This window comes from Crotalus tigris, unplaced genomic scaffold, assembly GCF_016545835.1.
Source record: "Crotalus tigris isolate CLP2741 ecotype Arizona unplaced genomic scaffold, ASM1654583v1 scf7180000018829.1913635, whole genome shotgun sequence".
NCBI lineage: Eukaryota > Metazoa > Chordata > Lepidosauria > Squamata > Viperidae > Crotalus > Crotalus tigris.
Window position 1 is genome coordinate 1,469,971 of NW_024097219.1, and position 241,063 is coordinate 1,711,033.

Genomic DNA, 241,063 nt, shown 5'->3' on the forward strand with positions numbered 1-241,063 from the left:
GCCTTCCATAATATTCTTCTACTAACTAGAAATCATAGGTTTTTGATGTCCAGGAGTAAGTAACATCCACTACCCTTCCTTCCTTCCTTCCTTCCTTCCTTCCTTCTTTCCTTCCTTCCTTCCTCCCTCCCTCCCTTGCCTTGCCTGCCTGCCTGCCAGTTTATAACCCATCTTATAAAACACAACTCTGGGCACTTCACAATAGTAAGACTGAAACCAAAAAAGCCCAAGAGTCTGATCTATCATCCCCAGTCCATCAATTCATACAATCCTCAGGCTCCTTACTCTATCCAGTTCCTGGGGGAAAAGCAGTTTTTTCAGCTTTCTAAAAGGCTAAAAGGGTGAGGTTCTGCTGGATCCTAGGGAAGAGTGTTGCAAAGGGCAGGGGCTGCTACAGGAAAGACATACTTCCTAAGTTATATTAGATTGTAACCCTTAAGGGATGGGACCTGGTGTATACCACCTTATCTAGCCTACTACAGCAGGCAGACAATCTCAGAGAGAGGTGGTTCCTCAAATAAACCTGGCCCCATGCTATGTAGGGCTTTAAAAGTAATAACCAGCACTTGGGGAGAAAACGAGAATAGGTGCAGCTCACACAGCAATGGTGTAACATAGGCAAACCAAGGGACATCCAGCACTGCATGCTGCCAAGACCTGGACTAATTGTAACTTCCAGGCAGTCTTCAAGGGCAGCCCCTTGTAGAGTGCAAGGCAATGGTCCAACCAGGAATGACCAAGAAGTGAGTGGCTGTGAACAAGCCTTCCAGTTAAAAAATGGACACAAATGGTACACAACATATTTGTGCAAAGATCCCTTTAGCCAGAGCTGCCATCTGCTCTTCAAGCAGAAGCAGCAAGTCCGGAGGGACTTCCAAATTGTGTATCAGCTCTGTTTGAGGAAATGCTAGCCTACTAAGTGTGAAAGGTAACACCTCATCAGATCCTGGATAGGAGCAAAAATCAAAGCTACTTTACCTTGCTAGAGTAGAGTTAAAGTTGCTTCCTCCCCATCCAGTCCCTCACAGTCTCTAGGAACCAGGTCAGCATTAAAACAATGTCAACTGCCAGGTCAAGGGTGCATAAATACAACTGTGTATCTTCACATCCTGATGCTATTGTAAAGTGTGCCATGGAATTACCCCACCCAGCGGTTTCATGTAGATGCTAGAAGGGGCAGGGAGAGACCCAAGACCTGAGGCACCCCACACTGCAGGGGCCCAAGGCTTGATCAGTCCCCACCCCCAATGCTGACTGAAATTGGCCAAAGAGAAAAGGGAACCATAGCAAAACAATGCTTCCTTCTCTCAGTCCCTGAAGCTGGGGGAGAAGAACACCATGGCTGATGAGGTCAATAGCTGTAGAGAGATCCAGGAAGACGAAATGGTCCACATTATGACTCTGCAACGGATGAATAACGAGAAATTATTGTCTACCCACATTCCTACATTTCAAGCATCAAACACTGAGCTAGTCACGTGAACACAATTTCCCCAAGCGAGAGTTGGGGAACTGAAATTGCAATACAATTTATATACCATGGCTTCGTGGTAGTTTAAGCAGAAAAATTAAAATGAAGAAAGGGCCCAAAGCTGGTTAGTATGGAGACGTTCTAAATTATTTTGTTCTATTTACATTCCATGTTCCTAATCAGGAGAATACTCAAGGTTGCTAACCAATTAACAAAAAAGAGATTCCAAAACTAAAAACATGTTAAAGCCTAGTGGGAAAAAAAGCCTCTTTACATATTTTTAAAATGCTGATAGCAGTTAGCGTAAGTTCTGAGGAAGTGCATTTCATAGCTTGAGGCTAATGCACAAGGGCTTCTCCCTGATACTTAGAAGGCCTCTGATAGCAGGAACCCCTTCAGAAAAGTTTATCCTGCAGATCTTAGCAGCTGGACAGGATACTAATAAACTCTCCTGAGCCTTAAACCATCACCAGTGCAGATCATCTAGTACAGAGATCATGTGATCCAACATGTTACAAATATCCCAGGGTTTAGTCTACATTTAGAAGCATTAAGAAAAAGGCAATAAAGTTACCATCATAACTGCCCCAGAATATACTGTTTCAGATAATTTACTTGTGATTATTAATTAAAAATAATAATTTTCCCTCTTATATTTCAAGTAGGGTATTTTATATTACACATGAACTATATATATTAAGCCAGGTTGCAGATTCTCAGCTACCAACTGACGAAAATTTATGTTCTTTTGGAAAAGATGGGTCCAAAAATGGTTGATCATTATTTCTGTAAAGCAAGAGAAAGGTCAATTTGAGCTGGAAGGGAATGCATCTCCGAGGCCTGGAGGCAAAAGGAACTGTAACCAAGATTTTAGTAGTGGGAATTTGAAGTGATAAAAGTGCTGCAGCTCCCAGGAAGCTGGAAGTATCCATGGTTGAGGCCTAAACAGAAAAGTACAAGAGTCAGGTTAGCTGAAGGAAATATTTGCTGAAACAATATTTTTACTGTCTTTGCACAGTATGGAAAACGGAGTTCAAGTCAACAACTTTTGAGGTTCAATGAATGCGGGCAATCGATTAACCATGGTTAAAAAAAAAAAGATAGCTAGCATACCACTCCTATAGGGGAATAGGTAGAAAAAAAAATCGAACTGGGGAAAGAAGATGTGAAGGAAAGGAGACAATGAAAATCCCAGGCAGAGAAAGGAGAAACATCAGCTGTGTTGATATGCTTGTGTTTTATTAACTTAGCCCTTGCGATTATTCTGTTAAGAGAATTGTGTTGAATTGTAGATAAGCATGGTGTGCTAACTCAGTCCTAATATTCCGAACTAATGCTGGTCATAATGCTGAGCCTGCTGGGTTTTGTGGTTGACAACATCTAAAAAGGAACCTCCATTCCTCCCTTTTTTCTTTCCCTCAGTTTCACTGGGCAGCTTGATTGGGAATAATCAGGGTCATCTTTGGCCGCCTGCCCCAGATGTGCAAATTGAATCTGAACTACAACTGGCAAAGTGATTCTATTCAGCTATTCTAATAAGCAGCAGAGGTATCCATGGATGAACCAGGTTTCCCTAAAGACAGTGATCACTGGAGAACTGCAACTGTTCCTACCTTCTATCTCTAGTTAAAAGGACTATTTTCAACTTGAGAATGGTTTTGCTTGCATGACACATCAGGTATGACTGTGACAGCCAGGTTTTAATCAAGCACCTTCTATGAACCTACAAAAATCATAAACCATTATTAAACTATGATCAGAGCCATTTTGGTCTAATGGTTAAAACACCAGGTTATAAAGCGAGAGACTGTGATTTCAGATCCCACCTTAGCCATGAAAGCCAGCTAGGTGTCTTTGGGCTAGTCACTCTCAGCTCAACCCACCTCACAGGGTTGTTATTATGGGGAAATAGGAGGAAGGTGTGTTGTATATGTTCACCACCTTGAGTTATTTGGAAAAATATTAAAGATTCAATGCAAATAAAATAAACCATGGATAAGCATGTTAACAAATAAGGCCTATGTAAAGCAGTCTGAGTATGCGAAAACTTTATTATTAAACAGGTAAAAAAGCAAATTGTGCATGCCACCTTTACTACACAGAGACTGGGGGGGGGAGAGAAAGGTGATAGCTCTTTTTATTCTTTGTGGGCCATCCTTTCCCAACTTCTTGCTCTCCAGATACCAATTTCCATTACACTCTTCAGAAACTGGTTGGGGACTGCTTATAATAAGTAACCATTTCAGAAAACAGTTCTGTCAACTTCTATTTCATACAGGAATATTTGTGGAAGAAAGGGTTTAAATTTTTATTTAATTCAGTTTGCATTCTGGCCAAAAATACGTATCTGGAAAAATACAAAACTGCCTTGGTTAGGTTATTAGTTTTAGATTAACTTCCTGCAACTGGATACATCTTCTCCTGCTGGTCCAAAATGTATTAGGGCTGCAACTTTCCAAATTCTAGTTGGTGAGGCATTCTTTGCACGCCAGCTCCAATGTTTCTGGGGGAAAGTCAGGTTGAAGAAGACTGACCTGGACTACTAGGGCACATGCTAGCTTGGAACTATCATTTGTCTATTCTGATGCCTCAGCAGCTGCAGTTTAAACAAAATGATGCTCAGTAATGACAAAAGTAGGAAAATATCCTCTTTTACAATATTATTTGTGCCAAGGTTCCATGCACAAGTTCCATCTGAGATGGTAGTTTCAGAATAAAAGTTTTTGTGATTTGCCCAGGCTTGTTCAAATTGTCAGTGGCAAAATTAAATCTGCTCCTGCAATCTGCACTGTGTTTTGCTTTTAGTGTGGCTATGCTATTTTAAAAAGCCGGATCCAAAACATCAGAATGCAGCATGTTAGTCCACTGCCTGTATACCTCATCTTCCCATGCTAGCCTTTCCTTGAATGGCAAATCCCCCACCACCACGAGTTTTTCCTCTGGAAAACAAGCACAGGAGCAACGCTATTTCAATCAAGAAAAGAACAGAGCTGGGAGATGGCCTTGGACACAACCACCTCCCCTCTTTGCTTGACTAGGGCTTGCTTCTGCCTGCTCACCCTCAGCGAGGGAGGAGAATTTTGCTGAAGCTGATTCCATTTAAATATATAAACAAACACATAAATACAAATAAGGATTAGTAAGAAACCGGAGGTCCCGGTTCCCGCAGCAGGCTGCTTGCACCCTGAGGACGAAATTCGCTGGCGAAGATTTCAGGTAGAGCGAATGAGCCAATCACCCACTCCCGCTTCAGCCCGTCTGGAGGGGCTTGGGAGCCGCACGGGGGCTGCCAAGAGTGTGTGTATGCGTGAGTGCGAGTGCCCTGGGAAGGTTTGGCTCGCAACTCCAATGGCTGCTGTACAAAGCAGGTGGGGGTGGGGGGCGGGCGGGGGCGACTGCATTCTGCTCCCAGGCGAAGCCGGAGCTGCGCGCGGAAACGAGAAGGGGGAACCACACGGTCAAGGCCCGCCGCTCTTGACCGATGTCAAGGAGCTGAAGCAGCTGCGAAGGAGCGGAGAAGCTGGAGCCTGGGTAACTCTGGGCCGTCGTTCGGGGTCTGCACCGCACCACCTCCCGCCGGAGCTGGGGATTCGGCTGTGGTGGCTACGCTGTGGTCGCTCCCCTGCGAGGCTCCCGGCTGCCCTGCTCCACCTAAGACGAAGCAGCGCTGCTGAAGGCAACAGGCACGCGGCGTTCCCGCTGGCCCTGGAGACCAGCTGCGGCAGCGGGGGTGGCCCTTTCAGCGCCCGCAGCGGCAGAGCGGGCTTCTCTCCCCAAGTCAGGCGGGAGAAGCCTCCTCCAATCTGTGGGGAGGAAGAAGGACAGCAACGAACCTCACTGCTGGGCAAGCCATTGGCTGGGGAGTGGATCTCCCTCCCCCCCTTGAGGGCTTGGGGAGCGGCCTGGTTTCATTATGTAGAGGAGATCCTATCCTCGTCTTCCTCTGCTACCCCACGGTTCTTGGGGGCAGAGTGGCCCTGCTCTCGTCTCTGGCGCGGGAGAACAGAATCTGGCCCCCTTTAGGCGTCGGTGGGGGCCAAAATGCAGCCAGATCTCTCGCCACAGCCCAGCCATTTATTTAAGGAGAGACGGCTCCCCTCCCTTAATCGGCGAAGGAGGTGGGGCGGGGGTGGAAGAAAAGAATAGCGACGGAGCTTTTCTCAACTCGCCACCCCATTGTTGGCCGCAAAAAGGGAACAAGTTGACCTGCTCAACTTCCCTCATTGTTTGGGCGAGAATATGGGGGGCGGCCTGGTTACGTCCTGCTCCTAATCTCAGGGGCAGAAAGCCCACCCGGTTTTCCTCTCCCCTCCCCCCTCTTGAAGCGGAACAGGTTTACGAGGTCGCCCAGGCGCCCTGGTCAACACCATGTACTGAAGGGCAGCCCAGATTCAGCGGCACCACGTGCACCGGAGAGAACCCCGGGACAGCACTAAGCCCGGTTGGCTGGTGGTCACGGGGCGTCTGGAGGACTCCCCCTCCCCTTATTTCTAGCTGGCAAGGAAAGCGGCGGCTGCCCAGCGGGTGGGTGGACGAGCTGAACAGCCACCATCTTTGCTCGCTCGTGCTCTCTCCCGCACCGCTTGGCGGGGGAGCTAGCAGAGGCCTGGCCTCGCAGGCGGCGCCCTGCCGGGGTGGCTTGGTCCGAAACGACTTGTTTAGGCTGCGTGGAAGGACGGTGTTGGTGCTGGCGTTGGCCGCGAGAAAGGCAGGGCTTGTCCAGCGCGGGTAGAGAGGAGAGCTGCGGCGCCATGTGCTGTGGGAAGGAAGGGAGGGAGGCCGAGGTTAGGCCGGGCAGAATTGCTCGCCGTCACCAATCCTCGGGAGCAGGCTAAGGAGGTAGTCAATGGAAGGAGCAATAGGTGGGGCAGGAAGGGCTGCAGCAGTGAGCACTAGGGGGCAGCGACAAGCACAGGGCCGTGTGGTGCCCAAAGGGGACAGGAGCGGGCGCGCCCGCTCTGATTGGACAGCGCCGCATTTGCAGCTGCTGAACCCCAAGAGTCAGTCAGGGGGCGCGCGCGAGCGCGCACGGGGGACAGCAGCGGGGGCGGCGGCGCGCGTGCAGCGGGGGCGCGCGTAAGCGGAAAAGAGCGAGCAAGCTAAGCGCAAGAGGCCGGCAGGCTGCTGTGCTGGAATCGGAGCGGGTAGGGGCCGGAGGAGCCAAATCGGCTCTTCGTTTTGGCCCCGCACTGAGGGAGGGGGCAGGTAAATTTCAGGAACGACTTCCCCGTTCTCCAAAAGGCTTAAAGCGTTTTCTTCAGCCAAATTCCATCCGGACATGGCAAGGGCGCTGCAGCCCACTCCAGATGGGCCTTTGAAAAGGGGAGGGGGGAATCCTTGCTAGTTTCTGTCGGGCCTAGTAGGGAAGCCGGGCGGTAGGAAAAGGAGGAGGGATGAAAAGTCCAGAAGCCTTTGCTGAACCGTTCACTGTGTAGCAGCTGGAGCTTTCGGGGAGGAGGGGGGAGTGCGGCAAGGCCAGGCCAGGCCTGCTCTGCTCTGCGGTGCTCCCGGCAAGCAACAGCAGGATGGATGCTGCCCTTGTTTTGAAGGCAACGTCAGGTTGTGGCGATTAGGAGGCAACGTTGCTGGAAGTGGAGAGTTGGGGGAAGGAGCCCGCACCCGGCTTGTTAGACGTTCTGCGGCCTCCGGGCCAGAACAGAAGGCGGCTGTCGGGCCTCTGCCGCGGCAGCGGCCGCCGAGAAAAGGAGGAGGAGCAGCAGGAGGAATGGCTGCCATTTTGGAGAACAAGGCCATGGAGGGCTTGGCTGACCCCATTGTTGCTGTGTTTGCTTCACAGGTTGATGCCCGCCTCACAGAATGGATCAGGCCTGCGAAGTGAGCAGGAGGGGCTGCCTGCTTTCTTTCGCCACTCCTTTGGGGCTAGATGCGCTGGAGGAGGACGGGCACAGCAGCCCCTACGTGGGGGAGGGTCGGACCGGTAGCCCCGAGCTCCCTAATGGGTGCTCCGTGGGGCTCCCTCTAGCAGCGTCCAAGGCTACATTCGGCCAAGACCCATCCTCCTGCTATACCCCACTGCGCAGGCTGCAGGATTTGGCCTCCATGGGCAATGCTGAATATTTGAATGGCTCAAAAGATGGCTCTGATTCCTTGCAGGAGCTGGAAATGAACGACTCCAGCCCGGACTCCCTGGAGCCTTGCAGTTCGTCGTTGTTAGGTGGCCCCAAAGACTACTCTCTGCAGGATTCTCCCAGGCTTCTGGATTTTGAGTCTTTTTCCCCATCGGAGGAAGACCAGGAGGTGGATTCAGAAGCCTCATTCATCACAGCTGAGGCAAATCCAGAGGAAGAAATTCACTTGAGGATGGAAAGTAGAGCTACAGCCACCTGCAGCAAGGAAACCGACTCTGAAAACAGGGCAGACCTCCAGCTAGGAGACTGTATAGAAATTAGACCCAGTGCGACCTTTTCTGCCCTCTTATCAACTCCAGCTTCTTCTCCAGAGCATGTGCAAAATAATTCTTACCAAGAGTCTGCTATAGGGAGCAGAACTGTGAAAATGGATCTACCCTCCATGCCTTATTTACCTGGAGATGCTGACGTGCGAAAAGAAAACCAATACAGAGTCATGAAAGTATCGGAAAAGCAAGATCCAAATCCGACTCCTGTCGCCTTAGGAAACTTGATAGAAAGGCTTGAATCTTCAATTACTGCAAATCCACCAACTCCAGGATTATCATCTGTAAGCAGCCTTGGGGTACCCTAATAAGTTTTCTGGAAATTTATTTTACTGTGGCCCTCTGCTGCTGTAGAGAAGCACAAATAGAGGGAGGAAGGAAGGGCCAGTAAGTTATGGGGCAGCCTTCTGCAACCTGGTGCCCTCCAGATAGGCTTGTTCTTAGAACCATTAACTGTCTGACTAGGATGCTAAAATTTAATTCATCTGGAAGGCATTAGGCTGAACAGAGTTGTTGTGGGGCACATTTATCCATATGTCTGTGTTTCGGATGTAAAATGGGAATGATTTAGTAAAGTGAATAGTACGAATGTAGCCATTCTGCCTGACATAATCATCAAAATTGGTATACTGAAAATTAACTTATTACAGAAGCAGGATTGAATCTGTTATCTTTTTCTTCTATAGGAATTCCCACCTTTTCTTGGTCTTTATTGACAAGCCATTTGCCAGAATTAGGATGTGATATTTTACCAATTATTTTTTAAAATTATTACTTTATTTTAAAACTTTTTTTCATTTACAGTATTCACTTTCCTCCTTACAGTTTCAATTATTAGTATAAATCTGGAATTTTAAAACTGCTTTAAAGCCAAAATATTTTTTGGATAGAACATTTGTCTATAGAACTATAATTTCTAGAGTTCTATATAATTTCTGAATGTAGATTATCTTTAAATAAATGAAAAATAAAACCAGTTCTATGAACTAAAAAGTTATTCTTGCATTTCTGACTTGATTTGCAAGGTTGGTAGAACTGTTTCATGTAAAGTTCTCACTGCAAGATTAATAGCAAAAATATGAAAATAAGTGTGATTTTGTGCATTTCTTTTGCATAGGAATACCTTTCAGACACTTGGTGTCTGTTTTGTCTTTTTAGTACATGTACATATAACAACGAACTGGCATTGTGTAGTATAGATGTGATGTCAACAAGTGTCATATGCTAGGCATCCATATGTGTGTATGTATATCAGGATAAAACAACAGGCATGAAGCTGGGAAAATATGTTGTTTTAGTAAACCTAGAAAGATTTAACTGAAAAAGTAGGTTTGAAGGTAACATTTTTATAGGTATAAGAAGTTGATCTGTTCATGACTGAAGTTTATTGGGAATGACAGTGTCATGGTACTGATAATACCTGGAATCAAAAGTTTACTTTTCAGGAGTAATTTTGCAAATAATTACATTTTGCTGTGGCCCTGTATTCATTGCTCTGAGTGGAAGAATAATTAGGGATTGGATTAAGAATTGCGCTGAATTTTTTTTATAATAGGTTTGTAATGGTTGTGAGTGTGATACAAGAGTAACAGAACAATTCTGCATTTGCCCATTCAGAAATATGTTCCACATAATTAAATGGAACCTATTTTTAGGTAAATGAGAAAAGTGGTCTGTTGCACACATGCACAGACACACACATACCCCACCACTAAGTTTGGAGATGATGTTGGATTTTTTGGGTTTGCTTGTTATGCAAGCCAGGCTATTATGAGTTTGTGTGTGGATACAAACAATGTATTTGTACCAAGTGTTGCTATAAGAATTGTTTTATGGTCAACTGTAACATTGACATACAGTGTTCATATCAATTGTTACTCTACTGAAGGCTAGTAATTCAGGGGAAAAGTTGTTGCATTTAAAAGAGCAGCTAACTCAATAATGTTTTTTGAAGCAGAATTTATACTTCGTTGTATGAAGTGCTTATTTCAACTATTAGGTGCACATACGTGAACATATATGTATTCTAATGTGTGTACATATATACACCCACATAAACATTTTGCATAACATAAACAAGAAAAGATGCTAAAGCAGTCATCCAGTTGAAGCAACCTGAATTGTATGAACTGAGTAATTTATTATATTTGTGGAAATTGATCTGACTAAAGAACCTTATTTATTGTTTTAAATAAAGGAAGCACAATTCTATAAGAGACATTATTTGCGAGGCCAAACGAGAATATCTCTGAGGTAGTTAATTTATGATGTTGCTACTATTGTAACTGTTTGCATTAAAATATTTGGCTTTTTGTTAAAGTGAGATGCAAAGGACAAGCAATGCAAGAGTTTGTTGTAGGAATATCACTGTCCTGAATAGAACTACAAGTTTCACTTCCAAATCACTTTGTATCTACTGTTATGAGTTAGAATCTAAGTCTGAGTGTACATGATTAGGTCCTGTGACGGTTGTTGCATAATAGGAAGCATATTGGATGAGCACTGCTTGCCTGTGTGGGATGCTGCTGAGAGAGAAAAATAAGAAATCTTTTTTTTAAAAGGCTTTTGTCTTTTTTAGAATTCAATATTATAATTTCTTTTTTTAAAATGTTTGCCTAAGATGAAATCAGACTAAAGGTATGTTAGCTTACTGGATCACTTTTGTCAGTTTATATATTAATCATAATAAACCAAGTAAATTCTAGGCAGTTATTAGTAATCTATAACAAACTGTAGTTTCCTCTTTCATTCAATTGAAAGCAGAATTTGTCCAAGAAGAGTTAATAAATAAAGCTCAAATTACGGTTAAAGTGGTGTGAGTTCTCATACTTGAAGAAAGTGGAAACCTTTACAGGTCTTGACTTACAACTATTTGTTTAGTGACCATCTGAAGTTATGAGCAGCCCTCACACTTATGTCCCTGCAGTTACATGATTGTGGTCTGGATACTTGGCAACTGGCTTGCATTTTCAACAGTTATAGTGTCCTGTGATTGCCATTAGTGACCTTCCCCAACAGCTTCCAACAAATAAAGCCAATGAGAGAAGCTGGCAGGACAGGTCACAGATCACAGTCAACCATAGCAAACAGTGGGTGCAGTCATGTGATGCTTTGTTTAATGACCACGCTGCTTAGCATTTTCCAGTTCCAGTGATGGTCATAAGTTGAGGACTAGTAGCCTGTGACAAATTGGAAACTGGATTTTTACCCTTGTATGTAGGTTTGGTGAGTGCAGAAGCATGTGGCCCGTAGTGTTTCGGTGGGATACTAAAGATCGCTATTACTTCAAAACTGAATCCCTTCTAGTAAAACTCATAGGCAGAACTCTTGCTTTTCTTTGCAGAATAATAGTGGATATTATTTTTTGCTGCAAAAAGAAAAAAATCTAATGATTTATGGACTTGATTATTAGGGTAGATTATGGAAAGAAACAAACTTTGATATAATCTTAGTAAGAAAGGATAAAATACAAATGTGCTTATAACTGCTGTTAAGTAGGTTAGAAACCACTTCTTTATTGTTTCTTTTTCCTTCATTTTTATCTTCTTTATTTCTATTTTCTTTTTTATTATTTTTCCTATTTCTCCTTAACTTAAAATTTGTAATGTTTTTATTCTGAGGAAAATCTATCTATCTATCTATCTATCTATCTATCTATCTATCTATCTATCTATCTATCTATCTATCTATGTATCTATCTATCAATCACCAGAAATTGGGTCCTGGCACGTAGTTGGTGGGATCTGTAGTCTGTGCCCCCCAGGAGATCCCATCTCTGGTTTCTCCAGGCAAAAATTTCACTTAGGTCATCTTTTCTGCATCTGTTTCTGTATTTATTACCATTCAAATTATGAAGGGCTTTCTAAAAATAAATTGTTTCCATTCTACCCCACATACTCTGCCCATAACTAATGAGACCTTCTGACAAACATAATGGACAGGTAAAAATAAATTTGGGGGGGTCATGCTAAATATATAAAGTTAATAGCTCACTTATTATAATGCAATTAAATTTTAGTAGTTCAAAATCAACCAGCGTTATTTACAAAGTATTTGTTGTAGTCATAGAAAAGAAAATGAACTAGCCTTTTAATTAATTTAAACCAATATTATTTATAATAATATAGACTTGTTTTTTAAAATGTGATTCTAGGACCCCTGAGTGTCCCCTAAGACCTCTTAAGAGTCTGCAAAAGCAAATTTGCCAGCCTGTGTTGAAAAATAATATCCAAGGAAGCATCTTGTCCCAATTTCACCAGCCCATCCCATCAGGTCAGGCAGGAAAGGTATGTTATGGACCCGGACTGGTTAAAGAATTTTGACTGGCAGGACCTTCTCTGCCTTTGCCAACCCCCTATAAAATATTTTGCCTCCAGAGGTGAGATAGCCCCCAGCTCTTTTGGCCTTCCAGAAGAGCATGAAGACCTGGATTTGTCAACCGGCATGGGGATTGAAGAGTCACATGTGACCCTGAGATTGGTTGGTGGCTTGAGGTATTCCCTCTACATTTTAAGTTGCTTTTTAAATTTTGTTCTTATTTTATTTTGCACTTTGTTTTCATTCTGTTTTTCAATTAAGTCTCTTTTACATAGATTATGGTTTGTATCTGTAGACCACCCAGAGTCACTCCGGCAGTGAGATGGGCAGTATCTAAATTTGATAAATAATGCATTATTAAAATCCCATCAATCAATCAATCATAAGAAGTGGCTGTGACAGCAAATGTGTCAGTTTTAATTTTTAATATGATAAATAAAGTTAAAAGCAACCCATACAAATAAAAGCTCTTTGGGGGATCATCCGTAAATTTTAGAAGGGAACAGGGTCCCGAGAGCACAAACGTTAAGAAACACTGCTTCATCAATTGTATATAATAAAATACTTTTGCCCATAATATCAGTGCATAGAAAGAATGCTTCAGGTAGTCTGGCCTACCTGTGAAAGTTTTCACAGAGAGAAATACATCTACTTGCTAAAAATTCCCTCTGGAGTTCTTTCCTGATATGTTGGATTAAAAGGATCCCTCTGCTCCTTTGCTGTCCAAAGGTGTCAGTCCTAGATTCAGGTGTATTATTATAGTGGCCTGAGAGTCTTTTAAGGATGAAATGATTTTTTAAAGAGATAGCTGGGAGAAGAAATTGGCTGTGTTCCCCAAGACCAAATTAAACAGAGTAAACCCTAGTGAAGCTCCCCCACCCATTACTGGAGGACTCTCCTTGGACAGTCAGCTTCTTTTTGTTATCACAATCTGTGTAGTAGTAGTAGTAGTAGTAGTAGTAGTAGTAGTAATAATAGTAATGTTGGAAGGGACCTTGGAGGTCATCTAATCATCTAGTCCAGGAAACCCTATACCATTTTGGACAAATGATTGTCCAGTCTCTTCTTAAAAGCTTTCAGGAGGCAGGTTGTTCCACTGGTTAATTGTTCTAATTGTCAGGAAGTTTCTCCTTAGTTCTAGGTTGCTTCTCTCCTTCCACCCGTTGCTTCTTGTCCTGCCTTCAGGCGCTTTGGAAAATAGCTTGACTCCCTCTTCTTTGTGGCAGGCCCTGAGATATTGGAACATTGCTATCATGTCCCCCCTCGTCCTTCTCTTCATTAAACTAGACATACCCAATTCCAGAAACTGTTCCTTATATGTTTTAGCCTCCAGTCCCCTGATCATCTTTATTGGTCTTCTCTGTACTCTTTCTAGAGTCTCAACATCTTTTTTACATCGCGGTGACCAAAACTGGATGCAGTATTCCAAGTGTGGCCTTACCAAGGCATTGTAAAGTGCTATTAACACTTCACGTGATCTTGATTCTATCCTTCTGTTAATGCAGCCTAGCACTATGTTGGCCTTTTTGGCAGCTGCAGCATACTGCTAGCTCTTACTTAGGCGATTGTCCACTAGGACTCTGAGATCCCTCTCACAGTTGCTATTATTGAGCAAGGTATCTCCTATAGTATACCTGTACATTTGGTTTTTCTTGCCTAAATAACTAAATTATAAATAATAATAAATTCTTGCCAATAACACCCCCCTTCTCCCCATCTTTATGACTTAAGAAATGTTGGAATCACAGAAGAGAAGTGATTCCTAAACTTGACTTTCTGGCAGACTGATGGCTTTTCCCAATAAATGTGTTGGATCTCAGTTCCCATAATTCTCGGTAAGCATGGTATTGGCCTGAGAATTAAAGAAGTCTAATGCATCTGGAGAGGTTTTTGGGAGGATTTGCTGTTCATGTGGGAGTTTGCGAAAACTAACGTGTCTAGGGAGCTTGATACTGTATAATACTGTGGTAACTTCATAGAGATTTATCTTCATTGTTTTCACAGAAAAACAATGTATCTTTATAGCAGTATTCCTTATGACAGATTGAACTAAGCTAGGCCTGGAAAACATAATGAATTTAGGGATTGATCCAGAATGTTCCTTTCATGGAGACCTCTGCTGAAAACAGTGGGGGAGACAGTTTGCCCCCCAGGCTCCAGTGGCAGCAAAAACTTCAATTCTGAAACATTTCTAGTCCTCCATAGCTGTGTTTTAAGAGGCATGGGGTTTGCTGGGGAAGCAAAAATGGGCAAAAAGTTCTCTTCTATCTCTCCCCACGTGCTTTAGATCATTATTCCATACATGAGATGCATGAAGTCCTGTGTTTTATGGTTGTATACAAATGGCTTAACAACTTAGTTCTTTGTGTTTCTGTTCAGAAGTAAGTAAAATGGCTTCTTAAGTTCAGTAGTATTTGCTTCATAAGACAGGTGTTTAATTCCCCTATTTTTAGTGGCTATTTTTAGTTTGCTTATCACAATTAATATGTGGAAAATGATAAAAGTAGGTGAAGTGAGGCATCCATTATTAAACATGTTGTTTCTTACACCTTGCTACGTAAATGATCAGTTAATAGTAATTTTTGTTAAAGTAAGTAATACTATGATTCCTCGTGTTAAATGAGGATCAGAAGAAATGTAGCTGGGTCAGTTAAGAACGTTGAAGATCTGCATCAAAATATCACTTTAGCTGCACGGAGTGAGGATCATTTCAACCAGTTGGCTATTGATTAGGAGGCTAAGGTATAGGTTAGTACAAACCTTCATTTGAGAGTAACTAGGCAAAAATATTGGTAGCAAGCAGGACCTGCTGTACTTCACACAAGTTTGAAAGTACTGTATCATAAAACATCTATGACAGTGGTGGCGAACCTATGGCACACGTGCCAGAGGCGGCACTTGGAGCCCTCTCAGTGGGCACGCATGCCATCACCCTAGCCCCGCCTCCCCCCGCAGCCCCCTCACCAGCAGCCCCTCTGGAGGAAAGTCGCCCCCGGGCGTGGCCCACATGGAGCAGCGCAGCCAAGGACACAGCCGGGCAGGAGGGACAAGACTCCACCTTCGCGCCCCAGAGCATGCAGATGATACTGCGGGGTGTGGGTGGAGGACGTGGCTGCCATGGCGCTGCAGGGCTGCCTGGGCGATATGCTGCGGTGGGCCATGGAGTGGTGCGTGGCCCTGCGGGAAGGTGGGGCAGGAGATGAGTGGGGGTGGACAGGCAAGGCGGGAGGCAGAGTGGGGTGGGGGGCGGTTTTTGGGCACTCGGTCTCTAAAAGGTTCGCCATCACTGATCTATGAAATGCATAATATATGTTGATGCACAAATTTTGGACAAGCCCATGAATGCACAACACACACAGTGTTTGCTTAGAGGCACGCAAATGTTTCTATTCAGAAAAATACAGGATAATTTCTTGGGGATTTTTTTTTGGGGGGAAGCACAGTACGTTTGGTCATAGGGCATTTAATAATTGGAAAATACACACATATATACACATACATACATACACACACACACATACACACACCTTCAGGGATTAGCGTGACTATTCAGATGAAATTTTATTTCTTATAGAGCTCAAATTATACTTGGACAAAATTAGCAGTACTGAAATATTCTCATATTCACATAAGCAGCATGTTACAAAAAATTAGCTCCTACACAAAATACAGTAAAGTATAATTTTCTTCAGAGAGTTGAAGCACCAGCCTAGAAACTGGGAGACCATAATTTCTAGTCTCGCTTCAACCAGCTGGGTGATCTTGGACCAGTCACTTTCTTTCAGTCCTACTGGTAGGAAGCAAGCAATGGTAAACCACTTCCGAAAACCATGACAAGAAAATTGCAGGAACCCTCTGTAGGCAGCCACCGGCTAGTTACTAGGAGTTAAGACTGACTCAAAGGTACCAAATAATAATTTTCTTCATGCCTAAAATGGGGTCTGTAATCGGTGTAAGACAGATTTAATTCAGTAGTTAGAGAAAGAATCGTCCATTGTTTTATAGGCCAACCTCCAAAGAACCTAGTTCAGCCAAGTGGGTAAGTACAGCCAAGTTAACACATGGATTAGATTGTGAGTTGAACTTGGATTGAATATTGGTAGTCCTTGACTTATTACTGTAATTGAGGCTGGAATTACAGTCATAAGTCTTTGCAGTCATAAGTTGAGATATTGCCAAGACTGCTAACATCTGATGTTCTTGCTCGTCATATATGAAGAAGCAAACCTGTTTTATTTAGCCTGTATAGCACTTCTAGAGTTAAAGCAGATAATACTAGCCTAGTGGATGGGAAAATATGCTAGTTAACCATAACAATGTCTGAGCACAGTGTTGCCAAGGTCAGTTGTAACAGGAGGGACACTTCACATTAATTGGAGAATGTGATTGATGACTGTAAAATGAAGGAATGAGTTATGCTTTGTTATGGGTGTTTGGGGGAGGGAGGATTCAGTTTTTGGCTTAGTTTTGAATGTGCCAAAGCTATGCAGAAAATAAAGGATTCTTTAAGGTAAATAAGCCTCAAAGTTCTTTGAAAAGCTGCTTTTTTTTGGACCCATGACAGATATCATGTGATTGGATTCGAAATTATGAAACCCCCCCCCCCATGATCAGTAAGTGAACGTGGCAATGGTTAAACCAATCCATTTTCCCCAATGGATATTTTTTTTGCTGGAACCTGGAATTAAGTTCAGGAAACTGGCAAAAACCATTACGAAATGCAATCATGTGACTTGGAGACACTGCAAATGGCTGTAAAAGTAACCTGGGTGCCAAGCACCCAAAATGTGATCACATGACTGCAGGATGTGTACAGCGGTCATAATTCAAAAAATGGTTGGAAATTACTGGAAGTCCATTGTAACTCTTGTCATTAAGAGACTGCTTGTAAGTCAAGGATTAGCTGAAGATTTAAAGTCTAGTATACTAGGGTGACTTCCTGCCTTGCTTCTGGCTTGGGTAGAGTTAGAAAAAAATTAGAATTTAAAATAACAAATAGCACTGAACTAAAGAATAGCTGATTGTAGTAAGCTAATACTTGTTCCTAATATAGAAAATGTGTTTAATGTATATTTCTATTTTTTTGCAAAAGAAGAACAAATATTGAATGTTCTACTCCTCAGCATTCTTTTTTGTTGTCGGAAGTTTTACTTTGTTGCAAGTTTTCCAAAGCTATGGGGAACAAAAATTAGTAATATCTCTTAGTGACTTGGAATAATTTTTTCTATTAGTGGAATGTCTACTGAGAAGAATTCTGGCCCAGAAGATTACCTAACTGCATATATACACTAAATGACTAAATTAATTGGATTTTTCTTCTGTTATTAATGCCAGAATGAATGGATCACTTTGAAAACAAAAGGTTGCTTGTCACTGCTTTTGGAAACCAGGTAACATCAGCCCTGGTTAGTATTTGAATGGGAGACCACAAGAAAGCTTCAGGGCTTTAGGCTAGATCAGTGGTTCTCAACCTGTGGGTCGGGACTCCATTTGGGGTTGAATGACCATTTCACGGGGGTCTCCAAACAACGCAGCCTGCCATTTTTTCCCCTTTTCCTTAGCTGTGCTACTCCCTTTTATTCTGTTGGCTTTCAAAAGCCAATAGGAATTGTCCAGGCTATCTCTGCCCTTCTGAGCCCACCAAAAGTCCCATTCTGCAAACGGTGCTGCACCAGTTGAGTAGTCCTCGAGTTACGACTGGTTGGGGGTCGCAGCATTAAAAAGATTGAGAACCACTGGGCTAGATTAAGACATTGGGGAAAATACCCTGTGCAAGAAGGCAGCAGCCATTCACTCCTGTATGGTTGCTAACAAAACTGTATGTACCGTAAATGCCGGCGTACAAGGCGATCCGGCGTATAAGACGACCCCCGTCTTTATAGCCGGGCCACATTCCTAGAACGTTGACTTATACGCCGGAAACTACCAGTATTTCCGGCGTATAAGACGACTCGGCGTATAAGACGACCCCCGTCTTTGGCGCCAATTTCAGCGCTCGCGGAAGTCGCCTTATACGCCAGCATTTACGGTATATTGGCTAGGAGTCAAACTCAATTTGTAAGAAGAATTTATATGTAAATGAGGTAGTATTTAAAGAAACAGTAATTTAAATGTTACATATTTTCCTTTCTAAAACGTCCTTTGAATATCATAGTGCTTTTTCTTCATAACTAATTAAATGTGAGGGATGTATTCTAATTGTTGTCAGGACCCTTTTTTCAATCTCATTGCCATGATCTACTTCAGCTTTCCTTATGATCTTTACTTCCTATTTTACCTTTTCTAAGAAGCCAGAGCTGCTTTCTTGTAGACGTTGATGATGATCATGATGATGTCTTCTATTCTGCCCCATTTTCCAAATGTTTTTCAGATACGGTCATAGAGAATGGAAGGTCGCCATTCCTTGCTTTGGCAAAACAGATACATAGACAACATTTCTTGCATTACGACACATAAGTTTCTACATAAGTAAAATAGGAAAAAAGGGTGGGGGGACGCCTCATCACAAAGAGTGGAGTCTTTTTCAGCAGTGATACCTCATTTATCAGTAGGAAAATGTGTTATGACATTTCTTTCGCAAATGGAAAGGAATTTGCTCACATAAATTGGAGACTATACTGCATTCAGTTGAAATTCATTTTTATTCTCTATTTTAGTAAGAGAACAGTCCAGTCTATGCTGTTAAAAAAAATAACATCCACATCCAATTTCATTTACAATAACAAATACAATGAGTGAGGGGAAAAAAACATTTTAGTGCATTATAGTCAAAGAAAAAGCTGGAGAATGTGGTGTTAGGAAGAAATTACTCAGATATGTGGTATGGAGTAATTGTCTGGTTTCCATTTTGTAATAAGGATTTTTTAAAAATCAAATTATAGTACCATATATGCCGGTGTATAAGACAACTTCCGGAAGCGCTAAACTCGGCGCCAAAGACGGGGGTCGTCTTATACACCGAGTCGTCTTATACGCCGGAAATACTGGTAGTTTCTGGCGTATAAAACGACGTTCTAGGAAGGCGACTCGGTGATAAAGACGGGGGTCGTCTTATACGCCGGGTCGCCTAATACGCCGGCATATACGGTAGTTGTTTCTACTGACTTTGAGAAATTTTGGAAATCTTATTCTCTTATAAACATTAGTTGTGTCTTATGCTGCAGCAAGAAATTTCAAAGTACAAATAATGGTTATACAATGCATAGTCATTATACATTGTACAATGTATTTTTAGTACTTCTGAGGAGCTAAGATTAAAGTTCCTGGTATCAATAATAAATGCTGCTACTTATTAAATAGATTTATATGGTCACCCAACTCACACTCAATGACTCCAGCTGGCACACAATGTTAAAAATCAATATAACCCCCCCCCCAGAAATAACACCCCCCAGCACCCAGAAACCTGATCATAGAAGCCATTTGACTGACTCTGAATCATCCTAGGGTCCCCAGGCACACTGACGGTCTTCAGGGCCTTCCAGAAAAGTAGCAAGAAGGTTGCCAACCTTATTTCTGAGGGAATGATGTTCCAAGGGAGGGAACCACTGCACAGAAGACCCTTCTTCAAGGTCCCATCAGGTATATTTCCTTAATAGATGGGGCCAGCAACATAACCTGCCTTCCCACTCTGGTGGGTTGGGTAAATGTATTCAGGAAAAGGGAAATATTCACAGGAATATTTCATTTAAATATAAATAAAATTAAATACAAAATACAAATACATTTTGTACTCAGGAAAATGAAATTTAATATGAACATGGCTTCTTTTTTATTTCTGTTATTAATCATGATGTATGTCTAATTTAGCAGCATTATTTATATATTGACCCAGTGGTGTCTATTACAGCACTAATTTTTTTTAAAATCAAGGCATAATTCATGTGCATTTTTTTTTAAAATCAAGGCGTAATTCATGTTGTTGGCTGGAGCTTGACCCCTTGAAACTTTTCATGTTTTCTTTTATATGCTGTTGGAAGAGAAAATACTGAGAGAAAGTACAGTTGTTTAATATATACATCAATCCTTCTCAAACTTATGTTGTCAGATGTTGGGCTACAAATCCTACAGGGGTTTGTAAGGACACTACACAAGATAGGAATATGCATTAAGTCAACACAGCACTATATAGGAAATTTATAACAGAAAGAATATTCATATACACAGATAATTTTGTACATATTAGTTTGTAGGTGGCACTATTTTGGGATATAAGAGTATTAGAGTTTTGAAGTGTCTTGCAGGCTTAGTTAGAGGATAATTCAGAAAATAAATTTGTTAGCCTTTTTTGTCCGGTGTCTCTTTTTTTTAAAATCTCTTTCCCCATTCCAAGATGTCCTAAAGATGCTTTTTCATGAGACAACTGGACTCTCTTGGTTCGCTTCTCATCGAAGAAGCTTCTTCAGCTTTGACTTTCCATTCCCCACCATCCAGTCAGAGCTGAAGAAGCTTCTTGGATGAGAAGCGAAATGTCTTCAAAGAAAAAACAAGAAAGTCCAGTTGCCTCATTGAAAAGCACCTTTGGGATAACTATGACCTGGATGACTGAGAATCTCCATAGCCATTGCAAGGTGCTGATGTTTTTAAGACATTTTTCTTTTATTTTTTTAAATGTTACTTTTAAGAAAATTCTAGTATTTCTGTAGAAAAATTTGGAGTCTTTTCCAAGGCAGTGATGTTGCATGGAAATAATATTTATAGTGAGACTTCAACTTCTGTCTGAATTTCTCTCTCTTGTTTTGCTGATAAAGACTCCGGAGTTTGATTCCCATAAATAAATCTATCTTTATGTGTGTAGATAATCTCTGGTGCTTCTGCTGAACAACCATGAAAAATTGGGTTTTTTTAAAAAGCATTAATTGGGCAGACGTGTAGATTCTAAACCAGGTGCTGCCCAGTTAATTTTTGAAGCCCTGTGTGTGGCTATGGCATCTTGCACTGCACTGTTGCAACCAGGAGAGTAACAACAATGCTAAGATTCTTCGTATGGAGCATCAGTAAGTTGGGTACAGTTGCATATTTTATATTCCATTTTGTTAGCACTGAATACTAACTTTTTCTCTCTCTGCAGTGAGAAGAACTTTTATTGTGCCTGTAGTTTTTTAAACATCATTATGGGGGTGGGAATGCCTGCTTAATTTATTGTTAGATTAAGCTTGGAATTAGAATCACCTAATAGGCATGTTAATTAATGGAGTTGAGAAAATAAAGGGCCTAAATTTATAAAAGGAGAACCACAAATCATTACTATGTTACTATATTATTACGGATTGAAACAACTTTTCAATTTCCTGTTTTCTCATTTGTGTTGTTTAATTATGAGTTAGCCCAAAATTTTAAATTCTGGAGAGGGTCCCTTTGCTCTTTGGTAACAAGGTGTTGCACAAATATGGCAATATGTAGTTTTTCTTTTATAAAGGAGTACAGTGTTTTAATTTTATTGTAATTTAATTTAACCTTAAATCAGTTGTAGTTTTCTTCTTCTCTCTTCTTCCCTTTCTGATTTTGGCCTCCCAACTCCACTCAAAATTTAAGTGTGGTACTCCATCTAACAAAATACAGCATTATCACTCAGTGCTATGTCTGAACCACGTTGTTATGGGAAAATAAAATTAAATACATTTTCTATGTGAATAAAATTCCATAAATCTTAAACAATGAAGCAAAGCCATTGGGCGTGTGAGTCAAAATACCCTTTGCCAAGATACTGTCTAATCATTCTTTACTTTTATAATGCTGATAAAAGTTGATCCCCAAAGTCTAGCAAATGAGACAGTGAAGAAAATAGTCCAGATTAGATTAAAATTGTTTTGACTTCTTTGAACCTTTGAAATAACTGACTGCTCACAATATAAATCAAATTAACTTGAATTTAATGCAAGCCAGAGTTCCTGTAAAAGGGATAAAGAACTACAGCTGTCAACTCTTGTGAAAGGTCACAGAAAAGAAAATTCCACCATGTTTTCCATTCTTACCTTTTGGGAAGGATGCTAGGGGATATCTTAAAACAAATAGGACATTTAAAATTTTGTTCTGTATGTAAGGGCATTTTGCACCTTGTAAGATATATAATAAAGCTAACTCAGGATTTAAAAAAACTAGTTACCTGACTGAAATAAACCATAGCTATCTGATTTACACATAATATATTACAGCTAGGCCAGGGGTAGGCAACCTTGGCTTCAACTCCCAGAATTCCTGAGCCAGCCATGCTGAGGGAAAGGGAGAGGTTTCCAAGCTGAGCCATGCTGGCTCAGGAATTCTGGGAGTTGAAGTCCACGAGTCATAAAAGAGCCAATGTTGCCTACCCCTGAGCTAGGCCGTAAGATTGACTTTATATAATCACAATAAATCAAGAACAAAAAAAAATCACTTTCAAGCTTAGCATCACATTTGAACATACTATCCTTTTTATACATCCCTATTATTATCCGCGGGGCTTTGGAGAATCAAATCTAAATCTACATACTTGATCACCCCATTAATAATAATAATAATAATAATAGTAAAGTTGGAAGGGACCTTGGAGGTCATCTAGTCCAACCCCCTGCTCGGGCAGAAAACCCTACACCATTTCGGACAAATGGCTGTCCAGTCTCTTCTTAAAAACTTCCAGTGTTGGAGCATTTACTGCTTCTGGAGGCAAGCTGTTCCACTGATTAATTGTTCTCACTGTCAGGAAGTTTCTCCTTAGTTCTAGGTTGCTTCTCTCCTTGATTAGTTTCCACCCGTTGCTTCTTGTCCTGCCTTCAGGTGCTTTGGAAAATAGCTTAATTCCCTCTTCTTTATGGCAGCCCCTGAGATATTGGAATACTGCTATCATGTCCCCCCTTGTCCTTCTCTTCGTTAAACTAGACATACCCAATTCTCGCAACCGTTCCTTATATGTTTTAGCCTCCAGTCCCCTAATCATCTTTGTTGCTCTTCTCTGTACTCTTTCTAGAGTCTCAACATCTTTTTTACATCGTGGTGACCAAAACTGGATGCAGTATTCCAAGTGTGGCCTTACCAAGGCATTGAAGAGTGGTATTAATACTTCGCGTGATCTTGATTCTATCCCTCTGTTAATGCAGCCTAGTACTGTGTTGGCCTTTTTGGCAGCTGCCGCACACTGCTGGCTCATATTTAACTGATTGTCTACTAGGACTCCGAGGTCCCTCTCACAGTTACTACTATTGAGCGTGGTGCCACCTATGCTGTACTTGTGCATTTGGTTTTTCTTGCCTAAATGTAGAACCTTGCTTTTTTCACCATTGAATTTCATTTTGTTAGTTAGTGCCCAGTGTTCAAGTCTGTCCAGATCCTTCTGTACCTGAAGCCTGTCTTCTGGAGTGTTGGCTATTCCTGCCAGCTTGGTGTCATCTGCAAATTTGATGAGTTCCCCATCTATCCCTTCATCCAAATCGTTGATGAAGATGTTGAAGAGTACTGGGCCCAGAACAGAGCCCTGGGGCACCCCACTACACACTTCCCTCCATATAGATGCAGTTCCATTGAGGACCACTCGCTGAGTACGGCCGGTCAGCCAGCTACGGATCCATCTGGTGGTGGTTCTGTCTACCCCACATTTTTCTATCTTGTCAAGTAGTAGGTTGTGATCTACTTTATCAAATGCCTTACTGAAGTCCAAGTAAATTATGTCCACAGCATTCCTCTGATCCACTAATTTTGTCACTTGGTCAAAGAATGCAATAAGATTTGTCTGGCATGATCTATTTTTGACAAACCCATGTTGGCTTTTAGTAATGACTTTGTTTGCCTCTAGGTGTTCGTTGATTCGTTGTTTGATTATCTTTTCCAGGATCTTCCCAGGTATTGAGGTCAGGCTGATAGGTCTGTAATTTCCTGGATCCATTTTTTTTCCTTTTTTGAGGATGGGAACTACATCAGCTCTTTTCCAGTCCTCTGGTAGTTCCCCTGTGTTCCAGGATCTTTGAAAAATATAGTTCAGTGGCTCCGATATCACATCTGCCAGTTCCTTGAGAACTCTGGGGTGTAATCCATCTGGTCCTGGCGATTTGAACTCATCTAGGCTGGACAGGTGCTCCCTAACCATTTTCTTGCCTATCTTAACTTGTGTTTCTGTTTTGTTTTTTATGGCACTATTTTTGATAGGTTGGTCTGTTTTTTCCCTTTGTGTAAAGACAGATGCAAAAAATGAGTTAAATAGTTCTGCTTTCTCCCTGTTGCTTGTCACCTTCTTGCCACTTCCACCCACTAATGGACCAATCATTTCCTTCACTTTTTTCTTGTTTTTTACATGTTGAAAGAAGCTTTTTTTGTTATTTTTGACTTTGGTCGCAAGCCTTAGTTCATTTTGAGCCTTGGCTTTCTTCACTTCATCTTTGCAGGCTCGGGCTATTTGCTGATATTCTACCATTCTACTAGTATATACTAGAGTTATATTTATTTGTCACTTTCTATCCCTCCATCGACTTTTATTGTGTCCCTCATTTCCTAACGTTGTTAAATATGTTTCAGTGTTTATAGATAAAAGGGATTGATATCAGAACATGCAAATTAAGGGGGTGGCCTTTTGAACATGTCTGTTTTCTAGAACTTGTTTGTGATGATAAGAACACCATTGCTGAAAAGCGCTTCTCCTTAGTAACCAGTATGTTCTGTTTGGAGATGTTCTGTCTGTACCCAACAGACATTCTGTCTGCTTTCTCCTTTCCTGACTCTTTTCTTTCTTTTCACTTTCTGCAAAACTCTGATATGCTTCAGAGGTGTGTTGGACTAAAGCTATAGTATAGTATTAATATTTATGATTGCTTTATGTGTCTGCCAAATTATAACTTGATAGTTAGTGCTCTTACTTAATTAAATGCACTGCCTGGATCCTAAATAATGCTTACTCGGTGGCAGCTTTTTCTCAGAGGGCTATCAGATTGGCTGCAGATGCCTAGATGACGATCAGATGGCAAGAATGGGTTAGAACTTTCTTTACTACAATCTAGTGGTCATCTGGATTTTTTGATTTCCATGTCTAGTTCTCAACTTCTCTGTACATGCACAAAAATGTCTCCATATGCACTTTGCTCATGTCATGTTTTCTCCAGGATTATTAACTGCTTTCTCAAAGAATGTTTGTTTGTTAGCAGTATGAGTTGAATTTTTACCACCGGTGACATCTAGATCAGTGTTTCTCAACCTTGACAATTTTAAGGCATGTGGACTTCAACTCCCAGAATTCCACAGCCAGCATTGCTGGCTGTGGAATTCTGGGAGTTGAAGTCCACATGCCTTAAAATTGTCAAGGTTGAGAAACACTGATGTAGATTATAAGAAAATTGCACATTTCTTTAGGATGAACATAGCTTTGCTGTTGGGACCCCTTTTATTTTCATAGCCATGGAAATATCAAATAGCAGAATTTTAAGTTTGGAAGATACCTTTATGAATTATTCAGGTGGCTACAAGTTACCATAGCCTTTTAGAGCAAAATGATAAGGAGAGTAGCATACAAGTTCAGAACAGAGATCAAGCTACTGTCAGCACCTTTGCCTGTCGAATGGGTAGGTCTGAGTTAATTTTTATAGGATGAGAGACAAGAAGCCAGAGGCTTGATTGGATGAAGCTGTGTTCCTCTTGGAGTATTCCTCCTAACAGAAAAAGGAGGGACCCATCTCTGCCAGCCTTCCCTTCCGGGACTGATCCCAGTATCATCTCTTTCATTGTCCTGAGTTCTCTAATCTGTAGAACACTTTTTCAGATTCACAGAGGCTCTACTACGTTAGTCCAAGGTACTACCAAGCCCCTGGTTTTTTCCCCAGTTTTTCCAGTTGCACACCGAATTAAAAGCCAGTTACAAAACAGTCCTGGTCCAATCTATAGCATTAATGTTTGAATAATTTAAAACACTATAGAAGTCCTACTCTTGCAGAAGGAACTGTTTGTAACTGATTTGTGGCCATACTTCCATTTTTTAAAAACACAATGAAAATTCTTTAATCCACACTAATAAATAAAACTAGGAAAAGGGGGCACCATTGTGACCATTGAATGCCATATCAGTTCAGTAGGGGGCTACAGAGTGTGATATTTTCTCTCCTTTCTAATGAGCAAGGAAAATCAGTTAATGAGAAAAAAGAGAAAGCTGTAGGAATAATATTCCCTGTAGATAACACACAGTATTAATTTATGCAAACATCAATTATTGGTGCTTTCAATAAGCTCAGCGGAGCTGAAAACCAGTTTAAAGTGCATAATGAAGTACTTTTTGGACATGTGCAATAATTATAGCTATGGATAGGTGGGTTATTTCAAAAGAAAGTTTTTGGCTAGGCTTGATTTTTTAATTTCTGCCATGAGTTCGTATTTTAATCTTGTATTAATGTCATAATTTATCTAATACAGGAGAATTCCAAACACATTAGAATGGTACCTGTGTGTGATTTTTAAGTGAATATATTTTCAAATGTGTTGGTGAGAATAATTGTAAGTTGGATAATAATTGTATAATGGAACTTGGAAGGGTTGTGTGTGTGTATGTGTGTGCATTAGATATATAGCTAATTCTCAACTATGATGTAATTGCTATAGGGAATTACACTTTGGATCATTGCTTCTGCAATAAAGTCTAAATATTTGGGGGGATTTGAAATGCTTTCACCGCCATTAAGCACCTTTTAAATTCAATTCAAATAATAAATATTGCATATATATTGTCAGAAAAATCCATATTCAGTATATGGGCCTTTGATTGGAAGTGAGATATAGTTTAAATAATTAAATCATGTTCAGAAAAGTCTCTTCCTATACTTCTGTGGACATTCTCTTCATAAACAGCAAAAACCTTTCAAATCCTTTTGAAACTTCTGCAGAATCTTAATGTTCAAGACAAGATGACAGTATTCTAACTCAGCAGTCCCCAACCTTTTTCATTCCATGGACCGGTGGTGGCGGCAGCGGCGGTGGCAGCATGGGGGGGGGATGGTTTTGCATGCACAATCTAGCTCCTGTGCATGCACAAATGAAGCTTTGCATGCTTGCCCACTGCTGGGCATAGCATGGTTCCCAATGGGCTGTGGATTGTTATTGGTCCACAGCCCAAGGGTAGAGGACCCCTGTTCCAACTGAAATATGTGTTTCTGTTAACATCCATAAAGAATGGGTTAGGATGCATGATCTTGAGGGAAATTCATTTTAGACAAACCAGTAACTCATAGTGAAGAATTGATTTCAGAAGAGTTATGGCAGATTGTCCTCCAAGATGTTGATGCTGTTGATGTGAAAATTATACACCCATGGATTTGCAAGCATAGAAGGCATTTTCATCAGGACTATTAGCAGCTGCTTTGTTTCACCATTATCCCTGCTAGAAGAGTCTATGTATGCGGAAATATATCCACTTGGTAGTGGAAGGCCTTTGCAGCAGCTGTACCGAATTGTTGAGAAACTGTGATCACTTTGACACTTGAAGAGGTGCTTTATTCAACATGCTATGGAAAAAAAATTATACAATGCTCATGGATAGTGGTTACTGGAATCCAAATTAGCTCAGAACTTCATGTCCTGAAACCTCAGTAGCAAATGTATCACCAGATTTTTGGTTCACATTGTCTATCTTCAGCTGGTGACTTTGTAGGTGACATGGCTATGTGGCATCTTTCCATAGAGGAAGGAAGCCAGTTATGAGACATCCTTATTACGTATCTGCTATACAATGTGTAGAACCAACAGTATAGTATCTTCAGATTATTTCACTGGCACAGCCACAATAACGCACATATGGCTGACCTAGAGATGTACTTCAAAGTTTCTTAGGGAACTATTCTGGAGCCCTAAGTTGGAGGTTCTTCAACCAAGGTTACAGTTTTTGGGTGGAATTTACACACTAGGATCCTGATGTGATTGGCGCTGAGTTATAGTGTACCTTAATGCTCTGTTTTGACAGAGTTTGCACGCAGTTATTAACTGATAGGCATTTTAAAAGAATCCCCCAACTTCTCATTACCCTAAAACTGCTTCAATTGCTCATGATTTATGTACAGAGAATTTGGTCTATGAATTTTTGACACCTCTTGGCTTGCTTTTAAAAACATACATCTTCTCCAGTACAGGAGATGGAGAATCCACCAATGGGTTTTCTCTGTCTGCCTGCTCTTGAGACCAAGTAGCCAAACTTGACACTCCCCCTCTTGCTAGGAGATCCCGTCTTAACTTGGTCTCAGCTCTTGAAGACGTATCAGGTTTGGCTCTCAGCAGATAGCAGGTTAGCAATCCATTGGTGAATTCTCCTTTTTCCTCTAAATTGACAAAATACTAATTGGAATCCTCCCTTGATTTACAAATTCTAATTTGGTATCCTCCCTTAAATTTCTCATAGCTCTGGGATCAGTGCTATTTTGGACCACAAATTTGGGGAGTGGGAGGTGTAGGGAGGTTCCTGCAGCTTCCTCATTTTCCCAGGGCTCTGGGGAAAAATACGGATAGGCTTTGCCCAGAATATTCCTTATTCTTTCCCCATTTCTAAACAACTGACCACTGCAGGCGTGAGCTCCTTAGTTGAATTCGGGGCCTCCGGATCATCTCCGGCAGCTGGGAACACCCATGGATGCCATTTTGGTTGCCGTCTGAGGCAACAAATTCAAAACTGACTGGAGGTGTTTTGGTTTTTTTTGCTTGCCGTTCAGAGATTAACCTGCAGAACTCGTTTTCGGCATAGCGCTTAGCGCAGCCACTGCGTCTGGCCCCAGCACCTGTGATTTTGGTTTAGAAGTCTCCGGTGCCATTTTCCAATGGGAAGCACGTTGCAGCCACCATTTTGGGGCCGCCGCCCAGGGCTAAAAGTAATAATACACTCAAATTCAATTGTTTAAAGTATTTGCCTATTCGTTCGGAATAGGCTGCTTGTGCTTTGGGGGTTAGGGTACTTCAGCCCACTGAAGCCCAATTAATTTAGAAGCATTTTCACGGCCCCACCACAGCCACCATTTTGAAAAATGCCACGCAGTTTTCCAACTAGGCCACAATGTAGCCTTGTCTCAGTGACGGTCTGCAGGCCTCCTTACTTTATCATAGTGTGAATTTCTTGACAGATTGGGCCAAAAATTCCAACCACACCGTTATTAATCGCAAATTATTATTGCAATTGACACACATTGTCCGACCGCCATTTTCAACCTACTCATTTCTTGCCAGGCCTTGTCTCAGGCCCTCTGCACCCTTCATTGGGAGTTTTTGCCTTTTCTGGTGCACCTTGACTGGCCACCTAAGGCCTCCGGGCGGAGCCCAGAGAGTGGCCCCAAACGTGCCTTCGGCATCTGACTCAATTACCATGACCAAAGCCCAGAGAGAATTTTTTTCTGGTCAGGTGGTCAGGGGAGCAGTCTTGTTACTTGTTCCAATTCGCTTCTGCCAACTACTTGCCTGCCAGAGCTTCGTCTCAGTTTCTTTGAGACTGCTCAACCAGGATGGAGGACTCAACGATGGCTCAACCCAGGAGCACTGCCTCACCATCCTCCAGTTATGGCTGCAACAAATCCTCTACCCAGGAGGCGGCAGGCAAGTCCAAATCTAAGACTAAGACCACGCTCAAGAAGTCTTCCAAGTTGGCAGAAAAGCAAGCCAGCGTAGGCACCAGGCTCCGGAGAAGGAGTTCTCCAGAGCGCAGAGGCAGGCCGGATTAGAGGTGCATCAATTGGCGGCCCAGGAATTCGACCTTCCCTTAGGACCTTCAACTTCAGCTCAAGGGGTGTGGTCCCCCATGGGGATGCCTGTCATACTTAGCTCCCCTCCCGCATTGACTCAACACACAATAACAACTCCAAGTTTAGTCCCAGAGGCCACCTTCACTCCTACGGCGGCAGAACTCAGGGGACCAGACTTCGGAGACATTTTCTCCGACGGTCGCCTTGAGGCCTTGCTATCCAAGGTTGTGGACCGAGCCCTAGCAGAACGGTCCTTCCATCCACCTGGTCAGGGAGCTTCCACATCAGCCATGCCACCTTATGTTCCTCCTATGGGGCTCCCTGTACTTCAGGAACCCGCGTCTCCCGCACACTCCTCCATGAGCGGCTACTCTTCCTCGCAAGGTGAGGAACAGCCAGACTTTAATCTGTCAGAGAAGGAGGAACTTCCCCCTGAGCCCTCCCCTTCGGGAGGCCTGTTCAATCCAGCCCTATTCCTTAACACTGCTTCGCAAGGCCACATCAACGGCAAACATAGGGTCCGATCAGTTCCCTCAGCCGCAAGCAACATCGGATTCAAGCCCAAATCCAATATTTTTTGAAACAGTGGCAACCCAACATCATGTTCCATGCCCTCTGTTTTCCTCAAAGGGATTAAGAAACAATGGGCCTCCCCTTCCTCCTTCCCTCCGGTAAGCGGAACTGACAAAAAGTTATTTAGCACTTCCACAGACTTCAATGATGCACTGGAGGTTCCCAAGGTAGACAAAGCCTGGACTCCTCTGGTATCCCAGACTGCGATTGCTGGGGACATGTCAGAGGCACTCAAAGAGGATGACACAAATGGGACCAAACTTTCTGAAAGACCCATCAATCAGCAGCATGGGCAATTAAAATGGCCACCTGTGCATCCTTTTTTGTACGGACTACCCTTTTATGGCTTCGTCAACTTCAGGCCAGAGTCCTTGCTTAGGACATTCAGACCCATCAGGACCTAAGCAAGATGGTGGCGGCCACTGAGTATGCTGCAGATGCAACTCTTCAGTTGGCCAACTTTGCCTCTAGGTCGCTAGCATCCAACATCACAGCCAGAAGGATGTTATCTGAATTGGCGATTCTACTCCATCCTCTTTGTGGTTCCCAAGACCTCAGGGGGTTGGAGAGCGATTCTGGACCTCAAGGACCTAAACTATTACATCATCTACAAAAAGTTCAAAAGTTCCTCACTCCAGTCCATCCTGGGGGGCATCAAACAGGGAGACTTCCTGGCATCAGTAGACCTCATGGAAGCATACCTCCACATCCCTATTCATCCAGCTCACAAATGGTTCCTCAGGTTCAGTTACAGGGGCAGGCATTTCCAGTACAAGGCCCTTTTGGCCTCTCCTCAGCACCCAGGGTATTCACCAAGATCCTGGCCGTACTAGCCACCCAGTTGAGGAAGGTACCAATACGCGTCCAGTGTTACCTGGACGACATCCTGATCCAAGCGTCATCCTTCCAGGCAGCTCAGGCGGACCTGAAACTCACCATTCAGGTTCTCCAACAACATGGTTTCTCGGTCAATTTCAAAAAGAGCCAGACGGTTTCCTCATCCAGGCTTCTGCACCTGGGAGCTGTCATAGTCACCACAAATTGCATGGTCTATCTCTCTCAGGAGCGGTTAGTCAGCATCAGGGACCTGGCTCGCCAGGTGTATAGGGACCGTACTGTTCCACTGGTATTACTCTCTCAACTGTTGGAAAAGATGGTCTCCTGCATAGCCATAGTTCCCTGGGCCAGTCTCCACTTGCGGAACCTCAATGGTTCCTCCTACCATTTCAGCGGGTGAATGCCAGCGCATCCAACCGTCAGGTCAGGGTCCCGGTTCACATCTGCAGGTCTCTGCGCTGGTGGTTCTCACAAGCGGTGACCAAAGGGTCACCCTTCAAGGAACCAAATCGCATCACCATAATGATAGACGCCAGTCTATTCGGTTGGGGAGCCCATCTACAGTCTCAGTTTGCGCAGGGCCGTTGGTTCCGCGCAGACTTGAGACACATCAGTTGGCTGGAACTCAGGGCCATCCACTTAGCTCTTCGCCAATTCAGATACTAGATCAGGGGACGTCACATTCTGATCCTTACAGACAACGTGGCATCCAAGGTACATGTCAAACGTCAGGGGAGCACCAGGTCCAAGTCCCTTATGTTCGAGGCTTGGCTCCTGTGTTCCTGGGCAGAGTCCAACCTGGCTTCTCTTAGGGCCAAACACATCTCAGGGGTCAAGAACCAGCAAGCAGACCTTTTGAGTCGCTCTACGGTGGAGTGGGGGTTGCATCCGGATCTGTTCTCCGAGATCTCCCACAGGTTTGGCCATCCAATCCTCGACCTGTTTGCGTCGTCAACCAGTGCCCAACTCCCCAGGTACTACTCCCGCTATTTCCTTCCAGGGGCAGAGGGGATGGATGCCTTGCGGACCCCGTGGCCACAAGGTCTTTTTATGCCTTTCCTCCCCTCCCACTCATACCGGCGACCATCTGCAAACTGCTCCAGGAGTCGGCGGAAGTGATCCTCGTGGCACTGTACTGGCCACAGAGGCCATGGTTTGCCGACTTGATGAATCTTTCCCGGTCTCCTCCGTGGAAGATTCCTCCTCATCGCATGTCCTTACACCAGGGGACCCTCCAACACCCAGACCCTCAATGGTTACAGTTGACATCTTGTGCTTGAGCGCAGCATCATGACTCAAGAATTATTTTCCCCTCACGCAATTACCATGATTCAGGCCTCTCGTTGCCCAGCGACCAATCGCATTTATGATTCTACTTGGAATTTTTTTTGCCATTGGTGTAGAAGGCGACAACTGGATATTTACAAATTGGCCATCGCTCAGATCGTAGATTATCTTCTGGACAGAGGTCTGGCCCCTGCGACTATTCGCAGACAGGTGGTGGCCCTGTCAACATTACTTACTTGTGTGGATTCGGTTCCCTTAGCTCACCATCCTAGGATTCGCGCCTTTATCAAGGGTGCGTGCAACACCAGGCCTCCCATGGTACACAGGTACCCCTCTTGGGAATTGCCTCGTGTCCTTCACGCTCTAACAAAACCACCACTTGAGCCCATAGCGACTATTCCATTGCGGAACCTGTCTCTTAAGGTTGCATTCTTAATCGCCATCACGTCAGCCAGATGTATCTCTGAGCTGGCTGCTCTTATCGGTCAGGAATGACATTTGTATCTTTCACAGCAATTGGGTGGTTCTTCGTTTGGACCCCACCTTTGTACCCAAGGTAAACTCGCTCTTCCATAGAGCACAGGAAGTCATCTTGCAAAATTTTTGCCCCAATCCTTCCCATGACTTGGAGCGGCAGTGGCACATGCTGGACGTCCGCAGGGCATTGCGACGTTACATGAAGCGCACGGAACCTTTTTGTAGGTCTGAGGCCCTATTCATCTCCTTCCGTCCGGCTTCTCTGGGACAGAAGGTTTCTGCTGGCACTATTGGCAGGTGGATCAGGGCCTGTATTGCGGAGGCGTACCAGGCCTCTTCCCTGCCAGCTCCAAGTCATCTTACTGCCCATTCCACTCACAGTGCTGCGACATCGGTGGCATGGGTCACTCAGGTGTCCATCGAGGAGATTTGCAGGGCTGTGACATGGTCCTCCCCTCCCCATTTGTACGCCATTACAGGATTGACCGCTTCGCTTCAGCGGACGCCTCGTTTGGTCGGAGGGCCCTTTAGCAGGTGGTCTCCAGGGGCACTATTCCGTCCTTATTTGTTGCCCACCCATCGGGACAGTGAGGCTTTGGTATGTCCCATTGGTGGATTCTCCATCTCCTGTACTGGAGAAGGGGCGTTGTCTTACCTGAATGCCTTTTCTCAGTACGGGGATGGAGAATCCACACCCACTCTTTAGGTCAGTTAGGCCAAATTTAAGGGTTTGAGAGCCAACACCTCGTCCACCTTCAGCCACTTCGCCCTCGTCAAGACTGGATCTCCGAGCAAGAGGGGGCGTGTCAAGTTTGGCTACTTGGTCTCAAGAGCAGGCAGACAGAGGAAACCCATTGGTGGATTCTCTATCTCCGTACTGAGAAAAGGCGTTCAGGTAAGACAACGCCCCTTTTCTTTATAAAGACAAGAGAAAAACAAGAGAGATAGAAAAAGGAAAATATTGTGAGAAACACTCACATAGAAGCACTTAGTAACGATACAATGCATTGAAATTTTGGGTTTTTAAAATAATTTTCCGTGCAATCAAAGGAATATTATATTCATACAAATTATTACAATTTATTTTTTAAAATCATAATTGAACCTAAAATATCCTTTTTTTAATGCAAGTATATATGGGGGCTGCATCTTCCATACAATGAGAGGCACAAGTAGTTTGCATAATGCAAAATAATTTTAGATTTGTTTATTTCCACTTCAGAAAAGGTGATAAATTGTATTCTTACATTTCAGAGTCAGTATGGAGTTTTTGAGATGAAAAATCTTGATGGGAGGAAAGTTATTTGAAAAGAGAAGTAGGAAAAAGAAAAAGATTTTGTGATCCTTTCCAGTGTTTCCAAATTTATTATTTCTCATGCCTAGGAAAAAAAACAAGGTTTGCTCCTACATTCTTCAACTTATTTTCAGTTTTTTTAGACCATCATCTAAAGTGTAGCTAAAATTACTTCTTGAAAAGTTAGTGATTGTAGCTATATTCTTTAATATGACTTATTTCAGACTTATTAGAAGGTTACCCTATAAATAGTAGAACTTTAATTGATTATCAGTTAAATGAATCCCATAAACCTTTTTACAGCATGTTTTTAAAACTTCTGAGTCCACAATTTACATAAAGATGCTGCAGAAGAATGTATTTGTTTATAGATAGGTGCAGAGATCAGCAAATTGTTTATAGAGATTTGCATGGTTAGATTCTGTTCAAAAATTGCAGCTAACCAAGGAAGTATTGTGTTACTTATGTGGTTCATTTGCTCTGGAATTTGAGGTGAGGCCATAATTAATACGTTTTCAATCTTGGCTTACCAAATATAGTCATATTTATGTCCTATATAATTGCTGCTGTAAAATTCCAAGTAATATTTAGCTTTGATTTGGAAAGGCTTAGAAGAGAAAATCTTCTCTCATGGTAAGTCAAAATTTACAAGAACTCTAGTCTCATATGAACAAGCAAGCCTATTGGTACATGTTGTTTAATTGCTCCCACTCAGCTTTTCTTGGTATTTGATGCTTCTAGCCTAGAACTAAAAAATGTCAGATAGGAAACAACAGATAAGCAATCAAGAAGACAACTAATTGGAACTTAGTGGTACAGTACTCTGTCAAGAATTGAAATGGGACCTGGAAGTATTTATAGACAGTTAAGGTCATCAAGAAGCAATGAATAACATGTTAGTTTAAGTATGATGAAAATTAAGATAGGGGATAATCGTACACTAATTAAAGCAATAGACTGTCATTCCCTATTGAATAAAAGAGGTGAAAACGAGAGTTAAATCAGATTCAAAAGATACAGAGATAAAGAGAAGGACCTTTAACCAATTGTTCTATGTTACCGGTAGTTCTTGTTTAGCTACTACTGTTGGGACCTGCACCTTGATCATTAAACAAAGAAGTCACTAAGTGAAACAGCAATTGTGTCTATGATTTTCAGCTTTCTTTTGCTTTACAGATCTGTGAAGGTCATAAATGCACAGATTGGTTGTAAAGCTACTTTTTCATTGTAGCCATAACTCCCAAACAGTTGCTGAAGAAAGGATTATCTCTATTCATTAGAACAAACCAGAGGAAATGGTCAGTGAAATGTGATCTTTTGGGTTACTGCAATTTCTCACTTAGTGATTCTTGCAGTCGCTAAAAAATATTAAAATTGATAAAGGGTTTCCCCCCCCAGTGAAAGGCTATATATATGATCATAGGTAGATACTTTGTATAAACTTCCACTTCAGGCTAGGTATTTAAGTAGGACTTTTTCTGAATTGTTTGTATTTCTAATTAAAACTCAAGTACTATATTTCAGTTGGTTGAGGAAGAAGTATTACGTAAAGGAATTCCATTAAATATTCCAAATTGTAGCTATTTGTTAACTTTTTCCAATGTATATTTTCCTGGTATGCTGGGTTACAACTCCCAGCCAGCATAATCATTTAGCAAGCAAAGATGATAAAAGAGTTGTTGGCCAGGACCCAGTACAGTCTAGTTACTAGTAGAATGTTTGGATTAGCCATAATTTCTGAATCTGAAGGAATTTGTATGTTTGGAGGTAGCGTGCTTTGTCCTCTACAGGATTAGAGAAGAAATGAGGAGTGTGCAGCACAAAGTTGACTCAGAATTAGCTCCATTAAAATTCATTGTTTACTGTAAGCCTTGTAACACAGAATTGCAGCTGAATACTCACATGTTCTTCATATCAGAATAGGATGAGCAGATACAAAAGAAATTTGTGCTTCAGTTATCCTTTGCGAATTTAATCTTCTGAAATTTTCTCTACGCAACTGTTAAAGAAGAAGAAACCTAGTTCTCCTTTAATTGTAATTTAGCTACCTGAATTTAAGTAATTTCTCTGAGGGATATGAGATCTAATTTTTCTACTTGACAGAAGTCTCGCTAAGCCATTATATGACCATTATATTTTCAAGCTATGATTAAAACAAGCCACAACTCTGCGTAAAATAGCAAGTCACAGTGACCTGGTACAAAATGCAGAGAGGGAATGGCCATCTTTTTGGCTTGTGGCCCCTAGGAATTTTGAAAGCCTATTGTGGATTATGTCATAAAAGACTTTGTAATAAAAGATTGTTTATTCAAGAATGGTTGCATAGCTGGCTGGGGAATTCTGGGAGTTGAAGTCCACAAATCTTAAAAGTTGTCAAGGTTGGGGACCTCTGCATTAGATTAAACTTATAACGTTAGATTTTAAAAATGGAAGTATAGCTAAATCTTATTTATACTGGCTCCACTACCTATACTTCTCCATAACTTTCTATCATTTCTATTTTTATATCATCACTTACTACTTCACTTTGAGGTCTCTTCAACTGACCCAGAATGCACTGGTGTGGGCAGTGCTAATTATGTCTCAGTACGCCCATATAACACCTCTGCTTCAGGAACTGCATTGGTTGCCAGTTTGTTTCCAAGTACAATTCAAAGTCCTTGTTGCTCCCTTTAAGAACCTACATGACAGAGGTCTGGAGGGACCACTTGCCTCCCATGGCATCTACCCAGCTAATCTGATCTGGCAGGGTTGGCACCCTCCAGGTTCCTTTCATTAAAGAATGCAGTCTATCCGGACCCGAGAAGCATGCCTTCCTGATAGCACCAGACCTGTGGAATGAGGTTTCCCCCAAGATTTAAAGGGCCTCCACCCTACTGCTATTTCAAAGGTCCCAAAGACTTGGCTCTTTATCCAGACCTTTAGTAGGTGTGATTGAAGTCTCCCTTCTTTTTTGTTCCATTTGGGTTTATTATCTCTGCCATTTTTACTCTTTTTTGAGTCCTATTGAGTCCTTCCCAAGGGTCTACGATAGTCAGATGTTGTTTGATGATGTTAAAAGTATCATCTCAAGATGGAAGCTATTTGAAATAAAGCTGCCTTTTGATGACAGTTTTGTTACTTGGAGGATCAGTGGGGCTGCAGTTGTTTTGGGATTGAACCCAAGGCGCCCATTCCTATTTGGTACTGTCTTTGCTTTCTTTTCCCACAGTTGTTTTACCTCTGCTTGCAGGTCTTTGTATTTGTCATTTTCCAATGGTTTCTCTTTTGCTTTGCTGTTTTCAGGTACTGTAACATCCATCATGCAGACTTTCTCGTGCTTCTTAACTGTTATTAATTCTGGGGTGTTATATGGCAGTGTGCTTATCTGTTTTGAGTTCTAAAGTCCCAGAACATTTTAGCGGCTTCATTTTCTTTTCTTTTCTCTATTTTGTGGTCCTATCAGTTCTTGATAAATGGTGATTCTTGCAGATAGTCCAGTGCAGTATTGTTGCTACTTTGTCATTCCGTTATCTGTGTGATCTTGCAGCATCTAACTAGCTGGTTCATTGTTTCTTCAGCTTCTTTGCAGAGATGGCATTTGCTGTCTGTCCATGGCTGACTTCTCAATTCTGGCGTTGCCTGCATTTGTTCTTAAGACTTGGTCTTGTGCAGCCAGAATGAGCCTCTCTGCATTTTCTTCAGTTTTCCTGCTCTTAGCCATTGCTAGCTCTTGTTATTATCTGCTTTGGCTGCAATTTTCTTAATGTACTGGCCATGTAATACTTTGCATTGCTGTTTCTCTTTTCTGTTCTTCATCTGGTCTTTCTTGTATGCCAGTTTGGTCTCTCTAATTCTCAATTAAGGCTTCATGATCTAGTAGGTTCAGTGTTTCTTTATTGTCCTTCAGATATTATTCCAATGCCTTTTTTCCTTCTTCAACTGTCTGGTGTATTTGTAACATTCCACTCCCACTGATGCTTCTTGGTAAGTAACACCTTTCAGTATTGCTGCATGGATGAAGGGCATTATTCATTGTCATTCTTTTTCTGGTCTTAACTCTTCATGGCTTTTAGTTCTGTTTGAGCCCAGACCACTATTCCAGATGTGTACCTAATGACTGGAATTGCCCAGATCTCAATTGCCTTGATAGTATTTCCTCTATTGTGTTTAGACTTTACAATCTTCTTCATTCTCGTGATTTTTTCACTACTAACCACCTTCTTGACTTCCGTGTGCTTGTTGTCATCTTGAAGGATGCACGTATTTATACTGGCTGTCTTCATCCAGACTCTTGATATTATTTCCGAAGGGTATCTTTGGTTCCTTCAGTTTTTATTATTTTTCACCTGCTAATGGTGAGGGCAGCATGTTTGTCCATTGCAATATAAAATAATATTTGATCTTTGCAGAAATATCTATTTCTACTTCATTCTACTATTATTTTTTTCCTAGTATTCTTAACTCACACTTTCATACAATGAAGTAGATAAAGCACACTTTGTCATACAAAGCTTTGCTTCTTAAACATCAGTTCATAACGGACCGTGTACTAGTCATTGTTTTGCTGCCAGTATTTGCAGAGCAACATATCCATTTCCCCGTAATTAGTAAACTACCAAAGCACATTCATTTTTTAAAATTTGCTTTGGGTTTTCATACATAAGTAATAAGGAATAATTTTAATTTTTTGCCCAACATGGCTACCTTTTGTCTTTAATATATTAATTTTAAGAGTCTAAATTCTTATTGCATTATATGGTCTATAATCTTTGCTATAAATTATCTAATTTTTTTAGCCAACTGTCATGCAAATGGATATCATCTGCATACTAAGCTAAACCTACATTCTGTTGCTAAGCTAAACCTACATTCCACTATGAACTATATTCTACACAACTATACTACAGGTAGTCCTTGAATGACTGCTCAAAGTTACAAAGGCACTGATAAAAATAACTTATGCCCATTTTTCACACTTATGACCATTGCAACATCCCCATGGTCATGTGATCAAAATTTGGCTGCTTGGCAGCTGACTCGTATTTATGATTGTGGCTCTGTCCCAGGGTCATGTGATCCCCTTCTGCAACCTTCTAACAAGTAAAGTCAACGAGGAAGCCAGATTCCCTTGACAACTATTTTACTAACTTAACAATTGCAGTGATTTATTTAAAAACTGGCAAGAAAGGTCATAAAATGGACAAAACTCACTTAACAAATGTCTCACTTAGCAACAGAAATTTTGGGTTCAATTGGTCAAGGATTACCTACGTAGCAGTATGTTGTAGATTTATATTATTGCATTTTTCTAATACTCTACTAAACTAAACCTACATACACACCCTAATGTCATCACAAGTGTTCCTTATATTTTTCCAAGGGAATGTCACACATCCTTATCTTAATCCACATTCAGTGTTGAACTATTCACTATGCATTCCTTATATTCCCTTGCATTATTTATTTACTTGGTAGGTTTATATCCCATCTCATTTTTATAGCTCTAACAAACCTATGGGGTTGGGCTGTGAAAGGGCGATTGCTCCAAATTCACCCTGTGAATTTCTACAGCTATTTCTATTACTTGCATCTAGATCTCCCAATTCTCATTCTGCATTTTAGCCATTGCCCACTGTAGTTCTGTTTTCTAAGAATGCTTACAAGCAGCTTTATACATCCTGGGGGTATTCTTGGAAATATCGTAAAAATAAAGCTAGACTTTTCTGTTTCTGCATTGTGCCACGCCAGATTCCTAATTACTTTTTTAATTAAAAGAATCTTTTAAAAATGAATGGAACTTGGACCCTGTTGAATCTCAAGAGATATGTTTGTAGGTACATCATTACTTGTGGAAATTGCGTTGCACATTTGAAGAACCTTATATTGAATTATGCATTATAAATTTTAAAACACAATAGATATGATCACATATTGCACTAAGCCAGAATATGCAAGTACCGTCAATGGTATTTGACGCAGGCTAACTTATCTAAAATATATAAATGAATATCAGACTAGTGTTGGAAATGTGAAAAGGAAGAGGGCTTTTTTTATCATGCATGGTGACTTGTGAAAAAGCAAAAAAGTGCAAATCCATACAATGATGCAGAAACTATTGCAGACTAATATGATGAAATCAGAATTAACTGTATTTCTGCAAGATTTTATGTACAAGGAATTAAAAAAGAAATAAAGGAAATTAATATTTTACATGGTAACTATGGTAATTGTTGTATTATAAAACTTGGAAAAGCAAAAAAAAATGCCTACAGCGAATTATAAAATTATCTGAACTTGCAAAAATGGCACGGCTGACCAATTTAGTCAAAGAAAAAAATTGACAAAAAGATTTTTTTGAAAAGCCAGAAGGCACAATTGTATAATTTATTTTTTTAATTTTTAATTTCTTTTTCATTTTCCCATATTGAAAAATTATTTTACATACACACACACACAAAAGTGTGTGTATGTGTGTGTGCACATGCGCCAAAAGCAAATTTATTCCTACTAGTCTCATTTGGTTTTGTTTGAATACTTACCTAAGAATGCTTGTGGTAGACAGGCTAAGTCAGTGGTGGCGAACCTATGGCACGGGTGCCAGAGGTGGCACTCGGAGCCCTCTCTGTGAGCACACATGCTGTTACCCCAGCCTTGCCTCTCCCCGTGACCCCCTCCTCACCAGCAGCCCTCCTGGAGAAGAGCGCCCCCGAGCGTGGCCCACGTGGAGCAGTGCAGTCAAGGATATGGCAGCCAGGCAGTGTAGACAAGACTCTGCTCTCATGCCCCATTGCTCACAATTGATGCTTCGGGGCGCGGGTAGAGGGCGTGGCTGCCATGGCACTGCTGGGCGATCTGCAGTGGACCCTGGAGGCGGTGAGTGGCCGTGTGGTCAGGTGGGGTGGGGCGGAGCTGGGGCAGGGCAGGGGGTGGAGTGGGGGTGGGGCCAGTTTTGGGGTACTCAGTCTCTAAAAGGTTTGCCATCACTGGGCTAAGTTCTTGCTATTTCTGGAAATACTGTATGCAAAATTATGCAAACATTGCTATCCATAAGTACTTGAAATCAAGGTTTTTAACAATGATCTCTTGAATTGGCCATATTACTAAAACTAAGCTCTAATGGCAGGGTTGAATAATTTATGCAAAGCCATGATAGAGTTGATTTTAAAGTTTTACATAGTATGTTATGAGAATCTTTGAAAACTAGGCCCTCATGGATTGTTCAGTGCTCATGAGGTAAAGTCCATTTTTTAGCTTTATGTATGAATTTTCCTGCATGTTAGTTTCATGTGGAATATACTGCATAGCTTTTAGGAACGAGTATATGAAATCCAGATAGCTGTACAAAGGAAATGGTGCAGAAATAAATGTGGTGGGAGTCATAGGAAAACTTGCAATTCATCTACACAGAAGAAATCCTTCTTCTATAAAGAATTTTATTATTAAAATTTGTGTCTAAGAGAATTCAGATTTACATTTAATTTCTGTGGCACTATTGTATGCAAGTACAATATAAGTATAGAAAGTTTGATGTTGAAATAAGTTTTTATCCATCTGTGTTTGATTTAAAATAATGTTGCAAAGGAATTAAATTAAATTAATGTTGCAAAGGAATTAAATATTAATCTACATCATAGCGCCCTGAAAGTTATTTTTCCAAGACATATTTTATCTTATTCCTGATGTATGCTATATCTTACTCTTGATTTTGCTTCAAGATCTTAGTTCTTAAATGTTTAATTCTTTTGCACCGTACTAGTATATATTAGCTCAAATGTGTTATGCTTGCTATAGTCATTCCTTAGTTGGTATTTCCTGTTAGATGTTACCCAAAATTTTCTTGTGTTCTATTAGGAATATCCAACATTTATAATTTCTCTCTTTTCCATCCTACCAGGCAAGAGGAGACTTGATTTTTCTTGTTGTCCAGCAAATAGTTTATAGAACTGTGCATTGGGGGGGGGGGTTATTGTATATTTACATAATCTTAACAATGGAATCAGATGAACATCCTTAACAGAGGAAATATCTAGAATTGACAGTAACGATCTTCCTTTGATATGCCAGTAGGAACAAGAAGATTGCCAATAATGCTTGTGAACTTGTAAACAATAATTACAATATATGTACATGTTGACAGATGTTGCATAATATGCCAGAGTTGGTGAATTGTTTTTATAATGCTTTTCAACAAATAAATCAACTTCAGACTAGCAATTACTATCCTGCTAGGATCCCCCAGTAAAAAAACAAAATCCTTATGTTGAAATAATTATATATAAGCCTGGTCACAAACATAGAAAATATATTATGTAAGGCGAAAGGGAAGACATCTCTTTCTCCAGATATTGATCGGAGATCGATCTTCTGGTTGCTGGAGTCAACATGACCATTGGTGAGAGATTCTGATACCTCTAATTCTTTGTTCTGGAAGTCACAATAGGTTCCCATGCTTGCTGCAAATAGGATATAAAATGGCCTCATTTTTTAATTCTGATTTTTCTTATTTATTTGAAGCACAATTTTTTTTTCAAACTTAGGATAATTTATTTTTTACATTCCAATCTCTGCTTTATGGCTATAGCTTAGGACACAAAACCAAGCTTTAGAAATATTCTGATCTCTTCCCCAGCACACAAGATTTCAGAGTTGGAGAGGGAAGGAAGAGCAAGGGAAAAAGCTTGAAGTCCATGCAGAACCAGGTTTTAGATGAAGTTGAGTTAGAGGTAGTGGCTTCTGAGGTTTCTGGAATTAAAATAAGTAAATAAATTATTCCTGAAAATAGGAAGTCTGATTGTATAGAAATCACTTTATTCTTATGCAAAAGACAATGTTCCTTAGTGGTAGGTGACAAAAGGAGGGAAATTAGTGGATAGTTTTGTGGTAACAAAGTTGGATCCTGGAAATAATTTTATCTAGTAGGTAAAGGGGGTTGTTGCTATTATTACTACTATTATTTTACATTTATTGGTCACCCAACTCCAACTGACTCTGGGTTATACCTCTTCAGAGAATGCAGTATTATTCCTGCTTCAGATGGGCATATCATTCCTTTTTCCATATATAATTTCTCTGCAATTATGCAGATGATTGCCATTAAAAATATTAATTATAGTTCAGAAATCTACATAAGTAATTAATTTATCATGGTCACATTGTAATGTCCTAAAATGTTCAGAGTTTATTATTTGCAGCCCAAGATCAACCCCCCCAAAAAAGACCCAATCCCACAATAAATATATTAAAATAATTTTTTAAAAACAAAAATCCTGAGATAATGAACAACTAATAATAGCATTTGGGAGGAACAAGATGGTTTCTAAGAGCTATAGCTGTTGGATAAAAATGTTGCAACTTTCTTAGAAGTTTCTGAAAAGTGGTCACCCAAAGGAAGGATAATGGTATTCTGGTCACAGTGACAATTTTAAATGAATAGCAATTGGGAAAAGTAAGTTCAGTTGCCAGTGGGACATTTTAATAGCACATGTGAAATAGATCCTATCTACATGATTGAATAGAAACAAGCATAGCTTTTATATGGGAGAATTATTTCTACCAGTTGTTGCCATAATAGGTAATATACCAATTAGACCAGTGTAAAGGAATATAGTATAGAATATTGAAAAAAAAAATTCATCAGGGACAGTCCAGGGAAAGGAGGGAAATATTTTATAAAAGAGGTCGCACATCTAGATTGAGCATCTAATTTAACAGAAAAATAACACCACTAATTTAGCAGGTTAAGATGGAAGCTGTTGAGATTACTGAACAGTGCAATCATGTGCATATCTTCTCAGAAGCAAAAACGTTGCCCTTCAGATAGGTAAATATATGATATAAGGCTAAAATGATAAATAAAATCAATATCAGCACAATAGGCCTTGCAGCAGGATGACCAACAAACAAATATAATAAATAAATGTATTTATTAAGTGAATAAGTATAAGTGAAAGTCCAAGATGCATTTTTTGCATGCATTGCACTTATGCTGAATTTGCTACATTGAATGACTGTGAGTTCTTCATAGCAACACCCTTAGTTTCCCAAAGGATAAGGGGGGGGGCTTAGTTTTGATCATGGTATGTTTAAGTGGAAGGAATTCTGTTTGGGTAGATTATTTTTGATGTTTGCCATTTTGCTACCTCCTTTTACAATACTGTGGTGGCAAATCTTTAATACTTGAGCTGCATTCTGATTTGTGTGTGCTGTGATCTGCTAAAAAGGTAGATTCTGGATCCAAGTCCTTGTTCCTTTCATGCTAATAAAAACTGTTTTTCTAACACTGTTCTAGTCTCTTTAAGGAAGATGTTACGAATAAAGCTCTATCAAGATACAAAGTGTCTCAGTGATCAAATATTTTGTATCAGTAATAGAAGTTCCTTTCCCCATTTTTATTGGCAATATCATGGTTAAGACCCAAGCTCTTTCCTTTCAGAGGAGAGCAGAAATTACTAGTTAGGGTTTGTTCACAGATTTTAAAATGTTTAGTTGATAGATTTATTTACCAAAATATCAATCTTGGTGCCTTTTTTGATTTTCTGGAATAAAATCTTGCAATATATGATTTATAACATTAATGTTATAAACATTACTTATAAACATAAATGTTATAAACAGTTAAAACATTAACTTTATACAACATTTTGTAATTAAGTCTGCCTTGAAATGAAATACTCTTTTGACTATTTTAATTTCCAATTCACATGGTGCATTTTCACTGCGAGGAGGGATGAGAACTAATTCACCAACTGATTTAGTGTGATTTCTTGTTTTTCTTCAAAGGGCCGAACCAAGAAGAAACCTGCCCCAGTGAAATATGACGCTGGAGATCTTGTATGGGCCAAGTTCAACAGACGTCCGTGGTGGCCCTGTAAAGTTTGTCATGATCCTGTATTAGATACGCATTCAAAAATGAAAGGTAATCTACTCATCCTGCATTATACAATTTTGTATAATGAACATCATTAAGTACGTGGCATTTTGTAAATGATTTATTTGCATGATCAATTGATAGGGAAGAAATAGAAACAACATTCTTAAGCTAATCATACTTGTAATGAATAAGATTTTCTTAATGGGGAGAAGGGAAGTACAGAATATTTGTTACATAATGAAAGGGTTTGTTTTGAGTGTGGAACAAGTTCAGAAGAGTCCAAATTTCCAAAGCACCCAAATGCCAGACAAAGGAACAATGGATAGAAATTGATCAAGGAGAGATTCAAGCTAGAAATAAGGAGAAATTTTCTGACAGTGAGGACAATTAGCCAGTGGAACAGCTTGCTTTCAGAAGTTGTGGGTGCTTCATCACTGGAGTCTTTCAAGAAGAAACTGGACAGCCACTTGTCAGAAATGGTACAGAGTCTCCTGCTTGAGCAGAGGGCTGAACTAGATGACCTCCAAGGTCCCTTCCAACTGCTGTTATTCTGTATTTCAAATAGCTGTTTTGAGGTCAAAATATTCTTGAACAGAATATTTCTATCTCCCTGAGTATTGTGCATACGATTACAGTCAGTCATGCAGCAAAATTTGAAACTGATCTATTTTGACTTTAACTATTTATGCATTGTATTTTTTAAAAAAAAATGCATTTGAAGATATTTATAACTATAATCCTATGCAAAACAATTGTTTCTATTTTTTCAGTTCTTAAGAATTCTTCAAATGCAACTACTAAGGCATTTTTAAAGTGCATATCTTTAAAAATAAAGTTTGCAGTAGAAGGGGGCAGCGGAACAATCATTGTTAAGGGGATATTTTAAAAAATCTAAGTGCAGTACAGAGTACATACAGTCCTCAACTTATTTGTTTAGCAACTGTTTGATGTTACAATGGAGCTTTAAAAAAAAAAGCAACGTATGACAAGTTCTCACACTTGCAACTATCATAGCATCTCTGTGGTCACATGATCAAAATTTGGGTGCTTGGCGGGTGGCATGTATTTATGACAATTGCAGTATCCCAGGATCACATGGTTGCCACTTGTGTTCTTCCCAGCTGGCTTCTGACAAGCAAAATCAGTGAGGGGAACCAGATTTGCTTAATGATCATGCCACCCTTTAAAGACGAATATTTGTAGCTCAGAGTTGAAATGAAGGGTTCCTGATGCTGTCTGAGCTTGGTTCTTTTCTTGCAGAAAACTAGGCAATGTTATCAGTGCAAGTGATGAATGTCATTAATGATATTATCTTCATTTGGGTAAATGTCTGTGGAGATTCTCAATCATCCAGATCATGGTTGTCCCAAAGAACAGGAAAGTCCAGTTGCCTTTTGGAGAAAGCATCTTTGGGATTTCATTTGGGTAATGTCTGCAAGAAAACAGCCAAGCTCAGGACCCCTCATAACAGCAGCAGAAGTTCCAGTCCCAGTTCTGGTCTTTAAGTTGAGGACTACCTGTAAAGGAGAAAAGGAGATAGGGAAAAAGTTATCTCTTTACTCCTAGTTAAGTGTTATTAAAGAATAACGCTAGAGAGGAGGAGGACATACAGATATGGCCATCTAATAATAATGAAAAGGAGAGTAGGAAGGATAGAGATTCCTGGGATGGATGGTTTCATTCTCCCAATTGTAGCTCATTTTTTCCAAACCCTCCTCTCCCCACACAAATTCACCAATTGGAAAAGAAGACTTACTGTTTCCATTGAAAGGCATTTTTTAAAAAATTAATGGCCACAAGGAAAGGGCAGTTTTCAAGGTCTCTTGATGGACAAGGAAAAAAGGGTTAACTTTGTCCTCCCTCCTGTCCCCAAAATGGTTTGCTCTACTGCACATAGGAATTAGAGGTCCTCCAGTGTTGCTGAATACTGCTCCGTAGTTGTCCTTATTGGCCATGTTGGATTGCCAGGAGTTGTGGTTCAGCGGTTTCTGACCTTGCATGGATTCACCACTTCTGGCTATTAGGGGCAGCTGAAGCTTAATATGGGGAAGAAGGAAGTTCAGATGACCTGTGAGTGAACCACCATAGACTGACTGCATCTTGCTCATAAGATAAAGCAGTAGCTATTGAGATGTATTTATTTATTAGATTTCTATTCTGCCTTTATTATTATTATTTTATTATTTAAAAAAACAATTCAAGGTGGCAAACACATACAATATTCCTTCCTCCAAAAATTTTCTACATAATAAGAGCCATGTGATGTGGGTTTGGGCTGAGAGAGAGAATGACTGACCCAAACTCATCCAGCTGGTTCTCATGCCTAAAGTCACAGTCTCCTATTTTTAGGCCAGCTCCTTAATCACTGCCTCAAATTGGCTCCTTTAATTTCAGAGATAAGCAGTTTCTATTAAAATTAAGGAGCCTTTAGCAACATTGGGATTGCTTTGGAGCAATCCTTAGGATATTTAAAGAAGAAAGAAAGACTTATTCATTTGGTTTACTTCTTTTAATAGTGAACTTTGAAGCCACTAGGGGAAAAGTTGAAAGGTATCAAAAAGTGCTGAGAATGGTAAAGTTTAATGAAACACATTTTTAAATATACAGAGAGTGAAATGGGTCCTTATAATCCTACATGGGTGGTCATAGTGGTGGGGTTTATGGGTTTTTACATTGTGAAACTTTAACCATGTAAATTACCTGGAGTCATATTTATTACATTTGTTTGCTGCCCATCTTACTGCAAGGTGACTGTGGGCAGATTACAACAATTAGGAGTTAGGTGGCTATATAAATTGGTTAAATAAATAAAATAAAATAAATCACAGACAGAAAAAAAAAACATTGTTACTGGTCATTAAATGTTCTGGGGATGTATATTTGGAAAGTCTAATGTATTTCCCTTGAGCTCTTCATTCTAAAAGAAAGCTGGCAGAAATCATGCGAATGACCCTCCTATAAGGAAATGAACATGCATCTCAATAACTTGTTTTAGGCTCTATTTGCTAAACCTAAATTGGCAGTTTCAGGCTGTTCTTTTCTGAACTTAGTACAAAATGTAAATACAGCTAATTTTATTTCAATAGTTACTAACCGCAAGCCATATCGAGAGTATTATGTGGAAGTATTGGGTGATCCATCTGAAAGAGCCTGGGTGATAGGAAAAGCTATTGTGATTTTTGAAGGAAGACATCAGTTTGAAGAACTACCTGTCCTTCGGAGAAGAGGGAAACAAAAAGAGAAAGGTTACAGGCACAAGGTAAATCTCTTGTTCTCATGCCTACTGTGTTTAGACTTCTTGCTCAAATATAGCACATAAGTAAGGATTCGGCCAAATTATGAACTATTGTTGAAAGAAGCATAGATTGCCGTTGAAATGAAATCACTTGTATAAATATCTTATTGAAATTGGTAGGATCTCAGTTTTATTTTGATTATGGCCATAACGTTTCAAGCTGTAATGATTGATATAATTTGAGACTTGAAACTTGTTAGTATAGTAATGTTTTATGTATTGGTATATTCACAGAGCTGCCTAAAATGGATTAGAAAATTACCTTTTTTCTTTTCTTTATTTAATAAATAAACTGATAATTTAGATAACAGGTCACAATATTTCTAATGATAAAGCATTTGCATTTGAAGTGCAGGTATAGAATAAGATAACCAGGGTGGGACTTATTTTAGAATAATGGTTTCAGTAAGAACTTGTCTATTTCTGGTTCTTAGCCCTGCGTTCCTTTTTCCAATTCTGAAGTGCTATTATTAACTATCCAGGGGATTGTTTCATTTGAAGTACTCCAGGCCGACCAATGGAATCCTTAACAATTCCATTAGGCTTCACTTAGAATCAGTATTTGTCAGGTTACCTGAATAATGCTGCTCAAATCTGAATTGTAAATTTTGTTATATGTTGCAAAAAAAAAAACTTTGTGAAGGAAAGTATGGTAATCTCTGAATGTGATGCTATCATTTGCATATACATATTTATTTTCTAATTTTCTCTTGTCCTGTCTTCATTTACTTTAAGGTTCCTAAGAAATTTATGGCTAAATGGGAGATCAGTGTCGGCCTTACTACTGAATATCTTAAGCAGAACGGCATGAAAAAGTGTATCCGGACTTCTAGCAAATTGGAGAGCGTCCATTTAATGGGATCATGTAAAAAGGATTCCTTAAACGAGCAGAGCAGGCATCTGAATGGATGTTTGAAACCATTAGCATTTGATTCTAAACATTTCTCCCATGACAAAGGGAAAACATTCACTAAATCACAAATGAGGAAGAACTCTGATGCAAGGAAGGGGAGTAGAATAAAAAAATGTAGCACTAAGAGAGAGTGTGAAGGGAAAGTGCCAATGAGCAAAGTTAAAAGTACAATTTTTGAAAATATGCCAGATAAGCAGGCATCTCATGAACTTTGCAGAGCAGCAGAAAGCCTTATAGGTTCCAAATGTACCGTGGAAAACTACTTGCTCTCTTCTTTTGGGGAAAGACAATTTGAAAATAAATCTAAGAAAGCAAATTATGACATTTCTCAAAGAGACTGCCAACTTGAACCCCCCAAAATAGATTTGAAGAAAAAGAAAAGCCCCTCCGCCTTCATGTCCAGTTCAAAACAACAGCTGCCATATTCTGGAACTGAGGGTAGAAATGAGAGAAAGAAAGAAATGGACTCTGATGGTATCTGTGATCTAGAGCCTCTTGACCAAAGTATTGCAGCAGCGTGTAGAGATCTAAAAATTTGTGACTCTATGAACAAGAGAGGAAAGGAATTGACTTTGGGGCAAAGAAGCATTAAACGTCCTGTATCTCTCCCCAAAAGTAGTAACAGAAATCAGAAACCTCTGGAAGGCTCTTTAGATAGGAATACCAATGCTGGAACAGGAGGTGAGCAATTCCAGCAGCCATCCTTCGAAGCTGAGCGGAAGGCATCTGCTTACAGGAAGGACAATCTTACCACGGTAGATAAGCACACTACACTCCAAAGTAAAGGGTTTACAAGTCACAGGGATATTAAACAGCTTCAGTTCAGAACTATAAAATGCAAACATAAAGGATCTGCTGCTGCCACAGAATCATCTCTTAAGAAAGAGGAATGTCTGCCTGACTGCTGCTTTTCTACTACCAAAGGTGCTCCTGGGTTTCAATTAGATACACCTGCCAAAAGTGGGAAGCGCGATGGCTCTAAACTGCCAAACAGTACTAGAGAGAAATCTTGTGATTCTGCTGAAATAGAAACAGCTGTTGTGAAACACGTACTTTCTGAACTGAAGGAGCTGTCCTATAGGTCCATGAATGATAAAGCTAAAGACGGTGGGTCACCTAAGTCTGCCATGCCCTTACTCTTTTCGTCCGTCTCGGGGCAGAATCACTTGCCAATTGAGCCTAATTACAAATTCAGCACCTTATTGATGATGTTGAAAGATATGCATGACAGTAAGACAAAAGAGAAACAGATCATGACTACTCAGAACATTGTCTCCTACAGAAGTTCTAGCAATGGTGAAAGTAGTGGAAGTGATACTCCGAGTGATTTGACATCTTTGACTACCATGGGAGCAACTCCTAAAATAGAAAAAAATCAAGACAGTGTTCAAGAGCCAGAATGTCATAAACCCAAAGAAGGTCAGTCCTCTTTTTCACATGCTATCACAACCAAGTTGATCAATCTTGATGCTAAAAAAAGGGAACTCACAAATACGGCTGTTCCTGATCCACACTGCACCGCAAGGCGCAGCTATCCAAAATCTAAGCACCTATCTAAACTAATAGTTAACACAACATCAAAGAGCAAATCATTAAAACATTTATTCAGTACAGCAGAGAGAGTGTCCCAGCAGCATAGAGCTACCCAAAGCTCAGTTGCTAGATCTCTAGACAGAACCAAGGAAGATTTTGCAAGGAAAGTACCTTGGGAGTTGGTGCGACACTCCCCTGGTGAAGACTCTTCAAGTTCCTCTGATGGCAGTTTAGTTCATGTAAAAATGAAGTCAGAATCTGGTAAAAAGAAAGAGAGCTACAGGCCCTTTGAAAATGGGGAGTACCTAGAGTTGGAAACAGGACTGAATAGAGAAGGCTCCATGGGGGATGAGTCTAAAGATGTAAGCCACGTAGCACCCAAAAAGCGATGGAAGCGTTTTAACCAAAGCAGTTCTAAAGCTGGTAAGCACATCAGTAGCTCTAGGGAAGCAGGAGGGGAAATATTTGGGCCATCTTTGGCTGGTACTGAACGAAACAATTTTGACCAAGTGGGAGACCTCTCCGTGCTTTTCAGGGTGATTAAATAAGATCCCTAACAGGCAACGTTTGTGAAAACCTTTTAGCTGAGTAATGTTTTCTTGTTTATAATAGGAACTGCAAGTGGGTTGTTTGATTTCCTACATCTGCAGGTGGGGTTTACTGTGAAATCCTGAAGATAAAAATCATTTTTAGAAAGGTAGACTAGAACTTGGTTCTTTGACATCTAATTTTCCAGGCTAATTCTCTGTTAATACAATAAACATGCAGTAAAATGTGTGCCCGTGCAGGTAGTTTGAAGTGGTATACCTGTTAAATTACTTTCGTTGTCTCATTTGTAGGTTGTGAGAACTTGGTATTGCAAGGATAATTAAATTAAGCTAACTTCGACAGGAGAGAAAATCTTAGGAGAATGTTGAGTTCATATAATCACATTGTATTGAATTATTTCAGCACTTCCCTTCTTTTGAGCTTAATTTAGGCTTCTAATTTTTAGAAGTTAAATCAGCAACCATCCCAATAAATACATTTAGGATTTTTTTTTACTTTGCGAAAGGACATTATTTTTAAATGAAACTGTTGTGGAATTAAGCCCAGCTGTTCTACAAGTGATTCAAAATGGTGGGAATTTTAGTGTGTCTGTTGCTGACTCCTACACACAACTAGATGGTATAAATAAATCTATTAGAAATAAAAATTTGGTTTATATGTGGCAAACAGTGTAAGGTGTAGAATGGAGTGTATTAGGCCTAGCATATCTGGGCTACACATACCCAGATGACAACTAGGTAGATGGCAATAATTCTAAATCTCTTTGCTGCTGTCTAGGTTTGCCTCAATTTTTGCACTCCAGGGATAATACGCCTAGTCTGTCTCATTTCAATCTGTGGGCTGTAAATTATATTTTTAAGTGTTCCCTTATTCATGTCCAAGCTTGGGTTACCTGTTGTTATGCTGTTCCCCAAATCTTAAATAGTTGCTCAAGTCCTGCCAGACTATAATAATTAATGTGACAGAATAGAAGTATGATTTAATGTATGACAAATTAATTTATTAACTATAGTTTATCTGAATAACTCATCCTTACTTGAAGAACCTCTGCAAATAGGCAATCAGAATAGAAAACAATGGGCTGAAGTACAATTATTCTCTTCTCATATAGTAGTATGTATTTTATGTCTTGCTTTGTTTTAATTGAGGAAGCATTGAAAACAAAATCTCCACCGGAGGTTAAAACGGTATAACCCATGTTCCCATTTCAGTAATGTGTCAGGTGGAGGTAGGTTGAGATCTGAAGGTGCAGAATGCAGGATAAAGGTCAGTTATAGTTTGGTAGTGCCAAAGATATTAATTTATAACTTCGTTATGTATAAAATGTATACTCATACATATGTGCTTATATGAATAAGGTTAGGAATTAAGGAGGTTGCTATCATAAACTGCATCTCCCTCTCCTGTTTTATAAAAAGTAAATTAACCACACTCATAATTAAGTTGTTCCCAAATATGACCTCAGATTTATTCTAATAGTTCCACTTCATATTGAAAATATGCAATATGCATAAAAAACAGATATTTGATTAAAATTTCATCATATAGGCTGATGTTTTAGTAGAACAGAGGTAATATTGCAAGTAACTGATCCTGCCTAACAATAACTGGGTTTCTGCACTTTTTAACTTAATGTAGTGTTTGGAGGTAGTTACTTGTACATTATATTGGTTTTGTGGGCTCAGCATTAGTTATAGTACCAATAGATTTCTAGGTGGATTAAGTGTTGATTCTGCAGGTATCCAAGCTTGGGACTTGGATACCTGCAGAATCAACTACTTCATATGGAGCCTGTTGATCCAATGTGCACACCGTGGGTAGGAACCCTAAATGGAAAGAGGAGAATTTCAAGACTTCTAAGATGGTTGAAAGGTTTACCATAGTCAGTGGGATTGACCGTTGCTGAGAAGTCTTAAACAGTCAAGAGGGAAGCAATTCCCCTCATCCAGGTTGTTGCAGATCATCCCATGAAGTTTCTGCTACTTGCTCAGACCTGAATTCTGACTGAAAGGAATCAGATAATCCAGTTTGTTTTGGACATAAGGTACTATTACATCCTTCTCCAGAACTGGGAGTTTTAATAATGGATAATAGTTTTCTAACACGGCAAAATTAAGGGAGGGCTCCTTCATGAGCAGGGGTATCACCACTTTTTTCAAGGAGGATAATACTAATTCTTCACCAACCTTGGCTTACCTCCCTGACACAGCTGATAACCCCTCACCTTCTTCCTGAAGGGACCAGGCAGGATTTCTGTTCACACGTGGGAGAACTGATACTCTCCATTTCACCAGAGTGTTCAGAATGAAATGAACTATGGATAACATTGCAAGACACTTACCTCTGTTACTTCCATCGATTCTGTCCTTTTGGCAACTAGTTTTGAGCAAGTGTAATTTTATTGGCAAAATGTTTTGGGCTTGTGGGCAGATTTTTCCAACTCTTGCTAGACAAAAGGAAGTGGGTCATACTGCAGGGAAGTCTGTCAGCAAAATAAAGACAGATAAGAATACTTCACCACACTTATCACTAGGGCATAAACTCAAATATGAGCTTGTATGGGTTTGTTTAAGCCCATTCCTATCTTCCTTCACCAATGCTCCTGGTGTTTCATTTCGCAGAACTTCTTAGTAAATTGCTGGGCACCTTGGGATGAATGAGCAGGAGAGAGAGCACTCAAAAGCCATCTTGTCAAGCACCTTGGTCAGTTGAAATCCATGCAAATCCATAAAGTATTAGGGTTCTACTCTGCAGAATTTTGAGGTGATGATTAATGTTAGGCACACACCAATGGCAAAGACTACTAATCTCATCCTCAAGCATAGATTACCAGCAGTTGCTCCAAGGTGAATACTTGATATGATGGGTGACTGCTTACATCTATCAGACCAGACATTTATGTTGGATGCAAATATTTTCAACTGTTTTCTTTTTGTCTCCACTACGTCATCATCAAAAACTTTTGCTGTATAAGCTAGAGTTCAGTAGCATGGCAATTGTGGATACCATAGCATATGGGATTCTAGCCAGGAGTAAGAGTAACTCCTAACAGGCAAACGTTGAAGAAGATGGTAAAGCTACTGGCTGCATCCTATTTGTTTTCTGGACTTATGGGGCTGGGGGATGCAGATGGAATCCTCTCTGAAGAAGTGAAATTGATGTTTAGGGGGAAAAGATACATAACCCTCCCCCAAAGAAATAAGAGTTTGTGATGATGATGATGATGATGATGATAAAGACGATGGTGATATTGTTGAGCTAGGAAACAATGAAAGATTCTATCCCACATTGTTCCTTTTTGAAGTCTGTGAAGCTGTTTCTCTTTTCTCTCAGTTGTAAATGCAGAGAAGAAGCGCCTTAGAAAACCAAGTAAGAGGCTTCTAGAATATGCAGAGGAATATGATCACATATTTGCATTGAAGAAGAAGAAAAAGAGTCAGGAATCATTTCAAAAGGTGGGTGTTGAATTAAACTAGGAATTTATGAAAATGGGGAAAACTTAATTTTTTCATGCCTAAAAAATTAGGACTAGAATTCAAAACAGGAGCAAGTGTCTTGAGTGGGGAGAAGCAATTTCCTCTTCTGACTGCAGTTTCTGATTAATGTGTAAATACACAGGTAGTCATTTCGTGACAATGATGAAAAAATAACTTTACAACCAGTCCTTGCATTAAACAACTTGTGCAGGTCTGTAAAGCAAAGAAAGGCTGAAGAAAGATTATGAGCACACTCTTGGTTTCACTTAGTGATGGCTTTGCTTAACAACTGAGTTGCTGGTCCCCACTGCAATAAACAAGGGCTATCTGTAATAGGAATGAGAAGGGATGGATAGTAAATATCAATAAATGACCCAAGCACTCCCAAATATTTGACTCCTCCCACAAAGGAAGCTTTTTAATATAATAAACTACTTCTAGATCATGTTTGTTTCCTACAAAGGAATAGGATTTGGGTATATCAGCAGTTAGAAAATTGTTCACAGAAGTATTATAGTACTTGCCAATCTACCTTGAGTACATCATGTTTAATCTCTAAACTACCATCAGATTACTGTAGTTCTTTAAATGTATAAATAGGGGCGAGAGGAATACATTTGGTTATGAATAAAATAAAGAATTAAAAGAGTTGTTTTAATATCTCTGGTTTTTCCTCAATATGTAGCTTTTTTAATCATCATTAAAAACAGTAAAATAAACCAATTGTATTTTTAAAATTATAAGTCTTTTTTTTAAAGTACGTATCTTATGGAACACAGGGAGTTGCTTTTGTAAATAGCATCACCATGATTATTTTTTTCCCCTTCATTCTTAGAACTGTCTACTGGCTCTCCATGATCCAAAGTCATCAACTTATTGCTTCCCTCATTCCCACTTAATGGTTATCGTTGGTCAGAGAAGAAAGTCAGAGAAACCTCTAGCCTAACAATACTTTTATCATGGCATGTAATTTATTGGGGGAGAGAAGGAATATTAGTTATGGAAATACCATGTAGTGGAAACATTGTGCCTTCATTATTTCTCATTTTAATCTTAAATCTTACTTTAAAAAAAAGTTTATGCCTGCACAATTGCTTTCCCTTTATTTTCATTGACTGCTATCTAAAATATGCTGAAATATGGTCATATCCTATATAGCTTTGCTCATGGTTAGCACTGATTCCTGGTATTGCTGTGACCGTTATTTCTTTGTTGATCACTGCTAATAGACAAGTTCTCTGGAGAGGTCTGAAACCAAACAGAAAAGCAGCATTGAGAAACATGCACGTAATAAACATCTGGAGCAGAAGCCCTTGGACTCCATTTCATCTGCTTCTTCATCAAAAGAATCTCCTCCAGTCCTTGAAGCTGAGCGTCCTCTATCAGATGAGCCTGATGCCCATTCCAGGGAACCAAGATTAGAAATGCCAGTTTTGACGTTATCTTCACCAAATGTGTTGGAATCTGTTTCCTCTGCTGCTGATTCCCATTCACAGGGAGAAGAACCAATAATGAAACCAGGTATCAAGATACATTTTCTGTGTAACTCCATTTGAAAATCTAAGTTATTGCACGTAATATTTATTGGGTGGATTTCATTTATACCTTGCCTTTCTACCCAGGCAAATATTGAAGTAATATAATTTAAATAAACCAAACAAACAAACAAATCCCATCCCACCCCAGGTTAAAATTAACATTAAAATAGGTATCAGAAATATTTAACAACTAAAGGTTTTGAGAAAGAGAAAGCCTTTATAAATTGTGTAAATTATTCTTTTGGAAGCATTCCACTTCACAGTTTTACTTGTTTAAAAATATTACTTACGTATATAATTCTGTCTGCCTCAATGTTTATAACTCTGGCAAAATGCATAAATACAATTTTCAGACTTCTAAAATATGTCAGTTTATAACGGGGGTTTTTTGGAATGTTTTGAGAATTACACTAATTACTACGTAAAGATTGAAAAACATTTTAATGTGAATATGGAATGTATTCTACTTTATTGTTTCCAGGCATTTCTGTTCCACTAAGCATAAAAAAATCACTGTGGTACTCTTACATTTTCTAACTTGCTGTTAAGAGGAATGAATCCAGCCAGATCTGGAATTTTTCACGTTTGATGTGGCTTTAGTTTTTCTTACATCTCCCTTTCCCCGAGAGCCATCAATCCACAGGTAAAGATCCTTTAGGTCAGGGGTGTCAAAACTCGCAACATCACGTGACGTGTAGTGACGTATTGCAACTTTTTTCCTATTGCCGGCAATGGGGTGGGCACAGTTTTGGCATGATGCATCTGGCCCACGGGCTGCGAGTTTGACATCCCTGCTTTAGGTCCATAAAACCAGTGCTTTGCAGTATATTAAGAGTATAGAGCAGGAATAGGCAACCTTGGCTCTTTTATGACTCGTGGACTTCAACTCCCAGAATTCCTGAGCCAGCTATGCCAGTCCACGAGTCATAAAAGAGCTAAGGTTGCCTACCCCTGGTATAGAGGTTTACTACTGTATAGGAGGGCTCCCTAAACTTTTTGCCATTGCACATCCCTTTTAGCATAATCTTAATGTACACAACTCCCCTAAAAATCCAAACACCAAAACGAATACAAATTAACAATGAAAACAATACAATGAAACTTTAGCAAAAGTGAATTTATTATTTGGGGGTTTTTTTCCCCCTTCAATCCTGTCCAATTCCCAGAGGCTGCCTGAACCTGCAGTTTTCTTGGCAAGGTTTTTCACAATTGGTTTCCCTTTGGCTTTTCCCTAGGGCTGAGAGGGAGTGACTCTCCAAGGTCATACATGGTGGAAGAGCATTTACATCCAGTTCTCTGCAACCCAAGGGTATTAACTGAATCATTGCTGGAACTGGACCTTGCATAGTAGCACTTTTCTCTCAAGTGGATTGTACAAGTGGGAATACTGACATTTTAACTTGTTTTAGATTTTATAATAGAGAAACAAGAAAGTGTGGTGATTGGGCTTCAAGGAGTTCATTCACCAGTAATTACCGAAGTTGCAGCTGCAGTTGAATAATTTGGGATATTTTAATTTATTCTTGGTTTTTTTCCCTTCTGTTAGGAAAAATGCTTAATAAATTATACCATTATTCCAGTTGTTTGAGGTTGTTTTTTTTTAATCCAGCGAAGTTACTGCTATATATACATTTTTCTTTAGGAAACTTTGAGAGTAAGCGCCAGCGAAAGCCAACAAAAAAGCTCTTAGAAGCCAATGATTTGGATACAACATTTATACCAAAGAGAGAGTGGACCTCTATAAAGAAGGTAGGTTGATCTTTCTTTCAGTTTAAAAACAATACTTAAAATTTACTTTTACTTCAGTTACTTTTAAGACCTGGTTATGTAACCAGGCCTAGGGCTTCCACGGAACCAGAGACTTTTCTAGATGGCTCCATCGTTAAGGAGATGTTTTTTATTCTCCTTCACCTATGGTTTGTCTTTTGGGTTTTTATATTTATTATTATTGTTTTTATGCCTGTACTTGCTGTTCGTATATGTTCTGTTGTAAGCTATTGTGCACCACCCAGAGTTGCCTTGTGCACCTGTATAGATTTGATCAATCAATAACACTCCTTTTTTATGACCCTGTAATCCCTTAATTAAGAATAGAGTTGACTGGATGGAGCTGAGCATTAGTGGCTGGATGCCCTTCCTGATGCCATACAGAGTTTGCAGCAGATATATTTTCTTTTGCCCTAGGACAAAGGATTGAACTCTCAACCTTCTGAGTGAGAGCCAAGAGTCTTCATCACTAGGCCACCACACTACTCAAAACATTAATCAATAACTAAATAAATTACAGAAGTATAAAATTTTAGACAGCATATGTTTGATTAGCACATAGGAGCTGATGGGGAAAATCCATATAATATAATTCAGAAGATGATGTATGGTATTCCCATTGCATAGTCTCTTAAACACATGCGCATACATGGACAGGGGTTTCACTACTACATGGTGATCTTGAATTGTGAACTATTTGGTAAAGAAACCTGGATTGGAACTGAACTGCCTTTGTGAATTGTGCCCATTCTTAGGAGTCCGATATCACTAATTGGGCATGCTCGATGAAATCTGAGTCCAAAGGGGAGGGGTGGGAGTGGAAAAGTCATCCTAGAAAAGACCATTCCTAGTTTTCGAGTGAGTAAAGCTAAGGGAGGGGAGAGATACTTTTTGTATGAAGTTGTTACTGCTCTCTGAACCTGGATGCTTCCTTGCAGAAATTTCAGTGCTGGAAGAAAGTGGAGTTTGCTCTGTTATATGTATACTGCTAGACAGTAGCTTTCCCTGTCGGTGTTGGTGGGGGTGCTCTTTTCTTTTTAGTAATTCCTTGATTAGGCTATTGTTTATTCCTTGTTTGTCTAAGTTGCTACTTCCTTGATTAGGGCATTGTTTATTGCTTGATTATTTGTCTGGTGTTACTCCTGATATCAATCCCTGTTCATCTGGGTATTGACTGCTGGTGGGGAGATATTCTGGTATGACTTTTCGTTTTTAGTTTTTTAATTGTTTCTTTTGAATGATGTTGTTTATTTCTATGTCCCTGTTGATTGAATACCAAGCTTCCAAGAATTCTGTCATGTTTTTGGATTTAGCTTTGTCTAGAATGCTGACAGTTTCCCTGTTGAAACCAGTATTGAGTCTGTCTATATGTTGTGAGATTAAGGTACTTCCTTCTTAATGTGTCTTCTTACTGCTAGTTGATATTCATGGATGCACTCTGCTAGTCTTCTGCCTATCGGTCCTGCATAGTGACTGTTACAGTTCTTACTTTTTAAAAAAATATATTTCATTGATTTTTTGCAATAACATTCTTTAGTGCTTAGTAAACAGCGTGATGTCTGGGTTCATATATTTAAAAAACTATCAATAATAATTAATTTCTATAGTTCCATAATCAGTATGTTAATTAATGATATATTTCTTCGATCTTCTCTTCATTCAATAGTATTCTCCTTTTGTCAACATTAAACTAATATAATTCTTAAAATTTTCGATACATATAAAGTTGGATATAAACCTTTTTTCTTATATTTGTACAAATAACAGTAACATCAGCATATAGCATTTTTTCTTATAAAAGTCATCTTATTAAGTCACTATATGTCCTGTTTTCAAGATTCTTATTTAAGCTTAATTTCCCCTCTGTATTCAAACCATTCTTATCAGTCATAATTTTCTCAAAGTTAATAACCTTTAAATATCTAAACTTTTCATTCACATGCACCATCCCAATATTTTTACATTTCATATATTATAAAAAATACGATACTACTTGTATATCTTATCCCTCTTACTGCAGGGACCCCTTTATATCCATAATTTATCTATTCTTTTAACCATATTCAAACAACTGTTTAATCATATAGTACTCCATCTGGTAAGTCGAATGAAATCTCTTGAATCTAATTCTAGCCTTCTTTTGCCAGGTAGTTTTCCAAGTCAGTGTGTTCAACTTGCCAGGGGATTCTTTCTGTATTTTTGTAAATGTTGTTGGGAATAGGAAAGACAAGTTAGATAGGACTTGTGTTTGTTGTCTCCCCCACTTTAATGATTCTCCTGGCTGCTCTATAGTCCATTTGTTTGATCTTTCCAATCTTCAAGTTTATTTTGAAGCCCTGAAAAATAAGATATCTTTTCCATTTCCATTGTGGCAAAATTGTGCAAGTTTTCTTTTCTTTGTATTAAGATGTAGTTCTCTTCATCTGTAGCTTCCCTCTTTGAGTCACTGTCCTCTGGTTTGTGTTCTGTTATCTGGTTTGTTTGTTCATTCTTTGTCATCATTTTCTGAGAGATTTTTACTTGTAAGTTTAGGTTAGAAATGTGCTCATTTATGTCGTCAATGTTTTTTTTAATCTCATCATGATTTGAAACCATTGTCATTTGAATCTGTCGCAGTATTGCATAAATTTCCTCCTGGAAAGTATTTGCCTTGTCTTGAAGTATTGCTCCTGCAGATCTCTGATGTTTCAGGCTGGGGCCTTGAGAAGGAGATGTTAGGTGTGGTTTTGTGCCACTTTTAGATAGGTATGCAACATCCATTTTATCTTTCCCCTCCAGATATTCTTTCACCCGTACCATAGTCTCTATGTTTAGCCTTTCAAGCCAGCCAATCTTAAAGTCCAAACAATCAAACCTTATATAGTTCTTATTTTTATATATGGTTTTTATACTTCAATACTTTTCCAATTATCAAAGCATCACTGAAAGCAGTATTTTATAACAGTTCTTCTATTCAGGGGTCTTACAGTTTATCAGCCAGCCAAAATTGCAGTCCAGAATGTTTAACCATCTAGTAAAATTCCCCCCTAGAAGATTAGCCAAGAGTCAAGTTTTTTCTTTTTCTGCAAACAATTCTTGAGCTTAACGATCACAGCTCAGTAAGTATTTATAATCCGAGAAGGTCAGCAGTTTTTAAAACAAATATAGTTCTCAATCTGTAATAGGTGGTTGTTGCTCTATGCTCTAATCCTCCACTTGATGTCAGTAGCTATTCATTTTCCAACTTTTAAAACAAAGAGTTATTTTTAGTAATTTCATCAATACTCTTTCAGATGTGAAATCTTAATGACTTTCTTAATTTTCCGATTTATCTAGACTGTAGTTTATTAAATTTATTTCAATATATTTCTGTCTCCCATAAAAATTAAATTGCCGCTTCCGTCTATGGAAGGGTGGGAGTGTGGTCCTTTCCTTCCCACTTTTGGAGGATTTTTTTGCTTCTTGGGGATCTTTTCCAGTAAGTCAGTTACAAAATAGAAAAAAGAAGATCGATATTCTCACCCAGTTCCAAGCACGCTGTTCACCGTTGTTCTGGTTAGTGCTTTTGGACTTTGGCTGCTGGTAGCTTGGATTAGTCACTGATGTGCAGCTAGCCTTTTTCCTGTCGGGTTAGAGGGCTTCCCCTGGATCAAATGGATTGACCACCATCTTTCCGTGATCCATAGGGGGCCCCTCCTTCTTCATCACCTCTCCGGGGCAACTTTAGACTCATTTAGGGTCCCCTGGCAAGGCAAAACCAGTCATGGGGTGTGAAGCGCCGTAATTCCTCGACTGCGTTGCTACAGCGCAAAACCAGAAGTCGACTGTTACAGTTCTTTCACTGTTGTATGTTGTACAGGTAGTCCTTGACTTATGACACCAACTGGGACTGGAATCTCAGTCACCGAGCATAGTGATCATTAAGCTAGATGCCCATTTGACTGAATTACTCTGACAGGCTGCAGGAATAGAGCTAGGATTTTCAGGGTCTGACCTTTCAATATTTAGAAAATTAAGAATACATTATGTAGTATATATCCATGTCATCCCACTGTCCAACCCCACTTCTGCATCTTTCTTATTTAAAATAATTTGTAACATATCAAATGGAACTACATTTTTAGACAAACTTAATAAAAAAATATATCCTTGTAGAACAATATGTTTTCATGTTCTAAATTATCAATGATGCTTATCCACAGTGTTCTGAGGCTGGTCCTTTGGATACTGAAATGCCTGAGTTTTATTCTACATCTCGGCTTTCAAATGCTGTCGAAGGTAAGCAGTACATGCATGAGTAAATAATGCTAAACTGAGCCAGGATTTGGAATTGCATCTCAGAATCCATCAGCTGTGGTGTACGTATGACCCAAGTGTAAACTGAGCTCAATAAAAAGAACTGTATTTTTTTATCTCATTAGACTGAACTGATTTAAAATGAAATCTTGGCTCTACCTGGAATTCCTCAGGAACATTCTGAGGAATAATTCAGGAACATTCAAAAACATGAACATATGAAGAGAAGGAGGTTGTGTGAGAATCAGAAGTCTTCTCTGACTTAACTTTTGAGAGGTTCAGCTCCAACCAGATTTTTTTTGGTTATGTTCTAAAGGATGAGACATCCACAGCCAGTTGAGGTGATCCCTTAATTTTGATATGTAGTTTTCAAAGAGATTCTTAAACCACTGCATTTATCTAGAAGTAAATTGTCTGCATTAAAGATGAAATGCCCTACAAAGGAAGAATAGGTAGGAAAAATATAATTCCACATTTGCTTGATTGTTTGTTTTCATATACAGAAATAGTCAGGTATTCTCATCTTCTGGTCTCTCCTTCCAGCAAAAACAGTAAGGAGGAGGAGAAAGATGATGGAAGGGCAGTTGCATTAAGAATGGAAGCAGAGAAAAGGGACATAAAACACTATAGAGATTATGGGGGGGGGGGAAAGGTTACTAGACAGAGAAGAGAAGCCTGTTAAAAGAGTTAAATTTTCCAAGCAAATAGAGTGCACCAAGCAATGGTTGGTCTTTCAAAGTCACTTACACCTTTTCAACAACATCGTTTGTAACTTCTGACTATAAGCTTATTTAAAACACTGTCCCACTATTGTTCTCTGATTGAATGCAGTTTTTAGGTAATTACTTAGACTCTGCTAATTCACAGATAAAATATTTATTCCACAGTGGTCCTACAGAATTGGTATGGTGTGCCGTTTATAAATTGACAGACACATTTTTCAAACTGTTAGAACCAAAATATGGAATACATATACATTGTCATTACCACTTTCTATATAGCCACCGAAGAGGAATCAAAATTTGCTGAAGTCCTTTTTGCCCAATTAAAAGAAGGTGCCCTAGATTGAATTATGGTATTCAGTGCTGAGGACCAGGATGCTGGAATTGTCTTGTGGGGACTGGGGATGCCAGAATTGTCTACTGGGGACCGGGGATGCCAGAATTGTCTTGTAATTCCATACAGCTCCAAATGTGTGGTCTTCCTTGCTGCAGCTCCTGAAAAAGTTCCTGGGAAACCGAGGAAGAGAAAGCGGCAGCGACGCAGTTTGGCAGCAACTCCCTGTAAAAAAGAAAAGAGTGACAGTACCCAGGAGGAAACTCCAAACATTGAGGTACTGCTAAGCTTTGTATGATGTGACTTTGCAGTTTTGATTGCTTTTCCATTGAATAAACTTTTGCTATATTTATAACAACAGCATATAAGAAGGGACATTTTAATTTTCCTGCTAAATTAGGCACTTGTTTTTAAAAATCCTAATCGTGTTCATTTTAAAGGATATTATTGAAACAAGTCATATGATCAGGGTAAACTGGGGGGGGGGTTGGGTAATTTTGTTCTGAAATTTGAGCGGTGTCCAATAATAGTATCTGTTGTTGTTCAGTCACTGAGTTACATCCAACTCTTTGCAACCCCGTGGATCACAGTATGCCAGGCCCCCATCTTCCACTGTCTTTTCAGTTAGCCCAGACTCACGTTTGTTGTGTCGATGACACTACCTAACCATTTCATCCTCTGCCGTCCCCTTCTTCTTTTGCCTTCAGTCTTTCCCAACATCAGAGTCTTTTTCAATGATTCCTCTCTTGTCCTTTGGTGGCCAAAATATTTAATCTTCAGCTTTAACACCCGTCCCTTTCAAAGAACAGTCAGTGTTGATTTTCTTTAGGATTGACTGATTTGATCTCCTTGCAGTCCAAGGGGCTCTCAAGAATCTTTACAGTGTCTCAGTTTTTTTTAACTTTATATTGATATAAAAGCATATACTTTATAAAATGTTTCCACCCCTTTTATGCTGTGAATGGTGCTGTCATTTACTTGATTTTATTTTAAAAATGAAAATGTTCACATGAGTGGAAGAATTAAACTCATTTGTTAAACTTTCATGTGTATGTAATGGCCGATGGAACATCTGGAAACCTACTAGGGATACATTAAATACGTGGTTTTGGTTGGTTTAAAATCTCTACTTTTCCTTCTTTTTAAAGGGTGATGGATCTCATGGAGTAGCTGGAAGCCCAAAGGAAACTACTGAGGAAGAAAATGAACCTGGGTTGCCTTCGTCCAAAAAGATGCAGGGGGAACGAGGTGGAGGAGCTGCTCTCAAGGAGAATGTGTGTCAGGTAGGAGCCTCCAATATTGGTCCTAACATAGTCAATGTGAAGGTGGCTTGAGACAATTAGATAACCAGAAACATTCCACGTTCAATCTCTTTGCTTATCCCTTCTGTTTCTCCTATATCTGTTACTTTTAACTCCTAGCTGAGTTAAAGGCTCCCTATATATTCATAATGATTTCTTAAGCTTCTTGCTCCCATTTTTTTTTTTCTCATGGAATAGTGTGCACTCTCCTTGATCTAAGGATTTCTATCAATGAGATCCATTTTACTGCTACTAAGTTGTTCATTACTGAGTACCTGCTTATTCCTCTTGGTCTTAATACATGGCATCATGCTATTTTCTGGGATCTCTTCCCCCACTCATCCCACCTTAGTAGGTTTCAGTTTAAAGCTCTCCAGATGAGAGTTGCAAGGTAATTTCCAAACACTTTCTTCCCCATTCCTTTGTGGGTCAGCTTACCAGAATCCTTTACTTTGAAAATAGGTCTCATTATCTAAATATCAAAATTGCTTCCATTCCGCACTGTCTGCATCACAGATTGCTCACTTCCAGTATTTTTTTTCCTTACTGGGCTATGCTCTACAACAGGAAGAAGTGAAAACACACACACACCTGTTTCTTCATTTCCTTCACCCAATCTATCTGTATTTCATAGCACCTTGTAGTGTCTTCAAGGCTGTGACTGGTTGTGTTGCCTGCTCCTATGTAGATCGCTAGAAAGGGATATTTTTCAGCAGGTGTACCAATGGTCCTCAACATACATCCATAACAGAACCTGTCCATCACAGTCATATGTCATAAGGTGGTTCACTCATATTATAAAATGCAGTCATGTGACTGCAGGATGCTGCAAACTGCTGTAAATGTGAGCTGGTTGCTGGGCACCCACAATATGGTCATGTGACCGTGGGTGAGGGGATGTCACAACTTCAGAACTAGGTTGTAAGATCCCTTGGGAGCTCCCTCATAACTTTGAATGGTCACTAAGTGACTTGTCGTAAGTCCAGGACTACCTGTAAAAAAATTGGGGAATTGTTCCATTATTTTTGCTCTTTCAGTAAGCTTCTTCTGGGAGTCTTCTTGATGCTGCAATCCCGTTGTGAATATTTCCTATGTCTGATTTAAAAATTCTCCATCTTCCCTGATAACCCAAGTGGTAGATAATTTGGCCTTCTCTTCCAGAGGAGAAGTCAGCTTACACTTATAGCATGTAGTTGTTTGAAAGGGGAGGAAAAAAACCAAATATGACATATCCGCAGCAGGTCATGAGAGCTCCTCACTGTCGCTATGTTCCAATAAGCAACAAACAATTTAAAAAGTTTGTTTCTGACTAACTGGCTTTCCATGTGTCCTATGAAGATGCTCTACCTGTACCCCAGCTAACAGAATTCCAGCTACACCTCAACATTACTCAAGAAACATTAAGCAAGCAAACACAGGAACACCCAGGAAGCAGCCAGTAGCAGCAGCAGCAATCAGTCACTAGTTTATCCAGTTTTTCCACTCTTCCAATTTTCCTTTCCCTCTTTTCTGCCTTTTTCCTCTTCTCTATTGAATTCCCCTGCCTAATAGCTGTCAGCTCTTCTTATTTATTTGCTTAGTGACCTCTCTGGGAACTGGCTCCCTTATGTTTCAGTGTATAAAATGTTTTCCTATTGACTTTACAGTAGATAAGAAATGCAGGGGAACACATTTGTCAGGAAGAGGAGATAGAGGAATTAAGCTAAATTTCGTCTTGTAGAATGGACTTAAATTTAACTTTTGATATCTTTTAAATTACTTATGTAATCTATCTACTTAAGAAAATGTATTGTTGAATATTTTTAAATGAAGTTTCAACTGGTGTTTTGTATATTATTGTACATACAAAAAAAACAGCTTATGATGACATACTGTTCATTTACATGCAGATCTGTGAAAAGCCAGGTGAATTGTTGCTGTGTGAAGCTCAGTGCTGTGGTGCTTTCCATCTGCAGTGCCTCGGGCTCTCAGAAATGCCGAAGGGCAAGTTTATCTGCACTGAGTGTTCCACAGGTACAGTACTGGGTGGACGGAAAGAACTTACTCTCAAGTGATGCTGTCTATCAGCTTGACAGCCTTCCAAAAAGGGCTGGACTAATTAATGGAAAGCATGGGGAACAAGGTCGATTAGCCTTGATGACAGTGTGACTGCCTCTGAAGGACATTTGCTGGAGGCTAGTGAGCTTTGTAAAGTTGGCTGGCCACTGTGAGAATAGACTGCTGGATGACATAGTCCAGTGGTCTAATCCAGGAGGGCACTGCTTAGGTTCTTATATTCTTAGGTAAACGTTTGAACTTGTTGCAAACAAGTGGTTTTCCTATAGGGAACAGATGTTCTTGTGGTCAGCTGATCTAGACTAGAATATAATTGAGCTTTTTTGAGACCTTCTCTCTGAATGACTACTTAATTATAAACTTTGGCTGTTGTTGCTTCTGTATTTGAATGATCCATCTCTTGCTCTTGATTTCTCTTAGGAGTTCACACGTGTTTTGTATGCAAGAATAGCGGGGAGAATGCAAAGCGTTGCTTGCTTCCTCTGTGTGGCAAATACTATCATGAAGAATGTATACAGAAATACCCTCCTACAGTCATGCAGAACAAGGGCTTTCGCTGCTCACTGCATATCTGTATGACGTGCCATGCTGCTAACCCAGCTAATATTTCTGCATCTAAAGGTACATCAAGTTTTACGTACAGGGGACTTCTTTATGTAGTCAGTTGAGCAATGTCAAAATTTGGAGCAAGATGTGGGTTTTATTTGCAGACATTTAGAGAACCAATAGTTTTTTTAAAATTGAAATTTGACTTGTATTATTATTTCCCAGACATACTAATTTTTAGACCTGCAATTCAATATATTTTCTTTTTAGGTCGCTTGATGCGTTGTGTGCGGTGCCCTGTTGCATACCATTCAAATGATTTCTGCCTTGCTGCTGGGACAGTGATTCTTGCTTCCAACAGCATGATCTGCCCCAATCACTTTACCCCTCGAAGGGGCTGTAGAAACCATGAGCATGTAAACGTCAGCTGGTGTTTTGTTTGCTCAGAAGGTAATGCACTGTTTGTTGGATGTGAAGCTTTTGTATAATATTTTAATTATATATATTTGTTGCTGTATTGGAAGACATCTCTGAAGATAGGAGTGTCGTGGATGTATCAAAAAAATAAAGCAAAAATATTCTAGATATTATCCCCATGCAAAGTCTGATAAAACTAAATCTTAACAGAAGATGTTAGGGCTTGATTGATCAGAAACTTCATTTATATAACTGTTAATTTTTATTCTGCATTTTTTCCTGAAAAGCATAAGGATGATTCCTCCCTGACTCCTTTATCATCTTGTGAACTATTTGTGGGTATACAGTAAGATGAAAGATGCTGGCCAGTCTAAAAGCAATCCCAATCCTGCAAGGGCATTTCTACACAAATAGTTGTTGTGGCATTAAATACCTGCATATTACATTGCCTTTAAGGACTCTAATTATAAATCTGTTAATGATGGCGACTTGGTTCTGATGACTATGATAACCCACCTTTCGTCCTTATAGGTGGCAGCCTTTTATGCTGTGAGTCGTGCCCTGCTGCGTTCCATCGGGAGTGTCTGAGCATTGACATGCCAGAGGGGAGCTGGTATTGTAATGACTGCAAGGCTGGCAAGAAGCCACACTATAAGGAAGTGGTCTGGGTGAAAGTGGGGCGTTACAGGTGAGTGAAAGAAGCAATTCACGTTACACCTAAATTACTGATCTTGTTCCAGATATAATCGGAGTCTGTCCATTAGAACAGCGGTCCTCAACCTTTTGGACAACAGGGACCGGTTCCATGGAGAGAGGTTTTTCTGCGGACTGGAGAGGGTGTGGTTTCGTGTGCTGCCTGCATCCCGCGAATGGAGCTTTGCTTGTTTGTGCAGACCTGTTGTTGGGTTCCCCTGCATTAGAAGAACTCACCATCATCTTTATATTGCTGACTATTAAGCTATCTTGTTTTAACCTCTGTTTTTGCGACTGAGGCTTTCATACTGTGAAGACAACATGTAAAGCATCTGGTCTTGTCCTACTGAGTTGGAACTGAGTTAGCAAGATGATGCGTATCTTGAGAATAGAAGTTGCAGTAGACCCAGCTATTCATTACTTTACCTTGCGTTCTTTATCATCAGGTGGTGGCCGGCTGAGATTTGCCACCCTAGGACCATTCCTATCAACATTCAGAAGATGAAACATGTCATTGGTGAATTCCCTGTCCTTTTTTTCGGATCAAATGATTACCTTTGGACTCACCAGGCTCGAGTGTTTCCTTACATGGAAGGAGACGTGAGCAGCAAGGATAAGATGGCAAAGGGAGTGGATGGCATTTACAAGAAGGGTAACTTACTTTAATTCAATCTAAGGAAATGCTTAAATATCACAAAATCAAAAAGTATTTGGCCTATACTTCTGTCTTATGTGGTATATCAATTTACCTTATTATTTAGTCTCAGAGCAAAGGTAAGCTAAAATATTGACAATCTGATATTTTTTATCACAGTTAATGAATCTGCCTGTAGATTACCTATAAAAATGTGTCAATTTTGTGCAGGAGTTCGGCATGTTATTTATTTATTTATTTATTGTTGTTGAAATGAAGCCACCATAATAGTATGGTGCGTCTCCCTCTTGAAGGCTTGTAATTTGTCTCTAGCCACCGGCCATACAAAGCAAACTTTACATCTTCATTCAGCCTAACTTCCTCCTTGATTCACACAGAGCATACTTCATTTTCCAAACTGCCCTGATCCACATATCTCATTGATGATGCTAGAAAGATTAATTTGAGTTCAAGTTTTGCATAGCTTAGGGTATGTCCTCCTTTTTATTTTTAGAGCCTATTGCACATTTATTCACATATGATTCTTCATACAAAAATCTTGAGAAATGATCCAGATTGCCAGAAAGATATATAAAAGTGTGTGTTCAAGTGTAATTAAAAAAAGCAATTCTCAACTTAGCTTTACAGGAAGCTGCTGTAAGATTTGAAGAATTAAAGGCACAGAAAGAACTGCGTCAGCTACAAGAAGACAAAAAGAATGATAAGAAACCGCCACCATACAAACATATTAAGGTGAGAATGCACAACATAAGAGGTCTGATAATACCTTAAACGTAATTGAGTGGTTAATGAGATTGATTGTATGTGACTTTTGCAAGCCTTAATTGGATATTAAGCTTTAGTTTTAATCAGGAATTGCTGTCAACTAGTACATATATTTCTTGCTTAGCTTGATTTAAATTTCTACGTTTCTTAATATCCAACTACCCTATGGAAAGTCAATACTGGATATAAATTTAAGGAAGGAAGGAAATCCTTGCAGTCTTTGCTATTGTACCCTAACACTGTTAAATGAACCACACAAGTAGATTCCCAAACTTTTTGTCCCATTCCATCCTATGCAAATTAGCTGTTAGCTACACTGAGTTGAATTTTGTGCTTACCAAATAACCAATAAATCTGTATAAGGGAATCTCCTGGTTCAGCAAAGATATAAATGACTGCAGAAATAATACATATTATTTATACAACTATCTGTCTATCTGTCTGTCTGTGATTGTAAGGCCAACCATCTGACAGCCATTATACAGTCACATGGAGGAAGTGAAATATGTAATATTTCTTCTGGTAAGTGGTAGTAATAAAGCACAAGGTACTCTCTGCAGTTATAAACATTTTTTTAGTAACATTGTTTCCTCATCATTTGTGATGCCCAAAATAATCTTTCAGTGAATTTCAGCGTACTGCCAGACAGTGAATCTGAGCAGTGTTTTCAAAATGTACACTTCCTAAGACAATGGATTTACTTGGAATTGTCCATTTCTGTTTGTAGGTAAACAGGCCTGTGGGCAAAGTGCAGATCTTCACAGCAGATTTGTCTGAAATACCACGTTGCAACTGCAAGCCTGCAGATGAAAACCCCTGTGGCTTGGATTCAGAGTGCATTAATCGCATGCTGCTCTATGAATGTCACCCTGCGGTTTGCCAAGCTGGAGAACGCTGCCAAAACCAGTGTTTCACCAAGAGGCAGTATCCAGAAGTAGAAATCTTCCGTACTTTAGCACGTGGCTGGGGTTTGCAAGCTAAGAGAGACATTAAAAAGGTACTTTTGCTTTTTAAAATTTTCATTATAGTCACCAGATATCTAAAAACTGTCATACTTTTTCTAGCTATATAGAGGTTAAATTATGCAACAATGGAATCTTAAATTACATCCCTCAAAATTAGTGTTTGTCAACAGTTCCTGAAATTGCTTATACTGATTGCCTTTCCATGTCAATTATTTCTTTTTTCCAATGTCAATTATTTGTCATACAAATTCTGATTTAAAAGACACAAATTTTCTATGGCAGCTCACTGTTTCTGATACCCATGTTATTACATCAAGTACTACTGAATATTCATAATATTCTTAAACGGTACTATAAATAACATGATCCTAAATTATTGCATTAGGAAATAACTGAACAAAATATGTTTCAGTATTTGCCAGTTTTAGTGTAACAGTTACTACAGATGCTTCAATAGTCAGGTTTTTGTAAGTGTTTACAGTAGCCTGAAAAAGAAGTGGGACACTGTTAATCCTTAAGCCCATCTAGGCTTCTTAGAGTTTGATGGAATATAAATATATGAATATATAATCTCCAGGTAGCCCAATTCCAAATTGTGAGAGCTCTAAAGTTCAAAAGTAGGATTTTTATTGATTATGTAAGTAAGTTGGTTATACTTCACTTATGTTGGTTACCTATGTGACAAATATATAGGCTGCTTGTGTCTCTCTAGCAGCCTCATAGCTTCTGGATTTTCAAAAACAACCATGTGTAGGCTTATTCTTATAGTAAGAGTGAGAACATTATTGAACATGAAACAGATCGGTGCCTCCTCAGAGTTTTTTCAAAAAAGTAACTTGGAATGTTGACATTAATAAGAACTTTTTATTTTCCTAGTTTTGTAATCAGAGCACTTACTTGTTCTTCCATTCCTGGGAATTTCAGGGTGAGTTTGTGAATGAGTATGTGGGAGAATTGATAGATGAAGAAGAATGTCGGGCCAGAATCCGCTATGCTCAGGAACATGATATCACCAACTTTTATATGCTGACTTTGGACAAGGTGGGTAAAAACTTTTTGTGTGCTGTACATTGAGTGACAGGTGGCTATATAAAAACAATTTTGTTTCAGCATTTGGAGTATTTAATAGAATGTTAGAAATCCTTAAAAAAACAAAAACAAATGCTCCTTTGTTAGGTTTGGGTGCACTGTGCTTTCTGAACTGTTCAATTTGTCCACCTTTGTATTTTTAAAAGTACTCTACCTATAAAGCTAGTCTCAGCTAAAAAAGATTAAAGCTATGTTTTTAATAGGTGTTATTCCATTTGGTGATTATAGGATCGAATAATTGATGCTGGACCAAAGGGCAATTATGCTCGATTCATGAACCACTGTTGCCAGCCAAATTGCGAGACACAGAAGTGGTCAGTGAATGGAGATACTCGTGTTGGGCTGTTTGCTCTTGTAAATATTAAAGCAGGTCAGTATTTCTCAAAAAAGCTTTCTCTGAAACATTTGGGGTGTCTTAAATGCTTAGCTTTTGATGTCTGTTGATGATTATAAAGCCCATTAGAAAGATATTAGTGTTTAGGAGATAAGATGTTCAGGTGGATAGTTTGGCCCTGAGTACATGGTCAGTCTGCTAGACAGAACTGACTCATCCTGACTCCCATCTGCAATTTTTCTTTTTTCCTTTCCTTTTTCTCTGTGCATCTGCCTGAAAGATGGCAGAGGACTGTTTGCCGCAGATGCATGGTTCTTCATTTTTTTTCTCTAAATAACCCACAATGAAGGTTTTTTTCTGCCTTGTGTCTTCTTTTTCCCCTTCTCGGCTACTTTCTTGCATAGTTTTTGATGCTAAGGTTTTTTTGTTTTTTGTTTTGCTTGATTGAAGAATTCCTGCCTGCCTTGTCAGCATTAGCAAGACTACACTTCTCCAGGAGCCTATAGAAGTCTTGTAGCTGCTGAAAGAGTTCTGAAAGGAAGAAAAAAATGGTATAAAAGGAACAGTGAAGAAACACAGATGCTTTATCTAGTGGGATTAGGTTCTACAAAGGGTTAATCTCTAATAATTGCATTATTAACTCATAGATACTGCTTTGTGTGGCAGTCATCTGTTAGAAAAAAACATGTTACAGCTATACTTCAGAAACAGTACTGAGATAGGTCAGTAAATCCTGCCTAACACAATAGAAATAGATTCCCCTCAGCACTTTTAATTTTTCTTCTGGTTTTATTTATTTATTTATTACATTATTGGCCGCCTATCTTACCTTAGGGTAACTCTAGATGGCTTACAATATGAAAAGATAAAACTACATGAATAAAATACTCTAAAAATATAAAATACAATAGCTAAAACAGGGGTGTCAAACTGCCGGTCCATGGGCCGGATGCGTCACCAGGAAATCGCACCCACCCCATTGCCAGCAATGGGGAAGAAGCTCTGATATGTTGCGCAATGTCACATGACGTCGCAAGTTTGAAATGTCTGAGCTAAAAGATGGGGAGGGAGGGAGCAGGATGAACAGGAGGGAAGAGGGATGTGATATTAATCTATCAACCAAAATGAAGCCCCTCCTTTAGAACCCAAACTAACTGTCAGAGCCAGATTTTTAAGCCCATGTGGAAGGTCAGGAGGGTTGAAACCGATCTCACTCCGGGGGGCAAGGCAGAGAAGGCTCTTCTGAATCCTGCCAGCCAGAATACCGTGACCAGTGGGGCCCATAACATGCCTCCTCTGCGGGCATGGGTGGGGTAGGCCAATCCCAGTGGAATGAGATGATCCCTCAAGTAACCTGGACTTTAAAAGTGATTGCCAATACCTCAAATTGCACCCAGAAGCAAACTGGCAGCTCGCGGAGCAGTGGTGTTACATGTGCCACCCTTGGAGTCCCAAGAACTGCCTGTGCCGTGGCACTGTGCACCACTATAGCTTCCAAATGCCCCATGTAGAGTGCGTTGCAATAGTTCAACTTGAGATGACTAGGGCTTGAATGACTGAACACAGAACTCCTGATCCAGGAGAGGCCGCAACTGAAGCACAACTAAAAGTTGCACAAACACTCTGGTTGACTTTTGATCTTTTCATTCTGTTGTTAGATACTGAATCTCGTGCACAAAAAAACCTGTATGTCATCATCCGGGTGGGTCTTACTGATTTCTTTCATTACCAGGGACCGAGCTGACTTTTAACTACAACCTGGAATGTTTGGGGAATGGGAAAACAGTTTGCAAGTGTGGAGCACCAAACTGCAGTGGCTTCCTTGGAGTGCGGCCAAAGGTATAACAGTCTATCTTTGGATACTTTTCCTTAGAGGCAGCTCCTTTAACCTTAGGTATACGGCATGCGCAGAAATTGTTTATACTTTTGTAGTCCTCTACTATTTGTGTAATTAGCTCCTGCTGATAAAAGCAGTATCCCTATTGTCTATTCTGCATTTTTAAACAAGCTGAGAGTAGAAATTAAAAAGAAAAAAAGCCATGGTGGATTCAGCCACCAGTTCGCACCACTTCGGTCGAACCAGTAACTAATTTTTTGTTGCCCAGAACCAGAATGGACTTCGGAAGCGTCATCCACACAGAGAACCGGTTGTTCGCATATTTGAATCCCACCACTGAAGAAAAGCAATTCTGCTCCAAGAGACTTCTGCTCCAAATCTTTTGATTTTTCACATTCCTTTTCCTGAAGCAAAAGTCCATCAAATATTAGCTCTAAAATATCTCAAAGCAAATCTAGTTTTTGTCAGATCAATAATTTATGGCGATCTTATATTTATTTCAAATATAAGATTAGTTCCACATCACCAGATGAAGCTAACATGTTTTGTTTTCCTTGGAGGTGTACACCTACTAATGGACTATCCAGAATTAGAAATCTCATTATGTATCTTAGTTAAACGAGTTAAACAAAACTAGTTATACGAGAACAGATTTTTTTTCCATCCTGATTTTTTTCTGTCTTCAGAATCAGCCACCTGCTACAGAAGAGAAATCTAAGAAATGTAAGAGGCGGCACGGAAAGCGCAAATCACAGACAGAAGTCATGAAAGAGAGGGAGGATGAATGTTTCAGTTGTGGAGATGGTGGGCAGTTGGTTTCCTGTAAGAGACCAGGATGCCCCAAAGTCTACCACGCTGACTGCCTCAATCTGACTAGACGACCTGCAGGTCAGTAATATAGTCTCATATTTGGTTACTGCAGAAAGTATTTCCAGGATGAAAATGGTAACTCATATACCATGCATGTAGGGAAGACAAAGGAACATATTGCTACATAATTGGCAAAATTTTTGTTTGTTAAAATAGGTTTAACATACTTTTCCTTTGAGGTGTACTGTGATAATTTTTTTTCAGAGAAACATCTTGTGTTAATGAATCAAAATCGAGGATGAAGTTAGAAAATGAAATTCTTTCCTTCATATATTAAGTGCAGTACTAATTTAAAAAAATCTTTTGGATGAATTGGAATCGATTATCTCCCCTATACCTTTTTTTTTTTTCATTAAAGTATTCCACTTTAACAAGCTTTTAAATACAGTCTGTTAAATGGTGCAGTTACAACTCCTGTCTATCCAATTTGATTCTCTTGTAAATGGTTCCTAGAGTTTGAAACAAACAATTTAAATGTTACCTGAATTTATCATTAGAGTGAATTAGAATAAAGAACAAAGACAGATCAGAAGAATTGAGGAAAAGAGCCCAGGGTAACCAGACATATGCTTACAAGATGTTAAAACACTAATTCAGTGATGGCGAACCTTTTAGAGACCGAGTGCCCAAACCACAACCCAAAACCCACTTATTTATTGCAAAGTGCCAGGGCCGCATCAGCATTGTGATGCCCTCGGGGGGCATGGGGGTGTGGCCCACTGGGTGGGCATGGCTGCGGTTGTCACGGCAAACTTGCTGGGCATGGCTGGGGTGGGCATGGCCACCTCGATGTTGCTCATGGGGGGATTCCTGTGGGGGCCGGGCAGGGTTGAGGGAGATCCAGGGGGTCTCTGGCAGATGGGATGGTGGGTAGGAGGCCCAGCATAGATGGGGGGAGGCACGCAATCCTAGCTGGGACTGGGGGGCCATGGCACCTATGGGGATCCGGCTTTCCCTGCTCAGGGTGGCCTTTGGCTTGCTGGGTGTGGGCGTGCTCTATCACTTATACTTGAGCTGGCTGCTTTGCCTCCTTTGTGCTGGGTGGGGCTGCCACTCCGGGCAGCGGCCGTGGCCTAATGGACCTGCGCAAGTTGCTGGCAGCGGCAGCATGTGTGCCCACAGAGAGGGCTCTGAGTGCCACCTCTGGCACGCGTGCCATAGGTTCGCCACCACTGCACTAGTTGAAATCCACAGGAGGTTATATCGCTTCTAACTTTTTTTCTTGAGGTGGGAGAATCGGAAATCTTTATGTCTCTAGTTAAACTCTGTCCTCCTTAAATTCCCTTTAGCCCATCCCTAGTCCTGTAGGGTATAAGCTGTTTTAGTGAAAAAGCACATGTGTTCCATTGGATTGTAGTGACTGGTTGTGTGCGAATGTTGCCTTGAAACTCCAGCACTCTAGAAGCACGGGTCTGGAAAGAACCTCATCCCTGTATTTGAGAGAGAAACAATATACCTTTGCAAAGTGGCTTTTTTCAGTGCTCCCCTCCCTGTAGTACTAAGCACAAATACTTCAGGTAAAGCAAATGGCATTTTATTAAGGGAGGGGGTTTTTGTTACAGGGGACAGAAACAAACAATACATTTGATATTTATAAGGTGTCAGAAAGCAACAAATCAAACAATAAAAGACATTGATTAGATGCAAGAAACGACAGACACCCTTACAATATGGGGCATCTTCTCCTTTCCTATCTGGGTTTGTTTCTTTGGCACTTGTTGCATTCAAGGATTTCAGAATACAGTGCTTTTGTTAAGTTTCTAAATAGGCTAATATTGCACATCAAAGGAAATGGTTTGGGGTAAAGGAAAAACAAGATTTCCTACACTTCAAAAGGAGGCATAATTGCCATGTTAAAATGCTAATATCACCTTAATTAAAAAGCTAATCATAAAGCCTAAAATTCCAGGTAACACCAAGGCCATGCTTATTTCTGATCATAGGTATCCTTTCTTGTTCTATAGATGGAGGTTCCCACTGTTGAAGCCAGGGCAAAGTTGAAACACGATAATAAACAATGGAATGAAACCATTGTATGTAATGAATTGGCCTTTGTGTGCTGTATCCTCTATGGGCAATTTAATACCAGCATCTGAATGTCTGGGAATTTGGAGCTAAATTTAGCAATTGTCCCTGAACAGCTTTCACCAGTCACAGTTTCCTTGCATCTTGATTTCAGGGATTTTCAGAAACTTGCCATCACTCATTTTAGTCATGCTTTTTCCTGTGCTGCAGGAAAGTGGGAATGTCCTTGGCATCAGTGTGACGTGTGTAACAAAGATGCAGCCTCCTTCTGCGAGATGTGTCCCCGATCATTCTGCAAACAGCATAGGGAAGGCATGCTGTTCATCTCCAAACTGGATGGACGCCTGTCATGCACAGAACACGATCCTTGTGGACCTAACCCTCTAGAGCCAGGAGAGATTCGTGAGTATGCGCCTTCCACAGAATCAGCAGCTGGCTGCCAAAACACTCAGCCATCAGACCAGCAGCCTGCAGCTACAGGCCCGAAATCTCAGTCCTCAGAGAGGCTTCCTCTGACTGTGTCTCTGAGGCTGCAATCCTCAGATAAACCACCTTCCTCTTCATTGGCTCTGAGGCTACAGTCCTCAGACAAGCCACCTTCCTCGGTGGCCCTGAAGCTACAGCCCTCAGATAAACCTCCCTCTACAATGGCACTGCGGCTTCAACCAGCAGACAAACTGCCCTCCACCCTGGCCCTGAGTTTAAAGCCCTCTGACAAATTGCCCTCCACCCTGGCCTTGAGGTTCAAGCCTTCAGACAAACTATCCTCTGCCCTGGCCCTTAGATTGCAGTCATCAGACAAGCCACTTTCGGCAGTGGCTCTTAGGCTACACCCCTCAGAAAAGTCAGCACCAACGGTGGCCCTCAGGCTACGGGCCTCAGAAAAGCTAGCTTCCCCTGGGGCCCGGAAGGGGCAACGCCCTGAGAAGCTGGCCCCCACCATAGTTCGAGAGGAACAGTCCTCTGTCACCACTGAGGAGAAGCCACCTGGATCTGAGAGAGCAGCCGACTGCTCAGCGTTTGAGGCACCCAGGAATTCAGACCCATCACCTTTGATGGGTGCTCCCCAGCCCCTACTGCTAGATAAGCCCCCCACCACTCCACCGCCTCATGGGCAGGTAGTGGACAGAGCTGCAGAATCTGACTCTCTGAGGCCTGAACCACAAGGCAGGGCCATTTCTGTGGGGCCGCTGCCTCAGCCTTCAGGGAAAGTGGCCCCTTCACTGAGCCTGAAGCCGCAGCTTCCAGTCAGACCTGTCACCCCAATAGCCCTGAGGTCTAAGCCGTCAGAGAAGCTAGTCGCTCCGACCGGCTCACCGCCTCAGACGCCCAGAAGGCTGCCTACCCCTGTGGACACTCGGCCTGTACCGTCTGACAAGCCTTCTACCGCCGCGGGCCTGAGGCCTCAGCTCTCAGACAGGCTTCCTGCCCCACTAAACCCTAGGCCTTTGCTTTCAGAGAAAGCACTGCGGCCAGTCGACCAGAATGCTCAACCCAAAGAAAGAGGCTTTGTGACTGTGGAGCAGAACCCTCAGCCGAAAGAACGGACATCTGTATCTGGCGAGCAGTCTTGTCGGCCAACGGGGAAATGTCCACCCTTCCCAGAGCAAACCTCCTGTCCGCTAGAGAACTTGCAAATGCACGAAAAGACCTCTTGGCTTAGTGCAAAAGGGCTGCCATCCATGGAGCAATCTTTTTGGACAGCTGAGAAACTGCAGTCTCCTGAGCACAGTCTCTGTCTAGGCCAAGAAGCAATATCTGCACCCTCCACGGAGCAGACATTTTGGTCAACAGAGAGATTGTCTGCATTTGAACAACCCCCTTGGCCTGGAAGGGAAGCTCCACTACCTTCTGGGCAAACCTCATGGCTGACCAGAAACATTCAGACATTGGAGCAGATCTCTTGGCTCTCTGGGAAAACACAAACGCCTGTGGGGCAGGGCATCTTGCCTTTGTCTGAGCAAAATGCGGTGCTAGGACTGGACCAGGACTCTCCTGGCCACGAACCTCCTGAGTCTAAATCTAAGTGAAGCCAGTTTGAGGTCAGACGGGTCACCTATTTGTTTTGATTGATTTTTTAATTGTATGGGAAAGGATTGGTTTTGTTTGTTGTTTTCTTTTTAATTCACTTCTCCAGTTTCTTAACCTCCAGCAACATCCTGCTCAAGCTATACAGATATATTTTAACTAAATCTCTATGATGCCCAACCAAGGAGCAAAAATATAGGTGGTCTTTTCCTTCATTTTGCAAACAATAATGCTGAAATAAAGGAATCCACTTGGGATAAAATATTTAATTCCATTAATCAGTTTATTGATTTTGTGAGTCTAAATAACAGACTTGCATTCCTAGATTATTCCCATGTAGCTCCAAAGAAATAGTTTGTTATCATAACAAACTTCCACACTGGCCCCTCATATTTCCAAAACATTTTAACTAATGAACCCAGATATTGAGGGCACAAAAGGAAAGGCAACAGGTTTTTAGTCCTTAATTTTCATTCCTTGCAATCTATCTGCTGTCAGGGCGGAGCTTTTCAAATGCAGGTGCTTTTAAAAAAATACTTGAAGTTAGTTGAGGATCTCAGTTCTGCAAAACAGAACATCTTGTGCCTCAATGAACCTAGTTCTTACAGCGGGGGAGTATTCAGAAATACCGTCTGGTAGATTCTTTGGGACTTAGATCTTTAGTGCAATGGCACTAGAGCTCCGTTTTCAACAGAATTTTGACCACTAAAGTCAAGAGCAGGTTAGAAAAATAAGTACATTACTTGTCTAGCTTTTCAGTGCAGCATTGCTATGTTGGGTTTTGTTTCGTTTTTACAGTTTGTTCACCAAAGTTATTTTGTAGTCAAACTGATAGTCAGCGTGGACAAAGGAAACTAATTTTGCTCTTTTCCATGGCAAATCTGCTTAAAAATAATGTTTGCATTATGTATGGGTGTATTTCTAAATTATGAGCTAATTCAGAAAATGAAACAGTTGATGACCTATATGAGAATAAATGTTCAAGGTGAAAAGTGAATATTACTATTCTGATTAGTGTCTAGCTTAGTAAGCTTTTTGTATTGCCTCCTGCAACACTCCCACACCCCACCTACAGAAAATTGACTTGAATTTAGTGGGGCAGCCCTAAGGGGTTCTGTCATTTAAAAAGAGAGATGGCCAAGATTACAGTTCTCTCACACTGGAACATGAAAAATGTTCCAGCACTTGTCTGAAGTTCTCATTCTTTTTTCTTCATTTTCCGGTTAACGCAACATTTTAGACCTGACTAGTTGCCAGATTGGTAGTACTGTCTTTCCATTAAGGAGAAGCATTTAGAATTACATAAACAGGCAGATATATTATCTGCACCACAGAAATATAGCTTGCTATGGTACTGATGGTGGTTTCTTTAAACTGTAGCTGGGGAATCAAATAAATTACTTTACCCTGTATATGGTGATATTATTCACTATACAGGGTCTTCACATATCTAATACGGCTTCCATTTCGTACTATGAAATCCGCAAACTCTTTGACCGTTTTTAGCTTGCCACCCTATTCTATTTGCCCGGGCATCTGAACTCTTACAGGCTGTTAAGCTCCAGTTTGAAGCAAAAACTTTTTTGAATAGCTCCCATTTGGTCCTCTCTAGATGTTCACATTTTGGCACAGAGCAGAAATTCTAACTCTGTCCCAACGTAAAGCCTTTCCTCTTGGAATAGATAACTCTGGGGTATTCAGGGCCTGTAGGCAATCATCATTGTTGCAGTGGCAGTTCAAATTCAGATCCATTACTTTTTTCAATGTTGGCTTTCCACAATGACAGTATCTACTCGGCACTGCGAAATATTCCCTACCTGGTTGTGCATCTCATCCTCTTCTCTGATTCATTTCATTCTCTCCAAGTACAACTAATGACTTTGTAAAGCATTATGACTAAATGGAACCTTAGTGCTTAAAGTTGGTTTTCCTTGAACACCTGCAGGCCGAGCGCTGCTAATTGCTGAAAATGGCGAAATGCAAACATCTTTTGTTTCTGCGTGACTCCTGCACAAAAGGAAACAGGACAGTTCTTCTGAATGAGACAGATACAAGAAACCAAGGGCATTTTACCAAAACTTTTTAAAATGAAAAGACCCACCTTTTTGAACAATCAAGCAAGTCAAGCCAATCACGAGGCTCAGCATCTTAAACATTTCTCATGTGGAAACAAAATAAGGCTCTCAATTTTATGTCTCTAGGCCTTCCCGTGAGCTGGACTTTATCATGTAGATTGTGTGTTTAGGGCTTCCTTTGTGCCAGCCCCTGCCCTCCCTTCACAGCTGTACTTGTAAGAAGAGAGATATCTGCACTGCTTTATCCAACTTGGTTCTTGCAATGTCATGTGTTTTAACTAGGTATTTGTTTCATGGAAAAAAAAAAAATAAACTGTGAATATTTTTGGTGGAGGCTATTTTAAATCTTTAAAACTGAGAACTTTTTATTTTGAATTCTTTTGTTCAGATTCCCAGGGATCATGTAGGTGACTGTAAGAACTGGGATTTAGCAGCACATTCTGGATCCTTGGCTAGGAATTCATGATTGAACCAATTTAAACTTTTCAAATGGTATTTCAAAAGAATCACCCAGTGACGTTTAATATTACACCTTTCCTCTTTTCAATCTCCTTAAACTACATTTGTTTAAAATACAAAGCTATTAACTGAACTAAGCACTGAAATAGAAAACATTGCAAAAGTATAGATGGAGCAGTTTGAATATTTTATCAAGCACAACAGCACCTCTCCACGTCAGAGGTTAATGTCCAGTTCATTAAGCTAAAGTAAGGAAGCTACAAAGTATAACTTCAGGAAAATATGAGACATAAAGAGGAATCACCACCCAGATCTTGGTTAGCATAGGGTAAGGAGTTGCAGCCTCTATAATCAGATGACCACATGAGGCAGGAAATTCTCCATTAGAAGGAACACTGGTCAGATAAAGAATGAATGCCATCAGTCCAAAAGAAAAGAGCAAATAAGGGTTGGAGAACACAGTTGATAAGAGTTGAATTTCCAGGGGCTAAAATGGTCTTGAATTTAAAGTTGTTTGGGCATATTAACTCTACTCGGCTGTTGAGTGGTGGATCTTGCTGGAATTGTGAGCAAAGTGATGCACCTATATGCAAATGTTTTACTTTGCTATCATGTTTACTTTAGGCAGAAAAAGAGATGGTCTATAATTAAAAGTCTGGTGTAGATGGTGGTGCAATTTTGGTGGTTGGGGGTCTGAGATCATATTTTGCTTTGAAAGATGGGCCAAGAAGGCACATTCCAAATATTAAACAGATTGGGGAATAGGGAACAATCTAGACTAGAGTTTAATTTACATACATACACACATAGGTAATGTGCATTATACAATTTGGGTAACTGTATAGAATTGTAAACGATGCAATTTGTGCCTCTCCTTTTCCCAAAGGTTTTATTTAAGCTTTTGAAAAGGGAGAAGTGGAACTTAACGAGGTGCGTAGATATGTTCAAAAACTCATGAAGCTAAAAGATTTATTTTTAATGTATAGGCTACTTGTGGGAAGTGTACAGTGTAAATTTAAATTGAGGGCACTCTTTGGTCAGTCTTGTAATAGTAACAGGTTAAACATAAAGGTTTTTTCCCCCCAGAGGCTTGTTGGAACAATAGATATACACAGTTGTGATAATATTGAAATACATGGAGAATTCTGGCCAGTATGGTTCAATAATGTGCTGCTAACCATGCCATATTTCATGCTTCTCTGTACCACTTTTCTGCATTTTCCTGCAGATGTTAAATTGACTGCAAGTCCTTTAATTTAGGATGTGTAGTTTTAAAATGTGGGTGTATTTTTAACTAAAAATGGGAATTTAGAATTATATGTAACATTCTGCAGCATTCATATGCTTTAAAAAGTCTTTCCTCCAAATACACATAAGTACTAACAAGCTACATAAAAAGAATTTATTATTCCATGTGTTGTTTATTATCCCATGGGTTGAAATATGGGATTTTACAGTGTGGTTGAATTCCCTGGAATATAGAAAGCTGTTGAAACTAGAAATGAAGGTTGGCCATTTAAGAACATTGCATTACAGAAACTGAGATAATGTTCACATCCAAGATCAAGCTGTATTAGAGTATTCAAATATTGACAATTACACTAAATAATGGATACATTTGTGTCTCGTTTTCTAGATTTGCAATTGTTAGTATATTCAAGATGGTAGGGATCAAATTATATGTCACAGCCACTTGAATGCGATAGTCCCTTTGGTCTTCAGGTAGTTGCATGCTTTGGGTTTCTGCAGAGCAACATCTTGAAAAGTTGTAGAAAGTGGAGCTCAGATTCATCCTGCACTCTTGAATAGATAAATCCCTGAAGCTCTCCATTCTGCTGATCATCACTTAAGCCAAATTACAGAAAGCATGCTCTTTTGGTTGTAAAGTTGAACACCCCACCCCCCAAGCAGCAGGATATCCTAGTGATCATGTTTTGATAATGTACTTTATGGGTGTGAAGATTTTACATTTGCTAGATCTGTGATAATTTGAAGAGAGATACTTTTGTAAAAGCTTAAGAGCCTACCCTGGTATGGGAGAGGCTTACATTCATTTGAAGCCTCATTGCGGGGATGGTGGAAGAGGATCTTGTGTTTATCTGTTGCAGCAAAAGCAACTGCCTTGCAGCATTTTAGAGACTAACAAATTTAGGGCATATGTTTGGGGATTGCAGTTCTTAAAACAGCTGCAGAACTATAGTTCATACATTTTGATGGTCATTTATAAAAGTGATGTTAAACTTTAAAAAAATCGTATGTTGTCTTTATGAAACCAAAATAAAAATGACTCAGATAACGAAATTGGCACTTAGCATTGCTAACATAAGATGGAGAAAAAAAATCTGTTTCTCCAAGCATTATGTATTGTTTCATTCTCAGGCATGCTGGTTGCTGATTGTGGAGAGGGCATCAGTGGGAATTATGGCTAAGCAGGGCTGTTTGCAGGAGGTTTAAACAGTATCTGCTGCCACATCCCTCCAGTGTTTAATTTTATCTGCATGGATGATGAAAAGGAGTCAACAAAGCATTTACCGCGTATTAGTGAAAAAAACAGTCCAATATGGCTATGCAGAGCTGCCCAAATCTACAGAGAGCTGGCTGCCAGAAGTTTTTGGAATAGCTACATTGGAAGAAGAGGAAGTGTCTTTGGATTAATTTAATTTTGCTTCCCATACCCAGTTGACTGTATGTGAAATTTATAATTGGGGGAGGGGGGAAGGTTGCCCTACCCAGACATTCCCAAAATATGTACTGTAATTCTTTGTATATAAAAGAACGTAATTACTGTAAAGTAAAGTTTAACTTTACTCTTATCTGTGTGCATTGTCTCATTAAGGCCTGGCAGAGCATTCAAACCTACCTTAAAGGAAAGTTACTCTACAGCACAGGTAGTGTCCCCATCCAAACAGTAAATGGGCCCAACAGTGCTTAGCTTCCAAGACCGCACAAAGCTCTCTGCCACTCAGACAAGTGAAGCCATGCTTATTTCTGGTGATTTACTAAAACTAAATTATTTTAAACTGTTTAGTGTGCTGTAAAATTAAAATGTGCTTTTTATTGGATCCTTAACGTGGCATTTTAACTCTTACCTTACTATAGCTGGAAACTTAGATAATGGTTTCTTGGGATTGTTTTGAGCTGATTAGTTGGTAGCAAAATATGAAAAATGTTTTCTACCTTCCCAAATGAAAAGCAAACAATCATGGACAAGCTTTAGCCGTTGATAGCCTCAATACTTTTGAGAAGCTGAGGGCTATGGAGTAATTGTCTCATGTACAGAACATAACAGGCTTCTGTGGTAGGTAATAAAATGAATGGTTTGGGGCATTTTAACTGGAATTTGCAGTTTCGTGACGCACTTAATTTTCTTGAATTTTTCATAAAAACAATGGACAGATTTTCCTTGGAAAAATCATGCTTGGCGAATAATTAGGCCAGAAAGCAAAATTCATAGGTTGCATTTGTCAGCTCATTTTAAAAGAAACTGGGGTAGCAGCTAAAAAGTGATGGCTTCTCTGTCATGTGCTTGTTGGCGGGTACATCGACATAACAAAGAACGATCCAAGACCTTGTTCCAGCTAAGCAAGAATATGGGAAAACTCCCATTTGCTTATTCACCATCCTGAATTGACGGGAACCTCTTTCTATTTATCATTGACCAGAACAATGTGTGGCCTTTTTAGTGCCCTAGTAAAAGATCCAGTCATATTTTTTAAAAGTCCAAAAGTAGAAAAACCATTTTGCAGTGGCAAATTAACATGGCATAAATATATTGTACACCTTCCTATTGCTAGTGTTTATAAAAGAAAACATTACCATCCGTCCCTGTCAGGAAAGGCAAGCATTTTCATTACATCTGTGATCTTCTCGCTCTACAACCTTCTGGCGTTCTCTAGCTCCCATATTATACCAGTCTGTAACTGCGCTGGAACTCCAGTATCATAATGCCATCTATGTAGTTCTACTCAATGTCCAAAATTTAGAAACTATTTAGAAACTTAAGTTCTTTCATAGTATTGGGCCTTATTATCTTGTGTGCATTCTTGCATTAAATTAGTTTGGTCAACTGTGACTAAGCTATCTCAACAGAGACCTATATCTGAAAGAAGGGTTTATTGACAGCCACTGATTGGCAGAAACGTGACAGTCATCCCTAGAACCACTTGGAGGTGGCTTACAGGTAAGAAAGTTTCCTCATATGGCTCCGAGATAGTTCTCACTTAACTGAGAACTGAGGCCAGAATTTCTATCACTAAGCAATGCAATTGTAAAGAGTGAGGTCATATAACCATGTCACTTTGTAACAAAAATTCCTGCATTTCCAGTTGCCATCATTAAACAATATCACACCACCACTATTTGCAACCTATACATTTCCCTGTTGACTATATTTATAGGAAGTCAACAAAGGAGGTCACACATGGTAATCATGTAACCGCAGGTATGCTGTGACCATCCTAAGTATCAGGACAGATTGTAAGTACCACTTCAGCTCCATCATAAGTAGGATCACTGAACAAGTGGTTATTAAGTGAGGACCACCTTTGTATGACGTGCAATAAAAGCAGGACACAGATTCTTTTTCTAACTTTCTGCAGTTCTGGACACGCTGTAATCGCAGATAAATTCTCATCCCCAGGTGCTTCTCCAAACAATCTGAAGAATTTTCAGCAGAAACAGAAAGCTGACCATATCCCTCAACAACACAAGACCACACTGCCTTTTATTTACATGTAGATAAATTATTGAAAGCCATTTAAATAAGAATCAGGCAACATCTTCAAAATAGCAGAAACAACCCGTCAGCATAAGGTCTCTTGTGCATAGTGATGAAAAATAACAATTCTTGACACAGTTCAATAATTTAGTCAATCTCTGCTGGGAAGGGAGCACAAGGCAATCAAGTCTTCCACTCAACAAGGCAGCACATTTTGCAGCATATTCATATCTTTGATCTACTTCCCTCCTGTTTCCTTGGATAGCAGCCAACAAATAATGTTCTACATATCCAAAGGGCAAGGCATTCCAACTAGCAAGTAGAAGATGTGACCCACCAGAAAAAGCATGAATTGCTGTCTCTAGTGAAGAATGTTACTTTTGGCAAAATAAAAAATTCAGTGATGACAACAATTGTAAAAATAGGTGGTAGTGTTCTTTTGATTCAGATCAACTCCTTTTTCCTCTGAAAATAAAGCACACACATAGGTTACACAAGTTGTACAGATTTGAAACAAATTAAGGTTAAGGCTCCATTAAAATTTCCGTGGAAAAATTTGGCAGTCACAATTCACTTAAATGTGTGTAAGGAATAATAAGAGCTAACACCTTTCCTCTGTGGTCATCATTCCCAATCCTCCCTGTTATTGATAAGACAGGAGTGTGTATTTGGAAAAGATACTCATTGATTCTTCTGCCTTCCATACTTCTTGGGACACATTCATAATTATTCTTCTAATTCAGTTAAGTGTCTCCAAGTCTCAGTTTTACAGGGAATAATATGCTGGATCCAGGAATACAACAAATTATTTTAGAAGTGGATATAGGTGCTCAGTACACACCTGGTTCAGCAACTCACCTGTTAACTCAAAGGCAGCAAACTGGACATAATCTTCAGCCACCTTCTGGAAAAGCTCATCTTAAAAAGTAGAGATATTAAAGTCACAAAGAGCAATGAATCACTCAAAATACAGCAAAGAATGAAAATACCTTTGATAAACTGCTGAGGCAGCCAAAAATGTAACTCTTTAAGTCTGTCTACTTGTATACTCTCAGTGGGATAATTAATTCTTTAGCTAAGTACAACTTGTCTCTAAACGAGTGTTTCTCAACCTTGACAATTTTAAGGCATGTGGACTTCAACTCCCAGAATTCCACAGCCAGCATTGCTGGCTGTGGAATTCTGGGAGTTGAAGTCCACATGCCTTAAAATTGTCAAGGTTGAGAAACACTGCTCTAAACTGATCTGCCTAGAATTATATTGTGGTTCTAGCTAAAGAGAAGGTAAAAATAATTGTTTTGACTTTTCTCATTAAGAAAAGATAAAATAAGTCCATTCACACTATCCTATCTCCAACACTAGGAGAGAAAAATAGGGGAAAGAACATGATTCAACACTCCACCTATTCTGGAATTAGGTTATGCCAGACATGTTTAGTGTACATACCAAGATACATACAAGATACATACCGACATTCTGTCCAGTCTTGCTTGAGGTTTCAAATAGCTCAGCTTTGATCTCTGGAATGATGTGTCGGAAGGAAAGAATGAATGTTTTGCTTAGTACTAGAATTCTCCTCAAATGTTAGTAACCGATAATATATCAGCTATTCCAACCCTCAACCTCTCCATACAACTTACAACCATTTTGCAATCAGATCATTTTCCCTCCTTTCCCCCCCCCCCATTTCAACAGACATGAATATTCCAGCCAATGACATTGCTCCATCAAAGTAAATGCAAATTATTTTCCCAAAAGGACATAATTGCAAACCTTAAACTGCTGTTTTAGAAGACAGTTGAACTGTTTGCCCACTTCTCAAGACTGAGAAATTGGAAGCAGTGTCACTTTCACGAGGAATTTCAACTAATGAATAAACATGGTTTGCCTTTCCAAGGACACAGCCAATGGAACATTTGAACCTCCTCCGAATGACTTACAGCGACAAGAAGGACCCTGATATATGACAGAAGAAGACAAAAACACACCGTCTGCATAGTCCTGTACATCATGGAAGTCAATTTCCCGCCTTCTCTTATCCTCTTCCAGCAAATCACTTTTGGTGCCACACAAATAGATCCTGCAGTTCTACAAAGAAAGAAAACAAAGCAAATGTTTTCAACATATGAGGTGTCCATTGACGCTTTGCTCCTCATAGGAATCACTACAGCGAGTTCCTATTTATACAGTGAAAGCTAATTAATCTTCATTCTGTTTAGTATTTTGACTAGAAACATCTCAGATGATCTCCAAAAGCACCGGGAGATAAATTAGATAAACATAATGACCAAGCCAAGCTTCCTAAAATATACTTCCAGTGTCTCAATTGCCTACATCAGTGCCTACATAAGCATCTTGTATGGGGGTGGGGGAGTTTATTTTCTTTAAAAACTAACAGTATTTTTACATGCTATCCAATTCCAGAAGAACTCTACAAGAGTTATTAATTTAAGCAGAAAAACAATAAACAGAAAATCTGAACCATCTAAACAACCATAATCCAAATATTATAAAAAGGATCCCATAAACATCCTCCCACAATTGTTTTCGATGCTGTCCCGGAAAAGCCAAGTACGGTACACCATTTTCTCTGCCTATAAATAGACATCAACATACTTCCTCAAAGTTCTGTAGTTCATTCACCCAGAATTTTGCTCTCTGGAAACTGCTTCTGTCAGTGAGATCTGTGGAAAGAGGAAGTGTCAGGACACCCTGGAATTAAATAAAGCAGTTCCATTCATCCCTACATAAGTAAACTATGTCAAGAAACTAGAAAGAGCAATTCAGTTGAGAAAGTACAAATATCTTCTTCAAGGGCTCTTAATAATAACTAATGTTGCCCTGACACTAGTCATTTGGGCTACTTTATGTGCATATTAAGCAAAGTTATCAGATACCTGTCATTTTTATTGGTTCAACCTCCCAAAGAGATCCAATTCATTAAATCACAACAGAATCTGAGTACCAAAGTAGAATTCCAATTCTGTACACAGTGATGCTTAAAAATTTGTGGTTCTTTTTGAATTTTCAGTATTTCTGCAAAGGTATGACCTAAAATGTGGTATGTTCTCCACACGTCATAATAGAGAGAACCCAAATGAATGAATAAATAAATAAATAAATATTTTACCTTACTGAGAAAAACTGAATTAAAGGAATATACTTAAGTCAACCTTTGTTTTCGGTAACTGTCCCAGCCTACGTGAGTCCTTGTTATGCTCACAACTCCTCTTCCAGGAAACATGCAGGAAACCGCAAGAAAAAACCAACCCCTTTTATTCTCACAGACCTGAGTCAATGTCCAGGGCAAAAAAACACAGTCCACAGAAACTCGATCCTCAACGCCAACGGATGCCTTTGGCAACCAGCACCTCCCACACCTTCCCTTTTATAATTCAGCCAAGGCGTGGCTTCCTAATGCCTTCTCCTTTGCCTTTGGAGTCGCCCCATTGTATTCCTCTGACCTACTCGCTTCTTTTTCCTGTGCATTTGTGCATCCGTGATTTGTCCCAACTGTTCTTCATCACTATCCAATTCAGGCTCCCAGCACATCTGTGTCTCAGCCTACGCACGAGTAGAGAGGCCAGGCTCCTCTGTAAGTCTTGGAGCTCCTCAGAGCCTTCCTCTGACTCTAATGTCACTCCAGGCCCCTCATCCTCATCTGATTCCTCAGACTCATCTGCCAGATACACTGGCTGGCGAGAAACCACAACAACTAGTGAGCTCCCCTTGAGCAGCAGTAACTGCAACTAAATATTTCCAATAACTATTGATCGGTCCTGCACATGAACTTAAAGGAATTTTAGCCCTTACAGAACAGCTTCCTCCTTACAGAACAGCTTTTAGAAGTTTTCAGAAATCTCTATTTGTCAAACCATGACAGACTTCCTCATTCCTATAATGTGAAGATGAGACTTTGAGAGTGAATATCCAGAATTCTGTTCTTTAAATAAGGTAGGACCTCCCACATTCACACCTAATTATCAGCCCACTGATTGAACCATCTGACTCTTAAGTTCCCTAAACTGATAATCCTAAAGGTTCACATAGTTGTACAAAACAGAAATATGTAGCTTTCGATAACTTTCTTTGAGCTAGTACAGATTGTCCTTACTTCACAACTGTAATTGGGACCAGCAACTCTGGTGCTAAGCAATGCAGTCAAGTGAAACATCATGTGACCAGACTCAAGAGTCATGTCAATTCTGCTGCAGTCATTAAGCAAATCATCTGCAGTCACTGATGTCACTTGTGGCTCATACCAGCTTCCCCACTGAGTTGTTGGAAGCTCACCAATAGGGATCATGTGACCCTCAGACTGTTCTGACCCAGGTTGCCTAGGCCAGAGCTCCCCAACCTTTCTGGGTTGGCAGCGTGGAGGGAAAGGAGGAGCAGGGAAATGTGCGCACATGCACCCATGCGCAAATAGGCATGCACATGCAGGGGCACCAGAGTCTACAGGCATGCGCAAGTGGGCCATGTGCACTCGCGGTGCCTGAACTGGCACCTGCGCAAATGGGCCGCTAGCACCTGAGCAGTGGCACTAGCAAGAGTGAGGGGTGTGCGCACATATGTGCGCACTCATCAGCCATTCCCAGGGCCCGATGGCCAATAGGCCCAGCCCAGTAAAGGTCCGCGGCCGATAGGTTGGAGACCCCTGGCTTAGGCAGAGACAGGCTTCCACAGAGTCCTTTATTGCTCTGCTAATTCCACAACAAAATGTCCCTGCAACGGTCAGTAAAGCTCCACCCCAAACTTCCCTGAAGGCAGCCATCCACAGTTCCACAAATAAAGCAAATAATCACCAGAGCCAAATCGCAAAGACAGAAAGGAAGTCCAAAAACGAGGTACCAGTCCCCCAAGCAAGGTCCCTAAGTCGTACACAAGATTCCAGTTCCACAGGGCAAAGGCAAGAGTCCACAAGCAATGGTCGAATTCCACAGGCAGAAACATGATACAAGGAAAGAGTTTTTCCAAAGCCAGGGAAGTGCATATCAAAGCAAAACAATTGTTCCTGACAAAGACAACCTCCCCCAGCCTCTGCTTAAGTCAACCCAAGCCAGGTATTCCTTGTGAGGAGGGACAGGGAGACCTTCTCCCTAGCGGTGTCACATATCTCCTCCGAGCTTGCCTCCTACTCTCCATGCCCTCAGATTGAGTGGGGGAGGCAGCTGTTCCTCATCAGAGGGGATCTGCTGCCTCTCGACACCACCGCCTGTCTGCAGCTGATCCTCCCTTGTGTCTGTGAGGGTGGGCAGCTCCCCATCTGGTTGAACACCTCCCCCAATGAGGGGCCTAGGACAGCATGATTGATGGAAACTAATCAAGGAAAGATGCAATCTAGAACTAAGGAGAAACTTCCTGACAGTTAGAACAATTAACCAGTGGAACAACCTGCCTCCAGAAGCGGTGAATGCTCCAACACTGGAGGTTTTTAAAAAGAGACTGGATAACCATTTGTCTGAAATGGTATAGGGTTTCCTGCCTGAGCAGGGGGCTGGACTAGAAGATCTCTAAAGTCCCTTCCAACTGTTATTCTGTCTCAGCTACTGACCTCTCCGAACATTCCAGGGGAGCCGTGCCATCCCTGTCGGATGGTCCTGATTCCTCCTCCTCCTCCGAATTGTGATCCAATGGGGCCATGACAGAGGCAATACCCACCAGTTATGAAGTGTCCAAATCTTAACTGCATGACTGTGAGGATGCTGCAGACATTGCAATGGCCATAAGTTTGAAGACCAGTCATAAATTTACTTTTTCAGTGCCATACGTTTGGTTGCTGAACAAAGCAGTCATTAAGTGAAGACTACCTGTATAATTTATTGAATTCGGCTCTCTTTATCTAGTTTGAGGACTTTTGCGGATAACAGGTATTTTAGGTCCTACTTATGCGGAAATATTGAAAATTCAAAACGTTTCACAAACTTTTAAGCAATACTGTATATGAAATTGTTTGATTAGAAAAAAAATAAGATTTTCCCCACTGATAATATTTCCTGACCAGGACAAGTCTCACAATGCTGTATTAACTTTAAGTATATAACATTTGCTGTCAAGCAGTTCAATTATGTTTGCTGGGTGATTGAACAGAAGAATAGTTTCTATAGCACCACCCACAGACCCAGCTATATTATAAATGTAGCTCTTATTTCTTTTCTAGCCTTTGTAGCAATAGATTTTAGCTAGAGATGATTACAATAATGTGGAATAATAAACAATCACTAGAATAATTATATGTCTGCATAATTACTGGAATAATGCTGCGTTAGTAGTATGTGACTAACCTAATGCGCATTGCACTTGGATACAACGTATGTAGCAAACTCTCTCCATTGTATACCCGTGAGAAACGAACCTAATGTATTACAATGTGTATTACAATGTGTGTTCCTTTGTTCCTGAGAAACGGAAAGTATAAAACTGAAGTCTGAACCTGCCCTCAGGGTTCAGAATTGCTGGTTGCTACTGCTTTTGAACCTGCGCAATAAATCTCTCTGCTAAAACCCTTTGGAATTCGTAAGAGTCCTTCCGTTTTCCACAAGAACAAGATATTTCAGGGTAAAATGACTTCAAGTGGCAACATGGGATGTGGGAGCTAGATGAAAGTAGCAGTTGGTGTCTGAGCAATACAACAAAACTGCCTTTTCCAACTTGACACCTTCTAATTACACCTTCCCACTATTCCAAGCTAAGATGGTCAGCTTAGTTTGCAAAATCTGCCCGAACCAACATGCAAATAAATGCTTACCATAACATACAATGGCAGCTTTTGCTCCACGATAGTATATTCGACTCATAGCTTCATACCTCTCTGAGCCAGCTGTATCCTAGAGAAAGGTAATGGAGAAAATGGATTTCCACTTAGTGGGAAAGTATGGCTCTACTTTACATAGTACTATGCATAATGCAATGCAAATATTGATTAAATATACCTACTGTCAGTGTTGTGACAATATAAACTTTCTCTTTATACAAAATGTCCTTCATCACCTTGTATAACATCAGTTCCATACCTGCTCTTCTGTTTTGTTGTTTACTGTGCATAGCCCATATATCTTTTATTTCAACTGTGACTTACCCAGATACCCAAAGTTACTGTGCGGCCGCCCACCGGCATCACTTTAGCCACGAATGCAGCACCTATTGTCTAAAATAACAAAGGTAAATGTGAACACAGCTATAGTATCCCCGTTTGCTTTAGGAAAGCAACTGTATAGGTAGTCCTCAAGTTACAACTGTAATTGACCCCAGAATTACAGCTGTTAATTGTTGCAATCAAAAGTTAAGGCATTATGTGAATGGATCCATTTTTTGGATCCATTGTGATGGTTGCCAAGGAAATCTATTTCACCCAATGGGCTTTTTGTCTTGGAAACCAGAAGTAAACACCAGAAGCCAGAAAAATGTTGTAATTACAGTCACGTGACTGTGGGATGTTGCAAAGGCCATAAAGGTGAGCTGGTTGCCAAGTACCCAAAATGTGATCACATTGATGGGAGGTCGGGTGGGAAAGCCACCTCCTAAGCAGCTCTGGGAAGTTTATCTTAACTTCAAACAGTCATTAAATGACTGGTCATAAATCAAAGACTACTTTTAGACATCATATCCAAGAGACTGACAGAAATGATTTATAAACAAGAAAAACAACTATTTTAACATTTTCTCTACTAAGTGTGTGTTACTAAGTAAAACACATGCTGGCAGACAAGACACTATATTTTTGAGAATCAGTAACTTCTCAGAAATCATTTGCAAAGCTCCCTTAAACTGAAAGTAGACTTCTCTGCCGCCAATTAAAATGGCTCCTTTTTGAAATAGTTTCACTTCAGTTTATCAACCACTCCCCATTTCACAATAAGTAATGTAAAAACCCTTTCAAATTCAAATTCTGATGACTAGACCCACTGGGCTGTCATTTATCTATTTATTCACTCTCTACTTCTGAAATCCAATAAAACTATAATAGTAGTTCTATAATAGAAGAATATAAAAAAAGATCATCAGGAACAATAATGTCCAGGCCCAACCCAGAGTGGAACTTTCAACTTGTACCAGATCCCCTTTCTCAGGACTTTCTTTAAAAACTATGTTTTATAGCTCTCAACACTCAGCAACAGAGGGGCTAGTCTGATCTTAAGAAATAAACTATTTCAATTAAGTGACTGCACCAAGGAAACTCAACTCTGTAAATAAAAAAAGGAGCTCTTGGCATCATTTAGCAAAATGACTTTCCTCCTAGATGTTTGGGGATTTCCCAATCTAGCCCTGAGATTCCAAGGCAATTTCTTACCTGAAAGTCAATCAAGACCAACCCTGCTCAGCTATTAATGTTAGATTATTAACAATCTAATATTAGCAATATTAGATCAACTAATATTGATTAGATGTTGCTTATAACATTAAAATAAAATCAAGCCTGAGAATCCAAACGGAGTGAAATTTGGGGGAAGAAATGGCTGGAATTACGAAGGACTCAGTCCAATTGAACGGAAAAACGTTCAACACACAAAAAAAGACAAAACTCACATTTTGATAAGGTCCTACAAGGAAACGGTTGTGAACATATCGCTCCACCAAGCTGGTCTTGCCTACATACTCTTTGCCCAGCATCACAACTTTGGCATCCACGCGTTGCCCGCTCATTCTCCTGCCCTCGCAGCCGAGTGTTGCCCTTCAGAACTCCCCCAACGCAAGTCAGGTGGAGCAGCCAAAGAGGTGCAGCTCAGCTGGGCAAGTTCACCTGAAGCAAGGAGAGGAGGAAGTGCAGTGATTGGGGAGCAGCATAAAGATCTCCTCTCCCTCCCCACCACATGCCATCACAACGGAGAAGATATTTGACCAAAAGCTAGGGCATCCTTCTCTTCTGCTCCTCCTGCAAGCCGCATTTGGCCGCCAAGAGTGACGGAGCCTTGGATCAAGAGACCCATCGCCCCTTTTCGCACGAACAGCACACTAAACACTCCTACCGGTACCTGTGAGAAGACAAGTCACCAGACCAGAAGCACAAGCTTTTTTAGCCTTTCAGTTCAGAGACCTCGCCTAATATTAGTAGCTAACATCAGCAGCTCGAGAGGCAGGAATCGACTCGGGGAAGCAGCGGCGCGAGAAGGAAGATCTTACTTGGATTCGAGGACCGGTTGCCCGGTGCGTTCAGCGTTTCGTCGAAGCGTCGGGTCCGGACCACTTTCCCAAGGACCAAGCATGGGCAGCAGCGCTGAACGAGGCCGGCAGCTAGTGAGGGAGACGCTGCACGATACTCACCCCGGCCTCATGTCTCTGGAAGCGGCCGGCCACCCTCTACTGGAGACGAAGCGAGGAGAAGCGAACCAGCGGCTTCCTTCCGGGCCGCCTCGGCCGAGCAGTTTCCCCAAACATACCCGGGGAAAGGGGAGGAGCTTCCCGCCGGGAGCGGAAGCGCGCTCCGAGCGGGGCGGGGCTTGGGCTGAAAGCAGGAGGGGAGGAGGCCGCGGCGGAAGAAGCGGTGGCGTCGCCCCACGGAAGTCGTTACGGTTCTCCTGTTTCCGCATGGCGGCTGCGGTGCGCCTGCAGCTGCTGCTCCTGCCGCCATCTTTAGCACTGCCCGCGTTGCGGGGACGGGACGGCGGGAGACCGTGAGCCGGGTCGGAGCAAGGCGAGCCGGGTGACGCCCCCCCTCTCCCCCGCCGGCTCCTTCCTCCTCTGCGTCTCCCGCAGGATCGGTGACCGCGGAGCTGATGGGGAAGTACTTCCTGACCCTGAGCGTCCTGAAAGGGCCTTGGGACCAAGTCTTCACCGCCTTTTGGCAGCGCTACCCGAATCCTTACAGGTTAGGGGAGCGCGCGGGAATGGACTCTTCGCCGCTTCGCGCTCGGCTTAGCCCTCGGTGGCGGGGCGGCTCCGTCCTGTCGGTTTAGGGACTGGCCCTAAACCGTCCTTGTCTCCTGGCGGGGGGCTCAGAGAGATTGGGGGGGGAGGGAACTCTAGTTACACGGAGCAGGTTCTTCTTTCGGGGCAATATGGAAAGGGCTGCCGTTTGGAAACCTCGTCTTATTCATCCCAGTTGCTATTGAAAAACCGCACCGCTGCTTTGTGATTACTTCCTGAGTAAGTACGTGGGGCTCCGGCTGCGGTCTAGAGCTGGGGAGTTGTGCGCCGCCCTGGAATTCCGCCCAGGGCTAAACCTGAAGCCACGGGCAGCTGATGAAGTGGAGGGAGTGATTGTAAAATCCGAAGCCTTTTTCCTAGTGGCGAAGGCCGGTGTGCGACCCTCTCACCCACTAGAGGGAGGAAGGGAGCGAGCGGTGCTGAGCTGATATGTGGCTGCTCGAGCGTCATCTTCAGGGGATTAAAGAGAGCTTTGCTACTGCGATTGGAAGCTTGAAATAATAGGAAGTTGGGGTGATGGTTCTTAGCTGCTGTGTTTAGAAATCCAAAAATTCCTGTGGGAAAAGAATGATCAATAATAATGGTTTAACTTGGATTAACTAGTGCTAGAAGAAACTTTTCAAAATGAGCCCCTCTCAGGGAATGCTCCAATAGTGTAGAATAATACTCCTGACGAAAGTTAGCAACTGCTTATCTTCTCAAGCCAGTAGGAAAGGCCTCTTTTATCCTGATCTCATTAACTATAAGGTTAATCTTGGTCATTGTACTTAACTTACTCCCCCCCACCACTTTAACATATATATTTGGCTGAAATAATTAAAAGGTGATCTACGTAGTAGTTAAACATGAGATCACTTCTCTTGCTCACTGGATTCTGAAATAACAAAATAAATGCATGCTGGTAGAATTATAATTCTGTCAAAAGTAAACCTGCAAGTGATGCTGCTCCATTTCTCTCTCCTTCCCACTCAGGACAGGTGTGCTTTTGACAATAGATTCTAGATATGGAAATAGGGTAGCAAAGATAGAAATAGTATTATCTGACTCTACTGAATTATGTCATTAGATAAGCAGGGAGTGTTATGCTGCTATTTAATTACAGTTGCATAACATAGGATAGTGTCTTAAATTCTTTTTTGTCTTTTTGTTTTGCCCAGCAAGCATGTCCTAACGGAAGATATCTTGCACCGAGAGGTGACTGATGACCAGAAACTGCTTTCCAGGAGGCTCCTAACCAAAACCAACCGGATGCCCCGCTGGGCAGAGCACTTCTTTCCATCTAATGTCGGCCGCCATGTCTATATCCTAGAAGATTCCATTGTGGACCTACAGAATCGAACCATGACCACATTCACCTGGAATATTAATCATGCACGTCTTATGGTAACAGTAAAATGTTTTATATTTATCTGCAGCCACTACGGCAAGATAATGATTCAAAAGGCTTGGGGAAGTGATTATTATTTTGGAATGTTGTCTTTCTTGCAGGTAGTGGAGGAGCGATGTGTTTACAAAGAGAACCCAGAAAACAGTAGCTGGACAGAGGTCAAACGGGAAGCCTGGGTCTCTTCCCGTCTCTTTGGCGTTTCTCGTGCTATCCAGGTAAGGGAGCTACAGATCTGTATATGCATGATAGAGACAATCTATAAGAAGCAATCTGGGACTACTGGTATGTAGCTGAAAAAACAGGCTGATTGCTCAATGTTTAATCTCTCCTAATAAATAGACAAGAGACTATTTTTATCTCTGTTTCTTGCTCAACTGGCTGTTCTCCTGTTTAAGGAATTTGGCTTGGCTAGATTCAAGAGCAATGTGACCAAGACTACCAAAGGTTTTGAGTATGTGCTGGCGAAAATGCAAGGTGGGTACACCTTTAATAGCAACTAATAAAAATGCAGTATATAAAATGTAGATTGTAGAATTAGCACTCTTAATCGCTTTCTTGGACTTGTTCTAGGTACCCCAGGTAGTCCTCAACTTATAACTACAATTGAGCCCAGAATTTCTGTTGCTAAGTGAGACAGTTATGTCCCATTTTACAACTTTTCTTGCCACCGTTAAGTGACTCACTGTAATTATAAAGTTATTAACACAGTTATAAGTGAATGTGGTTTCCCCCATTGAGTTTGCTTGTCAGAAGGTCGCCCCAAAAAATAATGATCACATGACCCCAGGATATTGCAACTGTCATAAATATGAGCCAGTTGCCAAGCATCTGAGTTTTGATCCCATGACCATCGGGATGCTGCAACGATCATAAAGTGTGAAAAACTGTCATAAGTCACTCTTTTCACAGCCACTGTAACTTTGTTCACTAAATGAATGGTTGTAAGTTGAAGGCTACGAGTATTAAACATGTAAAATCATTCCTCATAGGTAATGACTATTAAAAATTTTATACAATATTTTCCAAAATAGGAACTAAGAGTTTTACAGAAAAACTAGGTACAGTGGATATATTTACTTACTCCTGGACTTTTGGCTTATTGATTTTATAGGTGAAGCACCATCTAAGACACTAGTGGAAACTGCCAAGGAGACAGCTTTGGCAGTTACTGAGAAGGCAAAAGACTTTGCTGGAAAGGCAGCTACTACAAAAAAGCAACAGTATGTGTGAGAAAACAGTTTTCCCACTGAAGGGAACCAGAATGCCACTGGCACAGGGTGGTATAATACTGGAAGGTTCACTTTAACTAAAGCTTCCCTTCCTTTGGGACTTGACCAGAATGTCTGTAGATTTTATGTTTTTTTAATTGAGACTGTACAAATCTGACAATCATCTTCTTTCTTAAAGGTGTAATTTTCATTAAAACCATAGACTTCAATTTATTTCGGTATCAGGATCTGTTTTTCATCAATGATTTAATTATCTTCCTGTTTACATTTGCCTCTTATGCAACTCAAAAGCAAGCCTTTGTATATGAGACTTCAGAGAATTGGTAGCTATTGGTGAATAAATATTACAAATTACTGTGCTTAGGTTACAACTTATCAAAAACCCACTAAATAAGTCTTAAAATGGGTCACTTAATAGGTCAGCAAAAGCTAGATTTGCAATGGCAAAAAGTCTCTTGAAGCAAAGCTTTACTATTATTCCACAGTCTATTCAACAACAGCAAGACACATTTCATATAAAAGAACTGAGCCTAGCGTTTACTGTTGTGATATGGATTTTTTAATCCCCCCTTTAGATAAAAGCTAAGTGTATCTTTTGTTTAAAATGCCAGCAGGTGTGTGGGTGTCTTACCAGCTGAAGTCTCTGCAGAATGGACTTGCTTGCTCCACAAACCTTAACTAGGATGCAGTGTAAGATGCAGCTACTCATACCAAGTGCATGTCAAGTGTTTTAAAATCTCACTCTTCTCCCTCCTGCCATCACATTACCATGTAAAGTTAGCCAGCTTCAGTATGTAATTCTTTTAACAATTGACCTAGTTGGTTTTGTGAAAAAGGTAGAGATGCAAAACTTGGTTTCATGAGGAGATGCATAGTCTCTCTTTTATAAGAAAGGGGGTTCCTCTTTACTTACAGAAAACAGTCTTATAAACCATGTATCAGTTATCCTGCCACGAAGCAATTTTTGAAAAGCTTGAAGCTGGTCTAGATGAATGCTGTCCTCTTAACTGAACTTCTGTCCATAACCAGAAGTTGCTGATAGTGGAATAGCCGCGCTCCTGCCGAGTACTGAAAGCAGCCATGACATCTCCAACGCTGGCAGATGCCACGCCTTCTATGTCCACTTCATCTTCTGCAACAGGGAAAAAAAAAACTTAGCACAATAATGCTTTATTCAAATGGAATGCAGTATCTTTTATACAAGCTTCCTTTTCAACGTAGGCATAACCAACTTTCCTAGTAACTGCTTATTTCCTGTTGTCTCTCCCTGTCCAGTTCAGTCCAGCAGGAAGATATATTCTGGATCCTGTCAATTATAGTCATCTTGCAGGACCCAGGAAGCACACATACTCTATTGCAACTCTTGCCCTCTAGAATGATCTCCCCCGCTCTGAGATTTCATAAGCCTCCATCCTTGTGGGAAGCCTCCCTCCCTTTTTTTTTTTTTTTTTTTTGTTTTAATAAGTTGTTTTTTAGTTGTAGGCTGGCCAGAATTGCTTGGGAGCCATGTGGCCTATAAAGACCTGGCTCAGTCATCCTCACCCTAGGTAATCTCCAAATTTACCATAACTTTTATCATTAACACTATAGCCAGTGACTTTCTGCTTATCAGACCCTGCATTTTTTGCTGCACAACTTGTTGGCATCATAAAGATGTAGCACTAGAATTAATTATCGGGCATTGCCCACCTGAGTCAGAATGCTCAGAGGAGAACCAAGAAGAATCCAGGCTATCTGCTTCTGCCAGTTCCATATTCATTTGGGCTTGCAATTCTTTTAAGCGCTGGTGCAGATTCTGCTGCTCACAACGTAGCCTCTCTTTCTCTTGTTGAGCTTTCTGTTCCTGATGTTCCAGCCTCTGGGAGTGAAAGAAGGATCGGGAATAATATTTGGAGTTACAATTGAGATGCTTTTATTTCATATCTCTTAGTAACATCACACTGGCCACTGCTGGAAACAAAATAATACCACCACTTTCTCAAATTCAGCTGGGAGCATTTGCTAAGTAGTCCGTCCTAAACACAAAACTGAAGAAATTATAAAAAGTTATTCTTGGCTGGATTTAGATTTCTCCCTTTATTTTCCTTGGTTCTTAAACTTACTTGAAGGCTGTCAGGAATTTTTCTCTTTTTATACAAATTTTATTAAAAGTTTAAATTTAAAAGAGATAATATAAACTAATGCAAAATAAAGGAAACAAAAGGGTGCAGGAAAAAAAACTTGATTTTCTTTGCAGCAGAAATATAATGTAACATAATTATCTTATTTACTCACTTTTTCTATTCATTTTTTCCCCCAAATCATTAAAACTATGTCATAGGTATATTTTTTTCCATTTCAAAGTCTGGAGGGGTTTCCAGTCGGCCATAAATATAGATATCTTTAATCAAGGAAGTCAATTTAGCCATCTCTGCAAGTCCCATCATCTTCACCAACCATTCCTTTACTGTGGGTAGTGTCAAATTTTTCCTCTTTTGAATTTTTTTTGAACACGTTGCAGTTATACATAAAAGCACAAGTTCTATGGGGTTTTTTCAAGCTACCCATTAATCCCAAATCAGAAAGTTTGATTTCAGTTGTACGCTAGTCTTTAAAATCTTTTGAATTCATTTGTATCCATTTTTTACACGTCCACCATATATGATAAAATGCCCCTTCATATTGTTCACATTTCCAACAAAGATTTGAAGTTCCTTTATACATTCTAGACCAGTGGTTCTCAACCTTTCTAATGCCGTGACCCCATAATACAGTTCCCCATGTTGTGGTGACCCCCAAGTGGGTGTGGCCACCAATAAGAGGGAGTAGGACAGCTAGGGAAAAGGGAAAAAAATGGCGGACAGCGTGGTTTGGCGACCCCCATGAAATGGTCATTCGACCCCAAATGGGGTCCCGACCCACAGGTTGAGAACCACTGTTCCAAACAATTTCTCTGATGACAAATTAGTTTTCCCTTCTATATTCATTTCCACTTATTGACTTGATGTTTAAACTTTTTTTCTATATTCAGTTTTAAAGACCATAAGTTATTTCTAATAAATAAAATATTAAAATTTGAAACCTTAATACCATTTGCAAATTACCAACAACTAAACCCAAGAAAGGCGGTCTTTAGCTGGAAGAAGGAGGCTGTTACTTTACTGTTACTTACTTTAATGTGCAATCTGGCTCGATGCAGAAGACTAAGCATTGTGTAATGAGAATGCTCTGTATTTGTGGGGATCTGCTGCTTCAACTGTTCTAAACACTGCCGTAGCTGGGCCCTTCTGCTGGGAAGAAACACAGATTGTGGACAATCACATTTTAGGTAAAGCCTTAATTGAATTCTAGACCCCAGACCAAGGCAGAACCACATTTTCCAAAGAGTGAATAATATATGGCTGGCCTCAATCATTTCTTAATTCAGGGATTTGCATATTAACTCACCACTTTTTGGGTAGAATCAACTCAGAGGAGATAGGGGTTTTTTTTAACTAACTGGACCCGAAAGTGATGGCATTGTCAAGTCTCATTCACACTTTGCACGTGCAAGCCCACAGCAGGCTTGCTCAGGCATGTAGGAAACTAAACCAATGGGTTTAGCCATCTGCTAATCATACTAATTTCATTGGGTGGATAGATTACCTACATTAATTTATTATTTTATAGAATTACAGTATTGAAAATCTAAGAATTGCTGTCTTACTAGGCATAATACTGTATACCATGGATCTTTTATGCTCCCTTGCTAATAAGAACATAAGTAACTCAGGTCACTGAGATGTTGTGTATGAAAGAGACAAACAGTTAATGATCTTGGACTGCATTTCAGCTTGAAAATACATACATAGAAAATGCTATCTACCATCAGCTGTATTCCCAGTTCAGTTTCATTGACCTGAAATGAGAACAGCAGTACTAACGGGCTAATAGAGAACCAGCTATCTGCACTTAAGGAAGCCTGAAATGTATACATACTTAAAAATATTTAGGAAAAATAAATAAATGGGGAAAAATTACAAAGAGCATGAATTCATTGTGTTGAATTCATTAAAATATCTCTACCAGGGCAAGATAAAGACCAAGAAGATGCATATTCTCAAAACTAAGTTTGGCCAGTGTTAACTAGCCTCATATACTTGTTGGTGCTCTGTTTGTTATGCAAATTCAGCCTGTTTAATTTATGGTATGATGTATTGTGTAAGCTAGAAAATGGTTAACTTGGTAAACAGCTTAAATGTACATATGAATAGTATGAAATATTGAGAAATGGGTGAGGGAAGTCCTTGCACATAAATGGAAGAAAGAACTCAGAAAGGTCATTTCCTGGTTCAGAAAAAGAAAAACATATTTTTTAAATGATGACCCTAGACCCTAAACTAACTCTCAAAATTGATGGAGGAATTGGGGCTCCTAGTTATTAATATAACTAGGACCAGGCAGAAATTAGTCCATCCTTCCTACCCAGCCAATAAAATGTAGGAGAAGGAGCCTAAAAAAAAATCAATTAGAATAATATTCCTCCTTAAGTGTACCTGTGTTTTTCCAGCTCATTATGTACAGACCTGAAAGGAAATAGAAACACAAAACAAAAATGAGATATAGTTAAAATTCCAAAAACTGAATTTCTTCTATTCGGGTCATTCAATGAAGCAAACTAAGCACACATTCAGTCACATCGAAATGTTCAATTTCAACCTTCCTCTTTTGTGCAAAGAAGTAAGATGGGCTGGTAATCTTTTCCATTCAAAACAAAAACAAAAACTTGCTGGATTTGCTAGAAGTCAGAATCTCGTGCTTATGCTATAGTGGCAAAATCAGTTAAAAATATGAATACCAGTAACTTAAATATTAAGGAGTAACATCATTCATTGCACAACCTTAAAAGAAATAAACAAATATGAACTATACATCTTTCAATGTTTTGGTATTATATAATGAAGTCTATAAGACTCAAAGTCAAGTCAAAGATTTAAACCCAAGTCTATATATACTTCAGTACAAAGTGGAAAAGTATTATGACACATCATTCAAAACACTAAAGGAATAACTAGTCAATCTAATTGCTATTAAAAAAAATACTTCCTAATATTCCAACAGTCATTCTTTCAGTTAAATTGTGCTTAAATGTCACTCAACCTCCCCTTCCTTTTGATTGTATCTTGTTCTTTCAATTGAAAAGGCATTATGAAGCACCTAAGTCATTCAGAAGCTCTAAAGGAATTTCTCGTTTTCCTAAATTAGTCAATGTAATTACTACTAAAAAAAAAATACTTCCCAATATTTATCTATTCAGTTAAATCCTGCTTAAATTGTACACCCAGCCTCTACTTCCTTTTGACTATATCTTTTTCTTTCAATTGGAAAGGCTTGGTTATTACACTCCTGTGTAATAGTACCTTCCTTTTATGAGTGCTCTTCCAAGTACTTCTCTTCTTATAGTGAAAGAAATGAAACTAAAACTTACAAAGAAAAAAACTTGGTCTAGAATTAGTAGCTCTCAAATTCTGGTCTCAGGACTCCATTACATTGTGAAAAATGTTTGAGGCCCCAAAGAGCTTTGGTTTCTGTGGGTAATGTATAATCAATATTTATTGTATTAGCAATTAAAACTAAGAACTTTTTAAAAGTATTTGACTTCCCCCTAAAAGAGTCCCCAGATGACACTTTAAGAACTGCTGGCCTAAAGGAAATGCGACCTTTTCACAAGACTTAGTTTTCCAGATCCGGGCAGCTCCTCCTCGGATAAAATAAAACTGCCCAAAGTCTAACTCTAACTGAAGAAGCCTTACCGGAAGTTTTTGAGGGCCTTTCGCATTCTCGGCCTCCTCTGCGATTGCAACGTATCTTGTCCGCAGTAAGGCGAGAGAGAAGCATAGCCATATTCGGCTTCTGGTATAGATAGATAATGATAGATGATAAATAGATAGAGACATGTTTTAGAGGTTCCAATCTGCCCCCGCTTTTCCTAACCCTAAGCCCGCCCTCTTCCTAAGGAGACCCAATTCGGCCGCCCTCCAGTAAAAGCCGTAGACGCGTCGCCCCTTTACCGCCCCTGGAGAAGAATGAATACCTCTCTCTTTGCGCTCCAAATAGTCAGCCGCTTGAAGCAAAACCTGAATGTTGCTAGTAATGAGCTCCATAACAACAGGGGACCCGCGCAAATAAGGCCTTGGTAGCCCTGATAACGCAACCGGCTCACCGCCTTCAGCAACCAACGTTGGCCGTAATCCCGCCCCTTCGAACACTCCCGAGCTTCTGATTCCACCCCTTGGAGTCCACGCGGGAGCTATTCCTTCGTGGGCCTCCTTCAGAGAGCGCAAACCAAGAAGGATGAAACTAAGCGGGCTTTTTCGTCTTGGAGCCGAGCTTTTTAGGCTCAGGGCGTTCCCGCTGCCTTGTTTCGAATCTTAAACTGTGCTGGGCGTGGCTAGGGAAACCAGCGCTCTTATTGGTTGGAAGATGTGACCAGACGTTTATCCATCACTGCCCTTTCAAAACAAATTCGGGCGGGTAATGATGAAGTCTTTTATGTTTGAACGGAAGGCGGGGGCTGCGCTCTCCTTATTGGTTGGAAGCAATATAACAAGACGCGTTTTAATACTACTTTGGAACAGCTCGGTTTTATAAATGAGAGACTTTTGCTTTTGTAAAGTTAGAGACTTGATGTGTGTACATAGTAAATGAACAAAAAAGAGCGTGGTAAAATATCCCCTGTTCGGTTTGGTCTGCAGTAATTTTGCTCTACGTTAACAATGGCCGCCGATATGCTCATCCGTGGATGTATGTGCTCGCTATTCTGTCCCAAGTTAGAAAAAAATGATCAACGTATACCTTACTACTTTTACGGAGAAAAAAATATTTAGCAGGGAAGAATCATACACATGAGACAACCTGCTCTCCTTTAAGCAATACACGTTTATAATCTATTCTATGGAATAATTCAGACAACATTGGTCTGGTGATACATCAGTATAGAAACAAACTTCATTTGTCCTTAACAAGGCTGGGTGTTGCTATAAAACGGGTCTTCAAACTTGGCCCTTTTATGACTTGTGGACTTCAACTCCCAGAATTCCTCAGCCAGGCACGCTGGCTGAGGAATTCTGGGAGTTGAAGTCCACAAGTCATAAAAGGGCCAAGTTTGAAGACCCCTGCTATAAAAGATCCAGAAGCCATATGATTCTACTTGATCTCCAGCAATGCTTGATTATAATTCTCAAATTGCACTATTAATAGGTGCTGAGAAAAAAAACCACTCTGCTACAAATTCACAACATAATCTTACCTTCAGATGTAACCCTTAAACTTTCTCATGTATAGGATTGCAACTTTAGTTTAAATTTCAGGTATTCCACGGATCATGAGAGTTGCAAGAAGTCAGACAGTATATAAATTTAATAAATTATTATCATCATCCATAAACAGCTTCCTGTACAGAAGTGTTTTTATTTTTAAAAATAATTGTAGCATGGGGTTGTATTTACCTTTTGTAGAAAAAGCACACCATTCCAATTTTTACTCATAGACAGAATGATAGGCAGAATGAGAAATCACTTTAGGCAACTCATGGTAGGAATCATGAAAAACTACATCTATTGCTAGCTATTAATTATTTTTGTATCCTTGTTGCTTGCAAGGAGATGTTCTGAAGATATTCTGTCTCAGCTGCCATGGTTCTGTATTTGGGAATGTGTGGGTGGAGGAATATTATTTGTTATAGAACAAAACTGAGTTGGTCCTGGCATAGCTGGCAAGATATGAGGGAAACAAAGCAGCAATCCAGAAGCAACTTTCTTCAGCAGAGAGGCAAAACTCTGATGATTAAATCTAGTGCAAGTATGTCCTGGCCCATGAGCCATATGCACACTTAACAGCTAGTAAGGCAGCCCCATGAGACTCTCCAAAATAAAGGAAGTTTGTTCTTTGTATACATTAATTATATATTTTATATGTGGCCTAAGACAATTCCTCCTTGCTCAACGTGGTCCAGGCAAGCCAAAAAGGTTGGATATTCTTGATCTAGATTCCAGTGTAAATATATTTTAGAAGCCAAACTGATTGTATTTAATTAATGGTAGAGGGTGGGTTGTACTCCCTAATACATCTTTGAAACATAAAACTGTAAACATAGGGTGTGCAATCATGTACCTTCTTCTCACTGGACATTGTTTTAAAAAGATTGAATGGGATAAGTTTGCTTGTACTATGTCATAAGTTTCAGTGAAAAAACAGTTTTTATGCAGCTGCAATATGAGAAATGGCAAATCTGAAATAAGATGGTACCTTAATGAATATGCGTTTGCATGTCTGTACACTTGGGTGCATATTAAAGTTTATACTCTGTTCCAATGGTGTTTTTCTCTTATTGGTTTAAACATAGCCATTGTCTGGCCCAAGCCCAAATGTAACACAGCAAAATCTAATCCAGTCCAATATTTTAATTGTTTACACCTAATGGACAAAATCTTGTCCGATTAAAGCCATAACTTTCTATCCTACTAGATATATCCTGAGAGATTCTAGAGAGGATCTACACTGAACTTCACCCATACAGGGGGGAATGGGGCCTCTCTCTGATAAGATTTATTGCCCTCTTCCTGGGAAAGCTCTGTTGCCCAAACTCCTATTCACCAATTCTCCAGATCAGACCTAGACATTTTACTGCTCCGGGCCACATCCGGCCCTTTGGCTGTCTCTGTCTGGCCTGCATGAGGTCAATTGGAAATTAGAAAATAAAATGTAAATAAGCGAGCCGCAGGGGACAGGAGAAGCAGCAGACTGCACTCCTTTAATTGGCTGGGGAGAGAAAAGCTAAGCAAGGTGAAGCCCTGCACTTCCTCCTCCCTTAAGAAATGGCCGCCAGCAGCAGAATTAAGTTCAATCTCTTGACTGAAGCCTTGCACTCATCTCAATACATTTCGGAATTGCGAATGAATATGTAGATGAATATGGCTTGGATATTTTTAAAGAATTATTTGGACCTCAGTTATAAATTCCATTTTTTAAAACCAGAGTGACACTACTTCTTTGTTGCTTATCAGCAATGCAGTTAGTGGTAAATCATCAGAAAATAGGGAATTTCTCTTATTATGAACAAATTGTGCAGATCTTAGGTAAGAAAGACAATGAGCAAGGGAAAGATTATTGAAATGCTGATTTCCATGTTACTGTTAATAGAGATCTGTGTACTACTTCAGTCAACAATATTATATAGCATTCTTATAATATTCAAGTATGAAAATGTCAAAATCTCTTCCCATGCTAAGCAGGGGGTTTAAGCTCCCCTTTAAGTTTCCCTTGCATGACTCATGGGCTGGAAGGCAAGCATACAACTGTATGCAGTTAATAAGTAGTGGTACTTGCTATTCAACTGACATCAAAGAAATTATCTAGCACATAAGGCACTAGAGCCAAAACCAGTCACCCACATTTACACAAGCTGACAAATACACAAAATCCTCTGGTTGAAATGAGATGGGAAAAGAAAAACAGCACAGTAACAAGATTTGTAGAGTCCGTGTTTATTTTGAACTCAGAATACACAAGATAGCAATAGCAACAGACAGCATTTTTCAAGTAAAAAGTTAGTTTATTTAAGTCAGACTTGATTTTATGCAGTTTTCTTGGCATTATGGAAATGATTTGCATTGCCTTCTTCTGGGATGGATGGATGGATGGATGGATGGATATATGGATGGAGATAGATATCTTCTAGTCTAGGCAAGTTTTCAGGATGATAACCAGCTCATAATGATTTCAGAAAGAGTTGTATGAATCCCAGATAGGTTTCCACAATGTGGCATAAGAGTTTACAAATATACATCGCATATGAACAGTGTTGCAGCTTTTAGGTACATCAAGAGCTGAAAAGCAAAAACCCATGGCTGTCCTCCACAAACTATTGTTGGAAATCCAGGTCCTGCCTTTCAGTTCCAACCAAAAGTATCCTCAAGCCCTTATTGCACATTCATCCAAATCTGGTAACACAATATCACTTTTTTTTTGGTTAAAAACTAACCTTAGGACAATAAATTATTCTTAGGTTCTACCAGAAGTCAGATAAATAGCACCAAGTAATTTCTACATGGGCCATCATTCCATTATAGAAAAAGCCAGCTTTATTAGCACATAGAAGAGTTTGTTCAGACTTTTTTAATGATAGAGTGCATTTCCAACCCCATAAATCCCAAGAGGTCTTCAATATAAAAATGCAAGAGTTCATTCCCCCTTTTAAGAACATAGTGCTTCCTCCTCCAACCCAACTCTTGCCTGACAACAAAAAGCCCTTTGCTTCACCCCCTGGAGAATCCTAGTAAGACAGATGTGATTGCTCCCATAATCCTTTGCTGGTGAGGCAAGCTGCAATTGTTTTCCAGTTCTTGGAGGTTCCTCAGGCACAGATGGCATTCAACAAAGCCCTCATCCAGAGACTGATGCTCACAGGTAACTGGCGTTCTTATTCATGGAAGGCAAGTGGGTAGTGTAGCAGTGTGTACAGATGCGGACTGGCTTCAGATGCCTAAAGTGGGGCAGTGCTGCCAAGTGGGATGAGCAACGGGAGCAGAAGATCTGAAAAAAAAATGTCCACCAAAAGCAACTTGAGAACAAGCCTCATTTCCTTTGCATGAAAGAAAGTAATAATGAACCTATGTATGAACTTGAATGTAATAAATGTATGTATAACTAGAACATCCAATGAAGCAGACTGAAGTAAAAAAGGACAATAACCATGGTCTAACACCCAATCATAATTCAATTTAAGGCCCAACACAGGAATACCCAACAAGCTGCAATTTAATCCTTTCTTTTACATGATAGGCTGCTCCACTGCTTCTCTCTTACTGCTCTTAACTGCCTGGTAGCTCAGTTACCAACCCCTGAATAGATTGTCTCTTTCAGTTTGTCTCACCTGGAGATCTGCATTTCCAATCCCCCTTCTGGACACAGGAAGGATCTTTTTGGAAAGTAATGATTCAAGAACTGAATACCTTTGGCCCCCCAGATGTTGAACTATAGCTCCCAGCATTCTTGATTCCTGATTCATGCTGTTTGCATCTATTCCAAAGTAGCCCTGGTCTCTTACCTTCCCACAACTCCGGCAGTGGTGCCGTCGCCGAAGAAAAGTGAAAGGCACATGACAAGCCATACAATGGCTAGAAGTGCTGTCTGGTATCCAGTCTGGGGGCACCAAAGTATCTGTAAAGGAACAGAAGAGCTGTTGGCAAGATAGTTGTATATCTATAGTTGTATATCAATCTTCTAAAGCCAGATAGTATCATAAACCTCCCATTCTCCATTTTCCAAATGCTTAGTTTCGTTCCATACAGTATAAACCTTGTGAATTCTCAAGCTTCCTCCTTCAGTTATATATTCAAGATGGACAGTGTTTAATATTCATATGTTATCTATATGTAGGGGTGTAGGTCTATACATATGTTGTATATAGTATGTTTAGTTGTGTGTCATGTATATGTTCATTTTGAGAGTGGTCAACTAAATGAAATTTTTAATATGTGTCATGCCCACAGCAAAAATGACAATAGATAAGATAAGATAAGATTTATTGTCATTTTTGCTGTGGGCATGACACATATTAAAAATTTCATTTTTAATATGTGTCATGCCCACAGCAAAAATGACAATAAATCTTATCTTATCTTATCTTATCTTATCTTATCTTATCTTATCTTATATCTCTAAATATCCCAGAATGGTCAGGAACAGAGCTCATTAAATGGAGAAGAACCTAGATTAAGGAAGCAAAAACCTACGGAAATCCAGGGAGTTCCAGAACAGGAAAAACTAATACAGCTCAGGACATCAGACTGAAATGCCTCTGTAAGTTTTCAATGGACTATGAACTATTGACAAGCAAAGCTTCATTTTTTCAGATAATATATTTCAGTTTGTGTGTGTGCGTGTGTGTGTACACGTGCACACCTTCAGTACACGTGCTGCTCCCTGGGGGGGAGAGAGAGAGGGGGGGGGGCAGAGAGAGAGGCAGAAAGAGAAAGAAAGATTGGCCCCAGATCACCTAACTGGCTTTGGGTCTCAGGTGGGAAATAGAACTGCCAGTTTCTAGCCTGGTACTTTAACCACAACCCCAAATTGAGTCTCAGTAGTGACCCTAACTATACCTAGATTATTCCTAAACACAGCAACATTTTCTCTTGCAAATATTGGTTACAACCGCTTTGTGAACAAGGTCATCAGAGGCAGAACCCTTGCTTATTACAGGCTTTCAGAGAAGTCATCCCATGCTTGGAGCACTTACCTTCTCTCCTCACACCTTGCCTGATGCTGGAGCAGAGAGCACAATCTGTCAAGAAAGGCGCTGTTGGTACCACACAGACATCCAACTCTGAAAGGGGAAAGATATTAGCGTACAGGGCTGCTGCCACTTAACGGAAACATATCTGTTCCAAATAATGAGCAAGTAAAACATTAATAGCCATCCCCAGAACTTATACTCTCATGTAGGTTTGCCCATTATTTTTTTACAGAAGGGAAGGAGGTCAACCTACATATAAAAGGAAAGATTCATAAAGCAGCCTTGCACATGCCTTGGAGGAGTCAATTTGGTCCTTGATATTGAGAAACAGGTTTTTTAATCATTTAAAAAAATAGTTTTCTGAACCTGCTATTTAGGAAAACTGACTGAAATGGTCTAATAATTCATTTAAAAAGCAAAGGAAGCTTCCTCCATTATTAGGCAAAACTATCAAATTTGGTTCACACCGACTTTTTAAAAAGACTAGGATATGTATATATATATATATATATATATATATATATATATATATATATATATATACGTACTAATTAAAGTAAAATATGTAGAGAGAGGAAAAGACATAAGAAATAGTAAACTGAATAAATTAAAGGCGAGAAATGAAAAAGAAACATAACTAAAACTATTTTATGTATACTATTCACTATACTTTTCCATATTCTTTTATCTTTGCAAACCACCCTCAGTTCTGTGACATTCATACATTCTTTTATAATTGCTCTTTGTTTTTCTCAACTCTTTTCTCATCAACCCCCTCTGACTATGACTCTCTCAGCCTTCCCCTTCCTCTCAACCTATTCACTTTTTCTTCATGTATTTGTTTTGCAATCTGATCTTCATTAATTCTATGTGACCAAACCAACTCAATGTATTTCCTTTCTGCTGGCGGTTCATGATTGTATACAATCCACATTCATTCACCATTTGTTTAGGTTTTTTTGCTCTATCTCTGGTTTTACTATGGATACTTAAGTTCAGGCAGTCCTCACTTAATTGAGCACTCATTCAGTGACCATTTGAAGATACAACAACACTGAACAAATGGTAGTTATTGTATGACTGTCCTTGAAGTTATGGGTACGGTAGCACCCTCACAGCCACATAGACAAAATTTGGGTGCTTGACAGTCTGCCTGCATTTATGAGCACAACATGTGCTTCAACTCATGTGGCCTTGTGAAGGGCTATTGGGCACCCCTTGTCAGCAGCAGAGGAAGACTATAAAAATCAGCTGTGGCCAGCAGTGGTAGGTGGTGGTGGTGGAGTGCAAAGGGGCCAAAAGAGCATAGATGGGAGGGAGATAAATGGATCGGGGAAGCTGAAGGTGAGGTGAGCACACAGGGCAGGAGAAACATGAAGTCTTTGCCAAATGACTATTGGTCCTCATCTAATAACCACAACCGGGACTCCTGGAATTGCTGTCACTGCATGGTGCAGTCACATGATGTTTCACCTAAGAAATGCTTTGCTTACTAATGGAAATTTTGGTCCTGATTAGAGTTGTTGAACGAGGACACTTATACTCCATTTTTACTGCATATATTTTTTCTTAACATTCCCAGCTCTTCCCTCCATATAACAAAGTGATAGAAGGATGTTTTTCTTCAGGTTTGTTTTCTTCTTTCAGCAAACATCCATTCACAATGGATTTATATTAGCCACAGCCTTCTTCCTAGTATTTCCACAGCAATGCTCCATCCGTTTTCTCATTCTTAGGAAACATTTCATCAATGTACACAAATCCTATTTACTCTGGCTTTCCATCACCTATGTAAAATTTGTAAGTTTTCTGTCTGTTTTCCTCTCAAATGCAGCTACTATACATGCATTCATTTTGATGAAGGAACATAATTGTCCTAACAGGTTATACTTTGAATGTCTTAGGGTTGAATTCAAACTGGTTTGGGAGAAACTGAATCATGATACCTCTGGAGTAATGTGAACTTGATTCAAATGTAAACAAATACGTGCAGTTAATAGAGTTGAGACTTGTCAGTTGTGGCACCTAAGTGAGAAATAGGTTTCCTAGTTTAAACCCTTTAGGTGGATTTTATTCTGGCATTATTATTTTTTTTAGAATCTCTGATATTTTTACTTTGCTCATGCACTGTTTCCCAACTGAAAGAAAGCAACAAGGGAAGAAGATGAATGAATTGCCTGGAGCAAGGAATCCTATTAACTACAGGTATCCTGCTAATTAAATGAAACTGATCTAAGTGTTACAGAATTCCGAATCCTGATGCATCACTAACTTACCTCAGAACCTGGTAATTTTGTGGAACAGCACTGTATGCCCTCATTATAACATGCCATCTTCTTCCCATGCTGCTTTACACAAGGTGAGAAGGTTATGGAACTATAGGTTAGTAAAGGAGATTCACTCACGTCCAGTGTCTGTCACCTCCAATTCTTCCACTTGGGATGTCACAATTTTAAAGACACTCCTCAGAATGCTGCGCAGGTCGCTTGCAAAATTAGTTTGGAGCTGGTCTGCCACTCCTGCCAAAACACAGCATTTTGAGCATTTCATTTGCACATGGGGAAGGGATAATGGCAGACTTTCATAATAAAACAAAATACACAATAAGCAAATACTTTTATTTGAATGTAATCAATACAAAATGCCCTGTTTTTATTACATTAATTAAAACAAAGCAAACATTTGAACATCTAAATAGATCAGCATGTTAGAAAAGACAAATGGTATACAATGGTTTAAATAAATACATTTAATTATTTGGGGACCAAAAAAGTCAGTGCAATGCCTAAAATGAGCTGAGATGTACCCAATTCAAACATATTAAGCAATCTATACTCAACCCCAGTTTTGCCGTTTACAGGTTGTACTAGCCATTCTTACAAGATGATTATAAAAGATTTCTAAACTAAAGAAAAAAGCAAAATGTAAGTACTAGTACAACAAATAATTAATATTTTTGAAACAAATCCCTTTTATAAGCAGGAAGTAACTGAGTTCATTGTTCTAACATACCACATATGGATCTGCCCAATTTTATTTTCTAACATGGATAAGGTTAACTGTAGGCTAAGCCAGGGATCCCCAACCCCTGGTCTGTGGACCAGTACAGGCCCACAGCACACCAGAAACCGGTCTGCGCAAAGCCCCATCCGCAGGATGCAGGCAACATGTGAAACCATGCCCCCTCTGGTCTGCAAAAAAACATCTCTCCACAGAACTGGTCCCTGGTGCCCAAGAGGTTGGGGACCACTGGGCTAAGCCTTGGTTATTTGGAACTTTGCTTCATTTTAGTAAGACTTTCATTCAGTTCTTTTCTTCTCTTCGTTAATTCTTACAAAAAAGCTATAAACAATTCATCAGATTTGAGGGCATTTATTTGATACACTGAACTTGTTATATTTATTTCCAAAAGGAAATACCTGATCACTTTAATAGGCTTTATACTTGTTCCTAGCATAAATAGTTCTCAGTCACTGATCTTATCAGTAAAAGTTGATTGTGGTAGTGATGGATGGTTTGAAGAGAACCATATCCTTAATTAGTCCTGACATTTCTATGTTGCTCCACTCTAAATGACTGTGGGAGGCTTAAAGCAAAATACCCTTGTTTAATCATTATTTTGCAAAGTGCTCCACACAAGCTAATAGCCATCAAATTATAGAATACAAGCAATGAAGCACTCACCAGAAATACAGACAAATAATGTGTGAATCATGTCCTCTGTATTGCGGTAACGGCCCCGTAATTCCAACCATCGAGAATTCAATGGAACATCTGTGAACATTCTTCTTTGAGCACTATCAGATTCCTGCACCAAAGGCCTGTTAAGAGGAGAACAAACCTTTAGAAAAAACGTAAAGATATTATTTTTATTATTGCTTTTCAACCACACCCTCCCTTAAAAATCTGTATGCCAATCAAGGAACTACCGGAATAAAGTTATGCACACACTGTGTCTCTTCTTTAGCTTGGGGGCAGATGAAAATAACTCTTTACGTATTTGTTTAGGAAAGAGAGACATTACCACATTAGACTGCAAGGGATAAGATTGTGGATCAAATGGGCTTCAGCCTGTAACTTCCCTTTATTTGACAGCTTCTATTATCCACTTACCCTCTTCATCTCAAATAGTTAATACTGGACAAAATCTTCCCATTTAACTGCATACTACAAAGTATTTCCTGGTCCTGGCCTTTTGATAATCACAAAAGACAACTTCTTTCTCAGCAAGCTATATATGAATAGTACTCCCAATTTATAAGCTGAAGTTAGGCAACACACATTCAAATGGGTTGGTGGAGACTGCAGGGGAGGAGAAGGTTCTTAGTCACACCTTGGGACAGATGGGCAGGTACACTGAGATGCAAAACTCTGGAGGCCTGGAGAGTCCCTATTACTGCAGGGCTGTGAATCTGCAGCGCACTCATTCAGCACACGTTTCTCCAGCTTGTACAACTCCTCCTTGGATAGCACACGAAGCAAATCCCTGTAAGAGGAAGGGTCCATGAAGGAAACATCAGTGGCAACAAAATTAAGTGATCCTAACCTACAGGATGGACAGGTGTGTTCCAACAATACATTGGAAGGAATGGCTGCTCCAAATGGTCCATATGGCATGATGTGAAAAGAAATGCAAAGCTAAGCATGAAGAAAAGTGGGGTGGGGGCACATAACCAGTGGTGGGGTTCAAATATGTGAACAACTGGTTCTCTGTGTGGATGCTGCTTCCGGAAGTCCATTCTGGGCCTGGGCAACAAAAAATTAACTACCAGTTCTGCCGAAGTGGTGCGAACCAACTGAATCCTACCACTGCTCATAACATACATAACATATTGGTCCTGCAGCCCACTGAAGCAGTAAACTACTGCATTTCTCCACAATATGCATCACACTTCATTTTCGGAATGCCTCACCTTATCTTCTTATCTAGAGAAGAAAGTCACTTTTACAGACATTGCCTCCTACTTCTAAGGACTACCTTAAAGTAGATAACTTTGATGGCAAATTTTTATCTGTTAAAATGTATTTGGGGTTGCGTCATTCCATCAGACAGCAACACAACAAGAACTGAAGTTAAAAAAAAAATACTGCCCCCCCTTTTTAAATGCATGTTTATGTTAAACGATTAAACCAGTGAAAAAAAGATATACAAGAAACTACATTTCTCTCTTGTACTTAATTACTAGATATGGAGAATGTTATCCTAAGTGAAAGAATTTAGGCTGTAACCTGAAGTGCTTTGGTCCAGGAAAAACATACCTGGAGTTCTGTGGAATATACAATTTGGAAGCATGCAAAATCTTCTACTAACCCCATCCTTAATGTTAACTGTATTTCTACACAGCAATGCTATAATCACATACCTGATTTTTCTAAGTAAGACATAAAAAGGGCTGAAGACTCGAGAAATCTCCTCTGGCCTCCTTTCCAAATTGAGGGGTCCATCTGGATAGATTAGAAGGCCACTGCAAAGAAGGCAATAAAATAAAATGCCAATTAGGGGTACTCAACGTTGTCCATTAGAATAGAAGTACTTGACATACGCACACAGAATCTCATGGAAAGCAACATCTAAATAAAACCAGACTGCTCATTTTTTTATTTCTTTTAGCAATCATTTTTTAGTATGTTAAGAATAGCATCATAAGTGTCTCCTTGCTTTCTGGAAGTCCTTGAAGAGCTGCTACTTCCCTCAAGCGTTGGTGTAGAATGAACCCAAAAAGATGATATGTGGATGTGTGGGAGAGTATTGCCCCAGGGGTACCAGAGTTTTTATTACGATTGTTTGGTTGTTTTGCTATTTTTATTGTGATTTGTCCAGGATTGTGGTTATAATCCATAGCTATATAAGTTTTTAAAATAAAATAAGAAAAGCTGTACAGTACACCAAGTTGTCTAAGCCTTTCATAAATAAACTTCATTTTCCACAGCTTTCAGAATTACTTTTCTTAAGCCCTTCCATTTCTTACAGAGTTTGTTGTTGACTATAATGCATCTTATAGAAGTAGCATTACTGCTTTTTGCCAAGATAGGAGGCACCATGTAATTGGAATTCAGCAGAACCAGAAGTGAATACATTTGCCATCAGCAAATACTATCTTAGTAAGGATCCATAGTAAAATAAAATTTGCTTTTGAAAAACCAACCCAATTAAACATTTGCCATTTCTTCCATCCTTACCCCCACCTCAGGAAAGGTAGGCAAGAGGGCTGTTTGAAAAGAGAGCTATCCAGAAAATTTGAATTAACAATCTCAGTTCATGTTCTACACCAGCTACCAAGAATAACTCAATGGCAGTGTTGAGAGATCATCAGGGTTCTTGCTATATCAGGAACAAATCTGATATGCAGACTCCTCTGCTTTAAAAAGCAGAAACAAGTTCATATGCATGATGAAGATTACAAAAACATGAAATGTGATTTTCAGATGAAGAGCTATGCCAGGGGAATAATATATCACAAGAAAATTTCAAGTGAATTTAAAGAAAATTTGGACCCTTTACTATATAAATTTTAAACCAGGAAACAGATTCCCAAAGTTTTATATGAAATGACAATTTTTAGACATAAATCAGGTGATTAATGTCAACAATGCAGAAAAGCACAAGGAAACACCCAAATCTGAATAACTTAATTTACTGAGTAAGTGTTATGTCAAATTACTTGTTCCAAATTCTTCTGCGAGGTAGGAATATATGCATGATGCTACTTTTGATCATTAGAACTACCAACATTTTAGGAATTCCAACCTACAGAAGTCTGCTTCTATAATTTCCATCTTGTAGGTACCTGACTGGGTAGTCAAACACCAGCTGATTACTAAACACTTACCTAATAATAGCTAGGCGGGGAATGGTGAACATCAGCTGGGGTTCATATCCATCAATCATCTCCTGAGTCAAGTAGCCAAGTTTCAAAGCTCTAGGTAGGCAAGAGAATGAAGAGGCAGAGAATTAGAAATAAATATGTGGATATGTCTAAATCCCAACTGATTATTCTGAATGTACATTGTGCCAAGATAGTTATCCAAAGGAATGCTTAAAGATTTGCTTACAAAGACCAGTATTGTTGTATTACATATGTGCTGGCCCAGACTACAGAGACTGAAGAAGCTGGGTCAGAATGCTCACCTAGCCACAGTTTCACAGAAGAGCACCACAATCTCCTGCTGCCTATAGATCTCTTCGGGGGATTTAACAGAAACCAAAGATGACACATAGCTGGAAAAGAGACACACTTTGAAGTTCAAAGGAACACGCAATGCAACCCCTCTGCATTCAAATCCCAAAATATTTTCCCTCTTTTTGTTTCTTTATCAAATACCATTTTGTTACCACTCCTTAATATAGGTAGCCCTCAACTTACAACCATTCATTGTGACTGTTCAAAGTTACAAAGGCACCGAAGAAAAGTGACTTATAGTTATTTTTTCACGCTTATGACCGTTGCAACATCCCCATGGCACATGATCAAAATTCGAATGCTTGGCAACTGGCATGTATTTATGATGGTTGCAGTGTCCCCAGGTCATGTGATCACCTTTTGCAACCTTCTGACAAGCAAAGTCAATGGAGACGTTAGATTCACTTAGAAACCATGTTACTAACAACTGCAGTGATTCACTTAACAACTATGGCAAGAAAGGTTGTAAAATGGAGCAAAATTCACTTAACAAATATCTAGCTTAGCAATGGAAATTTGGAGCATAACTGTGGTAATTGTAAGTCAAGGATTATAATTGTAAACCCAGAATTATGTGTAACTAATTGGATTTATCCAAGAGGTTTTTGGCACTATTTTGTTTATAATCCAAAGAACAGCAATTAGGATTTTTCATCTCTGAGTCCACATATCACTTATTGCTCCATATTTCCAGTCCAGTTTATTCAGTATATTACCTAATATACTTTACCAAGCTTTGTCCCTGTAGCTACCTTTTATCAACGGGCACCCCCACTCCAAGCAGCTGTTTTCTTCTCAAAAGACTGGTTCTGCTTATTGCCCCCAAGATCAGAGACTCGCAGCCCACACTGTGTTTCCTACTTCTAACTATGACCAAAGTCTTTTCTAACCCTGATTTCTTTGGGGGAATTAACAAGTGGGACATAGACTGATATATAAATGAACTTAGTCATACCTCAGTTCAAATTCAGCAAAAAGCACATCAAAGCGGATTAATGCTCTCCGGATAGTCTCTGAATAAGGTCCAGGTTGGTTTAAGCTTTGCTCTCGGAGTACCATTCGCACCATCTCTAAGCTGCACAGCAAATCTTTGGCCAGAGGACGCAGCCGTACTCCATCTTCCTCTTCCACATCAATATAGGTGCGTGCCATAAGACACTAAAAGGGGGAAAAACCCAAGAATACAGGAAAGTTCATTATCCCTTAGCTGCCTTTCCGCATTAGAAGACAACAAGCTCTCATTTGGCTATTGTCAAGGCTGCTGAACAAGGCCCTCCCTGTTCACCAGGAAAATGTGCAGCCCATCACAAGATTGAAGTCCAGTAGGCCAACATGGAAAACAGCTATTCACTTAATATCTACCCAGTTTAACCCCGAAAATGCCTGGAGAGAGGAATGGCACCTTCTTGTGCCCTGACCATTAGTGATCCCTCTACCAAACCACCTTCACTTTGTCTGGCTGAAATTGAACAGAATTAGGTGTGATACTGGAAGAAGTGCAAGGAGTGGGCAGGAGCAAAGAAGGAAAGAAGAAGGGAGAAGGGAGAAGGAGAAGAGGAAGAAGGGGAAGAAGAAGGAGGAGGAGGAGGAGGAGGACTTTCCTCAATACAGCATACAAGTTGTTTCAGAGTTCAAATGATTCAGAGTTCAAATAATTCCAAACTATATCTCAGTAAAGAAGGAACTTTCATATCCTAAATATTCAGCTACCATCTGGACCATACTAGATAATTTGTGAGCCACTCAGAGTTGTGGTATAAGATGGACAACCATGTAAATGTTTTACATATATAAAAACATAAAAAAACACAGGAGGTGGATATTGACACATCAAAACCAAATTTTCAGAGCATGGCTACACAAGTGTTTTATATCTGAGTACGGCTCCATTTATACTACATATTAAATGCAATACAAAAATAGGAGTCATTTGACTTTATCAGATCATATTCTGGAGCTATGATGGCATCTTGGTATCTTCTCTCTATGACTTACCTCAGCAGCAAACAACATATGGTTCCGTAGGTTGTCCACTAGAAGGTCTTCGGGGAATTTGATGACATAGTCACGATCGCGACGTTCCTTGGGGATACATTCCTCCATGATCTGTTCTATGATAGCCAGTAACTCAGCCTGCCAAAAAGAAAAGAAACATTTCTACTTTTTCTAAAAATACATTTGACTTATTCCCAACATATCAATAGACAGAAATCTATTCTTCTCAGACCCATACTGCAGGGCAAGTTTATAACCTTGCATTTGAGCTAGAAATGAATAAAGCTACAAAGAATCAACAGACTATAAGAGAACACTTGTGGTATATTCTACACTGAAATCAGTGAAAAGGGGAGGCTCCAGAATTGAGTTTATCATTTTCAAGAAGGGATAAAATTTTACTTTTAAAATATGAAATTATTTTAAATACTTAGTAGACACTGTACATTGCTGCAAAATGTCCATGTTTCTTCTTGCCACTGAGTGCTCTGGAAAGAGGGAAAACCCAGATTAACCTTTAATGACAGTTTGGTGTAATGGTTAAGACACCAGTCTAGAAACCAGAAAACATTAGTTCTAGTTTTGCTTTGAGTACAAAGCCAGCTGAGCGACCTTGGACTATCTTTTCAACCTTAGTAAAAAGACAGTGACCAATCACTTTGAAATCCTGCCAAGAAAACTGCAGGGACTTGTCCAGGCAGTTGCCTAGAATTAACACTGACTTGAAGACACCAACAACAATAATATTAGTGCCTCAAGTTCAATCCAAAATATCTGGAGCAGTACTTGAACACCATTGGCATTGACAAATTCACCACCAGTCAATTGCAAAGGGCAGTTTCACTTGGAACAGTTTATATTCTGTGATAATATTAAAATCATTAATATCATTCAACAACAACGTCTATCTATTCCAAGCTCTTGGGGAGGATTCAATAGGTGAATAAAAATGCCAACTGCAGTCTACATACCTGGCTGACTGTGCTGGCAACCATAATAATAATCCTTTAGTTGGTTTCCATGAGAATGATCAGAATTGTAATTCAACCCATTTCAAGGGCACAGGCTAAATGGATTAATGAGTTGGGCTACTTAACTATCAGGGTTTGCAGTCCAGCTGAAGTGGGAGTGGTAGGAATAACATAATAATAGAGTTGGCAGGAACTTAGAGGTCTTCTAATCCAACTCCCTGCTCAGACAACCTCCTATACCATTTCAGGCAAATGATTGTCCAATCACTTGTTAAAAACTTCCAGTGTTGGAGCATTCACAACTTCTAGAGGCAAGTTGTTCCACTGATTAATTGTTCTGTCAGGAAATTTCTCCTTAGTTCTAGGTTAGTTCTCTCCTTGATTAGTTTCTATCCATTGCTTCTTCAGGTTCTTTGGAGAATAAATTGACCCCCTCTTCTTTGTGGCAACCCCTGAGATATTGGGACACTGCTATCATGTCATCCCTAATCCTTCTTTTCAATAAATTAGATGTACCCAATTCCAGCAACTGCTCTTTATATGTTTTAGCCCCCAGTCCCCTGATCATCTTTGTTGCTCTTCTCTGCACTCTTTCTAGATATCTTTTTTACATTGTGGTGACCAAAACTGGATGCAGTATTCCAAGTGTGACCTTACCAAGGCATTATAAAGGGATATTAACATTTCAGGGGATCTTAATTCTGTCCCTCTGTTAATGCAGCCTAGAACTGCAGTTCTAGGCTGCATTAACAGAGGGACAGAATTAAGATCCCCTGAAATGTTAATACCCCTTTGGCAGCTACAGCACACTGCTGGCTCATATTTAAGTGATTGTCCACTAACTAGGACTCCAATATCCCTCTCACAGTTACTACTATTGAGCAGGTACCACCTATACCATACTTGTGCATTTGGTTATTCTTGCCTAAATGTAGGAAACAGAATGACAATTTATACCATAAACCTCTTACTTTGTATCCCTTGACAGAAATAACCGCTAGTTCTGGAGTCCCATCAGGAGAAAAGCAAATAGAAATCTTTGCAAGGATACATGTGGGCATGCAGGAAAAACGCGAGGAAGTCCCACTTCTGTTTGTGAATGCTGCACAGTTACATTCACCACCTCCTGACTGCTGACTGCTACCACCTCATACCTTTTGCTCTCCTCCCCCCCCCAAAAAAATCCTACCTGACTAAGATGCAACTGGTTTAACAGCGTCAGATACTGTTGGGGATCAGTCTCTACATCCAGGCAGTTGATTTCTGTTACCACTTGAGTCACTCGTTCATCAGCATAGAAAAACTGGGACAGCAGTCTTGGATCAGAACGCTGTGGAGAGAAAGAGAAGCCTGGGTTATATACAGCCATACAATACGAGACAGTCATGTTCAGCAGTACCTAATTACATGTATACTTTGATATAAACAAAGAAATTCCCTTGGTGCGGAAAAGTTGTTGCCAGGTGAATTCTAATCTAGCTTTTTCCCCAATGTGCTTGTTTTCTATATCTGGGTAATTTTTAAAATTAAGGTGCATGCAGCCCAGCCTGCATTTCATTGTGCCAAATGAAGCAAAAAATTATATCTGCAATCTAGACATACGTTTATAATATTTTAGACTTTATGTTTCATATTTTGCAATTTTATTTCTTGTGGTTTTTTTTTAAAATATGATATGAATGTGCCATATTATAAATAACAGTTTAACCTGCAATCTTACTCCAGGATGGGGACTGTATCTACCAATGGGGCTTAAATTTTAAAAACCCTACTCACGTTTTTATGCTAAGAGCTATTGTTTTCCTACAAAGATCAACCAATCAAGATTTATAATTTGTCATAAGTCAGTGAATAGTGTGCAAACAGAGTAAAGCAGGGGTCTCCAACCCCCGGTCCATGGACTGGTACCGGACCACGGCATGCCAGCAACCAGTCCACACAAACAAGCAAATCCCCATCCATGGGATGCAGGCAGCACACAAAACCACGCATTCTCTGGTCTGTGGAAAAACCTTTCTCCACGGAACTGGTTCCTGGTGCCCAAATGGTTAGGGACCTCTGGAGTAAAATCTTCAACTTTAGATGATGAGATGCTGAGAGAGGAGCCAGAGAAAATTGTTATATAATTAAGAAACGGAGAATAGAAGCCTTCAAAGTTGGGAATTTACTGGATATATGGTTGCAGACTCAAAACAAGCTGGAGGAAAAGGTTCAATATTTGGGGGGGGAGGGGTGCGACAAGCACAGAGAAGACAGGATTCCAGAGTGTTTCAGACTGAGAACTTTTTTGTATGTCAGGTTTCCTAATTTGTGGCACTCTCCTTGTCTAACATTCTGGTGCCTGTTTGGGAATGCAGAGCAGAGAGATTCATTCCTTTGCCTGATATGAAGCCCTGTCATCAAGTACAGAAGGGAGAGAATTTTCTTGTTACACGAAACTATTTCATTGAGCAGGAATTCTCCAAGAGCTGGTTGCCCAGCAATATCTCTACTTAATTCAAGTATCAGGAACCAATCTGAGTTTTCTGAGCTTATCAACACAATAGAAAGATTAAAAAGTATATCACAGAACTATGAATGTAATACAAATTAATATATAACTAAAACAAACATAAAGGAAGTGTAATGGACTACAGAATCTTGCAGTATACTTGCAAACAAATGTGCAGAATCTAAAAAGGCATGATGTAATTATAACTAAGGTGGAGACCTTTTCTGAAAAAGAGTTGCTAATAGGCATTCAGCTGTTTAGGAGAACCCACTTCCCTCTGGGTAGGAAGGGCCCCGTAATAGAACATCTGTGGAATTGCTGTGAGTATTAATTAGGCTACCTACCACATAAAGATAGCAATAGCAACAGCACTTAGACTTATATACTGCTTCACGATGCTTTATAGCACTCTCTAAGCAGTTTACAGAGTCAGCATATTTCCCCCAACAATCTGGGTCCTCATTTTACCAACCTCGGAAGGATGGAAGGCTGAGCTGGTGAGAGTCGAACTGCCAAACTGCTGTCAGCTAGCAGTCAGCAGAAGTAGCCTGCAGTACTGCATTCTAACCACTGAGCTACCTTGGCTCAGCTCCGCTCACTCTGACTTAACTGGGCAGACTGCGGTGCCTGGGGCGTGGTCCGGTGGTATGATCTGAACAGGGTTCTCTTCTCTGTTGTCAGCTTGACCCCCGGTTTATGGATATGGGCCATTCCTGGGTTGTAAAAGTGGCCAAAGAAATGACCCATGATTATGCTATGGTATTGCTCTTCTTGTATGAGATGATACTGTAGTATCTCCTGCTTTGAAAGAGGTGGTGAGGCAGCCACTGCTCAAGAGGTTGGGGAAGGTTGTTGAGAAGCTGGTCAATCTGCAGTTGATGGCTTGATTACTGCAAAACACTCTACATAGGGCTGTCCTTGAAGATCACCTACAAGCTTAACTGGTTCAGAATGCAGAGGTACAGATAACGATGGGCAAGCCTCAGTATGACCATGTAACACCTTTACTTTGCAAGTTGTATTGGTTATTAGTTTGTTTCTGGGTATAATTCAAGGTGGTGGTGGTTACCTATACATGGCAAATAGCCTGGTTATGTGAAGGTTATGGAAGACCTTTCTTCCATAGTATCTGCCTGACCAATTAGATCCGGAAGGTTTGGTGTGCTCCATGTTCCTTTGATTAAAATAATGTTATCTATCAGAAGCATGTGTTATCTGCTGTACCATCTGCCTTCTGGAATAAAGTTCCCCTCAAGATCCAGGAGGGCTCTGGTATTTTGGAGAGCCTTGAAGCCCTGGCTCTTCATTCAGAGCTTTGGCAAGCTAACTGAAACCTCTTCTGAGTAATGTGAGTTTATTTTGCTTGTTATCTGGTTTGTGCCATCTTGTTTTTAATCATTGCCATCTTGTTTTTAATCATTGCATTATTTTATTGTTCTGATGTTTTTATCTCTGAACTGCTCAGAGTTGCCATCAGTTAGGCAGTGTAAAAAATGCAATATAGTACTGTAAATAAGAATTGAAACAGGAGAAGAGGCAGAAGAAACAAGATATAAAAAATCATTATTACCAGTTTACTCCATTACAGTATATTAACCTTGAGATCAAGCTTTAAGTTTGAAAACATTGCACTGAATTCAGACAGTAACAACTTAAGTGTTTGCATCTGTCATTCCTTTGAGCCCATCCCAAAGAAGCAATGCAGGCCAAATCTCAAGAGTGAAACATACCCCAGCTTTTCTCACTTAGGTTCCAGTAACTGGTAAGACTATTAATGTGTTGTATTCAAAGGCCTGGGTTCTCTGTCACTATAATAAACAAAATTACTGTACAGCCCCATTAGTCAGCTGCTTTGTTGTATTCAGATGGGGAGGTCTGAGGTTGTTTGTAATGGTAAAATAGGGGAAGAAATTCAGTAAACAAAACCAAAATAGATTGTTTCCCAAATCAGGTCATGTCATAAGGAATCTTTAAAAATCACAAAACACTTCCTTTTTTCTTGCTACAGACCCAACCTAGCTATTTCTCAAGGATTGCTAGCATTTAATCATCTCAGTCATTCATACTACGCAACGTGCTCTTGTTGTTTCTGACTCTATCCGGTGACAGAGATAATTTTGTGAGGATAGTTTCTCAGCTACTTTGAGATCTGGTATACCCATGTTTATGTTACTAGTGTTGGTATCTGGTCATCTTTTTTCCCATCAACTTTTTGTTTGCATTGTCCTTGATTTTCCAAGTATCAGGGTCTTCTCCAAAGATTCTTGCCTTTGTATTATGTGCCCAACACTTCAATATTAGCATTTCTAGCGAGCAGTTTGGTTTTATTCCTTCTAATACTGAATTATGTTTTTCTTCTTGAACTATTCTCAACAACCGTCTACAGCATTATAATTCAAAGGAAGACATCTTTCTTTGTTCATCTTCTCACAGGGCTTTCTTAAGTGTTACATTGCTGTAAAATCTAGACCAACGTCCTTGACAATATATAATCTTGTCAGCATGATGTCTCTAAATATGAATAATTTGCTTCAATCTGACTTTGTTTTTCCCAAGTAGCAACATGTTTATATTTCATGGTTACAATTACTGGGCTTCTGAACTTTTGATTTTTACAAAAATAAGATCTGTTATTACTTTAGCTTCTTTTCCACTGTTTGCATTGAGTTGACACTGTTTGTTATTATAATCTTATCTTTTTTGTTATTATTTTGTTACTATTGAGCATCAGATCAGCTTTTGACCTCCATTTTTTTCATCTTCAATAAGAGATTTCCTAAATACTCCTCACATCCAGCCATCAATCTGGGTTGTTGAGGTTTCTCCTAGCATTTTTAATTCCAGTTCCTATTTTTTGTAGTATGTTCTGCATGCAAGCCAAACAAATAAACTAAGTTTATGCAATCTTTGAAATTATTTAATTGCTCCATTATTCCAATCTAACTGGTCACCGTACAAAGTCAATAGGCCAGCTTTTCCTATGTTTTTAAAGTCTACTCAAAATTTGTTATGGTCTACACCAAGGATGTCAAACTGATGGCCTGTGGGCCGGTTGCATCATGCGGAGGCTGCACTCACCCCAGCTCCGGCAATGCGAAAAAAGTCATGACATGTCACAACACATACTATCATCTATGAAGAAAAATGAGCTTTGCTGTTCCCATTATCCTTTGGATGTTAGCAATATGATCTCAGGTACTCCTGCATCTTCTGAATCCAACTTGTACTTTATACAGTGTTTATCCCATGTACAGTTGAAGTCTAGATTGCAAAAGCTTGAGCATTATCTTACTAGCATGTAAAACTAGCATGTGAGATAAACGCAATTGTTCAATAATTTGAACACAACACTGTCCTTTTTTAGTATTGGGATAATTTTTTTTTTTTACTTTTTTGTCTGCTGCTGGGTTTTCCATATCTGTGTACAAACCACAGACACCAATTTAACACAAATTTTAAACATTTCTGCTGATTTATCAACTCTGCAGCATTATTTGCAAAAAAATTTAGAGGTCATTTAACTTCAATTTCCAGTATGTCTGTTTCTTGTTCAGTTAGACCAATCATCAGTTTTAGAAACTTCTGATGAAGGTCTTATCAAAGACCTTCACATTTGTACCATCTCTAATTTCTTTCTTCTTTTGGCAATACTTTTTTGCCTTCATCTTTTATTATGTTCATTTTTGCATATGAGCTTACCTTTATTTCTGCACTTTTCTTTAATAAATCTCTTGTCCTTTTGTACTGTTTATTTATATATATTTTCTTATTCCTTCTTGATCTTCTGTAGAACTTAATGTTAGTTGAACAATTTTCCTCTGTCTTTTGCTTTCCATATTTTTTCAGCTACTTTTGATCATTCAGCAGGGAGCCATTTTGCTTTTTTTTTTTTAACTTTTTGCATTTTGGGATATTTTTGTTCACTTCATTTCAATAAAGTCAAAAATTTTAGTCAAGAGTTCTTCAAACTGTCTATCAAATTAAGTCCATTAAATCTATCCTTTACTTTCAACATTCATATAATGTTGAGCATATAGCTTGATTAGCCTGGTGGTTTTTGTTTAAGTAGTAATTTTGCAATAGGTTGTGATCTGGTCTTGTTTTCATTGACTTATATAGTTTATCTATCTATGCTTATAGAACATAAAAGACACTTTGACTTTGGTGTTGTCCATCTGGTTATGTCCTTGAGTAGAGGCATCTTCTAGATGGTGGTCGCCTACTTCATTTCCTGCACCAGCCAAATTTTCTCATTATTCAAGATATTATTCTAGCTACAATTAGTATGAAGTCTGTTTTGGAAAGGGAAGTATCTCAAATGTTTGCAAGAGATCTTTTCAAATTATTTTATTTATTGATAAAAAAAATTCTTTATTGCCTGAGTTACACTTATACTTGGAGTGCAGATGTGGATCAGATGTTGATTAATTTACCTAGAATTCCATTTGAGGTCATTCCATTTTTGGGATTGCATTCATATACTCACTTTGATCCATTCCTTTTCAACAAAGAGAGCAGCTGCATTGCTTCCACAATTTTCTTATTCTCAGAATTTCTGATACGAAGTGAACCATTCTGGTGTACTTTATTATCCTATTTTGTGAATGTTCATTTTTCTTTTTTGGCAGAACACTGGAAGTGTTTCTTCTGTTCTTCTCCAGTGGATCTTCATCCCATCCCGTCTACAATATGATCTACCCTTTCTGAACATATTATTAGGCTATTGCAAGCCCCTTCACTATTGCAAGTTAATACTCCATGAAGGAGATTGAGTATCCTAATGGCCATTAAACAAACTCTATTCCCCTTCATCGGAGCAAAGGACAGATAGAATATAAATTATAATGGGATTCTTTAAGAAAGTAGAAACCATTATAATACTTCGGGTACAGTATTTTTTCTGCTCATGTAAACAAAGCACATATACAGTGATTACTAGATAGAGTTTATGGAACCTTTTTTAAGGATCGTTTTTTAAGGATCTTCACCTCCCTGGGAAAAAATCATTATGATTGTACCTTAAAAAGAGCTGTACAAATAATAACTAAGAAACCTCAGTAAATGGGCTGTGTTTTCTATTTATCTTAAGCACATCACCATAACTAGTACAGGGCAATAAACAAATCAGACCCATCCATTCCTCAACACAAGGAATTATCATTGGGCACCAGATACATGGTCTGGTCATAATTATTGTTGTTTAAAAAGAAATTTACAACCACCATAGAAAATGCAAAATTTCCTGGTAGAATACTAATTTTTAAATTTCCTTGTAAGCTGATTGCTTCTTGTTTTCATGCTGTACCTCTCCTTCTGCAAAACAAATAAGAGGGTGTAGGCCTAATCTTAAAAATGTTCTATGGCCACTAAAACTATTTCTTACTCACCACAGAAAAGTTAACCCTTTTCTAACATGCAGCATTCTCCAAATGACACTGGATCAGAACTAGCAAAATCAGCACCATAGATTTTAAAAGACTGTCTTTTTTAAAGTGATAGAATTGTCTAACTTAGACATACAGAGCTTGCTCCCACTACTAAATTAAAGTGCCAATCCATCTGCTGATGCAAAGAAAAACAGAAAACTAAACAGTGATAACCCCTACAAAACTGGAAATAACAAGAAGTAAACAAACTCAACTGTACAAGAGGAAGAAACAGAAAAAAATACAATACATATGATAAATATAATACACTGTCAAACATCAACATCTGCCTATCCCTAGGCCTTGGAAAGGACTCAAGCACAAAGTCAGCTGGGTGATTCTGGTCCAGTCACTCCTTCTCAGACCTAGGAATGAGGCAAGAGCAAACCACTTCTAAAAATCTTGCCCAGAAAACTGCAGGGACTAGTTCAGACAGTTGCCCGGAATCAGCACTGAAACACAGACTTGAAGGCACACGCACACAAATACTGTAATAAGGATGTCATAGAATTATAATATTTCATAACTATGCTATTCTAAGTCCTGGCAAGCAGCTTTCTTTACTTTTCATAGATTGCTCTAAGAGACAATAACAAAACGAAGACAGAAGAGGCTGACCAGAAAGTTGGACCATATCTACAACAGACTGAAATAGCTAGTAAATGCTTCCCTGCTATTGGTCTTCTGAATTTCTTCTGAAGTATTATAATGGGTGAAGTATAACACAGCTTAGCTGTTGTTGAAACGGGATGTGGGAAAAGCACTACTTTAACAAAGATAAATTAAGTGTGATATGCACTTACATAGAGAACTTATGCTGAACTGGGCTTTCTGGCTCCCTCGTGGGGTTCTCTAAAATGTTTTTCCACAATGTCCTGCTTAATTAGTTTGCAACAGCCTGGGAGCTGTTGCTGTTCCTCCTTTGACAAACAAGGCTAAACAAAGTAAAACAAAAATGGCACCCTTGCTTTATTAAAGTTCTTGAAATGTCCTAGTCTTTAATGCTCTCTTGCTCATTATCTAGATCAACAGATCAGATTTTAATTAAAAAATCAAAATAAAATATTTTTCTTTTCCATGTCCAAACTTCTTGACATGGGATTTCTCCCATTCACTAACTTGTTCAGTCTTAGATGTCTTAGAAGTTTTAGAAGTGTTAGAATAAATTTGTCACTTTAAATATACACTAACTGGCATACATTAAAATGAGATTTTGCTGCCTACAGCAAAAGGGTCACCACCTCCATTATACCTTACATAAACACGACAAAAAAAATTGCATATACCCACATACCCACATATATTCTATGACACAGAGAAACAACACAGTCTAGTTTGGATGTATACACATACATGGCGACAAAAATGAATCTTGCGAGTTTACCAGATGAATGGCACAGGGAACAGAGCTGTTACAGAATCTGGTAGTCCTGCTGGAAATATTTTGAAACTTCTTCCCAGAGGGGAGCAACAGAAACAGACCAAAAAGTAGGCGTGTGGGGTTTCTAACAATGCTTTGAGCTCTAAATACATAGCACTTACAGTCTAAGTGAATAGTGAGAAGCTGGCTTCCCATAATCTTCTCGGTAGTCCTTACCACTCTCTGTATGGACCTTCTATCAGAGGCACTGCTGCCACCAAACCAAACAGTGATGCATTCATAGGCTGGAAAGGAGATGAAGACAATTTTTGGAGACTTGAGGGAGGGAGGGAGGGAGGGAGGGGGAGACGGAGATGGTGGGGGGGGAGAGAGAGGGAGATGTGTCCAGAGCATTTCTGTATTGTAATTAGATGCAAATGCAGAAAGGTCACACAGACAGAATACACCATTGTTTAGCAAGAATCTCCTTTTCTCCCTATCAAAAACAGATGACAATAAGGAAGCTAACTGAGTTGGATAGTTAATTTGCATAATGTAGTAATCTTTCCAAATAGTTGATTTTGTAATGGCACTTTAGAGTCAAGATAAATTATTCTGCAATCTCAGGATGTGTCCAATCTTTTAGTATAGTCATACCACATGCTTAGGAAGGCAGGAAGCTTTAAAAAACAAAAACAAAAAAAGGATGCTCTCAGAAGTATAAACACTGCACTTGTAGTAATCACTAGCCAGCTATTTCTACTCATTTATACACTTCTTGGGTTCACATAATTATTAAATAAAAATCCTGAGAAATGGAACAGGGTTGAAAAGTCAAATATCTAAAGCTAAGCCTGACTGGACTTCCATTATGATTTTTACATAGGCTTACTCTTTGCAGTCTAAGATCTGTTATGAGTCACAGGCTGCTTAATTTTTGTTTTTTTCAGTAACTGGGAGAATAGTAATAGTTTTGTTGGTTCAAAAGTCAGCTCCAAAAAAGACATTAGATTCCATAATAAAAAGCCAGGTAAGGGATATAGCACTTCTTAGCCAAACGCTCCAATTAGAAAGGAGGTGATGCTAAGCGACCTTGTAAAACTCCAAGAGAGATTGTATCTCCATACTTAGCATCTTCCAATAGAACTCTCTGGGTGAGAAATGTGGACTTCTTTTTCCTGAGATGTTGAATTTTTTTGGCAAATTTGCTTAGAGCTTCACATCTGATTGTTAAATGTTTTTGAGGGTAACACTCACATATGGACAGGCCCATGAATGCAGCTTTGGTTCCAGGGCCTCTGAAACGGGTGTTATTGGATAGGTTGCAGTTTCTGAGGCCCACTTATCATCTGTCTGGTCGTTTCTCCTCCTCGTTTGTTGTTTCTCCAACAAACAGGAATATGTAGATTGACTGATTCCTTAAGGTTATAAATGCCTCTTTGTATGTGGGAATAATATCTTAGCACCCTGATTTAAACTACAGTGCCATCATCCAAATACAAAAATATTTCTTTTGGACAAGACGTATGTGTTGTAGTATTGCTAATCAAGATAACTTTGCAGGACTGGGATTCTCTGAATCTATTATAAATTGATTCCTCACTTTTTCTTGACACTGAAATATCTTCAGTTTAATGTGTGGCCTGTTCTGGCATGACAAGAGAAACTTGACCCTATTCATTAACCAATATATTTCAACATCTTTCAGCACCAAGACACTATTCTAAAGGGTTATCTGGCTTTGAGAGAATTTGTCTTGGAACAGAGAAGTACTGAAGGCTCACAACTCCATTTATCTTCCTTAAAATCATGCAAAGTTACAGGAATCGTCTGTAGACTGAACACAAGCCAGTAAACTGAAGCTGAATTCAGACAAGACAGAGGAACTTAAAGCAGTAGTTTGGCCAGAAAGGTGGGACTTAATGCATTCTAGATGGAGGTTCAGTTCTATTTAAGTCACTGTTTAAATTATGGAGTGTTATTTCATTCATTCTTTCCTGTGGTCTTTAACTGGCCATAGAGATACAGTAGATATTCTGGTTGATATTCTGTTTAACTACTAGAATATGTTTTACATGGGACCCTAACCCCTATTGAGAAAGTCCAGATGAGACCCCACTGAAGATGTTATCTAGTTTGGTAATGCAGGGCTTTTCAACCAGTAGTACGGGTACCACCTGTGGTACATTGGCACCTGGCAGGTGGTACGCAACCATCCTAGAAAAGTGGTAGCGGGGGAGGGGAATGAGCTGAACTGGTGGCAGCACCACACAAGCCTGAGCGACAGATGGCTGGAGCTGCAGAGCTGTCAGGACTCAGCGGAAGCACCAGGATCAGCGCCAGGCTCCAGCTGGAGCTCAGCACTGATCCTGGTGCTTCTAATGAGCCCTGAAGAAACACCAATCAGCTGGAATGTTGCCTTATCTTCAGGGTCTTGTGATTTACATTCAGATGTGTGGCAACTGATTCATATTTATGACAGTCACAGTGTCCCAGTATCATGTGAAGTGACCAAAATCTGCTACAACCACCCAGCAGACAGGGGGAATAAAAACCACATACACCCCACCCCACCTCCGCTGCCAATCCCCAACAGAAATGTTCAAACAATGAAAACCTCGAACAGGAGGAAGAACGCCGCCAGGTGGGCAGGCAGGTGTCTTGCTTGGCTGTGCCTTTGGGGGGCACTTTTTCAGTGCCACTGTAACTTTGAACAGTCACTAAGCGCACTGTTGTAAGTCGAGGACTACCTGTACTTCATCACTTTTTCCTTTTTGGGGGGGGGTCATCAAGTTTTTGACACCTTGCTAGGCAACTGGTGGTACTCGGATATTGCCATATCCTAAAGTGGCACAATGGGTGAAAAGGTTGAAAAGCCCTGTGGTAATGAAATGTTCAGGAGCTAAACAGCAAGCTCAGAGAACAGACCCCTGCCAAAAGTCGAGATGGCACAGAAATGTAGCCAGATTACTCTTAGAGAATATTTGAAATATGAATAAAAAGAGAGAAGCAAATATGTGCTTCATTGATTATAGAAAGACCTTTAATTGTGTTGATCATGCAAATCTGTGGAATGTGCTTAGAAAAATGGGAATCCCAGAATTTCACACTCTCCTGATGTGAAACCTATACATAGGTCAGTAAGCTACAGTCTGGAGAGAACATGGAGAAATAGACTGGCTCCAAATTGGCAGATACAAGGCTGTACAGTATACTCTCTACTTGTGTGTTGAATATATACTGTACTGAGGGAATCTGAATTGGAAAATGATCAGCACAATTTAAAATGCAGGAAGGAACATGTACTATGCTGATAGCAGTATTCTGATTACTGAAGTGCAAACAATCTGCAACTCTAATGAAAGTCAGAGAGCATAGTGACGAAGATTAAATATAAAGATTAAACTAATGACAAGAGATACAGAAACCAGGCTTAGAATTGACAAATTAAGATATTAAAGTGGTGGATAGCTTCCACCTTTCAATAGTAGAGGAACCAGTCATTAGGAAATACTTTGCAGACCAGCACTTGGTAGTGTAGCAATGAAAGCCTTGGCAAAGGTATTTACCGTATATGCCGGCGTATTAGGCGACCCGGCGTATAAGACGACCCCCGTCTTTATAGCCAGGCCGCATTCCTAGAACGTCGTCTTATACCCGGAAACTACCAGTATTTCCGGCGTATAAGACGACTCGGCGTATAAGACGACCCCCGTCTTTGGCGCCGATTTCAGCGCTCGCGGAAGTCGTCTTATACGCCGGCATTTATGGTATATGCTGTGAAGTGTCTATTTCTACAAAGATCAGAATACTGCAATGCAGTAATACCTTCCCTGTGAAAATTGTGATACTGTGACACTCTATGAAAATGAGTGTAGGACTTTGAAGAAGCAGGACAAGATATTAACACTTTTGAATTTTGGTGTTGGACAATGCTATTTAGACTACCATGGATAGCCAAGAAAACAAACAAACGAATAGTCAAACAATCCAGAGTTCTCACTGAAGTCTCAAGTGACTAGGCTCAAATTATCCTACTTTGGCCACATTATGTGAAAAGCTCATTCTCTGGGGAAGTATATAATGCTGGGAAAGAGAAGGAGGAAAGGGAAGAGGATGACCAGCAGCAAGATGGATGGACCCAATTACAGCAGCAATGGATGCACATCTGAAAACATAAAGAATCAAGGTGGGGGACAGAATATCTTGGAGAAACTCTATTTATGTCATCACTTAAGATAGATAACCTTTATTGTCATTTTTTTTTACTGTGGGCACACATCAAAAATGAAATTTAGTTGGCCGCTCTCAAAGTGAAACACATACATGACACACACCTAAACATACTATATACAACATATGTACAGACCCACACCCCTACATATACATAACAAATAAATATTAAATACTGTCCATCTTGAATATATAACGGAAGGAGGAAGCTTGAGAGTTTACAAGGTTAATGCTGTATGGAATGAAGCTATGGCTGAATCTGGATGTTCTGCTTCAGATACCATGAAGCCTCCTCCCAGAAGTTAACAGGGAAAACAGGTTGTGAAGAGGATGTATAGTAGAAAGTAGAAAGGATAGGAGAAGGAAGATATGCTTTTCTCATGTGATGCAGAAAATGCAGGCGCTGCTGTGCCCACTTCACCAGTGTCTCGCTGTTGAGCGACCAAGCCAGCCTACTCGTTAGCTGCACATCCAGGAATTTGATGCTGGTAACCATCTCCACGGGTGAATCATTAATGCACAGAGAAGTATGGCTGTGCCTGCCTTTTCTGAAATTGACAATGATCTCTTTGGTTTTTCCAGTATTTAAAACTAGGTTGTTTTCCTTATATCAGTTCACCAACCCTCAACCTCCTTGTGGTAAGCATCCACATTGTCATCAAGAATAAGGCCCACTACTGTTGTATCATCTGCAAACTTCACAATATGATTGGTGGCAAACCTAGCACAACAGTCATAGGTGAACAGGGTGAACAGAGGCGGACTTAGGAGGCAGCCCTGAGGAGAACCTGTGCTCAAGAAAATGGTATTAGAGGTATTTGTTCCAACTTGAACATATTGGGGCCTGTTGGTAAGAAAATCAAGAATAGTTGCACAAAGGAGTGTTTAATCCTAAACATGAAGTCTGTGTTGTCCTTGCATCTCAATGGAGTTACTTAGAGTCAACATTGATTTGGCACATAATCAACCAGTTCAATTTCAAATAGTCAAACCTGACTTTAAAGCAGCTATAGTAGCACCTAGTTTGCTTCTAAGAATGTTGTTTGCTCCTTCATGAGCTGCTTCCATATTCTGATCTTTTAAATCTCTCTATCTCCCCTAAATAGATAAAAACCTAAAATTGTGCTTATTTAGTAACCTGACTTTATATTTGCTCTCTCTGGGGAATTTTGCTTAATTCTGTCTTTTCAGCATCAGATAAAGTCATTTTTATTTCTCATTTCATATATTTATATTCAGTGAGGTTTTGTGCCAACATGCTCATAGATTTACCTAGTTTGTGTTCATTAACTTTCTTCAGACTTTTAATTACATAAAGTATTTTCATTTTATTTTGTCTGTTTTTAAGCAATGGGGGATGCACTGCCTTGTTGAAATAAAAGCCACACAGAATGCAGTAGACTGAGCCTGCTGTACAGATTACTTTTTTGTGTTCAGCTTCAGTTTTCTTTGACCATATATTGAGCTGTTGTCAAAACTACAAATGATGTAATTAGACCGGGACTGTACATTGACCTGTATAACAAGATCATCAGTTTGACCAATACAGTCTCTATAGTATTTCTTGAATAACCTGAATGATGCACATTCATTCTTATGACTGACATAGGAAGCTAGACTTAAGGTGTCATGATCAGAATCTTTTGGCTATCCAGTATATTTAAATCAACTTCAATGTCCCATCTGTATGTCACCAGACAAAAGAATCCAAATGCTAAGAATCTGTGTATGACTAGGTTCAGTTTGTTATAATGTAGCCTTTTAGTTTTGGCTTAAACCTGTTATGTGAACCCAGCCCATTGTGATTTGCAAACCATGGTTTACAGTTCTGGCTTATTTGATTATGAAATAAATCACAATTTCATTTATACAAATTATCATTGATCAAATCATGACAACATATGTGAAATAAGTCTACAAGCTTTCCAAACAAGTTACTTTTCTCCAAACATGCATTTCCAACTATTTAGAGGTTTGAAGAATTAATAAGAGATAAAAGATAACCTTTGTCACTTTTTTCTGTGAACACACTGGAATACATTAAAAATGAAATTCTGATGCCCAGTCCCAAAAGAAAATATATAAACTCATTCACATACATGCACAAAGAAATACACACACACACACATATACATATATTAATCACAATGTAGATCAACCATGGATGATTGTAATGAATTATGGCTACAGTTTATTGATAAATCTAAATATACATTTTATATTTTCACCTTTTTAAAATTTTATATATTTTTCTTTTTTAAAATTTTGTAAATAAAAAAAATAAAAAGTTACGTTCCCTTGAGAAATATCATGATGCAAGAAAATAATGACAAGAGACCATGTTTAAAATATTGACTAGTCTGCAACATCTACCAGTCAGAGTTCAGTACTAAGCTATATGTAAATGGCCTTTTAGCAATGTTGTGTTTATAAATAAAGCATGTTACTGGACAAACATGATTAAACACTACAGTGGGAAGATACATGCTCAGCTAATTATAAATAAATTTTGCTTCATCCAGACATCACAATTATGACCTATTTTTTGTTTCTGGTGTTTATACTCAACAAAATTATTCAGACATAGTATGTTGAAAATATTTGTATTCATACATTCCTTCAGGTGGAATATCGCAGGCAATTATTAACATTAAATCTAGGAGTTACAAAAGGGTCAGATGCCTTTCAATATATACTTGGGCTAATGTTTGAGGAAGACTGGATAAAAAACAAGGTAGTATGTAATTATTTAACCCTAGAATCAAGTCAAAGAAAAAGCTGCTGAGGAATCCTTTTATTGCAATGAGCTGAAAGGTTAAATCAATTATTTCAGAAAGGCTCCTTGTTAAGCAAACCTTATTTTAACCTTTCAATGACATCATGAGTTTAAAATCAAGCTAAAAGTGTTACACAACTTATGAAAAACATTGGCTCAGCTCAGGATATTTACAGAGGAGGCTCATGATAATGAAATTTTGAAAAGATCACTAGAAAATCTGAAGGTCTTTGGCTAAAGGTGCTCAGCAATACAATATCCTCTCTCTTTCTGAGCTTTGCAACTCACTGAAACTTTTGATCTTTTCAGGTGAAGGTCTTTAAAAATGCAGGATGCAGATATCCACAACTGTTTTAAAATAGGTTTCTCTCTTCTGCTCACCTTTTCTGAGTCTTCTTTGATTTGGAGAGGGCTGGTACTGCAAAGGTTTTTCACATGGCTTCTGTTTGGTTCAAACCACGAAACAAGAAAATTAAACTGTTTGGCTTCAGGAGAAGACTTTGGGAGGTATCTGTGATGATCACAAACTTATTTTGGTTACTGGGCAAAGCAAGTTTTTGTGGGATGCTGCTCACAATACATACAAAGAGGTGGTACACGGTGACCACAAGTCTTGTGGAAAGAAGCTGTTTTCTTTGAGTGGAATATAATTCCTAGTGACTTCATGGATGAGCTCATGTGGTTTTCTCAGTAATAATGCAGAAGTGGTTTGTCTTCTTCCAGGATGTTTTTCTTCAATTTTCTAGTTTAACCAACAGTCAATGACATAAATCTATTGAAGGCCAGGGAAACAATCACCCCCTCTTGCGGGTAAGAATGACCTTGGCTCTCCCTCTGCTGTTCATTCCTTTCCCCAAAGAGATAGGTGTTAAATATTGGGGGGAGGGTAGTCAACGTACAGAGTGTACAGAGGTCCACATATAAGGTCTATCAAAGAAAGCCTCATGTCCTAAAAGGCCTCTCCATAGAGTAAGGGCTCTATGCCTGCTTCCCTCATATGGATGGGAGGCATACCAAAAAAAAAAACCAAAAAAAAAGCAAGGGAATCTACCAGGGACTGTGGAGAGTATGGTATAGACAGAACATCACTGTGGCTATAGGGATTGAAATCTGGAAAGTGTTGCCTTAAGTCAACTTCATTTCTAGATATTTTAAGTTATGGGAGTCAAGCAGCTTAAAGCTGAAATACCGGAAAGCTCTTATGGATTTTACTATCATTTACATGCTTGCTTTGCACAAAAGTGACAGTCTTAATTTCTTACCATGTAGATCACTCAAAATGTGTATAAAGCTGCAGAACAATCAAGAAAATGGAAACTTTAATGTCTGAACTACTGGAGTACAGACAAGTTGTGACAATTATATCAAATCTTTTTCTCCCATGCACCTGGATTGATAATATAGCAAGTTAATGCATGAAAACATGCCTGTCTTCCTAATGGCAGCAACAAGCTACACTCACTTTTGAATTCTAGTGTCTATACATGCATTTTAGACTTTAAGCGAGACCTATGCCCTTCACACTATCTCAGTGATGGCGAACCTTTTAGAGACTGAGTGCCCAAATTGCAACCCAAAACCCACTTATGCATCATGGAGTGCCAAGTAGGTGTGGCCAATTGGCTGGGTGTGGCCCACTGGCTGGGCATGGCCCATTGGCTGGGCATGGCTGCGGTAGTAACGGCAGACTGGGTGGGACTAAAAAGTTCAATCAATCAATTTCAACTTTGCAAGATCTTTTTCTTCCTGCAAGAAGTTGAAATTGACTGAACTTTTTTTTTTTTTGCACATGGTGGCAGAGGCCTAAAGCGAAAAGGTTTTATAAAACCCAGCTGAAGGCCTAGGACTGGGGGGATGGCGCGCGTGCCCACAGAGAGGGCTCTGAGTGCCGCCTCTGGCACCCGTGCCATAGGTTCGCCATCACTGCTATAATTGAACCAACAGGCCTCGACTTGTCTGGTTTGGGGTTTTTTTTAAGCTACCTAAGCCACTTGTAATGACGTACTCTGACACTATTACTCTCATAGCTGTATAAATAAATATCACTTGCCACAAGAGGGAATCTGAGTATTCTGAGCTTTCTGTAGTCAAAAAATGATTTAAACCAAAATCCTCTTTGCAATGGTGCAATGAGGTGAACGCTTTTCCTGCTGATTTCTCTTTTCTTCATTTGTTTCATAGGCATTTCTCATTTATTTGTGTTAGTGCTGTGAATTTTATCATGTGAGATATGTTATTTTTATTTACATTATATGGGGGAATACGTAAGGCAATCTGACTACATTTATGAAAAACAAACAAACAAATGTATGTTTCCAATTCATAACTATTACAAAAAATAAATGGAGAGGTATTTTTGGTGCCTGCATTGAAAGAAAATTAAGAACTGGATTTTCAGAAATTCATAATAGAAGTACTTTTTGAAAGAGCTACTTCCACAATTGATATTTCTACACTACGTGTGATCACTGATTTATTTTTTTGGAACAGGATTTTTTAAAACACTCCCCAACCCAATGGATGACATGCAGCCTTATACCCTCAATTTGTGGCTCCTAAAACATCCTGAGCTTATCCTATTAAAATGTAATGACATAACTGGACTGATTTTCAATGGTATTATGAGAATAGAATGTAAATAAGTTAAAGATTAAAAAATGATGATTTAAGCTTTTGCAAGCTCCCAGATTTTAATAAAAACAATCAACTTATCTAATTATATTATTATTATTATTATTATTACTATTATATGCACAGTAATGTTGTCAGGGTCTGACACAGCACAGTCCGCCATGCCAATAAAATTAAAATCCACGTATATAGAAAATAAAAGCTGAAAGGAAGAGGTTAATATATAATGGGGAAACATGCAGCTCCCACAAATATTCAAAGTATAGTGTTCAAGCATAGCTTTATTCACTCATTATTAAACAGTTCTACATAGCCACAACATGACTAAAACAAATTATGGACTACCTGTGTTGAAAAAACTCCCCCAATCCAACACCCTCCTTCGAGCATACTGCCTAGGAGTTCAGGGAGTTGATGTCCCAACAGATCCAGAAGATACCAAACTGGGAAGAGATTGTGTTGGTGCATACAAGAAGTTCAACTAATGCATTCCTTTGATGTCAGTGAAACCTAGTTATCTTAAATCAAACAATACTTGCATAACTAGTTATATGAATTCCAGCCTGAGTGCAAATCAGGAATATAAAGAGAGCTAAAGTCCTGGTAGAAAATCATGTTGTCATGTCAAACTTTTGTGTATTCTTGGTGGACCCTCAAGTTTCTAATGCCATTTGTCACTATTGTTAGGCTCCATCAAGTCCTACTAACTCTATGGATAAAAACTATCTGAGCCATCCTGGTTATTGCTGCTTACACATTTCTTGCAGATGTATTTATGTGACCTCTCATCAGCTCCAGAATTGATAGGGATGGTTGATATGCAAAAAATAAAAAAAAAATTAAAAAAAATCAGAAAAGAACAAAAATGATCAACAAGCCACTGGGAGCCATAGATAAACTCATGGAAGACTGAGATATTTTAATCAAGATAAAATTTAAAATAGTCAACTCAATGGTATTCCTTGTTATGATGTTCCGGTGTGAGGGATGGACTCTATGCAAGAAGAGGAGGATTTCCCCTTGAGCTAAGGAGCAGACTGCTTCTCATTCATCAGATACCGTAGCTGAAAACCAACCATTTGTTACTAGAAGAAATCAAACCAGAATGCTCACTGCAAGTAAGAAACAAAACAAACATTTATACTTTTTGATAAGAAGGCTGATGCATCTGTGGAAAAGGTGATAATGCCGGGCAACGTGAGGTGGACAAATTACCATAAAGCCACAGAAATGCAGTGCAATTTACAGCTCACACCATATGGCAAACTTCACTGGTCTACCAAGTGTATACTATACTTTTCAAATTATATCTTGCAAAATTCAAGCCTGAGTGGAAAGTGAGTCAGAAATCAGCAGGAAGTCTTTCTCTTGCCAACCAATAGTCAGTAGTGTTCCTTGTAAAGCCTGTTGTACTCACACCTTCATCTAAAGAGGCGATGCAGCAAGACAATTCACAGGCAAACCTCAACTTCTCAGCTCCACCCAGCCTAGATCTTCCCTCTGTAGGCAACTATTCTGAGACTGGTTTTGTTTTGTTTTGGTTTTGGTTTTGGTACAAAAGGCAGAATACGAGACTTCTTCCCAGGCAGAATTTTGAGAGGTTTAGGTTAAAATTGTTGATTGATACAATGTTTCTCAGCTGTACATATTTGTTTCCCAGTTGCAGTTTATTGTATAATTGGTTCCACCACCACCCCTTTTTTTTTGCTCAAAATCTAGCATATCTTGTTACATACTAGAAAGTCAAGAGACGGTACAAGCACGAATCACAACCTTTGCCTCAACGGCTTCCTGCAGGATTACGAATACTGCACCGATACTATGTGTATGGTAGCCAAGGTCCTGAATTAAAACTCCCGAACGCAGCTCCTGGAGGAAAACACTGTTGAAGTCCCGTTAGTGGCACAAGGTTGACAGACAGGACAGAAAGTTGGAACTGCAGTTGCCCACGCGGGCTATCCTGGAGCTAAGTTAACGTAGCTTAAGGGTATTGCTTTCCGGAATATCAACTCATAAACGACCAAGAAACAGCAAACAAACAAAAAACAAAACAAAACAAAACAAAGCGATTCCCTAACTCGACCCCACTACCGCCGGAAGGAGCGCAGACCCGTCCGAGCGCGGCTACAGCACCGCCGCTTCCACGCATCGGGAGGTCCCGGGGTTTGCCCACACCGCGGCTAAGCGTACGAGGCAGGCGAGACAAAGGGGACGGAACCCTTGAGCTAACAATTCCACAGCCACGGAGAGAGTCCAACGGCGTATTCGAATACGAGCCGCTGCTGTGCCAGAGGACCTCCTCGGCGCAAATTACGAAAGCCAACGGCAGCCGTCTTTCCCTCCCCCAGCGGTCCCCGAAAAAGTGGGGAAAGCGGCGCTCGGTCACTCAACCCACCCAACCCGCCTCTCACCCGGGAGGAGCCAAGTCTTGGAAGACCGGGAAAGCCCCGTTTCAGAGCCCTCGCACAAAGGGAATCCGCTCGCGCGAAGTCGGAGCCCGAACGGAGACGATCTTTCGGTTTCTTTCCAAAAGGAGAGGCGGAACCGCGGACAGAGAAGCGGCCAGGAGGAGCTGCGGGCTGCGCTCGGGGAAGAAAGACCGCCCAGGGCGACGACCCCGGGCCTAGTTCAGCAACTGGGGGGGAGGCAGAAAGAGCCCCCCCCCCGTGCCGGCTTCTGCTCTCTGGGACTTGCCGCTTCTGAAACCTTCCCCCCCCCCCAAGAGCTCCAGTCTCTCACCTTGGGTCTATGCAGCCACCTTCGGACAGCGGCGGGCAGCATGACTGGGGCCGGGAGCGCAGCGGCCGGAGAACTCGCCCTTGCCCGCCGCGCTCTTCGCAACACACCTGAGCTCGGCGCTCTCGGACTGAAACTCGCACCGCCTACAGGCGGGTCGAAGGCTTCTGTCACCCGGGCCGGGATATTATAGCGCCTGGCCACGCCCAGAGGAGGCGGGCCTTTGACCAACAGGAACGTGACCGCGTAGGGTTGCGATGAGCTCCCCCCGCCGGCGTTCGGCTGATTGACTGAGAGGCCGCTCCCGCTTGAATCAAAGTTATCGAGGGGGGAAGCAGCGGCGGCTAACTCTCCGCGGGACGGGCGAACGAGATGGCAGTCCCCGGAGGACGCAGCGGAGAGGAGAAGGCGGAAGGACGCTGCTGTGCTCTTGCAATGGACCTCGCCTCATTAGAACTAGCGATGGGGGCGATCTCGCCGGCCTTTCCAGTTCTACCGTGGTTCGGGATGTGCGGTTGACCGGGTCATCCTGATACAAGCTTGGTTAGCAATGAGAGGCTGGGTGACTCCCCTGCCTTAGAGCCGCCATTTCAGGTACTTAAAACCATAACGATGGTTGCTTTTGCTTCCTTATGAGTTTCTTCCCCGACTGAAGCTCTCCAGATGTATCGAATGCCAACCGAGGCAAGGGCTCCGGTGTTGAAGTCCAACCCATCGGAAGGGCGCTGGTTGGGTGCACGCTGGTGCAGTTCCCAAAGTGATCTTCAGTGCAGGCACTACCACTGATCCTCCTCGGCCAACTCCACGGGTGAGGTGGTTGCGTCCCCTGTGCTCACTTTTCGAAATGGTCCTGCAACTTCAGCTCAGTTTGTGTACCTAAGGAAGAAGAGGTTTTATCCCATTGTCTCTCCCCCCCCCCCCGCCGTATTAACTACTGTATAAGAAACACAGCACTCAACCACCCGATTATATTGATTTTAAAGAAGGGTTTTCCCCACTTTGTGATACCTAGCTAGAAATACTTATAAAGTTTGAAGAGCAAGGAACACATTTTATTTTAAAAGTTACCCAATGTAAGTCTCAATCAGGAGGAAAAGGCCAAGGTACTTCTAAATGTGGACTCACTCACACAAGCAGTGCTTCTGATAGCCCCTCTGTATTTGAATTCTCTGCTCTGGGCATGGTAATGTAACTAAGTGGCCGCTGCCCTCTCAGTGTTTGATCACATACTGAGGATTGCCAAGAGGCAAGCAGGAAGGAATGGAGCCCAAAGACCAGCTAGGATCAAAGAGAGTAAAATCTGAATGGCTCCCTCACTGAGAGTCAGCAAGACTGGAGTCCTGGACTTATGGTACAGTAGGGATATTAGCTATAGAGTTTCATGCTGAAGAAGAGCATTTTGAGATTTCACATATGAGGCCTTCAAAGGCTGATGTAGAGCCCACAGATCCTTCATGCATTCAGTTCCACATCCTTCCCCATCCCTCTGATTTGTATTGGTGATCCAATATAGAATATCTAGTTTCAGAAAGTATGTTAAAATTGTGTACTTTCAGAGAATCCAAACTGGCATATTTTTATTTTCCCAGATTTGCACTTTATAATTTCAGATATAATTATTCCTGAAGTAGTTATACAATTTCTTCTTAGGGATTTCATTGGCAATTATAATTTACTGACCAGAAGAGATGAACTGTTTCCACTATTATTTGGGATTATAAACATAATCACTCTGCTACTGCTGAAATCTGACCTCCCTAGTTAACTGGCTGTAAATCTGTAGCTTGTATACATGTGCTAATTAAAGGGGAAGGGTGAATTTTCACAAATCTAAATGTGAAATTAGTTTTCTTTGCATAATCCTCTGGTTTTGCTCTTGAAGAAAAGTACAATTGTTTTATCCAGAATTTTGGATAAACCTATATCTACAGCTGCCTGTAATTTGGGAAATTGGCCTTAGCATGATATACCAAATTAAAACAAAAAAACAAAAAAAACCCTTCATGTTTTTTTTTCCTGAGGTCACTTTCCATGGCCTTTTTCTAAACAAAGGTTGCTGCTGTCGTAGACAAGAAGATTAAGAGATGCTATCATTATAAATGAAGTGATGCTTATATAATCCCACAGCAAGGATTAGAGATGATATCACTGAGATACCCAGACACTGACATAAATACCTGCATAACCTAATATGACGCTTTTTTGGTTTAAAAGTGGGTATCAAGGTTACTAAAATTCGTTCTTGCATTCCACAGTCTGAGGGAATTAGATGTCTATAGAAAATGATACTTTTAACCTTGACTGATAAGAAGTACTCTTAAGTTACTGTGTAAGATTTATAGAAATGGAAATAAGCTTTCAAATTAATTCTACATATTTTCTAAAAGTTTTGATTCCAGTAAGAAATTACAAATCTATCTGTAGCATTCATTTTACATTGGACCAGAAAACTTGTCTATATTAAATTTATTAACCTCTCAGGTTAAAGTCATATTTATAACAATGAGCCAGTGATTTTTGCCCCATTTTATGACCTTTCTTGCAATAGTTGTTAAATGAATCTGGCTTCCTCCTTGACTTTGCTTGTCAGAGGGTGGCAAACAACGTGATCATATGACCCTGGGACACTGCAACCATCATAAATACATGCCAGTTGCCAAGTGTCTGAATTTTGATCACATGACCATAGGGATCCTGCAAAGTTGTCTGAAAAATGATAAGTCACTTTTTTCAGGGCCATTAACTCTGGATGGAGACTAAATGAATGGTTGTAAATCAAGGATTGCCTGTATGACTTTTTAACATTTTATTAAAGGTATTTTGAGCCATAAGAATAAGTCCAACAGATGAACAAAAAATAATGAATATAACACTAGCCATTAATGAAAAACCAAAACAAAAACCGAAAGGACTATGAGAATTATATATGCAGGGACAAACAAAGCTATCAGGTAGTTAACCATTGGGCCTAACATTGCAGAAAACACTGAGATAAAGTTATCCAAATGGAAAATATCTAAATGATTAATGAAGTAAATGTTAGCTTTTTAGAACATCATTTCTGGAAGATAAAATAAAATAGCACATTTCCTAATATCTGCAGATTCAATTGATTACTAGATCAATAGAATGAATATATTTATGAATACAATAGAATTCTTGCCATTAGCATTAGCATTGTTTAATTGACATAATGTCTAATTATATTCAGTGCTGAATAATATGTATTCCATTTACTAAGTGATATTGTAGCAAGTGACCAGCTTACCATGAAACTGTTCTTTAAGAAAAAGTGTTTTCAATTTATCAGTTAAGATGTCTGAGTCACAAAAATGATTGTATCCCGTTTATGGTGACCTGAAGCTAAAGATATAATGAAAGGTTTAAGAAAGATCTAATCACACTGGATTGTGAGTAACTCTGATACAGCAGACAAAGTCACATTAAAACTGATAGTACCTTGGATAGCACCTGGTAAATGCTGCTGGCTAAAGTCTCCCTACCCTCAATTGATCTTGGAGTTAATCTTAGATTAACATCAGACCAATAATCAAGTAAACAATACCTCAATCAAGGAATTGCCAAAAAAAGCCAACAGTAAACAGCCCAACCAAAGAACATCTAAGACCACCCCTACCAATACTGACAGGGAAAGCCACTAGAATATAAACTGAGAGCAAACCCCACTCCTTACTAGCCCTGATGATGTTATCTAGTTTGGGTAGTGAAACATCTGCAAGAAAACCACCAAGCTCAGAGAACACCAAGGATCCCCCATTTCAACCCTCAGCTACAAATATTCTCCTTTATTTGTATTAACCAGATCAGTTAAAGACGTAGCTGCAATCACATAGCATGCTAAACTAAGCTAATTTTAGCTTGGTTATATTTTTCTATTTTTGTGCTTGCTATATTGTGTGAACCCAGTCTATTAGATTAGTTTATTATTCAATGTCTATGCAAACTCAGAAATAAGTTGATTTAGTAACCAGATGAAGTATGTTGTAAAAAGCCCTTTTATTGTAGGATGCATTATTAGGGACGGGTGTCCATTTGTCAGATACACGAGAAGCAAGCATTTGCTGCAAAAAGATAAATATTGAATGAAGTCATTGCTAGGACCTTTTTCAAACCGTGTCCTCTAAAAATTGAAAATCTATACAATAATTATTTGTTTACTGTTTTCAGAACAAAAAAGCTTAAATTTCCTTCTAGGTATAGTGGCATTGAGTAAAACTTAATAATTAAAAGACATGTTACGATGAATAAGCAAACAGAGCTAACCAGAAAGACCCTGGAAAGCAGGCACTTAAAACAATAGTCTGATAGATAAAACTGAAAACAGAAATTCCACAAAAAGGACTTTTTTGAAGTAGTTAAAAAAATCATGCAAATTAATGGAGAGTTGGGGTAGTTGGCCATTTTCTTAAAATGGAAGAGGCAAAGCGTTTCTGTTTAAGTCCACATTTTAGCTTGTAAATATTAAATTAATGCAGGTTAAATGATATATGATAGTACAATTTGCATTGATGTTGTCTGGAATGAAGGAACAGTGCCCTCTGCTGTAAACTGTAAAGGTAGCTTATTAAAGCATAGCATGAATTATCAGGCCCTGTCCTTGAAGATTTATATGTCACCTTCCTAGTCTGATGTTAGTCCAGCTACAAGCTGCAAAATGCAGCATGCTTCCGGTACCAGCTCTAATTCCCCCCCTCCCATTTTGTTGAAAGAATGTACATGCTATCTTGTCTTTCTCAGATTTGAAGCCTTTCCTTGTATAGATTCTCTTTGTATATGTGTGTGTTTTAATTAAATGAAGACAAAATAAATTAAACAAAAATAAACAATACGCAGTTATAAAAAAGAAAGAAAAGTATAATTATTAAAAAGGAAAGAAAAATATCACTAAATAAAGCAAAAGAACAAGTGGCTTCATGGATACATACACAGATTCATGGATAAATATATAAATATATATATATAAATATATAAATGTTGTATACATGCAACTCAATAAATAGACCTATTTCTTTATATACCTCCATTGCTAATCTACATCAGTAGGTACAAGTAGTCCTCGACTTACAACAGTTCATTTGATGACCAAAGTTACAATGGCACGGAAAAAGTGACTTATGACTGTTTTTCACAGTTATGACCTTTCCAGCATGCCCATGATCATGTAATCAAAATTCAGATGATCAATAACCGGTTCATATTTCTGACCCTTGCTGTGTCCCAAGATCATGTAATTACCTTTTGCGACCTTCTGACAAGCAAAGTCAATGGGAAAGCCAGATTCACTTAACAACTGGGTTATTTATTTATCAACTGCAGTGATTCACTTAACAACTGAGGAAAGAAAGGTAATAAAATGTGGCAAAATTCATTTAACAAATGTTTCACTTAACAAAAATTTGGGGCTCAATTGTGGTTGTAAGTCGAGGACTATCTGTAATTTGTTCATAACTTGCTAATATTACTGCAGACTATTGGATAGTAAGGGGAAAGGTATAAAGCATATAAAATAATTTATACTGTGAAAAATGTGGATAGAGGGAAGCTTTGATCCTTTTCCCATAATGTTAGAGTCATCCATTAAACTTGAATATAGGAAGATTTCTTTACTTAATGGATATTTACATGGTGGAATTTGCTGCCATCAGATTAGGAATAGTTAATTTTGACAGGTTAAAATGACACTGGATAAATTCATGATAAGGCTATTAATGTCTGCCAGACTGGATATCTATTTACAGTTTTGCTACAAGAATTAAAGCAGCACATCTATCTAAATTTGATAGCTTGCAGAATGTACTTATTTGCCTTCTATATCACACAGAATGCTGGAATAGATGGGCCATTAGCAGAACTATTTTAGGTATTGTTTCTAGCATCTGTTGAAAACAGACCTGTTTGCTCAAATCTTTCCTTTTTCCTGACAAAATATGTTGTGTCATTTTTATTAACACTGTTTTATTGAAATTGTTTTACATTTCACGTTGTTTTACTTTATACATTGCATAGGGAGTATTTTAAGGATGCGGTTTAGAAATGTTTCAAAATCTACAGTGGTAAGGCTTTCAAACACACATTAAACTATACTGTATACTACAAGCAGTACATTCTTCTAAACTGCATGGGCGTTTTAACTGAGGCAGTCACTGAAGGCTCTAATAACTAATTGCAAGGATATATAGTTGGAAAAGCGAAAAATCAACGGGACAGGAACGAGAGGGGGTGGCCTGTATAGATGAGGGGGACCCCTTTTACTGGATGGAAAGGTAAACGCTCAGTTAACATTTCCAAACACTCTTCTTCCTTCTGCATCAGTGCCCAAGGATCAACGTTACCTGACCTGTATCTGTTTTTGCAACAGAAGCTTTCCCACTTTCGGAAACTGCCTCCAAACGACAACCAGCCAGCTGAGCCCGGCAGAAAACTGCAGGGGGGGGGGGGTGCTGGGATCTCCCTGCCCAAAGCCACTGGCTTTCCTCCCGGGCCATTTAATCGCCGCCGTGCGCTCACTCTGCTTCCAATGGCGTCTCCTCCAGCCACTGGGGGGCGCGCTGCCCAGGCACTGCCCGCCTCGGCGATGGCGGCGAAGGCTTCCCCCGCGGGCAGGGGCCGGACGGGCCGCGCCGCCATATTGGCTGTTGTCCTGTCTGAAAGCAGCGGCGGCGGTGGCGGCGAGCGGCGTTAGCGGCGGCGAGCAGCAACGGCATTATCGGCGGCGAGCGGCGGCGGCGGGAGCTACTGCGTGGGGTGCAGGACAAGCATGACTCGCAGGCGGAATAAAGCGGTGGGCGCGGCTGGGGCGCGGCGAGAGCGGGCGGGGGGAGCAGCCCCCCCCGAGCCGCCCGCGCCCCCCGCCGGGCCCGGCCTTCCCGAGACCCCCGAGGTGGCGGCGGCGGCGGCGGCGAGTGGCGCGGAACAGGGGAGAGCCTCACAGGTACTGGGCGCGCGCGCCCCCATCTCGCCCGCCGTCAGACCCGAGCCTGCATCCACACCCCTCTGCCCTCAGCTCGCTTATCCCCGCTTCCATCGGCGGCGCGATCCCCCCTTCAGCCACATTGGTGCTAGCGCAGTCGGATCACCCGCATTCAGTCATCCGGAGTAGCATTTTGCCATCCCTCATGCACCCGGTGGGATCGCCCTCCTGAATGCGGCTCCCGCAGCACATTGCTTCAGCACCCTCCTTTCGTGCCACCATGCATCCATCAGCACCCGTTGGTCGCTTGGCGGTCACCTCAAGATCCACCTTGGATCCATCCTGCCTAAATCCCGATAGAGCATTGTGTGTGCCTTTTATCAGCACCCCCACCCCACCCGCAGCCACCTGCTCCCCCGACATCTAGCACCCATCAGGCCCGGAGCCCCTCCACTTATTCACTACCAGCATCACCTGCCTTCAACCCTCTTATTAGGTAAACAGTTAGCCTGAAATAATGTCTGCTGTGCTGGTCGATATTATTTCGGCATTCAGTTGCCTTTTTCCTTGTATGCTATAGTAACTGATTGTGAATATAGTCCACTCCAGGATGCGGAAGGCGGCTGCTTGTACATTTGCTGCAATTTCCCTCTCATTTCAGTAGAGAAGCACCATACCATATGCTGGTTGCACCTTGTAATCATCACCAAAACCTATTCAGATTTTGCAAAAGCAGTTACATATTTCTTAAATCTCAAATCTTATTCTGCCTATCGGGCATACAAAGACAGGCCTTTCCCAAAATAATCAGTTGATGTTGCACATCTATATCCTAGCATTCTGTTTATATTTTGAGTACTGTATTTCATTTGTTTTTCAGTGGGCTCTGCCCTGGGACTATGCTTCATCTTGTCCTTCACATTGTGCCTGGGCCTGCTTCAGAATCTCTTTCAATACATGAATCCTTCCCTATAGGTACTAGGAGATGGCAGTCAATTGGATCTTATGCAGTTGAAACATCCTTTATTAAACAAAAAAGAGTTAATTACAGGATAGGAGACAGTTATCAAAATACTCCTATACTCCTATAAGGCCAAAAGGAGACACTGACCATGTTCCACAAAAGTCATTGTGTAAGTGATTTTATATCACCCAAGAGGCTCACCAAGTGGACCTCAGTGGTAATTTTAATTCACTAATTTATTGTGGGAGAACTGAGAGGATTCTTGCTACAAACAGAATGCAGTTTGTCCAAAAGAAAGAAGTGGAATCTGATGTATGCCAGGGCTAGTTCAATATAGCTATTAAGTCCTATTCTGGATAGGTGGCATTTGTTCTATTGGCACAGGGCAAAATGCTTCTACATCTGTATTGTTCACCTTGTATAGTGAGGTGGCAAATGCTTAGGATAGTTTTCTGCAAACTAAGGCCTGTGGATTAAACTGGGAAGCCAGACTGCCATTGGTAGACAAACATGCATGAGTCTTAGTCAAAGCAGTACAGAATATGTAGAAATAGGGCCTTGTCTATATACTGTGCCAGTTGGCAAGACATTTATAGTCTTAGGAGGCTGCAGGCTACTGCTCTTGTTTACATATTTTTCAATATGGCTAACAAGAACTGTTTGATGGGCATTTTGACAGAGAGTTTTCTAGAGTTAGAATCTAGCTCACCTAAAATGACATTAGTTTCTAGATCAAGGTTAAAAAAAAAGTCTATGCTGCCATTACCTAGCTGCTTGTAAGCAACCTCTATTTACTTGTCCCTTGTTATTTTCAGGAATAATTGTATAGCTATCATTTATAAATGTTAATGAAATGGTATCAGACCCAGAAATGGCTTGAAATATGCTTGAATAAAATAAGTGGTTTCCCTAATGAAATCTGTAAGTCTTAGGTGTGATTCCAATTTTAGCCAAACACATCAGCCCACCTACTCTTTTTAGTCTTCCAAAAGCTGTTATGATTTGATACAGAAATTAAAGAAATAGGATCTTTCTGATCTATCACAGAATATTCTATCTTTTGAATTCAGAGAATCAAAATTAAAACAATTGAGTTTTTTTGTGAGATACCTAGCATCAGGTTTTCCCGTTAACTAAGAGTATTTTCTTTGCTTTTTAATGCATGATATCCTTCTTTCTACAGATGACTTTTATTTAGAAAAGTATTCCCAATTTGCCTTGTGGCCAAGAAAACACTTCTACAACTTATAAAACTTCAATGGTCTAAGAACTCAAATCACACATACATCTACACAATTTCGTTGAGTGGATTTTACTTTAGATAACTGAATCCTAGATTGTGGTTAAGGATTTCTTACTTTGGTGCTTAACAAGTATATTTATTAGAGAAATCAAGATTTTGACAGATTGGCAGAAAGATGAACAACTAAGCCACATAAGCAATAGCATAACAGTTCTGAAAGTTGAGAAAGAAATTAACATCGACCTGCCTTACCTGTCATAAAGATGGCTAGTACCCTGTTTAGCTTGCTTTTTTGTTTGTTTTTTTGCTCCCCAACTAGTTTACAATTATTAAACACTAAAGGTATAACTTTTCAACCTTTATCATTTTGGCAAGATTAAGTTGCAGTCCTGCATTTTAAAATCCAAATATTGTATGATGTGTGGGTAGATTAAGAAGCCATAGTTTTCTTCTGGCTTTCTGGAGGGAAGTAGAGACAGATTACCCTGAAATAAGAGAGGTTACCACTTTCAAGAAGCAGAGCACTTACATGATGCAGCTGACACAATTAATTCCTGCACTTTGGGAAATACTCTTTTGCATTTTGGGCATACCATCATGGATGCCCTAATCAGTTTGAAAGTGACTATCTTTGACAGCTTCCCCGTCAAAAGAAACAAAGGATCACTACCTGTCATTTTTATTTTTTTGTATTATTAAAAAAACTAAAGTGGAGACAATTGGCCTGGTGTTGACATAGTTGAAGGAGACTTTTCTGTTTGTTTCTTTCCATTTTAGTCCCCACGTAGTGGGTATAAAAAGTAAAACAAGCTGTAAGGTATGACTAGAGCTGCCTTTTTTTTTGTAGGGCCACTCTTAAGATTTTGTCTCTTTGTCAGCAGTAGTAAGAAATGTTATGCTGCACAGCTAACTGAGGGAAGTTAATGTAACCCTGTTGCTTCTTAAGCTTGTCAGCGTGAACAGTATGTATCTTTGTCTCTTATTATTTTCAGGAAGAATGGTCTTTTGCCAGGTTGCTGGCATAAGGGGTAATGAAAGTAGGGATATGCACAGGTTGTCCAGGATGAATCTATCACCTGTTATTCAACTGTGATCTAGATTGAAAAGTTATTAATATCTATATATCAGTTTAGATATCATAAACTATCTGTTTGCGACAATATCATCTATGCATTGTGAAGATTAGCTTCAAATCTTCCTTTTTGTGAAAGAGGGATGGGTTTAAATATCTGCTTAAAGTTTTATTCAAGTTGCTGCCCAAAGCATCCCTGTAGCCTCATCTTCTGAGGACCCAAATCCACATGTTTGAAGTCCTAAAATTAATTTTTAAAATCACAGCTGTCTCAGTTACTATAACTGGTCACCCTGCTTGAGCTCTGACTGATTTATGAAGGGGATGACCTAGGTAGTAGATAGATGATTGTGGCTAAGAACACAGAACACAGATGTCTTGGTTTTCTGTAGAACTTAAAGCAATGAAGCAATTAAATAAATGACTAGACTGACTTTTGCTAAAGCAAATTAAGGCCTCCTTTGTAACTGATAAATCATTTCTCTCTAGCCCAGTGTTCTTTCATAGAATTATTTTGGGTTCTTCAGTGACAATGGTATTACATTCCAAGTAATGAGAAGAGTATTTGCTCATTTCCACAAAACCTATTATGATAAATTCTGTAACCTTGTTCTGATAAAATAACCTTTTTCACATTAAAGTATATTACGTAGCTTCTAATGTAACTGAGGGAGCCACTTCTTTAGTTTTGATTAATGGGATTCACTTAAGGCCATGAGCCAAGTTGCCTGGAGGAATAAGGCTGGTTGTTCATTACAATGGACATAAGTCTGACAACCAGTTGAACTGTCTTGAGAATGAAAAGTAAAATGATTAATTTCAACTCCTCTAATAATAATTTTGCAAAATAAAGTATTTATTTATTTATGTATTTAATCCTTTCAAACTAGATAACTGTCAGCAAATATCTCTTTTTAAAATATGGTCAAATATAGGAGAATATAGCAGATATACCAGATTTGGCACCACAACTCTAGGTATTCTGGATGAAGACCATTATTTCAACCCATTCCATTCTGTGTCCAAGCTTCAGTGAACTCTTGAGAAAGTCATTTAAATAATAGGAATACATCTCTGTTAGTTGTTTGGGAGCTTCTAGCATTCTCAGGAGCATTATAAATGCATCCTTCAGAAACTAGCTAATTCAAGATTGAGGGATAATATATTAGGGGGGGTTCCTGAATGTATTGGCCAGATGTTTTCTGAAACAGCTACTAGAAGACAATTTCACTGCCTTTTGGTCCTTGACTTATTAGATCCTTCAGGCATATATGTATTACCAAATGTTTGTAACCTTCTAATGTTTGTAACCTTCAATTGGGTGAAACAGTGCATCATAAGGCAACAATTTTTAAACCAATGTACCTCAAATGGACTAACTTAAAAAATGTATCCAAACTCAGGGACTCCTGATTCCTGTGGTCAACCACCATCACATGATCATCATTTCCAATGCTCTCTATCAGCTTCCTACAAGAAGATCAATGGGGAAGCCTGCAGAAAGTTGGAACTTGCTCTTTCTCCCACTATTTGTTTGCCTGCCCTTAGTCATTCTGTTTGTTTAGGTAAGGAAATATTGCTGAAGTGATGACCCAATGGGTCATGGGTAGCATATACTATCCATGTAATTCTTATTTATTACATTTCTATGTCACGTCTTTGACAGAAGTTCAAAGTGTGTACATAATAGGTTGACACTTCACCTATTTTTCCTCAAAACAGCCCTGTGAGTTGGTTGAGTTGAGAGATAGTGACTCTATGAACTTCCATGGTTGAGCGTGGACTGGGTCTCCCCTTCCTAATCCTACAGCTTAACCACTTCACCACACTGATTTTTATCACATCTTCATAGAAATGTTGGGAATATACCATGGTGATGACATTTAACTCTTTTTTTCAACTAAGCCAAGAAGGCTATGAATGTTCTGGACAATAGGAAGGACTGAATATTAGCACACAGTCTGAGGCTCAGTTGAGATAAAATGAAGGTTTTACTGGTCAGTAGATGTAATGATATGTGGGAAAGGCCTTGGGAATGGGACAAAGAGATGCTGCTTAGGGAATGGCCAGATAAGAGACAACATAGCCTGCAACTACATTATGGGTAGAACAAGAGGCTCAGAAGGGACCCTCTCTAGGTTCTTAGACGGTAAGGGAATTTGACTTTCAGACTTGCATAAATGTGTTAATATTGCTATACAATGTATTAGTATTATTTATCTGATCATGTTTCCTGTTCTGATCCACCTCGTAAGATTGACAGTAGACAAACAAACCTAGAATTTAGGTACGACCTATAATGGATGGATTTGTATCCCCTTATTTTATTTTATTTTTGCAATTTTGCAAGCTTTGTGGCCTGGCGGGATTGCGGATTCTTAGACCTAGCACTGCTTTTAGACAGCCAAGTAGCCAAGAGTTCCTTTCTTTGTGCTAGTTACATTGCTTCCTGGGGACAAGGAATCTAGTCTGTAATCATGCCTTAGCTACCTCTAGGGTGATTACTATAACACTCTGACTAGGTTTGCACTTCACACAATTGTAGTATTTCAGTAAATTGGTAGTTAACCAATTATGGCTTAGCATGATGTGTGAAACCAGTCTTTGTACTGGCTGTCCTTGAAAAACTTTGGATTTCAGCTAATGTGAATTCAGCTGACAAAACTACTGTATGATTTATGCTTTAGAAACTAGACATCAGCAGATATTAACTACATTTGCGTGCCCACTTGTTCCTAAACCCAAAACAAGATGATGTTTTTTATCTATAAAGTCCTCACTGACTGGAGCCTGAATATCTGAACGCTGTAATATCTCATACAGTTTTTATCATAAGCCTATGTTGTATCACCAATGAGATTAGATTGTTAGGTTCCTGGGATAGGGTTGTTTTGGTTATACTTCAGTTATGGAATGTCCTTCTGGGACAGATCGAGTTGGTTTCATTCTTAGTGAGTTTTAGTTGTAATAGTAGTATTGCTTGGATAGCCATATTTTCAGTATTTTAAACACAAATTAGAGTAATCGGGTGACAGACCTTTTCCCAGTTTTTATTCTGGAACAGAGATGGCAAGATACCTTAGGTTTCCCAGTTGTTCACGTATTAGTTTTAATTATAATTTGTGCAACAAGGCATAGTGCCTGGTTCATGTTAAGTGATAAATGTTATCTTACAGACCATAGTATTAAATGTATGCATCGTGTTAAATCAAAACCAGACATACCACATTGTCACATGTGTGAATCATCTTTCAATTGCAACATCTTAAAGTATCTAACCATCCTAAATAAGTTTATAACATAGTGTTGAGAAAAAGAACAAGCAACACCACCACCTGAATTTAGGAAACAGAGAAGGAATTATTAATGTTCTGTGTCCCTAATTTAAATACAAAAATGGAGTATCATTGAGGTTTCATCCCCCCATTTCCTGGAAGATCCTCAAGTAATCAATTCTTAATTTATTTCTGTGTAAGAGTGATTAATAGTGGCCACACAGATAGAAATTCTAGGACACTAGATGAGGTTTCTCCTGATAACATGGTTTAGCTGTATGGTAAGGCTGTTACAACATCTGAGCCACAAAAATCTGGACAACTAGGTGACAGCACAGAACCCATTCCTTTATCTCTTTCTTTTTGTTTGATATTTAATGATCATCCAGAACTTTGCAGCCCAGATCTTGTAGCTTTAAATATATTCCCAGAAAGTTCTAGTATTCATTGATGTAGATACCTGCATTTGACCTTGACCTGTCTCAAAGTGCTCATTCAAAGCATAATTGATGTGATACAGTAATGATTGAATTCGAATTGTAGAAGCTCTGCTAAAAACAAAATAAATATTTTGAATTTAAGTATTATTTTTGGGTCTTCAAAGTGCTTTTTAGGCAATTGCATTTACGCTAACCATGTGTTCTGGCATATGCGTGATGCTTATTAGAGGAGAACCAAACTAAACGGGAGTTCAGAAGAAGGATAAATAGAAGTTTGCCCATAACTTATGGATACTGAAAGTACTGCATTAAAGAAAGAGTATAAATATTTTGCACATTTGTCATCCTTTACTTAGTGATATTTTAAGATGATATTCTTCTTCAAACCTAACACGTATCTTTCATGCATCGCAGCTGAAGTTATGTAGCCAGTGCATAGCTGGACACCCAGATTTTCACATGTGTACATTTTCCTCTTTATCATCTGGAAGCTTTTATCATAAGCTGAAAACTGGCAAGCAACATACAGGTAGTCCTTGTCTTACAACAATTTGTTTAGTGACCATTCAAAGTTAAAGTGGCACTGAAAAAAGAACTCCTGGTCCTCACACTTAACAGCCATCACAACATTCCCAGGGTCACATGATCAAAATTTGGGCGCTTGGCAACTGGCATGTGTTTACAGTGGTTGCAGTGTTCATGGGATCACCATTTGCAACTTTCCCAGCCGACTTTGACAAGCGAAGGCAATGGGGGAAAGCCAGATTCACTTAATGATTGCGTGATTCACTTAATAGCTACAGTGATTCACTTAACAACTCTGACAAAAAGGCTGTAAAATCTAGCATGACTCACTTAACAACCAGCTTGTTTAGCAGTGGAAATTCTGATCCCAATTGTGGTCATATGATGAGAACGACCTATACTAAGAAACAATGGTTGCCCTTCATCAGATAGAACAGAATCTTTGTGTCTTTTAAAATAAGTAGCCAGGAAAACCAATAGGTGTAAGTCCTTTCATTGTAGCATCGGAACAGCAGTACCTACTGATCATCTTCCTCTTACGCAGCTTGTAAAAACAGAGGAGTCTGTTATTAAAATGACATACATGCTTCACTGCAGTGAGGAAAATTTCTCTTGACTTCTCATTTCTAACCCATTAAGAGTGTAATGACAGAGCTGACTTTCATAGCTCTTGCTGGTGAGTTTTATTGAGGATAACTTATAATAGTTTCATTAAAGTTATTAAAATGAAAGTTGTCTTAAAGGCAAAAGATACAGGTTGTTGCCTGAGTACATATTGGCACTCATGTGTTACAGTTTTCCAAAGCCGATTAATAGTACTAAGCATAGTTTCGCACAGTGGAGTTTCTGACATGCCATATCATTTAAGACACAGAAAGCATATAAGAGAGCTATCCAGTTGAAGTTGATTAGCATTGCAGCTATAGTCTCCAGGCTTAATACACAGAATACAAATATTTTCTAATTTTGAGATTACTTTTTATAGTTATAGGTGATATAGCTCTAAAAGACTTATAAGTATTGCCGTAAAATGTTGCTACTGAAATACAACTGGTATCTAAATTCCCGATCAGAATTCTGTCTTATCATTGCTAAATTTATTTGGAGTTTTCTTGGATGTACCGTCCCTTCAAGTTCTAGGTGGAGATTGTGCTGCCTATGTTTGATCTCAACTTTTATTTTCATTTACTATAAACCAAGTCCTGCCCATCGTCATCTTGGTGTTAGAAACAGATTGTGACAATGGTATCAGTCAGTCTGTTAGAGCGAAAGGTGCTACAAGATTCTTTGCTTATGAGTTAACCTTGCTAGTCAACAAATCTCCTCCTTGATTGAAGTACCAGTTGCACTCTTAATACCCAGGGCCACAATCCAGAGGTGCATTAACAGAAGTTATTTTTGTATGTTTCTTTTTTGCAGCTGTCACACCAAATCAGACTTGTAGTTGGTATCTGTCTCTGGATTAGAACCTAAATGGCTAATTGCATGCCAGCAACAGAGCCCCTGCAAGTTGTGCTGAAGACAAAAAGATATGCAGGAGAACATATTTTTATTCTTTAGCACCCAATAGCTAATAACTTCACCATTAAAAGGGAAGCAATGCATTTATGCACAAAGTGTGAAGCCTTGTGATAAAATGCTATAGACGCTGTTCTCCTAACTAGTGTACGGGTAGTCCTCGACTTATAACAGTCCATTTAGTGACCATTCAGAGTTACAGTGGCATTGAAAAAAGTGACTTATGACCGTTTTTCATGACCGTTGCAACATCCCCATGATCACGTGATCAAAATTCAGATGCTTGGTAACTGACTCATATTTATGATGGTTGCAGTATCCCGGGGTCATGTGATCACCTTTTGTGAGCAAGCAAAGTCAATGGGGAAGCCCAATTCACTTAAGACTCATGTTACTAATTTAATAACTGCTGTGATTTGCTTCACAGCTGAGGCAAGAAAGGTCATAAAATGGGGCAAAACTCAATAAATGTTTCACTTAGCAACAGAATTTTGGGGCCATACACACACACTGTATTATTTATTACACAAACATATATACATATATACACACAGACCACACAAAATGAACTGTTGTAAGTCAACAGCACTGAGAAAAATGACTTATATTTTTCACACAACTGTTGCGGCATTCTAACAAACTAGCCAAAGAGAGAAGCAACCTAGAACTAAGGAGAAACTTCCTGACAGTTAGGACAAATAATCAGTGGAACAATTTGCCTCCAGAAGTGGTGAATGCTCCAACACTGGAAGTTTTAAAGAAGAGACTGGACAGCCATTTGTCTGAAATGGTATGGGGTTTCCTGCCTGAGGAGGGGATTGGACTAGATGACCTCCAAGGTTCCTTCCAATGGTTTTATTATTACTACTACTACTACTACCACCACCACCACCACCACTGTGGTCATGTAATCAAAATTCAGATGGCTTGGCAACTGACTCATATTTTTGATGATTGCAATGTCCCTGGGTCATGTGATTAACTTTTGTGACCTTCTGCCAAGCAAAGTCAGTGGGGATGCCAGATTTATTTTATAGCTGCAATGATTGACTTAACAATTGTGATAAGGAAGGTCATAAAATGGAGTAAAATTCATTTAACAAATGTCTCACTTAGCAACAGAAATTTTGGACTCAATTGAGGTCATAAGTCGGGGACTAGTTGTATAGATGAATCAGTGTAATTTTCGTACTAAAGAATTTATCAGTTCCTGGAGAGTTTTGTGGAAGTTTTTAATTTTAAAAATTGTATATTATTTGGGAAAAGGAATTTCCTTCTCCTAGGCCCCTCCCCCTTTTGGGTCAGAGCCCAGATTGGACAGAAAAATCTAGCAATAAAACCTGAACTAAAGCTAAGCTATATTAATTAATTAATTTTAATATCCTGTCTTTCTGGTAGGAGCTGAAGGCAGCTTACAGGAGGATTTCCATTTTATCTTCACAATAAGAAGCCTATAAGGTTTGAGGTAGGCTGGGCTAAGAGAATGTGATTTGGTGAAAGTCACCTGATGAGTTTTCACAGCTGAGAATCCACTTGGCTCTGCCTTAACCAGTTCACAGCAGCTCTGCTATGCTTACACTAAGAATTCTATAGTAGCCGCTCTAAAACATTATATCATTTGCTCACAGGAAAGTGACTGTGAACATTAACTGTTGGAAGAAAAATATAGCAAATAATACTTGAATAGGCATTTCATCAATAAAACTGCATCATAAAATAATTCAAATCCATTCTGTCCAAAATGAGTTTTTTTTTTCTCTCTTCCTTTGCTCCAACAGAGCTCCTCTGAATAGTTTGTGCTTAAAGAGTGCCAAAGGGATTTAGAGACATGGAGAATGAACAAGAAGATTTTAACAGTAGTATCATGAAGATACTCACACACTATTTGTTCTCTTAGTTTGTTCAGGCACAGCATACCACTATGTGGTCCTCTCCCCCACTATTTTCAGTCCCATAGAAAATCTTTGTCTTTTACCCTGTCTGCAGATAAGTGGACCCTCAAAATTTTTATACGTTCTAATTTTCACAACTGGCTTATTTGCAGGTAGCACATTTTTCATGGTATTTTGGTTAACAATTTGAGGGCTTACTTTATCCATGGATGGGTTTATTTATGAATATAAACAGGATTCACAGGTACTTTTAAAAAGTAATACTTTTTCAGTATTACAGTAATACTCAACATATATACTTTCAGATAAGCTCATCCCTGGATAGAGCAAACCTAATTTGAGGAGTATATTTTGGCACCTAAAATTCTTGGTTTATCCGTGAATGTACAGTATTTTTGCCATTTAAAATTTGCATCAGTCTTAGTGACTTCCAGATGGTGTCGGGGCTGCAGCTCCCAGAATTCTCAGCCAGGAAGGCTACTGGCAGAGAATTCTGGGAACTGCAGTCCCAACACCATCTGGAGGGTGCTAGGCTGAAGAAGCTAGTGCTAGCTTTGCAAGGGTTTCTCATCAGAAGCCACCCACCAGAACTCCAGAAATTAAGAAGCACTGTCATATGATTTCATGTAGCTGTAGCTATTGTATGTTGTCTGTTAAGTCCTAAGTAGATAAATATTCCATCTGTTCTGTTATAAGGACAAACCCAAATTGTTAAAGCATTATAAGTAGAACTCCTTGATTAAAAATTATCATCATGCTATTGCCAAGAGAGGTTTTTTGCCTCACTAGATTCTTTTTTATATAGTTAAAACTCACGTTTCATGGTATCATTTAGAACCATTAAACAGAAATGTTTAATTGTTGTATTGTTTAATATCAAACTATTTCCACATAAATTTGCAAGTTATTAATAGGCCTGTGTTTGTTTTTTTACTACAGTAATATACCAGAAAGCCTAAAAAAAGGTAAACAAGCTATTAACTCACAAGCTTGCCAGTTAAAATTTCTCTGGAGAATTTGTTGAATGCTTGGCTGTTTGGTCTACAGATTGGAAGGTGCAGATATAATTCAAATAAATATTCTTCATTGTGGTTTATGTCAGCTTCCTCACTCCCTTGCACTCAAAATCCCCTAATCCTTCTTTGCCCAAAGGTTAAATTAATTATCTGGAGAGTTTAAAGAACAACATTATTCTCTGGGATGTCTTTAAAATGAGGTTTTAACAAGTTTCCTACAGATGAGAAGAATCAAAATGAGACACTCTCAAGAGACAGGATGCAGCCTGTACACTTCAACTTGAACAACTTTAAGGACACTCCCCTTAGTAATTAACCAACAAGAAACAAACAAACAAACAAAAAAACCCCATAAATTAGTGAATGCTTCTGTGTGATGGGAATTTTGTTGATTAGGCATATTTATCTAGGAAGGAAAATATATTCTTACTTGAAGCAGATCTAAAAGCAGTAGAAAACTGCATGCAGTATATTTTCCCCAAGTATTTGAAAGGGGATCTCTGGGGGCCCACCTGCTTAGCGTCATGTCTCAGGTGTTAACTAGAAACATAGTATCTGAGCTAGTTAGAGGCATACATTACAGCTAAAATAAGTTTGGAACTTAATTTGATCAAGGCTTTAATTAGTAATTATTAATTAAGGGATGGAAGTGAGGGGAATAAAAACTATTCAGTTATATTACAAACACATATTTAGAAATAGGAACATGGCCACTGTAATCTTTTATTTCTCTCTTCTCCCTTAATATTATTCTGAAAGATAATACCCCTCCCCCCCGAGGTTTATCTGAGCATGCTCAATACTTTTTTTCCCCCCCTGGTTAAATACAGGATCTAGAAAGAATGTAATTGAAACCACAGATTCTAATTAGAATTTTGCCTTTTCAGTATTTTTGATCCAATATATTATGTGGAACCAGTTTAAACAATAATTATGAGAGGGCTATTTTCTTTGAAATTATTGTCTCTGTTGAGACTAATTATTTTCATTTTATAAAGTATATAGTAAAGTAGTGTTTTGTTTAAATTTAAAGTTGGTAGAATTGATTTTAAACATTTACATCAATACAGTTTTTCTTACAGCATTTCTTTGGCATGTGCTGTTTGCCACAGGCTCTTCCATAATCTTAATTCACTTTTATAAGTTATAGGTGGGTGATAATTTTTTATTCTCTGAAGAAGGAATGCTGTTTATATATTTTCTGAGAATAAGAATGTGTCTTAATGATGTCAGGAGAGATGGCTGTCTAAAGGAAGAACAGACTTCTTTTCAGTAGCATTTGTGTAAAATAGCTGCTATAAAGGCTATTTTCAGGATTTGAAGTCCAAAATAAAATGGTATGCAGAGATTAAGGTTTGGGTTGGTTGGTATTAAATGCTCAAAGTTGTATGCAGGGACTTGTAAATAAACTCCAATAAATCAATACTTTAAAGTAAACCCATATTAAATAAGTCTACAAATGACCTAAATTGGGTAGTAAGATAGCTGTGGGCTATACATGAATGAATAAGTAACATGAAAGATTCTTGAGTATTGGAGGTAGGTTACTTACTATTATCTTCAGTGGTTAACTGCTCTGTTTTGGTAGCATTCATCATTGTATTGAGAGAATATATTCTATGACGCTAGACAGATATTATGCATGTTCTAAAGAAGCGTAAATAACAGGAGCAACCAGACAGTAGACAACTTTAATAAGAGGCCTTTTATATAACGGAGTACTCTGTCCATTGAGAAGCAAGTTAGAAAAACATTGAACACTGTGAATATTTGACAGTGCTAAATGTAATCAGCTAAAAACAGGCTAATGTGGAAGCAAAATGTCTTATTGTTTAGAAAAGTGCTAGATGTTGGATCTGACTGAGTAATAATCTCTATAGCAAAATGAAGAAATATGGAAAAATTAAGAAATTTCCTTAATGCGTAGTCAGTGGGGAGAACATAAACTAATACATGTTGTTAATGATTCATTTCTTTGAAACTTGAGGCACCATTTATGACGTAATCAAGTTTCAGATACATTTTTTTTACAGAGTTTCATTCTGAGACATATCATCTATGTCTTTTGATTAGTTCAAATGAATTTCCTTCTGAATTAAAGTTAGGGCCCAATATAAAGATCCTCACCTACATTTCACCAGTCTTGGGAGCCATGATATGATACCAAGATAGTTGTATATTTGCTTTTTCATAAAAGTAGTCTGCTAACTTACTCTCTCATTTATGTCTTACCCTTTCTTCAAAGCTTCAAAGCAGCATATATGGAATTATGGTTGAAAACAAGAAGATTCAGAGATGAATCTGGTGTTGTATATCAATACAAGGCTGGTGATATTACATGGAAACAGTGCTTTCTATACCCCTCTTTTAGTTTTAATAATTTAATATAGTGTATTATTTATTACTGTTATTATTTTAATGTTTGTAGACTGCATAAGAGTCCACTAGAGTCGAAGCAGTGGATAAATTGCATAAATAAATACTTTATGCAAGGAGCCATGGGATGATGGAGACAAAAGTTCTCATTTATTCAAAGAAAGCAAGAAGGGGCCACGGAACGATGAGATCTAATCTTGCATCTTTCCATTGCTGATACACTCAAGAGACATGAGGTATTGTCATGTATACCTGTGTGGGATCTCTCAAAAAAGGATGCGTTGAATGATGGGGCGTTTTTTCTTCATCCTTGCTGACAAATAGCTGATTTGATACCAAAGATAGCTCTTTGGCAGCACGCTCCCCAGTTTTGAATGGGAGTAACTTTGAATGACCCACTATGACTGTGTACTTGCCTGGGAAGAGAAATCTGGAGGACTGCAGCTCTCAATAAGAGCGGCCAGAGGGTCTTCATCTTTTCCTGCAGCTGTTTGTATTTTTAAGCGCATCTCAGTTTTTAATATCACTTTTTGAAGCTTAATTATTAATAGCCTGGGTGAATGCTAATTTGCCTACCCTTTTGCTTGATTACAGACGTAAAATTTCATCATCTTATTTCAGAGCTTTAAAATACTTATGCCACAAAGAAATCGGTGGCATTGGGTGCTTTTTTTTTTTTTTGCAGTGAAAGTGATTGGATCTGATTTATACCAGGTTTTTACTCTAAGGATTTTGTATTTTACTAGTTTTTCGAAAAGAACTCTCTTGCTTCATTTTACTTTTGTATATATTCTTGTCTTTTTATTTTTAAAATGACAGTAATTTCCCCTTTCCCCCCCCTTTTTTTTTTTAAACTCTCTGCTCTCAGAATCATTATCTTAGCTTCTTCTGTGGTTAATTTGTTATGGAACATCTACTTTTTTTGTCCCTGAAAAAGAACCGTTTACATTCTGCTGTGAAAGCTTGGTTATAAGAGAGATTCAGATTTTATAAAACGAAAGTAATAATATATTCAGAGCTTTGACTATTATACTTTATATATGTTCTATAACCCCCCCCCCAGATATAAAAAAACAGATGGTACTCAGATGAGTTTAATGTTAAAACCTTCTTGGAAACTTTTGAAGAAAAATGTTTGTCAACTTACACATTTTAAATGAAAAATTAGATAAAAGGTTTGATGAATTTGTCACAATTTCAAATCATCCTAAAGAAGACATCTAGATATAGTCAACAGCAGTTAAATCAGCCATGCAGTTGGATGGATTGGAAATAAATTCCCTGTTAATAGATTTGAAAGAGGAGTTTTGCTTGAAAACTGGAGATTTGCTAGAGCAGGGCTGTCAAACTCGCAATGTCACGTGACATGTGGCGACGTATCACGACTTTTTTTCCATTGCCGGCAATGGGGTGGGCGCGGTTTTGCTATGATGCATCTGGCCCGCGGGCGGGCAGTTTGACACCCCTGTGGTAGAGGAAGCTAAAGGCGGCATTAACAAACAGGAATGTCTTAGGAAAGTTGATGGAGTTGTGCAATAGAGCCATTATGTATAACTAGAAGACAACAGTCAAAAGACGTGATGTTCCCATTTGCAGGAAAATTTACTGAACAAGCATTAATGAAGATATCTTCAATGGAGACCTACTTTTGGGGGAGTGAGAAGCAGCTGTTAGGAAAGATTCCATGTATAATTTTAAAGAAAAATATAGTAAACTGGAAAGAGTTGTTTTTATTACCAAGAATCAATCAATGGTATTTGATCCTGAATGGATCAGAGACACTGGTTACACTGATTGCAATGTTTATGAAAGACTAGAGGCTGATTGTGGACTTTCTGTGAGATAGAGGGTTTTGAAGTTTAGCTTTGTTGTTTGGGAGTACCTGTTAACAGAGGGTTTTGAAGTTTGGCTTGTTGTTTGGGAGTACTTGTTAATTAGTTTTTTTTAAAAAAAAATAGTAGATAGATGATAGGTCAAATTGCTTGATTGATAATAGATTTTGATATTTGTGATATTTTATAATGTATAGCCATTTTGCAACTATAGATGTAGAAGTTCATAAACTGTGGGCCTGTTTTGCAGGGGGATGAGAACTATTGTTGCTGAAATATATTTATCAGTATTCTACCAGGGGGGATATTTTTATGTGTATGTTTAATATTTTGTTTTATACACTTTTTTTCTTCGTCTTTATTTTTGCCTTCTGTATTTTCTTTTTCTTTCTTTTTTGGGATTCTGTATTTTAACTTTGGAAATTAAAAAAAAATTATGAAAAGTCATGTATACCAATATATGTGTGCAGAACTCTTCTATATAGTGGGTGTCTCAATTAGCCCAGATTCCCCTTATGTGGAGGAATTTAGATGATTGAATTGATAAACCTTAGATAACCTTTGCATGCATGACTAGTATGGTGTGTGTGGATGGGAGAAGGGGCTGGGTCCAGATTATTTTACTTTCTCCTTCAAAGCACAAGGGATGGTCTTATACTATTGTACTATATCATTAATGTTTTATACGTGCATGGAAATTCCCCTTCAGAATCTTTCATTGGGGAAAATAACATTTCCTCTTTCTACAGAGGCTTGCCTCTGATTGGTTGATCCCTGTGACATCACTTACCACTTCCTTCATTAACTTTCATAGCTTTTTTAATTATATCAGCATCAGCATCTACAAATGAGGCTGTTACAGATTGTGATTTCTGTGCTTAAGAATGTTTTCTTTAAAATTAGACAATCTGTTTGAACTAGGAAGAGGCAAAATAGAGTACTGAGTCAGAACTGGATATGCTGATTAGTCTGCCTGAAGAATTGCAAAGATAGGGGAATGCTCAATTCAAGCTGCGTGCATGGAAAAAGAACAGCAACTATGATTTTGAAGCATGACTGTACATAGTCTAGGCTGCCTATATATAAACACATTTTAGCCCATTTCAATGGCTCTCTGCTATTTTCAGCAGAAAGCTTCAGAGTTAGTATTCTGACATATAATATGTGAATGTAGCAGCATATATATGTCTTCAGATAAAATCTGGTACAGTAATACAAGTACACAGGGAATACTTGAATCAGGCCTGTGATAAACAGACAAATCAGACCTATAGCAACTGTTTAGTTGGTGATACTTAGCTTCATTTGAGGCCTAATAGAGGAAAAATAATCAAGTTAATAATTTAATTAATAAATAAAGATGAAAGGGTTTTGCCAAGGTCCCAATTCTTTAATCAATAGAAAACTCACTAAAAGTGAGTAGAAATACTCTGGAATAGACCTTTACCTCATTTAACCAGAGAAAAGGGTTCCATATAGCTATCGTTAAAAATAACGACAAGAGAGCAAGACATGAGATGGCATTGTACCAGAAAGCTAAAACTTTGCGAAATCTATAAGAATTTATGAGGACCTATGACTTTTTTTTCTCTAGGCAATACTGCTTTGTATTATATAACTAATGCTTTATTTTTACTCATCGGTGAAGCATGAGAAGTGGTATTATTATTATTATTATTATTAGAAGATCTGTAAGCCAGACTGGTTTTAAAACTTTTGGAATAAATATTATATTAAAGGATTTTTGCTGCAATGTATCTTTAAAATGGAAAAATAATTCTCTCTGAGAAATACAATAATGGAGGCAGATCTCTCTTTTCTCCTTTTTCTTTTTAATGATGTGAGACATTATCTTAAGTTCAGATAAATATAGGGTATTGGTTTTCATCAAAGTAGCCTTCAATATTTAATAGATGAGCCTTCATCTAATAGATGAGGCAATCAGGTGTTCTCCAGATGTGTTGGATCCGCTGGGAATTGTGGAAAATTTAGCCTACCTGAGAAAAGCCAGTTTAAATTAGCTTGAGAAATATTTCAAAAGAAGTTTACAGCTGCCATTAGTGCAACATTTTTAATGTCTATAATTTGAGCGTTCTTAATGACAGTACTCCGAAACTTGGCTAGCTTATGTCCCTCATAAGTTAGGTTATCTTGGGTGAACAATGGACAGTTTGGGCTGAAAAAATTACTTGCCTTCTGGCAAATCAATAGAAGTAGATTTATTTATTTGTTTGGCTAGTTTGCTTTTTTTCTATTGTGCGGGTGTGATTGATTGACCATGTATGATCTGATGTTTCCAGATTTTGCTACAATACCAAATTTTTCCCTTGTCACTTTGATTGGCCATCTCAGTGCCTGAGCACACCTGTTCCTAAAGACGTTATGAGAAGCACAGACCAGCATGCCTTCTGTCTCTCGCTAATGTATTCTTTGCGCTTTGAGTCACCTGGGACTGAGACAGGCCATCTGCTTTCCAAAAGCCATTCAGTGCACAGCCTATTGTCCCAGGTTTTTTGCTTAGTAGGAGGCAGTGCAGCCTGCTTCATGCTTGTTGCCCTTTCTTCACAATTTGTCCAATTTGTTGCCAAGCTTCCACCCCGGGGCCAGGCAGGGAGTTGAAGGCTGGGTCTTGTGGTATGGGAGGAAGAAAAGGAAGAGCAAGGAGAAGATCTCTCTTTCTTGTGTGTTGCAACTGTTCTTCCATCTTCACTCACACTAAATATCAAGTAAAGGGTCAGATTCACTTATTTGAGCTCGGTGGCCATATAAATTGAATTAAAAAAAATAAAGAATAGACTGAGCCCAAGGATCCTTGACATAGCCCTGAAAATATGTATATGTGATGGGGGGGGGGCAGCATACTAGGCTGAGACAGAAATTGAAAGGCATTTGAAGGGATACTTTTACAAAATGTATTGGTGTGTGTTGGTCCTTGAAGCATTGAAGTAGTTGCATCCTCCAAAACAGGGGTCTCCAACTTTGGCAACTTGTGGACTTCAACTCCCAGAATTCTTCAGCCAGACATGGTAGCTGGGGAATTCTGGGAGTTAAAGTCCATAAATCTTAAAGTTGCCAAGGTTGGAGACCCCTTCTCCAGAAGACTCAGCATAACTTCTTCAAAGGTTTCATAGGTTGTCTGCTTGTCCAGTCTCTTTATTTTAGCAGCAGATCCAGAGCTTGTTCAATCTATGCTTCGGTGCAGACAATCCAAATAAGCCTTTGAAACAATCACACTTTTAGCAGACATAACTGCCTCAGGGTTTTGAGGCAGATCACTTCTTAGACCAATGCATTTTGCAAATCACGTAGAGCTTCAGCAAGGCACCGTAGTTATGTACCTTGAGAAAAATGTCTGTCTGGATGCTTCCTCTGAGCAATGTGCCCTGAGTATGTTTTTGTTGTTCTGCTGCAGGTGCTGCCTACTTCCAACCAGTCGGTGCAGACATGCTGCTTGCTCTGCCATCGGGAGCGCAAAGACTGGGGAGGGCCATCCCATAATGGGCTGGTCTCCCCAGGTGAGCGGCTGCCCCCAGACTTTGTACCAACATTGGTGCAGAACCTTCTGGGAGAGATGCCCCTGTGGATCTGCCAAAGCTGTAGGCAGAGTGTAGAAGAGGAAGAAAGAAGAGCAGTCCAGGAACAGGCTCTGGCGGTAAGCATTGAACTATAGAGAAATATTTGAAGGCCCCGTGACCCACTCCAATCAGTTGCCGTTGGGTAACAAAGGGTAATATCTGTATCAAAGCTTACTCTGGATTTTGGCATTCTCAAACTTGATGAACACAATTCTAATTGCTTTGGGGCAAGGTTGTGAGAGTTGCCAGCTGTGACATTTTTGAGCAGTTATAGGCTTTGGGTCTTCTTTTTGGTCACTGTTTCTTTTTTGGTAGTAAAAAAGGAAATGCAGTAAAAGGCAAGACTAGACAGGTCTGTCTGTCCTCACCCCAAAGAGCCTGCAATTTTACTCTTTTGTGCTATTGCTCTAAAGGACGCTACTGAGGAGGAAAAAACATTGGTCCAACGTTACATTCCCACATACATTAGTCAGCAGCTTACTTTCCCAGACAAAGGTGATAAATTGGAATGAGTGGCTACTTAGCCATCAACTCTCTTCCCAGGTCTCACTGTCACATACAGCCTGTAAGTCACAATCCTGCGGGGCAGGCTCCCACTCCTCTTCGTCTTCATCTTCATCATCCTCGTGCCACGGGAACTCGGGAGACTGGGACCCTAGCTCCTTCCTGTCCGCGCACAAACTCTCGGGACTCTGGAACTCCCAGCATGCAAATGGGGCAGCTCAAGGGAGCTCCTTTGGGGGAACACCTGTTGTACCAGGTGAGTTCATGTTGGCCCTGGACTAGTGCTTGTTTTCTCCCTTTTGGTAGTGGAATTTTCCTCATAGCTTCTTCATGGAGGCTTTTGTCAGTTCCGGGGATAGATATTGTACAATTATATTAAGAAAGTGTTTACATCTGCTGGTCCAGAAAAAGTAAAGTGTCTTCTCTTGGGGCCAAGTAATGCTCATAGGAAAGCTTCTGCTTACTAGGTTTATCTCCAAAGGCCTCTATGATCTTGGACCAGGAAAAGATTCCACAAGTGGGGAGGTGAGCTAGGGGCCTGGAGAGCAGCCAGCTCCATTTCTGACTCCGTTTCAGGTGACAAGCACCCCGGCCTTCCTCCGGAGTGTGTCAACCAGGCCCCTGCTGTAGGAGGTGGGCTCAAAGCCTGTCCTTACAGCCACGCGCTCACCCCAGCTCCCAGCGGCACCCCAGACTCTCCTCTGCCTACCTCACTCGACTTCTGCAAAACGCTTCCCAAGCAGTTCAAGAGCATGTGTCGGAGACCCACCCCGCCAGGTCTGTATATGCAGGGCCAAGGGAAGGCCAACAGACCAAATTGGCAGGGCAAAAAACACCACTATATTGTTGGGTTCCCAGTTGAAGGCTCTTTCTTCCTCCTGGACTAGAGAGAGCCTTTTTCTTTTGGTTGAATTTGGGGCTTTTGTGTGACAGATTCAAACAAGCCATGGTTGACTTCTTTACCCATCTGTGTGGGTTATTGAATGGGCTTAGAACTTAAAGCATCCTTTATGTCCTGTATTGGGTTGGACTTTCTAAAATGCTCTGGGAGAAATGTCACTTGTGGAAATGCCAAGTTGAACATGGTGTTGGGTTGGATTTTACTGTGGTGTCTAGATATGTAGCCTTAGACCCTTTGATATATTACAGAAGGAAACAGTAGTATATGGTGGGGTGTATTTGATGTATGAGCTTAGTGACTCAGGATATTTTTATCCTCTCCATAATTCATGAAAATTTCTGCTTGAAGGATTAGACCTAACATTACCTTGTTCCCATCTGGCTGCAGGAGAGGCCTTCCACTCCTCGGAGCACCACCGGCATGTGGACCTCACTGCTCCACCCAACAGCCCCACAGGCCTCCCCTCACAGCCACCGGCACTCCTTCCTGCAAAGCAGATGCCTGCCCACACTGGGCCCTACAGCTCTCCTCCTCATGTTCACTTGAGTTCTTCACCGCAGGCGGCCCCATTTCCTACACCAGCCCTTAGTCCACATTCACCGGCCCCTAAACCAGGAGCAGAGTCCCCTCCTACTGGATCTTGTAAGAGCCCACACTTACCCACTGCCAATGTGCCACTCCTGAAGATTCCACCTCCTGTAGGCTGCACCCATCCCTGCAATGGGCACTGCAGTGGTTCCTTGGGTCCTCCTACCGCACCTCATCAGCTACCTAGCACCAACAGGTAAGTGGAATTCTGACTGCAGTTTATTCCCAGTATTATTAATCATTTGTTGATTAATTGTTGCATTTCCCTTCATAGTTTGCTTGCTGGTCTTGCCAGATGTGTTAAAAATCATAACTCATTGGCTACATACTTTTGGAATATCTGATTTTAGATTGAGAATAACATCATACGGAACATCATATCTACTTGGTGTAAATTAATTCTTAAAACATCAGGCAAACCAATGGTCTAGTTAGTAGGCAGAGCATTAGTCTCCTTTTCAAGTACGGTTTTATAGGTATTTGATAATCTGATCTTCTCCTCCTATGTTCTTTCTGGCTACCAAAGAGGGGTGTTGAAGAACTCCTGTCAAACTATTGTCTTAAATCAACTTTTAAATCAAAATCCTAGCTCTAGACAACTCCATTTTATGTATATTTGTTCCACTGATGACTGAATCCTAATATGTTTCATCATGCGTTAATGTTGTCATATGGAAGAATATGTGACAGAAGTTAAATAAGAATATAGCATTGTTTACTGCTTTTATTGCTTTTAACTCTTTTAGTGACAAAAGTAAAAAGTGAAAAATAATGGTAAAAAATACTTTGTACCATAAAACAAACAACTCCAGACAATTAGACTACTTTAATCAAAAGTTCTCTGCCTTGACCCACTGTCAACAAAAGAATAATTCACATTATTGACAAACACATATATCAGAGTCTACTCTACTAACCAGGAGTACCTTTATCTTTCCAGCATTGTATAATTTCAGTGTTGATAAATCCCTGTGTATAAAGGAATTACAATTTTTGATGCCTTGATAAATGTTGACTATGGGAGATATAAAAACGAGTGTGAGTATTTCTTTATTTAGACAATTTATATGGCTACCCATCTTAAATAATTCTGGGTGCATAACAACTAACACAACAGCAATACAAAAAAACACAACAAAAATACGATTAAAATATTTTTTATTACTGAAGCAGCAGTTGACTAAGGCAATTTGACAGTTCTGTGATTTTTGACCTTTACTATGGCAAGAAATAGAATAGAATAAGCCAAAATTGTAATGAATTAATATTCCATATTCTAACTGTAATCCACCATAAGAAAAAGCAAGACAACCATAACAAACCATTGCTGAATATGCTTTGGGATGCAGTATTCCTGTAGAAGAAAAAGTACTTTTTTCTTGTTGTATTAACCACATTTTTATCAGAAGACACATTTTTCAGTTTTAAAAACAATCTGTCATTTGCTAGAACAGGACATTCAGATCAAAAGATCATATAAATATTATTGCCCTCTTACTCATTTGAGAACATCAGATAATTCTTCCAAGTTCTTTATTAAATGCAGACTTTCAGAAGCAGTGGTATTCAAGTCCAAATAATAAATGATTCAGTAAATGGTTCAAAGCTATCAAGGAGAATTCTGAAATAAATCAAATTCTTAAATTTTATAAAGTTTTAAAACTCCTTTAACAGAGCTACTTTGGTCTAAGGTAATCATGTTTTAAGGAACTGAATATGTCTCCCATTATTCTTAATTAGAGTTGATCTTAATTGATCTTAGAGTTGATCTTTTCCATATATTTCTTGCAGCATAAACTTACCTTGAGAAGGATCCCAATATTTTTCAAGATTTTGGTAGCTTTAATAATAACTTTTCAACTGAGCCTAAAGAAGAGTTAAATTTTGAAAAACCTTGTTTCAAGGAGTAACTGAAGCTAAAATAAATGCTCAGTGATAAGTCTGAAAATGGGTAAATTAAATCCCAACATCCCTTTCTCAACAGGCAAATATAATTTATGGAATAAGGGTCCCTTCCATATAATTTATGGAAATTCTGCTTCTCAAAATATAATTTAATAGTATACTGTATAAATTCACATAAAACAAGGGAAGGAGTAAAAATAGGAGTAAAAACTTCTTAAGATAGAAATCACCTTTAGAATTTAAAATGTTCTTCAACATACTCATCCTGTCCCAAATACTCAAAGAAATTCTAGATATATCTGTATGTTGTTTTAGTTGTACTATAACTGGAGAGGATTTTATTTGTACCAGAACTGGAAATTATTATTCCAGAACAGGAAGCGATTTGTAGTGTCTGAGTAAAAAACCAGAATGTCGAGCCATCCCGGAATGGTTGGATTGGCACATTCCAAGACATAAATTGTACTTTTTACAACTGGGATTTGAAACTTGCATATCCTTATCTTTTGGAATGGAATAGGGAATGGAGGTCATTAGAGATATCTGCATTGTATCTTCCCATACAAATATTCAAGGTAATTCACAATTTTATAAAACTTTATTGAAAACACACACACACACACACACACACACACACACACACACACGAACAATGGTGGATTACAGCTACAGACAACAGAAGGAATAACAGTAGAGCGTGAACCATTATAAATTCCAGGCAATGGCTCATTTAGGCCATTCAAACCATTTTTTCTTGATGCAGGAATCCATTTTAAATTGTTTCAGACTTTACCTTGACTGAGAAACAGCTGTCTCTTTAGGTCATGATTCCATTATTGAACCACTTGTACTATTAAGAATTTATTCTTATATATAAATGAAATTTTTATTCCTGCAGCAAAGTCATTAGTACATGTCTTCTTACACTGTAGATGAGGGAGAGTATGTTCTGGCTTTGTTACACATGATGAGCACATCCATGCATTTGATGATAGGATTGTATTTCTCCACAACAGTTAAACATAAGTCATTTATTTATTGTAGGATGTAATTTTGTGCCCCTGACACTTTTCTTTCCCTTCTTTGAACCTGTTTGAATGTATCTGAATCATGTTCAAGTGTGGCAATCAGAACTGGAGACAAAGCTTGAAGCAGGTTCTGCACTGTTTGGGTGGAACTAGGCCTAGGATCTGAAAACCAAAAATTTTGGCAGGGAGGGAACTCCAAAGGTTGAAATACCTTTTCCCAGCCCCCTACTCTATCTATGTAGGCAGGGTGGACGTGAGGGCAAATGTCCATTAAGCATTTATTTTATTGGATTCGTATCCCACCTTTCCTCCAGGAGCTCAAGGTAGTAGACACCTCACTGCCCTCCAATTTTTCCCCACTGAAACAGCCTTATAAGGTAAGCGGGGCTGAGAGAGAGCAGGATTAGCCTAAACTCAGTCATGGATGAGGGCTGACTTGTTTTTTTCCTATCATGACATGTCACTTAGTGTTTCTCAACCTCAGCGAGTGTAAAATTTACAAATTAGCCCAAGATGGCATATATAGCATTCTTTTCTCCTGTTTTTCCCTGTGAGGTAGGTTGGTCTGGGAGAGAATCTGTGGCTCAAAGATTTGCTCTTTTAGAGGAAGTGCAACCTTGTTTCTCAAACATGTTTTCTGTCATAGTCAGACAAACCTTCTACTGACAGTATTTCTATTTTACCTGGATGGGGCTTTAATATGCTGGCATTCATTCAACTCATTCCAGACGTTAGACATCAATCTAGCATGTCCACTGGAAGATGAGAATCCAGTGTGCATTTTCTTACCTCCTTTCCCCCTCTTTCTCTCACAGGGACCCTGCCTGCAAGGGTCATAAGTTCCCAAACGGTACAAGCTGTCATGCACCACAGTCCTGTGAGGCAGACGAGGGGCTTGGGGAGGATGAGGACAGCAGCTCTGAGCGTAGCTCCTGCACCTCATCCTCCACTACCCAGAAAGATGGGAAATTCTGTGACTGCTGCTACTGTGAGTTCTTTGGCCACAACGCGGTAAGTGAAAGCCCTGCCAGCAGCCATCCCTAATCTACCCTTTTAGACTTCAGGTGAAGCTTGGAAAGACAACTTTCTGGCAATGGAGGCACTGCACTCCCCTTTTACATTCTAGTGCTGGCCTTCCTCAAGCCGACTTTACTCCATCCGGACTGTTGTTTTTGTTCCACGTTTTGAATCCTGTTATATTTTGCATACAGTGTTTCAGCTGGGATTTCTTCAAAAAGGAGAGTAAATGCTTTAGATCAGCGAGTTTTTCTCAACCGTGGCAACTTTAAGATGCGTGGACATTGATTCCCAGAATTCTCCAATCCACGCATCTTAAAATGGTCAAAGTTGAGAAATGCTGGCTTAGATGGGTGAGACTTGCTTGGCAAACATTTGGGCCAAGGAAGGGGAGAGCAGGAAAGATGGGAGTAGTGTCACTTGGGAATAATGTTGGGGTGGCAACTCAATGTTTTATATACACAACCAACAGTAACTCTGTCCACAGCCTCCAGCTGCTCCAACCAGTCGGAACTATGCTGAGATCCGGGAAAAGCTGCGCTCCAGGCTGACCAAGAGGAAAGAGGAACTTCCTCAAAAGCTGGGGCATAGCAGTAGCTCAGGAGAACCAGCTGTAGACCACCGGGACGTAGATGAGCTGCTGGATTACATTAACAGCACTGAGCCAAAGCCTCTGAACAGTGCTAAGGCTGCCAAGCGTGCGCGCCACAAGCAGAAGAAGAAGGTGGGCTTGTGCGCATGTGAGGAGTGGGTAAAAATGAGCATCCTAAACCTAGCAAAGTGGTGTAAGGGAAAAAGAAGGCTACATAATAGATGGCTGCTTACTTATTTAAAAGATTTGTATGGTTGCCTCTCTTAAAACAAAACTCTAGGCAGCTCTCAGCAGTAATGAAGCCAAAAAGTAATTAAAGCTTTTGTAGAAACAAAAAACAAAATGCCTCTTAAGAAAACCTTCCACAAACGTCCATTTCCTCCTACCCCTGAAATCTAAATATCAAATAAGGGTAGGTTTGGGCAAGAACTGCCTCAAAAGTATAAATGTTGGTCTCTGAATCTGAGTGTATGGACAGATAAGTGGTTTGATGAAATGAAATACAGTGGTACCTCAGTACTCACCGTTAATTGGTTATGGGAAGTGTGACGGTAATCCTTTGTTTTGGCCAGGAAGATGTTTCTTTCTATCCTGTCAAGTGTCAGGGAAATCAGGAGATTCTGGCAGTTCAAATGATTATAAAGATTTATTGCAAGCTTAAGCTCTCTACAAAAATCTGAGCTAGAATAGAATAGAGCTGGAAGGGACCTTGGAGGTCTTCTAGTCCAGCGCCCTGCTCAAGCAGGAGGACCTACACCATCTCAGACAGGTGAAAGTCCAGTCTCCTCTTAAAAATCTCCAGTGACGGAGTGCCCACGATTTCTGGGGGTAAGCTGTTCCAATGGTTGATTGTCCTCACTGTCAGGAAGTTTCTCCTTAATTCCAGGTTGCTTCTTTCTTTGATCAGTTTCCAACCATTGGTTCTTGTCCTTCCCTCTGGTGCTTTGGTGAACAACCTGGCCCCCTCTGCCCTGTGGCAGCCCCTCAGATACTGGAACACTGCTATCATGTCTCCCCTATTTCTTCTTTTCTTTAGACTAGCCAAACCCAGGTCCCGTAGCCGTTCTTTGTATGTTTTAGTCTCCAGGCCTTTTGTCGTCTTAGTTGCTCTTCTCTGATTTTTTTCCAAACTCTCTACATCTTTTTTGTGATATGGTGACCAAAATTGGCTACAGTATTCCAGGTGTGGTCTTACAAGGGTTTTATAAAGCAGTACTAATACTTCACATGAACTTGATTCTATGCCTCTGTTTATACAACCCAGGATTGTATTAGCTTTTTTGGCTGCTGCTGCACACTGCTGGCTCATAGTCAAGTGATTGTCCACTAGGACTCCAAGGTCCCTCTCACAGTTACTGTTTTTAAGCCATGTCTCGCCCAATCTGTATTTGTACTTTTGGTTTTTCCTGCCTAAATGTAAGACTTTGCTTTTTTCCACATTGAAACTCATTTTGTTGGATAGGGCCCATTGTTTGAGTTTGTCAAGATCTTTTTGGATCCTGAGTTTGTCTTCTGGGGTGTTGGCTACTCCTGGCAGTTTGGTGTCATCTGCAAATTTGATACTAACAGTCAAGGGAAAGGAACAGGAATAAGAAAGCATTCAAAATGGGCTGGATTTAGATCTCTTGCAGGTGCACAGGGATTCATAACTTATGACGCTTTTGACCCCTCCTTCGGTTTCAGCCTGGTCATCTCCTACAGTCCCTTTTCCTATATCAGTGATCTTCCCAGCATGGCTGACTTCCTGTCCACCCTCTGTGGCTGTCCTCCTCCTTTTGCAGCAACCTTCCCAGCATGGGAACTTCCTGTCCATTCCCCACATCTGTCCCCCTCTTCCTATAGCAGTGCATAAACAAAGGCCGAGTACTGGAACATTTTCACATCAAAATGAGTCAAGAACCAAATTCGTCAAGTTTTGAAGCAGTCAAGTACTGAGATGTCACTGTATATAATACATTTATAGTCCTCCAAAGTCTGGATGTATTTTCATAATTGACATAAATTCCAAAAATGTGTGACATAATTAGCTCCTAACATTTTAACTTATAACTGGATTGCCAATCCCTTTTTTTTTCGAATTCTGCAGAAAAAGTAGACTTGAAAATACTAAATGGCCTACTCTGAGTTTGGTAGCAGGAGTCTATTAAATATGTGTATCAATCTCCCAATAGCATTGTAAATTCCTTAGGGATTAATCCAAAAGCCCTTTTCTCCGTCTGGGTATTCTTGAGGCTAAAAATATGAAGGTGCATTACACCAAATCAGACGATTATGTTCTTCCTGAGCCCTGCCAGCCTGAAAGGGTAAATGTGAAAGAACAGCTCTAGAGGCAACTGGCATGAAGCTCGCAAAATATTTCCCTGCTCCCTTTGCATGGAAGATAGAATAACTTGCTACAGGATCTGATCTGCCCCTTGTAAAATATAAATAAACCAGAAGTTAGAAAGAGTTGAGTTTTTTCCCCCCTAGGGTTAACTAAAGAAGCACTTCAGCTATTTACACCTTGAACTAGGTCAGGGAGCTTGAAAGTTTATATTTGTTTTTCTGCTCACATCCTTCATTCTTTCCTGCATGTTGCATTGCCATGAGCTGATCTTAGAGCTAGGGATGTAGCAGTCTTGGGACTTGTATACAGAGGAAAATTGCTGTGGGAAATGGCTGTGGGGAGTTGCTGGCAATGCGTCTCTTCCCTAAGGTTTGTTACTATAGCACAGACTTTGTATATGCCATCTTATTAGTTTCCAGGGTCAATTCCCTAGGATGCTCTGTGGTTTTGTGGCAGTGCTTGCCTAGCTGTGTCAGAGTCGAGCGTGACAGGCTGAAAAGCAGAGGCCAATTCATTAGCCTGGGACTGATTACTATCCTCCATCCCACCACAGAGCTACTCTTTCAGTTGCTGTTTGATGTTGCTGAAGCTGTTGGTGAACTTATACTGCTCATTCTGGTATTGCAGGAGAAGGAGAAGGCCCAGCTAGAGGCTGAGGCTCAGAAGCGTGTGGATCGAAGCCCGCCTACAGGTCAAGATCAGGAGCTGCCTGAAGAAAAGCTTCTGGAGTGGCCCCAGCTAGAACTAGAGCGAGTGAACAGCTTTCTGAGCAGCCGACTACAGGAGATCAAGAACACAATCAAAGATTCCATCCGCGCCAGCTTCAGCGTCTACGATCTCAACTTAGATGTGAATGACTTCCCCAAAAAAGCTGCCGTGCTGGAACAGAAGAACCTTCTCTCCCACCTCAATGGCTCCTCTGAGCTGCAAGAGATTGACCTTGACCTGTCTCCACTTAGTCTGAATGCGCCACATAATCATTCATTACTGAGAAATGAGGTGGGTCCTCGATGGGCTGAAAGCCCTGGAGAGGTAGTACCGCCGCCGGCCTCCGAAAACGGCGTGGTGAAAAGGCTGAACGCTGTACCTAATCTCTCTCGCATGATCTGGGTACAGTCGCCCAAGCCAACAGACTCTCCCCAAGAGATTGGAGCTAACCATGAATCCAAGGAGGCGGCGCTGGGCAGGGGAATGGAAGTGCTAGAACAAGTGCCCATCACTGGAAAGCAGAGGAAGGGTAAGCGGCAGGGCTGCCCAGCAAAGAAGGGGGAAGCTCTCTCTTCTAATGATATCAAGGGGATGGTGCAGAAGAATCCCTCCAAGGGCAACCTTTCTGAAGCCCCAAGAGGCAGCAGTAATGCAGAGCAAGGCGATGGTACCAGAGGGCTGCGACAGAGCCAGGGATGGAGTTGCAGTGGCTCTAAGGCAGACAAAGAGAAGAGCACTGAGGGGAAGAACCGGAGAGGTGAAGGCAGAGCTGATCAGACTGAGCAAGAGCCTGCTCTGTTTGGCCCTGGGGACCGGCATCCCCCCCACATAGCCATCCCAGATGATTTGCCTCAACCAAAGGGCAAAGGCAAGAAGAGTAGGAACAAAATGGAGAAAACGAGCCCTTCCATTGGTGAGTATCAGCTTTTCTCCATGCTTTTACTCTGTAACTATACTTTAGGACCTGGTAAAAGCCACTTACACATCAAAGGGCTGGCAGTTCTAGACCACCTGAAACCTATCAAATGTATATGATGATGTCACTACCAGTTGTTTGCAAGTCTGGAAGGCCACTGAAATGGGAGAATTGTTAGGTTTCATCCTGAATGGTATAAACAGTTCACTACAGTCACATTTTACAGCACTACAGCAGCTTTTTCCAAGCTGGCATTTTCCGAATTGACCCCCTTGGCACGGGAAGTTTTTAGGACCCCCAGAGTGGCCTATGTTGTGGTTCCGGCTAATGAAACATTCCAAAGAACTTCCAGGCATTTATTTTCCTAAAAGTCTTCTATTGTTACAAAATGTCGGCACAGGCACAACGGAGGGATGCTAAGATCTAAGTTCTCTTCCTCTGAGCAGTTAAATTATCAGCATGTTCCCTCCCTAAATTAGCCGTCATATCTCACATTATCCAATTAGTGTGAAGGTCAAATGTTTTCTTCCTCTTTCTTTCCTGGGCTTTACCCCCAACCCCCTTCTGCTCTGTATTAACCCCATAATTACCAGACAATTCTACATATTGTCAAAAGCAAGAATATACAATATTTGCAGCGTTGACAGCCTATGTTACACCACTGCTTTGTGAACTGCACTGGTTGCCAGTTCGCTTCCGGGGGCAATATTAAGGTGCTGCCTATCACCTTTAAAGCTCTGCATAGAATGGTTCCAGGCTACTTGAGGAACCGTCTCACCCCGATGGAAGGGCCCTTCCCACCTGGGCCAGCAGAAGAGGCAAACTGTGGATTGCGTAAGCCAAGGAATTTTGGGTGGCAGAATCCAGAAGAGCCTTCTCTGCCGTGGCTCCTGCCCTCTGGAACATCTTACCCCCTGGGGTGAGATTGGTTCCCATCCTCCATATGTTTCAAAAGAGCCCGAAGACCTGGTTCTGCTAGATGGCTTGGGGACCCAAGGGGGGAGCTTCATACTGGAGGTGGTTGACCAATGAAAACCTAATCCCACCTCCCCGCCCCCATGTATTTGGCTCCTTCCTTTGCCATCTTGTGTTAGTGATTTTATTTTATCTGCTTTTTATCTTATATTTGATGATTTTAATGTTTTTATGCTGTTACGTTCCCCAGAATCGTGTGACATGAGATGGGCAGCAAATAAATTTCATAATAAAATAAATTCTGGAAGATACAGTCCCCCTGTATCTGCAAGATAAAAGTTTGGGGATGGCTGGCCTAGAATCTCAGCATCCTTTACAAAAAGGCCTTAACGTGGTACTTGGAAGAATTTTACTGAGTCAGGGAACTAAACAATAAATACTTTTTATGCCTAGTTTACATCTTCATGTAAGATTTCGAGAGGCTTGAATGTTTTGGAAGGGGCTGAGGTGGCTAACAGAAGAGAGAGGTTTATTTTTAGAGAAAGAATTATTGTGTATGGGAAAAGGGAATAGAGAACATTGACTAAATACAACCTGGAGCTCCCAAAATGTTTTTGGCCTTCTGTTCCCGCCAAAACCAGCCATTATGCCCAGTGATTCTGGGATGCGTGTGCAAAATAACTGGAAGGCATCAGAGTTTCTGCCTCTTGCTAAAGCTCACTTTTCATTTTACTCTCACACTGTTCCCTTGCAGTTGTGAGAGTGAAAAATATTATGGATTTATTTAAAGTTGAGAATCATATTAAGCCAGGGAGGGCCACATGGAATTTGTGGCTCAGATATTTGTGTTTTCTCCAGAAAATTTTCTTTCCACCTCAACCTCCCAAGTGTGTTGCTGTGACACAAATACAGAATCAATTACAATGAGACATGAAAGATGCTCTGCTTTCTTTTTTTTTAACCTGCAGGATGTGGCCTTCAACACATTTTGCATCAACATAAGAAAGCCCATGCTGTGCTTAACAAGGAAAGGAGATCCTCACCATTGACCTTTTCTTTTGAATTACTAACCTTCTTGTATTGTACATTGCTAGATGATGTGTTCCTGCCCAAAGACTTGGATAGTGTGGAGATGGATGAGACTGACAGAGAAGTGGAATACTTCAAGCGGTAAGACTTTGTCACATTGAAACTGACCTTTGGGATCTTTTCTCCTCAGCTTCCACATGGGAAGGAGATCAGTGGCCTGCAGCTCTCATACAAACGTCACAATGAATTAATCTGGTTTTGTTGAATAAGCCACAACTTGTTCAGTGCACACAATACATGAAGCTACAAAACCATAGTTTATAAACCACAGTGCTAGGTCGTTGCACAACTCTACCCCAAAACCATATTACAGCTTAACAGTGTTTGAACCCTATTGCAAGGATGAGATTGCCTCAAAGGGAATGGAAAAGAATATTCTTTTGTATTCCAAAGTATTAATTTGCAAGGAGGTGCCGTGATACGCACACCAGCCTCACAGTCCCTAATTGTAAGCATCATCCATCAAGAAGATGGTTAGGAAGTGGAAGCTCAGATGCCCTATGCTGAAAGGGAGATTTTTTTGGGTTGTTGTTTTTCCCTCATGAATTTCATTCTCATAAGTGGTTCAACAAGGAGGAACTCACAGATTTTAAGAATGTAATGAGGATAGACTATGGAAAAATGATGATTCCTAGAAAAATTGAAGGATATAAAAAAAGGGAAGAAAAGGGAAGAGAATAACAGAGTCTCAAGGGACCTTGGAGGTTTTCTAGCCCAACCCCCTGCTCAGGCAGGAAACCCTATACCAGTGGTGGTGAACCTATGGCATGCGTGCCAGAGGCGGCACTCAGAGCCCTCTCTGTGGGCATGTGCACCATGCCTGGAGATGGCAACCGTCCCTCTTCAACCAGCCACCCACTAACTCGCCGAGGTCCCATGTGGCTGGATGCATCCCAGCACGGCTGGTTCCCCCCCCCCCCGGTCCCATCCCTCCTGGCCTTGCATGCTCTTCTTTTCTTGGGCATGACCCACTGCATCGCTTCCTCAGCTGTCGACCGACCATCCAACTCAGAGGCAGCTTCTCTGAACTGCTGGTGACGGGCTGCGGAGCCCCAGAGTGTGCCGATCGAGGGACCGGCAGCTGTGGCTGCTGACGGACACTGTCGGCCGCCATGTGCTCGCTGGCCTCTGTGTGCGGGGGCCCATGGTGTCAGGCAGCAGCCGCCCCAGCCCCTGTCTCACCTTGCCCTGCGACAATGGCACCCCTGCTCTGCCTCGCCTCACCCCGCAGGACGAGCCTCCTGCCCACCGCTCCACCTGCCAGAGACACCCTGGATCTCCCCCAACCATGCCCGGCCCCAATAGGCGTCCCCCCATGAGCAACATCAAGGTGACCACGCCCACCTTGGCCACACCCACCCAGTCTGCCATGACCACCACAGCCAGCCCATTCAGTGAGCCATGCCTACCTGGCACCCAGCGATAAATAGGTGGGTTTTGGTTGCAGTTTGGGCACTCGTCTCTAAAAGATTCACCATCACTGCCCTATACCATTTCAGACAACTGGCTGTCCAGTCTCTTAAAAACTTCCGGTATTGGAGCATTCACCGCTTCTGGAGGCAGGTTGTTCTACCAATTAATTTGTTCTAGCTGTTAGAAAATTTCTCCTTAGTTCTAGGTTGCTTCTCTCCTTGATTAGTTTCCATCCATTGCTTCTTGTCCTGCCTTCAGGCACTTTGGAAAATAGCTTGACTCCCTCTTCTCTGTGACAGCCCCTGAGATATTGGAACACTGTTATCATGTCCCCCCTCATCCTTCTCGTCATTAAACTAGACATACCCAATTCCAGCAACCGTTCCTTATATTTGGTAGCTCATGATTGTTTATTTACATCATCATCATCATCATCATCATCATCATTATTATTATTATTATTATTATTCACTATTGCTAGTAGTGAAGCAAATGTTCTCTCAGCATTTCCAGGGGATGGTCAGAAATGCAGAGCCAACACAGATCACACAGCATTCCTGAATATCCACTGTCTCTAATCCAGTTTTTATTGTTATTTTATTTTTTAAGTTATCTTAGATGGGCAGTAGACCTATTGCCTCTTCTGCATTTGTTTTCCCATGTCAGCTAAAAACATAATTATTCAGGGTTAAGGAAGAGGTAGAGAGAGTTCAGGCAGGATGAGCTTTGCTATTAACCAAAGAGCAAATATTAAAAGAAAAGGGATTTGATTAGGCATGGGGGGCAGAGGGCTTTGGGGGGTGGGTTGAAGGCAAATCTGCTGTGGGGTGGGAGAGGCAAAAGGGATTGCTGGGGATGTCAGCAGTGATGGTGATGACATAGTAGAAGAATGAAGATCAACTCAATAAGTTTTGGGGAACAGAGAAGAAAAAGCAGTTAGAAGAGTGCAAGGAGATGGGGGGGGGGGGAAGAGAAGGAAAGAAAACAAGAGGGAGAGGAAAGTAAGCCCCAAATTGCATCTATTTTATACCAAGACAGAATTCACATACCATAATAAAGAAGAGGGAGTCAAGCTATTCTCTAAAGCACCTGAAGGCAGGACAAGAAGCAACGGATGGAAACTAATCAAGGAGAGAAGCAACCTAGAACTAAGGAGAAACTTCCTGACAGTTAGAACAATTAACCAGTGGAACAACCTGCCTCCAGAAGCGGTGAATGCTCCAACACTGGAAGTTTTTAAGAAGAGACTGGAGAGCCATTTGTCTGAAATGGTATAGGGTTTCCTGCCTGAGCAGGGGGTTGGACTAGATGACCTTGAAGGTCCCTTCCAACTCTATTATTATTGTTGTTGCTGGTGCTGTTATTGTTAACATCACCATATATTTCATTAGGTTTACTGATGTGTAAATCCTGCTATTATGGTTTGCAAAGCATGGCATGGCTAATGGGTAGATCAGTAAGTGAGGGGTCCTTGGTGTTCTCTGAGCTTGGTTATTTTCTTACACATTTCATTACAAAACTAGGTAACAGCATCAGTGCTAGTAAGGAGTGAGGGTTGCTCTCAATTTATATTCTTTCAAAGCACTCCTACTAAAATGAAACTAGATATTATAAGTCATCCAAGAGAGTATTGTCTATCTTAGTGTTCTGTTATGACACTTTGGTAGCTGAATCTTATAATAAAAATGCAAGGTAAATATACTGTTAATAAATAGGAAAGGTTGACAATAATTGCTAATGGAAAGAATCATGTTTCCAGAGCTGGTTAATTTTTGGCCATGTTCTTTAGAGAAGCTATAAAACAACTCTGAACAATATATATGACATTGTTCTGTAATTTATTCCTCTGTTTACCTCCCTATTGCCTTTATGGCAATCTGTCTCAAAGCTTCCTACTTTCTAAGCCTTTAGTAGTCACTTATTCTGCTGCTGTATGGCAAATATCATATTTATTTGTTAATTTGTTTATAAAATTTATTGGCCACCCATCTTACCATAGGATAATTCTGAGTGGTTTACAGTTACATCAAACCTTAAAACCAAAGACACATCATATATTCTTTTCAAATATGGCCCTATTTTTTCCTCCTTATTTACAGTTGTTTTTTTTTTAGGGCCTGCAATTCATTAACCTGGAGTTCTCTCCAGTTTCCCACATAGTGCTTCATCTCCACTTTTACTTCTATTACCTACTGTCTAAGAGTGTTCATGAAATACAATATGAAAAAAATCAAATCAAATCTTCTGTCTTGAAACTCAATACAAGGTAGTCACACTTGAAGCATTTTATTATGTTTTTATAAAGCAAAACTTGAAACATATTTAATGTTTCATCATGGGGAATAAAGGGGACTTAAATAAACTCCTTGTTCCCTTGTTTATATCTTAGGGCCACAAAAATATACGGAATGGAAATCCATGCTAAATGTTATTTGCTATCCACTCAACAGAAAAACTGACCCAAATAGAAGCAATACAGTACTGAACAGTACTTTTTACACTCTGCCAGCAGCAATATCTGCAAGATTGAACCTAGCAAAGTGACACCAATGAAATCATGTCAGCATAAGCAGTAGATAACACAAAAGCAAAAATATCTTTCTCTGGATATTGATTTAAAGCTTCTACCTAACACTACCTGTAGGCACATTTGAATTTGGCAACCTACCTTTAAAGGTAATATTTTATTCCATCCCATGAGCATTACTTCCCCATAAGTAAATAGTTAAAAACTTGTAGCAAAATTTCCTAGCAGTTAACCATCTTCTCTCTGGCTATTCAGCCACTCAAAATTGCCTCTGATGCTGGTTCAGAACTAAAGCGCTTTGTCCAATTTTTATAAGTCATCGGGGTCTAACAGTGTCATTGTTGGCTATCTACAGATACTAGTTTTGGTGAAGAACAGCTGATGGGCAGCTGCTGGTGGTTTGGAGGGTAAAGTCAAGAAAGCCTAAGCTGAGGAGGTTGAGAAAGATCAACTTCTCCACTAAATCAGTGTCCAAGTATGAGAGGTGCAGGATACTGTTTGTTAGGCATGAAATATACTACTGTAAAGTAGTCAGTCTAAGAGTTGTGAGGTCTGTTGAGACCTGCACATTAATTAATTAATTGCCTGAGAGAGGCCTGGATCCATCTACTGTTTTTCTCTGGCTTTGCTGATGCAGCATAAACCTTTTCTTTCTGCAATATTGAGTACTCTATACATACCTTGAAAAGAAGCCAGCCATATACCTCTGGTCCCAAGTTCTGGGAAAAGCATGTGTGCACTTGTCAAGGAGAAGCAATCAAAGTAATATTAACAGTAGGGAACTGAATGGGGGGGGGAGAGAAATGTCTGAAACAATCAATTTCTCTGATCCACAAATCAGTCTGTGGTCTCAGATCTGCTGCCCTTCATAAAGTGGCTGCCTAACAAGTTCCTGATGCCTCATTTCTATGTCTGTAGACACAGGAATGACCAGTGTTTGTGTGTGTGTAAATGGAGAAGATAATGAAGTATATATTTGTATGACTATACAGTAAGACAAATTATCACTCCGTTCTGGGATTCATCACCCTTTACATCCCCTGTTTTGCAGGTTTTGCCTGGACTCAGCCAAGCAGACCCGACAAAAAGTGGCTGTGAACTGGACCAATTTCACCCTGAAGAAAACCACTTCGAGTGCAGCTCAGTGAGGTGTGCGGTGCAGCCCTGGTATATCTGCAGGGCCCCACACCTCGCCTTCCCTCTCCCCAAACCCATAGACAGACACTTGACCTCACTGACCCTTGGCCCTCCCCGTTCCCCCTCCCCATGGGGCTCCCATCCCTAGCCCATAGGCAGGGCCTGGACAGCCCGTGTCCCTCACCTCTCAGTGTTCGACGTTCGGGGAGATGCTGACTGAGCCGCCCCATGCCCAGGGGCAGTCTTATTCGGCCAAGGCCCAGCGTGGCACAGGGACCAGGCTGCACCCAATAAAGGACTTTTTAATTTTTTATTTTATTTAAAAAATCCATCTTCTCTGTTGTTTGTTCTGCCTTCACTGGGCCTTTGGTGCCTGGGCGTGGCCCTCTTCGTGGCAGGTGTAGCATGATGGAACCCCCTCTGCTCTTGAGCGCTTTCTTATATGTTGCTTCAACACCGTTGAGTTTCATAAGGGCAGGAGGTGTGCAAGGGGCTCCCCTTACCGAGGAGCAAGAAGTTGTCTTCTGCTTTGAGAACTAGATATTCCCTTGCAAAATTATAGTGGCAGAGCTTCTGTGTGTGATACAGCCCTTGTCTGTTTCTGTGTATGATACAGCCCTTGTCCGTTTCCAGAAATTGCACGTCATTCAATGTGGCTGTGTTACCTTATTTCTCAGGGAATGTTATTCTCTCAGATCAACACACCGTAAAGTACAGTATTGCTACTAGGATCCTACTAGTAGTAATAAGAGCTGTCGTTTCATTTCAGACAGGTAGCCTATGGCCAGCCTGAGCAATGCTGATAAAGTCTGCAAATTTTAATCTTTTCTCTTATTGTCTTCTCCCCTGCATCTAATAATCATTCTGGACAGATATTTCTTCAGCACAGGCAATTCTGTACACTTTCTACATACGAACAGCACACACCTCTTTGTTCTTCACAAGCACACACAACAGAATTACCCCCAATTGGCTGCATCAAACATAGTTGTGCTCTTTGCACATGAAGATATATGTGTTACGTCCTACAAATACCTATTTATGGAGAGTCCTCATGTAAAATAGACTTACTGAAGAGTAAAACTGCACATCTGCTGTGTCATAGATTATGTACTTAAAATCAAATGTGGAGTGTGACTCCATTCTTTCTTGCTGCACTAAAAGTCCATCATTCCGTGGCTGTTACCCTTTTCACGTGTTTGCAAACTCGAGCCTCTCTCTAAGGGTTTGGTTCTTGCTGCAGTTGGTCACCCGATTCCTCTGATACTGGGGTAATCTGATAGGACTCCTTGTGTGTGACTGCAGAAATCTGATTGCATCTACTGTAGATAATTTTACAATCCCACGGCAGAGCCCTATTTTCAGTTCATGTACAGATAGTCCTCAACTTGCAACAGTTAATTTAGCGATTGTTCAAAGTTACAATGGCACTGAAAAAAGTGACTGATGATGGTTTTTCACACTTGCAATTGTTGCAGTATCCCAATGGTCATGTAATCAAAATTCAGACCCTTGGCAACTGACTCATATTTATGAAGAGTTACATTGTCCTGGGATGATGTGATCGATTGCCTTTTGTGACCTGACAAGCAAAGTCAATGGGGAAGCCAGATTCACTTAACAACTGCAGTGATTCACTTAACATCTGTGGCAAGGAAAGTTGTAAAATGGGGCAGAGCTCACTTAACTGTTTCACTTAACAACAAAAATCTTGGGCTCAGTTGTAAGTCGATGACTACCTGTACTGGTTAAGCTATTGTCATACCAATGATAGTGCATGTGAAAAAAGTGCAAATGATGAAATTCCTTCTAAGGTGTTTCCTAGCAAAGGTTCTCGCTCCTGCTGTTGTTTTACCATGGATCTCTGTTTGGCTTGCACATACAGTATTTGCTCCTGTTCCCTTAGAATCTCTTATACCAGGGTCCCCAACTCCCAGTCTGTGCATTGGCACCGGTCTGCGGCATGCCAGAAACTGGGCCACGCAAGCGAGCCCATCTGTGGGAGGCAGGCATCATGCAAAATCTACGCCCTCTCTGGTCCACGGAAAAACCTCTCTCCACAGAACCGTCCCTGGTGCCCAAAAGGTTGGGGGCCTCTGTCTTATACAACATTTAGTTCTTGAGCTCTACTGGACTTAAATTTGCCCTTTATTATACCGAAGCACATTGGTTTAACCACTCTAACAACGTAATTGGGATTATCATTTCCCCTTATGTGTTGCTAGCTACTTGACTCTGCCAAGTGTTGGGGTGATGCCCCCTTTGTATCAATGCAGGAGTGGGCAATCATTGTTGCCTGCATGATATTGTTTGTGACATATCAATCTCTGACTCAAGAAATGAGTAAGGTCCATTACCAAACTAAATTTCTGGTGCTATCCTGTCTCCTCCTCCATCTTATGAGACTGATGCCCTTCCTACTTCCCAGAGGGCTTGAAATATATGATATCATTATCATCAAACTGATCAGATTTTCTGTTTCTTTAAAGATGCCGTGAAATATTTTGTGTGAGGTGATAAGCTATGCAGCAGCATCCATAACAAACTTTAGTAACACTCTTGTAAAAACAACAGTGGCATACTTGCATTTTGATGTTGATGCAGATATCTACCTGCATGCTGGTAACATGTTCATTTGTTCCCCCTGACATCCTTCTGCAGATGCTCATGCTGACTTAATCAGAAATCAACAGTGTAATTACAGCCTATGATATGAGCCAAGGAACTGGAGTTTTGGTCAAGTCACAATACAGAAAGCTTAGAGAACTTCACTAAGGCCAAGGCTAGTTGCCGACGGTCTTACAAATTGTTTACTGATATCAGTCTCTCACACTTGTCAAGAACTCATCTGGATTACTGGCAGGTGCTTTATTGCAGAAGCAGAGAACATAATGAATTTATAGCACTTAGTATTGATTCAGAGCTGAGTGCATTCATCGCTGCAATGCAAGGTAAGATGTGTCATCCTTCCAATTCCAAAAAAAACAACAATTATCTTTAAATCACATTGGGAGTTTTCTACAACTGGAGTGCACATTGTCTAGTCCAATGTTATTGTTTTGAATTATTAGAATATTTAATATCTAAAAAGTTAAAAATGAAATGGGGCGGGAGAGATGGCAGCCAAGTAATCTTTCCTGCATTAGTTAACTTAAATCATGTGTATAGCAGGCAGAACAGAAAGAAATAGCAGAATTCCCACAGTGTAGCATGTTAGATTTTTCTTGTATACTAGTTCATTCCATATTTGAAAATCTTGTTGCTCATAATAGCTTCATGAAATACATAAAATAGTATTCATCTAAGCAAGTGTTTCGTAACCCTGGCAACCTGAAGAGGTGTGGACTTCAACTCCCAGAATTCCCCAGACAAAGTGATCTAAATCATACAGGTTTGTAGCAATCATTGTTCCTCAAAATACTTCACAGGTATTGTATGATATAGTTCTCTGCTAGTTTCTGGTGGAGAAAAGTATACATTGTATGGAGACTTCTTTGGTTAAACCAACCAACAACAAAAATCCAGCTAGACCAGAAAGCCATACTTTTGTAGACAATAAAATCAACTTTTACTTTATTCTATTTTAATGTTTATCTCCCTTACCCACCCTGTAATGTTATCAGCAGAATGGTAGCTGGAGGGCATAGGGGAAAAAGTGGTGTACTTTCTAGATTGGGAAAGAATAAGGGTCACCTTTCTGTTTAGATCAAACATCCATCTAGTTTATCTGTATTTTGCAAGGTCCAAACAAATGTCTCTGGGAAGATCCCAGGCTGGGCATGAAGGCAACAAATTGGGGGGGGGTGGTCGTTCAAAATCTGATAAAAAGTATACTATAATTCAGTGATGGCGAACCTTTTAGAGACCGAGTGCCCAAAAACTGGCCCCGCCCCCGCTCCACCACCCTGCCTGCCCTGCTCTGCCCCCCCATCCCCTGCCCCACCTGCCCACAGGACCACTCACCGCCTCCAGAGCCTGCCGCAGATCGCCCAGACAGCCCAGCAGTGCTATGGTGGCCACACCCTCTGCCCGTGCCCTACAGCATCAACTGCATGATGGGGTGTGAGGATAGAGTCTTGTCTATGCTGTCTGGCTGCCATGTCCTTGGCTGCGCTGCTCCGTGTGGGCCACACTCGAGGGCGAGTCTCCTTCAGGGGGGCTGTTGGAGAGGAGGGGGTCACGGGGGGAGGCAAGGCTGGGGCAATGGCATGTGTGCCCACAGAGAGGGCTCTTGAGTGCCGCCTCTGGCACCCGTGCTATAGGTTCGCCACCACTGCTATAATTGAACCAACAGGCCTTGACTTGTCTGGTTTGGGGTTTTTTTTAAGCTACCTAAGCCACTTGTAATGACGTACTCTGACACTATTACTGGTTTTCATCTGTCTGCAACCTGCTTTAATGGATATCAGAATAATAGTGCTCTAAGAAAAGCACACGTTTTTTACTATTCAGATAGGATCCTAAAAATTTAAATCACCACCTATAAGGCTCTTATGAGTTACTTCAGAACCCTAAACCTAGACCCCTTTAAGTTCCCTTAGGATGGGTAGGCAACCTTGGCTCTTTTATGACTCGTGGACTTCAACTCGGCTGGCTCAGGAATTCTGGAGTTGAAGTCCACGAGTCATAAAAGAGCCAAGGTTCCCTACCCCTGCCTTAGGAGGAAGGGAAATAAACAAAAGTAACTGTTTACTGTGGAGTAAACCTCACTGAATTCACAGGATTGCCTTTCCCACATCAGTCACATCCTTTTTTAGAAGATCAGTATCCCAAAAGGGACCAGATCATATACTGGTAAGGGAATGATGGTAGAGTATGCACCTTATTTTAATTCACGTTTCTAATCATTAACATTCTTCATTGCTGGTATACAGCATTTATCAAATATACAATAGTGGCCAAAATTGTGGAAACGTTTTGGGAAAAGTACATTTGAGGTTTGATGGCTAATAACATCACTTTTTTGGGAGTAGTACTATAAAATTATATATCAATGGAAAGATAATTTAATTATGAATGTAATGCAACAAAATTTGTTCAGTTATCTATTCTGTGAAAAGTTATAGCCAAATAACCAGAAAAAGGAAGCACAACTTGCTTAGGTTGGTATCAGGTAGCTTTCCTTCATCTGATTGTAGCCAATGAGCATGAGTGTTTAGAGAGCCAATCAGGTGTCATCTTGCTTTGCAATGAGCCAATCAGATCACAGTAGAATTCAGTTATTGATGTCATGTATTGAAGCTGAGAGGACATTTGTCAGTGTGTTATGTGATCGCTATCAAGTTGGTTGGGTTTTTTGGTGTTTTTTCATTTAGTGAGCTTGTAAAATGTAATAAAATTAAAGTAATGGTGCAAAGAGTTAACTGGTTGCCCAGAAAGTGATGTAAAATAGTATTATTAAGTGAACAAGGCTACAGTTATAAAAAAATTAGAAGAAAAATTGGTGGAAACTTAACCAAAAGTGGCATTTCTAAGTTTTTGAATAGGTATAAGGAGACTCAGTCACTACAAAACCACACTGGTAAAGGCAGGAAAAGGTGCACAACAGCAAGTGATGATAAAAGAATTAAGAGACTGCCTACATGACAGAAGACAATCATCTGGGTGTATATAAGATAAAATGGCGCAATGCAATGTGAAGTTGAATGTGAGGACTATTCGGCACAGACTGCAGGAATTTGGCCTAAAATCTAGAATTCCACGAAAAAAGCCACTTTTATCTCTCAAAGAAAGGTTGAAAAGACTAAACTGGGCTAAAACCCATGTTACCTGGATAGAGAAACAATGGGACAGTGTTATTTGGAGTGATGAGACCAAGATCTCCCTGTTTGGTAGTGATGGCATAAAATACGTAAGGAGAAGAATCGGAGATTTGCATCCTGATTGCCTTACCTGTACTGTGAAACACCTAGTCAGTGTTATGATCTGGGTTGTATGACATCAAAAGGTGTGGGCAGAATTTGTGTGATTAATGGGAATATACTGTAAATGGCCAAAAATACATTAATGAAGTACTTGAGCCCAAACTGAAGCCTTCCGCACGTGATCTTTTCCAAGACAATAAAGCATTTATATTTCAACAGGATTCAGCTCCATGTCATGTTGCCGCTGTGTCCAAAAAGTGGTTTCAAGATAATCATATTCCACTGCTGAAATGGCCTGGGAATAGCCCAGACCTTAACCCGATTGAAAATCTATGGAGCTGACTAAAGAAACTTGTTAGTCAGAAGCGACCCAGCAATAAAACCCAGTTAATAGAAGCAATCATTCAATCTTGGTTTCACATTATAACAGCTGCAGAACTAAAGGACTTGGTTCACTCCATGGGAAGATGTTGTAAGGCCATAATTCATGCTAAAGGTTACCCAACTGAGTATTAACTGACATGCTGATAATTTTTGTATATCTCATTTTTTCTATGGTGATAATTTTTGTATATCTCGTTTTTTCTACATGTTTCATTTTTCTTCTTTATAACTGCTATTCTAATAGCAAATCCTTCATAAAAGTTATTGCATTACAAAAAAAAATGAAACTAAACAATACATATATATAAAAAAAAAAAAAACCCACCCCTCCCAAAAAACCCCCCCCCTCCCTTCCCCCCCCCTGAGCTTCCCAGAGCCACTATTATTCTGATATCTCTTGTTTTGTATTTTTTTTTCTTTTTTGTAAAATTTATAAAACTTTTAATAAAAAAAAAAAAAGTTATTGCATTACATTCTTGATTAAATTATCTTTCCATTGATATATAATTTTATGGTATTACTCCAAAAAAGTGGCGTTATTAGCCATCAAACCTCAAATGTACACTTTTCCCAAAAGGTTTCCACAATTTTGGCCACTACTGTACTGATTTGATAAATCTTGGCAAGGTTTTCACATAACTGATTTTATTTCCATTTGCTTACCATAAATTTGGGGTCCATCTCCTTTCCCTACATGTCTTTGTTAATAATTTACAGTTGTTGTTTTTATTTCATTCAGTCACGTCCGATTCAGTCACGTCCGATTCTTAGACAAGTTCCTGCAGTTTTCTTGGCAAGGTCAGATTAGCTCAGTATCAGCTACTCTGAACGACCTTCTTTCCCCAGATCCCTTAATCTCAGTAATTTTTGATAACTATCTGCCATCTCAGCCTTGTAAGGCATATACTGTATTACTGAGCAATAGTGCCTCCCTTATAAATAATTTGCTTGGGTTTAATGTAATTAATCCTAGAATGAATTAGTGCAGTAATTGCACGTCTAATTCTTTCTTTTCTGGTGCCTGTCCTAACAATAATTCATTTAAAAGAAAAAGGAAAACAGGATCTTCTGTATGTACATAACCATGTATAACCATGCATTAGGCATAACGACTGGTGAGCATACTTATGCCAGATTCATGGTACATTTTGGGCCTTCACATATGACACATTTTGCTTCTCTAAACAAAGCATGCATAGCCTGAATATGACAAAAGGGATTATCAAAATACAGACCCTAAAATTAAGGAATAAATACAAATCCTATCCCAACTAGTTATTCCAAACTTAAGGACCTTTCTTTTCTCTAGATATAAAATAGACATAAAACAAATAGGATGTTGATTTTTCAGAAACTGATCGCTAAATCAGAATACATGCTCAGCAGGTGCTTCTAGGGAGCTTCTGAACTGGGATAACCTGGCTAATGCCTTCCAGATAGTTTGGAATTCAATTCTCAGAATTCTTGATCATTGACCATCTTGAGCCCTATGGGAATATATCCTGAAACTTCAAGTTGCCTATTAAATAGCATAGATATGGCATAATTTAATTTATATAATTTAATTATAAAATTACCATCAATGAATGTGGAGATTCCACATAATCATTCTTAGTTTTATATATGAACTTAAGGACATGTTGTTTATTTTTATTAAACCACAGTTTAAATTAGAATCAATATTAGAATATTATGAACACCTATATGAATATTAGCTGGACCAAATGATGTGTTTTCAGTTAAATAATGTCCTGTGCAAACTTCACATTCCAAAGCCAAGATGCCAATCTAAAAAAAGCTATTTTCAATAGCCACTTGCCTAACTCCTGATGGCACAAAATTTCTGAACACAGAGAAAGGACTTAGTAGATATTTTAGACTATTGTGGTCTTTAAAGAAAACACTTTGAATTAGGCTTACAAATTTGAATTTAGTAAATGTATACTGAAGCATCTGACCTTTAAAATTAATTTTTAAGACATCCTGTATTTATCATGTAATCAAATCTGGATGTAATTAAAAAATCAGTAATAGGCTAATGTACCAATTTGCAGAAGAGGTATATTAAAATATTTTGTGCTACAGAAATCTGTCTTATAAGCAAATTTATACAAGTAATCCTTATTTAGCTACTGCCTCACACAGTAATAAAAAAGTAACTGCGATAATCCTTGCATTTAGGACCTTCATGGCTCTGTAAAGCAAAGGAAAGGTGAAGTAAGATTGTGGATTCACCTAGCAACAACTTCGCTTAACAACCAAGTTGCCAGTCTTAATTGTAGTCAATAACCAAGGATTACCTGTAAAATCCAAAATTGTACAACGTTTTATTATGAGAACACAATATAAATTATCAGCTCTGATTCAAGAAATAAATTGTAATGCTAGGACACATTTAAAAAATAGTAGAATGTCATCTGTATATTTAGGTAAGCTCATTCAAAGTTAACGTACCCATATATTTCATGTACAGTGATGTGAATAACTATGTTCAAATTTTCCAACTATTTCAAACAGACAAGATATTTGATCTTCATTTCAATCCTATAGCTAGATAAAAGATATAACAAATATTATTTACATTGTGTAGTCCATTGTTTAATTTAGATAAACATAGATGCAAATTTCAGAATTGGAAAAAGTAGAGTGCACTCTTATCTATCATCACCTCAAATAACTAAAATTGGGATCAGAAGCACCATATCAAGTGCAGGTATTTTAAAAAAAGGATCTAGGAGTCTTATTCAAATCTCAGATGTTTAGCTGGATTTGTTCTATGTTGTTAAAAGTGTTCGAAATCCTCATGACTAGATTGAAAACTGTCCGAGGCCTCCAATCTATAGATGCCTATGAGTCTGAGAAGGGATTTAAAAGACTGTCAAATGATTCAACATCAATTATTCCATTGCCTGGGAAATCATCTACAAGTAGAGATTCTGCCAATCTGCTCAGGCCAGGCCTTCTGAAAGAGCAGAAGACATAATGCTGAAAGAAGTCTCTAAGAACCCCAGAATATCATGTAATTTACAGATAGCTCTCACATTACTGATGTCAGAGTGCATGAATGAACCTTTAGAAAGAAGCTGCACAAATTAGACTTACAGGGAAAGTGTGCTAGGAGGAAACATTTGCTGTCCAGAAAGAATGGGGCAAGGTTAAAAGTTGCTGTGACAGATTGTGCCTATGAAGAAGGACATATCATTTGGACTACACTGAAACAACAGTTTTCCAGGAAGGAGCACATTCCAAGGAGTAGGGTGAGGAGATAACACAGCCCAGAGCTGGATCAGAAACAAAAGAAGAGAGTTAGGACAGCCATTTCCTCGAATTTCCCAGGCTACATCCGTTAGGGTGAGAGTAATATAGGTTTAGTCTGGCAAGATTCTGTCTATTTGGTACAAACAAATAAGAGAACTGAAGTTTGGCAGGATTATTCTATGTCATTCTTGGGCTGAGTTCACAGTTATTTATGGAACAGCTAGGCAAAGGCCAGGACTTGTGGAATAATGTGCTCTGACAGATGAGGCAAAGATAATGTTATTTTGCCACAGCACCAAAATACAGCATGTTTGGCCAAAACCAAAAACGCCGTTTCACCTGCAGAACCTGATGCCAACTATAAAGCATGATGGTGGAAATATTATGATTATCTGCAGCAGGGCCTGGGCAGCTCACTATTATAGAATTCAATATGAATTCTTCACTGTACTAGGTCTGTGAGAATAATGTGAGAACATCTGTCAGAAGACTGAAGCTCAACCAAAAGTGAATTTTGCTAAATGATGACGCTAAGTATTCTAGTAAATCACCAAGAAATGGTTGGGGGGGGGGAGGAAAACTTTTTTGGAGAGTTCTGGAATAGTTGTTCAAAGCCTGCCTATAAATTCCATTGAGATACTGCAAGGATGATTGAAATAGCCTGTGCATGCAAGAAACCCCTCAAGTATTGTACAGCTGAAAAAAATCTGCATGAAGGAATGGGAAAAAATGCCAATCGGTCAATGTCAGAGAGATTGGCAGTCTATTATAACAAATGCCTACTTGAAGTTGTTTCTGCCAAAGGGGGCAAGATCAAGTAGTAGAGCTAAGAGTACTTACCTTTTCCATAGAAAAAAATGTATGTTAATTTTTTTGCAAAGTTGATTCGTTAATAGTTTTAATGTTCAATTGTAGCATCTATATACAGTTTGAATGAAGATAAAATATTGCTATGTGCACATATGTCCAAAGAGAGGGAAGGAAAACTTTACATGGGTGCACTTATGTTTTCACATGGCTATATCATATGAGGTGGGAAAGAGATAGAAAAGCTATTCAGTTTCCCATGATATAGACATTTTCTCCCTATTTCTCTCACTTTATCTTGAAAAAATGTTTTGTAAGATATCCAGTTTTTCTCATGCCTCTTAAAGTATGTCAAATTTTGTTCCAACTTGTTCTGAAGGCAAATGGGTAGTGGTAATGAAGAAGGCCAATTAACTGAGACAAATAGCATCTATAGGAACAATTACGTTTCAATTAATATTAATTGAAAATAAATCATTACATTGAGCTAAAAGAGGTAATACAAATTTATTTTAAGAATTTAATGCAATTATGAAAATTGGCTTGGCATGTGCATCTGTCTGTCCTTCTAGAGCCAGTTTGGTCTAATGGTTAAGGCAATCAATACTTGGTTGATCCAGAAAAAATCAGACATTGCAATTATGGGAAAAAACATTAGGAAGAAAAAAGTCTATAATCACAGCAAGATTCAATCTATGAATTAGGGTTTTGATGCATACAGGAAAACTGATAATGAAGTGAGTGATCACCAGGAATCACTTTTTCAGATTCTCTACTATTTAAAGTGAGGAATACTCATGTTTTATAGTAGTTCAATTATCTACATAAAAATGTGTTCCCCTAACTTTTTCTGCTGATTCTGCAGCGACTCCAGCCACACAGAATGGGACCAAGTAAAGGAGAATATATATATATATAGCTCAGGGTTGACATGAGGGGTCCTTGGTGCTCCCTGAATTTGTTTTTTGGCAGACGTTTCATTGCCCAAACTAGGTAACATCATCAGTGATGGGTAATGGGAAATGAAACGTCTGCAAGAAAACAACCAAGCTCACCCCGCACAGAACGAGGTTGTTGCCGGACTGCACCTCACGCTCCTTCTCGCCGGAAACTACTAAAGAGGTCGCCAAAGCGAATCCGAGCTATTAGCACCACCTAGCTTAGCAACCCGCAACCCGCAAGGTTCCCGGCGCGCCCCTCGGCGCCCGATGGCCCCAGAACCAGACTTCCGCTCCGCCTCTCCGCAGTTTCTGCTTCCGCCGGTCGCACATCTGTTTTCGTCGCGAGAATTTTTTTTTTTTTGGGCTTGTAGGCGTGGCTGCTGTTGCTAAGCAACGGTAACCTTTCCCTCATTGGATACGTGCGTGTGCTCACGCGAGGAAGGTCGAGGGAGCAGAGTAGCTTGAAAACATGGAGACCGGAAGTAGCAGGAAGGTAAGGCCGCATCTGGCCGGTGAGGTATTGGGCATGCATGCTTGGGGAAGGGGACTGTCTTCCGTACCGGTCGAGTAATTCTTTTCTCGTAACCCTCTCAGAGGCAGCACGAACCAGAATCGGAATCGTCTGGCCTGTCTGGAGAAGACGAAAACGAAGAAGAAGAGGAAGAAGAAAGAGTGAAAGGAGAGGTCGAAGAGGAAGATGAGGCCGACGAAGACTACCAGCCTTATGTACCCCTCAAGCAGCGCAAGCAGCAGCTGGTAACGTCGGGCAGGTTGGCGCGGGGTGGCGGGAGCCCTTAATGCAGGGGTTCTCAACCATGGCAACTTTAAGACTTGTGGACTTCAGCTCCCAGAATTCCTCAGCCAGCTTTGCTGGCGGAGGAATTCTGGGAGTTGAAGTCCACAAGTCTTAAAGTTGCCATGGTTGAGAACCCCTGCCTTAATGAAAACCGCTTATTGCTGCCTCCTTACTGCGCAGCTGCGGGACCTGTGACTCGATCCTATGCATCCTTATTTATCGAAGATTTTCCAGCCCCTCTAGTCAGGGTCGACGCACTTATTCTGGTGCCTCTTTTCTATGAGTTGCTCTGTTGGTCCCAATCTTTGCCTATCCACAGCTAATTGTATGTTTTCAGGACAAAAGAAGAGGGACCCTAGGTCAGTGGTTCCCCACTGGAGTCTGTAAAAGATGGGTGAGACTCAGAAATAAGTTGGGTGGTTTATCAGAAAGTCCATTGACATTTTAGTTAAGCTTTTAACATAAAGTGATATATATTTTTAAATGCCCGTAAGCATACACGTTTTCTTTTGAGAAAAGTAGCTTTTTTGTTTCTGTCATGGGGGGACCCAGTGTGTTAGGTAGCGTGACTGGTGAGAATTGATATAATTGTTTTGCATAATGCTTTGAAAACTTTTGTAGTGCTTTGCTTATCCCAAAGAGCATAGCTGATCTTAATTTAAATACAAAAGATTGAAAATCTCTGCCCTAGATAATCCTATAAATTGTTGTGCTGTAAGCCAATAAATGAAAGCCACTTTGATGTAGTGGTTCAGGCATCAGGCTAGAAACCAGGAGATTGTGAGTTCCAGTCCTGCCTTGGGCACAAAGTCAACTGGATGATCTTGGCTTAGCCACTCCATCTCAGTTGCCTCATTGCCTCAGGAAGGATACAATGGCAAACCACTTCTTGGGGAAAAAAAAGAACTACAAGGACTTTTCCAGGCAGTCTCTGAGAATTGGACACAATTGAATGAAAAGGGGGGGGGATGCAGTTAAATACAATCAGGCTTTGATGCTGTAGATCAGTGGTTCTCAACCTTTTTAATGCCGCGACCCCCTCCCAACCGGTCGTAAGTCAAGGACTACTCAACCGGTCGTAAGTCGAGGACTACTCAACTGGTGCAGCACCGTTTGCAGAATGGGACTTTTGGCGGGCTCAGCAGGGCAGAGACAGCCTGGACAATTCCTATGGCTTTTGAAAGCCAATAGAATTAGATTCTATTCAAGAGAGTCTCTTCTATTGGCTTTCAAAAGCCAATAGAATAAAAGGGAATAGCACAGCTAAGGAAAAGGGGGAAAAAATGTGGACTGCGTTGTTTGGCGACCCCCGTGAAATGGTCATTCGACCCCAAATGGGGTCCCGACCCACAGGTTGAGAATCACTGCTGTAGATCTAAGAGGCACTTCTTTTTCTCACTTTTATAAGATCTGTAGCAGCTACTGACATTATTAAAATATTTTTAAATGTGACTCTTAACACTGACTTTTTTATTTTGTGCTCAACAACTAAAACAGATATGGAAAAACTGTAGATCATCAGATGTTGAATTCCAAATCACCCCACCTTAAACTGTGTCTAATGTTTGGTGATTGAGAGTTGTTTTTATTTTTTTTATTTTTTTTAAGATTTTTTTTTATTTTAGACCAACAAAACAAAACACAACAAACATTACACACATACACACGTAATATATCCTTTTTTGTTAACAGCAGTTTGTAACAGTATTCTTTACATTTCCCCCCTCTTTCTTCTTTGAAATATTTGTCCTTATTGCCCCATTGTTTCTTATTTACATTTTCCTTTTTTCATATTTTACTACTTACTAGGAATCCAACATTATTCATTGTAGTAACACTCATATTTTTTATAAGACTCGACCAGAATTCCATCTAAGCATGGTGATCATACAAATATTCTCATATTATTTAGTGCATATACTGTTTTTACTCTAATACTATTTCCAACATTAAAATTCACCCCTTTTCATACAAGTATATTTATTTAATTTTATTTTTCTTTGACATATATAATAATTCCTCCTTTCTTGTTTTATCTAATATTGTGTATAATGTTTCTAAATTTTACTTTCTCTAGTAATTTTCTATAATCCTATTTTATGTAAACTTCCTAAAGATACATCACATCTACATCCAATTTCCTTAAATTGTTAAACATCTAAACTCTTTTTCTTGATATATTTAATCCATTAATATTTATAGAAAAGAGCTTAATTACGTCTCCCATTTTTAACTTGATCTATTTTTTTGTTTTTATTTTGTTTTATACTTCTTGTCTCTATAAGTCTTCCTTTTGCTTCTCTTTCTAACCTTTCTCTTTTTTGTAACTTTTGTATTTCTCGCTCTCGATCAACTTCCTCTAATAGATCTTCATCATAACTTTTACTCTCCGGCTCTTCCCTACTTTCTTGTTTTTCTCCTTGTGAAAAGTAACTCTCATAAAAGTCCTGTGCTTTCTCAAGTGTATCTATCTTGTATTTTTTCTCCTGCCAAGTTAAAAGTATGCATTCAGGTATTAACCAACGAAACGACTTTATATTTAATTAATTGAGTCGTTAAAAATTGGTATTCTCGTCTCTGATTTCGTATACTACATGGTATTTGTTTTAATACAATTATTTCTTTACCCTTATACATTATTGATTCGTCTCTTGTTTTTTTATATATTTCACCCCTTATTGATCTTCTAGTAAACCTTATATGAACCTCTCTCGCCAATCTATGCCTTTGTGCATAATTTGTGTATACGCTATATGTTTCATCCATGTCTCTTTTTACTTCCAATTTTTCTTTGCCTAAAATCACCACCAAAATCTCTGCCATCTTTTCTCCCAAATCTTCCTCCTTTTCCTCAACAATATTTTGGAAAAAAAAAAAAAAGAGAGAGAGTTGTTGTTGAGCAATACTTGTAGTCCCTTACAAATGTAGTCCCTAATGGTGCTACATCTGCATGGAGGGAAGTGAGCAGTGGGGTACCACAAGGTTCCATCTTAGGCCCACTACTCTTCAATATTTTCATAAATGACTTAGATGAAGGAATAGAAGGGGAATTCATCAAATTTGCAGATGACACAAAGCTGGCAGGAATAGCCAACACCTCAGAAGACAACCTCAGGATTAAAAAAGATCTTGACAGATTTGAACAATGGGCCCTATCCAACAACATGAAATTTAATATGGAGAAAAGCAAGGTTTTACACCTAGTCAGGAAAAACCAAAGGTAGAAGTACAGGCGAAACCTGGCTCAAAAACTGTAACTGTGAGAGGGACCTTGGAGTCCTAGTGGACGATCACTTAAAATGAGCCAGTAATGTATGGCAGCAGCCAAAAAAGCTGATATTATCCTTGGTTATATAAACAGAGGCATAGAATCAAAATCACATGTAGTATTAGTACTGCTTTATAAATCCTTAGTAAGACCACACCTGGAATATTGCCTTCAGAAGTTGTGGGTGCTTCATCACTGGAGGTTTTTAAGAAAAGACTGGACAGCCTCCTATCTCAAAGGGTATAGGATCTCCTGCTTGAGCAGGGGGTTGGACTAGAAGACCTCCAAGGTCCCTTCCAGCTCTATTCTGATTGAAATGGCTCAGTGTAATGCTTTTTCGTTAGTAAAGAGTATACTGGGTGATATAAAGAACAGTAATTAATGGGAAACATACTTTAAGTACTAAGCTCCAAGTACTATCTACAGAACTGCAATTTTGCATTTAATTAGACTTTTGAATGACCCTGCTTTGTAAGGCAGCAATATTTCTGTGGCCAGTATAATAGTGCAAGATACTAGTGTCACACTACTTTGAAAAGTTCTACTAAGTACACCTATAGCAATAGATACCAAGTCTTGAATTAATCGCAACATACGTTTTTTGTAATTTATTTTGAATATAATTTCAGGGCTCCTGTTGTCCCATGTAGGCAACATAACAAAAGCCCTGATAGTTCCCAAGAAATAACAAATTTAGTATTGTGCTCTGCTTAAGTATTAGCCACCACCCAGAATCATTGGGAGTCAGGTGGCATCATTATCTAGATGTCATTTAAATCACAAGCACTGTAAAATCCTATTCATATTCTCTACCATTGATGGTTAGATATAATTCTGCTTCTGATTATCATAGTACTGATGTAGTTATGAAATTCTCCTTGTAAAATGTATGTTCCACCAAGAGTGGAACTTTTCAGGCTGTATACATAGAACAGAGAATAAACAGGATTGGGAGGGACCTTGGAAGTCTTCTATTCCAGTCCCCTGCTTGAGCAGGAGACCCTGTACCAGGGGTAGGGAACCTTGGCTCTTGTATGACTTATGGACTTCAATACCCAGAATTCCTGAACCAGCCATGCTGACTCAGGAATTCTGGGAGCTGAAGTCCACAAGTCATAAAAGAGCCAAGGTTGCCTACCCCTGCCTTAGACCACTTTAGACAAATAGTTGTCCAAACTCTTATTGAAAACTCCCAGTGAAGGAGCACCCACAACTTCTGGAGGCAAGTCGTTCTTACTATCAGGAAATTTTTCCTTAATTCTAGGTTGGATGTCTCTAATAATCTTTCAACTGTTACTTCTGGACCTGCCCTCAGATGCTTTGGAGAATAGACAGCCCCTCAAGTATTGAAAGACTGCTATCTTGTTGCTCCGAGTGATTTTCTTCATTAGACTAGACATACCTAGTTCGCATAACTGTACATCATATGGTTATTTTTATTTTCTCCACTGTGGAGATTCAGATCTATTTGGGGGAAATACTCCAGCTATGTTAACCAGTTCTATAAAATGCATCTCCAAAAAACTATGCTATAAGAACTTTGGTATAATTTTTGCACTTTGTGGGAATTTGAATATAGTACTCTAAATATGAGCTTAGATTCTCATTCCCCTTGATTCCTATTCACTCCTTTAATATCTGAAAATACTTTTCATATTTGCTGTGAAAAATAAAAATGAAATCTGTATGGTTAAAATTAGCTTAGAATAGGCAGAATTGAATAGGTTAGATACATATTGATGAGGTGAGCTTCAGAGGGTTCTAACAAATTCAAGATCCGTGTCTGCAAATGCACTAGTGGTTAAATGCTGCCTCGAATGGAATTCTCAGCTCATAACTTCATGCCTTTAGTTGCAAAAGTTGCTGCAGATTCGTCGCAAAGGGGTGCTGGAGGACGAACAAAGGGACAGTGGCAGTGAGTATCATGGTGATGAAGATGACATTCCCTTGGGCCCTCAATCTAACATCAGCCTTCTGGATCAGCACCAGCATCTCAAAGAGAAGGCAGAAGGTAATAATCAACATACTTGGTTTGATTTATTAGTAGACAGAAGGTTCTGGGCTAACTATCTAATATGTTACTTTTCCCAGCACGTAAGGAGTCAGCCAAAGAGAAACAGCTTAAAGAGGAAGAAAAGATCCTGGAAAGTGTGGCAGAAGGGCGAGGTAAGGAGCAAAAAAATATTTTTTCAAACAGCTTTGGTACTTGGGAAAATGGTGTTTGATGTTACAAAAGATGGCAAAATTGGGATAGCTGAGAAATAACAGATAATTTTGAACATGTAGAGAACAAAACATGCATTATGTTCCAGGTCTAGAACAAGCATATTAAGGCTCAGAAGTTTGGATGGGCTATTCTGGAATGCTTGTGGCCAGCCAAACTGAAACCCATAACATCTTAGTTATTCCAAGTTTTGACTGAGACAGACCTAGAGAGATCTTGCAAGAGAATAGGACAGGGCTGATGCACCTTGTCTAGATGGCCAGTGGGTCTCCTTACTTGATCTTTTTTCACCTTCCTTTCCTGTGTCTCCACTGCTATGCATACCCCGGTTTTCTGTGTGCCTTTGATTCCCTTATTTCAATTTAGCTTCTACTATGTACTGTAACTTCTGTTGACTTTCCCTTTCTCACCTCACTCTGAAACGTGGAAGGTTTTCTACATCCGAACTGTAAATCCCAAGTGCTTCCCGGGAACTTTAGCCTTCTGTTGCTATTGCATAGGATAAAGCAATATTCATATAGGTTGCTTTTATCTTTTCATGATTACTGACTCTTGTATTTTTCTCATGTAGCTCTGATGTCTGTGAAGGAAATGGCAAAGGGCATCACATATGACGATCCAATTAAAACCAGGTAGAGGTACTCCAGTTGTACAAGATCCTTTTCAAAATATAATAGTCATTTCTCTATAACATTTATTTGTATTAAAATGCATAAAAAAGGTGTGCCTCTTGAGGTTCTACCTTGAAAAAATTTATTTTTGCATGTGACTTTCTCTATTTACATAGATAGGAGGATAACTGTTAAAAGTTGCAGTCACATATAAGATTGTAGCCATGGAGCTCATGCGAATTGGATATAAGATAGGTGGTTCAGCTGTCTGTCAAATCTTCTGTCTAATTGTTTACAAAGAAATGTCTGAAAGTTGCAATTGATGTTAGCTTACTAGGAGAACAAACACTCTGTTTAACAATTTCTGCTCAAAACATCACAGCAGAAATTTTAAAATGAAATAATCAGGGTCTTAGATTACTATATTTTTCTGTATTTCTGCACCAGCTGGAAAGCTCCCCGGTATATCCTGTCTATGTCAGAAGCAAGGCATGACCGTGTCCGTAAAAAGTACCATATCCTTGTGGAAGGGGAAGGCAGTCCACCTCCTCTCAAAAGTTTCAAAGAGATGAAGTTCCCAGCTGGTAAGTAGTTAGTGATTTCAAATTTGATTTGAGCGTTTGGATAGTCAGGCATATATACTAGCTTTATTTTGAAAAACAAATTAACAGTTTTATACCGTAGTATGGTAAAGCCTTCAAAACATGTACAATCTTTGGCTCAAGATCCAGTTATCTAGTTTGCAAAACATTCCAGACCTACTTTTGTATTACCCCCAAATAAATTGGATTTCCCTTACATAAGGTCTTCCCCACCAGTCAGTCAATATATTAGAACTAAGATGTTTATTTAATCACAAGGTACTTCCTTCCACAGCTAATAAATTATATACATTTCCACGAGAGACAGTGGAACTCGAACCATTACTCCCATCAGTGCCTAAACATGTGGCAGCTCTCATCTCTCTGACTATAGTCCAGAGAAGAGAAAATGAGGTTCTTGCAAAGTATACAGAATGTAGGGCAGACAAAGTGTTGAAGCAGGTTCTTTGGAGGTTAGAGCAAGGGTCCCCAACCCCCGGCCCGTGGACCAGTACCAGGCTGCGGCATGCCAGCAACTAGTCCGCACAAACAAGCAAGCCCCATCCGCGGGATGCAGGCAGCACACAAAACATGCACCCTCCAGTTCATGAAAAAACCTCTGTCCATGGAACAGTCCCTGGTGCCCAAAAGATTGGGGACCTCTGGGTTAGAGTATTGATAAATACCTCTATTGTTTCAAGAGCTCTGGTAATTGATCTGACACATCATTTAAAAATGTATCTTCAAATGTTAGAAATTCCTTGGCATCCCCACCTCTTTGTAGCACCCCTGCACTCTTCTCCTGACACTCCCACCACTTCCCACTTAAAGACCAGCATGGTTCTGAGGTTATGTTGGTAACCAAGATTGCTAAGCAATGTAGGTATGTGACATCATGCTTTATGACCTCAGCAATGGAACTTCTGGTCTCAATTGTCATCGTAAGTTGAAGACTACTCTATGTCACCAGGGGTAACTACTCATCAAGGGCTGTAGCTCAGGATTAGCAAGTTGACTGCCAGTCGAGGGCAAATGTGACATTAAAGCCCTTCAAGGGCAAGACGTTGTTTGGTGAGTTCACTGACACAGTGCCGGTGGAGATTAAAAAATAAAAAGAAGTATCTACTTTCAGTAAATAGGAAAAAAGCAGGGTTTTTTTTCATTTTGGAAGTGGTTAAGAAAGTGGTGGCTGAAGTCAACAGGATCTACAAGGCAGACACTTTAATGATATCAAATGATTCTAACCCTAACAGAAAACAACATAAAATTGATGCCAGAGAACAACACATGGGCAAGTAGGCAAATACCTACCACATTTTTGGATCACAGTTGATGCTTGGATTAAGTGAAGATACGTTCTGGAACTCAGATCAATAATTAGATTTCTATCATCACAAACATCCAGGAAATCAGAATTACATCAAAGGAAATTGATCTGTCTGCCTCATCTGCTGAGCATCCAAACAATAGAGCAGGTGCATCAGCACGAGAGATTTACTGGCCTGTTCTCGGTATTGTTCATGATCCCAAAGAAAATAAATGACTTTTTAAATTTGAACAGATTAGTTAAACTATATTCAAAATGAAGAGATTTGACAAAAGGTTTCCTGGCCCCCATAAATCTGTCTAATGCATACTTTCACATTTCCATTAGAGTGAATCACTACATGTTTCTCAGGATTGTTTCAGTTTGGGCCCCTTCCATTTGACCCTGCTTCAGCCCCACTAATCTTCGAAAAGTTAATCATGGCCCTAATCAGAAGTGTGAGGACCAAGAGATTCATACCTGTGCTTACTGGGATGATTTACTATTCAGAGCTTCCTCTCACAGGGCAAAGAGGAACACAGTTTTTAGGTATGTCAAACTGTCACGCAGCGTATTGTGACTTTCTCCCCATTGCCGGCAATGGGGTGGGCGTGGTTTCAGCGTGATGCATTTGGCCCACGGGCCAGCAGTTTGACATGCCTGGTTTAGACCGTCTTACGTTGTAAAAATTTGAGTTTATGGTGACTTGGGAAAAGTTCTCTCTCTAGCATTTTAGATGAAGGTTGTATGGGGGGGGGGGAAATGTTCACAACAGACAATGAAAATATTTATCTTTCAAGAGTACAATGAATTCATGCTGCAATTCAGGAAATACTAATATTCAGGAAGCACTTTCTTGTGGCCTTTGCAAGGATATAAGGAATTATGATTATGACTCAGAACTCAGTTCCTTGGATGCAATCCTATGCAAGTCTACCCGCCACAATGGTTTCTGTTTCTATTTCAGGACCATATTATTTTAAAGACAGTTTAATTTTGAAGATCACAACCACAGTACAGGTAGTCCTCGGCATACAACCACAATTGAGCTCAAAATCTCTGTTGCTAAGTGAGACAGTTGTTTTGCCCCATTTTGCAACCTTTCTTACCACAGTCGTTAAGTGAACCACAGCAGTTGTTAAGTTGGTAACACGGTTATTAAGTGGATCAGGCTTCCCCACTGACTTGGCTTGTCAGAAAGTCATAAAAAGGTGATCACATGACCCCAGGACACTGCAACCGTCATAAATATGAGTCATTTGCCAAGTGTCTGAATTTTATCACATGATCATGGGGAAGCTGCCATAGTCATAAGTATGAAAAATGGTCATAAGTCACTATTTTCAGTGCCGCTGTAACTTTAAACGATCACTAAGTGAACTGTTGTAAGTTGAGGACTACCTGTAGTCACCTCTCTTTGGTAGTGGTTAGCATAACAATTTCTCAAAGAGGAATGCCCTTGGAGAACCCTAGAAGGACCAAATCATCATGAGTTCCAGACTGTTGGACTCGGGGGCTCAGTCATTCATCTCAACCTGATTCAGGGAAGAGTCATGCCTTCCCATCAAGTTGAGGCAAGGTGGCTGGCATTAGAAGACTGGGAGAAAGGAACCGTATGTTAATTTGGATGGACAATTTCTACAGAAAAACGATCGAGGAGGAGCAGGCTGAAGATGGAGGTTTCTCACCAAGGGCAGAAAGATATCACGTCTTCCTTTCAATGGAAAGTATATAATAAAGTGGATGTTGAATGGGTCTGCAGATGGACTATATAAAATCCCTGGCACAAGTAGAGCAGACATTGTACCCAGAAATATTTTAGACTATCATGGATTAGTGGAGAGTTTCTTTGGTTGGCTTCTGCAGCAAAAAAGCGAATAAACATGAACGTGACCCATGGTTTTCTCTAATTTTCACAATGTCAGAGTAGAAGGGACCAAAGCTTTGATGTCTCCTTGTCTTTAGTGCTTATTACATGCATTCTCACCTGCCTCAATTTTATCAAAGGGAACATGCAAAGTAAGAATGATAGGTGCAAATGATAGAATGATTGTTCCTGTTTGGCTCAGGAAATCTTGGTTGTAGACCAGTGGTTCTCAACCTGTGGGTCGGGACCCCATTTGGGGTCGAATGACCATTTCACGGGAGTCGCCAAACCACGCTGTCCGCCATTTTTTTCCCTTTTCCCTAGCTGTCCTACTCCCTCTTATTGGTGGCCACACCCACTTGGGGGTCACCACAACATGGGGAACTGTATTATGGGGTCACGGCATTAGAAAGGTTGAGAACCACTGTTGTAGACGCAGGTCAGAATAAGCATCCAAGAATTACGACCTCTTCCAATATGGCTGAACCTTCCAAGCTAGAAGCTGTTGTATATCCAGGTTCAGGTGGCTTCACCTCTGTGCCTGGAACTTAAACAGGAGCAGCACTTGAAATGTTGCTTCCCCAAAAGCAGTAAACACTCATATTAGCAGGCAGGTGACCAAGCACAATTTATAGATACAACTTGATATGAGCAGATTTTTCTTCACTGGTGCAGAAAGAAGTTGTCTCTGAGAGTACCAGAGGTTTCTTGTGGGTCTACACAAGGCTGTTAGAATAAGCAAAACTAAACTTTTTCTTAGAGGTTCCAAACTAATTTTCCATCCTTGTATTCATCACTTTCATGAGTAGTGAGAGGTCTATCAGTGATTCATTTTGAACTCATTAGATAGGTTTCTGTTAAGATGTTGACATGCTTTTCTTGTGATGGTCACTTTGGCTCAAACTGTCTAAGTGCTCTATTGTTTATGGGGGAAATGTGTGTGTTTTTTCACTCAGATCAAATATTGTGGAAATCTAATCTTTTTTTTTCTCTTTAAGCTTAGTTTAAGATTTTGTAGGAATCAGGATATAATTTTACCTAATGTTTGCTGAAATCCTAATAAACCCAGGAGAGAGTTTGGTATATGAGTTGGATATATGAAGATATATATGCTTTTATTTAAAGTGCAATCTTAGGATCAAGACAGGAAACCTGTTTTTCTTATATGAACTGCAGGGAGGAGGGCTGGAAAGTAGGCTTTCTGTTAGTAGGTAAGTCAAGGATTGTATTGTCCCAGCCAACTAGAAAAAGTGCTGACCCAGTGCCAGGAGGCCATCAGTGTCTGGAAGTGGAGGAACAGACTGAATCCCTCCAAAATTGAGTGGTTTAGATTCTGTGGGCAAGCAGTTCTATAACTGCACCAACTTGGCTCTGAACAGACTTATACTTCCCCATCCAAAGGTAGTCTGGAACTTGGGGTTCACCTAGCTCACAGGTCGGCAACCTGCGGCTCCAGAGCCGCATGCGGCTCTTTGAGCCTTCCCCTGCGGTTCCCAGCCTCCTCTGCCTTTGCAGAGAGAGACAGAGACAGAGAGAGGAATTGCGCTTCTCTCTCTCTCTCTCTCTCTCTCTCTCTCTCTCTCTCTCTCTCTCTCTCTCTCTCTCTCTCTCTCTCTCTCTCTCTCTCTGTGTGTGTGTGTGTGTGTGTGTGTGTAAAAGAGAGTGCACTCACAGTGTTCTCCAAGGAGCTGAAAAGCTTTCTGGGCGGAGCTCCTCCCTTTGCTGCGTCTCTGCAGGAAGCAGGAAGGGCAGGAGAGAGCTAGCTAGCCCAGCTAGGCTGACTCAGGAATTCTGGGAGTTGAAGTCCATGAGTCATCAAAGAGACGAGGTTGACTACCCCTGATCTTGTTGGACAACAGCCTGAAGCTTGTCAGGTGAGCAGCAGATAGGAGAGAGAGAGAGAGAGAGAGGGGAAAGAGAGAGAGAGAAAGAAAGAGAGCGGGGGAAGAGGAGTGGCAGACCAAGGGCAGATAGAGAAGGAGAGAGAGAGAGACCCGTTTGACATCTAAAATGAAGATAACACTGCATATATCCTTTTTTTACCTGTGTGTGTGTGTGTGTGTGTGTGTGTGTATGTATATATACATACATACATATACATATATACACACACACACACATACATACACACACACACCTATAATAAAGGTAAAAAAAGGATATATGCAGTGTTATCTTCATTTTAGATATCAAAATGGTTTTGCGGCTCCCAGTGTTTTATTTTTGGTGGGAAACAGGTCCAAGTGGCTCTTTAAGTGTTTTGGGTTGCCTACCCCTGACCTAGCTCATAGTTTTTGCTCAAAGAATCAGTGGCAGATGGCCAGGAGGGCTTCAGTACAGTTTTATCTTGTGTGTCAATTGCAGCTATTCCTGGACTGGAGAGTCCTACTCAGAATCATTCGTGTCCTAGTCACTTCCCTTTTGGATTATTGTACTATAATATACTCTACATGAGGTTGCTCTTGAAAAGTGTTTGAAACTACTGCTGGTGGACAGTGGATCAACAGAGCAGTGACATGTATTTCCCACTATGCTTAGGTAACCCTAGTGCTTTGGGAGCTGCATTTGCTGCCAATTGGCTTCTTGGTATAAATAAATCAAGGTGCCAGTTATCACATTTAAGCCTTTACGTGGCTCCGTATGTAGTTATCGTTGTTGTTGTTGTTTTTAATTTACCTAACCACCTAATCAGATTGAACCAATCCCTCTAGAGCTTGGCTGTTGAGAATGCTATTTGACTAGGCCTAGAAAATTAATCATCTATATTGCTACACAGGTCTGATCTGTTTCTTCCTTCCCATATTTCAGAAGAGCAGTTAAGATCTGGTTTTTCTGTCTCTTTAAGCAGATTGATACAGGAGCTTTGTTCTGAAGGATAATGTCTAGACATAAAGATTTTGTAAATTACTGTAATTTACTGAGAAAAGCACTTGCCATTGAGCATGTAATCTGTGATCCTTTTTATATCTAGTTTTGTTTATTGTAGTTAAATATTAATCACTGTACAATACTATCACGTTGTGAAACTAGTGGCTCCTGTAATTGAAAGCAATAAGCAACTGAGTGGAATGGGTTGCCTCCGTAGAATATAGGAGTTTTAGTCCAGCCTTCTAACTGGAAGCAGCACAGTTAACCTTCTTCTTTAAGGTCCATCAGATGGCCAGAATGGCATGCTATATGTAAATCAGCAATAAATTCATATGTTGTATCATTTTTTTAAAATTATTGTGAATGAGGTTATGGGTTTTTTGTGTGGGTTTTTTTTTTTGCTATCATTGTTTTCATGTGTGTTTTAGAAATAGCTAATGATATACGTATGTATGCCACTAATGTTCAACATGATAAATGGGAATGATCTGATGATGCCCCATTATTAAATATCAGCATGAAAAGTACCCCGTCTTCCTTCAATATCCTTCTTCTGGAAACATACAACTCTGTTTTCTGATCTAACTATTACTTTACTAATCTGCCACCCAATTCTTTCTCTAGCAATTCTGCGAGGCTTGAAAAAGAAGGGGATCCAGCAACCAACTCCTATCCAGATACAGGGTATTCCTACTATGTGAGTGTTGCAAGAGTACTGTCAGCCTGCTTCTGAGAGTTCACTACTAAGCACTGTGCGAAGAATGCAAAATTTTATATTAATTATGCTCTCTATTTTCACTGCATCCCCATGGTAAATCCATAAAGAAACTGAACTTTAAAATCTTGTACTTTTATTATGGCAGAAGTATTTAGGTGAGGGAGTCAGATATTGGCAAAGTTCAGATTTGTTTTTAACCACAATAAATATGCGGGATATTTGATGCTGTAAGATGATTCGCTGCAATCCTCCCCCCTAGCAGGGATTGGCCCTTTCGTTTCCTGGAAAGTGGTAAATTGCTGACTTTGGGATAGTAAAGTTGGAACCTGGAGATTACAAATGATGGATGCGGTACCTGTTTTTTCTTGGTTTTTGTTTTATGGTTTATTGTTGTTAGCCATCTAGAGTTGTGTTCACAGAATGGGTGGCCATATACAGTAAATCATTTAAATAAATCTGTCATTGCAAGCATCTGATTCATATTTATGATGGTTGCAGTGCCTCGGGGTCATGTGAACAACTTTTGTGACCTGACAAGCAAAGACAGTGGGAAAGCCAGATTCACCTAACCCAGTGGTGGCGAACCTATGGCACAGGTGCCAGAGATGGCACTCAGAGCCCTCTCTGTGGGCACGCGTGCCGTCGCCCCAGTCCTAGGCCTTCAGCTGGGTTTTATAAAACCTTTTCGCTTTAGGCCTCCACTGTCATGTGCAAAAAAAAAAAGGTTCAATCAATCAGTCAATTTCAACTTCTCGCGGGGAAAAAAAAAGATCTTGCAAAGTTGGAATTGATTGATCGAACTTTTTAGTCCCACCCAGTCTGCCGTTACCACTGCAGCCATGCCCACCCAATTGGCCACGCGCATCCAATGGGCCACACCCAGCCAATGGGCCACACCCACCCGGCACTCAACGATGCATAAGTGGGTTTTGGGTTGCAGTTTGGGCACTCAGTCTCTAAAAGGTTCGCCATCACTGACCTAACCACTGTATTACTTAAGAATTGCAGCGACTCACTTAACAACTGTGGCAACAAAGGTCATAAAATGGGGCAAAATTTACTTAGCAACTGACTCACTTAGCAACAGAAAAAGTTGAGCTCACTTGTGGCTGTAAGTTTAGGACTACCTGTACTGTCATAGTCTTGCCATGCACGGCAGTTCAGCTCTCCACCTCTGTGACTAGTGCAACGGAAAGAGCTTTTGTAGCCCTGTTTATTCTAACTGCAGCATTTGCTCCTTTGCTTTCCTCCACAGACTTTCCGGTAGAGACATGATTGGTATTGCCTTCACTGGCTCTGGCAAGACCCTTGTGTTCACCCTCCCGGTTATCATGTTTTGCCTGGAGCAAGAAAAGAGGCTGCCATTTTCCAAAAGGGAGGGACCGTATGGGCTCATCATCTGCCCCTCAGTAAGTCCCCCGGGTTTCCATGTGCTTGTGCATTCGGCATGGGGAGTGGTTTGGTCAAGAGAATAAATAGGCTGAGTGACAGCAGTCTCTAGCTGATCAGGTTTTTGTTTCTACAGAGGGAACTGGCTCGACAGACTCACGGCATCCTGGAATACTATTGCCGCCTGCTGCAGGAGGATGGGATGCCTGCCTTGCGCTGTGCTCTTTGCATCGGTGGCATGTCTGTGAAAGAACAAATGGAGACTATCAAACAGTAAGGGTGACATTTGAAGAACATTTAAAGCAGAGTGGCTACATTTTCCCTGTGTGGGGGTTAAGGAAGCAAAGCAGTATTCAGCTACTTGATCTAATACGCTTTCTTCCTCTTCCCACATTGTATAAAAAGATTGTGCTTTTATTGGCAGTAGGATTGGCCTGTTATTTTTCAGCTGCAGAAATTCCTCTTTTGAAAAGATGTTGATCTCTATCTCACTGATACTGACTTCATACATATCTAAATCTGGTTCCTGCCTTGCTACGAGTCCAGAGCAAAAGCCACGTTAATCTAATTTTCATTGTTGAAAGTAGGAAACCACAGCTATTTCTACATGCAAAAATAGATAGTGGGTTGACGTGGTGCATGTGAACGCCCATGCACATGTATCATCCTGCCCTCACATCGGCTTGCTGTGCTTCACCAGGATGTGTGGCATATGTGGCACAGAATTACCAGTTATTCCACTTTTATTGGCAATGATCTTGAATGATATCCCCGGGAAGGAAAGAAAGCCTCATTGTTTAATGATCCTGCTCCAGTGGCACCTTAGGAAGCAGCAGTCTGTTCCCATCATTTAGGAGTTGATCTGCTGAGTGGTGATAAAAATAGGAAAGGCCCCTAGAGACCCTGAAGCCGTAAATTGTAGCCAAGATCTGTGTAGGTACCACATTTATGAAATGTAGTTTCCCTGGTGAGATACAGAGGCTTCACAAGGGAATAACCATATTTTTACTCTTATGTTTCTGTTATTGTTACTAGTACGGGATGTTCTAAACCTTCTGTTCTCACAGTGCAATGTTCTAAACCTTCTGTTCCCACAGTGGTGTACACATGATGGTGGCAACCCCAGGCCGTCTCATGGATCTATTACAGAAAAAGATGGTCAGTCTGGATGTCTGCCGCTACCTGGCTTTGGATGAAGCTGACAGGATGATTGATATGGGTTTTGAAGGAGATATCCGCACCATCTTTTCCTATTTCAAGGTACTAGGGAGGGAAGACTTTGCTCCAAACGTGATCCCAGTCAACCTTTGAGCATATTCCTTGATTATTTTTCTCTCAGCCTTATGCATTTTCTGTACCAGAGATGTGGCTAATGATAACTGTGGTATTTTCCTGGTCGAGATAAAAGCTTTAGGTTAGTAGTAGACATAAGATCTAATCTGCACCTGTTAGGATCTTATTTGTATGTTGGATGTCACCATTTGTTGGTTTTACATAAACCTGATAGAACATTAGACTAATTGGAAAGATTGCGAGGCAGATTGACAATCTGGTACATGTGCTCTTTTTAGAAATCAAGCACTGAGTAGGTAGCACAGATGTTTGAATAATATATTGTGAACAGCTATTTATAAAAATTCTTCTTTCTCCATTACAAGAAAGAAGAGCCAGTTTCCTTAAGAGCATAGGATAAAATTTAATGTTTGTCCTGCCTCTTGAGATAATTTGTCTTAGTTCATAGCCAAAAAACTATGTGGGCCACTAAACACTTTTTCTTCTGGCTATTAGTAATTCAGCCGTGCCGCCGCCACCGGAGCCGCTGCCTCCCGTCCTGCTCCCCCTCCCCGCCTGTTCGGCTGAGGACGTGGCGGAGGCCGGGCCGGGGGCAGCGGGGACCCCCGATGATGCTGCCGTAAGAGAGAGAGAGGAAAGAGAGAAAGAGGGGGAGAGGAAAGAGAAAAAGAGAGGAAAGAGGGAAAGAGAGAGGAAAGAGGGAGAGAGAGAAGAGAGCGAGAGGAAAGAGAAGAAAGAGAAAGAGAGGAAAGAGAGAAAGAGAGAGGAAAGAGAGAAACAGGAAAAGAGGAAAGTGAGAAAGAGAAAGAGGGAGGAAAGAGAAAAGAGGAAAGAGGAAAGAGAGAAACAGGAAAAGAGAAGAAAGAAAGAGAAAGAGGGAGGAAAGAGAAAAGAGGGGAAAGAGAAGAGGAAAGAGAAAGGGAGAGGAAAGAAAAAAGAGGAGAGAGGGAGAGGAAAGAGAGAGGAAGGAGGGAGGGGAGAGAGGAAAGAGACAGAGAGAGACCGTTTTGACATCTAAAATGAAGATAACACTGCATATATCCTTGTTTACCTTTATTTTATATATACACACACAAACACAGATACATACATACTTATATACATACATACATACATTAAAGGTAAAAAAGGATATATGCAGTGTTATCTTCATTTTAGATATCAAAATGGTTTTGCGGTTCCCAGGGTTTTGTTTTCAGTGGGAAATGTGTCCAAGTGGCTCTTTGAGTGTTTTGGGTTGCCTACCCCTGTCCTAAGGGAGGCTACGCTGCTTTGCAGCCCTTTCCGCGGAGGAGGCTGAACTAAGCCTCTTGGCTCTCTCCCTCTCTCCGCCTGGGTGCTTCTCCAACCAGGCTGGGCAGAGCTGGCGGAGCGGCCTTCCTGCCCCCCCTCCCCGGCCAGCTGGATGGGGAGGTGGGGGTCACCACAACATGAGGAACTGTATTAAAGGGTTGCGGCATTAGGAAGGTTGAGAACCACTGGGCTAGACTCTGAAGTTAGGCTAGCCTTTCTCCTGTTGATTTTTGGAAGGCTTCTGGACCGATTGAGTCGACCGCTGTCTCTCTGAGATCCCCGGGACTTCCTTCCTTCTTTGCCGCCTCTTTGGGGCGGCTTCTGGCCCATTTAGGGTCCCCTAACAGGAAGAAACTCAGCTGAAGGGCATGGAGTCCCGAACCCCTCGACTGCTGCACTGCTGTGCAGGACCGGAAGTCCCATCATTTCTTGTTTACCATCTGTGCTTCTCTTTTAGGGACAACGGCAGACCCTGCTCTTCAGTGCCACCATGCCTAAAAAGATTCAGAATTTTGCAAAGAGTGCCCTTGTAAAGCCAATCACAATCAATGTGGGACGTGCAGGAGCTGCCAGTTTAGATGTCATACAGGTATGTCACTAGGTTTAGAGCACTTCCTTAGCCTGGGTCTGATTGTACCTCAAACTGTACTGCGTAGGGAGTCCAAATTATAGTGAGCTCCCTGTCAGTTCTTTAGTTTGTGGGTATTGGGTAAGACAGATCTTAAAATGTTCTGTTCGTTCATTATTTAATTATTATAGCATCTTATTCAGCAACATTATCTTTATTCATGCATAATCTCAACCTTGGTTTTTCATATCTATACTCACTACTTCAAGGTCCTAATCTATTGAGCCCTAATGAGCCATCCTGTGCTGACTTCTGGGTAGTATCTTTCACTATGTTTCTCTGGTTCTATCTAGGAAGTAGAATATGTGAAGGAGGAAGCTAAAATGGTATATCTACTTGAATGTCTACAGAAGACTCCACCACCTGTAAGTTCAACCCTATCCTGATCTGATCTGATCACTCCCAAAGTCTTCTTATCTGAGTTTTCTGCACTTGTCATAGAAAAGGAAGCAGTACTGCATGAAAACAATCTGATTTTTGGCTGTTCTGTCATTGTATTTTATCTTATTTTTGAAATAGGTTCTCCCTTTGAGTAAGGGACTGGAGTACAAGCATCACTTATCTTTTGCTTTCTTTGGCAGGTTCTTATTTTTGCTGAGAAGAAAGCAGATGTAGATGCAATTCATGAATATTTATTACTCAAAGGTGTAGAGGCTGTGGCCATACATGGTGGAAAAGGTCTGTGAAACCTTTTGGTTTTGAATAAAAGTACTCCTTTGGTCCTAGACCTAAAATGCAGTAATCTGAAAGTGCAGGAACTCGATATATGATAGTTTTTCTGACTTAACTATAGTTAGATTAGACTTTTTGAAAATATATCTTCCTGTCAGTCACAGAGTTCTAGCTTGATTAGAAGTTAGGACTTCTTTTATATCACAGAACTGCAGTGATGTGGTATGAAGCATGGTAACGGTTAGAAAAAGATCTAGAAAAGAAGATTCAAGCAGGAGCTCCAGCAGCTGTATCAGATCTTTTAGGGAGTTCTCAGTATTGTCTGTGGTATCACATGCATCTCAACACAAATTATTAAACCAGCTTTGGACAATGAAGCAGTTCACGCTGTGATTTCATAAAGTGGCCATGAAGATAAAGGCCCTCTTGTTCCAGGAGTGTGAATCATGCTCACAGTGAATGGAAGCTTCTGGATTAGGGATGAGGTGAAATCCTTCTGCTCTTCTTAATGTATCCCTTCATCTTGCAGACCAAGAGGAACGGACAAAGGCTATTGAGGCTTTCCGGGATGGCAAAAAGGATGTTCTTGTTGCCACAGATGTTGCCTCCAAAGGCTTGGATTTCCCAGCCATCCAGCATGTCATCAATTATGACATGCCCGAAGAGATAGAAAATTATGGTATGAAATAGAGAGACTCCTGAGGGGGGGAGGGGGTAATTACCAGGTTCATTTGTTGGAATCCTTAAACATATGCAGAATTTATCCAGTGTGACAAAAACAATATTTTAAAAAAAATGTGAAAAAAACAATTTGATCAGCAGAATTTGGCTTGCTGGTCTGCTGCAGAAGTTATATTGACAGTAGCTGAGTTCTAAAATGGGTTCAGCTAAAATAGGATATGAGACACCTGCTAGCTTTTCCTCTTATCATGTATTACTGTATCTTTTAGCTTTATGACTGGGAAGAGTTCAAGAAACGAATGGCTGGGAGATGCAAAATAGCAACGGGTATCAGCTGCTGAGGATGCCCAAAGATTAGGAAGAAACGAGGCTCCTCCCTGCTGTCTGGGAATTTGAATTCCTTTTGTGGCACCAAACAGAGCTTCTCGTAGGCTAAGGGGACAAGTGGTATCATCTGCATCATTTTGCAAATATGGATTATGTTGTTGGAACAATCATAATGTATTACTTGAATGCTGCCTGACTCTCAATGTCTCTGGCAGCTTGACAGTCAAACAAAGAAATTACAATCAGATCATTAAATCATAAAAATAAAGGTCAAAGACAGCAGGTGCGATGAAGTGAGGGCCCTAACTGTCCCTTGCCCAAAGCATGAGTGAAGAGTCAGGTCTTCACGGCTCTTCTGAACAGTACCAGATTGGGGGCCACTGGGATCTCAGGGGAAACTTCGCTCCAGAGGGCAGGGGCGGCTACTGAACAAAGGGGCTTCTGATAGAGTATTTGATTTAATTAAAGGAACCTGGAGCATGTCACCCCCATTGAATCTGTGGGTCATATATTATGGGACACAGGTGGTTTTTTTTTTTCAATTAACTGGGCCTTATGCCGTGTAGGGCTTTGTTGATAACAGCCAGTATTTTAAATTGCTCCCAGAGGCAAACCCGCGAGCAGTACTGTTCACAGAGCTGAGGTATTACATGGGCATGCCCATTACTGTTCATGCCACTGCATTTTGAACTAGCTTTTGAACTGATTTTATTTGGAATGTGGCTCTTGGTGGGTATATGGAACCATATATATGCATATGTAATCCCCTATAAAAGGGATTACAGCAGTGGTTCTCAACCTTTTTAATGCCGCGACCCCCCCCCAACCGGTCGTAAGTCGAGGACTACTCAACCAGTCGTAAGTCGAGGACTACTCAACTGGTGCAGCACCGTTTGCAGACTGGGACTTTTGGCGGGCTCAGCAGGGCAGAGACAGCCTGGACAATTCCTCTTGGCTTTTGAAAGCCAATAGAATTAGACTCTATTCAAGAGAGTCTATTCTATTGGCTTTCAAAAGCCAATAAAATAAAAGGGAGTAGCACAGCTAAGAAAAAGGAGAAAAAAATGGCGGACTGCGTTGTTTGGCGACCCCAGTGAAATGGTCGTTCGACCCCAAATGGGGTCCCGACCCACAGGTTGAGAACCACTGGATTACAGAGTCATAAAAAGAAAACATTGTAACACTGTGTATCCACATGTAAAGTGTGTCACATCATAACATTATTCATGAGGAGTGGGAAGGGCTTTTCAGGATTTTTTTTTTTTTTTCACTAGACAGGCTTCAATCGGCCTGATGGGGAAGCTGAATGGTCTGTTTCCGGTCTGTTCTTAAACTAATTTCCCCTGGCTACTGTAATTCGCTTTGTTGAGGAAGCATAATCAAGTCATATTTCTTTTGGCTAAAAATGATATTTGCGTCTGATTTTTTTCCCCTCCCCAGTTCATCGGATTGGGCGTACGGGCCGCTCAGGGAATACTGGCATTGCCACCACTTTCATCAACAAAGCCTGTGGTAAGGAACTGAGAAAGACGGTTATAAAAGCTGGTCTGTGATGAACAGAGCCAGAGGAAGGATGACGGTGAAGGATGAATGAACTTCAGCTAATTATATTTTTGTCAGCTGGGCTCATCCAGTCATGCTTCCTAATGAATCATTAACAACAAAGAATATTCTAGGGCAGGGGTAGGCAACCTTGGCTCTTTTATGACTCGTGGACTTCAACTCCCAGAATTCCTGAGCCAGCTTAGCTGGCTCAGGAATTCTGGGAGTTGAAGTCCACGAGTCATAAAAGAGCCAAGGTTGCCTACCCCTGTTCTAGGGAGCTAGGAGATGATCAGTGGGTGGCTTGGGGATATCACAAGAGATACCTTATAGAGATAGCTGTTTGTGTAAGCCGTGCCCCTTGTTTACTGTAATTGAAATGCATTTGAGACATTGGCCTTCGCCCACACGACTTGTCTCTTGACCCCTAGATGAATCAGTACTCATGGATTTGAAGGCGCTGCTGCTGGAGGCCAAGCAGAAGGTGCCTCCCGTGCTTCAAGTGTTGCATTGTGGAGATGAGTCCATGTTGGATATTGGAGGTAAGTAGTTGGTTCGTAAAGAGTAGGATGAGGAGAGGCCCGACAGACTAGAATAGTTTTACTGTTCAACCTTTAGCATGGCTGTGTTAGGTGAAAGCTTATTGGAATTAGGGTCATCTGCTATTCAAAGAAATGGAAGGATTTATCTGCTTTGTGGCCTAGTGAAGGAAGGAATGAAATAACTGCTACGCAAATTAGATGCCGGCCAGGTGCATTTTTTCACAAAGAGCGGGAGGTTTTTTTAAAGTCACGTTACTGCTAAAAGATAGGCCTGTCTTGTGACTGAGAGCTGCATAGACAATCTTTCTACTCCTCCCATGTTGTAATCACCTTTCAGTGATCTGAACTTTAACTGATGCAGTATTTTCTCTTCCAGGAGAAAGAGGCTGTGCTTTCTGCGGGGGGCTGGGTCACCGTATCACAGATTGCCCCAAACTGGAAGCCATGCAGACCAAGCAAGTCAGCAACATTGGACGCAAGGACTATCTGGCACACAGCTCCATGGACTTCTAGACTGATTCTGCCGTTTGTCTAGGCATAGGCAAATCAATGAGGGGGGTGGGTCTGGAAAGGCATCTTTTCTGAAATAATTCCAATGCAGTTTCTGGAACAACTATCACTACAGAAGTAGGAAACAGGCTGATAAGGATTTTTTTTCCATTTGGGGATCTTAATGCTTCTGTTGAAAATATTGTTCCTACTTCAAGGTGAAGAGCTTGGTTGTTCTATCTCCTATGTTGCCTTCTGTGTGAACATTTTGTGCTAATTTGGGGCAGTCACATCACCTTGATATCTGTGGTTGTACATTCTTTAAAGGCATGCTCCGTCCTTTTTTAACACCTGCTTGTTTTTAAACTGTTCAGTATACTCTTTCTTGAGGGTAGCAGGCTATTGTTGCAATAATCTGTTGCATCAGACATTGTCACGTGCGCTGGACAAATATTGCCTAGCTCTTCAGCAGATGACCATAATGAGGAGGCAGAGACTTGGTATGTAGTTCATGTCTTACTACTAGTTTCTGGTCACTATAAAAACAGTTTATATAATTTTATTTACCCCTTGCCTTGACTCCACCCATCTATTTCCAGCCATGTTGTTTTCTCTAACAGCTCTGTTTTGGATGACAGCTTCTGCAGCTGCAAAAGAGTCATTCTTGCCTTCTCAAACTGTTGAGTTAAATGTCTCCTGGGACAGTCTGTCTCTCTTGGGACTTTTTGCCTGTTATAACTTTCTGGGTGCCTGCAGGCCCCAAAGAGGAAGTTAGCAGGCAGAGGAAGTTGCCTGCACTATCATACTTACTGACTCATCTCTTGGGCAGCCACAAGAGCTCATCATCTTGACAGCCTCTGTCGCACATTTTACTGGGTTGCTAGCTTGGATCTTACTCCTATGGAGCACCCTACGAAAGATGGGATCCTGTATATTCAGCACCCCAAATTTGGGAAGGTAAATGTGGTATCTCACTTGTAATGGGAAAGCTGATTCTACAGAATCTTGAAGGTAGAGGTGTATGGATTTGTGGATTTTGTTTGTCTTGTCAAAGTTAAGGAAAATTTTCTTTATACTTTCCACTGTTGGGGCTTAAGGTGTTAGCCTTGGTCGTACAAGGCAGAGCCTGCAGTGGCTGTGATTATCTAATATTTATTTTCCATTCTCTTGCTTTATTGTCATATTGAATTGTGAGCGTACAGCTCTATACTCTGTTGTTTCTGGATATGATTACATCAAATAAATAAAATTAAATGCTGAATACATTAAGGAGTGTAGTATAAATGTATCTGTTGGCAGAATGTGAAGTTGGCCTGAAGCAATCGTTCTGAATGGAATATGGACAAGATTCCTTTGCAGGGTCTGCCTTTGAATGGAGAAACCCAAGACCAGGGTCTTTGTACCGAGTACTGAGTCTCCCAAGTAAGGGAGACCTGGGATAAGCTCAGACCTTTTTAAATTTATGACACCCCTGTTGAGGCTGGGATGGAGGGAGGCTTGGATCCCTTTATCCTATTCACCACCCTCTTCACTTTCTTATCTTTTGTCAGCCCTGGAGTTGCAGCCGCCAACTAATGCAAGTACAATCAAAGTCTTTCCAAAAGTAAAATTTGGCAGTGAGGTGGGGAAGTCACGAGTACGAAATCAAAATGGTTCAGTGATTCTCTCATTTTCAGTCATTTGCGTTTTAGGCCATGGCTGGCAGATGTCAGATGACACCCCCGGGACTGAAAAGGAGCCATAACCTGGTTTATAATAGTCTGGCATTTCTTGAAAGTATTTCCATGGGGTTAGTGGCTAGGTCTGGTGGCTCCCAATGAAGCCAAAATCCATCTCAAAGGGTGAAACCAACTGAAGACTTTCTAACTGGCATTTTTGGTTACTGGTGACAACTGACACATCAAGGAACTAGATTTCAATCCTCTTTCGTTAATCTCTGATTGTACTTTGAAGTTTGGGAAATGGCTACTGGCAGGCAAAATTAAATGCCAAGTTGAAGTTGCTTTCTCGTTTTATTGTAACTACTCTGAAAATTGGACTTCATGGAAAGGGATATAGGCTAAAATATGCTGTTACCACTTGAATGGCCAGGGCAGTGGTGGTGAACCTATGGCACGCGTGCCAGAGACAGCACTCAGAGCCCTCTCTGTGGACACATGGGCTGTTGCTCCAGCCCCACCTCCCCCCTTGGCCCCCTTCTCACCAGCAGCCCCTCCGGAGGAGTGTCACCCCTGGGCGCAGCCCGCATGGAGCAGCGCAGCCAAGAACATGGCAGCCAGGCAGCAGAGACAAGATGCCACCCTTGCGCCCCATCACACGCAGATGATGCAGCGGGGTGCAGGTGGAGGGCGTGCCCGCCATGGCGCTGCAGGGCCGCCTGGGCAATCTCCTGTGGCAGGCTGTCGAGGCGGTGGCGATGGGGCAGAGTGGGGGCAGGGGGGTGGGGCGGTTTGGGGGCACTCAGTCTCTAAAAGGTTCGCCATCACTAGGCTAGGGTCTCCAGGCCTCAGTATTAGTCCTTAGCACTAGTGGAAAAATATGTTTCATACCAAATTCTTAACTTGCTTTTAAAAACACAGAAATTCTATATTCAGTTACCTGGAATTCTGTTTTTGTTTTTGTTTTTAATTTTTTTTATCCCATTAGATAATACATATCTAATACTCCTCCCTCCTCGAATTTTTTCCCATACCAGTCCTGTGAGGTGAGTTGTGGCTGACAAAGAGTGGCCCAAAGTCACCCAGCCGGTTTTCACGCCTAAGGCGGAACTAGAACTCACAACCTCCTGGTTTTTAGCCTGCTGCCTTAACCCAAAATTGGCTAAATTTCATAGCCAACTGAGATGCTGTTTCTAACAGCTTTCTCATTTCATACTCTGCAGAAGTAAGTAGCTCTTACTAATTATGCTTTGGTTTGATATTCTTTCCGGAATAAACCATATTAAACATGTTAAATCATTAAGCCATGTTAAACAACTCACAACTTAACAATGATTGAGTGTATCCCTTTGATAACTGCTACTCATTGAGGAATTTTACAGGAGGAGCACCACGGTGTAGGTGAGTACCACGATAATCCTCATCTTCCAAACATGTATACTAGTCTTCCTAAATCTGGTGCTTCCCATCTTCTCAACAGTATTTCCATCATTTTCAGACATTTTGCCTATACTTCTCTGGAAGTCCTCTCCAGCCTCTGATCTTCTGATTCTAAGCTGCTGCATTAGAAATTGGGTGGGTGGGTGTTGAAAATAGCTCAGAACAGTTACATTGGCGAGAATTATGGATACTGATCGGCAGCAATTTTATAAGATTTAGACAGATTTTAATTCTGTCTGGAAAGATAGAGTATTGAATCTGGGGTATGTTCTGTTTTAGAGACAAACCTGCTTAGGAAAAATAGTGCACTTTCCTTCGGCCTTTTTTGAACAAATTACATATTTGACTTGTGCAATGGAAATTACTATATTTTACTTGCTCAATCGCTGACTTCAGACTATGAAATGCAGTGCCAAAAGGGAAGGGACAGGCACTGTCTGAAGATGAGCTGATCCAATAAATAATAGCTGAGGGCCCTGAAGCCATTACTCACTCTCAAGTCTGCAGCTTTGAATTCCACGAGGATTAGAAATTTACATTTTTATATGATTTCAAGGAGCAAAGACATTATATCCTGGGCCCGATACTAGATGAGGCAATTGTACAAATACATTCTATGATTATTAAATGCCGCAGAGGGATTATGGAATAATGGGGGGGGGAAAGGTTTGCCTTTTTGTGATCCTATACATTGGCTCCTACTTCTGTGAGTAGCTCAGTAGCAGGAGAATCATGTTTTGTTTCTCTTTCTGCACGGCTACTTAAAGACTTACTTTCTTATTTCTTCCTCCTGGGTGCAAATATTTGACTGCAATTGGATTTGTTTCCTGGATTGTTTCATCGCCCATCCCTTTGCCTCCGTTCACAGAAGTCTTGGCGGAAAGTATGGGTCCAGCTTTTTGCTGACAGTCCTTTTGGTGTTGCCCGTCTTGAGTATTTTGAAGCACGTGACGGTGTTGCAGCGGGAAAAACAACCCTGAGGAAAGGGGAACGTAAAGTGATTCGCCTCTCGGACTGTGTCTCTGTGGAAAGAGCTGAAGACCGGAGCTCTCCCAGGGACACGGCACCTTTCTACTTGTGCATGCTGGAACGCAGTTGGTTGTTCGCAGCAGATCAACCAAGTGAATGGATTGAATGCATCTGCCAACTAGCTTTTCAGGTATTGATCAATACAGTACATTACAGTACTTAATTGAATGGCATCCACTTGCATCGACTTGAACTGAACTATAGGATGATTTCTCAGGCCCAAAAGTTTTGTTGTCCAATCCAAAGCTTAATGGAGTTGTTCCCCCCCAGGTTGCTGTTAATATTATTCATGGAAGGTTGGGTGACTGACTTTCCAACCCTAAAATTTCAGGATTCCATTCTCATTTCAGTAGCTTCTTGAAACACTGCATGAAGAATTTCTGGAGGAGACTGCTATAATAATGGACGCTCTTCGTTTACTTATTTTATTTTATTTCTCAATTTTAAAAATGCAGTTCTGCTTCCAAAACTCTTAGAGATTAATTGAGTGAACCACATAGCAGCATAGTACTGGAAATTCTGGAATTGCTAACGTAACAAAATTATGGTTTCTTATTCAGAAAAAGATCTTTCAGAGATCTTTCTTCCAGCAAGAATTTATAGGAAGTCAGGTGTAATGTTTACATAGTTTCATCATCGTTTTCCCCTTTCTCAACTCTATTCATTTGGGCTCTTGCCTAGTAGGGTTTATCCCTAAAGTAACAAATAACAGAGAGGAATGTTTTCCATGATTATTATGTTACAAACAAAATCATGAATTTGGTTTGAGTAGGGTTTTTCTATGCAAATACTGTAATTGGTGTAATTATAGAGGGTAGCTTGCAGCTTCCAGATACAAAGATGAATAACAGGTAAAAGTATTGGAATTAAATAGGTAGATCAGTAGCTTTAATTGCATATCAGATTGATAAGGTTTGAGATTCGGTGTAGTAATGTGGTCAGGGTGTTGCAGTAGGACTGTGGAGACCAAGTTCAAAGTGCACTCAGTCAACCTATTTTACTGGTGGGTGGAAATAATAATACATAGAGGACCTTGAAATTTTGGAGGGTGGGATGTAAACATTTCAAATTATAAGTTGCAGCAAGGGTTTCTGGATATGGTGATACAAGGTGGTGGTTATGTTGTGATAAAGGGGCCATTCAAATGTTGCAACTTTGCTTTTATAAGGTAATTAACTGAGAATCCCTCTTATTTCTTTCACTTTTGCTCTGGTGATGCAGAGGAGACAGTCCCAGTCCAGTACAGTTGGAAACACCCAAAGCTCTCAACCCCTAATGGAGGAGAATTCCATCTACTCATCCTGGAAGGAAAGTACGTATGCCCAAGGTCGGGATGAAAAACCGATAGCCAGCCAGGGCATTAAAGGGGTTAACACTCATTTGTGCTGACAAAAAAAAAACCCTCTAAAGAAATCCAAGCTTAACAACTTCTTTTAGCTGAGATTGCACTAGAGCAGTGGAAGCTCAGTCTGTGGCCCCAAAGCTGTGGTTAGAGATCCCAGTTTTTCATCCAAAGCTATCATCAGATTATAGGTTTAATTTAATTTAACATACCTTTAATTTTACTTAAGTTAAACTAAATTGTTTTTGTCCTGGTTCCATCCAAGTTAACAGGAGTGCAATCTCCCCATGCTAAGTGCAGTCCCACCTCCACACAAAGGCTGTTCACCATTGTGATACACATTCCAGTACTCGGCTTTGTTAGTCCATATCTGATCCTCCATTGTGTCAGTGCTGACAAAGATTATCGAACGGCAACCATCATTATGGAATAAAGTAATAATGTAAGCATCCACAATATCAGGAGATAGTGTCGCAAATTCTACTTTTAAAAGTGAATCCATAGTTGTACTCAGGGTTTAAAACTAAGTCTTCAAGTTCAGTATTTTTATCAATTAGACTTTTCCTGCTCTCCGGAGCTGATTGCTTTATTTTGTTCTTCAAGGATGTTCTGTTTATTTTCCAACAGCTTTTAATTTTTTTCTGTAGCTGCCTAATGTTACAGTACATAAACCGGGTGGCTAGTAAGTCTTTTTAAATCAATAAATAAATTGGGTTCATGTTTTCAAACCCAAATAGTCACAACAGAATGAGAAAACTTAAAACTGAGACATCCATGGTTCCTAAAAAAAAAAATGGTACGACAATCACCACTGAAGGATTATGTAAAGGATTAAGAAAGATTCTTAGATAAATAAATAATAAGTCTAATATTTTTTCCAACAGTGTGTGAGTTCCCAGTGAGCGTATTCCCAACAGAGGCTTCTGCAAGATGTCTGTTGAAAGGGAACTACCTGATGGTCCTTTTTCCTGAGCAACTGGTCCTGAAGGATGTGCAGTCTGGACAAATTCACTATAGCTGGCCTTATACCTTCCTCCGAAGATTTGGCCAGGAAAAGGTAAGTAGCTGCTTCTTTCTTCTCTTTCTCTTTGTTTACGGCAGAAAAGACTGTAGAGCATCACACATGGAGGATTTCCTCACTTGTAGCACATGAGACAGTTGTCAGTCCCCCAAGTAGACCAGACTAGGAAATCAAAGTTATCATGCTAATGCGACTTTTATTGTAGGGTTGCATTAACAGAATCTTACAAGTCTGAATGTGCCTCCCTCTTCCTCTATCTTCAAGAGAACTGGAAATGGTCAACTCCGAGATGCTTTCTCAATTCACATTTCTATTTCAGACTCAGTTTTTTTTTAAATCTCACCATTGCGTTGGTTGCGGCTCTTCCTCCAGTTCCTCCAGTCTATTCATACTGCCCATTATAAGAGGGACATCGGTTTCTGTGAAGGTTACTGACAGGCCCTAATCAGGTCATGAGGCCATCAGCATGTTTCAAAATAACCAAAGCTGCACACCTATACAGCTATACAGGTAGTCTTCGACTTACAACAGTTCATTTAGTGACTGAAGCTACAGCGGCACTGAAAAAAGTGACTTGTGACCATTTTTCACACTTATGACCATTGCAGCATCATTGCACGGTCACACGATTTGCATTTGGATGCTTGACAACTGGTTCATATTTATGACGGTTGCAGTGTCCCAGGGTCATGTGATCCCCTTTTGCGACCTGACCGTCAAAGTCAATGGGGAAGCCAGATTCCCTTAACAACCAGGTTCCTAATTTAACAACTACAGTGATTCACTTAACAAATGTGACAAGAAAAATCATCAAATGGGGCAGAACTCACTTAACTAAGTTGTCACTTAGCAACATAAATTCTGGGCTCAGTTGTGGTCATAAGTCGAGAACTAACTGTACTCGTCAAAAGATGTTTCTCACATGCAGAACACCAGAACTTTTTTTTCCCTAAGCACTGAAATATGGAAATTAACAACAGAAATGAGAAGAAGGTCAAACAGGAAGTGCCATAGCAAGGCAAGACCCAGCCCTGCCTTCCTTCTGGAATGAGATTCCTCATGAGATCTAGATAGCTCCTACTCTGATAGTGTTCCAGAGGGTTTTTAAAGGCCTGGCTTTTCTCTAGGTTCTGGGCTGGGTGACTTACTTGGTGTATGATTTTTATTTTTATTTTTTTGTTTTGCTTTGCAGACCAGATTTGCCCTCTTACTTAGTTTTCTGTTTTTCTTGTATATTTGCTATTTGTTTTTATGGTTTCATAATGTGCCCTGAGTTGATGGGAGTCAAGCGGCACTTAAGTCAAATAAATAATTGATAGATTGATTGCTAGCAATTACTTTAGAACAGTGGTTCTCAGCCTGTGGGTCGGGACCCCATTTGGGGTCGAACGACCATTTCACGGGGGTCGCCAAACAAAGCTGTCCGCCATTTTTTTTCCCCTTTTCTTTGGCCACGCCCCTGGCACCCAGTGATGTATAAGTGGTTGGGGGTCATCACAACATGGGGAACTGTATTATGGGGTCGCGGCATTAGAAAGGTTGAGAACCACTGCTCTAGAATAACTGTTGAAGTTTTCTTTTTTCTTCTCTCTCCCCAGACTGTCTTCTCTTTTGAGGCAGGTCGCCGCTGTGATTCAGGAGAGGGCCTCTTCACTTTTAATACTTCACAGGCTGTAGAAATATGCAAGGCTGTCTCGGCTGCAATAGGACATCAGAAGGCCATCCTTATGGAGAACAACAAGAAAGCTGGGATTTCTCAAGCTCAAGACTCTATGCAGAAAGCCGGGGTGTGGTCCTGGCCCACTGGCACAGAGAATTTGGAGGAAATGCAACCACTTCCAAAGGGGAGCATGGAAATTAGCCTCTCTAGCGAAAACCACTCTCTTTCCCCAGAGCTTGAGTCTCCTGAAACACCCATCATCTATGCTTCCATTGGCAAGAGCTTTCCTCTCATGTTTCAGCCTTGGGGCAAGACAGAGGTGGAATCCCAAGAGCAAGGAGCACAGCTCTCAGACCATCTCTACGAGAACCTGCAGGATCTGGAACAGCGTCCCTCCGGCTCAGAATGTCTTGGCTTCAGCTACAGAGACTCCCTTGAGGGCAGCAACAACCATGACCAATTACCCATTTACGATAGTCCTAAAACACTCAAGCGCTTGAGCGGCCATCTTAGCTCAAGTCCAAGGGCGGACTCCTCTCCGGACAGACAGTGTCCATCTCATCTGCTAGATGGTCAGGAGACTTCAAGTAGAGGTGAAAGGAGTGGTAGGCCCAAAGCAAGAGGAACTGGTGCGTTCAGACACAAGTTGGTTACCATGCTTAGTAGAGAAGGAGGTGGTGGTAAAAACAAAAACTCTAATCATGTGGACAAGCCTTAATAAACTCCTCCAGCTGAGAGGCCAAGTCCCAAGGCCTGACTTTCTTCTGATCTGTATATCTTGTGTTTGTCTTGCCTCAATAGCTACAACATCCAAGTAGGGATAATGCACGGTGATGGTTTGAATGGAGATAAAGTCCTCCAGGCCTGTTCCATTCTTTGAAGGCTAAGAGGATATCTGATTATTTTTGTTTTGCAATACCATGATCTCAGGCAATCAATAATAATATTTGTCATCTTAATTGTGTGTTGCTGTAGAATCTTGATTCTCTTCACTCCTTTCCAACTATTACAAATCATTTCCCTATATTGCTGGTACTAGAACTATTGGTTGTAATATTTCCACATGTACTGAAGATGATAACTCAGTGATGAAAGCCTTGGGTTTCTTCCATTCCTGCTTTAATGATCCAAGATTGTACAAATGGGGGAAAAAATAAGACTTTGGGAAATTATTGCTAATTCATACAGGGATAGAGACAGTGCTTTAGATATAAATATTTACACTATTTAATATATAACTTTAATATAGCTTAACATTTAACCTATAATGTAATATACTAACAGCTTAATATTCAAACTTTTACTGTAAATATATAGCTTTATTATATATAGCTACTAAATACATAGCTACTCCAAGTATGTACATTTCTCATAATTGCTTGGTCCTGCTCTTTTATTTCCACTAGAGTGCAGTATCTTGCTTGCATTTAAGAGCTCAGCTTGAGAAGAGATCTTTGCTCCATAAGATGCTAGGTGGCTTAATGTATGTGGATCTGATAGGATGCCCATTTTCTTAAACCCTATAGAGTGTTAGAATGCAGACAACAGAGATCTGGATTTAGAAGCTCTGTTTCCCTTCTGTAGTTCCTCAGTTAATGGAATGGCATTTACTCTGAAAATTGAGCCTCAGACATTTTAAGACAACAGTATTATGCATTGGGGGAAACCAAAGCAATAGTTACAGCTACAATATGCCAAGATAGATCATTCAGTTGTGCAATTTAACTTCATATGTAACTTGAAGCCACTGTGCGATTTGCTTATTTCTGAGATAACGTGATACATGGAAATTGCATAGATGCCCTTGGTCTGCTCATAAATAATTGCAATTTAATTGGTTAGTGTATTAAGTTCTTAATATAACTACTGCAACTAATTATCCATAATAAACAAAAGCACGGCAAAATTGCTAAACAATCCAAACAGCTATTATCAAGATTAACAATTGCATCCAGAAAGCTTGCCCTCCTGGCAACAGTAATTAATAACAGGTCACTAAGTCAACTTTCTCTTTTTTATATATATACTTTTTATTGAAAGTTTTAATAATAAAATCTAATGCAATCTAAAATATAACAGAGAACGTGAAAAGGAAAGAGAAATAAAAGAAAAAGCTAAAAGTACAAGAAAAAAGCAAAAAGTGGGAAAAAAAGAAAAGATATAAGGAAGCATCTTCCAAAATTCTTCATAGAAGTTATAAGTACAATTATACTTTAACCCCTCACTATAGTTACATCATGATTTTCTTCTTTCTATAATCTATCCTGTCTAATCATCAAAACCATAAATCACTTTCATTTTTACTCAAAAAGTCTATAAGAGTTTTCCAGTCATCAATAAACATAAATATTGTCTTTTCTGTAATCAAAGAAATCAGTTTATCCCTCTCAGGAAATTTTGTCGGTTTCACCAACCATTCCTCCATGGTGGGTAAGGCCAAATCTTTCCATCTTGGTGCATATTAATCATATATTGAAATAATCTTCCATCTAAACCGATTTTCTCCACATGCCTAGAGGAAGAAAACATCTAAGAACTGGGAATTCTAAGAGAAATGATTTTTATGAATTTGATTTTATAATTGCCTGACCTCTTATACTTCTTGGTATGCATTTGGATGAGAACATCCCATTATCTTTCTCTTTAGAAAAATAATAGTTTTACAGTGTCTTTTGATTAATAAGTTGGAACACAGCACTTCACTTCGACAGTGCAAAAGATCAGAAAGAGAAAAAGGCAAGTATTGTGAAGCACTGTGAGAAAGAGTTGTCATGTAGATGTTTGGTTATGTGAAAAGCTCTTAAGATCATCACTCTTATACAAAAAAAAAAAGGAATCTTGGTTTTTAGGTTTATGAATTCACCTTTTTTCTTAATGGAACTCTAATAGAGAGCCAGGTTAGTCTAGTGATTAAGGCACCAAGTTAGAAAGCTGGAGACCGTAAGTTCTAGTCTCGCTTTGGCCATGTCTTTGGGTGATTTTGGGCCAGTCACTATTAATCCAACTTACTTCAAAGAGTTGTGGTGGGGAAAATAGGAGGAGGAAGGTGTGTTGAATATGTTTGCTGCCTTGAATTATTTGTAAGGATAATAAAGGCAGAATACAAATAAATAAATAAATAGCCATCAACCTGAGCCTAATAAATAGGACATACCTTCAGAAGAAAAGATTTGAACCTATGAATTAGAGCAGGGGTCTTCAAACTTGGCCCTTTTATGATTTGTGGACTTTAACTCCCAGAATTCCTCAGCCAGCGTGCCTGGCTGAGGAATTCTGGGAGTTAGTCCACAAGTCATAAAAGGGCCAAGTTTGAAGGCCCCCAAATTAGAGCATCAAAACCAACTGAAACTGTAGTTTAATTAACAAACCATACAGGGTTTATTGCAGTATAAACTTCATGGGCTAGAGTGCACTTTGATATGCAAACCATACGAAGTTGGTGAACTACAAAAATATAGAATAAGTGTTGCTACAGTGGGTCAAAGCCACAAAATCCACAGAACGGCAGAATCTATCACATTTTTTATGCATAGCCCACATATATACACACACAAATAAATGGATATGTATGTATATGTGTACACCTGTATACACAAACAAATATTACAGTACAGTATACTAGGATTTGTTTTGGATTGTTTCAAAGCTTTAGAGCTATAGTACTTTGAAACACAGACCAGTCTTAAAATAGAGGCCATCAGTCTGTGTAGAAAAATGAGAGGGGTTCTTTTTTTCAGGAACTCAGTTTACGGGCTGCAGCAAATGCATGGAGTGGATGGAAAGAAGATTTCCTGTTGCCACCATCTGAAGACAATAATGGAGCCACTTCCTGCTTTGCTTGACTAAGCAAATCCAGATGTGCTCCCTGAATAGAAGCAGCAGGAAATTTGCTGTAAACAACTGCAGGCCTCAGTAAAAAGGAGGAGAGGCCTTGCTCTGCCAGTGCAGATGCTTAAGTGATAATTCAAGAATCAGTCACAAATCAATAAATCAAGAGGGGGTAAGGCTGTGAGTCACTAAAATTTATTACTCAATTATTTCAAATGAGTACAGTAAGCAGAGAGCCCAGGTGCATCAATCTCTGCAGGCTTAGAGCTAACAGTTCATTTCAGCCAGCACAAACTTCTGTTAGCAGGAAGGTTTCCAGTTGGGTGGATCTGATGTCTAAGGGCAAGCATCCTGGCTGCTGCACTATCAGCTTTATCCGGCAGAGGGGGTAAGCTGATCAGCTCAGACATTTTAAGACAACAGTATTATGCATTGGGGACCTAGCTCAGGGATGGGATTCATGGACCTCAACTCCCAGAATTCCTGAATCAGCCATGCTGACTCAGGAATGCTGGGAGTTGAAATCCATAAGTCATAAAAGAGCCAAGGTTGCCTACCCTTGAGCTAGGTCCCTTATTCTGGCTATGCTACATTCAGCATAGCCAGAATAAGGGATCTCCGGTGTCTTCTAGTCCAACACCCTGCTCAACCAAGAGATCATTCCAGACCAGTGTTTCTCAACCTTGACAATTTTAAGGCATGTGGACTTCAACTCCCAGAATTCCACAGCCAGCAATGCTGGCTGTGGAATTCTGGGAGTTGAAGTCCACATGCCTTAAAATTGTCAAGGTTGAGAAACACTGTTCCAGACAAATGGCTGTCCAGTTTCTTCTTAAAATCCTCCTCTGATGGAGCACCCACAATTTCTGAAGACAAGCCATTAAATCCACTGGTTAATTGTTCTCACTGTTAGGAAATTTCTCATTAGTTCTAGGTTGCTTCTCTCTTTGATTAGTTTCCATCCATTGTTTCTTGTCCTGCCTTCAGGTGCTTTGGAAAATTGGTCGACTCCCCTCTCCCCCATCTTCTTTGTGGCAGCCCCTCAAATATTGGAATACTGCTATCACATCACCCCAATCCTTCTTTTCACTGGACAAATCCAATTCCTGCAAACATTCTTTGTTATGTTTTAGCCTCCAGCCCCCTAATCATCTTTGTTGCTCTTTTCTGCACTCTTTCCAGAGTCTCCATATGTTTTTTATAACATGGTGACCAAAACTGGATGGAGTATTCTAAGTGTCGTCTTACCAAGGCTTTATAAAACTGTACTACTTCATATGATCTTGATTCTATCCCTCTGTTAATGCAACCTTGGATTATGTTGGCTTTTTTGGCGGTGGCTGCATACTGCTGGCTCACATTTAAGTGATTGTCCACCAGTAACTCCCTCTCATAGTTACTGCTGTTGAGCCAGGTTTCACCTAATTTGCACCTGTATATTTTGTTTTTCTTGCCTAAGAGTAAAATCTTACTTTTCTCTACATTGACTTTCATTCTGTTAGACAGGGTCCAGTGTTCAAGTCTGTTGAGATCCATCTGGATCTTGAACCAGGACAAAGCTTGCTGGTAATTCAACAATTTAAGTGTCAGAATATAGGCAATGATGATGCAGCATCCATTAACTTTGGGATGTGGGAGTGAACACAAGACCAATATGTCTGGCTAGGATTAATGAGAATTATTGCCCAACATCTATAGGACCACATATAGTATGCGTCACCCTTCTGCACTAATTGCTTGAGTTGTAAAGTGTAATTTAAGAAGGATGTAAGAGAAAGGAAACCAGCCAATGTCTTTAAAAATGAGTTTTATTACTGGCATCTGAGTTATTGAAGAGGATTGTAAAGTTATTCCCACTCCAGAGCTCCATTTTTATTTTCACTGATTCTTTTAGAAGCAGGAGATAATTAACCTAAAAATGGTGGATATTAAAGGTATCAGCTTCACGGACTGTGTTAGACCTCCCTCTTTCTTTAATCACTGCAAACTTTGCTCCTTCTCTCCCAACTTTGTAGCTTTACATTTTTTTATTCGTGGAAGCAGTTTTATAATAATTCTGAATTTAGATCTTAACATCTGGGAGGTAAATAGCGGCAGCAGAATAAATTTTGAGTATAAATATCTATGGAGATTCTCAGTCATCCAGGTCATAGTTATCCCAAAGATGCTTTTTCATGAGGCAACTGGATTTTGTTTTTCTTTGAAGACGTTTCATTTCTCATCCAAGTTACTTCAGCTCTGAAGCTTCCCCACCATCCAGTCAGAGCTGAAGAAGCTTCTTGGATGAGAAGCGAAACATCTTCAAAGAAAAGCAAGAAAAGTCCACTTGCTTCGTGAAAAAGCATTTTTGTGAGTGTAGATACAGACTTCAGAACCATCTTTTCATGAGCCCATTCTGGGAGAAACTAGGCTGCACTTTTTTGATGCTAGACACTAGTCTTCTTCCACTCTCTCAATGGCTACAGAATTACGTACATAACATATTCCCTACAGGTACAACAGTAAATAAGTTAAACATATTGTATAAGTGTAATCATTACGTTCTCTTACACTGTTAAGGTTAATGGAGTATATTTGGGATGACCTATGGATCCCAATATTTCATAATTAAAACAGTATAACTGGATTCATGCATAGCTCTAAATCATAGTTTGCTTAACCATGTTTCATTCAACATGCTACCATAAATTACAGCGTACAAATCCAGTAGTTAGTTTTACCTAACATGCTGAACCAAGTACAGGTAGCCCTCGAGGTACGACCACAACCGAGCCCAACATTTATGTCGCTAAGTGAAACATTTGTTAAGTGAGTTTGCCCCCTTTTATGACTTTTCATGCCAGTTGTTAAGTGAATCATTGCATTTGTTAAGTCAGTAATATGGTTGGAATGTGAATCTGGATTCCCCATTGACTTTGCTTGACAAAAGTTTGCAAAAGGGGATCACATGACCCCAGGACACTGCAACCGTCATAAATATGAACCCGTTGCTAAGTGTCTGAATTTTGATCATGTGACCATAGGAATGCCGCAACGATCATGTCTGAAAAATGGTCATAAGTCACTTTTTTCAAAGCTGTTGTAACTATGAACGGTTACTAAATGAACTATTGTAATTCAAGGACTGCCTGTACTTTATACTAGTATCTACCAGAAGCAGATGTCCTTTCAAACCATGTTAAGGAATATCACTCTGAGCCGTAAGAAAGGGCATTTCTTCATCACTGGATTTTACCAAACATCAGCAGTAGAAAGAATCCATCGGGAAGTGAGGGCCGTTCCGCCTGACCCATTCACCATCACATCTAGTATTTATTTCAGTCTCTGCTTCCTGGCAAGTCACAAATAGCTTTTGATAGGTAGAGTGAATGTTATCTTCTGTCCTTTGAACCTAATAGTCAACCAGCTTGAATGCCAGCAAAGAAGCCCCGGATATCTGGGATAGTTTGCAAAGTGTAGAAGCTTTGTTTTTATTATCAACGCAGCTACTTGTCACCTGGAAATCAAACTCGTTGTGAAGGATTGTTGCAAAAGTAGTACAGAGTGTACATAGTTGCCATGAATTATACAGGGAATGTAAGAATACCTGGAAGAACTAAACAGATGTCAGCAATTTTATTGTTGCTATAAAACCAATTCTTGATAAATGATAAATAATTCCTTTCCAACAAAGAAAACTGAAAAAAATACTGTAATTCCCTTTGTAATTTAGAAGCCCATGTACTCCATCCATACTGGCTGTCCTCTGACCTATGCTATGAAAGTAGACCTAATATAACTAGTTTAGGTATCTAAATATTTCATTTCCCTACATTTCATTTCATTTCCTACATTTTTGTTTATAGGGAAAGCATCACGTTAAACTGAACTATAATCACAACTACCTCTCTTCTGCTTTTTAACATATGTACCAGTGGTGGGATTCAAATATGTGAACAACCGGTTCTCTGTGTGGATGCCGCTTCTGGAAGTCCGTTCTGGGCCTGGGCAACAAAAAATTAGCTACCGGTTCTGCCGAAGTGGTGCGAACCGGCTGAATCCCACCACTGATATGTATGATCTTAATTTACCAGATCCATTCTTTTCCAAATGTACTTTATTAAAAAAACAAGTACTACTGTTTAAAAAAATTGTATATTCTATGAATGTTGCACATGCTCAAAAGAGAGGATTTCAGCAGGCTTATGAGAAACCAGTCCTTTGCAAATAAATACATGAAATAATTGAGAGGACATCCTTAAAAACATAACCAAATGAGGACTGAGCTTATTAAACTACAGTATCATATAATGCATATAACGTTAGCAGACTAGAAAAAGATGTATTTGAGCTACTGGCCAACATCTGAATTCTGCATTTTCTTCTTTCTGCATGTAGACATGTAAAAACAGCCTGATGCTTAGACTTCCCTTTGTGGTAGCACTGAGATTTACTTTCAAAGTCATCAGTTTCCACATAATAATTCCAAATAAATAAATTATCTACCATAAAAGGTCCCACAAGTCACTAATTTATCATTACAGTGGACATGCAGGCCAAATTAATTTGATATTTACCTAATTTAGTGGGGAACCAATAAATTTGATAAATAAATATATATATATATTTCATAAATAAATATTTCTAACAGCAGCAGTAAGGATTTCAGAGCTTGAAATCTAGTATGGTGGAAGCTGGAGAGCCACACTGGGCATCTGTGTCCATCACACATCTCCTTTAGAAAGAAAACCTGGCCTGTTTGATCAGATCTGAAAGTTTTTTCAGACTTTTGCTCTTTTGGCAAGGTAAGTACTTAGCAGCAGTTGGGAGAATGGAAAGCTCATTGGTAGAAGTTTGACAGAAATATTAAACTAATAATTAAAGCAAGATTTAGACCACTTAGAATGGGATTCAATTGTTAACTCCTCTGTCTTATTAGCCAAGTTCACACATTGCACTATAAACTAGTTAGTCAAATTCATACACCATGCAATTAAGTTTGCTTGCTTTAGACTGTGTGAGCCCTGCTATGTTGCTGTATTGTAGGAACCCAGATAATTGTTGTTAATTCAATAAACCTAAACTGTTTAACATGATGTATAAACCCAGTCATATCAGTTTGTTTCTCAGAACATTAAATCAGAAACCATTGGTTTATGATACCTAACAGCTAAATTACACATCGTTATTAAGGGAAAATGTAACAAATCACAGTATGACTTAACCATGCTATGCAGATCAAGATAATGATTTACTTTGGAACAGACTAGACTGCTTCACAAGCCTTGTGGGAGGATAACTTTGGAAGAAAAAATATATCACAATCGTTTTAGAAGAATGGTAGGATTAAAAAATGAATAAATTTAGCAGTTTACTCCCACACACTTGGCAGCATTTCGGATTGAAAAATCAAAGGTAAACATGGTTCTCAGCCATCTTGGCCTTGCCTTCTGGTGTTGTTTAAACTGAAGCAAATGCAGCAAGATCACAGATTCTTTCCTACTGCAAAACCTATGGATAGTTAATAAATACAACATTAGACAATACCGTATTTTGGAGACCTTCCTTGGAAAGAACTGGCTTCTCAACAAACTAAATGTTAGTTTGTTTACAAGGTAATAAATTTGGAGAGTGTGAGCTTTGTCATCTTCTAACATGACGGTTTATTCTGGGAATTGTGAATCACAGCATTTTGCCTTAAATAGAAAAGAAAGCAACTGGAGATTTGCTTTATTCAGTTGTGCAGTTGCATTGGCCCAATAATATTTCTTGGCTCTGTGCTGGCTTTTAGCTCTTCCATGAGTGTCCTCTGATGACCTTCATATAATATTGATGGAACTGGTGTGTATGTACATAGAGCCATATGTATTGATTCCATATGTAGGACTATAGATCATTTTATATGCTTTACAGTTTTGTACATTACTTTCATGTTGTTGCTATTTTCTTTGTTCATTTGCATCTCTAAACTGCTTTTCCCTGTAATCTTTCAAGATTTGTGAAAATAAGAACTGAAATACTTTCTGTACTATAAATAAACTTTTAAAGATTTTCTTCACAAAATCACACCTAAGGCCACCCTTACAGACATAGTATACAAGTATACTTTTACAGAAAAGTATCCTTTTCTTATACTTTTAAGAATGTATATTTTTCATCTTGGAAGGGATTTTGAGAGGAGAGCTAATTGAAAATGGCTGCAGTAGAAGGTCCTTAATCCATTGTATGAACAGGGGTAGGTGGGAGAAATAGTTATGGGTACACAAGTTGAACATTGCAAATAAATGAAGCTGCTTGAAATCTCTAACTAACTTCTTTTTCTCTTCAAAAAAAAAAAAAAGATTATAGCTGATTGCCCTAGGAATGGTAAGCATGCAAAACAAAATAGCAGAATCATTAGAATTTGTAGACAAAGCCACAGATACAGCAGCTATTCTTCCTGTGGTCAAAATTTGTGCCATGATCCATCAAATGACTCCCAAAATTGGAAAAGTGCCAAGTTGCTGAGCTTTACCTGGATCTTGCCAACAAGTTCTTCGTGTCAATGTTTTGTTTGCTTTGTTACATTTTTACTTTAAATTGGTCAATGATCATAACAAAGATGTAATTTGAAAAGAAAGCAGTGCATAGCTTCAACAAGTTAAAACAAAAAAGATATTTGAGATCCACCCTCATCACAATTGTTTGAAGCTACCGTAGTATAACTATTGTGGCTCCTGGAGAGAAGCTGTAATTTTCAGAGGTGTTGAAAATTCATTAGAAAGCTTTGGAGGACATCCAAATTGAGAGTTTCTACTGCTAATAATAATTTTGAGATTACTATCAGGTGATTTTGTCTTTCCTAAGTTTTTTCTGGTAAGAAAAAATAGGAAGAAAACTTTGGGAAGCCATGGGTGGGTTGCAAAAGTGATATTCACACTCCTCTCAGTAAATTTGGTGCAATTAGGGTAATTGGCCAATAAAAAGCTCATTTGTTAATACCTTTACTTTCTGTACAGAAATTCCTGCCTCTGAGCCTTGAGAGCTTCATAAAACTGAATCCTGCTGAATTCCTGCCTGAGCAGGGGGTTGGACTAGATGACCTCCAAGGTCCCTTCCAACTTTACTACTATTACTATTATAATGACTAGATGTGTGGTACCCTTTATAAACCCAGGACCAGCTTAATTGTTCATCACATTTGGGCAAAGAACATAGTTTTGCTTTTTGGACAAAGCTAAATTCCTGTGCAAATTGCAAAAGTTCTTCAGAAGTTTTATCCCAAAAATGGTGATGTATCATTTCAGTTTTTGCTCACGCAAGGAACTAGTCCAGTCTTGCTCATTGTTTTCAGCATGGAAGTGTCCCTTCAATTGTACCAAAGTAATTGCCTTACATGCTGTAAACCTGAGCTGGCTTTGTGTATGTATGTACAGCTCTGTCAAAGCCATTGTGTATGCTTGTTCTGTACACAAAACCCCATACATTTAGGGAGGAAAGCTTACTCACCTAATGATGAACCTTTTTAATTTGAGCCAGGGTCAACAGATAAAAATAGTTTATTTGGCACCTTTAGCAACTTGGTGCTTGGTAACAATTAGATCAAATCC

The 241,063-nt window shown here is 40.0% G+C and overlaps 8 protein-coding genes across 24 annotated transcripts; 5 read left to right on the plus strand and 3 right to left on the minus strand.

Moving 5' to 3' along the window:
- The first annotated feature begins 3,709 nt into the window (after nt 1-3,709).
- NSD1 (nuclear receptor binding SET domain protein 1) lies at nt 3,710-84,506 on the plus strand. 13 transcript variants are annotated; one of them, XM_039356806.1, is made up of 24 exons: nt 6,540-6,676; nt 7,269-8,185; nt 45,087-45,222; nt 48,264-48,436; nt 49,208-51,341; nt 54,801-54,922; nt 56,173-56,464; nt 58,124-58,230; nt 62,430-62,505; nt 63,738-63,856; nt 64,728-64,862; nt 66,770-66,893; nt 67,356-67,556; nt 67,752-67,931; nt 68,430-68,586; nt 69,038-69,243; nt 69,866-69,978; nt 70,739-71,008; nt 71,901-72,017; nt 72,294-72,435; nt 74,132-74,238; nt 74,923-75,124; nt 77,342-77,533; nt 78,590-84,506. In XM_039356806.1, exons 2-24 carry the CDS (start codon nt 7,289-7,291, stop codon nt 79,159-79,161), a joined length of 6,774 nt encoding a protein of 2,257 aa, XP_039212740.1. In that variant the 5' UTR covers nt 6,540-6,676; nt 7,269-7,288; the 3' UTR covers nt 79,162-84,506. The 13 variants fall into 13 exon arrangements, with proteins under 13 accessions (XP_039212731.1, XP_039212736.1, XP_039212732.1 ...); XM_039356807.1 differs by having other exon boundaries at nt 81,105-84,506; XM_039356797.1 differs by lacking the exon at nt 6,540-6,676 and adding an exon at nt 3,710-4,687 and having other exon boundaries at nt 77,342-84,506.
- A 1,891-nt stretch (nt 84,507-86,397) lies between these two features.
- RAB24 (RAB24, member RAS oncogene family) lies at nt 86,398-95,805 on the minus strand. 2 transcript variants are annotated; one of them, XM_039356810.1, is made up of 9 exons: nt 95,672-95,805; nt 94,937-95,150; nt 93,489-93,557; nt 93,159-93,237; nt 89,027-89,094; nt 88,399-88,498; nt 87,880-87,930; nt 87,269-87,328; nt 86,398-86,875 (listed from the first exon to the last, which is right to left on the minus strand). In XM_039356810.1, exons 2-9 carry the CDS (start codon nt 95,051-95,053, stop codon nt 86,808-86,810), a joined length of 612 nt encoding a protein of 203 aa, XP_039212744.1. In that variant the 5' UTR covers nt 95,054-95,150; nt 95,672-95,805; the 3' UTR covers nt 86,398-86,807. The 2 variants fall into 2 exon arrangements, with proteins under 2 accessions (XP_039212744.1, XP_039212743.1); XM_039356809.1 differs by having other exon boundaries at nt 95,531-95,783.
- Nucleotides 95,806-95,919: 114 nt separating this feature from the next.
- Nucleotides 95,920-99,103, plus strand: PRELID1 (PRELI domain containing 1). Its single transcript, XM_039356808.1, has 5 exons — nt 95,920-96,215; nt 97,432-97,657; nt 97,763-97,876; nt 98,057-98,135; nt 98,773-99,103. The coding sequence occupies exons 1-5, from the start codon at nt 96,124-96,126 to the stop codon at nt 98,889-98,891; spliced, it is 630 nt and encodes a 209-aa protein (XP_039212742.1). The 5' UTR covers nt 95,920-96,123; the 3' UTR covers nt 98,892-99,103.
- MXD3 (MAX dimerization protein 3) lies at nt 98,799-105,267 on the minus strand. 2 transcript variants are annotated; one of them, XM_039356812.1, is made up of 6 exons: nt 104,943-105,267; nt 104,662-104,761; nt 103,405-103,434; nt 102,042-102,156; nt 100,580-100,748; nt 98,799-100,022 (listed from the first exon to the last, which is right to left on the minus strand). In XM_039356812.1, exons 1-6 carry the CDS (start codon nt 105,010-105,012, stop codon nt 99,829-99,831), a joined length of 678 nt encoding a protein of 225 aa, XP_039212746.1. In that variant the 5' UTR covers nt 105,013-105,267; the 3' UTR covers nt 98,799-99,828. The 2 variants fall into 2 exon arrangements, with proteins under 2 accessions (XP_039212746.1, XP_039212745.1); XM_039356811.1 differs by having other exon boundaries at nt 102,042-102,159.
- Nucleotides 105,268-108,377: 3,110 nt separating this feature from the next.
- On the minus strand, nt 108,378-143,105 carry ZFYVE28 (zinc finger FYVE-type containing 28). The gene is made up of 13 exons (XM_039356709.1): nt 142,947-143,105; nt 122,480-122,620; nt 120,320-120,457; nt 119,280-119,482; nt 118,273-118,362; nt 117,974-118,063; nt 116,507-116,608; nt 115,477-115,629; nt 114,828-114,964; nt 113,549-113,662; nt 111,147-111,233; nt 109,956-110,068; nt 108,378-109,441 (listed from the first exon to the last, which is right to left on the minus strand). The coding sequence occupies exons 1-13, from the start codon at nt 142,986-142,988 to the stop codon at nt 109,310-109,312; spliced, it is 1,542 nt and encodes a 513-aa protein (XP_039212643.1). The 5' UTR covers nt 142,989-143,105; the 3' UTR covers nt 108,378-109,309.
- A 190-nt stretch (nt 143,106-143,295) lies between these two features.
- FAM193B (family with sequence similarity 193 member B) lies at nt 143,296-193,253 on the plus strand. 3 transcript variants are annotated; one of them, XM_039356705.1, is made up of 11 exons: nt 149,546-149,895; nt 169,440-169,679; nt 170,146-170,362; nt 170,683-170,883; nt 171,395-171,791; nt 175,344-175,539; nt 176,033-176,269; nt 179,091-180,084; nt 182,097-182,172; nt 187,083-190,119; nt 192,644-193,253. In XM_039356705.1, exons 1-10 carry the CDS (start codon nt 149,722-149,724, stop codon nt 187,177-187,179), a joined length of 2,829 nt encoding a protein of 942 aa, XP_039212639.1. In that variant the 5' UTR covers nt 149,546-149,721; the 3' UTR covers nt 187,180-190,119; nt 192,644-193,253. The 3 variants fall into 3 exon arrangements, with proteins under 3 accessions (XP_039212642.1, XP_039212639.1, XP_039212641.1); XM_039356708.1 differs by lacking the exons at nt 149,546-149,895; nt 192,644-193,253 and adding an exon at nt 143,296-143,537 and having other exon boundaries at nt 187,083-187,495; XM_039356707.1 differs by lacking the exons at nt 170,683-170,883; nt 192,644-193,253 and having other exon boundaries at nt 149,548-149,895; nt 187,083-187,495.
- Nucleotides 193,254-198,891: 5,638 nt separating this feature from the next.
- DDX41 (DEAD-box helicase 41) lies at nt 198,892-222,786 on the plus strand. Its single transcript, XM_039356742.1, has 17 exons — nt 198,892-198,915; nt 199,017-199,178; nt 204,338-204,497; nt 204,578-204,652; nt 205,282-205,342; nt 205,769-205,905; nt 212,568-212,640; nt 213,917-214,070; nt 214,187-214,323; nt 215,148-215,310; nt 217,094-217,225; nt 217,558-217,629; nt 217,846-217,942; nt 218,466-218,615; nt 220,385-220,456; nt 220,918-221,028; nt 221,405-222,786. Exons 1-17 carry the CDS (start codon nt 198,892-198,894, stop codon nt 221,539-221,541), a joined length of 1,917 nt encoding a protein of 638 aa, XP_039212676.1. The 3' UTR covers nt 221,542-222,786.
- Nucleotides 222,356-230,626, plus strand: DOK3 (docking protein 3). The gene is made up of 5 exons (XM_039356743.1): nt 222,356-222,474; nt 225,484-225,774; nt 226,866-226,956; nt 227,871-228,043; nt 229,606-230,626. Exons 1-5 carry the CDS (start codon nt 222,418-222,420, stop codon nt 230,383-230,385), a joined length of 1,392 nt encoding a protein of 463 aa, XP_039212677.1. The 5' UTR covers nt 222,356-222,417; the 3' UTR covers nt 230,386-230,626.
- Nucleotides 230,627-241,063: the final 10,437 nt, after the last annotated feature.

Excerpts from the sequence above, each read along its gene's own strand:
- NSD1 (XM_039356797.1), top strand. The coding sequence starts at position 7,289 with ATGGATCAGGCCTGCGAAGTGAGCAGGAGGGGCTGCCTGCTTTCTTTC. Across the intron at positions 58,231-62,429 it reads AGTGGACCTCTATAAAGAAG|TGTTCTGAGGCTGGTCCTTT; the intron begins GTAGGTTGATCT and ends GCTTATCCACAG. Across the intron at positions 64,863-66,769 it reads TCAAGGAGAATGTGTGTCAG|ATCTGTGAAAAGCCAGGTGA; the intron begins GTAGGAGCCTCC and ends ATTTACATGCAG.
- RAB24 (XM_039356810.1), bottom strand. The coding sequence starts at position 95,053 with ATGAGCGGGCAACGCGTGGATGCCAAAGTTGTGATGCTGGGCAAAGAG. Across the intron at positions 88,499-89,026 it reads AACTACAGAACTTTGAGGAA|AACTGCAGGATCTATTTGTG; the intron begins GTATGTTGATGT and ends CTTTCTTTGTAG. Across the intron at positions 87,931-88,398 it reads TGTACAGGACTATGCAGACG|AGATCAAAGCTGAGCTATTT; the intron begins GTGTGTTTTTGT and ends ACATCATTCCAG.
- PRELID1 (XM_039356808.1), top strand. The coding sequence starts at position 96,124 with ATGGGGAAGTACTTCCTGACCCTGAGCGTCCTGAAAGGGCCTTGGGAC. Across the intron at positions 97,658-97,762 it reads TTAATCATGCACGTCTTATG|GTAGTGGAGGAGCGATGTGT; the intron begins GTAACAGTAAAA and ends TCTTTCTTGCAG. Across the intron at positions 97,877-98,056 it reads GCGTTTCTCGTGCTATCCAG|GAATTTGGCTTGGCTAGATT; the intron begins GTAAGGGAGCTA and ends CTCCTGTTTAAG.
- MXD3 (XM_039356811.1), bottom strand. The coding sequence starts at position 105,012 with ATGGAGCTCATTACTAGCAACATTCAGGTTTTGCTTCAAGCGGCTGAC. Across the intron at positions 103,435-104,661 it reads AAGGCCCTCAAAAACTTCCG|GTCTGTACATAATGAGCTGG; the intron begins GTAAGGCTTCTT and ends ATTTCCTTTCAG. Across the intron at positions 102,160-103,404 it reads AATGAGCTGGAAAAACACAG|CAGAAGGGCCCAGCTACGGC; the intron begins GTACACTTAAGG and ends GTTTCTTCCCAG.
- ZFYVE28 (XM_039356709.1), bottom strand. The coding sequence starts at position 142,988 with ATGCTGCCCGCCGCTGTCCGAAGGTGGCTGCATAGACCCAAG. Across the intron at positions 122,621-142,946 it reads GGTGGCTGCATAGACCCAAG|CGTTCTGATCCAAGACTGCT; the intron begins GTGAGAGACTGG and ends TTCTCTCCACAG. Across the intron at positions 115,630-116,506 it reads GTCTTACTTAGAAAAATCAG|GGATTTGCTTCGTGTGCTAT; the intron begins GTATGTGATTAT and ends TTCCTCTTACAG.
- FAM193B (XM_039356705.1), top strand. The coding sequence starts at position 149,722 with ATGACTCGCAGGCGGAATAAAGCGGTGGGCGCGGCTGGGGCGCGGCGA. Across the intron at positions 169,680-170,145 it reads TCCAGGAACAGGCTCTGGCG|GTCTCACTGTCACATACAGC; the intron begins GTAAGCATTGAA and ends CTCTCTTCCCAG. Across the intron at positions 182,173-187,082 it reads GAAGTGGAATACTTCAAGCG|GTTTTGCCTGGACTCAGCCA; the intron begins GTAAGACTTTGT and ends CCTGTTTTGCAG.
- DDX41 (XM_039356742.1), top strand. The coding sequence starts at position 198,892 with ATGGAGACCGGAAGTAGCAGGAAG. Across the intron at positions 204,653-205,281 it reads AAGTGTGGCAGAAGGGCGAG|CTCTGATGTCTGTGAAGGAA; the intron begins GTAAGGAGCAAA and ends TTTCTCATGTAG. Across the intron at positions 214,324-215,147 it reads CAAATGGAGACTATCAAACA|TGGTGTACACATGATGGTGG; the intron begins GTAAGGGTGACA and ends CTGTTCCCACAG.
- DOK3 (XM_039356743.1), top strand. The coding sequence starts at position 222,418 with ATGGAGCACCCTACGAAAGATGGGATCCTGTATATTCAGCACCCCAAA. Across the intron at positions 226,957-227,870 it reads CTACTCATCCTGGAAGGAAA|TGTGTGAGTTCCCAGTGAGC; the intron begins GTACGTATGCCC and ends TTTTTCCAACAG. Across the intron at positions 228,044-229,605 it reads GAAGATTTGGCCAGGAAAAG|ACTGTCTTCTCTTTTGAGGC; the intron begins GTAAGTAGCTGC and ends CTCTCTCCCCAG.